The sequence below is a fragment of the Diceros bicornis genome, chromosome 13, assembly GCF_020826845.1.
Source record: "Diceros bicornis minor isolate mBicDic1 chromosome 13, mDicBic1.mat.cur, whole genome shotgun sequence".
Classification (NCBI taxonomy): Eukaryota; Metazoa; Chordata; class Mammalia; order Perissodactyla; family Rhinocerotidae; genus Diceros; species Diceros bicornis.
Window position 1 is genome coordinate 47,581,343 of NC_080752.1, and position 285,023 is coordinate 47,866,365.

At 49.0% G+C, this 285,023-nt stretch overlaps 6 protein-coding genes across 17 annotated transcripts in view; 2 read left to right on the top strand and 4 right to left on the bottom strand.

Annotated features, from left to right (window-relative positions):
- Nucleotides 1-596: 596 nt before the first annotated feature.
- AK2 (adenylate kinase 2) lies at nt 597-20,028 on the bottom strand. 2 transcript variants are annotated; one of them, XM_058553590.1, is made up of 7 exons: nt 19,890-20,025; nt 11,438-11,563; nt 9,586-9,696; nt 9,364-9,458; nt 4,927-4,999; nt 3,560-3,755; nt 597-1,478 (listed from the first exon to the last, which is right to left on the bottom strand). In XM_058553590.1, exons 1-7 carry the CDS (start codon nt 19,986-19,988, stop codon nt 1,474-1,476), a joined length of 705 nt encoding a protein of 234 aa, XP_058409573.1. In that variant the 5' UTR covers nt 19,989-20,025; the 3' UTR covers nt 597-1,473. The 2 variants fall into 2 exon arrangements, with proteins under 2 accessions (XP_058409573.1, XP_058409572.1); XM_058553589.1 differs by lacking the exon at nt 597-1,478 and having other exon boundaries at nt 2,953-3,755; nt 19,890-20,028.
- Nucleotides 20,029-46,019: 25,991 nt separating this feature from the next.
- Nucleotides 46,020-80,754, top strand: AZIN2 (antizyme inhibitor 2). Of its 4 annotated transcripts, XM_058553591.1 has the most exons (10): nt 46,020-46,328; nt 46,941-47,120; nt 48,906-49,079; nt 55,483-55,655; nt 56,674-56,808; nt 57,593-57,758; nt 59,005-59,167; nt 60,171-60,283; nt 77,317-77,531; nt 80,267-80,479. In XM_058553591.1, the coding sequence occupies exons 2-10, from the start codon at nt 47,016-47,018 to the stop codon at nt 80,403-80,405; spliced, it is 1,383 nt and encodes a 460-aa protein (XP_058409574.1). In that variant the 5' UTR covers nt 46,020-46,328; nt 46,941-47,015; the 3' UTR covers nt 80,406-80,479. The 4 variants fall into 4 exon arrangements, with proteins under 4 accessions (XP_058409574.1, XP_058409577.1, XP_058409576.1 ...); XM_058553594.1 differs by lacking the exon at nt 46,941-47,120 and having other exon boundaries at nt 46,126-46,328; XM_058553593.1 differs by lacking the exons at nt 46,020-46,328; nt 77,317-77,531; nt 80,267-80,479 and adding an exon at nt 73,952-74,164 and having other exon boundaries at nt 46,948-47,120.
- Nucleotides 80,755-101,637: 20,883 nt separating this feature from the next.
- On the bottom strand, nt 101,638-132,957 carry TRIM62 (tripartite motif containing 62). Its single transcript, XM_058553595.1, has 5 exons — nt 131,926-132,957; nt 118,300-118,395; nt 113,837-114,093; nt 112,892-113,007; nt 101,638-103,953 (listed from the first exon to the last, which is right to left on the bottom strand). Exons 1-5 carry the CDS (start codon nt 132,331-132,333, stop codon nt 103,403-103,405), a joined length of 1,428 nt encoding a protein of 475 aa, XP_058409578.1. The 5' UTR covers nt 132,334-132,957; the 3' UTR covers nt 101,638-103,402.
- A 58,831-nt stretch (nt 132,958-191,788) lies between these two features.
- Nucleotides 191,789-230,526, top strand: ZNF362 (zinc finger protein 362). 6 transcript variants are annotated; one of them, XM_058553597.1, is made up of 9 exons: nt 191,789-192,195; nt 206,348-206,473; nt 212,030-212,093; nt 212,263-212,509; nt 215,680-216,001; nt 216,773-216,997; nt 224,885-224,963; nt 225,080-225,238; nt 228,735-230,526. In XM_058553597.1, exons 2-9 carry the CDS (start codon nt 206,436-206,438, stop codon nt 228,849-228,851), a joined length of 1,251 nt encoding a protein of 416 aa, XP_058409580.1. In that variant the 5' UTR covers nt 191,789-192,195; nt 206,348-206,435; the 3' UTR covers nt 228,852-230,526. The 6 variants fall into 6 exon arrangements, with proteins under 6 accessions (XP_058409580.1, XP_058409582.1, XP_058409583.1 ...); XM_058553599.1 differs by lacking the exon at nt 206,348-206,473 and having other exon boundaries at nt 191,790-192,195; XM_058553600.1 differs by lacking the exons at nt 191,789-192,195; nt 206,348-206,473 and adding an exon at nt 201,026-201,115.
- Nucleotides 230,527-233,656: 3,130 nt separating this feature from the next.
- Nucleotides 233,657-249,030, bottom strand: A3GALT2 (alpha 1,3-galactosyltransferase 2). Of its 2 annotated transcripts, XM_058553603.1 has the most exons (5): nt 248,809-249,029; nt 238,881-238,964; nt 238,599-238,685; nt 238,151-238,288; nt 233,657-235,793 (listed from the first exon to the last, which is right to left on the bottom strand). In XM_058553603.1, exons 1-5 carry the CDS (start codon nt 248,829-248,831, stop codon nt 235,106-235,108), a joined length of 1,020 nt encoding a protein of 339 aa, XP_058409586.1. In that variant the 5' UTR covers nt 248,832-249,029; the 3' UTR covers nt 233,657-235,105. The 2 variants fall into 2 exon arrangements, with proteins under 2 accessions (XP_058409586.1, XP_058409587.1); XM_058553604.1 differs by lacking the exon at nt 238,881-238,964 and having other exon boundaries at nt 248,809-249,030.
- A 2,285-nt stretch (nt 249,031-251,315) lies between these two features.
- Nucleotides 251,316-285,023, bottom strand: part of PHC2 (polyhomeotic homolog 2) — a 49,896-nt gene continuing 16,188 nt past the window's right edge. The window contains exons 7-14 of one of the 2 annotated variants that reach the window (XM_058553606.1): nt 280,344-280,753; nt 279,910-280,075; nt 261,553-261,755; nt 259,710-259,839; nt 258,776-258,890; nt 257,462-257,603; nt 256,049-256,325; nt 251,316-252,745 (exon numbers count right to left, since the gene is read on the bottom strand). In XM_058553606.1, the coding sequence (XP_058409589.1) occupies nt 252,591-252,745; nt 256,049-256,325; nt 257,462-257,603; nt 258,776-258,890; nt 259,710-259,839; nt 261,553-261,755; nt 279,910-280,075; nt 280,344-280,753 (1,598 nt within the window). In that variant the 3' untranslated portion in view covers nt 251,316-252,590. Of the gene's footprint in view, nt 252,746-256,048; nt 256,326-257,461; nt 257,604-258,775; nt 258,891-259,709; nt 259,840-261,552; nt 261,756-275,383; nt 275,633-279,909; nt 280,076-280,343; nt 280,754-285,023 lie in introns of those variants that run through there. The other variant, XM_058553605.1, reaches the window with a different exon arrangement.

Sequence of the window (285,023 nt, forward strand, 5' to 3'; positions counted from 1 at the left end):
TAACCGCTAAGCCACAGGGCCGGCCCCGGAAGAAATGGATTTACAAAGAGGCACCCAAGGGTGTTAAAGAGGCAGCTGAAAAAGCAGTAAAAAATCTGGCTTAGAGATTAGAAGCACTGGCTTTCCAGGCTGCGGACAACTGTCTGCTCAACAATTATCCAGCCCAGAAGGAAGCAGATATTTTTGTGCATATCTGGATCCAAGTAACATTTATCCAGTCTGTTGTGTGCCAGGCACCAAGCAAAAAGCTTCTCCTTATAAACTTCATTTAATGTCAATGAGTCTGAGAAGGCGGCATCACCAGTCTTTTTTCAGACGAGGAAACAGGAGCAGAGGAAATGATTGGCTGGGATTTGTTGTACATTCCCTGAACTCAAGCCCAGCACTGTCTACACCAGACCAAGCTGCCTTGTCCTCGGGCTCAAGGAAAGCCTACATATGAGGTCAAGAAGGTGTAGGCTCATCTTATGAGCACACACTTGGACCTTCCTACCTCACAGCTTCTTTTGAGCACAAGAAAGGGCTTCCAAGCCAGATCCAGAATTCAACGTCATTTTACTAGCCCAGAGCCCCTCAAAAAATACCACAACAGGGGATACAAATTTTTAATATACTTTATTGATTTAGGGGCCAAACAAGGCAGCATTTGGTCAGTTAAGAAAGGCACCTCATTGAAAATAATATATCACAGTGCTGTTGAGTGATTCCAGTCACAGGATTTGAGGATGGAAAGAACAATCTTTGGATGATGTTCCTTAGGACACTTGCTCATTTATTAAAAAGCGTCCCTTCACGCACCATGGATGGAAGAAGGCAAGAGCGTAGGACTGTGGCATATGCTGGGTGGCTGCTGAGAGCCTACCCATGAGAGCAGGTGGACTGGTAAATCACTGGGAAGTCAGGAAAGGAGCGAGAGCAGGCTACCCCACCCTTGTCATGACTCCAGTAAACTTGATTTGCTGAGCCACTGCCCCAGTGAACACACTCCATCTCTTTCAAATGTGGAGATGATTTTTTGATCTCATGGTGTGGGGAACCTGGGTCAGTAGTCAAACCCTCCCTGTTCCCAGCTACAGGACAGATAGGACAAGAGTTTGATTTTCTGCATTGCCAGGCTGGCAACCCATGAGGTTCTGAGGTAAAAGCTGAGATCTCAGGGCACAGCTTTAAAAAATATTATCACCAGTCCAGAGTAAATGAAACTTGATTTCTTAGAAATAATACTGCATCTCCCTATTTCTACTTATACCCTCCAATCAGGTTTTTAAAAAATTAATTTTCCGCATTACTTTTAAAGATTCCTACTATATGTAAAAGAAATCGCCTCACCACAACACTGCCGTTCTTCCAATACCCCTCTTGAGCCCCTCACCACTCTCCCCCGACCACCCCTCCCCGCCGCCCAGCACCTAAGAGCAGGGGTCACGCCGCGGGGTGATGAGCAGTGGTGCGGTCTCGCCTGGCCTTCTGTTACTAGGCTGAAATAGAGAGGAAACAAGAGAGAACAAAATGGGTTTTTAAAAACCAAGTAAATATCAGAGAAGGCTGGCATGCACGCCCCAGCAACCAAATGCATTCAACACTGGACATTTCTCTGCCAGGTGAAAGCTCTCACGCCTGTTGAGGTTAAGGCTCTGGAATTAAATGAAGCAAAAATCTAAACCCTAACCGCCCCCAAAGGGCATATGTATCCCCCATGATCTTCTGGTTCTCACCGGCAGCACAAATAGCACACGCACGTGTGTATGCGTGTGCACATGTGAATGTGTATGAATGGATGACAAATATTTGAGTAAGGGTCATGCACATTCAATTAGCAAACATTCAAGGACCTCAACTTTGAGGCCAAGTGCCTGCAACTGTCCCCAGCCAGGGGGAACTGACTCCAAGATTCATGAGGCCACCCTCACCCAGGGGAGGATCCCGGATCCCTGCAGGCATAGCTGACAATTTTGGTTTCACTCCTTTTTCTTGCCTATTCCCAGAAGTCACATGCTTCCCAGAAATGCCCCATGCCAGAACTGGGTTTCCGTTAAGAATGGGTGGAGTTAGTTTACAGCCAGGGAAACAGGCAGAGCAGAGCCAGAACTCACTCGAACCAGACAAAGAGGGAATCAAGATGGCCACATACCAGTCCCCAGCTTCCAGGTGGACAGAGGACAAGCCCTCTGGTAGTCCCATAGACAGCAGGAGAGCTCAGGTCAGATGGGGACTGGGCACTTGAGAGACAACTGCACTGAGTCAGCAGATTATGCAGGGGCAGGCAGCACTATTCACGGGACCTGCCACTGATTTTCTAATGGTTTTCCCAGAGGCCGCTGTTCCTGTGGTCCCTCACAGCAGTCTATTAATTCATCTGTTTGCCACAAATCAAACCAGAGACCAAAAGGCACAGCACTGACCCACAGGAAATGCTTAGTAGTTGGGGAGCTGAGGTTAGGAATAAAAGCTGGTTACTGTCATAGGTTATCTCATTTTTGGGTGATCTTTTCTTGGGGAGACTGTGGCCACCACCATCACAAAGTAAAGGGTGAAGGATTGGATCTGGAAGGGAGAGGGTTTGAGTTTAAAATTTTGGGACACATCTGATTTGGGTTTCACATCCTAGAGAGAGACTGGGTTTGAATAAATTCCAATCAAAAGAATCCAAGAACAGATCACCTCCAAATCACTGTTTCATTCATACGTGGAAACAGAGACTAACATTAAAAATAAAAACTAACAAACCTACCCTGGTCTCTCTTTGGGGAAGTGGACTGGCTGCTCTCAGATGCCCAGCCTGGATGTTCAGGAGATAGTCCGAATTCAGAAGGACCTTTCACCTGGTTTAACTCGTTGGCAATTCAGTTTTCAAACACAGGTCCCAAATGATGCCTATGTTACAGCACCGTGATGCAGACCACAAAAATAGTTCACCTTGGCCTGCCTCTTTCTACAGTGATACCCTCTCCAAGTAATTTCTGGGACTTATAATGAAAGGGCCTTTTTCCTTCCATTGAGGGGAAAAAAATTAATAATCCCTGTCCACACACTGACTCATGGGGCTTTTCACTGTGGGCTGGAAAACAAGTGGAACTCCCTGCCAACAATCCGCCAGCAGGAGCTTTGGCCTTGCCTGACTTCACGTGACCCTGGCCTTCTACTTACCTGATGGAAATGGAATGTAAATATCACGAGGTTTTAGAATTGGGGTGCATGGAAGATACCCGAGTGAGTTTATTTTGGTCAAAAAATAAAATCAAGAGTATGGCTAAAGAAGTAAAGAGCTGGTAAAGCAACCTTCCCTGTAACTGAGAAAGTAGGAGAGTACACACACACTTACACCGATACATACACGCACGCACGCACACACACACAGATGAGATGAGAGTTGCACATATGCCAAAGATACATCAAGCAAGTGCTTTTTTAATCAATACATCAAATGATATTCTTGCTGGCCTGAGGAAGCTTCCCTCTGCCTGCTCTGCCATTCCCACCCACTCCTCCAACAAAGATAGGAAGAAGCAAGAAATTCCTTTTTGGACCCAACATTAGATAAACATAACCCAGTCTTTACATGTGGCTTTGGAGAAGGCTGCTAGGATGCTCGCAAACACGACATCAGGGGTCTGGGACGCATCGATGGCAGAGTGGATCCCTTGTTTACTGTAGTACTCCACCAGGGGGGCGGTCTGAGTGTGGTAGGTCTTCAGGCGGACTTTCAAGGCCTTCTCATTATCATCTGATCGGCGGATCAAGGGTTCCCCAGTGATCTGAGAACAGGAAGAGGGCAATGAAAGGCCAGGATGTTAGCAAGGTCTCATTATCTGATGCCAGATGCAGATTTGAGATGCTGTCTGATCACAAAGGCCATCAGAGGGAAAGACAGACAACCTAGACCCTCTCCAACAAAGAACTATAAAGAACTTCACTACTCTCAGCAAGTTGGTCCCAGGAGCAGACCAACTGGTCCAGAAAAACAGTAACTATGAGGAAAGGGGCTTGTGAGAGGAAGATGGGCAATGTCTTTCTCTCACACCTTTTGCTCAGGCTGTTCAGCTTCCAAGATGAACACTTCTAGGGTCAGAAGCAAGAAAGACAGAGGCCCCTGAGACCAGGAGACTACATCAAAATCAGGCAACTAAGGTTATAATTGCTAACGCAGCTCTGAGTATTTAGCGTTTTTACTAAGGTGTTGGCCATCAACATTCTGGAAGTGGCAAGTGAAGTGAGAAACAACTCTGAATGGTAGAATTCCAGCTTTGTGAAATGTGACTAAGTTGACATGATGGCTTTGGAATCTGTATGACCTGATGAACTTGTCTCATATGACAAAGGTTAAGCCAGCAAATTCTTACTATTGTCTGCATGCTCTAAAACAGACGAAATGGACTATTTACGGCAAATGTTACAGTAAACATGTATGAGATCCTCCCTTTTACATCTGCAAGCAATTGAAGACTAACTTGGCAGTGTTAGTCTAGCCAAAATATTCTGAATCTGTGGGACACAGAAGGGTCACTAGAGAGAAAGGACATTCTTCTGAAGCATGACTGGTCAACAAACTTCTCTTCAGTCCTGTCCTCTCCACCCTGCCTCTAATTCTGGGCTCCCAAGCCGTCTTCTCCTGATTAGGTGACTATTTAGGTCACCATGATGCCAGAAAGGAACAGCTCTGGACAAAAGACAGGTACAAACTGGGCACTGGGAAGCAGCTGGCACTGGTGGCCACCTCAAGTTCAAGCAATAAACCACCTGGAGAGACACTGTATAGATGAGCACAGCCCATGTGATTTATGTGATAGTGCTATTTCTCATGGTTAAGTTAATAATAGTGGTAGAAATAAAGGGAAAATGGAAAGAACAAAGGAAAAAACAAAACAAAAAGCAAAGGAAGAAAGGGGAAGGAAAGAAAAGAAAATGTCCTATTCTGAGTTCACATACGTCATCTTTCATGGGCTCCTTTGGGGGGTTGAACTCCTCATGGTATGTACGGCCACTCAGGGGGTGAATCAGCCTGAAAGACAGCAAACAACCACGAGTCAGGTTGCCTGAAAGTATCCCTGAACCCCAGGGGTCTCCAAGATGGCAAGCAGAGAAGCTGGATGCAAGGACTTTAACCCAGCAGAGAACCCGGTATAGGCATCTCTTGTTTAGGAAAATAACTGGGCTTCAGGAGAGCTGACACCAGAGTATGGTTTCTATTCTGACCCAACATTCAAATGAGTGTCTGGTTGAACTAACTAATATAACTACCTAACTCAGGACTTGAGCAAAGGCACTCCGGTGCTGGTCTCACACAGCCATTCATTCTATTCACTCATTCATTCAACAAACATTTACTAAGTGCCTAGTCTGATTCAGGCCTTAGGCTGAACTCAGGGGATACAGAGCAAGAAGTCAAGACCCCTGCTCACAAGCAGTGCTTAATTTAGTGCGGGAGACAAATGCAGAAATAACTAACTACAGTAAATGTGATAATCCTTTAACAGAGATTTGTACAAAATGCTATGGGGACAGAGGACAGAGAAACTAACCTTATTTTCTAATTTAGTTTGGTTATAAAACCAGAAAGGTACTATAGGAAAAATATGTCCCACGGATGCAAACACCACCAGACAATGGGGAACACCTTTCTGATCACATAGATAAAAGAGAGCCCAACCATCAAAGGGCAATAGTCAAGGTGTCAGGAAAAACGACTTATTAAACAAGTTGTGAGATAAAGAGCCTCAGAAGAAGCTTTTATTTGGCACTGACTATGTAGCTGGTAGCCACATCTGTGCTGTGTCCTCTTAGGCAACAAGCCCCGTGTTCCTGACTGGGAGTGGCCACACCACAGGAGCCCAGAAACCTAAGAAGGGAGGAGGCAGGCCAAACACTGCTCAGCAGGCAGGGCCCACTTGAGTTCGTATGGTTTCCCAATTCTATGCCAACCCAGGTCTGCTTATTTCACTGATGGCTGCTCTCCTCATGAAGGTCTTAGACCAGAGCTTCCCAACATTTTCCCCCTCTTGGCATGCACAGAAATACAGTACTCAGGATAATTGCTCCTCCGGGGAGGTATGGCCACCCCAGCCCTGCCCAGCTGCTCTGATGCGTGAGAGGATCCATATCTCAGCACATCAGTTGGGAAGTCTGGGTTAGATGATCAAAGCCACATCTTTGTAAAACGTGATATTGTGTTTTAACGACAGCACATTTTTGGGGGGGCAAGTGGTCCATTTATAGCATAAGGTGGTCCATTTACAGCACTGGGGAGGGGGAAGGTGACGGCATAGTAAATAAGCTATATTGAATGGGCTGGTGACTGCAATCATGTAATGTGAGTTGTAGGTGGGGTTCCTCTAGTGTATCCACTGGGAGATCCAGGGAGAGGGAGAGCATAGGCTGCTGGGCTCCGCTACAGCTCTGCCCTTGGGAAAGGCAGGGGTTATGAGGTATGCGCCATATTTCTTCACCTTCTGGAGAGCACACGGCACACAGCAGCCAGGATGTAACAAACACGACTCTCTCCTCCACATCTCTACCTCTCTTGCTCACTCCCAAATTCCCTCAGCCCTCCAGATACATATAACACACTGCCCCTTCCCCACTCACAAACATCATTTTAAGAAGAATGGAAGGCTCATTCCCTAGAAAGTAAACAAAAGAAAGTCCAGTCTCCAAGTTCTCAAAATGGGATTGGTCTCAAGTCCCAACCAAAACAGCTCTACGAACCACTGAGCCTGTCCTGGAGGAGGAGGTGAAGATGTGGGGGGATCAGGCCTGGGATTCTACAGCCACTGCTACCTTAAGTGTGACACTGCAGACACCTGTTTTCTCATCCACAAAATGGGGATGGTGTGAGACATTAGGCTAATGACACCAGAGAGCCAACTAATAGAATAATTAGGATATTGGAGAGTCAACATCGAATAGGTTAAAACCAAAAACCACCAACCATACTTATTTAAGAAATAAAATAATGATTCATAAAATTATTACAAGGAGGCTAGAGCTAATTCAGAAGATATTTATAGTGGGGTCCTTATCATATCAAATTTAAATAACACCCATATTAAACCAACTAGTTCTTGATTCTTTTTCTTCCAACAATCAGCATAGTGGACTAGGAGGCAGAAAGTAGGCTTCTGTGCCAGCTCTGCCACTGATCTGCAGAGTGAACTTGGAAAAACACTTTTACTTGTCTGGCCTGTTTCCTCTTCTGTGAGGGAGGGGGTCACACTAAACCACTCACTTCTGAACTGAGAGACTGAGTCTTCTCTCTTTCGCCCTCTACAGCAACTCTGTAGTTTGTTCTTCAAATCTCTCTGTTCCCCACCAGCCAACCCCAGTTAAAAGCCTCTATCACTTCACATAGGGACCACAATCAGGCTCCTAGGTGGGTCCTCGTCTGTTTCTCCTTTTTCCCCACTTTAGCCTGTACGAACCAACTGAATGTTCTTAGAATGCTGTTTTTGCCACAACACCTAGTGGCTTAAGAACATTCCAGGACTCCTGATTCTGTCACGTCTACCCTCTTCACCTTGGCAAGCCTTCCCCAGTCAAGCTCCCATCCTACCTTCCCAATAGCCCTCATTCTACCACCCAGCCCCCCAGACCATTCCTCCAACTCTGGACAGACGTTCTGCCACTGGCCCGAGATAGAGCCCCTCCCCTAACCCATACTCATTCCCGCCTCTACTCCCTTCTGGGAAAGTCTCACCGAAATCCTCTCTATCCAGGAAGGTCAAGTTTGAGGTTGCACCTCTCCTGGCAGCCTTCCCTCCTTGCCCGCAGACTCTCTTCTTGGACTTCCTACTGCACTAAGCAGCTCAGGTTTCATGTATGGCTTGTAGACTCTCTGAGGTCAGAGATGGGCACCACCATACTGTTCTTTTATAGCCTCTCCTGGTCCCCTGCCCCCAGAGTCTAGTACTGTGCTGCACACAAAGCAGGCACTCGGGAAGCTGGGTCAATCGAATCAAAGGCCTCCAGTGTCATCTAGTACTGTTAACATTTGCTTTGCATGTCAGGGAACCCACCACTGCTGATGTCCCTTCCTGTCAACCCTACAGCTTCTTGGCCTACATCAACTTTATATGTCTACTCTGTGCCAGTGGGGATGCAAAGAAACAAAAGTTCCTGAATTGAAGGAGCCTATGGAATAGCTAGAAACATGAATCCTGGACATTTGATTAGAAAATTAGAATCAGGTGGATCCCATCGTATCTAATATCCAGGAAAACACCTCTAACACTCACTCTGCTGTCCGTTTACATGTCTGCCTCTCTCCTGGAAGAGATGGACTGCAGACACATGGAAAAAATATTCAAGCTCATTAGGAAATCAAAGTAATAAAATTTATAGTAAGAAAACATTTTACTCCTAATTAAATCCAAAAATTTATATGTGCTATAATGGTCACAGTATCAATTTAACTGGAAGAAACACAAATGTACAACAAGAAGGGAACAAGTAAGTAAATGATGGGTCATCTACTCTGAAATATGCAGCAATTAAAAATAATGGTCATGGATGTCTGGTTGAAGATGATAGGCTGATCACCTTCCTGAGACTCCTTTAAAATGACTAAAGGATAAAAAGAGCTAGAGCCCAAGATAAAGACGAGAATAGGAGGGCCTATTAATGGTTGAGAGAGTCCAACATATTTCTGGAAGGTACAAAGCAGATGGTTGAGTGATCAGAAATACGGTAGAGGAAAGTGTAGCCTACAGCAGTGGTGATCTTTCACGGCAAACATGTTCAGAAGCAGAAACATTTTTGTGTTCAATGTTGACTACTATAGAGAAAGAAGCACTTTAAGACAAAACATGCAAAAAAATAGTGGTTTTGGCTAAGGTGGCTGTACCACGTGCAAATTTTTCCTCAATTTTCTAAATTTTCTGTAGATGGTCATATTCTTTTTATAATTAATAAAAAGCCTACAGCAAGGTATGGCAACTCCAACTGAAATCAGATTTTAAAAAGCACTAAAGTGAAGATACACAGGTAAGGAATTTAATATTTCTTAAGCACCTACCATAAGCAAGGCTCTGAACTATGCACGTTACGGTATCTAACAAGCACAACAGTTCCCTGAAGCAGGTATTACTAACCCCACTCTACATATGAGGAAACAGCCTTGGAGAGCTTAAGAAACTTGCCTAGGGTCAGAGTTAAAAGGTGACAGGACTGAGATGCTGTCTGACTTCAGATCCCTTGCTCTTCTTTCCACATCCCCATCCCATGTCACCAGTTCAGTGGATGTCACCAAATAAGATCAATCCACGTTGAAATGGCACTAAGCTTCCTGGCTGGGGTTAGGCAAGAGCAGTTCCCGTGGTCTGACAAAGCTCTGAGAAGCACGAAAAGAAGGGACCTTCAGGGGTCAAATACCTTCCTGTGATTCTCCGGATCAGCAGAGAGTCGGGGATGCTGAATTCAATCACAGAATCAAGCTTCTCTTTCCTCTTCTCCATGAGGTTGTCAAGCTGTAAAAGAGCATGTGGCCCACCTAAGCTCCCAGAGCTTGATCAGACCCATTTCCCTCACATGAATTAAGAGATAAAGGCCAGAGTTGGCTTTCATGCAGTGGTGATACAAAACCAAGCCACTCACCATTTCAGCCTGTCTCACAGTCCGAGGGAAGCCATCTAGAAGAAAACCATTTTTGCATGGAGGGGTCTCCAAATTCTTCTCAATGAGCTCCACTACCATTTCATCGCTCACCTGGAAGTCAAGAACAAAATAGCCTTGGGTTTAAATCTAACTGGATGACATTAATCCAACTCCAGGGTCACAGGTTTGTGTCTGTATAACCCGATTACTAAACAGCATGTTTTCTTGACCCAAAAGAAGCAAAAATCAGAGCAAATGTAGGGTAGCTCCATTTGGAAGATTCAGTTTCATGATATTTCTGTGATTGCCATATACACATTCTCTTCCCTTGAGATTCTCCTGTGTCCCAATCTGGGTGAGGGAAGAGAATTTCACCGCCTGTCACCCCACCAAGAGAGCTCCATGTCTTAGGTCCTGAAGGACTCCTTGGCCAGTAGAGTCCTAACCATCAGATAACAACTTATCAGCAATCAGCTGTCCTCAAGGCACAAAAAAGATGAAGGCATATCGCTGAGAGATCACTTGAGGAGGGCTCCAGGAGAGAATGGGGGTTGGTTGGCCAGAACACAGAAAGGCACCAACTTTCCCTGTTTCACAATTTTGATTAGGCTAACAGTAAAGTGACCCAGGCCATCCTGGACATGAGGCAACAGACAAGTTCACTGAATTGGCAAGATGGGGTCAGACCAAGGAACTGAGAAGCCAGCCCAACACAGCTCTAAGCCTCTCTAAAAACCCCAGTGAGGACCCTTCCCAGCTTTCCAAAACTGGTTTTCCTACTGGGCCTTCATAGAAAGAGAATTTCTTTGCCTGCATTACAGTGAATGCTGCCCATCTTATCTCCCGGGACCAGCTGTGAACCTGGGGACAAAGTAAGTGTGAGCTCTGTGACTAAGTGAAGGCTGGAGATAAGTAATCTCATTGCCACATCCTAATTTTTCTCAGTACAGGATCTTCTGCCAAGACTCAAAGTCCGAAATATCCAGCTTTCTGGCCTGACTCAAGGCCTCACTAACATGAAGGGAAAGCTAGGAGTAAAGGGGCAGGTGGGCGGGCAGCCAAGGGTACTATTCGATATAGCTACAGAATCCTAAAGCCTGGCAAGAGATAACTCGGGGATGCAGGCAAAGCCCAGCACTTTCCCCAAACAACATTTTAGGATGCGAAAAGACCAGATGGCCAAGCACAGAATGACTTCTGAAGGTGATTCCCAGAGGCCACGTCCCAGAATAACTCAGTTACAATTAAGCTCTGGCACTAATCAAAGAAGATTTAGTAGATAATAGATGGTATTTGTCCAATAGATCAACTGGACCAAAAACAAGAGACAATGCTATTATCTCCCCTAAATAGGAAGGATTACTTTTGTCAACTGCCAAGCAACTCCTCTGTTAGAGACATAGAACACAGAGTCACAAAAGTAGATTAAAACACTTAGTGGCCTCCCGAGTCCTCTCTTGAATACATCCTTGAGTTCTGGCCTAGGGATGGCAGTTTGATTTTTGGCCCTAAAAATTGGGTCTATTACAAAATGCATTAGCACAAAGGAACCTCAAGAATACTGTAAATAAAATAAATTCAGAACAAACCAAGTAACTCGCTACTCTAAAAGTTCATATAATGTGCCAGTTTGTTACAACACCCTGTAGCACAGGGCTGCCCAACAGAACTTTCTACCATGATGGGAATATTCTACATCTGTGTGGCTATCAAACACCTAAAATGCAGCAAGTGAGACTGAGGAACTAAATTTAAACTAATTTCAATAGCTACATGTGGATGGTGCACCATATTAGGCAGTGCAGATCTAGACTCTGAGGAATATCAACATTCACTGTGCCACCAAACCTACCAGTTTCCCGGCATCCATAGTTGCCTTCAGCTTTTTTCCCAGCTCTGAGCCAGAAGCCACCATGGCCCTCAGCATGTCCCCAGTAGCCAAATGGCAGACACAGAAGTTTTCAGCCAATTTGGGTGCCTGTGGAGGGGAAGACAAAAACCAAGATACAGTTAACACTGCAGGCCCTGGAGTCAGACTGCCTGGTGTGAACCTGGCCCTGCCACTTATTGGCTGTGTGAACTTTGGCAAATGCCTCTTTCCCTACCTGTAACGGTTAAGAGTACCTTATATTATAGTCTAATGTATAATGATTATAGGGTTGTAGTAAGAATTACATGAGATAATACACATAAAGCATTAAAACAGTGCACATAGCACACAGGAAGCCATCATAAACATGAGCAATTATCACTACTTCCACTAGATACACTAGGACACATAAGCCTCGCTTCCCCATTATAAGTGAGAAGAATAAAAATAGCAGTAACAACACTTCACGTGGCTGCTGTGAGTTTAAATGAGTTCTGGGGGGGAAACAGATTTCCCCCAGACAGACCCAGTTTTTCCCCTGTCTGTCACAAGGGAGCTGCATTATCTTGGCCAAATCACTTAACCGCTCAGAGGCTCGTTTCCTTGTCTGTTTAAAATGAAGGCAAAAAGGCTCCATCTCAGAAGGTAGCTGTGAGGCTCAGAGGAGATATATACGAAGAGCACTTGGCAAAGAGGAAGCACTTACATGTCAGTTGTAGGAGGCAGTATAGCCTTTTGGTAAAGGGTATGCGTTTGAGAGTCAAACGGCCTAGGTTTCAGACTCCAGGTCCCCCAATCACTAGATAGACACGTGACTTGAGAAAAATTATACTACCTCTCTAAGTTTCAAATTTCCTCTAAGTAAAATGGAGATAGTGACAGTACCTACATCAGCGGGTTGTTGAGATTACAGGGAATTTGGCATATGCAGGGCCAGGCACATGGTAAATGCTCAGTGAACATTAGCTGTTACTGTAACCCGCGCCCTACTTTCCACATTCATTCATATGGAAAGAAAACACCTGCGGATGCCTCTTCCAAGAACCCTGCTGGGATCCAGGGAGACAGATGAAGAGCAGACACAGACCCTGTCGTCTTGGAGCTCACGGTTTGGAGGACTACACATCAGAATAAAGACTAGAACAGGAAGAGAGCAGGACAGTTCAACACTGGTTTTATAGTGGCAAAAAAGGACGCAGAATTCATGAGGAATAGAATCAGTTCAAGGAGCTTAATTCTTAGCTTTCTGGTTCAATTGTTTTATAAAATAAGTAGGGTTGGATCCTTGTTCAAACCAGTCCATTGGGAGTTTTCTTAGGCTCACCCAATAAAAGCTAAATAGATGGGGCTCAATGCAGCAAATTCTGGTTTGTGATTCATGGACTGATTCAGTGCAAGCAAAGAAATGACTTTATAGCAAAATGGAACCCAGATGAGAAGGCACTGAAAATTGCACTGTGGAAAATCAATGAAGGTCAGGACCCTCTGGCAATGGAAAACCTTCAGGTCCTCCAGGCTGGCAGTGGCCATACCAGAGGACTCTACTTTTCTGCCAATCTCGCTTCTTGGTTGTTGAAATTAACTTGGGTGAAAAATTTGGAAGTCAGGCTTGTTCAAGCGGAAAGGCTGACCAAAACACCGGAGAAGAGCTGTTAGCACAGAACCTAACTGTTCTATTTTTATCACCCCCAAACTGCGGGACTCTTATGTGCCATTCCAGGTGACTGGATTCTACAGCTGTATGAAAGAACCTTCCAACTGGGAAGACAAGGCATGGTGGAAGACTAACGCCTTCATTCCCTGTTGGCTGCATGGAAGTCAGCGTGGTGCGCTGCAAAGAGCATGGACTTTGGAGTCAGATTTGTACATGGATCCTGGCTAAAGCACTCAATGGCTGTGTGACCTTGGGCTAGTTACTTAACCTCTCAGAACCTCAGTTTCCTCACCACTCAAACGGGGATAATGTCTACTTCATAGGTCTGTTGTGAGGATAAAATGAAATAAATTACCCAAAACATCAGACACACAGGAGGCACTCAATAAAAGGCCTCCTTCCACGGTCTTTCTTTTTTGCATCACTCTTTACTTCAAAGTGCAGAGGAAGCCTGACGAAATAACTTTATTATATTCCCCTCACACTTCAAGCTTACGCTTTAGAGCAATGCTTCCCTACTCCAAAGCACCCGGGGGTGCTGCTAAAATGGATTCTGATTCCATAGGGTGGGGCCTGAGCATCCGCATTTTTAACAAGCTTCCAGGCCCGGCTGTGCTGCTGGCCCCTGAGCCACTTGTGTCTCCCTAGCTCTGGACTGGTGCTGAGCCTAAGAAACAGGCTCATCACCTCTGAGAACCTTCTGGGAGAGGAGAGGGGTTTTGAGGCACGTGTGTAAGAAGGGCTAAAACCACTAGGGAAGCAGCATGGGGGGCTTGGTGTTCTCAGACATCAGTGTATTATCACAATCATCTGGGGCACTTGCTGAAAAACAAAGCCAGGCCCACCCTTAAAGTTTCCCACTGAGTGGTTCTCAGGTGGCGCCCTAGGATTCTGACGCACAGTATGTGAAGCCCTGGGGCAGTGGTGCAAGACAGAGTTTTATAGCGACACAGATCTGGGTTGGAAACTGGGAGCTACAGTTTACTCACTGTGTCACCTGGACCAAGTTATGCAGCCTTCCTAAGGCCTCAGTTTCTTCATCCCTAGAGTACAGATAACAGTGCCCACTTTCAGAGCTGCTGTGGGGGTTTAATAAGGTTGCAGATGCAAAAGCATCCAGCATAGTGCCTGGCATCTAGGGAAATAAAGGGAAACTATCAGCCGGTGAGATTTGATTTAATCTCAAACTCACTTGTTTCTCACTTGGAAATCATCTTTCTGCCTCCAGTCTTTCCTGCTCCGACCTCCAATGCTCCTGCATGTGCAGCTGGAATCATCTCCTAAAATACCGTTGGACATGCTACTCCTGCCCCCCAACCCCCGAACACACACACAATCAAAAGCCTTCAACATCTCCCCAGTGTGATAGGAAAGAAATCCAAATATCTTAGCCTAGCACTCTGTCCCCCACAATCAACTTCCTATACCTCCCAAGCTCTTCAAATGGATCTCCCCAAGTCCCCTATCTATATGCCCTGCACCACTGCAAATCGTTGCTCCATGTATGATTCCCAAACACACAACATAAGCCTCTCTCCAGACATTGGCTCATGCTCTTCTCTACGCAGGAATGCCCTCTCCCTTCCCCTACTGGTCAAAGCTCTACCCTTCTCTGTAGTCAAATTCTGAGCATCTCGCTCCCACCTCAAAACTTCCCCAACTATCCCTCCTGCCTCTAAGAAGGAATCATATCAACATCAGTAACTTTGAGCGTTTGCAACAAGCCAAGCAATTTTTCCATGCATTGTTTTACAGTATTTAGTACGCACAAGACATAACAAACCCATGAGGGAGGAACTATTTTTATCTGCATTTTACAAATGAAATTCAGAGGCTAAGTTGCCCAAGATCACATCGCTTGTAACAGCAGAGCTGGCAACCGGCCTCAAGACTATCAAGACCTCGCTCTTACCCATGACACTATATGGCCTTATTCAGAAACAACCACCACCACCCACAAAGCCTTAGTGGCTGTCCTTGTGGAAGGGTGCGTGTGTGTGAGACAGAGACTGGAAGGGAGCACAAGGAGGACTACACAACATTCTGTTTCTTGATATGGGTATAAGCTACACAAGTGTGTTCACACTGTGAAAATTCATCAAGTCGCTCACTTATGATATTTGCACCTTTCTCTCTCTTATATTATACTTCAATAAAAAAGTTTATAAAAAATCCACAGAAACCTGTGTTTGAATTTCAGCTCTGCTTCTTAACTTACTATGTAACTTTAGGTCAGTAATTCTTTGAGGCTATTTCTTCATCTATAAATTGGGGATATTACTACCAACATCACTGGGTGGGTAGGAGGAAGAAGGGATGACTCGCAACAAATATAGTTCTTGTTCTAACCTGGAACTATCCCAGCATCTGTCAGTCACTCATCTGACACTTCCCACATGGTACTTTGCACTAGTTATGTATTGTTTGCATGCATGCTAATTTCTGCCTCTACACCTAGATTAATAGCAACAATGTAAGATGGTGACTCTGCTCAAGAATCACACAGTCATGAGTTTAATCCTTCCTCTGCTACTTACTCTATGCAAGTTACTCCACGTATGTCCTGGGGCAAGATACAGCCTCTGAGCCTAGATTTATCAGTAAAAAGGTATGGATAGCGATAGGACCTACCTCCTAGGGTTGCAGGATTAAATCAGATGACACATGTAAAGTCTTTGGCTGGGGGTCTGTCACATAACAGAGCAAAGGGTGACTATTTGTAATATTAAACCCTCTTGAGGTCAAGGGCTGCTTTCTGCATTTTTAACACTGTACTTATCCAACAAAATATGCACAGGGTAGGAGAAAAATCTAACCCAGGGGAGCAGACAGCAACAGAATGAGCAGGAGCTTTGGAGTCATTCAGATGCAAGATCTGCCAATGACTTGCTATGTAACCTAGAGAACAAGCTCTCTGAACTTCAGTTTCTCTAACTGTAAAAGGGGGAATAAGAGTGTGGGTCTCACAGAGTTGTTGTCTTTGCATTGATGTAACTGACAGAGCCTGACCTGCAAGATGGTAGCTGATTGCCTAAGAGTGCCTGGCCTTGAAGAACTGGTATCATTGCACACGTGGAAGAAACTGTGAACAGGGGCTGACAGAGAAAACAGGAAACACACCTCGATTTAGGCCACACTGTAGGAACATCCAACCCCAAAAGAGAGACAGGGAAGTAAGGTTACATAAATAAAAGAACAAAACCAAGTATTATAGCCGTTTTAAACATTGTCATGTTGATGCAAAAGCAGTAGTTTAAAAATGTTTAATTATTTCAGTTAAAAATGAAAAGTTAAACAAATACATAAAATACTGAGTTATGCAGGTATAAAAGGAAGTACTAGTGGAAAGAAAACAAACATAACTAAGTAGGCACTAGGCACTAACCCAGGTTAGGGATTTTACATCAGAGATGGGAAACATTTACCAATGGGGGCCAGGCAGGCAATGCAAACGAAAGAAGTGGGTCAAATGTAAGCCGCAGGCGGCGAAGAGGGCTATGCAGGTGACCGGGGAGCACATGGACCATCCAAAGCGGCATCGCCACTCAACTGCACGCCATGTCGGAATGCAGGCCCGGAGCCACCACATCTGACTTCTCAAGAGAAACTGGAGCTCTGGAGTTTTAAGTGAAATTTCACAACTGCAAACGCTCTGTGGTCAACTTATTTTGAAAGCTGACAAATAAAAGGAACAAATCAAGCATTATCCTGTCTTTTCTATACAAACCATACCAAATAGTAGATGAGAAGTTTCTCTTTATAGAAACACTTCAGCTAATAAATGACAAGGTAATGATATAATTAGAACACCACCATTTTGCCACCCACAATGAATTCCTGGACCCAGGCACTGACCACCACAGAGACAAGCAGACATGATCTGCTGCCTAATCGACAGCACAGCTCCACCTGTGACAGTTGGGCCAAAACACTGAACCCAGACCTGGTTAAGTTTAGGATCAAATCACCAATTTACAGAAAACAGAAAGATGTTAAATACAATAAAAGGGGATACAATAAAAAAATCCCAGAAAGAGAGATACTCCCAGGACAAACAACTCAGTTCCTTCCACAAAAAAAAAAAAACCTGCAAGAAAAAAAAGGGGAGAACCTTTAAAAGAGACTTAAAATGATCACATTTGTGAGACAAATGGAAATGTAAACATTGACTGCTATTAAAAACTGCTAATTTTTAGGGGTTATTGTGTTTGTTCACAAAAAAGAATTTATCTTTTAGAGAGATACATGCTGAAATATTTACAAATGAAATGCTATGAGGTCTGGGAGCTGCTTTGTGAAGGGAGAGTGGATGGGGAAGGAATGGCCATGAGCTGAGGATTGCTGGGGCTGGACAATGGGTACATGGGGGCTCATTATACCATCCTGCCTTCTTTTCTGTATTCAAAACTCTTTACAATAAAAAGTTAGGGTGTGCCTGCAGGCTAAATGCTGCTATAGGCTGCCACTTTGCAACCTCGGATTTATGAACTCTACTGTTTGATTTTTAACTCCATAAAACTACAACCACCAGTATTCCTCTTGTGCCAATTATGGAAAGAAAGGCGTACAGAGGTCAGTCAAGTGACTTGTGTAAAGCTTACTCTTTCCTTAAGTCCCAGCTCTAATCACATCTCCTCTACTTCCATGAAGCCTTCTCTCACCAACTCCCACCCTAAATGCATCCTTATAAATCAGCTCATAAGTATAATTTTCTTCACAACTTCCTGAATGCATCACCCTTTATACTGAAATACATCCGAGTTGGTGGAGGGGGAGAGATGTGTTACTAAGATGAGGGAGTCAATAATTACTGAACACCTACTATGTGCCAGGTTGTCATCTGGGTACCTATGGGTGCTTTACAAACATATATAACATCATCTTCCAATATCCTGGTGAAATTTTGGTCTACATGGGCAAGGACCTCATCAGTTTTGTTCACTGCTCTATCTCCAATGTTTTGGTCCTCATGAAATGGTGAATGAGCAAGGCAGGTATTATCCCCATCTTTCAGGTGAGAACACTGAGGCTAGAAGTTACAAAGCTTGCTAGATTATAAAGCCCTTATCTTAGCACCTGGATAAGTTGTCCATTTCACAACTACTGCAATTATTAACTTCAATATGAACTAAGAAAAAATAATCAATGCATTTGAGCTACCCTGTTTATACCTGGTCACTCATAGCAAATATCTGCAGAGTCTGGGATTAAATATTCCTAGGCCGAAGGTTACCTAATAACAGGATGGTAGCAACAGGGAAGAGGAGACTTCAATGTTACTGAGGACAAGGGGATTAGGTAACAGGGAGTTCCAAGGACCAATCAGCTCTGGCTATCAAGAGAAAAGGGAAAGGAGTTCTTCTTGACCTAGTCCCCAGAGGCAAAAAGCAGTCACAGGAAGGAACTGAATCTCCCAGACTTCCCTTCTCCTCATTACACACATGAATCTGTGTCCTTCACCCATTTCCAGTAATCTTTTGTGTGTGTGGGAGGAAGACCAGCCCTGAGCTAACACCTGATGCCAATCCTCCTCTTTTTTGCTGAGGAAGACTGGCCCTGGGCTAACATCCATGCCCATCTTCCTCTACTTTATGTGGGACGCTGCCACAGCATGGCTTAACAGGTGGTGCGTCAGTGCGCGCCTGGGATCCGAACCGGTGAAGCCTGGGCCGCTGCAGCGGAGCGCGCGCACTTAACCGCTTGTGCCACCGGGCTGGCCCCTTTTCCAGTAATCTTATCAAGTGCCAAGTAATATGCTGGGTGCCGCGGGGGTCCCAAGAATCAATAAGACAAGACCGTCCCAAGACAATGCAATCCTTGCAAGTGCTAGGAAGAGAACAGTGGGCACAGAGCAGGCCCCCGAACCCCATTCATTTGGGAGCTCAGACTTTCAGGAATTCCCTCTTTAGAACCTAACAACAAGCAAGAGCCCCAGGCTTGGGGAGGCAATGCCAGACCCCAGGCAGGAAGGCGACATTGATAATCCAACCTATGGGCTGCCAAATCCTAAACGAGATCATAAATTCCAGCCTTGATCTACCGGCCCGTTACCTCCCAGACACCGTGAGGCCCCGCAGTGGGCTAGGGCAGAGGGTAACTTCAGACTCCAATCAGCTGGCGCCCCATGGCTCCTGAGGTACCAGGCTCCATAAAGTGAATTTCCCCAACTTGGGAAAGCCACCTGACCTCTCTGGGCCTGTTTCCCTACCTGTACATTGAGGTACCCTCTCCCATCCCCCAACTTCACTGGCTCACGCAGGCCATACTTCGATTCTTTGAGCAGACTCCTAATCAGCACATGCCAGCTCCCACTCTGCCCCACGTGCTGGATATGCTCCTCCACCTTCAGTCATTAATCGTTATAAGAAATGTCCCCTACCCTGAATGCCTGGAACTTAACCCTGGACAATTCACCCCCAAATTTCACACGGAGTCTGGGGTCCCTGCCTCCACTCAGGCTGTAATCTAGATGCCTCAGTCCAGGACTCACCCTACCCCCCAAACCCTCTCAGCTTCTAACTCCTTAAAGGATCTCATCAGTCCTTAGATCCCCTAACACGACAACTTAAGCCTGGATCCCTCAAGAACTCTAATCCTAACTCAGACTCCCTTGACCTCCAATTTGGACCCTCCCCCAAACGCCTTACCAGAACCCCAGACGCCAGCCAGGGTCCCCCGAAGCCTCAGTCCGCGGCCCCGCTCTGGGGCGATTCGGACCTCCGGTTGCCCTGACCTTGGAGATCTACGGGCTCCCATGTCAAGCCCAGCCCTGCAACTCACCTGGGTACCCTTGCCGGCCCCCGGCGGCCCCAGCAGCACAGCCCGGATGCCTTTAGGATGTTCTCTGGCCGGTTCGGCCACGGACGCGTTGGGAGCCATGGCCGCCGTAGCCTCTCACTGCTCAGCCACCCTGCACGCCTAGCAGGTCCAGCGCTTCCAAGCGAGCGCGCCACGCACGCCACGCACGCCCCGTTTGCCGCTTACACTGGCCCGTCGACACGTCCGTCATTCTTCTCCGCCCGCCCCTGAGCGAGACGGACACTGCAATTTACCAACCACATGGCGATATTGGGGAAGACTGTTTTTGATTGGACAGAATGAGTGCCGGAGCAAGGAAGGAACGGGCCGTCATGGACCGAGGTGGGTGGGGCTCGCGGCGAGTACGCGGAGTGGGCGGGAAAACGTGAAGCCAGGCGGGAGGCCCCGCTGGGAGTTCTAGTTAGACTTTGACAGTTAATGACACCGGCAACTCCCGTGAAGTCCTATGAAGTTGCCCGCGGGAGTGTAAATGGGTGAAATGTCTTAGAAGACAAATTGGCAATATGTATCAAATATCCTTGGGTCCCGCAATTCCACTTCCAGGATTCAAAGGACATAATCAAGCATACGCGTAAAGATTTGTGTAACCAAGATGTTAGTTGTAGCACTTGTAACAGCCAAAAAGCCCAAAACAAACAAACCAAAAAACTAAGGCAATATCCCAAATGTTTAACAATGAGAGATTGGTTAAAAAAATTGCAACAAATTTGTTTACTCGTATCCCCCCATCGTTTAAGATATTTAATCACATGGGAAAACGTTCACCAAACAGTTACCAAAAAATCGCAATTTTGTTTGATAGTTACAAGTGATGATCTCTGTATAGTGTGATTACAGGAGCTTCTCCTCTTCTTCGTGCATTTTTGTAATTTCAAAAAGTTCTATAATGAATTCTACAATAAACAGATATTACTTTTAAACTAAGAAAATGGCCTTTTGAAGTGGGGAAAAGGTAGTTTTTCTCAAAAGAGGCAACCTTCTCTTGGACAGGCAAATAATTTCTACAGCTCTTTGGTGTGTGAAAGTGTCATCCACACCCCCTATGAAGCAATCTCTGAGGCCTTGGCAAGACCTGCCCCAACGGCCCATTTGGAACTTTGCGGAGAGTGTGATTACGAAACAATTGTGTTTCCCCACAGATTCAGAGCAACTCATTTTCCACATCTTGGTAATGAATTTGCTATCCCTTCAGCTTGGTCTCTTCTATTTCACCTCACTGAAGATTTAACATTCATTCCTCATCTCCACACTGGACTTCTACAAGGTGCCTGATCTTGAAGGAGGGAGGGATTGTTACACCTATTTTTCAGGAAGATATGCAGTGACCAGCCTAAAGCCACACAGCAGCAGAGTCACAATTAAGACTGGAGATGATAAGTTGGTGCCCCAGAGCGCACAGGGTTCCTGGGGGTGGCGAGCAAGCATATTTCTCTGGTGGATGCCTCTATGTGGCCAAAATTCACTTCAATCCAAGAAGACCAGAGTTTATCAAGGTTTGCTGTTCCCAGGGCACCAGGCAAGGGACATAGGAGCAGCCTTCCCCTTCTACCACCGATCCCTACAGTGATTCTGACCAGGCGTGGACCCCCCAGGAAGGAAAGCAACTAGGACTACATGTAAATACACAAAATGTAAGGTTTATTCATTCAATTTTTTAAAATGTCCTAGTCTTTGGGGCATACTAAGGCCCATAAAGGGGATATTGACAGCCCAGGGGAAGGAGGGAGTACCTCATTCACTTATTCACTCAACTATTAATTTTTAATAATAACTGCTACCAGCTACCTGTTATTGGGTACTGGGTGCCAGCTGTGTGCTAAGCACTTTACATGCTTTTTCGCACTTAATTCTCACAACAAACTATAAACGAGGCAACTACTTTATTGTCTGATTTTTTTATTTTTTATTATTTTTTTAAATTTTATTTATTTATTTTTCCCCCAAAATCCCAGTAGATAGTTGTATGTCATAGTTGCACATCCTTCTAGTTGCTGTATGTGGGACGCGGCCTCAGCATGGCCGGAGAAGCGGCGCGTGGGTGCGCGCCCGGGATCCGAACCCCGGCCGCCAGCAGCAGAGCGCGCGCACTTAATCGCTAAGCCACGGGGCTGGCCCTATCCGATTTTTTTAAATAGAGGAAACTAAGACACAGAGAGGTTAGCCTGTGGCTGAGTAGATTTGAGCTCAAGTCTGTCTGACTGGCTCCTGCCGAGCACTGCCAGGTGACAAGACAGGCCGTTTCTGCAGATGTGGGACTCACAGTGTAGCTGGTTCCAGCTGGAAGGATCATGGAGGTTTCTGTGAAAGAGAAGGACCTTGAAGGATACAGAGGATTTGGCTTTGGGGTGGGGGACATTTCAGGCTGAGAGAATATTCGGAGCAAACCACCAGAGGTGAGAGAGACTAGAGTGTGTTGTGAGTTCTATTCAGGTGCTTTGGGGAATCGGGAAGTTTCTTAAGTAGCACAGTCGTGACCAGATTCACATTTTATAAAGATCACTTGCAGGACAGACTAGAGGGGAGAGAAAGAGATGAATGCAAGACACGCTAAGAAATATTTCTGCTAGTGTTTTGTTGTAGGCAGAATAATGCCCCCCTGCCAAAGATGTCCATGTCCTAATCCCTGGAACTTGTGACCACGTTACCTTACATGGCAAAAGGGACTTTGCAGATGTGATTAAGTTAAGGATTTTGAGATGGAGAGATTATCCTGGATTATCTGGATGGGTCCAATATAATCACAAATGTCCTCATAAGGATAAGAGGGAGGCAGGAGAGCAGGAGAGAGAGGCAAGAGAGAAGGAGATGTGATGACACAAGCAAAGGTCAGAGTGGTGTGATTGCTGGCTGGGGACCACAAGTTAAGAAATGATGGCAGCCTCTGAAACTGGAAAACCAAGGAAACAGATTCTCCCCTAGAGCTTCCAGAAAGAACATACTTTCTGCTAACACCTTGATTTTAGCCCCCTAAGACCCGTTTGAACTTCGGAGCTCTAGAATTGTAAGATAATAGATTTGTGTTGTTCTAAGCCACCAAATTTGTGATAATTTGTTACAGCAGCAGTAGGAAACTAGTACATGTTCTTTGGATGCAAGCGACAGAAATAGACTCTGGCTACATAAAGCAAGAAGGGAATTCATTGGGAGGACACAGTTGTACAACTGGCGGCCTCAGGAATGATAGGAGCCAGAGCTGCTTTGGGCAATCTAGATGTCAGGGGCAAGTGGACAATGCTGACGGGAATATTTATTCCCTCTTCTGGCTTTTTCTGTGTGGAGGAGCCTCTTTTAGAGTAGTACTCTTGCTTCTTGCCTCACCCCTTACCCCGTCTATCCTCCCCAGAGGAGGAGGAGTGACTTATCTGATTGGTGAATTTAAGGAGAAGGAATGGAGCTCAACTCAGCTCTTCCTCCCTCTTTCTCTTTCAGATTTGCCTGCCCACAAGAGCCATGTTTTTTTGCTGTCTTCCTCCAGGCTCTAAATTTCCTGGAGTCTGACCCTCACCGGAAAGACTATGATTTTCCAACACTGCCTGTGACAGGGTGGAGAAGATTAATTTTGGGGTTCAGGATTCGTAAGCCCACTTGTCTATCAGACCTAAAGGTACATCTCCAACAGCTTTGTCAGTAATAGGTGATATTTGATCTCCCTCTGCCCTACTTCTGTAGCTATCTCTCGTTTGGTTCTAAAATTGGGTGAGGCTACCCAAAACCCAACAATTTCTCGTGAATGCTATGATTGGAATGATTCAGCTCAACTGTTTTCTATATCTGTGTCATTCTACTCAAGACTCAGAGTCCTGGCTAGGCTCAGATCTCGTGTTCACCTCTTGGCAAAGGTGGAGAATACCTTGATTGACAGTTCCCTCAAGACTGCAAGGAATGAGAGAAGTAGTTCTCCCAAAGCAAATGATGACAGTTTCCAAAATAAGAGGGAAGAGCTATTGGACATGTAGAAATGACAGGTGTCCACTGCAGGGAGCTTTTGTAAAGGTCCAGGAGAAAGGTAATGAGGGACTGGACTATGGAGGTAGAATTAATGGGACCTGACACCAGACCAGATGGGGATAAGAATGTCCAAGTCTTGGGGCCAGGTGACTGGGGGGCTGGTAGCGCCATCAATATTCATCTCATTCATCCTTTAATTGATTCATTCAGTGTACATTTAGTGAACCCATATTATGTGCCCGGTATTGTGCTTGGTGCTAGAGATCCAGTGGTGAACAGAGAGGGCAGGGTATCCACTCTCATAGAACTTGCAGTCAAGTGAGGTAAAAGACAAGTAAGATGGCGATTTCAGTACAGTGATGGAGGTCGCGCTGGGGAAAATACAGGCTGCGTTGGGAATACAATGGAGGAGCACCTAGCCCAGATTTGATGGTAAGTGATATCTAAGAGAGATGAAACTTCAAGGATGAGGAGGATTTGCCTAGAGAAGAGGGAGGGGACAAAGGGACAAAGGGAACAGTGTGTGCAAAGGCCTAGAGGCAAGAGAGAGTAGGGCAAGTTGAGGGGAACCATGGTACTCAGCAGAGGAATGCCTCTCCTATGTCGTGGAAATTCTATACTGCCAAGGGCTTGGGGAAAACAGCCTTGTCTCACCCTATAGAAGCTGAAAGGGCGGACTCTTGCCTGCCTTCCTGGCAATTGGGAAGTGAGCACGTGACCAGGCCTGACCAGTGGGATGTTCCTGGCCAGGACTTTGACCTTTGAGGGGGAGAGGCGAAGCGGCAGGGCCTGTTCTTGGAGGGGAGATAAGAGTCCAGCAGCAGTGGGTGGCCGGTAGCCAGTGGCCAGCAGTGGCTGTCCAACCAGCCTTCTCCTGTGCCGTGGCTTTGCCTGTGTTCTTAGACGAATTGCTTTTGGTTCCTATCCATGTTTGGAATTCGTGTGCACCCTATATTATTCCATAAATTCCCTCACTGTTTAGGCTAGCCACTGAGACCCCTGATGGGTACAGAGCTGAGAGAGAGTCAGCCCGGCTGGAGTTATGACTCGAGAGAGGAAGGGAAGAAAGAAGAGGGTGGGGAGGCAAGGACCTATGGGGAATTTTCCTGGGGCCTTCTAGGGAAGTCTTTCCCCTCCAGTAAAAGGAGAGATGCCCAGGAGGAAAAGCTCCCTTCCTGCCTGAGTTCGGATGTGGAGAGAGGATGCAATGCTTAGTCTAGCAGCCATCTGGGGACCATGAGGGGAGAGCCAAGAGACTCAGAGAGAAGCTGACCCAGAGTCTGACATCACTGAGCTGGTGACTGAAACAACCAGGGTATCAACTTCCTCTAGACTTCTTGTGATGGGAAATAAACCCCTACTGTTCAAGCCACATTTATTTGGATATTCTGGTACCTGCTGCTGAGAGCACCTATGTGACACTGCAAGTCACCTAAGCCCTCTGGGCCTCAGTTTCTCTTTGCAAGTGAGGATGATGATACCTGCGTCACAAGATCATAGTGAATATCGGATTAGATAATGATGTAAAGAATTTCACACAGTGCCTTACATATAGTAAGCACTCAGTAAATGTGAACTATTACTACTTGCATCAAAACCATGGAGCAGGGCCACACCGTGGCTTGGCGGTTAAGTGTGCGCACTCCACTGCTGGCGGCCCAGGTTCAGATCCCGGGCGCACACCAACGCACCGCTTCTCCGGCCATGCTGAGGCCGTGTCCCACATACAGCAACCAGAAGAATGTGCAGCTATGACATACAACTATCTACTGGGGCTTTAGGGGAAAAAATAAATAAATAAAATTATTAAAAAAAAAACAAACAAACCATGGAGCAGATGAGTTTGTCCTAGGAGAGGGTAGAGAGAGGAGAAGGAAAATGAAGAGTAAATCTGGGGAACCAGCACTTGAGGGAAAGAGGTGGCCAGCAAAGGAGTCAGAGAGTGATTAGAGAGTTAAGAGGAAAAGCTGAAATTTCATTCTACCCTCCACACGTTTCTTCATCTGGAAAACTCTCTACTCATCCTTTAAAGTCTAGTTTAAATATCCCCTTCTCTATGAAGTTTTCCTGGGCATTCGACCCACAGGCTCACACTCTGAGTTAGTTGTGCTGATGCTGTGGCTCCCACAGCACATCCTTCTTTTCTTGCACTTGGTCATGATTTATTGTGATTTTCTGCTTTTATATCTGTCCCTGCCCCAGACCTGAGTGAACTCCCTGAGAGCAGGGGTGCCTTGACTGGATCATCTGCCCCTAGCCTGGGGGCAGCTAGCGGTAATGATAAAATCTAACATTTGATGATTGGTTACACTGTACCAGGCACTGTGCTTAGGGCATTACACATAGTAAATTGTTTAATCCTCATGATAACTTTACGAGGTAGGTGCTATTCTTAGTCCCATTTTACAGATGACGAAACGGAAGAACTGAGAGGTAGTAATTTGCCCAAGGTTATGATTAATAAATGGCAGAGCTGGGTACAGACTCACGTGGTCTGCCTCTCCAGCCTGTACTGTTAACCACTACGCTACATTGTCTCTCATATGTAGTGGGCATGGATACATGTTTGCTGATTGAAATGATAAGGAGGAGTGCTACCAAAGCCAAAGAAAGAGTTTCAGGGAGTACATTAGTCAGCTTCAGCTAAGTTGTGCTGCAAAACAAATAACCCTCAAATATCAACTTACAGAAAATGTTACATGTCAGCTGCAGGTCAGCTATGGTTCTGCTATACATCACGGATGCTGGCTGAAAGAGCAACCCCCATCTAGAACAATGCTGTTCTCAGGGGAGAGGGAAATGATACACAGGTGCGCTAGAGGTGGCTTGTGGTAATGAGAGCCAATAGTGTGCATCTCTTCCCAACTCCATGCTCATTGATGTCATGTTGGTAGCTTGAAATAAGTCATTGGGAGTATTTATACTATGGAAATTGGCAAATACTTTTTTCCCCTTAGAGAGCCAGTTGTTAAACATTTACTAGCATGGCTCTAGAAAAGGACAATGATGTTAGCCCTTAAAGCTTCTGCCCAGAAATGCCACAGGGCACATGCACCCACATTTTACTTGCCAAAGCAAGTCTTGTAGCCAAACTGCTGCCAACAGGACCAGGACTATCCTTCTCCCACCAGGATCGCCCTGGTAGGAAGGGCAATGAATACTTGTGAACGATTATCCAATTTGCCTTCGTGAAGGAGTCCGAGACGAGGACGAAGAAAAGCCCCTTGCATTGGCCTCAAGTATGTCCCTGAACTTTAACAAGAGAGCAATTTCAGCTGGAGGCTGGGGTGGAGGGTGGATTGAGGTGGTCACGGTGTGAGTCGAGATCCCTCATTCTTGAGGCTGTCTGGGGGAAGGCGGGAGACAGGTGAGCTGGCAACCTGAGGGGTGGCCAAGCGGAAGGCAAGGCATCTTCTTGAAAGAGGCAGCATGTTTATCGGTGGGCCTGGATGTCATTTTTGGTATTAACCAATCTTTTTCTGCAACTATGGTTTTTCCACCTTTGTGCTTCATGCCAGGGATGACACTAGGGAAGGGAAAGAATGAAAGAGAAAGAGTCTCATTTGAGGGTTCCAAAAGCTGAGGCCCTGGCCTAAGGAAAAGAAACGTAAAAGAAAGAGTCAGTTCCCCACTGGCAGAAACTAGACACCTTTCCCTAGAGGGGAGAAGAGAGTCCGAGGGAAGGCAAAGTGCTGAACTATTATGGGTCACCGATAAGGGGGCACGGGGGCTTGCCCCTCCCTGCTCTCAGGGTCAGTGGCATAGGGAGCGACAATGATAGGTTTCCCAGGCAGGTGTGGGAAATCCTAGAGCAGAAGAGGATCTATTACTTTTCTGGGGGCAGGGGAATGGTGGGGAGAGCCCAAGAAAGCACGAGAAAGCCCCACCCCCACCCCACTATGCAGGGCAAGGCCAAGGTCCTGAGACACCCCCACGGCTCCCCTCATGACCCACTGTGGTGCAGGGAACAGCAGAATGTGTCATTGTCCATTGTGGGTTAGGGGTGGTAGCCACAGGTGACCAGTGGACAAGAAGAAGTCTTGAGGGGGGACAAGGAGCTTGCAGCAGGGACCTCTGTAGACTGATGACTGGAAAGCAAATGGGAACAAGGACAGCCCTGCATGCCCTCTTGGGAGAAACCTAGTGTAGTGGTTAGCTGCTGCTGCTACTGTTGCTACAGGCCCATAGTCCCTTATCTGCAACTGGATGTGATTCAGAGTTTGGAATTCTTTTAGACTTTAGTCACAGGTGATATGGGGCACATACGTGTGTTATGTAACACTGCTAGTATGGGGGCAGCCACATGTAATGAAACATATTAATATTTCTGCAGTAAATATACATAGATACATAAAGATTATAGAGACTCATATCTTTCAAATCAGAAGGTCTTTCAGGTCAGATTTTGGTTCAAGTTACTTTAGGTGCCGAATTTTAAAATTCTTTCCTAGATCAGTCCTAGGAGTCAACCCCACTCTTTCCTTTCCCTCCTTCCTCTCTCCCAGATCCAAGTGGTCAACAAGTTCCACTCTTCCTATCTCCTTCACACCTCTCATGTCTATCTCCTTCCCTCCATCCCTCCTGCTAGGTACATACTGGCTCAGGCTACCTTTCCTCCCTCACCAGGATTATAGCAACCACCTCTTGGCTAGTTTCTCCTCCACGCTGCCCCTGGAGGAATTGCTCTAGAACACAAACTTTTGACATGGCTTGGGTGTCCCATCACAAGGGCAATGTGATTAACTGAAAAATATCAGCAGAATTAAAGCACATCAACTTTTTTTAATGGCCCTGGGTATGGAAATTTATCTCTTTGGAGTTCACCCAGCGGGAGACAATACGCACGCTCCCAGATGGAGGTACAGGTGGCTCAGGCCTTCTGAAGTTCCACACTGAGATGTAAGCTGCTACTGCCCTACAGAAGCAGGATTCTGCTGGGTGTGAGAAGCTCGCACCTCCCATTCTCAGGAGTCTGGTTCCTCCTTACTGCTCAGGCAGGAGCTGGTTGTGTGCCTGCCTGCTCTTCAGGTACAAGTAACAGGAGCAAAACACAGGTCCTAGAGTCAATTTCTCAGGTGTAGAAGGGCCAGGCTTCAGTCTGCCTGAAGTCTCTCCCTGCACCCCCAAATCCAGTGCTGACCGTCAGAGAGCCTGGCTGGCCACATTCATGGTGCTGTTTCAGGGGCTACATTGGCCTGGCTGTCAGGAAGCAAAGCGGCCTGAGAGGCCAGCTCTGCCTCCTCGTGCCCACAAAGGCCAAACAAAACCCCAGGCCTTCTCAGGCCAGGGCAGCAGCCCCTGAACCCAGCTGCTGCATATACGAGAGAGAAAGAGAGAGAAGCGGTGGCTCTGGGGTTCTTACTGTTCTAGTCTCAGTGAAGGAAGTGGCCACGGGGCTCCATTTTACTCTGCCTCTTAGCAACCAAGGTTATCCGTAATTTAATTTTAAAAAGTTACCATTTATTGAGCAAGTATTTATACCAGGCTCTGTGTTCATCTCTCTACGTACTATCTCATTGAGTCATCACAACACTCTTGCTATGTCAGAACTATTATTATCCCTGTATTTTCTGGATGGGAAAACTGAGTCCCAGCATGGTTAATTGGCTTACTTGAAATCATACGGTTAGTGAAAGCTCCCACCACACAGCATTTTCTTTTGTGGTAGATTACTGTTTTTTACAAATATCTGATGTTCCTCCATATTACCTATCCCTGCCCTGTTGAACTTAGGCAAGAGCATATGACTTATTTTGGCCAGTGGAATGTGAGCAGTGTGACATGAATGCCGCTTCAGGGCAGAAGCTTTTGAGAGCCAGGGCAGGATTCATATGTTCTCCCTTCCCTGCCTCTGCGGTCATGGAAGCCTGTGTTGAGACGGAACCTCCATTGGCCTAGGTCTCTGAGAGCCTACTTTGAGCAGAGACCCTTAGTTGATTCAAATGAGCATCTAGTATGAGCAAGGAATTTATTTTGGGGCGGCCCAGTGGTGTAGCAGTTAAGTTCGCGTGCTCTGCATTGGCAGCCCGGGGTTAGCCAGTTTGGATCCCGGGCGTGCACCGACGCACTGCTCATCAAGCCATGCTGAGGCGGCATTCCACACACAGCAACTAGAAGGATGTACGACTATGACATACAACTATCTACTGGGGCTTTGGGGAGAAAAAAGGAGGAAGATTGGCAACAGATGTTAGCTCAGGGCCACTCTTCCTTAAAAACAAGAACAAAAACAAAAAAACAGATGGCCCTAGAAGTGAAAAGTGCTAGATTCTAAGACTATATCATAAAAAAAAAAAAAAAGGAATTTATTTTGTTGTCTTAAGCTACTGAGATTTCCCCAGCTGTTTCTTACTGTAGCAAAACCTAGCCCATCCTAACTGACTGTCCCTCACTGGAGTCAGAACAAGGAGGTCGGACAGGAGTCTCTTGCCAAGCGGGCCAAGACTGGACTTTGAGTTCTAGTCACCCACACAGATCAACCCCCTCCCACCTGCCAGAGTGCACCCCTCCTTCTGTGCCCTTCTCGGGCTTCACAACCTCACCTGACCTGGCACCCACTTCCCAATCTCTGTTACACACTTCCTGTCCCTTTGCCACACAAACCACAACACTGAGATGTGGTTTTCTAAAGAACTGGCTGAGCCCAAGCCACCTGAATAAGCAGAGCCTTCCAGCTACTGTTTTGAGGTCACTGTGGCCAAATGCTGATGTCCATATAAGCCGCCAGCCTTCCAAGAAAAGGCTTATGATATTAATAGCAACAAATACACATTCAGTTGGGAAGTACTGCCCATTGGACACTGTCTGTGAGGAAACCCTTGTGGAATGAACCAGCAGTTCTAATGGAAAGTGATGATGCAGAGCAGAGGGCACTGGGTTGAAAATGCTCCTAGAATAACATTTATTGAGCACCTGTGATGCCTGGCAGTCAGAACTCTGTGGTCCCTGTGTCAGGGAACTCAGACGATGGTGGGGACAGACAAGGAAGTGAGCAGAGGGTGATAACACAGTGCGATAAATGAGGTCGGTTGGTTAATGTAGTCATTCATTCATCTGATGAGTATTTATTGAGCTCTCCTGATATATAAGAGGCTGGGCATTTAGTGTAACCCAGACAGGAACTATCCCTGCCCTCCTGAAGATTACAGTCTAACAGACTTGAGAGAAATAGACACAGAATGCTAAGGGAGCATTTAACAGGGACAGATAACCTAATCTGGGGCAGGGGGAGGAACGTGTTTTAGGATAACTTTATAAAGGACGTGACTCCAGAACTGAGTCCTGAAGGATGAGCAGGAGGGAGGCAGCAAAGAAGAAGGAAGGGCATTTCAGGCAGAGGGAATAGTTTCAGCAAAGGCTTGGAAGTATGAATCAGCTTAGGGCATTTGGTAAGTGCAAGTAATTTGGTACGACTAAAGCATAGCGTTTAAGCTGAAGAGAGACAAGAGATAAGGTGAGAGACTAGGCTGACCGGGCTGTATCTTGAAGGGTCCTAGGTGCTGGGTTTAGCTGCTTGGGCTTAACCTGAAGACAGTAGGAGCCACTGGAAGGGTTTTGAGTTGGGGTATTGATTAGTTGGGAAACAGACTCAGCTACTATAACAAAGACTCCAAAATAACAATGGCTTAAACAAGATAGAAGATAGACACTTCTTGCTTATGTAAAATCCTGGGTAGGCAAAGGCAGAGTGGGCATGGCAGCTCCACAGTCGTCACAATCAGAAGGACCCTGGCTCCTTCTGGCTTGTTCCTTGACATCTTCTACAGACAGCTTCCTTTTTTTTTTTTTTTAATTTAATTTTATTTATTTATTTATTTTCCCCCAAAGCCCCAGTAGATAGTTGTATGTCATAGCTGCACATCCTTCTAGTTGCTGTATGTGGGACGCGGCCTCAGCATGGCCGGAGAAGCGGTGCGTCGGGGCACACCCGGGATCCGAACCTGGGCCACCAGCAGCGGAGTGCGCGCACTTAACCGCTAAGCCACGGGGCCAGCCCCAGACAGCTTCCTTCTTGTGGTCCAGGAGGGCAGTTCCAGCTCCTACTATCACTTCTGCATTTCAGCCAGCAGGGAGGAGAAAAGGGGCCGTGGAGGACACACCCCTTCCCTTTAAAGGTGTAACCTGGAACTTGCACACGTCACTTGCGTACACACAACACTGTCCAGAATTTAGTCACATGGCCATCACTAGCAGCCAGGGTGCTAGGAAATAGAGTTTCTATTCTGGCCAGACATGTGCTTAGCTAAAAGGTAGAGGCTCTATTACTAAAGGAAGGATGGATGCTGGGGGACAACTAGCTGTCTTCAACAGGGAGTGACAATCCTTCCTGTTGAAAGATCTTGGATCCTTTGGAAAGATCTATCTTGCGAAGGTGGAGAATAGACCAGATGGTAAGAGATCAGAGGCAAGGAAATAATTCAAATGACAGCTACTGAGGCCTGAACCAGGGCAGAGACATCTGGGCTGGGGGAAGTGGATGAAGGCTTAGGAGACATTTGGAAGCTGAATGGACAGGGCATGGTGGCCAATTGACTGTACTTTTAATTTGCTGTACTTATCATAGTGCTGTGCGTAGCATGGTGCTGGCATACAGCGAGTGCCTATTAGTGAGTGAATATATGAGGTGAAAGAGGAGTGAATGAGTGAGCGAATGAATGAGGTGAAACAGGAGGAGCCAAGGACAATAATAATAATAATAATGGCTCCTGGGACTAGTTTGATTGAGGAATATCAATATTTAAAGGTAAATATCAAACAGTTTAAAAAAAATAACTTATACCAACTCTTATCTGTCATTCTCCATTACCTGATGGGCACTTGGCCCACTGGATGACATCTCCAACTGGTTCCAAAACTTTCAGTCATTTTTAGTTATTAACGCAATCTCTTGTTTAGGACATTAACTTGGTCTTTCCATTTTCAAAGGTCAATCTCGTACTGGACTCAGAGTCCCGGCAGGCAGGACTTGCGGCAGGAGAGGAGATAGACATGGTCTGCCCTCTCTTCCCTGCCCTCTGGTAGGGAGGAACAAGAAGTAAAAAAAGGACTTGTCTCTTTAGGTGTCCCCTGACCCTTGGTTGATCTCTTCTTTACTGCTCGTAATGTGGCTGTGTTCCTGTCCTCCTGGTCATCATAGCCGCTCAGCTCATTATCTGTAGACATGGTGTGTGTGTGTGGGAGGGGGGCCCCACAGGCCATGCTGATAAAAGGCTCGATGCCAAACAGCTCTCTGCTGGCAGTCACAGGTAGGCCTGCTGCCCATCACTTCTACCCTCTGCAGCCCCAAAGCCGGGGCCTGTGGACATGGGCAGAATTAGTCTTTCTTCCTCTTCTTGCCCACTTGCCACCTGGTCACATCCTTGGCCTTCTCTCTCCAGCGCCCTTTCTCCTTTTTCAGTAGCACCAGGGCAGGTCAGCAAGTACAGTGGCTCAGCTATCAACCAGGAATGAGTGGTTAGACGCCCTCTGGTGGCACCCCAAACTAGATGAATAATTCTCTTGGCTCTGTTCTGGTTATCCAAAGCTGTGTAACAGACCACCCAGAACTTTGCGGCACAAAACAACCACCATTTTGTCATGCTCATGGGTTTTGTGAGTCAGGAGTTCGACAGGGCACAGTGGGGATGGCTGGGCTCTGCTGGCGGTGGGCAGCCTCCAACATGGCTCCCAATGCCCCCTGCCTCCCGTATTCATGTCCTCGTGTTGCCCCCTCCCATTTTGTATCCGGGTTGGTCTGTGTGGCCAATAGAATATGGCAGAAGTGATAGTATGTTGCTTTGGAATCGAGGTTATAAAAGATATTGTGGCTGCCGCCTCTCTGTCCTTGGATCACTCACTCTGGGGGAAGCAGCTGCCGTGTTGAGAGGATACTCGTATATGGAGAGGCCAATCTGGAGAGGAACTGAGGCTTCCTGCCAACGGCCATGTGAATGAGACTGGAAGTGGATCTTCTAGTCCTAGAGAAGGTCTTAGATAACTGAAGCCCCAGCCGACAGCTTGACTGCAACTTCATGAGAGACCCTGAGTCAGAATCACCCACATATGCTGCTGCTGGATTCCTGACTGTGAGAAACTGTGAGACGATGCATGTTTGTTGTTTTAAGTCATGACATTTGGGGATAATTTGTTATGCAGCAATAGATGACTAATACACTGCTCCATGATGCTTAGGCCCTTAGCTGGGAAAACTCAAATGGCTGGAGGCTGGAATCACAGGGAAGCTACTTCACACATGTGGCTGGTGCCTGAGCTGGGATGACTTGAAGGCTCAGCTGGCACTGTCACCTGGAGGGCCTACACGTGGCCTGACCATGTGGCTTGGCTTCTCACAGTAAAGTAGCTGGGCTCTGAGAGGGAGTGTCTCAAGAGAGGGAGTGTGTATAGAGTGAGTTTTGCAATACACCAAGGAAGGAGTTGCAAGGTTCCTTTTGGCCTCTCCTGCGGAAGTCATGCCGGGTAACTTCTGCCGCATTCTATTGTTACAAGTGAGTCACCAGGCCAGCCCAGATTCAAGGGGAGGGGATTTGACAGGTCCTCTGGATGAAGGAGTGATAAAGTCACATTGCAGAAGGGCAGGTGGGATGTGAGATTATGGTGGCTATCTTTGCAAAATCCGATTGGACACACCTGCCCTGCTTCAGAAGGAAAACCAATCCATTGCTCCCTGCTCTGCCCCTCAGGGAGAAAGGGACAGGTGGCTTCTTTTCATGGGGGTGAATAGGGCTGGTTCTGCTGAAATGGCACTTCCTATGAAGCCCTGAGGGGAGTCAGCAGTCCTCTGAGCTTGGGAGGTGAAGTACTCTGTGGCTTTTGTTCTCAGCTCTGGATTCTGGTGCTAATTCTACCTTTCTGGATAAACAGGGAAGGTCACACCTGGCACCTCGAAAAACCAAGCCAGACCACCCTTTCTCTGCCTGTCACTCTGTCACTCAGCCACTGCGCTTAGTACTTTACCTCAGTCAGTCCTGCACTCACCGTCCTAGCTAGGAATTATGACCCCATTTTGCAGAGGAGAAGGTAATCTGACCAAGGTCACACAGCCAGAAGGTGGTAGAGCAGGGCCTCGGCGCCAGCTCTGACCCCTAGGTCCATGCTCTAGGGGCCCTGGGATTCCAGAAAGCCTACTGGGTGTTGGAACCTTAGCCCTGGTCTCCTCAGGGCTACTGCCAAGGGTGAGGCCAGTGTAAGGAGTTGGAAGGAGCTGGGAGGCAGCTGGAAGGAGGTACTCATATGAGGCCTGGGCTTCAAATCCTTGCCTGAGGGTTGGGGCTAGTTGTCAGGTGGACTGTTTGGGTGAAAGGGAAGGAGAACTCATTTTTATTTCCTTTTCAGGCCCGTCCCCAGTCAGTGAGCTTTTCAGTGGCCAGAGGGTGACCTCCAGGGTGATAGCCCTGGACTCACCACCCCTCTGTGTTTGTTGGACTGGAACTCCCTCTCTGTCCTGGAACCTCTGGTTGGAGATCTCTCTGGGCGCATAGGGCCTGCAGACCCTGGGTCTTGGAGTGATTTCTGGCCCCAGTGAACAGGTCTCCCATCAGTGTCTGGCCTGCTCCTGCCCCCCCTACTCCCTGCCTACCCCTACTTCCCACGATGCCGCACTTCCAAGTCCCAGGATGTGACAGCTCCCAGCACCTACTGCCTGCCAGGCACTGAGCTCATGTTGGGGACCTATAAATAAATGAGATACAGGCTCTGTCCTCAAGCAGGTCACAGTCTACTAGGAGAAACATGAGGAGTTAACTGCCAGATGTCAGGTTACAGGGCACCTGGAATATGGGTAAGAATTACACAAAGGTGGGAGTGCCTAACTCAATAATCAAGAGGAACGAACCACTGATATCTGCAACAACACGGTTGAAGCTCATAATCATCATGCAGAACAAAAGAAGCCAGACACAAAAGAGTACAGACTGTCTGATTCCATTTTTACGGCATTCTAGACCAGGTAAAACTGGTTATGAGTTATGTATAGGTAGAAATAAGATTAGCAGTTACTTGAGGTGAGGGAGGATTGACTGGGAAGACGCATGAGGTGATGGGTGTTCTAAGGAATGTTCTGAGGATGAGGAAGAGGATGAGGAATGTCCTGAGCGATAGAAATGTTCTAAACCTTGATAGAAGTGTGGGTTACCCAAGAATCTTCAATTGTGAAAACTGATCAAACTGTATACCTACGATCTGTGAATTTCATCATATGTCAATTATACCTGAGATGGACAGCATTCAAAGTAGCCTCCAGTGACCCCTGCCTCCTGGTGTGCACACCCTTTTGTAATCCCCACCCCTACATTGTATCAGGTTGGTCTGTGTGACCAATAGAATGTGACAGAAGTGATGGTGTGTCATTTCTGAGATTAGGTTATAAAGGAATCTGCAGTTCCACCTTGCTCTCTCTCTCTCAGATGGCTTGTTCTGGAGGAGGCCACGTGTGGAGCATCCCTGTGGAGAAATCCACATGGCAAGGATGAAGCCTCCTGCCGGCAGCTGTGTGAGTGAGCTTGCGGTAAGTGGGTCCTTCAGCCCCAGTTAAAGCCTTCAGATGTCTGCAGCCTTGGCCAACTGCTTGGCCACAAACTCATGCGAGACCCTGAGCCAGGCCACCCAGCTAAGCTGCCTCCTGATTCCTGACCCTCAGAAACCGTGTGAGATAATAAATGTTTGTTGTTTTAAGCCATTAATTTTTAGGAGTTGTTTGTTTTGCAGCTAAATGATGAATACAATAGTTCAATAAACTAAACATGTGGGAAAAACATCCTCTAAGTGCTCCTGGCCCAGATGGCTTTCCCGGGGACCTTCAAATGCTTTCTGTGACTCAGACTTCTGGCTCAGTCTCTGAGATGGGGGGATGAGGGGCCTGAAGCTCTGTCTAGACATCAGGAACTGGTGTCTGCAAAATAGCCACAGCCTCTGCCCATGGAACCAACCCTGCAACAGCTGCACACAGCACCCAGGTCCACATCTGCTGTGCAGAGAGGACTCCAGAAATTCTCCCTCCTTCGCTCCGCCCCCTGCCCATGTCTACCTGCAGGAATCCACTCAGGGCTCAGAAGCTCATAACAGCTACTATTTTTGGAACACTTTTGATGTGTCAGGTAATAGGCAAAGTGTTCTCTGTGCATCTTTTAATTTACTCTTCCCACAACCCTCTGAAGAAGATATTACTAAGCCAATTTTAGAGTGGAGAAAACCGAGACTCAGAAAACTGAAGCAAATTGCCAGCGTCCTGGAGCTACTAGGGCGTGGCAGCTTTAGATTTAAACCTAGATTTGTTTAGTTCCAAAACTGAGCAACCCTGGACCCGAAAATACTTTTCTCCTCTATTTCCCGTGGGAACAAGCCCTGCATTCTTCCATCAGAGAAAAGATCTCAACCCAGATACCGTAAGGTGATGATGTAAAGAGACTGGCAGGTGATATCGGAGCCACCAAGAGTCTCAGAGATCATGGGAGTCACAGAAGTGGGGACTGAGACCCAGAGAGGGAAGTGACTTTGTGCTCTTTGTACCACACTTCCTTGCCTCTGTCACATAAGAGGGGAATGGTTGCCACGTGGGAGAAGCACATTAGGATAAAGGGTGGCTTCGGGGTGGGGGAAGGAGAGAAAAGAAGTCAGAGGTAACAACGAAAAAATTGAGATCACGTAATTTTGTCTTGGGTCAACCCCACAATGGCTGGGGCATCATACATGGTCCCATTAAGAGCCTAGGTGGCCCCAGAGAACATCACAAAAAAGCTCTGAGAGCAGTGGTGGGCCCATGGCAGGGCCTGATGAAAAGTACCACACCACTCACTTGCTATGACCTTGGGTTGCCTCATTCATTCATTCATTCAATAAATATTTATTGACCATCTGCTATGTGCTAAGTACTGTTTTAGGAGCTTGGGATATTTCAGTGACCAAAAGATCAAAGATCCCTGTCCTTATGAAGCTTAAAATACGTAGACAATATATAAATTCTAAAGTATCCCGGCAAGTGAAAGATGATACAGAAGAAGAAAAAGTAAAGAGGGGTGAGGGGACCAAGAGTGACAACAGTGTGTATGGAGGGGGTGGGTTGAAATCTTTCAAAGGTTTTCATTTTCTTTTTGAAAGATTGGGTCTCATTTGAACATAGACTTGAAGGAGATGAGGGTGTGCCATATCCAGAATGAGCCATGTGGATCTCTGGAGGAAACACATTCCAGACAAAATACACACTAACCTATTAGAGGTAAAGGGGAATTATGGCTGCAACTTACTGTCAAACAATTCAGTACAAACAGATCTAGATCTAGATCAACAGATGTACAATATGTATGGATATGAACACATATATAGAGAGAAAAGAATGGTAAAGCAGATAGTGTTAAAATGTTAACATTTGGGGAATCTAGGTGAAGGGTATGTACTAGTTTTAGAAATTTACTATACGAAATTTCAAAATAAAAAATACACATATTTTCTTTTGGTGAGGAAGATTGGCCCTGAGCTAACATCTGTGCCAATCTTCCTCTATTTTGTATATGGGATGCGGCCACAGCATGGCTTGATGAGCGGTGCGTAGGTCCGTGCCCGGGATCCGAGCCTGCGAACCCCAGGCCGCTGAAGCAGAGCGTGCGAACTTGACCACTATGCCACCGGCCAGCCCCCAAAACAGACGGAGCAGCCTGCACAAAGATCCTAAGGCAAGAGAGTGCCTAGATGTGTGAAGGAAACATTCAGGGTGCTGGCAAAGAGTAAAGGGAATGTGTGGGTGTTTCTTACCTGCCTAGAGTGCATCCTCCTTCTATAGGTAACCACACCCCATTTTTCCTTTGAGGAACCACACCTGCCCCACTCTCCTTCCATTCTGAGCCCATCTCTGAGCTGGGGGAGGGTGTGGCTCAAGACCCAGGCCTGGCCAATCAGAAATGTGCATACAAGCATCAGAGACAAGGAGACACCATCCTGGGGTCCAGGTCTGGCGGGATGGGGTGAGAGCCTGAGGAGGAAGCTGACCCCGCAGGAGGCAGAGCTGAGACTTGAAGCAAAGTCTATGTCTGAACTGTTATCCCTCAAAGGCACGAGGTCTGACTCCTGTGTCCATTATTGAAGCCTCTATGTGGCCTTTGTGAAGAGGGCTTACCCAAAGGTCCCAGGGTGTCTCACGGACACCAGGCATGGTGGAAGCCTCAGAGACAGAGACAGTCTCTGGCTCCCTCTGGAGTGGATTCCACTGACCCCGGCTCTGAGCTGTTACCTGACCACAGACAGTCTCTGTGTCTCTGACCGGTCAGTTAACTGGAGGCTTATGGATGTGGGTGTGGTTCAATCAGCAGTGGAAGAGGGGAGCAGAGAGCCCTGGGGTACAGACGTGGCTGCCTGCCTCCACTCTCCCTTGGGGTGAGGGAGCAGTTTTCGAGAGGAGAACATGACTACTACAGCAATTTAGAAAGAAGCCCAGCTTGAGTCAGACTTATATGACTCAGTGCTCAGTACATCGGCCTCCGCTCCTATGAAATCCCATGGGGAATGGAATGGCCTTCCTCCACCCACTCCCTCACCCTGTGCTGACCCACTTCCTGAGCCTCTGACCCCTGCTGGGTGTTCCTCAGCTTAGGTCCCAAAACCTCCCTGTGAGGCCTCTTCTTCCATCCTGCCCCAGCAGTATCCCTCTGACATATTTCTGGATTTTCTCCTCTGGCCCATGCATTCCTGGCTCAGGGTAATAGTACTAATAGTTACTACATACTTAGAACGCAATTGCTAATGTATGTATCAGGCACTAGACAAGAGCTTTTATGTGCTCACGAGCTCCTTACACCGACCCCAGGAAGTAGGCACTCTTATGCCCATTTTACAAATGAATAAAGTGAGGCTTGCAGAAGCTAAGTAACTTTGCCAAGGTCACACAGCCAGTAAGTATTGCCCTAAGAGATGTACTGAAGCGTATATACCCCTGAAGTTATTCTCTTATCGTCTAGAAACAGTGCAGCCATTCAGCCCGGGTTGGTTTTTGCCCCATCTTATCTCCTTGCTGGGGAGCGGCTGGGGGCGAGAGCCTGATGCCTTCTTTCAAGGGTACACAGCTCTGCCCTCTTTTCCTGCTGTGCTTCAAGTCCACTTAGGCCAGGGTTCTGAAAGTGTGGTTCCTGGACCAGCAGCATCAGCAGCACCTGGGAACTTGTCAGAAATGCAGATTCTCAGGCCTGCCCCAGACCTTCTGAATCAGAAACTGTGGGGTGGAGCCCAGCCATCTGTGTTTTAACAAGCATTCCGGGTGATTCTGACGCACCCCATCTGAGAACCACTGGAGAACGCAGAAGAGAGCTGCAGTCAACAGCCTTTTCCATTCCACTCCCAGGCAGCTCCGGAGACAGCAGCTGGAGAGAGTGAGCATTTTCAACTGAGTATTTTTTTAATTTGGTTGTTACTGTTTTCTCATCACATTTGTTAGAAATGACTCAGGTCTGGCTTGAGAGAAGGTGTGTGAAATCCTGAAGTGTCGCATACTACTATTATTTTTTCACATTTGTGTTCCACCTAAAAGAGAGTGAAAATAAACAAAAGAAATCCAAATTACCAATTCAGCCTCTTAGCATCTTGCCTGTCGAGAGAAGTGGTGTGATTCTAATCCCACATTCAATCAACACATTTGAGCTTTGCCTGCTCTGTGCTGGGTCCTGGGCTGGGATCCGAAGCACAGACCTGCCCCTGTGCCAGGGGCCACAGACACCTCAGTAATAACTAGAACTCAGGGTTCCAAGGGTTGGGGCCTAGGCTCTGCTCCAACGTGACCCTGGCTGTACCATTTCAAGTTCCTCACCAGTGCACAGCCCCGACTTTGACTCTACGATCTGCCACTTACCAGCTGGGTGATCTTGGGCAAATCACTGGGCCTCTCTGGGCCTCAGATTCCTCCATTGTGAAATGAGAGTCATAATCCCCACCTTGCTGGCTTGTTGTGAGGGTAGAGAAAATGTGTGTAGCATAGTGGTGCCATTCACTAGCTGTGTGACATTGAGCAGGTTAGTAGCCGCTCTAGCTCGTTTCCTCTCCTGTGATACAAATAGCACAAACCTCATAGGGTTGTTGTGAGGTTAAAGGTTACACAAATCTTACAATAAGCCTGGATGATATTAAGTTCTCTGGCAATGTTAGCTATTATTATTATTAAGCACATAATACAGAGCTCGGAGCACAGGAAACACTCAAGAAATGGTGGCTCTTGTTATCAGTTTCCATCCTTAACTCAGAAGACGACTCTGACCTTGCAGTGCCTGAGGCTGCTTTCAGCTGCTGGTTTCTGGTGACTTCAGGGCCTCCATCTCACTGAGGCCTGCAAGGAATTGGCAGTGCTGACTTCCGGTTGGTGCCCTTTCTGCCAGTTCACCTGGTGTCTGACTCTGAGTCCCAGCCTCTTTCAGGTCTCCTGCTGTTTGCTCCTGGCCTGGTCTCAGCATTCTGTGTTCCGGCTTCATGCCCCATTCCCGGGGCCCATCTCACGGCATAAAGTCAGTCAGACCAGAGTTAAGTTGCAGCCCTGTTACTCACCAGCTGCGTGACCTTAGACAAATGACTTAACCCCAATTTTCTCATCTGTAAAATGGGGCAAATAATGCCTATCTTGTCTAAAGGTTAAATGCAATCATGTGACTATAAACATTTATTTTGATTTTATTTTATTTTTTTTGGTGAGGAATATCAGCCCTGAGCTAACATCCAATGCGAATCCTCCTCTTTTTTTTTGCTGAGGAAGATTGGCCCTGCACTAACATCCGTGCCCATCTTCCTCTACTTTATATGGGACGCCACCACAGCATGGCTTAACAAGCAGTGCATTGGGGCGTGCCCGGGATCTGAACCAGCAAACCCCAGGCCGCCAAAGCGGAGCACGTGCACTTAACCACTGAGCCACCAGGCCAGCCCCTACATTTAGCATGGTGCCTGTCACACAATAAGTGCTCAGTAAATGTTCACTTACTTCTCTGTCCACCAAGTCCCGTAATCATTCTGAACTGGTATACTGATCTGAAAAGGGGGAAATAACCTTTCCTACTTGCGGCAGAGACTGCCAGTCTTCATGCAATATACAGTCTCTCTTTCTTCTTTAGTATTTTGACTTTACTGGGGGTGGGACGAAGCAACAATGTATCCAGCTAAAGACTACATCTTCCCTGCTTCTCTTGCAGCTAGTTGGCACCATGTATCTATGTTTTGGCCAAGGATATGAAAGAAAGTGTTGGATGGTGGTATGGATGGAATTGTGTTCCCCAAAAAAGATATTTTAACATTCTAACCTCCAGGACCACAGCACGTGGCCTTATTTGGAAATAGGGTCTTTACAAGGCGATCAAGTTAAAATGAGGTCATTTGGGTGGCCCTAATCCAATATGACTTATTGGGAGTCCTTATTAGAAGGGGAAATTTGGACACAGAGACAGACTTGTATACAGGGAAGATGATGTGAAGACACACAGGGAGAAGACAGCCATGTGACTGGAGTGATGCACCTACAAGCCAAGGAACACCAAGGATTGCCAGCAAATACCGGAAGCCAGAAGGGGCAAGGAAGGAGTCTCCCCTAGAACCATCAGAGCGAGCACGGCACTGCCAACACCTTAATTTTGGACTTCTAGCCTCCAGACCCATCAGACAATAAATATCTGTTGTTTTAAGCCACCCAGTTTTCGGTACTTTGTTACAGCAGACCTTGGAAATTACACGGGTGGAATTTGGGGATGGCTGCTTAAAGGGAGCCTTCCTGCTGCCTGGAATGAGCAGGGTTGGTGTTTAAAATATTTAACGATCAGTATGGAGATGGGTACTGGTCAATCAGAAAGGACATTGACCGTGAACAGTTTGTCTGGTCACACTCGTGTATACTTATTAAATATTATCCTTGGGAATGCGGCTGGAGCTCCAGCAGCCATTTTGAACCATGAGGCTAGAAGCCAGGAGCTCAGGATGGCAGAGTTGGAAAAAAAGAGGCATCTTAGTTCCTGGTGGCTTTGTGGAGCTGACGGCTTTGTGGAGCTGCCACGCCAGACTCGGACCACCCACCTCCAGTGTTATACTACATACACAGTAGAAAAAAACCTATGTTTGTTTATGGCTCTGTTATTTTTCACTTTTCTATTTTCCTCAGCCAAACCTAAATTTAGCTGATATCCAGTCCCAGGAAGTATTAGGAAGCTTGAATGAAATGATGAACAGGAAAGTATTTTGCAAACTCCCCAGTTCTATACACATATAAGGCATTTTTATGATTGCAGTATTTGTGACTATGATTATGATTGGTTTAGGAAGAATAGGTTGAAGTTGACTGACATGATCTTGGCCAGAGATCAGAGGCTGTTTGTCCTGCTCCAGCAACACGTTCTTGAGGGCTCTGCATAGCATCCATGGATAACAGTGGCATGAGAGACTAACAGGAGAGGAGCCACCAGCCTTTGGGCTGGATGCCAGCAGGTTGACTGGGTGACTTTTGTTGAGCTGGGGCCAGAATGCTCAGCCACTGCTTGGCAGTTAAGCATAAAGGTTAAGAGTCAAGACACATGGGTTTAAATCCAGGCTCCATTCTTACTTGCTGTGTGACCCTGGGCAAGTTACTGAACTTCTCTGAGTCTTAGATTCTTTATCTGTAAAATGGGGACAATTATAGTCCCTGTGACATAGGTTGTCATGGAGATTCAGTGACATCACATACCCAGTAGAGAAAAAGATAACTCCACAGCTTATTTGTGTCTAGTCCAGTCTGCTCTGACTACTGGACTAGATACTTGAACAGATTACAAATGGAGAGACTGGATTCTGGTTCATTCCTTCTTACCTTTATTGATTCATTCAGTAAGCATACTGAATGTGTCTACCGTGTGCCTACTAGGTACCAGGTGATGGAAAGAGCTAGTTAGGCTGACTTAGACCATGGAGTCCAAATACAGCCAGCTCAAAGAATGATTAAAAAAAAAAAAGTAGAGCCAAAGTTTGTTTGGGCACCCCTTCCCTCCTCTTACTGTCATCTTTTCTTGAGGGCTCCCTTCAAGATTTCTGCCATGGCTGTCCTGGTTTACCCCCTTCCAGCCAGTAGATGATGCTTCTCAGGAGGAACTCAGTCCTAATTCATACTATGGTGCAAATGACTACAGATCTCTCAAAGCATGGACCTGCAAATGGCCCCTCCTGTAAAGCCGACTGCCTCCTGAAAGGCTGTTCCTACGCATAGAAAGCAAGAAGGTTCCAGGCAGAAGGGCCCAGAGAAATCATTCAGTCTGAACCCTCTCAGTTCACAGGAGGAAATCAATCCAGACAGAAGTGACCCTGGTTTAAGCAGGATGACCCAATCAAGGACACCCAGCAGTCATGTGGCCAGGCTGGGTGGGGAGCAGAAAATGGCTCTTCCAGACTCCACGGTCACTGCTCTACACCGTCTGTGCGCAGAGCAGGTTCTGATTAGGCTGTGCAGGGTGCCCTAGGGAGACACTGAGGCAAGACAAGATGTGCCTCTAGCTTTCAAGAAGCCTACAGTCTGACAGGGGACATGAACACCAATGTTAGACCAAAAGCCCTTTGGCCCCACTGATTTGACATGCCCCTTCATTGTGTACCAAGTTCTCCAATATGCATGCGACAGTTCTAGACTCTGTTCTGTTCTACTGCTGTCTCTTCCTGCACCAGCACCATGCTGTTTTAAAGACTATAGCTTTACAAAATATTTTGGGGGCCGGCCCCGTGGCTTAGCGGTTAAGTGCGCGCGCTCCGCTACTGGCGGCCTGGGTTCGGATCCTGGGTGCGCACCAACGCACTGCTTGTCAGCCCATGCTGTGGCAGCGTCCCACATACAGCAACTAGAAGGATGTGCAACTATGACATACAACTATCTACTGGGGCTTTGGGGAGAAAAAGGGGAAAAAAGGAGGCTTGGCAATAGATGTTAGCTCAGGGCCTGTCTTCCTCAGCAAAAAGAGGAGGATCAGCATGGTTGTTAGTTTAGGGCTGATCTTCCTCACAAAAAAACATAAAAATATTTTGATATCTGGTAGAGGAAGTCCTCCTTCTTCTTTTTCAATATTGTCTTGGCCCTTCTTGGACAATTACTGTTCCAGATAAACTTTTGAATTAGCTTTGAGTCACACAGATATCGAATCTTCTTCAGCACTCTTGTTTCTGCCAGGTGCTGGGCACTCTGAGGAGCCAGGCACTCAGTTACTGCCCGTGGGAGCTCACAAGCTAGCTGGGAAGTGTAACCAGATGAGAAGTGGAAAGCCACAACGAGAATTTCACGCTATGGGTAACAAGAGCCAAATGAGTGAGGCGTCCACACAGATGTAAGTGCTGTGAGTTCCATCGTTCCTCCAGGCTAGAAAAATCATGGGAGGCCCAACAGGGGAGGCGACATTATACTGGACTTTGATGGATGAGCAGGAGTTTGTCAGATATAGAAGAGAAGAAATGCTTTGAGTTGAGGAAGTCAGAGAATGCTTCTTGGAGAAGGATACACTTTTTGTTTGAGAGGTGAGTGGTTTGAGAGGTGAGTGGTTTGCCCGATTCAGAAGGTAGGATGAAGGGAGGCACGGCCCTGAGCTGGGAAAGACACAAGAAGGCTCTCTGAAGACATTTTAGCTGGGTTTCCAGTTGGAGGAATCAGAAGATGCTGGGAGAGGCAATTAAATAAAAAGGATTTTATTAGAAAAGTGATACAGGAGATGACCTTTGACCTGGCTTCGACGGATGAGTGAGTAGCTCACCAGAGGAGAGAGGCACCACCGAGTTGAGGTAGTCACAGAAAAGGCTTCCCTGAGCAAAGAGGAAAGCTCCCGGCTTCCTGCCCACTCTCTAAGATCCAAGATCCAGGATCTAAGCGTCCCTCCGCGTAGACGCTCGGGATCCTGAGATGACGGCCATGCAGTTCCGATGTCCCAGTCTGGCGTAGACGCAGAGCAGGCTCGGCCGAGAGGACTGAGGCAGCGGTTTGCGGAGCGGGCTGGCAGAGCCGAGTGCTTTATGCCGGAATCCACCAATGGGATGGCGGCCCTCGGTTGCCAGGGCTACGGAGGGGCGGCAGGGCGGAGGCGGAGCCTGGCGCCAGGGGCGGGGCCTGGGCGGGGCTTATATAAGCGAGTGGCGGGCGGAAGGCGGGGCGTGGGGCCGGTGGCTGCTAGGCGGGCGGGGCGCAGGCCGCGGTGCCCGAGCCGCGGGGAGCGAGCGAGCGGAGGCGCCGAGGATCCGATTCACTCGCTGGGGAGACCTATGGGCCGAAGCCGTGTAAATGCGTTTTAAGGCGAGCGCGGGGAGTGGCTGCGGGAGCCTCGAGGAGCCGGCGCCCCCGGCTCCAGTGCTGACCTGCCCCCCTGGCCCCTCTTGCCTTCTCTCAGCAGGGGCCTCGACTCCGCAACTGCCACTCCTCCTTGGGGTGTTGCACAAGTTTCGAGGTCACCGGCGACCCCCCCTAGCAGCGCGCCTGGCTCTGGCCCCCGCGAAGGAGGACGGGGCTTGGTAAGGGGGTTTGTAGGGGGGCGGGACCTCGGCCAGGCACTCGGGAGGGCTCACCGGGACAGAATCTCAGCCTTCGGTTCTCACCCAGGAGCCCGCGGCCCCCACCCACCATGTGGCGCCCCCATGCACGCTTAGAATCCCAGCACGTCAGGACCAGCCCGGCCCCCGTTTACAAATGGTGAAACTGAGGCTCCGAGAGGGGACGGGGCGTACCCGAGATCACGCAGCAGAGAGCGGACTCGAACCTAAGCTCCTGCTCTCGGGCAGAGACTCCTTGGCCGGGCCACCCGCAGCTTCTTTAAGTGGGCGTGGTCAGGGCTTGGAAATTTACCCACCTGAGCTTCTCGGCTTTCCTGCCTCCTCGCTCTCATTCTTTCCTTTTTTACTAAAACGCGAATTTCAGAACTGGAAAGGATCTCCAAGAAAATCCTTCCATTTTATAGATGGGGAAACTGAGGCTCAGGGAGGCAATGACATCTAGGCATATAATGCTTTGTCCCAGTCCAGGAATCCTGATCGTCCCCACCCTTCCCAATGAACCTAAGCTCCCCAGGCTAGTGCTGGGGGCGGAGTGTGACGGGACTGCGCACCTCCCTCCCCCTCCTTCCGCAGCGTGTTGCATACTTTCTAAGGCGGCAGCGGCAACAGCGGCTGCAGCTCCATCCAGCCCATCAGCTCCTCCTCAGCATGGCTGGCTACCTGAGTGAAAAGGACTTCGTGATGGTGGAGGAGGGATTCAGCACCGGAGACCTGCTGGAGGAGCTCACTCTGGGGGCCTCACAGGCCACCACGGTGAGGGGCTGGGAGTGGGGAGTGGGTCCCCTGTTCCCTGTGCAGGCCCAGCTGCCTGCTCTGAAAGGGCCCCTAGGGCCCTCATCTTATTCCTTCACTTGTTTGCTATTCAGTCCTTGCTATTTGCAAGAGACAAGATCATATTGTCCCCAATTCCTGGTCCTTGCCCCTAAACCTGCCCCTCTCGTGTTCCCTGCCTTGATGAACAGCACCCCCATCATCTCCCCAGCCCTCTAGATCAGAAACCTGGGAGTCCTCACTTCCCCCTCACATCGTGGCATCACCAGGCTCTGTGAATTCCGCCTCTTTAAATTGCCCTCCAGTGTGCTCTTCTGGAACCTCACTTTGTGGTTCAGGCCTCATCTCTCCAAAGACTCCCTAACCTCCTGCCTCATCCCACCCTCTCTGACTTTATCACAGCCCTGCTGAAAATCAGAATTCTTTTTTTTTTAAATTTTATTTATTTATTTTTTCCCCCCAAAGCCCCAGTAGATAGCTGTATGTCATAGCTGCACATCCTTCTAGTTGCTGTATGTGGGACGCGGCCTCAGCATGGCCGGAGAAGCGGTGCGTCGGTGTGCGCCCGGGATGCGAACCCGGGCCGCCAGCAGCGGAGTGCGCGCACTTAACCGCTAAGCCATGGGGCCGGCCCTGAAAATCAGAATTCTTTGGCAGTTCCCCACCACCTGCAGGATCAAGTCAGAACCGCTTTGCCTTCGTAGCCCCATTTCTGGCTTTTCCCACGGTCTATGTTAACACTCCATCAGAGCTGACCTACTCTACTCGCATTTCCCAGTGATGCCATGTGCTCTATTATCACGCCTTTGCCTAGGCTCTCCCTCTGCCTGAACACCCTTCTCCCACCCTCTCTCCCTCTTACCTGTTTCTACTCACTCCTTATTACTCATCAGTGTCACCTTTTCCTAACCGCCCCAGGCTGATTTTGTATTTTCTTTCTCCACCGCCTTGACTGCATTTTGTAGAAACTCCCATCTAGCATTTATTGAATGGGCTTGTCATTGCTTAAGGGGTTTATTCGCTTCCAGACCCAAGCCCCTTCAGGGCTAGAGCCCTGTCTGGTCATCTGTGTCCCTTAGCATAATATCAGACACCAAGTGGGCATCAGTAAACAAGTATTGCATAAAAGGGAAACTGAGTCCCGGGGAAGGTTTAAGTAATGGTCTCACCCATAGCCTCATACATGTTCAGCCCTCAGCAAGTCTGTGATGACCCATTATCCACAGGCCTGGGTTGCAGGCAGTGGGACTACCTCAAGGCTTCATTGAGCATCTGTATGTGAAAGGCAGTGGCTTTGGCGTTCAGGGAATTTATGTTTTTCTGAAGGAGGCAGATGTATACACTGTTCTGATACCTTGGAAGCATGTGCAAAATGCAGTGGGAGCGTGAAAGGCAGAGTTGCCTTGTTTGGGAGAGGTGGCATTTGAGCTGAAACTTGAGGGTAGATTAGGAATTTGCCAGACACAAGTGGGGGAAAGGTATTCTGCGTGGAGGGCATGGTGGGAACAAAGGCTTGGAGGTGGGAAGTGGTCTAGTCTGCAGCTGGGGTTTGAACTGCAGTGAGCGGAGGGACTGGAGCTGATGACAGAGCCGCGGGGTAAGCTGAGGAGTTTGCCTTCTGTCCTGTAGGCTTGGGAGCCCCAGAGGATTTTAGAGCAGGGTAGCCTCGTGGCCAGAGCCGAGCTTGGGCGGGTACTTGGGAGGACCGTGGATGACACGCACCAGGAGGGAGCTGGGCGGGGGCTGACATTCACCCCTCTTGTGCAGGACGAGGTCGCTGCCTTCTTCGTGGCGGACCTGGGCGCCGTAGTGAGGAAGCACCTCTGCTTTCTGAAGTGCCTGCCGCGGGTGCGGCCCTTTTACGCTGTCAAGTGCAACAGCAGCCTGGGCGTGCTGAAGGTCCTGGCCGAGCTGGGGCTGGGCTTCAGCTGTGCCAACAAGGTGAGCCCCTGCCCCCCGCCCCCCGGGTGCACTGACCCTCGCTGCCTACTGAACACACACATGGCCGGGCTGGTGCGGGTGGGCTCGGGGGAGGCAGGAGTGACCTCTGGGAAGGGCCATCTACTCGGGATGGGGTTCAAGGGATGAGGGAGGGAGAAACAAGTATGGAATTTGCCAGCCTTGAAGTTTCAAATTGGAACCTTGTGTGTCCCTGGATAGATGGTCACCTTTTGAAATGGAGATTTTCAAACTTCTTGGCATAGAACTATACATGCTATTCTTCTAATTAAAACAAAACAAAAGCTCCCTTTTATCATTGGTTTTCTTTTCTTTTTTTTATGATCTTAATCATGTGACTGTACATTTTCTAAACTAATCCTTTCCGAGTTTTATTGTTGCCAATTCTACTGCCTTTCTAATTTGATTAATGCTGTTGTCTTAATTCCCTGCTGCTCTCTTTAGATTTACTTTGCCTATTTACTATCTGAGCTCCTATGATGTGCTAGTCGCTGTGCTAGGTAGGGTTGGCAATACAGTGTTGAGTAAGACAGCCTCTGCTGTCCTTGAGTTGAATGCTCAGCTTATCTGTGTTCATTCTGTTCTTACTTGATAAAAGCCTTTAAGCTATAAAGTTTCTTCAGAGTACAGCTTTGGACATATTTATTCATTCAGCAAACATTTATTGAGCACCTGCTGTGGGACCACATACTATTCTAGGTGGGGAACAAAACAAGCAGAACAAAAAAAGTCCCTTCCTTCATGCAGCTTGCTTTCTAAGAAACAAACAATTCAAACAATGAAAATCGATGGTATGTTAGGTGGTAAATGCTGTGGAGAAAATTAAAATGGGAAAGGGAAGTGGGGAATGTTGGGAGAGGGGATTGCACTTTGGGATGATGTGGCCATGGAAGGCTTCACTGAAATTTGAATACAGACCTGAAGAAAGCAAGGGATTAAGCCAGGTGGAAAACTAAGGGAAGATTATTCCAGGCAGAGGGAACAGCAAGTGCAAAGGCCTTGAGGTGGGAGGGTACCTGGTGGGCATTGGTTTGTGATGTTGTTGTTACCATTATTTTTTTAATGGTTAGTAATGATTGTTGTGAGAGGAACTCCTTTTAAATTCTGGTCAGTAATATGGTGTTGGGAGGATAATTCTAGAAAGAGTTCCTAGAGGAGAAATGAGGAAGACTAGCCTGGGCAGGATGACAGGGCTAGTGGGATTCCAGGTGGGAGAGAGGTGTGCCCCAGGGTGGGATGGTCAGATGAGCAGGTTAACCTTTATCAGAGAGGAATGTTAATGCTCTGTGTGATAGTTGAGTACCCCCTCTTGTCACCCGTAAAGGCCCTTTGCATCAGCTCTTGCTTTGCATGCCGAGTTTTGTGCGTGTCTCACATAAAGCCCTGTGAGGTGCAGAGGGAGAGAGATTGCCGTTTTAAGTTGAGGAAACTGGGGGCCGACTGCACACAGCTCGCTGGTAGCAGAGCCAGGACTTTCAGCCTCCTGCAGCACGCTGGCCTTGTGCTCTGGGCAAGGAGGAAGGGGATCCTTTTCCAGCCCCCTTGGCATAGGTGTGAAGAGCAAGACCAAAGCCCACTGACTAGAGTCCCGTGCTTCTGGAAACCCAGAGGTGGGGCACTGCACCTGGCCCTCCAGCCTCAGGGGCTGGCCCCCAGAGGGCAGAGCTGTGGGGGTTAGGGCTTAGAAAGCCCTGGAAGTCGGTGGGGACATTAAAAGCATCGACTGTTGGCTGAGTGCTTCTGTTGTGCTCGGTGCTTTGCCAAGCGTTTTCTGTACATGATCTCATCTGATTCTCGCAACCACCCTGTGAGGTAATTATTATTACCCTGCTTCTGACAACAGCCCTGGGAGGAAGCATTTACCATAAAGTAAAGGTGGCACAGAGGTTGAGTGACTCACTGGGAAGTGGCCGCTTGAGTATGGATCGATGGGGTCTCTGACTCTATCACTGCGGTCTTTTCTAAGGTCTTGGGGAAGGGATGGCTGAGCTGGGGCTTGGCTGGTGACAGTTGCCCTTGGCTAACCACAAGGGCTGGGAGAGGCCAAGGCCCCCTCCCTGCAGGTGGGATTGTGTAGCCCTCTTGGGTGCAGTTACTGAGAGGTGGCTTGGGGCACATAGCTTTTCTTGGAAGGCTGAGACTGCCCTCTTCTGGTTGGATGTAGCTGGTGGCCACACTTAACAGCACCATGCCGTGGCCAACATTGACTAAAGGCCGGGCTTGAGCTGCGGCTGGGTGCACAGACACGCATGAGACAGGCTCCAGGGTCAAGGGCACCTGCCACACCTTGCACACGGCTCTGGTCCAGCCACCCACTTTCCCAAGGACCTTATATCATCTCTCCTGCCCCCATCCTGTCCTCTCTTGCTGTCTCCCTCAGCATCCTCCCATCTTAAAAAGCCTTCCCTGGACACCACATCCTCCGCAGCACAATCCCTTGCTCCCTCTTCATGGCCAAATCGAGTTGTCTACACTCGCCTGTCTGCACTCACTTGTTTCTTTCCCTTAGCACCCACTCCTTAAGCCATTGCTTCCCAACCTCCACTCTCACTATTCCAAGGAATCTCCTCTTACCAACGTCCCCAGTTGATCTCCAGGATCCACTGAGCACTTTATTTTAAACATTCGTTTTGAATTATTCAAATAATACATTGATTTACTTGGGGAAAAAAAAAGGTAGGAGAGATAATCACCATGATGAGTTTGAGTTTGGTAGGTATATAGTATTTAAAAAATACTTACAAATATGATCCATAGGAAATATACAAAGGATCTTGTGATTTTGTAGCAAAATATAAAATATAGTCGTGTGGTCGGTATTGTGCCACAATAGCTCTAAACTCAGCAGGTTTTGGAGACCTGTCCACGTTGATGCATTTAGACCTTGTTGGGGACACTCCTTGGTCCTCTTATTAATCTGGCCTCCTCAACAGCTTCAACACAGTGACTTTTTGTTGGTGTTGGGTTTTTTTTTCTTTGTGGTAAAAACACTTATGAGATCTACCCTCTTAACAAAATTTTAAGTGTACAATACAGTGTATATAAAATGAAAGTGAACGCCTGCCCCACCCTCACTGGTGCCTCTGACAGTTGAGACACCTCCTTCCAGACAGACACGAGTGGCAAGACAGGGTTTGCTTTAACAGGAATGGCATTTTAATCCATGTGCTGTTCCGCCCCTTCTGGAGACGTTCCCTCCTCACCTCTCCGCAGATCCTGGGTGCTGGCTCTTCCCGCTCTCTAAATGGGAGAGTTCCTTTGGATTCCATCTCTTGTAAACTCTTCCTCTTCTTAGGGAGTTTCTTCTCCTCTCATGGCTTTAAATGCCATCAATATGCTACCACCTCCCACATTTTGATCTCTAGCCCAGACCTATATATTCAGCTGCCGACTTGATACCATAGGACGCCTGGAACCCAGCGTGTTCCAACACACTCATGGTCTTCCCCTTTCCTTCGAGAAGGGCCCCTCAGTCTGCTGGGCGTGGAGTCCCCTCATACATCCTTGCCCCTCATCCCCACATGCAATCCATCACCATGCTTGCTAGCCGTGCCTCCAGAATGCATCTCCTGCTCCTTTCTAGCTCAGCCTGTCCTCTCTCCCAGGGCGATTGTGACCGGTCTCCCCAGAACCCTCTCAGGCCCTTCCTCAGTCCATTTTCTCATGGTAGCCAGAGTGATATGCATGTAGAACTGGCATTTAAAATGCAAACCTGGAGCCGGCCCTGTGGCTTAGTGGTTAAGTGCGCGCGCTCGGCTACTGGCAGCCCGGGTTCAGATCCCGGGCGTGCGCTGAGGCACGGCTTCTCTGGCCATGCTGAGGCCGCGTCCCACATACAGCAACTAGAAGGATGTGCAACTATGACATAAAACTATCTACTGGGGCTTTGGGGAAAAAAAAGGAAGAGGATTGGCAATAGATGTTAGCTCAGAGCCGGTCTTCGTCAGCAAAAAAAGAGGAGGATTAGCATGGATGTTAGCTCAGGGCTGATCTTCCTCACAAAAAAAATAAAATAAAAAAAAATAATAAAATGCAAACCTGACCATGTCATTGCCCTTCTTGAAACCCTTCAAACGGTTCCCCATCACTCGCAGGGTAACATATATCCACGTCAGCCATCTTGGTTTCCCCGTTGGCTCTGCCCGCCTCCCTCCAACCTCATCCTCCCCCACGGTGCTCGCCCTGCCCAGGACACTCCAGCATTCTCGGTGCCTTCATCAGGCTGACCACCTTCTCGCCTCAGAAACTCTGCACAGGCCGCTTCCTCTACTGGAAGCATTCCTCCCTTCCCTCTCAGCCTGGCCGAGGCCTCCTGCGGGGCTCGGCTTACATTTCTGACCCTCAGAAAGGCTACCCTTCACCCCTGCACCCAGGTCTCCCCGTACCACATTCTCTAGTACCGTGTACTTTGTCTTCGCAGCCCTTATCCATTTATAATTCTATCATTATTCAGTGTTCATTCGTCCCTACCTGTCCTCCCCACCAGCCTGCAAGTGCCACAGTGTCAGAGACCCTGTCTGCCTTCCTCACCACTTGTTTTCATTAGCACCTATCACAGGGCCTGGCAGCCCAACAGATGCTCAAGAAATACTTGTCAACTCTGCATTGAGGTTGACTTCTCCATTTTAGGACTGTGGTTAAGAGATGGTGTGCTAAAGTCTGATGGTCCTGAGTTAGGATTCTAGCTGTGCCACTTATAAACTGTGCGACTTTGGACAAGTCACTCAACCTCTCTGAGCCTCTGTTTCCCATCTTGTAAGATTATTACGAGGATGAAATGAGAATGTATATAAAATATTTAATGCAATGGCTGGCATATGGTAATGGTAATCCTTCAATGAATAGTAATGGTTATTATTTAAATATTTATAAGCAAAGCTGAACCACAGGGCCCCCAAGGGCTGCCATTGCTTCTTGCTCCCACCTCGGGCAGTGAAGCAGGGAGCAAAACACATGTTCACATCCACTTAGACTCCAGGTCTTTGGAAGCAAGTGGTGACAGCAGCAATTCCAGCTCTGGAGCTGGACCTTTGTGTCCCACTCTGCTACTTACTGGCTGTGTCACCACAGGCAGGTGGACCTCTCTGAACTCAATTTTGTCCTCCGTAAAATGTGGCCAATAAATGTTTCATAGGACAGTTATAGGCATCACATGAGATAACGCACATAAATACCTAGTGCTGAAAAGCTGCTAAATTAAGATGGGAGTCTTGGTACAAACTCAAGATGGCTACAAAGGGCCCTTTATCTCCTACCGTGTTTCAAAACCCACTCCCTCTTGAGTTCCTTTCCTTAATCATGGCGAGTCAGACCTGAGTTTGAAGTTGGTTCTGCCACCTACTTGCTACATGGCCTCTCTGAGCTTCAGTTTCCTTCTGTGTAGAATGAAGCTAATACCCTTCTGATGGGGTTATCGTAAGGAGTAATAAAACAGGTAATCTAAAGCAAGGGTCGGCAGACTATGGACGGTGGGCCACATCCAGCCCACTGCTGACTTCATCAAGTTCTACTGGATCACAGCCACGGTCATTTGCTTATGTATTGTCTGTGTCTGTTTTGGTGCTACGATGGCAGTTGAGTAGTTGTGACAAACTGTATGGCCTACGAAGCCTAAACTATTTACTCTCTGGCCCTTTCTAGAAAAAGTTTGCCAACACCTGATGTAAAGCGTCTCATTCGGTGCCTGCTTGTGGCAGGTGCTCAGGGCCCACGGTGGCTCCCATCATCATCACCATCCTCATTGTGTCATTAGTGCAGCAATCAGGGGGAGCAGTGCTCTGTAAAGGTGGGAAGAGGAGGCCGCGCAGGGAGCAGGGCTCACCGGAGTCCCCCAGCACAGTGCCATGCACACAGCAGGCCTTTTGATGTTGGATGACCTGTGTCAAAAGACTCTTGGTCTGGTGAATTTTCTACTACATCAAGTCATATTCTCTAAACATTTATATCTTCCAGGAAAATGTGCCAGAAGCCTGTTGTCGGGGCCACCATACTGCCTTTGTGTGAAGTAGAAAATGTACCCCTTCCTTAAGACACTTAACTGTTATAAATAAATATACTGATTTTGTTAGAATGAGATGCTTTACTGCCAGGAAGTTGCAATAAATATACAAATCTACCATGTGTTCTCTGTAAATAGGAACCCCCCTCCCCAATCAGGATTGTGCAGGGCACCACCTGCACGGCTGTACGTGGCAGCCCTGCCTGTCAAAGAACGATGAACCAGCATGAGTCCTGATTTTTGTGTATCTGTTGTCTAAAAGCAAGGCCCACTTCTTTTGGACCACCGCATGCATAGCTACGACTTTGCCCCTCATCTGTGCTTCCTTGGTTTCCGTGGCCCAGCAGGCCCTGAGGCCTCCTCACCACCACCTTTGGGACCCCACAGGCAGAGATGGAGTTGGTCCAGCGTATGGGCGTCCCTGCCAGTAAGATCGTCTACGCCAACCCCTGTAAGCAAATTGCACACATCCAGTACGCTGCCAGGCACGGGGTCCAGCTGCTGAGCTTTGACAACGAGCTGGAGCTGGCCAAGGTGGCAAAGAGCCACCCCGCTGCCCGGTAAGCTGAGAGCCACTCGTGTGGGGAGGCGGGGTGAGTGTGAGGGCGGAGGAGGTGGGAGGAGTGGAGGTGGGGCAGAGGATGCTGCGCTGGACCAGGCCACTGTCGCAGCAGGGTGGGGCGGGCACTCCAGGACTGAACCCAGGATACCAGGGCCTGACTAGGACACGGGCAGAAACAACTGGTTACAGCCGAGGCAGAGCAATGCCCGCGGTATCACGGAGGCCAAAGTCACGGCTGAGAGAGCGAGAGGGAGTGGCCAGGAAAGCTTCACGAAGGAGGTGGCATTTGAAGTGGGCCTTGAGTAGTGACTAGAATTTGGGGAGAGCATAAACAGTGCATCGGAGTCAACCGCACAAGCAGGTGCATGGAGATCGGAAACAGCACGGGGCACTGGAGGGATCAGCAGAAACTTGGTGTGGCAGGAACATACCATGTGTGAGGGTGGGGGAGACAGTGAATGACGTGGGTCACGGGGCAGGGACCTGATGCAAATGGGTCTTTGGAAGGGGTCAGCGCTGGACGTTTTGCTCAGGCTGTGGCTCTCACGTGGTCACTTGACACCCAGGGCATTCCAGGGAGGGGCCTTGGGGTGAAGGGGAGGCCGGGTGGTGGGCCACTCTGGTTCACCCGAAGCAGCTTCTGTTTTGTCTGTTTTACATGATATTGGGGTTCTCAATAATGCTGTGTTTAAAAAATGGTTCCCCTCATACAAGAAAAGTTGGAAAAGCCTGGCTGGTGTAGAGGCTGATTTGGAGGAAGCACAGCTGCCCGGGGGAGAACTGGTGAGGTCAGGACCAGGGCAGGGGCTGTGGGGATGGGCCCAGGGACGTTTAGGGAACAGACTGGACAGGACTTGGAGGTTGACTGGCTGTGCAGGGAGAGGAAGAGGTCAGGGAGCCTGTGGGGTTGGGCAGCTCTGAGCCACACGGGTTCACACCCCCTGACTCAGAGAAGACGTGGGGGAGTGGGGGGAGGCGGGGTCCACCTGGCGGAGGTGTGCTGCCTGTCTCTTCAGGATGGTTCTGTGCATTGCCACCGATGACGCCCACTCCATGAGCCGTCTGAGCTTCAAGTTTGGAGCATCTCTGAAATCCTGCAGACACCTGCTTGAAAATGCCAAGAAGAGCCACGTAGAAGTGGTGGGTGTGAGGTGAGGGCGTGGAAACCCCACCATCCCCACCCACCCCAGGCCCACTGCCTCTTTCCCAGGAATGAATCCATTCTGTATGAGACCTCCCTCGGGGCCTCCAAGGAGGGCCTGTCCCTGGGCCTGGAATTCTGCCATTTGAGAGTTTCCTCTCTTTGGAAAGAAGGTTTGGAGTGTCCAGCTGTCCCAACCCCACAATCCCCAGGAGGGCTTGTTCCAGGAGATTTTAGGAGGGACCTGGCTTTGCAGGAGTTCTGCCAGCCTGTAGGCCAAAGGTTGTGCAGCCGCACCTTTGCTCTGCCTCTTTTCTTGCAGGGATGTGGAAGAATAGCAATGGCAATGACCTAACAACATAGCTTTCACTTATTCTGTACTTCAGATATGCCAGGCACTCTGCTAAATGCTTCATGTACATTATCCCGCAGCCTTGTAGGATCTTATCCCCACTTTAGAGATGGGGACACTAGAGCACAGGCAGGCCCCACAGCTGACTAAGAGGTACATCCAGATCTGGCTAACTCTGGGGCCCTGGCCCTCATCCCAGAAGGCTCAGCCCCAGGGGCAGCATGGAGGGATGGGAGGGGCACCAAGTCCCAAGGGACCTTGGATCTCGTCTCCTGTCCGCTCCTCACTTGCCACATGGCTCTTGGCAACCCATTTAACATTTTAGGCCCTCAGTCACTACATCTGATCAATGGGCGCAGTGTCCAATGTTGCTCCTGGCTGGGGCTGAGGTGGTGGCACCTGGGGCCCTGCAAGTAAGCTGAGGCTGTCTCTCCCTTCCCAGTTTTCACGTTGGCAGTGGCTGTCCTGACCCGCAGGCCTGTGCTCAGTCCATCGCAGACGCCCGGCTTGTGTTTGAAATAGGCGCCGAGCTGGGCCACAGGATGCACATCCTGGACCTTGGTGGTGGCTTCCCTGGAGTGGAGGGGACCAAAGTGAGCTTCGAAGAGGTAACCTTGGGGTCGGAAGTGTCGCACTGGGCTCTGTGGGGGTGAGGTGGAGGGTGGGGGCAGGGAGGGTTCTAATGACCATAGGGAGCCGCTGTGAGTGGGTCCTATGTGCTGCATGCTGTGGGTGGTGCTCTACTTGGATTATCTTATTATTAACCCTGTGTTACAGCTGAGCAAACTGAGGCTGCTAGGGGTTATGTCACTTCCTGAGTCCACAGTAGAGCCGGCTGTACACCCAGCTCTGCCTGACTCAGCCCATGCACATATTTGAGGCTTAACCAGGCCATATTTGCATAAGTCAGAAGGCTCTTCGAGGGTCTGGGTATGCCCTATTCACTCTCAGGTGGGCTGATGAGAAATAAAATGGAAGGCAGGGAAAGGAAAAGCCAGCCTTCTGTCCACTCCCAGTCCATCTGTCTCCTTCCTATCTGTGAGATGAAATCAAGAAAAATGTGTCATCGCAATCCTCACTCCAACCACTAGGGGTCGTTTCTCCTTAGTAAGAGCCTCGTCCTGGAATAGTGTCCACTTCTAGGAACTGACCCTAAGAAAATAATCCACGATGGACACAAAAGAATTAGCCTCAAAGATGAGCATTGCAGCATTGTTCATAACAGAAGTCCAGTGGACTTCCAGGTCCATCTAACACTTGAGGATTGGTTAAATTATCGTACATTCTTATGATGAAAACGTTTACTCACATGGAGAGGTCATTCACAGTCCATTGAATAAAACAGGTTTTAAAAACATATATGTAACCCTATCATGTTTATAATAAAAAATAGTGCTTGTATAAAAAAAGAATTAAAGGAGCTACTCCAAAAAGTTAACAATGATTAGGTTAATTTGGATGATAGAATTAGGGGTGATTTTGACCTTCTTTTTCCTTCTCAATATTTTCTGTAAAAAATGTGTCATTTAACAGATTGGTTATTTATGAAAGATAGATCCACATCAGGGCTTCTGGAATCTGAGTACCGAGTGTGATGTTAACAGTGCCTCTTCCCATTGTGGGGGCATCGAGGAGAGTGATTTACACAAGCATGAAGGTTTTGACCCAGTTCTGTCTCCCGCCTACCTTTTTGGCCAACTGTCCGTAGTTACCAGCTGGGGCCTTAGCAGCTGCCAAGTCCCTCTTCCTGCAATCAAAGAAGCTTTCAAGAAATAGACTTGGAGCTGTAGCAAGTCTTCAGCATAAACCCCACATTTCAAACATGTAATTGTGCCCCCACCCCCCTACCGCCAGACTGCTTCTGTGATCAACTCAGCCTTGGACCTGTACTTCCCGGAGGGCTGTGGCGTGGACATCCTTGCCAAGCTGGGGCGCTACTATGTGACCTCGGCCTTCACCTTGGCAGTCAGCATCACCGCCAAGAAGGAGGTTCTCCTGGACCAGCCTAGCAGGGAGGGTAGGTGCCAGGTGGGCAGCAGAGCCCCGTTTTTTTCTGAAGCTAGGGATAGTAGCTGGCTGAGCAGGGTCTGGTTTTAGGGGGTGGGGTAATCTGGGTCCATGCTTTAGGGAAACTTGCAATCACGTCCCCTCACCCCCAAGACACTTATTTAGCATGTTTTTTCCCTATGCATGTTCATATTTTATGAAGTTTGAGATCAAAACAACCTTAGGGAGAATACTTTATTAACCCCATTGTACTGATGAGGAAATTGAGAGCGAAAGAGAATACAAGTGAATTGCTTAATCGCTAGTAAGAGGTAAAGCCTGCATTTGACCCCAGGTTTGTCTCCTCTTGAAAGTACAGGCTCTTGCCCTACTGCTTCTCATAACATAATGAAAGTAATTAGTGACAACTTGTATTTGTCTAAGCCTACTTTACAGGTGACAGACATAGGCATGGAGAGGTTGAGTCACTAGCCCAAGGTCACACAGCTGATAAGTGGCAGTGCTGGGATTCAGGTTCAGGCTGGGCTGACTCAAGGCTTCTCTGCCCACACTGCCAACATGAGCGCTCCTCCCTGCCCTTCCAGATAGCTCAGTCCTCCCAGCAGCCCCTTGAGTGAGAGGTGTCAGGGACTCTGATCTTGGGGCTTTGCCTTGTGTTCTGGGACCCCCAGGCAGGAGATCCTGAGCTCTGTGTGCTTGTCCCCAGGATCCATATGGAGGGGTGGTGGGCTCCAGGTGGGCTGCTCTTCTGCCTTTGCTGAGGTATCAAGGGGCTCAGACACAGGCAGAGAGTGTGTCCTGGGCAGGGTTGCTCAGCTGCAAGTGTGAGTGTGCACATTGTGGCAGTGAATCTCATGTCACAGGAGGGGGCAGGACCACCCCATATGGAGGAAGGGGCAGCCCTTTCACTTCAGTAACCTAGCATCCTTGCTGAGCCCACCATTGTGCCAGCTCCCCACTCCTACCCTGCTCACACTGCTGCTTGTGCTGCCCGACCCCTCCCCTCCCTGCAGAGGAAAACAGTTCTGCCCCCAAGACCATCGTGTACCACCTCGATGAGGGCGTGTATGGACTCTTCAACTCAGTCCTGTTTGACAACATGTGCCCTAACCCCATCCTGCAGAAGGTGAGCCTGCCCCATATGGCCCTGTTTTCAATTGGGTATGTGTGTGTTTAAATAACATTTTTTGTGTGTTTTTATTTAATCTTTAAAAAGTTAAACATATCCATTGTAGAAAATAGACAAAAAAGATGAAGAAGGTTATTACCCATAACCCCACTACAGAGATAGACTCTTTGAACGTTAGATTTCTTTTCAGTTTTTTAAAAAAAGTTTAAAAAGCTTTTTTTTTCATGAAGTTGGGAACGTATTGTTTTGTAACTTACTTTTTTTCACTTATTATGGGGTGTAGCTCTTTCCGTGCCATTAACTAATCTTTGACAACATGCTTTTTGATGACTACATAGTATTTTAACCAATCTAACTCTAGTGGTTGGCCATTTGGTTTCCTGTTTTTGAGCACAATGAGTATATCTTGACATCCATCTCTGATCACTGCTCTGGGGTAAATTCCTAGAAGTAAAAGAAACTTCATCTTTAATGGGTGTTTTCATATTAACAACAGAACAGAAATAGACAAAACATTCCTCCCAGCCTGCGGAATCTAGCCCACGGCCTCCAGCCACTTGAATGGGCATCCTTAAGAAGGAAAAGAAAATCAGACACACTGCTATATTTTCATGTCTCCAAGCCTTTGTTAGTGCAGTCCCTCTTCCGGAAGGAAACCTAAGCGCCTGACCAGCACCTAGACCATCATGAGCACTCAGGGTGTTTTTGTTTTTCCCTCCCTTTCCCTCCTGTCTAGTTTTTCAAGGTCCAATCAGATGTCAGCCCTTCTTTGTAGCTTTCCCGCCCCTTATCTACTGTAGACAGAGGGAACCCCTCCTCCAGGCAGCCAGGCCCACGGCTTGATGAGTCCTCATTTCATAGTTGCCTTGTTAATGTGGTTACCCCAGCTTGTCTGAGTAAGCCTCCCTTACGTGCTCAGGAATTCACGTCTCTGCTGTGATGCCGAGCATTGCCTGCATTCCTGTGGTATCCCACATCCTGCTGCATGGAGAGAGGACCAGGCCTCGGCCAGGTTACACGGCAGGCAGCAGCTGCTTCCCAGTTACCATCCGCTCCAGTCCCCCTCTCCTTTCCAGTCCCCCTCTTCTTGTTGTGAGCTATTCCTGACCCACTCCCCATTCCCTTCAGCTCCTCCGACGAGCAGGACTATGGCCCCAGCCCACTACCACGCCGCACTCCAGGGTCTCTGTTTTGATTAATCTCCAGTTGGTATTCCTGACGCGGGCACCAGGATGTTACTGACCCTCTTTGCGGTCCGTGCTGCTCCTCCGCTGGATGATGCTGAGGTTTCCTCCTTCAGGCTGTCAACCACTTACCGAGTCCTGCCACGTGACCAGATCCAGGGTGGGGCACACAGTCTGGTGGTGGGGACAGACACTGTGTAGATGACAGCACACATCGTAAGTTAGCTACAGTTGTGCTGGGAGTGCGTCAGAGGGACCCAGCCTGGCTGGGGGTGTCTGTACCTTCTTCCTCAAGGAATGTCTCCCTCACCAGGTGTTATGGCAGCTTTGCACCCCTGCTCTTCACTCCCAGGGACTTTGATTTGGACCTCAGGCATAGAAAATTGTATTTAATACAATCTTGGTTCAAGGCATACTCCTCATCACTGGAGCATCCTTGGCCCTTTTTTATTTGTTTCTTTTTTAAAAAAAAAATTTAGGGGGCTGGGCTGGTGGCGTAGTGGTTAAGTTCATGCACTCCACTTTGGTGGCCCAGGACTTGAGGGCTCGGATCTCAGGCACTGACCTACATCACTCATCAAGCCATGCTGTGGCAGCGTCCCACGTACAAAAATGGGGGAAGACTGGTACAGATGTTAGCTCAGAGCCATTCTTCCTCAAGCAAAAAGAGGAGGACTGGCAACAGGTGTTGGCTCAGGGCCTAACTTCCTCACACACACACACAAAAAGTCAACAAATATTTGAGTACCCTCAGCATGCAGAGCACTATGCTGAGGCCTACAGAGGACAGTAGGTAGGAAAGAATTGTCTGTGCCTTAGAAATACAGACCTGCTGGGTAGAAACCTGTGTTTGTGTGTGTGTGTGTGTGTGTGTGTGTGTGTGAGATGAACAGACCTGCTGGGTAGAAACCTGTGTGTGTGTGTGTGTGTGTGTGTGTGTGTGTGTGTGTGTGAGAGGGGTACAGAAGCTACAACAGTGTCATGAGAAACGCACAGAACAAGTGTTATCGGAATTTTTTTCAAAAATATTTTAGTATGTATCTCTAAAAGAAAATGACTTAAAAAAATCACAATACCACCATCAAATTAAAAAATGAACAATTCCATAGTATCCCCATCATCCAGGCAGTGTTCAGACACCCCCAACTGCCTCATAAATGGTTTTTATAGTTGGTTTGCTGAAATCAGGAGTCAAAGAAAGTCTGCATATTGCATTGGGTTGATTTGTCTCTCAACCTATCAGTTTCCCCAACCTCTTTTTTTGTTGTTGTTGATGAAACTGAGTTGTTGGTCCTGTAGTTTCCTGCATTCTAGATTTTCCTGATGGTGAATTCCCTGGATTTTCCTTTGGTGCTGTTGAATATGTTTCTCCGTGCCTGGTATTTCTTTGAAACTAGGTAGTTAGATTTAATGCTTTCAATCGATTCCCAATCAGTTTTTGGATAAAATTCCTTCATGGTAAGTCGTGTCTTTGCTTTCTTTTTAGTGTAATAAGCATCTTAATCATTTTACTACCTCATCCCTCTGTCTCTTCCCATGCAAAGTAACCACTATTTTGACTCATGTGTTATCACTTTTTCACATAGTTTTTTTTATTGTAGTAAGAACACAACATGAGATCTACACTCATAACAGATTTTAAGTGTATAATACAGTATTATTGTCTATAGGCACAGTGTTGTACAGCAGATCTCTAGAACTTACTCATCTTGCATAACTGAAATTTTATATAATGATTAGCAATTCCTCCCCTCAGCCCCTGGCAACCACAACTCTATTCTTTGCTTCCATGAATTTGGCTGTTTTAGATACCTCATGTAAGTGGAATCATGCAGTATTTGTCCTTCTATGACTGGCTTATTTCAGTTAGCATAACGTCCTCAACATTCATCCATGTTGTTGCATATTGCAGGATTTCCTTCTTTTACAAGGCTGAATAATATTCCACTGTATGTATAGACCACATCTTCTTTATCTGTTCATCCACTGATGGACATTTAGGTTGTTTCCATGTCTTGGCAATTGTGAATAGTGCTGCAATGAACACGGGAGCGCTAATATCTCTCAGAGATCCTGATTTCAATTCTTTTGGATAAATACTCAGAAGTGGGATTGCTGGATCATATGGTAGTTCTATTTTTAATTTTTTGAGGAACTTCCGTACTGTTTTCCATAGTGGCTGCACCATCTTGCATTCTCACCAGCAGTGTACCAGGGTCCAATCTTCCACAACCTTGCCAACACGTATCGTCTTTTGTTTTTTTGATAATGGCCATCCTAACAGGTGTGAAGTGATATCTCATTGTGGTTTTGATTTGCATTTCTCTTATAATGAGTGACGTTGAGCATCTTTTCGTGTACCTGTTCACCATTTGTATGTCTTGTTTCATATAGTTTTATCACAGCCAAATCTATTCCTAAAATGTATTTATAATTTATTTCACTTGTTTTTTACTTTACAAAAAGGGTGTTTTAATGTATGTAACCTTTTTGGACTTTTTAAAAAACTTAGTGTCACAGTCTAAGATTCATTGACCCTGCTGCATGTCTCTAAGGTTCATTCATTTGACTTCTGTATAACACTCTATTGGTGAATAGGCTACAGTTTGTTCGTCCACTCGCCTCGCAAAGCATTTGGACTGTTTCTAGGTTTTTGCTACTGCAAATACTGCAGCTATGAATATTCTTGTTCATGTATCTGTGACACGTGAGCAAGGAGTGGAATCGCTGGGCATAGGGTATGTGAATGTTCAGCTTCATGAGATAGTGCCAGACTGTTTTCCAAAGTGGTTGCACTAATGACAATCCCACCAGCAGGGTATAAGAGACTGGGTGGGCCTACAATTTCTCCAACACTTGTATTGTAACACTTAAAAATTTTCCCAATTGAATGGATGTAAAATGGTATCTCGTGTCTTGGTTTGCATTTCCCTGATTACTAATGAAGTTGGATATCTCTTTGTATATGTATTGGACATACATGTTTCCTGTTCTTTCAGACACTCTCTAACCTTCCCTTCAGCTGCCGCCCTTCATGTCTGAACTTCTTCACCAAGTGGCCTGCACTCACTGCCCCTGCTCCCTCGGCTCCCATACACCCTTCAGACCTCTCCAGTCTGATCTCTGTCCCACGGCTCCACTGAAGATGTTCTTGAAAGTCACTTCCATGTTGCCAGCCCAGTGGTGGCTCTTCTGTATTCAGCAGCTGATCTTCCTCCAGCTTCATGCTCTTGGCTTCCATAACATCTTTGTGGGCTTTGCCTCCTCCTCTGCCGTTCCCACCTTGTCTCTCTGGCACGTTTTCCACTGCTCACCCTCTACATGTTGACTGTCTCAGGCCTCAGTCCAGGATCCTCTTCTCTATCTACATGCATTTCCTAGGTGAGTTCTTCCAGAGTGAGGCTTTAAATGTCTTCTGTCCTCTCATCATTCCCAAATTTATATCTCTATCCTGCCTGGACTGTATCCCTGAGCTCCAGGCTCATGTATCCAACTACCCACTTGACATTTCTACTGGGTGTGTCACAGGCATCTCAAATTTAACTTGCTCAGAACTGAACTCTTGATTTCCAACCCAAAACTTCTTCCTTCCTCCAGTCTTCTCTCTGTAAAAAGCACTGCCAGCTAGCCAACTGTTCATAATAAAAAACTTTGGCATTATTCTTGATTCTTGCTTTTCCTCTCTTCCCACATGCAGTCCACTTGCAATTCTTAAGTCTAATTCCAAAATACATTTGGAATCCATCTAATTTCTTCTCTGCCACCACTCTAATGCAAGCTACCATCACCTCCTTCCGGGGCTACTGCAGTAATCACTAAGTGGTCTTCTGGCCCCCACTCCTGGCTTCCTACTGTTTATTCTCCATACTGCAGACAAAGTTATCTTTAAAAAACCCAGAGATCATGTCCTTCCTCTGCTTAAAACCCTATGTGGCTTCCCTTTACTCTCAGAATAGAATCCAGACTCCTCACCATGGCTGGTGAGGCACCCGCCCATCTCTTCAGTCGCATCTCTCCCCACTACACCCCTCGCTCACCTGCTCCAGCCCTACCGGCCTCCTTTCTCTTCCTGGAACACCTAAGCTCTTACAGACCGAGGGACCTTTGTATTTGCTCTGCCCAGAGTGCTTTTCCACTTGCTCCTGAGGTGGGTGCCTTATTCTCTTCTGCTATGTCTCAGCTCAAATGTCACCTCTTCAGGGAGATGTTTCCTGACCCCTCTCTAAAGTGGGCTCGCCTCTCACCGTCAGATCATTTTGGCACCCTGTTTATTTTCTTCATAAGGCGTCAGAATCTGTAATTATCCTGTTTGTTTTTGTTTACTTGCTTACAGCCTGTCTTCCCCACTAGCATGTAGACTCTATGAGGGTACCACGTTGTCCAGTTTGTTCCCTGAGTTCCCAGCACCAGGGACTCAGTGCTGGGTACATAGGAGGGGAACTGGGAACACCAGGGAACACACTGGGAACACCAGTGCCTGGTACATAGGAAGTGCTTGAGAAATATTTATGGAATGAATGATGAATGAATGGATTGCCCACTATACTGTGAGCCCCTTGAGGGGAGAAACTGTTCATCTCTATTTCCCCAGTACGGGAGTTGGCACACAGTAGGTGCTTGGAAAATGTTGGATTGAATTAATTTTTAAAAATTATATAAACAACCTAAAATTTAAAGGAAAAAAAAAACCCCTCTGCAATCCTCAATCCTAATATAACTCTATTCATTTTTCCATACCGTCACTCCTTCTTTCGCCATACACCTAGTGTTACATGACTGCAAACGTCACATATAGATTGGGGGCGGCTAAAGTCATCGTGGGCTTAGTGTAGCAGGTGCTGTACTACGCACTTTACATGGCATTACTCTCTTAATCTTTATAAGAATCCTATAACCTGGATACTATTATCAGTCTCATTTTACAGATGAGAAAACCGAGGTATAGGAAGGTGAAGCAGTTTGCTCCAAGTCACACAGTTAATAAAGGGTAGAATTTTTTAACTGTGGACTGTGAGCCCCTCTAGGGTAAGCTTCATGTCTTATTCATCTTTGATTATCTGTGTGTTGCCAGAGAACAAGCTCTTAACTACTTTCGTATAAAATTATTGCCTCTCTATAAAATCGCTCCATCATTAGGCATTTGGACATTGCTAGTTTTTGGTTATTCTTATTCATGTTTCCATGAGTATTCTCTCTGCTTAGAATGCTCTTTGTTATTCTCTTTGCATGGCTGGTTCAATGTACATGCTTAAAGTGTATTCCCTTTTTAAAAACTATTTTCCTATGATGAGTCCCTGGAGTAGGATTATCAGGTAAAAAGATATGAGCATTTTTAGGCCTCTTGATCCATACTGCCAGACTGTTTTCCTCAGAGCTTGGATCAATATGTACTGTTACTAGTTGTGCTCGTTTCACAATAAGTTCACTAGCATTGCATGCTGTGACCTTTTTCTTGTTGGCTAATTTATCTGAAATGGTACACCTCAGTATTTCTTTCAGTTTTGTTTCTTTGACAAGGATAAAGCATTTTTTTGTTTATTGTTTTATTTCCTTTGATGTCAATGTCTTTAATATATCCTCTGTTCACTTAATTTGGGAGGTCTCTAAGTTTTTTCTTACAAATGAAGATGAGCTTGCATATGCATATGTGTGTGTATTTCATATAATATTTGACACATTTTTTTTCAATCTGTTGGTTTATTATTCTAGTCTTCTGATTCTTTGTTATTCCACAGAAGTTTCAAAATACTGTCATGTCTCTTAACCAAATGTGTTGCAATTAATACTAAGGAAATTTGTCCCTTTCTGCCTTTTGTGCTCTGAGGGTTATAGATTACCTTTATTTTATACATAAGTTTTTCCTATAGAAATAGAATGTTTATTGGAGAAAATTTAGCACAAATGGTAAAATAAAATAATCCACCGATGCCACCATTCAGAGATGACTTTTGTTAAAATTTACTTTGATTCCTTTTTTTTAAGTGTCATAGTGCACATTGTTTTTAACTTAAAAAAAACTTAAATATTGTAAGATATAGCTTTCTTTAAATACTGATATGTTAGGTGGAATTCTTATCTATAAACATTTTAAATGTTCACTGAGTGGTCTAAAATGACATATATTTAGGGTATAAATATGCAGTTCATAAATGTGTATTAGTACTTCATAAATGCAAGGTATAGGTGGGTGTGAGGAGGAACCCCGAGGGGGCAAGTACCATGGGAGTTTTGCAAGAATCTTGGGAAGCAAAGTTCAGGGTACAAGCTTCCGTCACCCTAGTCCATACGGAGAGACCCTCCCTCTGTTGCCAAGATTGGGCTTTCTTCCTCCCCATTGTATTTTATTCTAGTTATTTATGGTTAAAAGTGTGACTCTGTCTGGAATGTACTGCAATAGCACTTGTCAAGTGTGGGTCTGGTTAGTTCTTGTCTTAAAAATTCTTAAGTAATACTGTCTGACCCTTTTTTGTTTTATTTCTGCTTTGCCATACTGTACGTTAGTTTTCTTTTTTTGCAACTCTCTCTAGTCTTTATCCTGTCCTTTTGATTATTTTTTTCTTTGCTCAGCCTATTCCACACTGTTTTGACAACAGCTTTGTGCTGTGTTTAGAAAATTGGTAGGGTGCCTTCTATTTCCAGCAATGTGGTAGTCTAGATACTCTGAACAGCCTCCCCACTGACAACAAAGAAAATTGTATCCTGACTTATAAGAATGCAGGGAATCTTCAGAGGTCAAAAATTAAGTGAAAGTGGGAATCTTCATTTCACTAGAGTAAATGCAAGTCAACCCACCAGCCAGAGGGATCCTTTTAAAATGTAAGTCAAGGGGCCAGCCCAGTGGCGTAGTGGTTAAGTTTGTGCACTCTGCTTCAGCGGCCCGGGGTTCGTCGGTTCGGATCCCGGGCACGGGCCTACACACTGCTCATTAAGCCATGCTGTGGTGGCATCCTATATACAAAATAGAGGAAGATGGGCACAGATGTTAGCTCAGGGCTAATCTTCCTCAGCAAAAAGAGGAAGACTGGCAATGGATGTTAGCTGAGGGCCAATCTTCCTCACCAAAAAAAAAAAAATTAAAAAAAATTAAATGTAGGTCAAATCGTGTCTCTCCTCACCTACAACCCTGCTCTGGCTCCTGTCTCACTCCAACTTAAAGCCAAAGTCCTTACGGTGGCTTCCAAGGCCCTTTGTGATCAGTCCCTGCTTCCTCTCTGACCTCATCCCTCACCACTCTCCCTCTTGCTCATTTCACTCCAATCACACCAGCCTCCTTGCAGTTCCTTCAACTCACCAGGCACCTTCCTGCCTTAGCACCTTTGCACTGGCTTTTCCCTCTGCCTGGATCACTTTTCTTCCAGGTACCACACTGCTTCACTCCTTCACCTCCTTTAGGTCTTTGCTCAGAGGTCACCTCCTCAATGAGGGCTACCCTGACAACTTGTACTTATTTAATACTGCAACCTATCCCTCCTCTTGCTCTATTTTTTCTTTTATTTGGTAGCACTTATTACCTTCTAACATACTATACAATTTACTTCTTTATTTTGTTGTTTGCCTCCCTCCTGCTAGACTATAAACCCCATGAGCACACTAGTGTGTCCCAAGCACCTACAACAGTGACTGTTCAAATATGTGTTAAATGAATCAACTAATCCAGAGAGAAAACCTAACTCTGAAACTGGATTTCTCTCTGGGGGTGTATACTGAATCCTTGTAGCACTGATCTTCAGTTTTGATATCTGTGTGTGTTCCTAGAGACTAGTCAAGATGGAGAATCTGATGGGATCCCTGACCTAAAGCTGGGAACCCCCCAGAAGTACATCACCATTAGTGTAAGAGTAAACTAGAAAAAAATCCTGTCCCACAGAGGCGGATAGCAAGAAAACTTGTCTGTTTTGCTCTTGTTAGTGGTTGGAAAAGGGCAAAAAATTGAGAATTTGCAACCATAAGCCAGGATTTTCTTGTTTTTTTTGCCCACATTCACATTAACTATGTGGTCTGAAAAACCTCAAGCCTAGAATTTATTTTATCTTGCAGAAGCAAACACAAATTCTCTCTGGAGGAGGAATCTTCAACCTAGCCTTTTAATAATTCTCACAGATAAAGTTCCAGGGTACATGAGCTCACAGTCAAAAATCACAAAACACAAAGAAACAAGTCACCATGAGGGGAACCAGCAGAAGCAATAGATAGCAGAATCAGACCTGCAATTACTTCATGTATTGGAATTATCAGATGCTAAAAAAAACAAAAAATATTTACAATGTTTAAAGAAATAAGAAATTGAAAATATGACCAAAGAATAAGGAAATAGAAAAATATGAACTAGCAGATTTTAAAAAGGACTAAATAGAACTTCTAGAAGTGAAAAATATGAAAATTGAAATTATTCACAGGATAAGCCAGATATTAGAGACAGCTGAAGAGAGAATTAGAGAAGAGGAAGATAGAGCTGAAGAAACTATGCAAATATAGCACAGAGAGACAGAGAAAATAAGAAAGACAAAGGAAGTGACTGATAGAGTGAGAGGGCATAATGTCTAATCATAGTTTCAGAAAGAGATTGTATCAGAATACAGAACTATACTAGTAATTTGAACAGGAAAATTTTAATATAAAGAATTGCTAACTTTAAAGATATTTAATTACTAAAAGGGGTAAAAGCAGTTATTACCCCTGGTAAGGAAGAGTGAATAAGGAAGCAACTTAGAGGAGGGCTCCTCCCTCCAAGGCTGAGATAGAAACCTTTGAGGATAGGCAGTGACTATCATAGGGACATGCAGCCTACCAGTGGCAAAGAAACTTTCAGAGGGTGCCCGCCACAACTGAATCACAGGAGCAGCCTGTTGCTGAGTGGAGGGGAAGCTTGCTGGAAGGTGCGGGCCAAGGCTGAACTGTGAGTGCCACTGAGATGAATGCTACCAGACCCTCATACACTGAGCCATAGGTGGCCACACAGGAAACAGCAAGCTAGAAGAGGGAAAAGTCCCTTTTTCCTGACCTGTCCTTGCAGTGTCTATCTAGCAACCTCTACTGACAAAGCCTAACACAGAACTAGCTGCCAAAGAAGAACTATCTAGCTCCAGTATCACAAAGGAGAGCAAAGAAGGGTAGATTTGGAGCTAAGAGGTAAAAAAATTAGTAACTGGCAGAGAGTTAACAGAGACAATGGGAGAGAGGAACACCTGTTTTCAGATTCAGGAAACCCAACAAATCCCAAGTACATTACCTGAAAAGAAATCCACACCTAGACAATGTATCAGTGAAGCTGAATACCAAAGACAAAGAGAAGCTCTAAAAACTAGTGAGAGAAATGAGACAGACAGAAGAATACCTGTAGAAGAATGATCGACTTACAGTTTATTTTTCTCACATAACAATGGAAGGCAGAAGATAGTGGAATAATGGCTTCAATATATCAACCTAGAGTTTTATATCCAGAAAAATTGTTTTTCAAGAATGAGTATGAAGTCTAGGCATTTTCCACCAAGCAAATACTGAGAGACATATTCACTAAAGAAAATTCTAAAGGATATGTTTCAGGCATAAGGAAAATGATTCCAGATAGATGGTTTGAGTTGCAAGAAGGAATGGTGAGCAAAGATAGGTAAATATGTTGGTAAATCCAAAGAATTATTGTCACCGCCACCACCACCAATAACAATAACATCTAATTTGTGGGGTTTAAAAACAGGTTTTAGTTATGATTAGGTTCAACTGTGAGTAGCAGATCCCAAATTCCATGACTTGAACAAGATATTGAGGTTGATTTCACTCTCATGCAAATGTCTGGATTCAGGCAATTCAGAGCTGGTGTAGTGGTTTCATAGTCACATGGAACCATATGGCTTCCAGTTGTACTATTTCTAGGTGTTGCCCCCATCTTAGTAGGTACAAATTGAAGCCCCAGCTATTATAGGAAAGAAGAGGTGAAGTCCATGTGCCAGTTGTCTTTTAAGGAAATTTCCCGAAAGTAGCCACATAATACTTATGCTTCTATCCCGTGGCCATAACTAAGATCTTAGTCCCATGGCCATAACTGCCTGCAAGGAAAATTGGGAAATGTAGTCTTTATCCTGGGTGGACATATGTCCAGCAAAAATTGAGGGTTTGAATTGTTGGGGTGGTCAACTAGCATCTTCTGCCATAAATAAGACAGAATAAAACACTGGAGAGCAATAGACTGTAAGTTGGGAAGTACAGAGACCAAGCTGGTGTTCTAAGGTCTTGAATTGTTTGAGAGGAAGGTAAAGATATTGATTAATTTTAGACTTCAAGTTAGGAATGCATGTTAAAATGTAAATGTCTGGAGTAACGACTAAAATAGTAGAAGTAGATTATATAACTTCTAACAGTGAGTTTATTTTAATTGATTTAATTTGGACAGCAGCATAAAAAATAGACCAGCAAAACATAGTTGAGAGCACAGAAAAGACCCACACATATCTGGAAAGTTGATTTTTGATGGGGCTTGCAAAGCAGATCATTAGGGATTGTTTGATATATGATACTAGGACACCTGATGGTCCATATGCACAAGTGAAATTGGATCCCTATCTCACGCCATACATGAATATAAATTCCAGAAACCAATACAGGAGAATATTTGTTTGACTTTGAGATAGGGAAGAAGAGTGAAGAATGTCTTAAAAACCAAGAAGGAAAAGACTGATGTTTGTTTACATTAAAATGAAGAGGTTCTGTTCATCTCTTAGTGAAAGTAAAGAGGCAATCACAAACTGGGAGAAAAATATTGAAACACATATATAATTGATAAGAGATTAGCCAACAGAATATATGAGGATTCTTAAAAAAGAAACAGAGATGGGCCGGCCCAGTGGCGTAGCAGTTAAGCACGCACACTCCGCTTCAGCCGCCTGGGGTTCGCAGGTTCAGATCCCTGGCGCACACTGACGCACCGCTTGTCAAGCCATGCTGTGGCAGCATCCTATATAAAGTAGAGGAAGATGGGCACAGATGTTAGCCCAGGACCAATCTTCCTCAGCAAAAAGAGGAGGATTGGCATCAGATATTAGCTCAGGGCTGATCTTCCTCACAAAAAAAAAGAAAAGAGAAAAGAAACAGAGACAAATAAGAATCTTAAGAAAATAAGAAAAAAAACAATGTGAAGTAGAAAGCAATCGAAATATGGGTAGAAGACTTTAACAGGCAGTCCACAGAAGAGGAAAACCAAACAAAATGAAAAGTTACTCAACCTCACTGGTAATCAAGGAAATTCAAATAAAGACAAGATACCACTTTCTACTGATTAGATTAGAAAAAAATTGAAAAGCATGATAACATCAAGTGTTTGTGAGGATGTACAGTAGTTGGATCTCTTAGACATTGCTGGTGGGTGTTGGTATTTCCACTTTGGGAAACAAGTTGGTATTATTCAGATAAAGTTAGACATGTGTAGATCCTCCCTCCAAGCAAGTTCCCAAGTATATATTGTAAAGAAACTCTTGGCGTGTGTTTGAGATGTATCAGAATGTTCACAGGGGAAATTTTTATAAAATAAAACATTGGAAACAACGTTAATGTTGTCTTAATGCAGGGTAATAGATAAATTACAGCGTATTCCATACAATGAATTCCGCAGATGCAGCATATTGTGAATTATGACTATATGCATCAGTTGGATGAGTCTTGGGAATGTAAGTTTCAACAAAACATAAGAGCAAGCTGCAGAGATTTCATACTCTATAATCCCATTTATATAAGTTTCAAAAGTGTGCAAAACTAAATACTATATTGTTTAGAGTTAGGTATATTTATGGAAAACAGTAAAACAAGAGAATAATGAAAACAAAATTTAGCATAATGGTTACCTCTGGAGAGGGAAGGGGAAGAGGCATGTCATTGGGGTGGGCCACACAGGGATTTTCAAAGACATTGGAAATTTTATATTTCTTTAGCTGGATGGTGGGTCCACAGATATTAATTTTATTGTTATTCTTTGTATCTTACACGATTCAAACATTCTTTTGCATGAATTAGTTAAAAATTGAGACTGTCATTATTGCTTATTAATATTCTTTGATAGGCTCAGGTTTATTCTTTTATTGCATTATTTCTAACATTTAGGAACATATCTTGGGGATTTTAATTAGTAATAGCTTATTTAATCTATTCATTAAATTGGGGAGAATTCTCTTTTTTGCTTTACTAAGTTTTTCCAGCTAGGAGAGGGTAAAACTGTTGCCTTTTCTTTTTCCCATTAAGGTTTTATTATTTTCTTTGAATATGTATTATTGTGGCCCAAGTACATGAAATGAAAGCATTCCTGTTGTGAGTGGAAACAGTCCCCTGTATTTTAGAGCTAAGAGACTGGCTTGTACATTGAAACTCACTCATTTCCTCTAATAACTCCCTCCCTCCCCTTTGGATTTTCCAGGTGGGCAAATGTTAACTGCAACATGATATTTTATTTCTGTATTTTCTATATATTACACCTTTTTGTTTCTTTTTTTCCTAATAGCTATTGCCAGCATTTCTCATGATATATAAAATAGGAGTGGTGACAGAAAGCTTCAGACTTGGAGTCAGAAGAATTGAGTTCGAGTACTGACTTTGCCATATAGTAGCTGAGTCACATTAGGCAAGTTACTTAATCTCTCTGAGCCTTGCTTCATTTCTTCATCTGGAAAATGAGGGGGTGAACGTTAATTACTAAGGTTGCTTCTGGTTCTGAGATGAGGCCATTCTAGGGTACCTCCATTAAGTTTGAGTTGGTGCCTTATTTTAAATAGTCTCTCTTCATTGTGGGGTTTGGTTTTGTCTGCAGTTTTAATCAAGAACAGATGCCACGGGCTACCGCATGCCATGTTGAAATGTATTGGGAAAATTACACTTGAACTGTAGATCTTTATTTTCCATATGATGACGAATCCGGTGATCGACTTGCTTATATCACCCCTGCCTTCCATTTAGAGATAAATTATCTGACCATTGGAGGTGATTCTTTGAATATGAGGTGGATTTGGTTAGCTAAGGTTTCATTCTGGATTTCTGACTGTATGTTCACAAGTAAGATTTTGACCATAGGTTTTTGTTCTTTTTTTCCTTTTTGTGTGCTGCCCTTGTTCATTCCATTTTTTTCTTTTTAAAATATGTTTGTACACATTATGTAGTATAGGAATTATTGATTTATTCTTTAAAAGTTGGGGAATTATTTAAGGACTTCATCAGAGCCATGTCCCATTTTAAATGTTTGCCCTGTTTCTTCTATGGATCCACTCATGTATTGGGCCTCTGTGAGAAAGGCAGCCAGTCGGTGCAGCTAGGAGGCCCCTGGTCTGGGACCACTCAGAGTTCTGCTACCAACTCCCTCCAGAACCTGGAGCAGGTCACTTCCTCCCTCTGTCTTCTCATCTGTAAAATGTGAATTGCAACTACCTCCCAGGTGAGGCGTGAAGTAGTGATGGGCATGCTTTGTAAACCAGGAAGCCCCTGTCCTCTCTCGTGGGGGAGCTGGTAGCAGACTGGGCGTCTTATATTGTTACAGGTGCTTGTCCATTTCCACTCAGTTTTTGGACTCGTAAACAGAGCTGAGACTCACAAGCTTGTCACCACATGCTTTTGGAATATTTATTTTGGATATTCCTTTTTTTAAAAAAAAATAATGGCTTTAAATAGTAAAAGGGTAGCTTTGCATTATTTTCTGTGAAGTTTTAAAATCTTTTTTTTCCACTGATTTTTTTATTTATACCACTAATAAGAAGTGAGAGAACCCTAACATAACTTAAGGGTGCCTTTTCTTTTTACTTTATTATGGAAGAACCTTTGAAACCTATTTTCTCAAGGATCCTCGTGGATACATTTTGTATAGCATCCCACCCCCCCACCTGATCTTTAAAAGTTACTTTAATGTTTTTAACAATGAAGATAATTCAGAGCAATTGAGATTAATTTTATTCATTAACAGAAAGCTTGTAAACAAGAATGTTCAGTCATGTGAACACAGATATACTTGCTGGTCTCCCCTTTCTAGAATGGGGCTTCATGAGCACAGGACTTTGTTTCTTTGTGTTCACTGCTGCATCCCTGGCTCCTGATCAGTGCCTGGCACATAATAGGTGCTCAGTAAGTGTTAGCTGAATGAATGAATGAATGAATGCAGGATAGTTCTCATTCTTGATTTTAATACTGTGTGCATGTTTTTCTTTATTAATGAGACTAATGGCTTATTAACTTTTTGTCAAACATTTGAATATTATTTCTGCTTATGAAATCTGTGACTTTTCTTTCTCAATTTTACTCATTCCTGGTGCTGGTAAGGTATTGAAACACCTTTCCATTTTCCTCTATTGGTCTTCTCCACTGCCTTGTTCTAGGCTCTTTGGATGGCTTCTATATTCCCTCCCTCCCCCTCTCCTTCCCTCCCTCCTTCCTCCTTTCCCTCCTTCCTTCCTTTCTTCTCCTTCTCGTCACTCATGTATTTCTCATTCATTTAAAAGATATTATTCAGAAAAGCACCTACTGTGTGCTAGACTGCTAGGCATGGAGGAGATGGGGGTGAACAAGATGGTCATGAACTCTGGGCTCATGGAATTTATAGTCTGACAGGGAAGACAGGCCTGAGCACATACATTTCACAAACACCTAATTATAAATTATGGTAAATGCTATGAAGGCAAAGCTTGGGGAGCATGGAGCTTTAGGAAAGGCTTCCATGAGGCTGTTTTAGCTGAGATCTAAAGGGACACTAGGAGTTGGCAGGTTTGGGGCCTCAGGGAACAGCACAGGGGGAGACTGGGGGTGGGGGAAGGGAAGCGGGTTCAGGGGAGCCCAGAGCACCTGGTGTGCCTGGAACACAGTAGGTGCAGCGGAGGGTAGAGTGAGGGGCCTCCGAGGGCACAGTCAGGATTCGCTCATGTCCATCTTTCGGTCATGACTCCTCCTCGAGCACCTGCCTGGCAGGATCCCTACACTGTGACAAATTGCACTGGTATCTTGGTTGTCTGCAAATGGTCTGTGTTACAGATTTCTTTTCAGGATTTGGAAGTCATTTAAGAAAAAATTTAAAATTTTATGTAATTGGTAGTTGTGTCTTTGGGCAAGTTACTTAACCTCTCAGAGCCTCAGTTTCCCCGAAATGGGAGGAATTATGTCTACCCTGTGGAGTCCTCTGTGACCTCTGCCAGGTCACTTTGTGATTGTCTGCTGGAGGCCCGTCTTCCTCACCAGACTGAGAGCCTGAGGGAGGGTGGTTCTAACTCCCCTGTGTACCTCTGGCTCCTGTGACCGGGCCTGGCACAGAATGAGAGGATCAGGGAGGCCTTCATAGAAGAGGGAGCCCCAGGGCCAGGCCCAGAGTACAAGCTGGATTTGAGGAAGGGGGAAGGGCTGTGGAGGTGTGGACATACCCAGGGTCTGGAAAGTGGCAGATATGCCAGTGAAGGCCGAAGCCGAGAGGTGATACCAACAACAATATTAATAATAATGAGAACGCTAACTTACTGAGCCCTAGCCATGTGCCAGACACTGTTCTAAATGCTCTACCTGTACTCATTTATCCTTTCAGTAATGCTAAGAGGAAGGTACTATAATTATTCCCATTTTACAAATGAGCAAACCAAGGCCCAGAGGGATTAAGTACCTTGCCCAAGGTCACACAGCTAGCAAGTGTTGGAGCCTGGATTCAAGACCAAGCATTGTGGCTTCAGACTGTAAGAGGCAATGAATGCAGACAAGTGGGAGGCCCTTAAATGCCAGCCTAGGAGACCCATCCAGTCTTTATCCTATTGGCTCTGGAGCCGTGGAAGGCTTTTGAGGGAGCACAGTGCTAAGGCTGTACACAGAATGCCCAGGAAAGCTGAATGTGGCCATCCCTCTCTCCTGCAGAAACCATCCACGGAGCAGCCCCTGTACAGCAGCAGCCTGTGGGGCCCAGCGGTCGATGGCTGTGATTGCATAGCTGAGGGCCTGTGGCTGCCGCCACTACACGTAGGGGACTGGCTAGTCTTTGAGAACATGGGCGCCTACACTGTGGGCATGGGTTCCCACCTCGGGGGGACCCAGACCTGCCGCGTCACCTATGCCATGTCTCGGTTGGCCTGGTAAGGGGGCCCTGCTGGGAAATGGAGGAGGGGAGGAGAAGGGAACAGGCTGGGCAGATGCAGTGAGGGAAACCTGCTTCTGTGTAATTCGATTTGACAAGTAGCTCTTGGCTGCTGATTCCAAGTCAGGCCTGTACTGGGCACCTGGCTGTGGCCATGAACGAGACTGAGCTTCCCTTGAGGAGCTCAGAGCCGTGTGAGACACAGAGGGGCAGATAGGCGCTCCTGATAATACTGGGTGGTGGGGGTGGGCTGTGGAAGCTTACAGCCCTCCCTGAGGCCCAGACCTGCCTCTCTGAGGAAGGAAGGAGGAAGTCGAGCCTGGTGGATGAGTGGGAGCGAGGCAGTAGGAGGTGGGAGGGGGTGGGAGGGGGTTCCAGGCAGAAGGAACAGGGAGCAAGCATGCTGCCTTCAAGAAAACTACATGAGGCTGGTCGTGGCTGGAGAGAGAGCAGGGCTGGATCTGGGAAGGGCTTTGGAGGCCGTGTGAAGGGCTTTGAGCTGCAGGAAGCACGGACTGGTTTGAAGCAGGGGAGTGACATGTCTGATCTGGATTTTAGAGGACCACTCTAGCTACTGTGTGGAATGAGGGAGGACAAGGGCAGATGTGGACAGAGCTGACCAGTCTGGTGGCTGCTCTGTGACCTGGGAAAGACTTGCCTGCTCGCTGAGCCTGTGTCTTCCCATCTAGAAAATGAGGATAACACTCGCCCTGCGAGCCTCACCGGGCTAGCGTTGAGACCCAGTGAGGCGAGAGGTGCACCGGACAGAAACAAAGTCACGTTTGTTGAACCCTCTGTCAGGCATCTCATGATTATTTCCCTCCACCCACACAAAACTCTGTGGGATCAATGTTATCACAGAGAGGTCACTTGCTTGAGGTCACACAGCTGGTCAGTGGTGAAGAGCCCCATTTGGGGGCTGGGGAGATGGCTGCGGAGCGCAGGAGCAGTTGGGAGGGGCTTCTGTGCTGGGCCCTCAGGAGTGAGTACAGCCTGTGTCCTGAGGCCCGCCCAGGAGCAATGCTACCAAACCCCAGGCCCGACGGGGCTCAGTGTCAGTCTCATTTCGTTCATCAGGTCAACACACCTTTGCTGTTTCTACTCCCTGCCGGGGTGCGGGACAGGCTGATGCGGCCATTTCGACATCAGGGGGGTTTTGACAAGGCCTAAAGAACAAACTTAAAAAAAACAATCACCGTGCAGGCGTCCTTATCCCTTCCTGGGTCCGGCATCAGCAGACACAGCAGAGGAGGGTGCAGGGAGTCGGTTACACCCATTACTAGGAACCACACGTTCTGATGAACTGAAATGGCCATGTCAAAAAATTCCGCATATCAAAGGAGCCGTGTCAGAACGTGCTGCATCAGAGCCTGGCTCTGTGCCGGGTCCTGGGGGTACAAGAGCATCTAAGACTGTGGGGTGAGCCGAGGCACAGACCTGCACACACAGACACTGGCATAGAGAGTGGAAAGGTCACTGGGGAGGGAGGGACAGCGCGTGGGGGAGGGGTGGCCAGGCTGCTTCTCAGGAGGCACCACCTGATGGGTAAGGAGGGATTAGCCAGGCACAGGAGGGCCAGGCAAGCCGACAGGTGGGTGGTCCGGGCTGAGAGGTGTGGGGGCTTGAAAGAGTCCAGTTCATTCAAAGAATTGCAGGTAGCTCTGGCTGGCTGGAGTGGCATGTGGGGAAGACTGGATCAAGAAGGACCTTGGAGGCCCAGATTGGACTTGATCTTGAAGGCAGTAAGGATCCATGGAGGGGTTCTAAGAAACTGGAGCAGCTCATTTTGAAAGATAAGGAGACAGACAGAGGGCGCTTGGCCTGGAGAGCCTTCCACCGGAAGGGAACAGCCTGACTGGGCTCTGTGCAAAGACACTGACTACTGACTTGCTGTCGAATTGTTCACATCAGCAAAGAGGGAGGCCTTCCTGCAGGTGGGGGACTGGAAAGGGCAGGGAGAGACTGAGAGCAGAGGGAAGCCGCTGGAGACTCAAGGGCAGAGATTTACCTTTTGGAAGAGATGAGCCTGGGCTAGAAATGTCTGCAGGAGGCAGGAGCAGATCAGGGAAACTGCAATCCTGGCTAGAGACAGTGGCAGCAGTGGGAGTGGAGAGAAGTGGGCACCTGTGAGGATGTTCAGGAGCTGCGCTTGGCAAGGATCTGCTGGGTATGGGAACAAGATTTCCAGCTTGTAGCTAGAGCAGCTGATCAGACAGTGGAGCCATTTATTAAGATGGGCAGGTAGGAGGAGAAACAGTTTGTAGGATTTTTTGAGGAGGGCAGGAAATGATTTTTTTTTTTTTAAGTCCTAAGCCTGGGGTATGGAGAATGTGGACTTTGGAGTAAGAGAGTTGGGTTGAATCCTAGTTCTACAACCTTTCAGGGATGTGACTTTGGGCAGCTCACTTCTCTCTGAGTCTCAATTTTCTCATCAGTAAAATGGGGGTGACAATGCTGCCCTTTCAGGATTCTGGGAGGATGCAATTAGATAATGTAAGTCAAGAGCCTGGCACAATGTCTGCCATGGAGTAAGTGCTCCATAAATGTGGGTTCCTTTCCCTTGTGGGGTGGACTATAGGGGAGAAGAGAGCGGGGTGGAAGAGGGGTCAGCAGGCCTTCCCCCGTTCCTGTCTTGGGCTGGGCTCTGGGGCTCAGGTGAGAACTTCCGGATTGGGAGCCCCCGGCCTGCAGGCCCCATGCTGGCTGCTTTCTGTGCCCCTCTCTCACCTGCAGGGAAGCGCTTCGAGGGCATCTGCTGCCTGCAGAACAGGATGAGGACACCGAGGGCGTGTGCAAGCCTCTGTCCTGTGGCTGGGAGATCACAGACACCTTGTGTGTGGGCCCTGTCTTCACCCCGGCGAGCATCATGTGAGCCGGCCCCGTTCTCCCCCCCAACCCTGAGAACCCCAGTGGGGCCGCAGCGATGCCTCTGGGAGAGGTGGGCAAGGCGGCAAGCAGGGGCACCCTCTGGCCAGGACTCTGGTGCTCACTCTGCCGCCCCCCATGCTCCACCTGTAGTGTTTCTGCCCTGTAAATAGGACCAGTCTTACCTCGCTGTAGTTCAAGTATGCAACATAAATCCTGTCCCTTCCAGCTGTGTCTGCGTCCTCTGCAGCGGAAAGGGCCTGGTCAGCCAGGTATGGGAGTGTTCTTGGGGTCTCCCTTGGTCTCCTTCTCACCTTTGTAAATATGAAGCAAATAAATATTTAGGCTTTTTAATACTCCAGTGGAATCTGGCAGTTCAATTCACAAGGCAGCCTCGGGTAGGCCAGGGGCAAGACTTTCCAGCCTACACTGATGACACTATGCCCTCTGCTTCAGTCCTGACCCAGCCACAGTGTGGGCATCTCCGAGCACTGGTACTCAGCTTCTCTGACTCACCTCTCTCCTCTCCACAGGCCTCCATGCCTGGCATCATGGGGAAGGGGGAGCTGCCAGGGGTTTAGGTGGGGGTCAGAGTTGCCTCTCTTCAGCCTTGGAGCTGCAGCTCATGACTGGTGAGGGGCCTCTCTGTGAACCCAACCCCCAGCCTAAGGCCTGGGCCAAGTGGGGGCAGTCGAGTATTTGACACAGCTTTGGAAATTTATACCAAAGATGAAGAGCAAAGAGATGGGTGTCGGGGAGGTTTTGAGGTTTTGAGGGCCTGACTCTCCTTGCAGGCCCAGGAGGCAGTGAGAGTAGTGCAAATACATGGTGGCAGGTGGTTGGCGACTGTCAGAACAGGGTTGGCCATAGAGTCTTGCCATGTCCAGTGCCAAGGGCCACAATGCTCATGTCTCTCGGACTGGCAGTTCTTTGTCAGGACAAAGGCTTCTGCACACTGCCAGGGTTCCAAGCTACACGCCTGGGTGTGTGAGCTGCCCAGCAAAGGAGTTCAGATTTTAGAGTTCCCCCAGCTGTTACAGGGGACCTGAAAGATTTTTCTTCTGCAGTTTAAAAACATTGATATATAATTCACATGCCTTAAAATTCACTCTTTCAAAGTATAGAATTCAGTGGTTTTTACTATATTCATAGAGTTTGTGAAGCCGTCACCACTCTCTAATTCTAGAACGTGTTCATCACCTCAAAAAGAAACCCCGCACCCATTAGCAGTTATTCCTTTTCCCTTTCCCTCAGCCCCTGGCAACCACTAATCTACTTTCCATCTCTGTGGATCTGCCTGTTTTGGACATTTCATTGTGATTGTTTTTATATCTTCACTTGAGCCTCTCTCTGGGTAAGCCTGGTACAATGTGCATTTTTTCCCCATACCACCAAGCAATTCTCTGAAACCAGCTGGGTGTCCTACAATTCAACTCAATTCTGACACTATCTATCCAGAGATAGCTTCAGATCCCACAGGTTAAGGGCTCAGTCCTACAAGACTGTCCCCCCTTCCCTCAACTTCAGATGCCAATCACCAAGTCCAGTTTGTCACCTGTGCTTCTGACCAACTGGCTAGAGATTGGAGGTTCCAACAGCCCCCTCCTTGGTTCAATTAATTTGCTAGAGTGGCTCACAGAACTCAGAGAAACATTTTACTTACTATATTACTGGTTTATTACAAAAGGACATAACTCAGGAACAGCCAGGAGGAAGTGATGCAGAAGGCAAGGTATGGAGAAGGGGCATGGCGCTTCCAAGCCCTCTCTGAGCGTGCCACTCTCCCCATACCTCCATGTGTTCACCAACCCAGAAGCTCTCTGAATCTTGTCCTTTTGGGTTTTTATAGAGGCTTCATTACACAGGCATGATTGATTAAATCATTGGCCATTGGTGATTGAACTCAATCTCCAGTTCCTCTCCCCTCCCGGGAGGTTGAGGAGTGGGACATAACAAATGACACCTTTATCACTCTCATCACTTAGGAAATTCCAAGGATTTTAGGAGGTCTGTGCCAGGAACGGAGATGAAGACGAAATATGTATTTCTTGTTATAAGTCACAACATCACATCTGGCCATCCTGTTTCAGTATCTCAGCCAAGCCTAGGTCCTGCACGTGGCTTTGTGGTCATCTAACGAGGCAACATATTCTGAGTGAACTAGGCGCTTGCCAAAAGCAGACATATCTCCCTTTTCCAGGCTGGGCCTAGTTTTTGATACTTTGACAATGAATAGGCTGAAAGCTCAGGACACCAAGGGACTCAGAGAGCAATCACAAAGGGTTACTCTACTGCCCTTTGTTATCCATCCAAAGCCACATTTTACATATTACCATGCTGGGCTCAGCCCTCCATCTATGAGACAATTTCTGGGACTTTTTCCGTTTCCATGCTGAAGCAGATCTAGACCCATTCATGCCTTTTTTTCGGCGGGGGGTGGGGTGGGGTGGGGGTGGGTGTGGGGGCAGGTAGTAAACACAAGTTTTTCTGCTGGAACCAGGCATCTGTTTCCAAAGGTGGCAGGCACCCTCTGAAGACAGCTGGCTGCAGTGAGATCCAGGCCTAACTCATTACCTTGTTTGAAGCAGGTTCACTAGGGAAAGTCCTCTGTGGCTCTTAGTGACAGCAGCTGGCATGGAGTTTGAACATATTTCTCACTGCAGCCTATATGCTTCTGCTTCTGGAGCAGACACATGACAGGATCTTTGAGAAGATAATTGAAAGTATATTCAAAAGGGGCAGAGGGAAGAGATCTGGTGTGCTGATGGTAGCATGCACTTCCTTCATCCCCCAGGCTGGTTAAGGCGAGCCAAGCCAGGGAGCCTGACGGGAGTCTGAGACACACAAGTTGTCATCTCCGTCCACCCCTGCTCAAGAGGGAGATGCTGGCTCTCTGGGTGTCATCCCTCCACTAGGAAACCCACCTGCCCAAGCCAGCTCATTCCAGCTATAAAGGGACCATAGGGGAAGCAACAGGATGGGAGTTCCCCCTCAACCCTTCACTCCATTTTAAACCCTCTTCCTGGCACCTCTGGGATGAGCAGCTAAACCCATGTAAATTCAACCAGAAAAATTATCCAATATAGCTTCCTAGCAGTGAGAGGGATCTTGCTGAAACATGAATCCATCCTTGTCAGTCCTCTGCTGAAAACCCTTCAGTTGATTCCCGTTGTGATGCCCATAAAAGCTAAATTGCCTGAGACCTCTGCCCACCTCTCCAATCTCATCTCACGCCACTCGCCACTCGTTTCTGACTGTGCTCCAGCCTATTGGCCTCTTTTCAGTTCCCCACATTTACTAAGCTCTTTCCTGCCTCCAGGCCTTTGCCCTTGCTGCTCCCTCTGCCTAAACAGCTCTTCTTCCAGCTTCTCCAAGGCTGACTCATTCTCACCTTAAAGGGCTCACCTTAAACGCTGCCTTCTCAGGAAGGCCTTTTCTTAATATGCTATTCAAAGTGGCCCCCCACCTAGTTATGTGAAGTCACCTTTTACAGGAATTAGATTCTAAAGACAATATGTAAGGCAAGAACCACATCATCAAAGTTATTGAAAAATCCCTTAGAAAGCTATCATATTGGAGGCAGTACATCATTCCCCTCTTTCTGTTCCTCTAACATGCCAGGCACATTTCCTTATGAACCCAAAAGCTCCGTGATCTCGCTCCCACACCCATACAGGTCTTTGCTCAAATGTCCCCTTCTCAGGGAGCCCTTCCTGATCACCTTCTTTCAAACTGTAACACTCCCACTCCCACCCCAGCATTCCATAATCCCCTTCATAGCCTTACTTCCCACTCCCCCCATAGCTCACCATCTAACATACGTTTTATTTAGAATTCTCGCTTAAGGGCAGAGATTAGTTTATTTTGTACCCTGCTGTGTCCTCAGTGCCTAGACCACTGCCCTACACATAGATGTTCACTAAATGTTGAATGAAGGAAACTTTCAGGTCTCAGCTTGGGTATCTCCTTTTTTTCCCTACTCTGTGCCTTGGTTGGGTATTGCTTCTCTGAGCTTTCATAGCATCCTGTATTTACCCATATTAAAGGACTGTTGATCACAATGTATTGTAATTTTTCTACTTGTCCTCCTGCAAATCTGTTAATTCCACAAAGACAGAGAGTGTTTCTTCTATTTGCCAATGTGATCTGAAGCCTGGGTTTGTGCTTGGCACAAAGTAAGTGCTTAGTGTCTTTTGAATAAACTAGTCTTGGAGGGTGGGGGGTACCCTTGAATCCCAAGGTGTGTGTGTGGGGGAGTATCTGGCCCCTTCTCCTTAGCTCCTGAACAGCAGCCTAGACCCTGCAGAGGGCAGACTACTGACGGGAATGGGCTGAGGGCCCTGCAGGCCACCACAAGGCCACACTCAGGAAGAGCGGAGGTCAACACAATAATGAACCGTAGGCGGGGAGGCACATGGGATGCCCCAATAGCTTTCTACTTTTCCACTCTGCTGGGTGACCTCAGGCTACGATTGCCAGATAAACGACAGGGCGCCCAGTTAGATCTGAATTCAGGTAAACAACGGATAAACTTTTAGTAAACGTACATCCCATGCAATATTTGGGATATCCTTACACTAAAACATTATGTTGTTTACCCAAAATTCAACTTTAACTGGGCGTCCTGTATTTTATTTGCTAAATCTGGCGACCCTACCCTGGCAAGTCCCTGTCTCTCTCTGGGTTTCGTTTTCCCCGTCTGTGGAAGGGGGATATTTCCGTGAGGCTAGCCTGAGGGACTCCACAGGCAGAGCAAAATCCCCCAAGACGCCAACTCTCCGCTCCGAGGAGTCCTGTGGGAAGCTCCCTGGTCTCGGGAGAGTTTCTCGCTGAGCGAATATGAGCAAGCCTTTTCCTCCAGGAGCCTCAGTTTTCTCATCTAAGTATCCCAGACTGTCAGGAGTGGAAACCATGCTCGTAACCACTGCCTCGCGTAACCTTTATCGCTCAACCTCCAGCCGCCAGGACTCTGCATCACGTCCCGCAATCCCCGCGGCCGCGGATTTCCGGTGGTGTAACGTTACTTCCGGGTCAGAGAGTCTCCTAGGCGTCGAGCCACGCGCTCTCGCGCCCTCTGTCGGCCCGGAGGAGGAGCTGACTTTACCAAACAGACAGTGAGAAGAGACAGCGGAGTCCATTGGTTGAAAGACGGAGACTCAGCTCCTGGCCTCCACCAATGGAAAACCGAGGCTTCGCCGGGGGCGGGGCTCCCACGGGAAAGGGGTCAGCCCGGGACGCCGGCAGCGTGGGAAGGGGACGGTCTGTCTCTGCCGGGCTAGAGAGGCCTGAAGTAACACCGGAAGTGAGCTCCTTGATCACCAGCTATTTCCGCTTCCACTTATACAGTAGGAGGATCCTAGCGTAAGAGGACCAGAGAGCCGTACGGAGCTAGCGTGTGGTGTCTGCGGTGTCCTCCTTATCCGTTTCGTACCCGAGAGGAGACACCCGATGAGTTCACGCAGAAAATCAGGGGCTTTGAACGAATTCTTGACTTCCAGGCCAAGATGTTTTACATTTTAAACTAATAAAGGGCACTTACTGGGTGCCATTCCCTGCCCCTGCCCTGCACTCGCATTATTTCATTTAATCCACACAAGTGTGTGGAGTGAATTATGACACAGACTTCGACCCCTCACTGCCTGTGTTGGAATTCTGGTTTTGCTAGTTATTACCTGTGTTTCCTGGCGCAAGTTACTCCCTCTGCCAGTTTCTGCATCTAAAAGAGAATAATAGTACCTACCTCATACCACTGTCCTAAGGATTAAATAAATTAACATATTTAAAGTGCTTAGAACAGCACCTGACATGTAACCATAGTAACCACTTATTTCCATTTACAAATTAGGAAACTGAAGCTAGATGTGAAGTAACTTGCCCAGAAGAAATAGTAACTAGTGGAGTCAGGTTGGGAAGCGTCTCTGCCTGCTCTGGAGGAAACTCTCAATCGCTATACCCTGTAGCCCTCTTCCTATGCTTAGAGGAAGCCTGTGGTGACCATAATTGCCTTTATAGCAGCATATGTATTTATTTAGTAGAGCCCTATTACCAAATGGCTGCTCTCTGGGCATTTTAATAACTCCAGTTAGGATGGTGAGGCTCTATTTGTTCTATACATCTCCAATTAACATGGTGCAGCTCCAAGATCCATCTCCTGCTAAATCCCATTGATATGAAAATCGGGAATGAACTTCTGAACATGTTAAATTTGAGATCCTGTGAGATATCCAAGTGGAAATAACTGTGATTTGGTGTGGTAAGTGCTATTTTAGTGGAAAGCACAAGGCGCCAAGGGAGTTCTGATTAGAGATAGACGTAACTGCCTGCTAGGGTTAGGACAGACTTGGCAGAAGCGACAGGCCTTGATGGATGAGTAGGAGTTGACCAGGTAGAGGTCACTCACCAGAGGAATGGTGAGTACAAGGGAATAGTGGTGTGATAATTCAGAGTCCTTTCTTGGGAACTGCAGTACAGGATGGAAGATGAGAATGAAATGGAGATTGGAGCATATTATGAAGAGTTATGTCCTGGAGGTATCAGCAAGTTGTCAGAAGTTTCTGAGCAAGGGAGAGAAGTCAGCTTTGTACTTTAGATGCCTCACTAGGAAGCAGTGAAGAGGGTGTGGTAGGCAGTCTCTAAGATGTTCCCAATGATCCTGCACCCCAGTATTTACACCCTGGTGTAATTCCCTCCTCTTGAGTATGGACTGGGCTTATTGATGCCATTCTAATGAAAAAAATATGTTAGAAGTCATGGGTTGTCATTTCTGAGATTAGATTACAAAAAGACTGTGGCTTCTGTCTTGGGTGCCCTCTCTTGCCGTCTCACTCACTTGCTCTTAGGGAAGACATCTGCCATGTTGTGAGCTGCCCTATGGAAAGGCCTATGTGTCAAAGAACTGATGTCTCTGTCCAAGAACCAGCAAGGACTTGAAGACTGTAACAGCCACATGAGTGAGTGTGGAGGTGCATCCTCCCCCAGACGAGCCTTGGGATGACAGTGGCCCCAGCCAACACCCGATGGCAGCCACGTAAGAGACCCTGAGCCAGAGGTACCCAGCCAAGCCATGGCCATATCCTGACCCACAGAAACTGTGAGATAAGTAATGTTTGTGGCTTTAAGTTTTAACAGATTTTTAAGGTAATTTGTTATACAGCAATAAATAACTGATATAGAGGGATTTGAATCAAAGAGAGAAAGCAGGGATATTGGGAGGAGAAAGTTCTTGTAGGCTAGGGAAGAGATGATGAGAATATGAATTGAGGCAGTGGCTGTGCCACTGTCTGGAAAAAGAATGGAAGACAGTGGCAATGGAGTTGGATGTGGGAATGAGGGAGAAGGCAGAGGAGAGAACAACGCCAGTGTTTGGTAACATGGGGGATGGTATCAGCTAGAGCTGCCAGCATGCAGGCCACTGGGGATGAGTTTAGAAAGTAGCTCCTTGAGATTTCTGGCAACAACAACATAGAAAAAACAAGCAGACTCTAGGTTGGACAAAGAGAAAAGAACCACTGTGATCTGGGAAAGAAATACTGCAGAAAAATAGACTTGAGGAAGTAAGAACTGGAGGGAATGCTCTTCCCTGAGTTAGATTTACTTGTCAAAGTGTATGATGTACCACTCTTCTCTTCATCCAGTCATTCATTCAGCACATATTTACTAAGTGCTTTCTCTGTGCTGGGCACTGTTCCAGGCACTGGGGACACAAAAGTGAGCATAAAAGCCCCAGCCTTCATATGTTGGTTGTGGGAAGAGAAACAAGATTTTTAGCTTCTAGTTGTCACTCTCTCACACATTGCTTCTGCCTTAATCTTCAATGATTTCAGCATATACAGAGATGATCCTTCCAACCGCTCCTCTCAGTTTCTTGACCTCCTTCAAAGATCTTGTCCCCTCCCCACCTCAGCCACTCACTCCCATGGTCATACTCTAGACCTTGCCATGAATCTAATTCTCTAAGCAGCCCCTCCTGTCTTTCCAGTTATGCTGCCTCATATTCTAACTCCATCAAACCTTCAACACCAGAAACTTAAATTTATTCATCCTACATTTTGCATTATCTCTCTCCCTGTTAATGTCCCCTCTTCTAGCTATATCAGTCGGGATAGACTAGGATAGACTGCAGTAACAAACAGCCCTAAAATTTCAATGGCTTTCATTTTAAGCCTTAACACAGTAAAGATTTATTTCGTGCTCACACTACTTGAACATTGTGGATCAACAGGGGGCGCTGTTTATCATAGTCAGAAACCCAGGCTGATGGAAAAGTCATCAACTCAAATAATGCTGGTCACTATGCCAGAGGGAAGAGAGAACTCTGGACAGTCTTGTTGGCAATTAAATGCTCCAGCTAGGATCTGTTATCATCTAGTTGGCCAGAACCAGTCATATGGCCACACCAACCTCAAGTGGACAGGAAAGTGCATTTTTACCCAAAGTCCAGAAGTGAGGTAGAGGGGGTAGGGTGGAGAACTGCAATATTTATGAACAGCACTTAAAAGATTCCTATCCCAGCTTAAATTCCATGGTCAGTCTTTACAATCACTCTCTTGTCTTCACCCTCAACTCCGCTGCCTCTTTCATTTGTTGTACTCTTAGCAAAACCATGACTCTGGTTAAATACAACTCTCCACCTTGACCCATGCAGCTGAAACTACTGCTCCTTTCAGAGTTGTCAACAACTTCCCAGGATAGGACCTCTAGCCTACCCTAGATTGGGGGGCACCAATATTCCTGGCTTTCATATTTCAGGATTGGGGGTTAGGTGTGGGCAGGAGCATTCAGAGGAGACTTTCTTGAAGGAGGAAAGAAACATTTGTTTATTGATAGCCTGTTGTGGACCACTTTGTGTGCATAACTATCATGGACTATGCCTTAAAGAGTGGGGGAGGATTTGCTTCTTTAGTTGCTAGAGAGACAAGGGGAAGGTTTTTGGGATGGGGTGGTGGGGAGGAGATACACACAGGTGTGCATGTGGGAAATAGCTTTAGTGTGTGGGGGCAACAATTATGATCAGGCGTGTTGCCTCTGCCTCCTAAGCATCTCCTGCATTCAACTGCATCTCAGTATCCCTGCTGCCACTGCCAAAGTCTGTCATCAACATCTCTCATCTCTCATCTGGATTACTTCAACTCCTCCTAACCGATCTCCCCAGCTCTAGTCTCAACTCCTGTCCAGTCTACTCTTTAAGTGGAAGTCAGAGTGATCTTCCTAAAATGAAATTTTTATCGTGTTACTTCCTGGTTTGAATCTCTTCAAGGGATGCCCACTGCTTTCAGAATGAAGCCAGGACTTCTTAGCTGGTCCCCCACAGCCCTGAGGGTCTAAATCTGTGCTGTCCGTTATGTTAGACACAAGCTCATGTGGCTATGGAGCACTTGAAATGTGGCTAGTCTGATTTGAGATGTGCTATAAGTGTAAAATATACCCCAGATTTCAAAGAGAATGTAAACTATCTCATTAAGCATTTTTAAATATTGACTATATACTGAAATGATATTGTATATATTGAGAGAAATAAAATATATTATTAAAATTAATTTTACTCATTTATTTTTATTTTTTTTTAAATGTGGCTACTAGAAAATGTAAAATTATATACATGGCTCACATTGTGCTCATATTGGACTATGCTGACTAAACCTGTGTAATCTGCCAGCTTCATCTCTCTCCATTCTCTTAATTTTAGTTAAAGTTTTTTTCATTAAAAGTAACAGAAACTGGGGCCGGCCTGGTGGCATAGTGCTTAAGTTTGTGCACTCCACTTTGGTGGCCCAGGGTTTGCAGGTTCGAATCCCGAGCACAGACCTACACACCGCTAATCAAGCCATGCTATGGTGGCAGCCCACATACAAGATGGAGGAAGATGGGCACAGATGTTAGCTCAAGGACAATCTTCCTCACCAAAAAAAAAAGTAACAGAAACTGACTTTGAAGGGAAATGAAAATTAAAAGTTTGGGGAATTGATTACAAGGGCCTTCTGAGTCAAAGGAATTGTTGACTAACCAGTCTGGGGGCCTCAACAGCAGCGGTTCACAGACATTAATGTGACTTGGAACGTAAGGCTCTGTTTCTGGGTCTTACGTTCCACATTTCACATTCCTAGGAAGAGAGAATCTGATTAGCTCAGTTTAAATCAGGTGTGTCTACTCCTGGATCATCCACTATGGTAAGGGAAGAAGGACTCATCGTGAGCCGCCTACGGCACATTTCCCACCCCCTACTCTCCCTATGTTCCTAAAAGGCAGTGTGAGCTCTCTATCCTCTAGAGGTCAGCAAACTTTTTCTGTCAAGGGCCAGATAGTAAATATTTTATTCTTTGCAAGCCATAGTGTCTCTGTCATAACTATGCCACTCTGCTGTGTAAAGCGAAAGCAGTCAGAGACAATACATGAGTGAATGGACATGACTATGTTTCAGTAAAACTTTATTCATAAAACCAGGAAGTGGGCCATAGTTTCACAATGCTTACAGTGTTCTCTCTGTTCTCTCTGCCCGGACTGTCCTTTCCCACCGTCCTTCCAGCAAGCTTCTAGTCATCCTTCAGGTCTTGGTTTAGATACCACTCCTCGGAAGCTTTCCTTAACCCTCCTCGCCTGGCTGGGTATTGGCCTCTTCTCTATGCCCCCACAGACTCCTGTACCCCATTCAACCACTTCTCATACTCTGTTGTCATTGTTCCGTGCCAACCACTAGATTACTAGTCTGGGTCTCATTTATTGTTATAAACCCAGCACCCAGCCTGCCTGGCACATGGTACACACCTGGTATCATTGGATGAGTGGAAGAAGCCATGAACCTGTGGCTGGCAGACAGTCTGAGCAGGTGTCCCGAGATCTTAGGGCAGCGGTGAGATTTCTGGGCTTTTGTATTATCTGCCTGAGACCCACTTCCTCACTTTGTTTCCTCTCTGAATTCCAGAGCCCAGGCAGTAGATAAGGGAGAGGAGAGGCTCCAGGCTGGGCAGGGGTCCAGGGCCGCAGCAGTTTCCGTGCTATCCAAGCCTTGCCAGTCAGCGGCTTTAGGGCGTTGTTTCCAACAAGTACCATGTAATAAGCTGAAACCCCATGACCTCAGGAAAGTGCAGGTGCTCTGAGTGTTTTAAGATATGAGAAGTAGAAAATTATGAGAAGTAGAAAATTCTAAGGAATACAAGCCATGTGATAAGCCACGCCCCAACTGGGGTGAAACCAAGAGTGCTCTCCTCCAATTCTGGAGGAGGACTTCCTTCTCCTTGGTGAGGTTCCCTGTGGAGGCCCCACCAGGCCAGGGGCATCCCAGGGAGGCAGGGGGGGAGCATGTGGCCAGGGACGCCTTGGTCTCATAGTCACCCAGGGCCACAGTTACAGGGGCTGCAGAATGGGCTTCCTTGACCTGAGGGGTTGGTGAGTAACGTCCAACAGAACCTGGACAAGGTCACAGGAGACTGTGAGGCCACACAACAAGGTTGTGGCCTCGATGAGGCTTTATCCAGCTTGGCACATCATCCCTTGTTGCCTTAAGAGAGTAAGGAGAGTTTCTCCTCTTGACTTAAGTATCACATGTCACACCTTTGGGCAGTACAGACACAATAGGGCTTTTTCTGAGCATTGTGCACAAAGACTAAGAATAAAACAGAAATGGAACCTTCTCGTCCTTGTGGCCCTTGAGTGGCTTATCTGGGCCCTTCATGGGGATGGTGGGCTGGGGCGGGTGGCCCGAGGCCACTGGCGGCATGTCTTCTATAAGTTGCAGCTGACGACCAGCAGGGCCGGGATGATGATCACCACAGCCTGCAGTCACCCACGTCTGGCCGAAGGGACGGAGGCATCAGGGCAGGGGTGGCGGACTGCTCCCCAGGGGCCAGCTGTGCCCCTGCCCTCAGTAGCTGTGGCCCACACAATGTTGGGGTCCCAGGTCTGGAGGAGGCGTGGTACAGGGCAAGAACAGGCTTGGAGGCAAAGACTGAGTGACCTTGGGCAAGTGGCCAATAATTCTTTGTCCCCAGTGTTTGGCACTTAGAAGGTGCTTGGAACATGTTCGTGGACTAAAAGAGAGAGAAGTGATGCTAATAATACCAGGTGCGTTATATGCCTTGTCTTATCCAACCTGACAAAGCTGCCTCTGCTATTCCCATTTACCAGATGGAGATGCTGAGATGCAGAGGCTGGCTTGTCTGAGGCTACAAAGTTAGTAAGGGGCAGAGACAGGATTTGAACCTAGGTCTGCATGATGCCAGGCCTTCATGCTATCCACGTGCTTCCCAACAAGCCTGCCTTGAACACTCACTGTGGGCCAGGCATGTGGCCCAGCCCAGTGAGACAATACCTGGCACATGACAGTCCCTCAATAAATTCTAGCTCTCGTTAGGTATTAATATTAGTTTGACTCATTTCGTCCTCACGGCAACTCTGCAAGGGTAGATATTTCCAGACGAGAAAACTGAGGCTAGCAAGGTGGAGTGTCTTGCCTAAGATCCCCCAGCTTGTAAGTGGCAAGGCCGAGATTCAAACTCAGGCTGACTCCCCTTTTCTCATGTCAGCTAAGGTGCTTAGGTAGCAGAGGAATCCAATATTACTGCCTCAGTTTCTTCAGCTGAAGAACAGGAAGGTGTCTTTGGAAAAGGAGTCAACAGAGAGACCTTTAAAGGGCCGTCCTATGGAAAGGAGGCCAGTCTTGTCTGGGGGGCCCAGAGGACGGAGCTAGGACCAGTGGGGACACAAGGGGACCCATGTAAGGAAGGGCCTGCTAATCATTGTTGTCCAGTAGTGGGATGGGCTGCTGCACAGCCAGTGAGCTCCCGGCTGTTGGACGCGTTTAGGCAGGGATGCTGTGGTGTGGGAGACCGCAAGAATCAAGTTCTGAGGGTTTCGCTGGTGCTAGGCACAATGCGGGGGCTCTGGGTCTTGTTCCACAGGACTGCCCGCTTGCTGAGCCTGTGTTCTCCGGGGGTCTTGAAATAGAGGAGCGAGGCTGAGTAACCAGCTCTGAAACAGCCCCCAGTGCCCCGAGGAGAATTCCCTGGCTCCTCACTTCTTTTACTCTACCCCGTGCTTCAGCCTTACCACCCTTTCAGACCTTCTTTCTGGACTCCCTGCCTCCAGCTTTGCCCTGCCTCATGCAAACAGGACCATACGCCTTCCCTGCTTAAAACCCTGTCATGGGGGCCGGCCCGGTGGCGCAAGCGGTTATGTCCGCGTGCTCCGCTGCGGTGGCCCGGGGTTCGCCGGTTCGGATCCCTGGTATCCCCGGCGCACACCGACGCACTGCTTGGCAAGCCATGCTGTGGCGGCGTCCCATATAAAGTGGAGGAAGATGGGCGTGGATGTTAGCCCAGGGCCAGTCTTTCTCAGCAAAAAAAAAAAAAAAAAAAAAAGGAGGACGATTGGCAGATGTTAGCACAGGGCTGATCTTCCTCACAAAAAAAAAAAAAGAAAGAAAGAAAGAAAGAAAGAAAAAACCCTGTCATGGCTCCCCATTGCCCTCAGATGGCTCGCAGCATGCGCGACCCGGTCCTGCTTTCCTCTCCAGCTTCTTCTCCCTGCCCCTCTGCCTCACATTCAACCCTCAGCCGTGTGACCTCATTTCTGGTCTCCTCTCCCTTGCACATGCTGTTCCTTCTTCCTGGAACGCTTTGCCCAACCCTTACTCATCCTGCAGGTCTCAGCTTCAGCGGCACCTCCTCCAGCAGGCCCCTCCTCTCTGAGTTCCTGCAAGTCCCCTCTTGTCCTAGCCCAGCCCTCAGCACATGTGCTGTGACTGCCTGGTCACTGTCAACTCTTTGATGGAGACCTGGGAGGCAGCAGTTGTTGTTAATCTCAGTGCTAGCACGTGGTAGGCACTGAGTAGGGATTTGTCAGGTGAGTGACTGAGTGAGGGAGGGAGCAGGGAGCACAGTGGGGCTGTCTTGGAGGAGAGTGGAGAAGAAGGGGGCTCTTCTGGCCCAGCCCTCCCCCACTCCACAGATAATGTCACCTTTTCTTCCTATGGGACTTGCCCCAAAAGTCAACACTTCTCTGGGCTGAGTTGGGGGAGGCTGGGTTGAACAAACATAGCCTTCCCCACCTGACCACCCCACCCCTGTTCAATTCTTGGCATTTGACTCCAGCTCAAGGTTAAAGAATTCCAGAGCTGAGAAGGTGCCTTAGGAACCACGTGGTATATTGGTGAGGAGACTAAGAGCACTCAGAGCAGAGAAGGGTCTTGCCCAAGATCACACTTAATTCCACACTATTTGGCTAGTAAATTCCTGGGGCAGAGAAAAGACTTGCACTGGGAAGTTGAGTATTTGCTTTGGGAACCAGAAAATGTTCAAGTGGCTCAGCCACCTCGCCCAGTCCCATGAGCGTGAGGGAAAGCTGGCTGAAGGACAAGGGCAAGTGGCACTTTGTCTGCCCCCCCCGGCCAGCTTGAGTCCAGCGGCCCTCCTCTGCCTCACAGTCGGGACCACCCAAGCCCCCCACTCTCCTCCCCTTCTGGGTCTTGGGTTGGCAGCAGGGTCAGAGGAGCCCAGGGTCCAGGAAAGTGGCAGAGACAAGGGGCAAGCATCTACTTACTGCACTGGTGGGCAGCAGTGGAGAAGTTGCAGGGCGGCTGCATGCCCATCAGTGGGGTGTCGGGGCCTCAGCTCAGGAGGGGTGGAGGTGACAGGTGCTCAAGGCCTTCCCAGGGCATTCTCTTCCTGAAAGGGAGGGGCCAGGCCGTAGTCACACCCTGGAGCAATGAGGTTGCAGCCAACTGTTGCAGCAGGGTCCCTCCGCAGAATGGGGGTCAGGAAAATCAGGCTTCCAGGAGGCCCCAAGTTCAAACATCCCTTATTGTATTAAACTTATGCTGTAGAAGACTCTTGAACAACATGGGAAAATGCTCTCAATCTGTTATTAAGAGGGAAAAAAACAGGCTATGGAACAATACAAGAGTATGTTCCAATTTTTGTAAATAAACATACTCATATGGAAAAAAAGACTAAACCTTATCATCAAAACACCAGCAGTGGTTATCTCTGAACAGTGGCTGATGGGTGATTTTTACTTTGCGTGTCTTGATTGTATTTTCCAAATATTTTACAATGAGTATGTTATAAGAAAAAAAATTTACTTTGGAAACCAGCATTATTTATTTATTTATTTATTTTTTGCTGAGGAAGATTCACCCTGAGCTAACATCTGTTGCCAATCTTCCTCTTTTTGCTTGAGGAAGATTCGCTCTGAGCTAACTACTGTGCCAATCTTCCTCTATTTCGTATGTGGGTCGCTGCCACAGCGTGGCCACCAGTGAGTGGTGTAGGTCTGCACCCGGGAACTGAACCCAGGCTGCTGAAGCGGAGTGCACCTAACTTAATCCCTAGGCCAGGGGGCCAGCCCCAAAAAGCAACATATTTTTAATGAGCAAACCTTTGACCAACAATTCCATTTGTAGGAATTTACTCCACAGAACACATAGAAAGATGAAGAATGATCACATTTTTGGTAAAAGAAAATTCTATTTTTGTTTATGCATAAGCAAAAATGCCTGGAAGCTACCTGCATCAAGCTGTTAACAGCTGTTGACTTCTGGGAGCGGCATGAGGGGACTTTCTGCTTTATAGTCTTACATTTATTTGAATTGTTTTTTTACAATGAGCATAAGTTATTTTAAAATTTAAACAAAAATGCAAACAATCACATAACATTCTTAGTCTTTGCTGGCTCTCCCTGGTTCTCTCTGCACAGAATCTGGCTGGGGGTGGTCAGTGGGCTCACTCTGGGGCTCAGTTTCCATCCGAGCAGCTTCAGGAAGGAGCTATCTCTGATCTCTAAAATCCCTCCCAACTTGGAGGTGGGGTGGTTTTGTGATTCCAGCTTTGACACTAGCTAGTTCCAGCCAGCAAACATTTTCTGAGGCCCTCTCAGCACCCAGCAGGCAGAACCAGCGGCCATGATCCTGCCTAAGAATGCTCCCAGTCTAGTAGTACTGGGAGACCCAAAGTGCTGAGGGGCCCAGAGCACTGAGTTCTGCTGGACCTGAACAACTGGGACAGCTTCGCCTTGAGTGGGACATGAAGGATGAGTAAGATTCCAATGGGAAGAAAAAGTAAGGCAAGGGCATTCCAGGAGGGGGATGAGTATTACAAAAGCAGAGGTGTTAAGGACAAAATAAGCTTAACACTCTCCATTTGGGATCCTAATATTCTGACTGCTCTCAATCTAACCTTACATGCACAGTCTTTTCCTCCTCCGAGGAAGCCCCTGGAAACAGAGAGGCTGTGTTGTCGCCATTAGCCTGTGTTGGGGTGTTCGTGAGGCGGAGCAAGGGCTGAAGGCTGGGCCAAGGGTAGGACTTAGGTCGGCTCAGTGCATGGGAGCCACCGCCATTTCTAGCCGGGTTTGTGCCTACACAGTAACAGCTGCTGTAATAGTGCTGCCTGTGTAGAGTCATAAGAAGCCCCCTCTCACTTCCTATGCCCCCTATAATCTTTCCCCCACATGCTTGGTGTGGTGCCTGAAATCCCATCACTAGCCACTCTTTTGGAGTCGTTCCTATTATAAACATGCAAAGGTCGAAGAGGGGGCAGTATCTCAAACCACAAGCCAGTTACCCTGAGGAACACAGGAGGGTAAGTTTTGATGGAGGAATGAAAGGAATGGAGGAGGGCATTTCAGGAGTGTGACAGAGGAAGAAGGAGGGCAAAGGGGGTGGGCACTGTTGGGCAAACTCCATGAGGATGCCTCAAGCTAGAACATTCAAACCAGGGGTTACCCCATAGCCCAGGGCCACCCATCCATCTTGCTGAACCAATGAGGAATGGACGCCTGTGAGGTGGAGACGAAGGGAGCTGTCCAGGGTCACTGGAGATTCAGGGACAGAGCTGGGTCCCACCCCAGGTTTAGCAGGTTCACCCAGGTTTTGACCCACAGCCCACCCTGTGAGATGCACACACCTCCAGCCAGTCCCTGCTTTTCCTGGGACCTCTTGGGGCCCTTATCTGCATCTCCCTTCTCCCAGTGGCAGGAGCAGAGCCGCCGGGCCCCAGGACCCCGTTCCTGGTTTGTAGATCTGGCAGTTTGAACAGGGAGGGGCTTCGGCCTGGGTTTGCCGTGGGCAGAGGAAGCAGCCCCAGGGGCTCAGCCTACAGGGAGTGAGGGGGCAAAACTCCTTCTCTGGAAAAAAGATTCCAAAACCCCCAAACCACTCGAGGTCCCAGGGCTGACTCCAGTGCCAGGGAAGCAGGGGACCTCCTGGGCCATCACTCCCGGTGCTCTCACTTACCTGGGACTCCCTGTGGCTCCGGCAGCTGCCGGGTGGCTTTGTCCTTGCTGTGGCTGGTGCCGGCTCTGGACTCTGTTGCCAGCAAGGGAGGTACCTGCTGTGGGCAGGCACCGACTGGCTCTGCCTCGGAGGAGGGTCAGTTAGGGTCCAGGCCACGTCTCCCTTTCCCTTGGGGAGGAGGATGGAGGAAGGCACCCAGCTTTTGGTGCCTGGGGATGTGGAGGCCCTGGCCACTCCCCTTCTCCTTCTGCTCAGGCTCCAGGTTCCCAGGGGGTGGGAGGAGGCACCAGAATCTACAGGGGGGAGATTAAAGGTTGTGTAAAAACAGCTGATGGCTGGGAGTTGGGAGACCCGGGTTGGGCCTGGCTATGGCCCACAGGCTAGTGTCTCCCCATTTGGGTCTCAGTTTTCTTATCTGTAAAATGATGGGGTTGAGATCGGTGGTTTCTCAGCAGCCATCCTGGAGCCTGTGATGCTGACTGGCACGCTCAGATGGGCCATCTCCACCCAGAGAAGACTTCTTGACTCTGTGTCCCCTTTGATCTTTCCTCCTCTCTGAGGAGCTGCAGTCCCAACTCTAAGGGCACCCCTACCCATGCCGATTTTCTTAGACATGGGGGTCCTTCTCCTTTGAGCACCTTCCTCCCCAGCCCTGCCCCTGCCCACTCCCAGCTGGCCCTCTCTGATCCTTTCCCTTGCCTGGGCAGGGGCCCTCTCAGCTGGCCATTCTCTCTCCCCTGTGTGCTGAGTGGCAGCCAGGACACCTGGGTTCTGGTCTCGGCTCTGCCATGAGCTGTACGACCTTGAGCTGGAAACCAACCCTCTCTGGGCCTCAGGATTGGGCTGGAGGATCCTCCAGGCTCCTCAAGCATTCAGACTTGATCATATCCAGACCACAGTTTTGGGGAGCTCACCAGGACCCAGGCTTTGTGCCTCTGGCTCCAGCCTCTTGAGAGGACCTCCCTTGTCATGACCTCAGAGCAGGAAGCCCCTGCGCCTCTAGCCCAAAGTGTCAACACTTCCCTCCTTCATCTAAGTCGTACAGCAAGTGGGGGGACATTTTGTAATAGTCAGAAATATGATAGAGCTGTCCAAATTTTGAAAGAAGATAGAAGACTGTTCTATTCTGTAACCAGGGTTAAAAAAAAAAAAAACACATAATTTCATCCAGATAGAAAGGAAAAACCAGGACTTACAACTATGATATACAACCATGCACTGCAGCTTTGGGGAGGGAAAAAAAAGAGGATTGACAACAGATGTTAGCTCAGGGCGAATCTTCCCCTGCAAAAAAAAAGGGGGGTGGGAATGAGCACATTTCAAAATAAAAGTCTTTCTCCCCCTTCTCCTGCTATTTTTTTGGAGGCTGTGCCTCCTGACTGCATATCTCTTTCTTTCTCTCTCTCTCTCTCTGTTTCTGCTCTGCTTCCCATCACCCCTTCTTCCCTTATGTGGTTCAGGATTCCCAGGGAGACTGGGTAGAATCATGGGTGTCCCAGAGTAGGGAGAAATGACCATGCCCTGGCGGGCAATGACAATTCAGCACCTTGGCCAGCACTCTATCCCTTCTCCCAACCCCACCAGTCTCCTAGCCCCCTGCCCTTAAGCCTGTGACATGGCGCCTTGCAACTGATCTCCTGGTGGAGTGTTTGGGGATGGTGAACAGACCTAGGACCAGGCAGGAGGGGAAGAAGCCAGGAATGCTGCCCAGGTGTGAGCAGTCAGCATCCCGGCATGGCCTCTCTGGCAGGAGAGAAGGCCTGCCCCCAGAGCCCCTGAGCTGAGCTCTGTGCTGCCAAGAGACCTTATCTCTGTTGTTTTCTGTTCTTGCTGCCACCCCAGAGAGAAAGGCCCAGAGCTAATGGCCTTATTAGGTGCTGAGCGTCTCTGGGACCAACATTAGACTTACAGAATCCTGGATCATCAGATCCAGGACCTTGGCAATCAGTTAACTAGATCCCTAGCCCCTCCCCAATAGAGATGGGGAAACTGAGGCCCAGGGAGAGAGATGGACCTGCTCAGGGTCATATAGTGCCTTCCTCCACCCCTGGCCCTTGAAGACACATGAGGCTTGACTCACAATTGCACAATTCCACAATTGCGTGGAGCCTGAATTAAGCTCTCACTTTGAATCCCAGGAGGATCAACGCTCTGGTGGCTGCTGCCTGTCACTGAAGTGGTCCTCAACGTTGAGAAGCATTTCCAGGCAGGTCCAGTAAAGAGTCTGCCTTTAGCTTTGGATGGGCCTGGGTCTGATTTCCAGCTCTCCTGAGTACTGGCTGTGGGTCTCCTGGGAAGTAATGTTTCTCCACTCAAACACTGAGATAATGATACCAGCCTCATGGGCTTGTGTCAATTTTAGATAAGGTGCAAAAAGTGCCAGCACTTTGCCCGCTGACCACAAACGAGGATCTGAATGGGGTTATTGTTGTTCTATCAATTCTTTCTTGCTCTGGGTAAGATCTTTGCTGACCCCTCCTTCCTTCCCAAGGCTGGGCTGCCTCTGCCTCCTCTCTTACCTTACCTGTGTTAAATGTGGGGTTCCTGTGCAGTATCAGCCTGACAACCCCAGATTCTTCCATTCAGGAATTCTCTGGACATTTCATCCCTCTTGGAGGTGCCCTGATTTCCCAGAGTCCTCTGTGGGATATGCAAATTAGGCCCCTATGGTTACTCCCAGACACTTGGAAACTGGGAGTGAAGACCAGGGAGTGGCCAGCATTTCTTGGACCTGGAGGCTGAGTGGGGGAAGGGGCAGGAAGGACCGTGGAGGGGGTGCTTCTCCCCCAGAGGACAGATCCACTGAGCAAAGATGGAGGGGCGTGGCTTTAGGGCAGCCACAGGGATCTGAGAGCACAGGGCAGGGTGGGGGGTTTGGGGATACTCTAGACTCAGAATCACCCCCCAACTTCTCTGTAAACTGGGTGCTCTCCATCAGCCAATTGGAGACATTTCTCTCTGCCCCTGCCAACAGCCCCTCCCAATCCTTGTTTCTGTGCCTCTTCCTAGAACCCCAACAAGTCAATGACTGGGATGGTCCCCTCCCTTCTCTCCCCACCTCCAGGTATAGGTGAAGATCCACCTGGTGCCTCAGAGAGCATCCAGTCTAACCTCCATCAGTCTGCAGGTGAGGAGACTGAGGAAAGGACCTTCAGGGCACAAAATGAGTCAACAGTTAGACTAGGCCCAGGACTCGTTTCCCAGGCTGCTGCACTGCTCACCTGAGGGGGTCCCAGTGGCTCTCCACTTACAGTGCGCACAGCCTGCGTGTCCACGTGCAGGGCCCTGCCTGACTCCTGGCCAGGCTGCTTCTCCATCAGTCAGAGGTGGGACGGACCTCCTTCTACACAGCAGACCTGGGGACCTTTCTGGCCTAGGTGGTCACACACCCCACACAAGGCGCAAGGAGGAAGATAGGCTTCTTAGGCTTAAAGCCAGCCCAGAGGTTCGGAAAACTCTTACAGTTCCCGGCACTGACTCCAGGAGGCAGCTGGAATTAGAGGCAGGGCCTCCCTAAGTGCACTTCTCTTTGCAGCTTCCCAATAAATCATGTGAGATTGGTGTTATTATCCCCATTTTCTGCGTGGGAAAACTGAGGCCCAGAAAGCTTAAGTCATTTCTCTAAAGCCACACAGTGATGGAGCCTGGATTCAAGCCCAGGTCTGTGGGATTCTAGAGACCAGGCTCTTGCCACTGTCTCATGAGCTCCCCTGAGCTCCCAAGGCTAGCATCACCCCCTTCTCCAGGCAGTCTTCCCTGGCTAGTAAGTTGTAATGTGACTGCTAGCTTTAGAACTCAGTTCTAATCCAAGCTCCATCACTTACCAGTGTGGGACATGGGACTGTGGGCAAGCCACGTCCTCCCTCTGAACCTCACTTTTCCACGTCTGTAAAATGGGCATAATACTATCTACCCAGTAGTGTTGCTTTGCTAATTAGCCATGCTAACGTAGGTACACTGCCTGGGACAGAAGAGGGGGGCCTTTCTGTTTGTGAAAATGAATGAAACTGACCACTGATGTCCTGTAACTTTAATTTAATACAAATTCATCATAACTCACAAAATGGGCAACATTTAAAATAAAAATACTGCTGGGGGTGGCCCAGATTCTGGTAGATGAAGAGGTGGGGTGAGACTGAGGACTCCTCTTGCCCAAAGGAGGCCCCACTGAGCAGCGGTCGTGAGGTAGGAGCCCCCCAAGTTCAGCCAGTCTGGCTCCTTTAGGATGGGTGTGGTCAGAGACCCCAAATTCAGAATCTAGGCCCCAGGTCTAGAAGGAAAAACCAGGCCAGAGGGACGTGTCAGCTCACCCCTCGGGCTCCTGTCCCTGGGCAGGGACAGAGCCAGAGAGCAGGATACCTGGAGGCTCTGCTGCTTCAGAGCCAAGGCCTGGAGGTGGACGCCTGCGGCAAAAACCGTGGATGGGCTTGTTCAACATCCATTCTTACTTCCTTCTAGTGGGTGAGGCTGGAAGGAAGAAAACTATGTTTCTCAGACTCCCTTGCAGCCAACGTTCTGGATCTGATTTAAGTTTTTCCAAACAGAATCCCTCCTAGAGATTTGGATTTGGGAACTGAATGGCGTGGGAGAGAGGCAGGCCTCAGGACAGCCACTTGCTGGCACGGACTAGTGGAGGGAGCACAGTTCTGTAGTCAACAGCTTCCTGATGCAGTGGCTTCCTGCAGACGGGAGCAGAGTTCCTGGTGGCTGGGAGCTGTTCCTGGAAGCTCAGCAAAGAGTCTGCTCCTCCTGCCCTTCCAATGAATTTGCAAAGCCATCAGGGACCTGGTAATAAATCCTGTCTAATTAAACTAGCTAAAGCCACTCTTGTTTTCTGCAATGGGATCCTGAGATAGATACCAAGACTGATGAGAGGTCCCAGCCAACAGCCCGTCCCAGTGCTCAGGTCCTCACTAAAACAATTACTTCCCGTACCCTCCCGCATCCTAGCCTGGTCACAGAGGCCTGGCTGGACCCTTATCCAAGCTGCTAGGGACCTCCATCATCTAGTGACGTTTGTCCTCCAGCGGCCTTTAGGCTACTGGGCTCTGCATCAGCCTCGGGGTGTGCCTTCATCCTGCCTTTAGACCTGTGCGCAGGAAGGTGGTGGCAGTGACTGTAACATATGGGCTCAGCTACTGGGTGCCTTCCGCAGCCAGAGCAACAACTTTACCTTCAGATAAGTGGGAAAGCAGGAACCATAAGGCTCTTGGTCTGGAGGTGGAAGGAGAGGGTGGTTCTCAGGTAACCCGAGGACTAGCTACAGCCTGTGTCCACTGTGGGCTGGGGTCAAGTGTAAAATAGCCCATCACTAGCTTGGTCAGGGGCAAGTCTTAGGCCTGGGAGCATAAGAGGGTACTGTGTATCTTTCAGGCTGCCAACTGCTGGTGACACTCTGACACATCCTGAGGTCAGGGCATGTGGGCAGGAGGGAGACATAGGAAGGCTGTCCCCTGCCCCTGAGAGGATGGGGATGAGGGTTGGGCAGGGGCTGCCCTGAGAAAAAGCCACGTCACATCCTCGGACCAAAGCTGCAACCCCATCAAAGTCAGAGCTGCAGAACATCAGTGCTGGAAGAGAGTTTAGGAATCGTGGAGCACTACCTCCATTTCACAGACGGGGAAATGGAGGCTGAAGAGTAAACATCTGGCCTGAGATCTCACGGTGGCCAAGCTGGGCCGGAGTCCAGGCCTCCCGTCTCCCGGGCGTCTCCAGGGCGTCTCCCGGGTGGGCTCTTGCTGGGGGCCATGGCCCAGGGCCTGCGGTCTGCCTCTGCCGCACTAGATGCGCACCGTGTTGATTCGCAACGGCTGCACATTCTTGCCGTTGGCGTGGCTCTGCCCGGGGCTGAAGTAGGAGCAGAGCTTGCCGGGGAACTTCTCTCGGAAGGTGTAGAGCCAGGACATGTCATCGGCGTTGTAGAAGATGAGCAGGCCTTGGTCGTAGTCCAGGAAGACGCCCACCTTGTCAAGCTTGTCGCGGACGTTGAGCCGCGTCCAGGGCTCGGTGCAGGCGCTGTACTGGTTGCCGTCGTGCATGACGATGCAGTAAAAGCCGCGGCTGGGCTGGATCTGGATGCTGCCCTTGCGGCTTGCGGCCTCGTGCGCCAGCCCGATCACCCACTGGGTCTTCTCGGCCACCACCACCTCCCAGTAGTGGACGCCGCCACTGAAGGCCTCGGAGCCCAGCACCGACACCTCCACGTCAAAGCGCTTCGGCGAGTCCTGCAGCGGCTGTGGGTGCAAGTTGCCATAGGCCACGATGGTGCAGTCATCAGACAGGATCAGGCGCTGGTGGGCGGTGCCCGGGTCCAGGGTCAGGGCGGCTGGCACTACGGAGGGAGGAGGAGGGAGAGAAGATGAGTGGAGAAAAGACTACGGACCCCCTGAGCGCTGGGTTCTGGTTGGTCCCCAGGAGGCTGCGTGATGCTGAATACAAGCCTGCCCTTTCTGGGCGTCAGCTTCCTTCTCCATAAAATGAAAGCGTGATGGCTAAGGTCCTTCCAGATTTAAACTTGGCTGCAGGGGACAACAGCTATGGCTGTTCACTGCTGATGCTCAGGGCAAGGCACACAGTGGGCACTCCACAAAAGCTTGTTGAATAAACCAGAATGAGGTCCAGGATTAGAGAATTTCCGAGCTGGGAAGGAGCTTAAAGATTATCCAGGTGCTGGATAATCGCCCTCGGGGGTGATGCGGAAATGTGTGGGGGTATTTAGTTGTCTCAATAGATGGGATGCTAAATGCCCTGAACGAAATGTACATGGTGGTCCCCTGCCCCCCCGCCCCCAAAGATTTTCAAATGTTGCACCAGACATTCATGTGGATGAAAAACTTTTTTTTTCCTGCTGAGGAAGATTCACCCTGAGCTAACATCTATTGCCATTCTTCCTCTCTTTGTACGTGAGCTGCCATCACAGCCTGGCCACTGACAGATGAGTGGCGTAGGTGTGCACCCAGGAACCAAACCTCGGGCCGCTGAAGCGGAGCACGCCAAACTTAACCACTAGGCTGCCGGGGCTGGCCCGAAAAATCTTTTTTATAATGACCTGAAACTACAACTTAACTCCATTTTATGTATAACCGTGAAATTATTTTTGTACAGTTTTAATGTATACTGAATATTCTGGAATGTAACCACCATGTAAACTGAGGGAAGACTGAATTCGTTTTGTTTGGAACTTCACTGAAAATTGTTCACTCTTTTGGAAACTACATCTCTAAGAACACTGCCACTGACTGATCTAACCTACCTGTTTTGGACTACATTTGAGGCAGAATGGTGTTCTACCTACGGCATGAGACCTGACTACTTCATTGTATTTTCCAGTGTGGTTGTGAGTGAGCACGTACATATGAACATACACAATATTTTATTATAAGAATTTCCTTCATATTATAGTCAGAGTATGTGTATATATGTACATATACATACATATACACTTGAAATTGTGAAAAGGTTGTATTTTCTTTGAGACATTACAAATTATCTGTTACGAAAAGTAGACGATGGGTCTGAAAAAGTTGAAAACTGCTGATTCCAGGCCAACTCTCCCATTTGACATAAGGGGAAACTAAGACCCAGAGAGGCAACAAGCCTCATCTCAGGTCACCAGCAAACACTGGTAGAGCCAGGATGAATCAAGGCCATGTGCAATCCAGCCACAGCCGGCCTACCTCTCACTCGCCAGCCCCCACCCCATTTAGGCCCAAAGCCTTTGCTCAGACTGTTCCCTCCACCACCTCCTCTCTCCCTGTTCAATCACCCCCACGAGGCTCAATTCCAGGGCTCATCCTCTGGGAAGCCTTCCTGGTTGCCCAGCCGGTGGGCTCACTCTTTCCTCTGAGATTCCTTAGCTTTGTTTGTGCCCTCTCGCCATATGGGGTATAGTCTTCTGTGCCCACATCCTACCAGGAGGGCAAAGACTGTGTACTATCCAACTAGGCTCTCCCTCATGTGCCCAGTGCCCAGCACAGGGCCTGCATGGGGAAGGTTTCCAGAAAGGCTCACCGAATTAAACTGACCCAGCTTGTGTTGCTCTCTGACCCAGCACAGGCTGGGTCACCTGGCTCTGGGCTGGCCACACTGGCTTAGCAGGTCTGGCTGTCAGTCTCAGGAACTCCTGTCAAGGCCTCTGTTTACTCTTCCTCCCTAAGGAAGCTGAAGCCCAGCCAGAAGAAGGGGGAACCTGGAACTGGCCCTCCTGAGCCTGGATGACCATTTCCAGGCCACAGCAAGACAGAGGGGAGGCAAGACGAGAAGAAGGAATCCCGTCACAGTTCCTTCAAACGAAGAAAGGACTTCATCGGGCTCTCTGGTACTTTCCTTATCTAGTGGAGCAGGCCCATGATTACACCTGGCTGGAGAATTACCCACTACTTCAATCCCCTCTGTTGGCTGCGCACATGCACAGAAATAATGTCTCAGTGATGGCGACTGTCCCCAACAGGGAGCAACAGCCAGTCCCTGAACCGTGCTTCTGTTCATACATCCACTAACAAAGCTGACCGTTGACATATCAGGCTCCTTCCACGAGCTCTGTTCAGGAGCAAATTGATTTTGCATTTTATACTCTTCTTTCCTGCTCTTGGAACTCAGAGGGTTGTATGGAAACAATTAGCCCTGTGAATGGAGGGGTCAGTGGAAACACAATTCTCTACCCAGGGACACTGCAGAGGGGGAGCCATGAGAAGGAAGACACTGAATCAGTGGATGAACGTTTCACCCTGTCGTCTGACTGGTCACAGTGCGGCCTGTCAGAACTGGAAAGCGCCTGCTGCGTGGAATGTGGGAATTCCCACAGTGGGGTCAGGAGGTAAGGGGTGGAGGGGGGTGTAGGAAGCGTGTGTGTGTTGGGGGGTGGGGAGCTAGGAAGAGAAGAATCTAATCAGACACAGATGGGGCCACTCCGACTGGCCGTCGAATGTGGGTCATGCTCAAGCGTCCACAGCAGAGGGGCAGAGTAGGCACAACGCCAAGGTGCGGGTAGCAGAAGTTCTGAGTGCTACGTGGGAGACTGTGTCTGCCATCTGAGGTGCCCAGGATGATTTGAGGAGACAAGCAACAGGCAGAAACTGCGGCTCGGGGCAGAAGGACCAGGAGAAGACCAGCACGGGGGCAGGAGGGCTCAGCCCCAGACTCTTAAGCCTATGTAGGGCAACGTGAGCCGCTTCCGGTGCCACTGATGAGTGGGGAGGGCGCACTAGGAGGCAGCGAAGTGGGCTCTCAGTGGTTCTGAGGCTGGGCCAACAGAGATGAGCCTGCAGGAAGCAATTCTGACCACACTGAGTCCCAGCTCCGGGTCGGGTCGTGGACCCTTAGTGCTTGAAGCCCTGGAGGCTGGACGAGGGCAGGGCCTGCCACTCACTGGGTGGGCCTAGAGGCGGGCCTGCCACTCATTGGGCAGGACTGACAGTGGAGGCGGGACTATGGGAGGGGCCTGATCCACAGGGGGCAGGGTCCAACCTTCCAGGGGGCGGGGCTTGTTTTCTTATTAGGCAGAGGGCGTGGCCTGAGTCTTAGGAGGGTTTACAACCCAAAGAGTGGGCTGAGGTCCACCTCCAGGGCCTCCCAGATCATCATAAACAGAGGTCCTGTCTTCCTGCCTCCCTCCTGCTGTCCCCGAGGCTAGGGCTGGCAGGAGTAACAGCCTTCAGACCCGAGAGAGACCCAGACCTGGTGGCAACACCTGTTCCCCCTCAGAAGTGTCCCTGTGAAGGGCCTGGAAATCCCTCCACCCATCCTTTATCCTCAGGAGAGGTGACTGGCCCAGCGAAACAGATCCAGTCCCCTGGGGTTCACTATTTTACAGGTCAGAGCTCTTTTCTAGGTCCCAAGACACTGTTTTATAAAAACAAAAAGCAGGCATGAGGCAGCCCGTCTGGTCTCCAGGTGTGTTCTCCATCCATTTAAGGCTCTCTGAGATCTTGAGGTCAAAAGGCATTCAGGAAGGAGCTGGGGAGGCTCCGGAAATGTCTCCTGGCCATCATCGATCACACACTGCAGCGGCCCAAGCAGCAGAGAAACCCTCCCTGGGCACGGCCCAGTGCCATCACTGGGCAGCAAGTGGCTGGTGCCTCTTTGTTCTCAAAGACAGTGGCCTTGAGGCCTGACAGGCCTGGAAATACCATTAGCTCTTCCCTCTGGCTAGGGCTTTAAAAAATCTGGCCCCTCAGGGCTCCCACCTACTCAGGCCCTCTGCTGCACAGGGCTGGCTTTGGAAAAACATTTTCTCACCTCCCAGCTCATGGGACACCATAGCAGCCCCAGGAGCACAAATTATTGTACCCAGTTTTCAGAAGAGGAAACTGAGGCTCCAAAGAAGTGGCTTGCTCAAGGTGCCACTTGGGGTGGAAGCAGAGCTGGAACTTGAATGAAGCTCTTTCTACACCGTGTTCCCTCCCTCACATGGCCCCAGAAAGCCCGTTCAGCAAGACTGAGGGCCCATCTGATGATTCATGACAGTAACAAACAGGTATTGGGTACTCACTAAGTTCCAGGATGATTATCACAAATAAATAATTTTATTTAATTCTCACACCTGCCCATCTGTTTTACAGATGCAGAAACAGGCTCAGAGAGGGCAGCGATTTGCCCTGGGTCACACAGCTGGGCAGTAAACATGCCGGAACCCAAAATGATTGGCTTCAGATAAGCAGGGGGAGGCGAGAGAGCAGCCCAGGAGAGGGAGGGGGTAGGAGCAAAGGGAGCAGTGTCTGGTATCCTCGAGACAATGGTCACCTGACCTGCCTGGGGAGGAAGTCTGTGCCTGGGAGCTGGGGCGTCAAGCCAGGCAGATGGTGGAGGGTTTCCAGTGTCAGCTGAGGGGTGGGGTAGGGGGATGGGAGCGGGGGAGAGTGGGGGTTCCAGAGCAGGGGAGCGACAGGTGCTAACTGGCGTCACAGGTGACCCACTGGGAAGCCTGAGCTGGAGGGGGGCAGGCAGGAAGCTGCTAGAATCCATGGGCTAGGTCCCGGGGGGCACCTGCCCCCCATCTGGACATAAGGGCCTTGGTGCCGGCAGAGGAGCCAGAGTGACTTCACAGGCCCTACGGACAAAGAAAGGGGCCCGGCTAACTAGGTCACTGTTAGCCGAACTCCCCACGGGCCTCTGTCCTTGGCAGGATGTTCGGGGCTCAAGTACTGCTCCCTCAGCCCCTCTCCCACAGGCAGCTTCTCTGGGGGGGACGGTTCTCAGCTGGGGCAATGTGCTTCCCAGCGGACACTTGGCAATGTCTGGAGACATTTGTGGTCATCACACCAGGGATGCTGCTAAACATCCTACAAGCACAGGACAGCCCCCTACAACAAGGAATTATCCAGCCCCAAATGTCATTAGTGCTGAGGTTGAGGAACCCCGTCCTGGGGCCATCAGCAAGTCCCCACATGCATTTGCTCTCTTGTGAGGGAGGCAAGAAGGGGACACTAGCATCCCTATTTTACAGAGTTGGAAACTGGGGCTCAGAGGAGGAAGTGACTTGTCCAAGGAGGTGTAGCAAGTTCCTTCATTCAGAAAATATTTATTGAGCACCTACTTTATGGCACTATTCTAGTAGCAGAACTGAGACTAGGACTCATTCATTTCTTTATTTATTCATCAACAAACTTACTGTGCTGGCTGCTGGATATATAGCGATAGATCAGACCCAGACCTTGACCCCTCAGAACTCATGGTCTAATGACAGAGATAGCCATACAGACATTGACAAAACAGTGAGACCAGGAAAGCCCTACCTGGAGAAATCCAGGAAGCCCTCCCAGAGGAGGTGTTTATAAACTAAGATGCAAAGGAGAGTAGGAGTTAGTCATCAAAGATTGAGGTTTTTGTACAGGGTTCTAGGCAAAGGGAACAGCATGTGTAAAAGTGTGCAGGAGGGAGATAGGGCTCATTTAAGACCTGAAGATGGTTCAGCGTGGCTGCGTGCGATGTGGAGGGGAGAAGGAGAGAACGGCAGGCCCAGATCTCGTAGGGCTTTGACTGTCAGGCTGAGGTGCCTGGATTGCCTCTTTGAGCTGTGACAGGGATGTAGCAGGTGGCAGCTGAGACAGATAGAGCTCCTGAGACCATCCGCCTGAGGGGCCTCCCTGGGTCAGCGGCAGGGGAAGGAACAGGACCCTTGGACGTGCTTCTTGCCTCCTTCATTTATGCTGCTTCACCCACGTGTGGCCCTCGCCCTACTGGGTCCCAGTGTGGAGGTCCCTCCAAGGCTGGGAGCACACGGAGACCCCCACCCCATGAGGATAGCCCAGAGCCCCACCCAATCTGCTGGAAAATGGGCCCTTCCCCAAAACTACTGACCCGTTTGTCAGTGAGGGCACAGAGCCAGATTGAAGATGCTAGGAGGTGTCCCTTCACTTCCGTGAAATTGGTAATGACGTATCAAATGAGACCTTCTGTCACCTACGGGGGAGGCCCTTTCCCCACCTCTGTCCAGAATTCACACTCAGAGCTTGTCCTCAGCCCCTCTCCATCCCTACCCGGAAGGCCCAGTCTTGAACATCCTGAGATCATTCATGCCTCTGCAGTCCCCACCATCTGTGCAGTTCCCAACACTGGGGACTGTCTGGAGGCGCCTCCAGGCCCCACTCTTCCCTGAGTGGCAAAGCCCGCAGCTTTCAGTTCAAACATCACCTGTTCAGTGCTTTCCCGGCCCCTCCCCTGCCCCTTCCAGAGCCTCCTGTCGCCCCTCTGGGCTCCCATGGCAGTAAGTCCCTCGTCATAGCCCTTCTCCTGCTGGACTGTCAGGGTCTATTTACCTGTCTGTCTCCCTTGACCCCTGAAAGAGCCTCGAGTGACTTTCACTGTTTGTCGATGGACAGAATGAATCCGGACAGGTGGAAAGAGCTCCGACTGCTGTGTGACCTTGGGGAATCAGTGAGCCTCTCTGATCCTCGGTCTCCCCAGCAGCCTTCCTGGGTTGTTTGGGTCACAGAATGGCTGGTTAGCTTAGCAGGAAAGGGCACAGGCTCTGGGGTCTGACACATCTGGGTTTAAATCCTGTCTGTACCTTTTACAGGTTGTGACCCTGGACAAGTTCCTAACAGCTCAGTGCCTCAGTTTCCTCATCTTAAAAAATGAGGATAACAGTAGTGCCTACCTCTTAGGCAGCATTCCCCTCCATATCTTTGTCCCGCCTCTAAAGGACATCACACCTGACTCAGGAACACACAAAGTTCCCTGTCGCCAATAAGCTCGAATCTGATGGCTTTGTGGGTTGTGTGATTCCAGGAAGGCACTGGTTTCCCATCCAGGGTCTACTAACTCTACTGGACACCCACTCAGACTCTCTCCTCTCTCGGCGAACCTCCCATTTCCTCCTCTCGCCCGTCCTCACCTCACTGACGACCTTGGTTCCTACCTCGCTGGGAAAGGTGCAGCCATCACAAGAGAATTCCCACGAGCTCCCACTACCCGCCTCTGCTTCAGTGCCATTATTCTACCTTCTCTGGGCTCCCAGCACAGGCAGCAGCAGATCCCACTCCTGGAGTCACTCCGGCAGCTCTCTCCCCTTCATCCCCATTCTGCCTTCTTCTATGGATCTTTCCCATCACCCCACCAATATGCTGCTATTTCTTCTATCTTAAACAAACAGCTGCTACCACATTCTCTCTCCTTCCCTTAAATAACATTCCTCGAAAGCATTGTCTCCACTTCCTCTCCTCCATGCTCTCTTGGACGGCCTCAATCAGACTTTTGCCCCCATCACTCCACCAAAGCAGATATTGTCAAGGGCACCAGAGACCTCCGTGTTGCTGGACCTGGAGACCAGTCAGTTCTGGGCTCTCCCACACTTGGCTCGGCAGCCTTTGCCACCATTAGCCACTCTGTCCCCTTGGAAAGGCCTCTATTGGCTTCCAGGATATACCCAGGTTTCCCTCCCACTTCTCTGGTGGCTCCTTCTCCATCTCCTTGGCTGGGTGCCCCTCCCGCCCTTGACTTCTAGCAGTGCCAGGGCTCCAACTGTTAGAGCGGCCCTCTCTCTCTTCTGTCGACCCTCACTCCCAGGTGATCTCATCCGGGCGCATTAAATACCGTCCACATGCAGATCACACCCGCCCTGACCTTCCTCCTGTACCGCAGCCCTGTAAGTCCAGCGGCCTTCTCCACATCAGCACTGAGACATCTGATCCGCATCGCAAACCTCACGTGCACACAGCTCCATCCTTCTAGTCACCTCGGCCAAAACTGTCATCTTCTTTGTCTTCTTTCTCTCACATCTGTGATCTACTTAATTAGCAAATCCTATTGGCTCTCCCTTCAAAGTATAGCCTAAATCCCATCACCTCTCACCACCTCCACTCTGCTCCAAGCCACCATCACCTCTCACCTGGATTACTGCAGTAGTCTCCAACCCAGTTTCCCAGCCTCCACCCTCTACCCCCTTCATTCTATTCTCGACACAGTAGCCAGAGGGATCCTTTAGAAAATTAAGCCAGCTCATGTCACTTCACTGCCCCAAACCCTCCAACGGCTCCCATCCCAGACAGTGTAAAATTTAAAGTTCTCAGCCTACAGTCCCTCACGGTCTGGCCACTGCTACCTCCCCGACTCCTCACCTCCACTCTCCCTCTCACTCATTCCACTCCAGCCCCACTAGCCTCCTTACTGTTCTTTGAACATGCTGGGCTTGCTCCTGCCTTAGGGCCTTTGCACTTGCTACTCCCACAGGCAGGAACACTCTTCCCTCACATATCTACATGGCTCACTCTCCTTCTTCCTTTAGGTCTTTACTGCCATGTCTACTTCTCAGTCAGGTCTTATCACTGGATCCCCTGTCTAAAATCTCTACCCTACTTCAACCTCCCCAGCCCTCTTCCTTATCCTTTAGCCCCATCTAATAAACTATGTATTTTGCTGATTTACTTTGTTTTCTTTCTCTCTCACACCCCAGGATGTAAGATCCACGAGGGCAGGGATTTTTGCTGTTTTGCTCACTGCCATATCTCCAGCACCTAGAACAGTGTCTGGTGTGAGAGAGGTGCTCAATATACACCATACGTATAGAATGAATGAGTGAGCGGCCCAGGGCCTCAGTCTCTTCATCTGGAGAGTGGGTGCACTGATGGATCCTCTCTCACGGGGTTGTATGAGGATTCTCTGAGCTGAGTGACTGTGCAGGTGCCCAGCAAGGCCCTCTCCTCATCCCTCAGCCCTGACCCCAAGCTGTGTGTAGAGCAGGGGCCTGGGCTGGGACGTGACCCACCTGGCTCCGAGCCGTGATAACCTTGCCTCTTCCGGGGCCCTCTCGGTGGTGGGCGGCGGGGCCTTACCTGGGTGGATGTCCTGGAACAGAGACTTCCAGATGGTGTACTGCAGGGGGCCTGTGTACTTGGAGGTCGGGAAGTCTTCGTACGTCAGGTTGGTCTCGTGGATTTTCCCTTTGAGCCTGGAGGGGGCGCAAGAGAGCAGGCTGCACTGCGGGCCGCATTCCTGTCCCGGTACTGGGGGCCCTACAGCCACCTTCAGGGGGGCTGACAAAGGGTGAGGTCACGCCTGTGAAGTCTGCCACACCAGATTCAGGCTCTCTAGCTTTCCCTTCAGTGTCCTCATCTTCAAAATGGGTCCCGTGATAGCACCTGCCTTCCTGCCTCATTGTGAGGACTGCACGGTATAACGTGCGTACAGTGCTTAGCACAGGGCTTGGCTCACGGTCAACACCAAATGCATGCTGTTAACTATCAGTATTGAGCATCAACCAACCAATGATAAAGCGCTATTATTATTAAAGGCGCTATGGGACCAGAGAGACCTGCGCTGGAATCCTGGCTCCCCCACATCCTAGATGAGGGGCCTTGGCCAAGTGGTCTAGCTTCTCTGGGCCTCAGTTTCTACATGTGTGAATGAGGATGACAGTCGTAACTACCTCCAAGGGGGCTAGTCGGGTTACAATAATATAAATATTATTATTTATCATATATCATACCAACGTTATTATAAATAATATATAATATAAATAATACATATTTGCAATACAATATATTATATCATAATTCAAGTAATATACTATGTGACTATAAATATTATATATATAATAATATAAACACATAAAGCCTTTAGCCCAGGCTCTGGCTCATAGCAGACGTCCTGTAAACGTCTGATGAAGATTTGCGCGAATGAAATCTCTGCTAACCACCCACCTGCCTCCATTCCCACCACCCCGCAGGGCCAGGGAGGGGAGATCCGCCAGGGAAGGCCCCTGGCAGGCGAGCACGTACCGCTCAGACAGGGAGGCCACCCCGGCCAGGAAGGTGTGCCGGTCGGTTTCCGCCAGGCGCTCCTGCAGGATCTGGGCCCCCTCCTGCACCTTGCGCAGCTGCTGGCTGTAGCGCTGGACTTTCTGCTCGATGTCGGTCAGCGTGCGGGCCGTGTCGGCCTCCAGCTCCTCCAGCATGGCCTTCTGCCGCTCGCGCAGCAGCCGGTGCAGCCGCTCGAAGGCCTCGCCGATGGTGGTCCGCAGGCTTTTGGTGGAAGACTGTGGGGACAGTCAGCAGGGGTTATGGCAGGGAGAGCAGATCTGGCGATCCCCGGGTGAGAGGAGGAAACCAAGAGCTGTGGCATGCCAAGAGGAAAGGGTGGAAAAGGACACGCTTGGTGGGGGAATGGCACACGCGTGCAAAAGCATGGTGTCATGAAAGGACTGGCGTGGCCAGGGACAGCAGATAGTCCCTTGTGCCCTGTTAGGAAACTAATGAAATGGTCCGGGTGAGACAATGGGGCTTGAGCGAGAGGAGCAGCAGAGGGACACGGCTTGAAAGACATTTAGAGGGTAGCCTCATTGCCCCTGGTGACTGACTGGCTGTAGGGGTGCAGGAGAGAAAAGTGTGAGGATGCTGCCCAGATTTCTGGAACAAGAGCTGGAGGTTAAAGCCACTATCAGAGGAGGCAAGCGTGGACTCGCGTGGTTCTCTCTGCCCCTGCGGGGACTGCCAGGCCCAGAAGGGGCTGAGTGGTGAAGGGCACAGGCTTCGGTGCCCAACAGTCTGGGTAAGAATCCTAGCTCTGGGTCTCCCGCTGTGGCAGCCTCGGCCGCCTAACACCTCTGAAGCTTAGTTTTCTCATCTGTGACAAGGTAACCCAACTACACTGCAGGGTCACGGTGAAGATTAAATGAGGGAATGTTCACAAAACGCAGGGCATCGTCTGAGGTGCAGAGAAAGAGCTTGGTTATTAAAAGCCATCAATTCTAACAGGCACGTCCTGGAAGTCTTCACGGAGAGATGGCTTCTGAGCCAGGGCCTGAAGGATGGGCAGGGTGTCAGCTGGGGGTGAGCGGAACAGGCAGAGGGAACAGCATGAGTCAGGATGGCCCAGGTTACAGAAGCGCGGCCAGGCGGCAGCAGCGTGTGGGGCCTGCCTCTGCAATTTTACTTTGTGGGCTTCTGGCTGGGAGTTCATGAAGTCAGGGACCCCGCTGTGTTCAGTGCCCAGGGCTCTGTGGGAGGCTTGACAAAGGCTCAATTAGGGCCTGCTCCCCGCCCCCCCATCCGTCGTCCCGGCTGCCGGCCTGCAGGAAGAGCTGTTGGCAGTGGGCCAGACTCCCTGCGCATGCCCACCCAGAGCGCCAGGCAGACAAAGGGGGTGGGGGAGAGACTGGGGATGAACAACCAGGCTGCCTGTGGCCTCCGCGAGCCCCTCACCCAGGGAGGGCTGAGGCTCCTGCAATGGGAGGTCACAGATGGGGAAGACGGGGCCTGCCCTTCCTGTATCATCTGCCACTGTCCCCCAAAGGCCCCCAGACCCCAGGGCCACCCCTCTGGCTCCTCCTCGACCACTCTGCAGCAGTGTTTGGCCCTCTGGCCCCTCTCTACTAATTGAAAATTCTGGTTTGCGTCCCACCTCTGTGGCTGTTCCCTCTCTGCCATTCATGTTCCAGGCTAGCTCCTCCCATCCTCACCCTGCCTGGCCTCCCTCATCGTCAACTCCCACTGCTTTGAGGATGGCTCCCTATCGGCAGCCTTGCATGTGTCCTGAGCACCACGCTCTTCTTTCCAACTGCCCCCTCCACACGTCCCCCTGGGGTCCCACAGGCCCTCCAGCTCACTCAGTCCACGAGACAACTCCATGTCTTGGCCAACAAACTCGCTGCCAGAGTGATCCTTCTAATGCGCAAACGGTCTCAGCCCATCCCGCGTTTAGGAACCTTTCTTCGTTCTTTAACAACTAATAAAATGCCTAATTCCTTAGCCTGGCACTCAAAGTCCTCAATCTGATCCCAACTACCTCCCTAGTGCCACTGTATTGTAATTCTACCTGTCTAGAATGACATCCCCCACCCCCACCCCAAACAAACCCTTTATTCAACTGGCAAACTCCTACTCATCCTGCAAGACCCAGATTGAAAGCTACCTCCTCTGTAACACCTTTCCTAACTTTTTCAGGCAGGTAAATAGTTAAACGTTCCCAGAGCATTTTGTAAATACTCTTGATACACTGTCACACATTTTATGTGGCTCCCTGGCTAATGGATGAAGCCCTCCTGGGTAGGAATGCCATCTTCCTCAGCCCTGCACCTGCCGTGCCCATCCCAAGGCCTGGCACAAGGCTGGCAGAAAGGAACTGCTTGAAAGGAGAAGGAGGGAAGGGTCTTGCCCAAGACTGCTCTGCAGAGATGGGTGCAGACTCCATCTTCTTTCCAGGGTGGGGGCCCACTGTCCGCAGGACCAAGTATGTCCCCGACATGTCCTCTGGACCTACCGGCTTGCTGACCACAAGGCCCTAGATCTTGCTGAGGATCCCAGCATGAGGCTGGAATATGCACTAGGTTATCACAGGACTGGACAGTACGTTCCTAATTAGCCACTTATTAGCTGCAGGGCCTCAGGCTGGTCCCTCAAACTCTCTGTACCTCAGTTTCCTTGCCAATAAAATGGAGATAACAACAGTCCCTACCCCAAAAGGTGTTTTTCCCCCTACTCATTTGTTCTTACAACTATTTATTGTGTAGGAGGCACCGTGCTAGGTTCTGGGGAGTCCCGCCCTCACGGAGGTGACATTCCGTGGGGTTCAGCAAGACCATGCATGGGAAACACATTCTTAGCACAGAGAAAGGTTCAGCTCAGGTGGTGTGGCCCATTTACTATAGTTCTTTCTAGGGCAGAGTCACCCCCATCCCACCCCCAATCCCTTTGGTACCGAGGCTGGGAAAGCAGCCCCCACCCCAGCCCGCCACATCCCTGGGAACACACTGGAGCTTGGAGGAGCTGGGCCATTTCAGAAAATCACCCTGCCAAGAATGCGTCACTCCGTCAGGGCCGACCAAGGAAAACACTGGGCCGGGGAGGGAGATCAGACAGGCCCTCAGGCCGGGCCATTGGAGGGGCAGGCGCTGCAGGAAAGCCGAGTCAGGCACCAGGTGAAATACGACCTCCAAAGCATTCGTAGGCATTTCTTGTATAAACACCCCAGTCCAGACAGGAAGCAGGGCTCAGGAACTGGAGGGGGAGGCGGCCCCACAGGACCCCCCAGAGGCAGACAGATGGACAGGAAAGCAGGGGAGGAAGAGGTCAGTGGAGAAAAACAATGGGGGGTGGAGAAAAGGGAATGCTAGGGAGAAGAAACAGACCATAATATTCCCCTCTCATCCAGATAGAGGCTTCCATTTGCTTCTCTTCACCTCAGAGGGTGCCGAGTCACCAGGAAGATGGGGAAACTGAGGCTGTGAGAAGCAAATAGCCAGAAACCTGTGACTGTTTCTCATCTGGCGCCCGCTGAGGGTCCTACCCAGAGGCACTCCAGAATGTTCTCTGAAGAAATGTTTGTCATGACCTCCCTGAGACCCCACACGGGTTGGTGGCTGAGCTGGGGCACAAATCTGGATCTCCACTGGCCTCTCTGGGCCCCAGGGTGACCTCCAGAGACCCAGAGCATTCCTAAGGCTCTGCTCCAGCTGCTGCTGGCCAAGCACCCTGCTAACACGTGGAGCCAGTCTGAAATCTCCGCAGAGCTGAGCAGCCGGGCCTGGGTCCCCAGTTCTTGGTCCCAGTAAGACAGGGCAGAAATCAGAGCAAGGCTTCTCCAGTTAGTAAGATGTCTGTGGCGGGGACTTACAGGGAGCCCCTTGAAAGTGCGCTAGGAACCACCACTTCACGGCTGGAAGGAGCCTGGCAGGGCCCCCACGGTCGAGATGGGAAGACTGAGGGCCCAGAAAAGTATGCAGTTTACCCAAAGTCACACAGCGGGGTAGTGGCTAGATCAGAACCTGTGCTTTCCTCGCGGGTCAAGAAAAAAGGCTTTTCTTTTCAAACCATGGTAGCCAGAGAGCGCAGGGTTTGGCCCTACTTTTCAGAGTCCATATCCCATGGCCTGAGCTTAAGACGAGAGATGATACCAGGGCTGGGCCACAAACCATCAGGAGGGTGGGCTCCTCGAGCAAGGAGTGTGTTTAATAAGGAGAGACGAAAGAGAGACTTGGTACATCCTCCCAGCCCTGCAGGATGCCAGGGTTCCGGAGGGTCTCTGTTCCTACCTCAGTTTCCACCCAGAGCTGGAAGGGAGAAAGGGCCCCACCCGTGTTTTGGCACTAGCCCAAATCCTTGCCCTCTGTCCCCTTGGCGTGGGACCCGCCCCACTCACCTTCACGAAGCCCCAGCCTCGGCTCCACCCCCAGCAGCCCCACCCCCAGCAGGCCCCGCCCCCTTCTTCCTAGCGGGCCCCGCCCCCGCGCCCAGGGCAGGCTCACCTTGGTCTCCGCCAGCTGTCGCTTGAGCAGCTGCAGCGCCTCTGTGTGCTCCCGCTCGCTGTCCTGAAGGGCCTGAAGCTGCTCCTTCAGCTCCCTCTGGAACAACACAAGGCCGGGATGGGGCACTCCGTGGCGATGCGGTGCCCAGGCCTGGCGGCTGCCGGTGCACCCCACAACCTGGCCCAGCACCTCCTCCCGTCACAGCTCAACCACCACCAAGTCCTGAAGGTCTGGCTCCTAAGTACCTCTCATCTTTTCATCCTTCATCTGGAGTTTTGTGTCCTAGGAGCTCTGGTCTCCCTGTCTCCAATCCATCTCCGCATGCGCTCTGCCCCACCCTGATCTGCTGCCCGGGACTCCTTGCTGAGAATCCTCCGATGGGAACCAAGGCTGTACCACTGTCCATCGCAATGACAAACTGCCAGCATTCCCTGAGCCCTTCCAGTGGGCTAGGCACTGTTCTCAGCCCTTTGCTGGTATCGGTTCATTTGATCCTCTCAATAACCCCAAGGTAAGCACTATTATTATCCTCATTTTCAGATGGAGAAACCAGTCTAGACAGGTCAAGAAACTGGCCCCAAAGGATACAGCTAAGCATGTCAGGCTAAGGCCAGAATTGGAACTCAGGCAGTCTGGTTCTGGAGACCATGACTTGACACCAGATGACACGTTTTCTGCCATGATGACACCAATGAACAACGACAACAAAAATCCATGACAGACAACATATAGTTCTGAATGAGGACAGGGTCAGTATGACTGAGTTTTCCTTTGCTTCAGGTTCCAACACACCTCAACATGGCACTGCTAATGATCGTGTCTTTATTTAAAAATTTGATACTTCATTCATCCTGAGATTTTTTTGCATTAGTTTTGACTTTTAACAATTGCTTTAAATATTCATCTCGATGACTGAGTTTTGGGGTGCCTGCTTCAATCTTGCACCTGAAGCAAGCACCTCACTCCCTCACCCTAGTCCCATCCCTGTCCCCACCATCCTTGTCCCCTCACTCCCATCCAGCCAAAGTGCCCTTCTCTTCCTCCGTCACTCTGGGCTTGTGTCAGCCTCGTGACTTGGCACTTGCTGTTCCTCTGGCTGGTGCGCTCCACTCTCCGATTTTCTCTCGGTGATAGCTTTGTATTATTAATGTATCAACTCAGATGCTGCCTCTCAGAGAGGTCTTGCCTGACCACCCCAGGTACAGTAGCATCCCTTGCACCCTGTGTCACATGACCTGTTTCATGATCTTCACAGCACCTTCCGCCATTTCTGAGATGATCTTGCTCATTTATTTGGTGGTGTGTTTATTGCTCGTCTCCTCCACTAAAAGGTGAATGTCATGAGGGCAGGTATCTTGTCTGGCTTGTTCATTGTTCTATCCCCAGTGCCTACAATAGTGCTTAGCACACAGTAGGGCCTCCATAATTATTTGTCAAATGAAGGAATGGGTGTGGAGGCGGGTGTCCCCTAGTACAGGGTCCAGCGGTCTGCACTTATGGGGCATTTGGCCCATAGTATCATAGCTAGTTGTTCCGTCTGTCCTTCCTCCATCCCCATACTAGCCCATGAGTCCTCCAGGGTGGGCCCCTACTGTTCCCTCTCCACATCCCCTGCTCCCATCAACGGCCCAGCACTGAGATGGGGCTCAAGGAAGTTTGTGAATGAATTTCCATGGAAACGGCCTCTGAGCAGGGCCTGGGTTCCCCAGTCAGCCTGGGCTGTGAGTGATGCCAGGGAGCTGACTTACCTGTTCACTCACCTCCCACCCACTTATTCATCCGTCGGAGCAGGGAGGGCCCTCAGAAGACATCTAGTCCGACTAATTTTATAGACTAGGTAGCAACCTGGGAAAATGGTCATGATGACATGCGAAGGGAAGAACGCAGAAAACAAAATTATCTTTGCTTACTATCCCTTATTCATGCCACGAATATTTATTGAAGAACTATTATGTACCAGGCACTGTTGAGGCACCGGGGGTATGGTAGAGAACCAGACAGACACAGTCCTTGCCTATAGGAATCTTCCAGTCTAGTGGGGAAGACAGATAGTAAACAAGGACAATAAGAAAAGAACCAGATAATTACTGATTATAGTCTGTGCTCTAGAGAAAATAATGCAGTGTGGGATGGACAGGGAATTTAGGTAGGGTGGTCAGGGAAGGCTTCTCTGAGGAGGTAACACCTGAGATGACAGCTGAAGGATGAGGAGGAGCCAGCCGTGAAAATAAGAGTTAGATAGAAACAGAAGAATAGCTTGTTTTGTGCGAGTAGAGAGCCTGCATAGACAGAATGATTGGAGCTCTGGTTGCCATCTCAGGCCATATGGCAACCATAAGGACGGAAGTCACAATCTAAAACCAGGGAAGTAGAAGCAAGGAGCCCGGGTCCCTGATTAACTGGGGTAGCCACACCATCAGTGGACTCAGTTATGTGCTAGGAGGCTTAGCCTTCTGGGGGAAATAAAAGCCCTAATTTATAGTGTTTGCCAATTTCCGTGGTATAAGTGCTCCCACCAAAGATGATTTCAAGCTATCAACGTGAGGTCACTAGACACAGAGCTGGGAAGAGATTTGCACAATCAGCTCAGTGACCAGGGCAAGCTGGCCAGCACAGCACGCCCTGGAGTCCTTTCCTATAGACTTGTTTTACATGAGAGAGAAATACACCCCCATTGAATTTCAGCTACTTGAGTCAGGTCTCTATTACTAACAGCTGAAAGTCATTCCTAATGGATTCACGTGCATCTGGGTCATTGGAGCAGACGAACCTTGTTCACCGAGGAATGCAGAATGACTGCTCCTCAGCCGTCCCTGATGGCCTGGGGTCTGTCCAGCTTGGGACACAGTGTGGCTAAGACGCAGATGTTTGAGGCGATGGGCCAAGTGCTACAATCCTCCCCCTTGGTGGTCCTCATGGGTCCATGAAAGACCCAGCCACCAGGCAGCTCTTCTGATTCTCTGAGAAAACTGCCCTGGAGGCCGCGTTCCTCACATTGCACAGAGCACCCAAGGGACTTGGACCAATTCCTCCTTGCTTTCAAGGCCAGGGAACAAGGAGAGCAGGCCTGCCTGTTCCTCCTGGGCTCTGGAAGCAATGGAACACGCATTTGCCCGTTCCACAAACGTGCTGAGGCCTCCTTGGGCCCCACCTGGTGCTGTGTCAGCGACAGGGATGAGGGACAACACGTCCCAACCTGTGATGCCTCAGGAGGGGTGCAGACAAGTTGGGAGGAAGACAGAGACACAGACATTAACATCAGTGAATGCTGGAAGAGTGTTAGGGGGTCCCAAACCTGCTCCTCCTCCCATGTTCCCCATCTCTGTGAAGGGCACCCCCAGCCCCCACCGCCATCCAAGCCAGAAATCTGGGAGTCATCCTTGTCACTGTCCCCCCACCAATCCAATCGGTCATCAAGTTCACCCTGGAATTTGTTCTCTCCTCTCTACACCCACTGCCCCTGGCTTGGGTTTCATCACTTCTTTTCTGGACTGTGGCCCCAGGTTCCTCTTTGCCTCTCACACTCCAAGTGCCCCACAGAGCAGGTGGAATAATTGTTCTAAGGGAGAGATCTGTCCATGCATCTGTCGGCCCCCCTCGCCCCCTGTAGGATTTCACATTATCTAGGAAGAAAAGGAAGCGCCAGGCCCTTCACCACTGGCCCCAAACTTCTCCAGCCTTATCTCTTGGTCCAGACCTACACTGTCCAATATGGTAGCCACCAGCCACTGCTTTTAAATTAAAATGAATTAAAACTAAATAAAATTGAAAATTCCATTCCTCAGTTGTACCAACTGGACTCAGCTGCACATTTCAGGTGCTCAATAGCCACATGCGACGAGTGGCTACTGCACCAGACACACAGATGCAGAACACTTCCATTATCCCAGAAGGTTCTATTGGACAGTGCTACTCCAGACACACTAAGCATCTTGCAGTGCTCTCCTCCAGGCCTTTGCACATGCTATTCCCTTTGTCTGGAATGCTCACCCACATGTTTTTCTCCACTTGTTAGACTCAAACTCATCTCTTAAGACCTCGATCAAATGTCACCTCCATATCCCAAACTCTCCATGCTGCCCTCAGACACTGCATATGGCACACTGCATTTTAATTGCAAGGTTACTTGTCAGTCTCCCCCACGAGATTGTGGGCTCTGATGGCAGGGACTGAGTCTGATAGATTTTCACACTCTCAGTACCTAGGAAGGGCCAGGCAAACAGTGACCTCCGTAAGAGTCTGCAGAATAAATCAGCCCAGGGAAGAGGCTGGGCTGGGTCAGAGCTCACCTCTGAAAGGGAGGGAGGGCAGAGAGGGCCCCAAGCAGCTCCCTGCAGGAGGGCTACCCAGCCTGAGGGAACAGCTAACTTGGGAAAACCAAACCCTATAACCCACAGAGCAGGACTGGGAGGCAGCCTGAGCTCTGTCTCCTCCTTCCCCCATCCCCCAGGGTCTCCTTCCAGGCCTGGGATCAGACAGACCTGGGTGAGGAGGCTGGCTCTGCTACCCACTAGCTGTGTAACCTTGCACCCTAACCTCTCTGTGCCCCAGTCCCTCATCTGTGAAATGAGGATAACAATACCTCCTAAGGTTGGGAGGGTGAAATGAGATAACAGTAAAAAATGTTTAGCCTCATAGGGCAGACCTTGGCATATGCTGGGTGCTCAGGAGACGGAGTGGCCACCATGTCCCACATGAGGCTTCTTGGTCACTTCTCCATGTTATCACCCCTCGCTGTGTCCAGGCCCCTCCCTGCCTCCTCAGATGGCCAGAGCAGGATGGGGCCCCAAGGACCATCTGGTCCAACCCCCTGGATTTCTAGAACAGAAAACTGAGGTCCAAGAAAAGGGACTGACTGGCCCATGGCCACAGAGCTTGACAGAGGAGAACCAACCAGAAAATTTACTCCCAGCAGAGGTCAGACAGGAAACAGGAGCTGTTGATAAACTCCTAATGATAGAGCTAACCAGGAGGAAGGACATTGGCAACGCCAGAGGCTCAGAACCAGAAGGGCTGGAGGTGGCATGGTGTGGGTGTGAATTTCACAGGTGTCAGGTCACCTAATTCTCACAACAACATCAGGAGGTTAGTGCCTTTATCATCTCCATCTCACAGAGGGGGAAATGGAGGCTCAGAGAGGTCAGGCAGCTTGCCTAAGGTCACACAGCTCATACAAGGCAGAGATAGGGCTCTGAGTGACTCCAAAAGCCATGCTGGAAACCGCTCGGCCACTCTGCCTCCTGCTCAATTCAATACAGTAATCATGTCTGGGCACCATGGTCACACTTTGTGCCAGCCACTCAGGGGGCTGTCGACACAGTTCTTGCCCTCAAGGAGCATGCTGTTAGATGGAGAGACAGAAACATGAATAGGTAGACTATAAGGAGAACAGGATAAACCTGGAGGGACTGCCAAGGATCCGACCCACCCCTGGCTATGTTTGTGACACCCTCCCTCCACCTCAGTTTCCAAATCTGTAAAATGCAGCTAATGGCAACATGAGCTCTGTGACTGTCATGAGGATTAGACGACTTAATTGACGGCCTGACATGATGCACAGGACGCGCTCAGTCACGCCTAGTTGTTGTCATTATCATCATAATAATCACAATATGTGAAATAGGGACTCAGAACTGAGCTTCCAGGAGAGGGTTGACTTCTGATGGAAGGACCAGGGAAGATGGGTGGGCAGGGTTCCTTCAAGTCTCTGGGGTGGGGCCAGAGCATTCCAGGTGCAGAGAACTAGTTCAGCAGGGGCACACGTGGTGTGTACAGGAAGTGGGGGGCAGCTGGGGTTGGCCGGAGCCAGGTATGTGAAGGTGGGTGGAGTCACAAGCTGGAAAGGCCAGTGGAGCTGGCTGGGGTGAGGGTGGGGGGTGGAGGAGACCTTGAAGGTCAGCCTGGGGGAGCTGGACGCTGCAGGGCCCCATTAGAGCTGGGGCAGGGCAGGAAGAGGGGACGGGAGGGACGCACCTCAGAGGGCAGAGCCACGGCTCCCTCTTCCTCTGGAGGGGGTGAGGCAGAGTCAGGGCTGGTGCAGACCTGAGCAGCAATTATGCAGCTATGTCAGCTGAGAGGCTCTGGGCCTCCCATAGGTCTAAAGATGCCAGGACTGGGGCTGCAGCTGTGGGAGGACAGAGAGCCAGGGCTCACACGTCCCCAAGGTCAGACCTCCCCTCCTGTGAGGCCACCCCTCTCCCGGCCCTGAGGACAAAGCTGCTGCAGGAAGCCAGCTCGCGCTGGCTTCAGGGACCTTTCTCACCCCCCTCACCAGGCAGTGCTGCCCAGTGGAGACAGCATGAACTCTGGTGTCAGAAAAACCTGGGCTCTAATCCCAGCTGCATGACCTAGGGCAGATCACTTCTTCCTGCCTCTCAGAGCCTGATCTGTAAAATGGGGATAAGAGGCACTCATGAGGTTGTGATGAGGTTAAACGAGATGACCCCTACGAAAAGGCCCAGCATGACGCCGGCACACACTAGGCCCTCAAGGCCCTCTCCCCTTCTCCATGCCCTGGTACTGCTCTCTCTTCCCCTCTCTGACCCAAGGATGCCAGAAATCTTAACACAGCAAACTGAACTTCCTCTCCTTTCCTCCAAATCCCTCTTCAACCCCTGATGCTCCTGCTCCCCCCAACAGACTTGAACTCTTGTATGCCTTCTCCATCTTTGAGCCCCACCCCTCCCTGTCCACTCTGAGCCTCACAGACTGGCAAGGCTCGCTGGCTGGCTCCTGCCTCCAGGCTCTCTCAACAGTCCAACCTGCACACTGCCCCGTGACGCAGACCCGGCCAGACCACGCTCGCCTGCTCAAACCTGTTCCTGGCTCCCCAGCGTCTTCAGGATCAAGTCCAGGGTCCTTGGGGTGGGCGGTGGTGCATTTCAAGCCCTTCCTGAGCTGGTCGATCCTCCCTTTCCCATTCTCGCCTCCCCTCACACACCCTCTCCTCTGGCCACAACAAACCACCTGCTCACCTCCACGCCTGTTCCTGGTCAGACTCTGATAACCTGAGTGAGTTTCAGCTTCAGGGACACTTAGTGGTTGTGTAACCTTAGGCAGTTTCTGAACCTGTTTCCTCATTTGTAAAATGGGGCAATGAGACCCAACTCGTAGGGTTGCTGTGAGGATTAATTGAGAGAGAGGGAAAGAAAAGAGAGCAGGGGAGAGAACCACAGCATGGCCAGGGCTTGTTCCGTTCTCTCCTGGGCCCCGCACAGGGCCTGGCCTCAGTAGCCACAGCAGGAATGCCAACTGAAGAAATTACTGAGTGAATCCCTGAATCCAAAATGGAACCCACCTGCAAACTCTTCACACCCACCCCACGTGTCCAAGCAGAGCTCCCAGTCCCGAAGGTAAATGATGCTGTGAAAACACCACTGGACTGAGAGTTTGGGAGCTGAGCTCTGGACCAACTTTGGGAAAGTCAGTATCCCCAGCAGGAAAGTGGGGAGGGGGGGAACTGGATGATTTCTGAGGTTCCTCCCCATTCAGATGCTGCCTGAGGTAGTTAGGGTACTGGTGAGGAGGGTGAGTTCTGAGCCAGAGAGACTCGAGTCTGAATCCCAACTCTGCCTCCTCCTTGCAGTGTGATCTTGGGCAAGTAACTGAACCTCTCAGCCTCAGTGTCCTCATCTGTGAGATGGTGCTGGTCCTAGTCCCACTCAGGGAGGAGGGAAAGGAAAAAGGGCTGTTGTGAGAATTCATGCCATAACAGCACCTGGCACAGAGCAAGTGCCCAATAAACTTTGGCTATTGTTTTTTATAATGGTTATTATTTCCCCTGTTGTCATTCCCTGCCAGATCCTTTGCTCTCTATAAAATAAATGTTCTGGGGCCCCCACATCAACTCTAAGTTTCTCCTCTGCTCAGCTAAGGTGTCTTGGATGAACAGGACATTCCTGGCTGCCCACAGACACCTGTGAAGAGGGAAGTGGAGATGCCAAAAGCCAGCCCTTGGTTTGACTCAGCCAGTTTCGCCCCCATGGAGGCTGCTGTTTGCACATAAATCCTGCCCTCTCCGGGGAAAAGTAACAGCAGAGGCTGCTTCCCCAGGACATGGACAACCTGGCTGCCTCCCTGTCCACGGTACAAAATAAAGTGCCTTTACACATAAAGTTAACAGTCTTGTTCTTACGTCCGCTTCCCAGATTGGGAAAGGGTGCAGAGAAGGCAGGACCTCCCACTCAGTTGGAAGAACCGGAGGCAGGATTTGAACCCCGTCCCTGAACCCAGCTCTTTCCCCGTGTGGCTGCCTCAGTGTCTCTGGATCGCACCATGCCCGGCTTGTCAGGGCTCCCATCCAAGGCTGATCCACCACTGTCTCCCTTGGCGTGAAGAAGACCTTGGGAAAGGCTCCAATGGTCACATGAGGCCTGGAGGGGGTGGCTGGGACTGAATCCAACCCCTTCGCTAGAGATTAGGAAGCTGAGATGGCCGGAGAGCCGGTGCCAGGCCTGACCAAGATGACATCCAGCCACCTGCCCTCGGCGCATCAGCTGGCACAGACAGTGCCCTTAGTCTGACCCTGTGCTGAGTACTCAAAATACAAAGACAGGCAGGGTGGAGGAGACACTACCGGCCCTCAGAGGCAGCTTGGAGGCTATGAGTGGCCTCATCAGACTGGCTTCAAATCCAGCCCCTGCCATTTACCAGCCCGGTGACCAAACCAGTCACTGAATGCCTCTGATTCTTCATGTGTAAAAGGAGCAAATTAAATTACAGTACCCAGTCGGCAGGGTGTTAGGAAGATGAAATGAGGTAATCCGAGAAACGTGCTTAGCACAGTCCTAGGCGTTGGGCTAGGGCTCAGTAAGCACTGCTGAGAAGCCCCAACCCCTTCTGAGATGGGACTCCCTCCCTCCCCTTTGCTGTGTCGTCCGGTGCTCAGCGGTGAAAAAAGGAAAAAGGAAGGGACACCAACACACACACACACACAATCACATGCTATTTACACAAGAAAAGTTCTGTAGAACTGTAAAGCAATTCTAACCATGTTTTCCTATGGGATGGGATTACGGGGGGATTTTAATTTTTACATTATATAGCTCTGTTTATTATATTAATTTTATAGTAAAAAATAAAGATGTTTTAAAATTGTTGCATGCTCCAGGCACAGTATCAGGCACATCTGATACAGCATCCCTACCCCTTACAACATCCTCCCAGAAAGCTCCCCTTGTTATAGATAAGCAGGCGGAGGCTTAGAGAAGTGAAGCGACCTGACCAAGGACACACGGCTTATCAATGATGCCAGGATCTGACCCCAGTATTGGAATCTGGAGTACAGAGCAATTCTGCTTGGCAAGTCAGGGAAAGCTTCACGGCAGAGGTGATATTTGAGCTGAGCCTGGAAAGCTGAGTACGACTTCTCTTGGTCAGGGTTCTCCAGGGGTGATTTGGACCCCAGGGGACATCTGATGAAGTCTGGAGCCATTTTTAGTTGTTACAACTTGGAGGGTGAGTGCTATTGGTATCTAGTGGGTAGAGGCCAGGGATGCTGCTAAACAATGCACAGCACTGCCTCGCACAACAAAGACTTATCTGGCCCCAAATGTCAACAGTGCAGAGTACGATGTAACACACTAGAGCTGTCATTTATTGAGTGCTTACTAGGTGCCAAGTGCAGTACTAAGCTCTTGCAAGTGTCATCTTATTTAATCCTAACCCCATTGCTCCCATGCTGTCAGTGAGGGACCTGAGGCTCAGAGATGGTAAGTAACTTTCCTGGGGTCACACAGGCAGAAAACAGTAGGGGCCAGGATGGGAGCTGCCCAAGTACAAAGTCAGAGCTCTTAACCTTTCTGCTCTGCTGCCTCCAGGATTTACAATACATGTAAAAGTTCCAGGTCAACTGCTAAGCGGGGTGTGAGGAGACTGGCTGAGCCCAGGCCCAGCATCATCTGGCCTCGAGGCCTTGGGCAAGTTCCCCTCCCTCCTCCTCTCATTTCCCCATCTGTCAAGTGAAGGTTGCACCAGATGATCTCCAAGGCCCTGCCAGCTCTGCGTCTGTTATTCTCCAGGAGAGGGGCCCGAGTCCAGGCTCCCAGAGCCCTGGGGATGAACCGCCAGCTGCCAGGAGAGGAGGGGGTGTGACGGGCAGGCTCAGCCTCATTCCCAGTGCATAAGGAGCTAATGAGTCCTGCTTCCTCACCAGGAGGGAGAGGCAGGTGGGGGTGGGGAGTGGCTCGAACCTCACCCAGGTGCTCACTTCTCCAATGGGGAGGGATGTTTCTCTGTCACCTTCTTGCCAAGCCCAAAGGAGGCAGCAAAGCAAGGCCTCCTTCTCAGGCAAGAGAGGCGAGTCTGGGCATTCACCCAGCTGGGCACATGAGTTCTCACAGGTAGAAGAAGCAAGGATGGGAGTGCATGCTGACCCAGCCCCATCCATGTGCCGGGCATCTCAAATAGCAGGTTCATCTCAGGTCAGCCTCAGGAAAATCCTGGTAGGAAAGAACCATCCTGACCCCAGTTTACAGATGAGAGCATCATGGCTTACCTGAAGTGACTTGCTGAGTTACACAGGCAGTGCTGAAGGAAGGTTTGGAACTCAAGTGGGTCTGACCCCAGGACAGTACACTAGAGGGTAAGTGAGTAGCAGTCCTGTTTTTCTTTTCACCCAAGAAGGAAAGTTTTTTTTTGGTGAGGAAGATTGGCCTAACATCTGTGCCAATCCTCCTTTATTTTGTATGTGGGACGCCGCCACAGCATGGCCTAATGAGCAGTGTGTAGGTCCAGACCCGGGATCCAAACCCACGAACCCTGGGCCACCAAAGGGGAGCATGTGAACTTAACCACTATACCACTGGGCTGGCCCCATGAAAGTGTTTTTAATAACGTTTGGAGAAAATGTACGTTCAATTTCTCCTGCATTCCCCAGGACACAGAATAGACTGCAAAAACCTGAAACAATAATTCTGATTTCTTGGTTTGCAGTCAGAGGAAGCAAGGCTCGGTCGGCAGAGGCCTCTCCAGCTAGAAAGTCAGACAGAGAGAGGAGCGGGTGAGCGGCAGGGGAGGGGTCTGGCCAGGTCAGGCTGTGCTCTCTAGCCTGGCCCTCTCGTTGTCTGGCAGTGTGGCTTTGGGTAAGTCCCATCACCTCTCCAGATCTCAGTCTCCACATCTATAGAATGAAGACGCTGGACGGATGGTTTCAGACAGAGTCCCTTCAAACTCTCACAACCTGCACCCAGTCCTCAAAGATTCTTTTCTCCTCCCTGTTTATGAGACTTCACAGATGGGGAGATGGGGACACCAGTGCCTGACACAGAAGGGGCTCTGGGGGTGGAGGGCCAACGCCAGCCTTGTGCAAGCTCGCAGAGCCCCCAGCCCTTGCTCACCCTCTGAGGGGGCCTCCATCCTCAGACAGCCAGAACAGGAAGGGAGTCAGTCATGATTTGGGGATGAAAGGGACAGGGAGGGGTGCTGGGGAACATGGGGCCATTTCTCCTGGGGCCAGTTCTCATCTCCATGGGCATCTGCTAGGTGCAGGCCGACTCACAGAGATTCACATATGGGGGGACCCCCTACAACACGGGAGAAAGGAGTTACTTAGCTCCTGCTTAAGCGTCTTGAGGGTCAGGATGCTCATTAGCTCCCGAGTTAGCCCACTGCATTTTCATAAAACGTTTGAGTCAAAAACCTTCTGCTTCCAACAACCTAAGTGTCCATCAACAGATGAATGAATAAAGGTGTGGTAGATATCAATGGAATACTACTCAGCCATAAAAAAGGATGAAATCTTGCCATTTGAGACCACATGGATGGACCTTGAGGATATTATGCTAAGTGAAATAAGTCAGACGGAGAAAGACAAATACCATATGCTTTCATTCATATGTGGAAGATAAATAAACACATAGATACGGAGAACAGATTGGTGGTTACCAGAGGGTAAGGGGGAGGGAGAAATGGGTCAAGAGTGTCAATTGTATGGTGATGGATGGTAACCAGATTTTGGTGTTGAGCATGCTGTAGCATACACAGAAGTTGAATTAAAATGTTCTCCACATGAAACATATAATGTTATAGATCGATTTTAGCTCAATTAAAAAAAAAAACTTCGCTTCCAAAGGTTCCACAGTCTGGGGCCAGCTCAGGCCAGGGTCGGTCACTCATTTATTCATTCATTCTGCCTTCACTGGTGTATACTGTGGGCCAGCCCTTGTGCCAGGTTTGGGTCATAGATATGACGAATAAGAGGCTGTCCCTGTTCTGGGGAACTGTGTGCGAGACTGGGATTCCAAGGCCAGAGACGTGGGGCTGCTGGATTTAAATGGTTTAGCTTGAGAAAAAGATTCCAGGCTCAAGTAAGCTTGGGAACCATTTCATTAAATACAGTAAAATGGGTTTCTTTGCGATAAGATTTCTCCAAGCCTTTACTATGCAAATGCACACTTTGAATCCTCAGGGGATGGGGGGATAGAGAATATAGTATATTTCCCAATACAGTTGATCTTGGAACACTTCTTTTTAAAACGTTACACTTATTAACAGTGAGCATTTGTGAAAATGCGGCTCTCATGCTATTTTTTTGGCCAGTGGAGCTTGGGGAAGGCTTACACAGAGAGGACGTTTGCACAGGGCCTTGAGGGTTGAGTAGGAGTTGGTCAGTGAAGATGGGAAGGTTTAAGGGAGACCAATTATAGTCCTAGGCTGACTATGCTCATGTTATCCTGCATATACTGTTCCACTTAGTCCTCAAAGTTCCTGATGTGGGTGCCAAGGAGGTCATCAAAAGCCCCTGGAGACTCCTAGAGGTCCACCTGCTCCCTTTTCTCCAATCACCTCATTTCAGGGCTTTATTCTCCAAATCTCGAATCTTCAAGTCCTGGCCCCATTCTCAACATAGCCTGTACTCTGGTTTAAACCCAAAATGGATCTTACAGTCTCTGGACTTGATCCCAGCCTTCACCCTTCACACACCCTAGCCTAGCCATTGGCTCCCAAATCCACCCTCTCGGTAGTTTGCTGACCCTAACTTAGACCCTCTATTAGATTTAATCCTACCCGCCCAGTACAATCTGGCCCTGGTACTGCCCCCAGGATCCTGATGCACCTGATGGAGCCCCGCCGCATGGTTGCCACCAAGCCTGCGAGAGCTGAGCTATTCCATATAGTTCTGACCCATCCTTGGATGGAGGCCCCCCCCGCGCTGCCTAGCCTTGGCTGTGTTCCCATCCCCATCTCTGTCTTTGTCCCTAATTCTGCCCTGAACCATTCTCATGCGGGCCCTGTCTACAGGTCCAGCCCTCAAGACCCCCTGACAGTGGCCCGGCCCTTGCCCAACTCTGATTCAGCCCCGTCCCCAACCCTGCCCCAGCCTGGTAACTGGTCCAGCTCTGATCTTTGTTGTCCACCCCACCGGTGACCTATCCCAATCGCGGACCCACCCCCACTTCAGGTCTACCTCGGACCCCGCCCAGTACAGACCGCCTAAGGCCCCGCCCCAACACTCCGCCCCCTCGCCGCGATCCCGCCCTGTCCCCGCCCCGTACTAATCTGATAGGGCCCTGACCCTGCCGGCGGCCCCGCCCCGAGACACTTCTGACTGGGCCCTGCCCACGGTCCAGCCCTGACCCCGCCCCTGGCCCGGCTCCGCCCCCTCCCCAGGCCAGCCGGGCCGCGCACCTGCAACTCCTCGAAGGCATCGTCGATGCCGGTGACCTGGTGCTGCTCGTGCAGCGCGGGCTCGTCGCAGAAGAAGCAGAGCAGCGCGCGGTCCGTGAGGCAGAAGAGCTTGACCTTGTCGTGCGCCTGGCAGGGTCGCGCGGCGCGGCGCGCGTTGAGGATGGCGTCCAGCGGGAAGGCGCTGTAGCGCTCCACGATGTTGGCCAGCTTGAGGCTGGGCGCGAGCGCGGGCTCGGGGAACGTGCGCCGGCACTCGGGGCAGTCGCGGGCGCCCTGCGCCTCCTGCCGCACCCAGTGCTCGGTGATGCAGCGGCGGCAGAAGTAGTGCTCGCAGCCCAGGCTCACCGGGTCCTGGTAGATGCTCAGACAGATGGAGCAGAGCAGCTCGTCCTTGAGGCTACACGCCATGGCGCCGGGGGCGGCGGGGAGGGGGGCCGGAGATGCAGGGGGGCGGCTGAGGGAGCGCGGCGCTGTCGGGGGCAGCACCGAGGGACGGGTGCGGGGAGCAGGCCTGGAGAGGCAGGAGTAGGAGCTACAGGAGAAGGAAGGGGGGCTGTCCGGGAAGGGGGGCTGTTGAGCTGCCCTCGAAAAACTCGAAGAAGGGGTTCAGGGTAGAGACTACCCGGGATGCGAGCCCGGGAGGGTGGTCTCAAGGTAGTGGGTGATCCGGAGCGATGGGTGCTGGAGGGAGGGGGCCGTGGGTGTCTGAGGGAAGGGTCTCCCGGCAAGGAGGTTCTAGAGGAAGGGACAGCCCGAAGGAATGGGTGCCTGGAGAAAGGGATCCAGGAGGGGGGCGGAGGCCTTGGGGGGGGTTGAACTCCCGGGATGGGTGCGGTGGGGGGAGGGGGAGAAGATAGGGATGGGGAAATCTAGGGGAGAGGGAAGCCTGGCGGAGCCGCACCGCGGCTGTGCCTGGCAGAGGAGCGGAGGGGTGCGAGCACGCTCAGCTGCCCGCTCCCGGCCCCAAGACCCTTCCCGGCGCGGCCCCTTACCCTCGCCAGCTCAGCGGCCACTGCTCCGGTCCGAGCGCAGCCTCTCAACCCGGAACCAGCCGAGCGCGAGCGGCCGGCGGCCGTGGTTCCCTCCCAGCCCCGTGGGCGGGGCCCAAGCGACTCCGCCCCCGCGGCGGGCGGGGGAGAGGAGGGGCGGGGCCTGGCCTCCAGCCTGAGGACCCCTTCCCCGCCCCCACTATTCTCCTTCTCCCAGGGGAGCGAAACCCAGCTGTTCCTTCAGGGTCTGCGCACGGAACAACATCTAGGTCTTGCTTACGGTCCCTGCGGCGGGTGGGGGGCGGGGACAGCTAATTTAAGAGGATAACAGTAAACGTGGGGCATCTTTCTGGATCATCAACTTGAATACAGGGGAAAAATATTTTGTGTTAAAACAAACAAGGATATGTCGTGTAATCTGCATAGAATAAAACTTTTGCATAAAATATAAAGATAAAACTCGAAAAGTGCCCTGCTGGCTTAGAGCAAGTTCAAGACCCTCACACTCCTAATTCCTCTTCACTTTCTTAAGGACAGCTTGGGGGAGAAGTTTGGACAGTCCTGGCCCTGGCTAACGTCTGACTCAAGGAGTTCTCTCCATTCAGCAAACATTTCTGAGTGCTATATTTGGGGGGCGGGGGGGGGCTGGAGCAGGAGAGAGGAAGAAAGAGTAATAGGAGACCTTGTCTTGTGTGCCAGATGGAGAGGGCGTAAGGGATTTCTAGGTGGAGGGGACAGCATGTGCAGAAGCATGGAGGCGTGAAAGGGGAGGGCACATTTGGGGGAAGCGCAAGCAGTTCTGTACTATTGGAGGTGGGGTAGGGAAGGGGCTTGAGTGTTGAAGGTCATGGTAAAGGATTTTCTGAAGGCATTAGAATTTCAAGCAGGGGCATCATCTGGTCTGATGTGGGTTTCAGGAAGTCAGGGAGATGCTGGTTATACCATCCGTAAGGTGAAGGCAGGGACCCTTTCTGATGTGTCTGCATATGCACAGGGCTTGGCACACAGAAAAAGTATGTAGCTGAATGACAGCAGCAAAGATGTGGATTGCAGGAAGAAATACTGGGCACCAGTTAGGTCACTGTTGTCATAGTGCCTGCGGGAGGTGAGACCTGAACTGGGGCCATGACTGGATCAGGAGAGAAGGCCAGGGTATTGAAAGTATAGACACTATGAAATTTTGTAATGAATTGGACATGGGGATGAGAGAGATGGAGGCGTTGAGGGTGGCTCCCCAGTTTCTGGTTCCTCCAGAAATGTCTTCACTGGAGTTAAACTTTACTGAGGTACAATTGAAGAGACATTTCAAAGTTTACTCCTCTCCTGTTTACGTGTCCTCCATCACGTCATCACCTGGTCCTGTGTCCCCATCATTGCCAGAAACAAGTTGGTTGCTTGTGCGACAGCCATTCCTAGAGTGTTCGTTGCAGTCAGAGCTCTGATTTGTTCAGGTGGCTCCTTCCCCATGTAACCAAGGGAAGGCTGACCCCAGCCCACTCCAGGAGTAAGTCCCATTTGGTTCGAGTCCATTATTGTGGTTCTATTCCTCTTGCCAGTTGTGGTTTGGGCTTGGACGTGTGACACAGCTCTGATCTGAGAAACCAGAGGGGAAGGCTATGGTAGAAAGGGGCTTCTGGAAAGGTTCTCTTCACTTTCGGAAACAATCTGCCCCTTTTGCTGGGTGTGGATGTGTTTGGTGGCGGTGCTTGGAATTGCAGCCACCTTGCTCCCAGTCTAAGGATGCAGCCAACAGGTGACTGAGGCCAGGAGTGACCTAGAGAAGAGGAGCTGGTGCTCTGATGCAGAGCTTACACTTTTGGATATGTGAGATGGTCCATCTTATTGCTTAAGCAAGTTTAATAGCGGTGTGCTGTCACTTGGCAACCAAAAGAATCCCAAGTGATACACTGATATGTACTCCCCATATTTTTTTTTTTTTGTAAAGAGGGCAGGGTCTAAATTATTGAAGTATTTGAAGTGAAATGAAAAAAGTCTCAGTGATGGATGAAACAGTGGGCTTCATTTATCCAGCATGTAATCCATCCTCTTCTGTAGCCACATAGTAGCTGGAGAAATGGCTGGTCAGCTAGAGACACACTTTCCAGCTGCTCTTGAACGGAGTGTGGCTTTATGATTGAGTCCTTTCCAATAGAATATAAATAGAAACACTCATTAAGGCATTTACTGATATTGACTCTGGGCAGGCCTTGTGCAAGGGGTAGAATAAACTATGGCCCCTTAATCTCAAGGAGCTTGCGGTCTAGGGGGAAAACAATGAGAAATTTTTATCCAGCCCAGCAGGGTTTACTGAGCACTCTCACAGAAGTGATTGGATCTGAGTCTCATAGCAATCTTAACCAGTACATATTATTTTCCCCATTTTATAGAGGAAAATACTGAGGCTCAGAGAAAGGAGATGTGGGGGAAATTGCTAAGTGTCCGCCAAAATCCCTTCTCCTCTTCGTCTATAGAAGCACAGTACCTGGAGAAATGGCTGGTCCGCTAGAGACTGCGCTTTCCAGCTGCTCTTGCAGCCGAGTGTGGCTTTGCGACTAAGTCCTTTCCGATAGAATGTAAATAGAAATAGTCCTTAAGGGAATGGGCTTTCGTTCTTCCGTGCTCCATTTCCTCTTCCCTCGCGTTGGAACACAGATGTGCCAGGGACCCGGCTTCAGTAATGCTTCAAGGGGGCTGACGGAGCAAAGATAAGGAAGGAACCCGGGTCCTGAATGACTACATGGAGTGGAGCCACCAATGTGGACCAGAGAGTGAGAAATAAACTTCCGCTTCTATGAGCCGTTGTATTGCAGCAGCTTGGCCTTCTTCACGCTGTTCTATAGCTGTTTTAGCACAGGCTCTGGTACTATTTTATGCTGTTGTCTAAATCCTTTCGGTAGCTAAGTTCCTCTTCATGTCCAGCTCCAGTCTCTTCCAAAGTGGATAGAACATGGTTTTCTTCGGCTGAAAGTCACAGTCTCTTTGACTTTTCACCATACTTTCCAGCTTTTAGTCTTTTCACCCTTGGAGCTGTTCTTCTCTTGACCTTTCTCCATCTCAGTTAACATGCAGAACACTACACTCACTCAAACTGTTGGTTATAATTAAGTTTGGCAAGTCGTTGCTCTTTCTGGATCTCTGCTTCCCCAGCCTGATATGGTTGAGGGGTCTGACCTAAGACTTGCAGATTCTGACTGCAGTGTATGCCACCTGCTTCCATTCATACTCTGAAACATAACATCAGGAGTTTTTTTTTTTGAAAGCTGCCCAAGAGATATTGTTGAGTGGAAAAACAAAACAAAGGAAGACCCAAACAGACACACAGACATGGACACGCACAGTCATACAATGTGCTCAGGCGTTATTTATACAGCAAAAATCTGTAGAACTCTATAGCAATTCTAACCATGTTTCTCTATGGGCTAGGATGGGGGGCGGGTTTTAACTTTTATATTTTATAGCTCTATTTGTTTATTATTTTATAATCAGAAAAAATAAAAATTTAGTTGATCTTCATTATTCATGGATTCCATATTTGCAAATTCACCTAATCCTAAAATTTGTAACTCCCAAATCACAATTTGAGGCACTTTCGTGTCATTTGTGGACACACACATGCACATAGTGGTGAAAATTTAGAGTCGCATGTTCCCAGCTGAGGTCGAACAAGGGGTCACTCTGCCTTCTTGTGTCAGCTCTCATACTGTAAACAAGTATCCTCTTCATGGGCTATTCAGTGCCATGATTTTCTTATTTTTGTTGGTGATTCTGCTGTTTTAAAATGGCTCCCAAGCGTAGCACTGAAGTGCTGGCTAGTGTTTCTAAGCGCAGGAAGGCTGTGATGTGCCTTAGGGAGAAAATATGGGTGTTTGATGAGCTTCGTTAAGGCATGAGTTATAGTGCTATTGGCTGTGAGTTCAATGTTAATGAATCAACAGTAAATGTTAAATAAAGTGTCTTTAAACAGAAACACACATAAGACAAGGTTATGTATTGCTCCGTTGATGAAAATGTGGCCAGAGGCTCGCAGGAACCGAACGCTGTATTTGCTCAAGGAGCAATGGTTCTGTATTCACCATTTCAGTCTTTGCAGGAACTTTATAGAACATAACCACTGTGAATAATGGAGTCAACTGTATTTAAAATTGTTATATGTAACAGCATCCACCAATACAAGGTACCAACGCCATGTCCCTTTCCATCCAGGTAACATTGGCTCAGGCCTGCTCATAGAGGGATGGGCAAGAGAATGAACAAGGAGCCATTCCCATGTGCCAGGCACTGGGCTAGGTGCTTCATGTCCGTTGTTTTATTTAATCCTCACAAGAGCCTTCCAGACTTGATGTTTTTCTCCCCATTTGCAGATGAGGAAACTGTGGCTCAGAGGGGTGAAATGACTTGACTACAGCCAGAGCAACTTAGTGGCACAGGCTCCTCCACCCCAAGCTGCTGGAGAAGATTCCACCGTTGTGCAGCCTGGAGCTGGGCCAAATCTGGGCCCTCAGCTCCATCTAATGGTCTTTATAATCAGTCTAGCTAGGCCCCTTCTGTCAGTCCCTTCCCCACCATTCCAAACCTTTGCCTGTCTGCTCAAGCCTGGTAGACACACCCCTGCTCCTTTCTCAGTGGGGGATCTTGCCTCCCACTCCGTGAAGAAAGCAGAGCCCTTGAAGGGGGGTGGGCTTCTCAATTTCCAGTTTCCTGCAACCTGTCAACTTATCTATAGAAACACCTCAAGTCCTTTGTGAAATGAGGCTGAATGTAAAATAAACAAATGGATGAAGTCAATGCATTTATAACTTTATTCATCCTCACCGCCTCTCCTCTAGTCTGAGAATGAAGTGTGCCTTCTGTTCAAAACCAGTTCCTCCACCTGGGCCCTGGTCTGATCCCTGCAGACCTCCTCTGGGACAGACTCCTTCAATCATCTCCCTCTGCACTCTGTGTTTTTGTCTCCTTCCGTGGCATTGGCTACCTCCTTCAGCCTATAAATGTGCTCAAGTTTCTCTTAAAACAGCACTTTCTGCAGTTCTCCCACCTTTAGCTACCACCTCATTTCTTGTGTTTCTTTAGCCTGGCTTCTTGAAAGAATCATTTGCACACCCTCCCCTGCCATTCATCAACCGCGGCAGCCTGGCTCTGCTCCCCACCGCCCCAGTGAATTCACTAATAATCTCCTAATTGTCAGTTAAAGATAGCTGCTAAGAGGGGCCAGCCTGGTGGCGCAAGCGGTTAAGTGTGCGCGCTCCGCTGCTGCGGCCCGGGGTCCGCGGATTCGGATCCTGGGTGCGCACCGATGCACTCCTTGGCAAGCCATGCTGTGGCGGCATCCCATATAAAGTGGAGGAAGATGGGCATGGATGTTAGCCCAGGGCCAGTCTTCCTCAGCAAAAAGAGGAGGATTGGCGACAGATATTAGCTCAGGGCTGATCTTCCTCACACACACACACAAAAAAAAGATAGCTGCTAAGACACAGTTGCTGCTACAGAAAAACAAGATACAGGGAAAAACTAAAAGGAAATTTGAAGTATTCATGATTCCACCACCCAGAAAGAACTGTTGCTAATACTTGGTTTATATCCGTATAGAACTTTTTCACATATTATATATGTTCACGTGCATGTGCACGCACACACAAAACGGGTGGAGACGAAGAGACAGAGGGAGAGGAAGAGGGAGAGGGAGAGGGAGAGAGATTTTTTAAAAACAGAAATGAGTTCACTCTCTAAATCATTGCTTCTCAAAGCATGGTCCTTGAACCACATGTGTATTAGCAGAAGTTCTTCCAAGAGCTGACCTTGAGATAAGGACTGGAGTGAAAATAGTTTACTTGGGAAGCGTTCTGCTAGGGAGGTGGGGAAGGGATGCAGGGAAGGGAGGCAGCCCATAAGGCTGCACTATTAAGTCCGCTAGCTCAGAGGGCAACTGAAGATCTCTCCTGCAGGGAAACCCTAGGACATGGTACAAAACACAGGCCACAGAGGGATCCTACCCACGGGGCAAGGGGGTTGGGTATTTAGGCACCATCTTTGAGTGTTGAGGCTCAAGTCTGGCACTTGTGACCTGTGACATGTGCAGTCGGCTTTCTGCAGTTCTGGGAAAAGATCCCTCAGCCATGAGCAGATACTGGCAGCTGGAAGTCTTGGGAGCACACTGACAGGGTTGAGGGATAAGACAGGGCAATGACAGTGTCTGTTACAGTCCACCCCTTGCACCAGATCAACTTGCACACCACCTTAAGTTTTGAGTCCTGCCACTGCTTCTTCAAGGTGGTGGCCAGTCACAATTTATTGAAAAGAAAAGAAGACGACAATAGGAGCAGTAGTGGAAAAAGCCACAGACACCACTGCGGTAGTTGGTCCTGAGACTAACTGATGCTCATCATCTTCCTTCTCTACCAGCCATTCTAGATGCCCCTCACCTGGGCCAGCAGGAGTCACTTACCCTTGCTAGTCAAGTCACTCCTTTCTTTGTCTGGTCTACTGGCATGAGGAGCTCAAAACTGCTAGGGGGCAGATATAATTTTAGTTTTAGTAAAATCATTACTGTGTCCTCTGTTAGACATGTTCTCCCCTACTGTTTGAGAACTAAGATCTCTAGACCAACAGAGCCTAACGGTTTGGGGATAGGGAGCATAAATTTACCAAGCAAGTTATTGGGAATAAAGATGAGTGGGGCTACTTCCTTGGTTCTCAGACCTGTGTATTCTACTGATCAGGGGTATAGCACATATATAATGGCTATTGGCTCAAGGTATATAACTACATCTTAAGGACAACACCTCAACCCTATCTTCAAGCTGATACCTTAGCTATACCTTCAAGTGATTACTCCAACATTTTCTCAGGATAGCAGCTTCTGGTTTATATAGTATATAGTAGGACCAGTGGTTAATATGGCCATGTGCCCACTTCCTCCATGATCATGTCATGGGGGAATCCCATGATGATAATAGACATTCTGGGAGCCCTCAGATATTAATGCTAGCCAAGACATTGTGGACTGAGAAGGCAGACTTACATCTATCCTACGAAGTCATAGAAGAATCGTGGCCCTTCTGAGATCATTGGGTTCATTGTAATCAACCTGTCACCATGAGGTGAGGGATGGTACTGTATCAAGATCTCAGCATCAGTCTTTGCTCTGACAGACTGGATACTTAGTAGTAGTAATACCTAGATCAGCTTTGGTGACAGGGAGCCCATGCTGTTGTGCCATGCATGGCTTCCATCTTGCCACCATGGCTACTCAGTTCATGGGCCCATTGTGCATGCTCTGAGGCAGCTGAGGTGAGAGGATGGCTCATTGCAATTGGATGAATCATCCTATCTACCTGGTTGTTCAGTGCCTCCTCTGCAATGGGCTCTCTCTGGTAGGCATTGAAATGAGACAGAGATCCACACATTTTATATCTTCTCTCAGCAGTCAATCCACAAGCTTCTTCTCCAGACTTCCTTAACTCCAATATTTTAATCTTGCCCTTTGCAGGTTCCTGATCAATCAGCCAAACCATTCACCACTGCCCAGGAGTCCTTTTCTCAGGCCACTTCTCCTTTTATGCCAAGTTGAGGACTCAATGCACTGCTTGAAGTTCTGCCTCCTGGGAGAGCTTCCCCTGTCCACTGTCCTGCAGGGCATACCTTAGTGGGGTTGTAGTGCAGCGAAAGTGTATTTTTGTGTGCTACCAACCTATTGTGCTAGCCTGTCCATAAGCCAGGCCCAAGCTCTCTTCTCGTCTGTCAGTCGGTCAGGAATCCCCGTGAGTTCATAGGTGTGAGCTGAGGGAGAGGCTCCAGTGCAAACAAGGGTGACAACATGGGGTCTGGCCTGCTCATGGAATTTATCTGTGACCTCTGGTCCTGCTCAGGCCTGATCTTGAATGTCCATTTCCATCCTACAATGGCTGATCGTTGTACCTGTCTGACTTTATGACATGGTGGATCTGACAGTACACAACTTACGATGGGCAGCTCCGGCCACATGGTCAGCTGATCTCTCACAGTCAATTGCTCAGTCTCTATTAGAACCCAGTAGCATGCCAGGCGTTGGTTTTCAGATATTGAATGCTTCCCTGCTGTCAGAAAGCATGCCCTTGCTCCAGAATCCTAGAGATCTGCACTGAAACCTTCCTACTGGGACTTGCCAAAGGCTTTATATGTGTCCTTACCTACTATGAATACTTCTGTCACATGGCATCTGATAAACGGATTGGGGCAGTATTCCCACAGGAGATATATGCTGTCTCCAAAATCCGGGGGTCTACTGAGTGCCTCTTTCTTGCTGGTAGGAGACACAAGGTACAATTACTTGTCCATTACTTTGAAGGGGATGTCTTTGCATGTCCTAGATCACAGAACCCCCAAAACTGTTACTGTTGTGTCAGATCCCTGAATCTTTTTATCTCCCACCCTCTTGTGCATGTATCTTAGAGTACTTGTCACTTCCCCTGCCCCGGGTCTGATTAACATGATCTCATCAACATAGAAAACTGGTAAGAGGTTCTGAGGAATAGCAGGTACTATACTGTGACAAAGTAGGAAAGTTAACATAGCCCTGGGGCAAGACCATGAATGCATATTGCTGTCTGTTCCAAGTGAACACAAACTGCTTCTGATCTTCCTTCCTGAAAATGACTGTGGAAAAAAAAAGGAAAATGCGTTTGCCGGAACAATTGCTGCATACCAAGTGCCAGAGGTTATCTTGGTCTATTTTAGTAAAGATACCACACCTGGCACAGAAACTGCAATTGAGGCTATTACTTTTAAGTTTGTGGTAGTACACCATCACCCACCATGATCTGTTTTTTTTTTTCCAAAAAATTTTATTTTTGCAGTGGCCAGCCTGGTGAGTTAAATGGGAATACCCTGGGGACCACCACTCCTGCATTCTTTAAATCTCTGGAAGCAGTGCTCATCTCTGCCATTCACCGCTGACTGCAGCATTACTTCTAATTTACTATCTTGTCTGGGGTGTGTGTGTGTGCAGTTTCAGATGCTCCCACTTGGCCTTCCTCCCATTATGGATCTTCCTGTATAGATTAAGAAACCAATGTGAGGTTTCTACCAGCTGCTAAGTTTATTCATCCTAATTAAGTATTCAGGGATGGGGAAATGATCACAGGAGGGTCTGCAGACCAAATGCACCCACTGTGAGATGGGCTTTGGCCAAGACTCCATTTACCACCTTGCCTCCATGTGTTCCTACTTTAATAGGAGGGCCATGGTGGCATTTTGGATCCCCTGGTATTAGTGTCAGCCCAGACCCTGTATCCAAAAACCATAGAAATATCTGGATATTCTTCACTTCCCAGTGTACATTTGGTTAAATGGCCAACGTCCCTTTGGGGAGATCGGGGGAATCGACTCTGTATATACTTATTGTGGCATTGCACAGTTCTTTCTCAAAGGAATCTGGTCTTTACTTCAAACAATGGGCTCTGAGTCGGTAATACCCTTGTCGGTTGCACATTGATCTCGCCCTTAGGAACGCTAAGGTCTATTAGCTATCCTTCAGATCTCTGTGGGTAAGGACCCCTTGTAGACTTTCCGGCTACCTTGCTTCTGATGGTTAAGTGCTGCCACCTGGCCTCTGTGTTCTGGAATCCTATTGTCACCATTAGCAAACACTGGGGAGTCCTATCTCATAGCAGCCTCCCTACTGTCCATCTAGTTTAGAAAGGAAAACTACCACTGAGCTGCTCGACGATAGCAGAGCCCTCTTCACAAGCTCATTTCTTATTGCTCCACTGGAGGGAACGTACTGGGAACATCCTCAGCTGGAGAGTCCTCTGGTTTTAGGTAATACGTTTCTTCCAGCAGGCCCACCTCTCTGACCCTTTTGACTGCTTCCTCCAGTTCTGGCGGTTCATGCATTTCCACATCGTTTATTGTAGCTGTTCTGTCAGTTGTTAAGCTATGGCCTCTTAGTGCCAAAACCCACCCTTCTATACCATGTTGTTTAATGCTGGAGCTGGGACTCAACAAACCACATTTCTGCATCACCAGTCGCTGCCTGTTATCTCCTGCCAATAAAGAGTGCAGGAGGGCGTTGACAAGGCTGAAGCAGGAAGGAGGGACTTGCTTCTTCCTATTAGCTTCCTGTCAGCTTCCTGTTCCTGAGAGCATCACTCGAGCCAAGCTTCTTCACCCTTAGCGGCAGCTGAATCCAGTGTGCAGTTTTCCCATCACTTTGTAGCACCAGTTTCCAGCACTTGGATGCCCCTCCTCAGAGGTCTGAGTTTCAGTTTCTTGGAATCCCTCCTCTAAGCTTTTCAATATTGGTAATTCCATCCTTTTACCTTATTTCACCAGCCCTGGGCATGGCATCCACTCCTATAATTGCTACTTTTGTGATAACTTAGTGCTCTCTTTTTACCTTCTCAGTTACCGAGTAAATAACATTATACCTACTTAATACTTTAGATTCTATTTAAATTAGTGCTGTGGTTTTTGTCTCCTGATTGGACCCTGATCATTTTTTTTTTTCAAGTTTCCAGGATCCATCCCAGCTCCAAGTGCCCTTGCCGGGATAAATCTGGAGGCCCAGGAGAGTGCCTCCATATCTACACAGTCTTCCTTAATCCAGCCCTAGGTTCCATTTCCCCTCCCCACTCAACACCCTCATTGTCCATTCCCAGGGATGTTCTCCAGATTTCTGTTGGTATTTATTCTCCAGATCCTGCAGTTCTTTTTGTAAAAATCCCATTTCTCTAAGCAGAGATAGTACTTCCTCAGTGGTGTCACGCTGAAACTTGACCCTAGTGATTGGCCTTGAAGTCACAAGAGGAAGTAGGAGCAGGTCTTGAAGAGTCGTTCTTGCAAGGTACCTGCCTTAGGTGAGGCCTCTGCATGGTCTCTAGATAAGAGGCAGGGGGAGACTACTATCCTCTAGCAAAGGGGAGTGGGACACTTCTGCCACTCTCATCACTAGGTCCTGGACCTGGTTTTCAGCTGTATCTTCCCTCCAGCTGCAGGAGATTAGGAGATTTTAAAATGCTGTCATAGAGGTTTTCTGACTTTCATGCCATGCCCTACATTCATAGTTGGCTAGTTTGAACCTATCATTTTCTTATTGCATCACATAATGGTACTTAACAACAGACAACAAACTCCACCAGTTCTTTTTTTTTTTTTCAAAGATTTTATTTATTTTCCCCCCAAAGCCCCAGTAGATAGTTGCATGTCATAGCTGCACATCCTTCTAGTTGCTGTATGTGGTACGCGGCCTCAGCATGGCCAGAGAAGCAGTGTGTCGGTGCACGCCCAGGATCCGAACCCGGGCTGCCAGCAGCGGAGCGTGCGCACTTAACCGCTAAGCCACAGGGCTGGCCCCTCCACCAGTTCTTTTAACTACCATTGCCTCCATATCTCTCAAATGCTGTAGGGGTACTATAAACCATTATATCTCTTACACTTGTATCCCAGCCCCAAATTCACCATGAGTGAGAGTTCTTATAGTGGGGCTTCTACAACATGTCAAAGACTACCAACAATGGGATCTTGTTGCCATTGACTGGCAAGTGATCCAATTCTAGAATTCCATCCTAAGGATCTGCTCCCTGACACCACTTCTAGTACAAGCTGTCTTAGCTTAGGAGACCCCATGACAAGGACTTGAGTTAAATTAGCTTATTTGGGAGATGTCAATTACAGTGGTAGAGAAGTGGGATGCGGTAAAAGAAAGGAAGGCAGCCAAGAAGAGTGAGCCATTAATCCAGCTACCACAGTTGGTTATCAAAGCTTAATCCAGCAGGGAAACTCTAGGAAATGGTACAAAACATGTGCTTCAGAAGTAGCCCATGTCAGGGGTGAGGGAGCTGGGGTGTTTATGCATCAACTTTGAGAGTCATTGGTTAGAGGTGGATGCTAGCAGTTGGCAGTTGGCAGGAAAGGTCCAACGGATATGGGAGAGGAACTGACAGCATCTGCAACAACCTGCATCTACATTTGAGTCACCTGGTTACTTGCCTAAGATACAGACTCCTGGCTGGGAGAAAGTATGAAGGGTACATGAGGCTTCTCTGCAACTTCCAGAGACTCTATAATTATTTCAAAATAAAAAGTTAAAAAAATAGATAGGATGACCAGAGAAACCAATCATACGGAAATGCAGTTAACAGAATATATGTACTTAATGTGGGTCTTGGGTTTTCTTTCAATAAGTATGGTGTACTACAGTGAGGAGAGAAGCCTCTTTCATCTCCTACTCTAAATAGAAACGGTGGATAAAATATAACAAATGCATTTTTAAATACATAGCTGAGTTCAAAAGCTGTAGGTAGAAAAGGCTCCCCTGGGAGTAATTGCAATCACAGCCTGCATTAGTGTGGGTGTGAGGATTAAGTTTGCATTAGCAATACAGTGATGGTGGTGGTGGTGGTTGGGGGAAAACTTAGCCAAGAAATTGAAATAAAATTTATCTTGAAACTGGTTAAACTAATGGAGCTTCTTGTGAAACTACCCGTGGCACTCCCCTACTGTCTCAGGCACATGGGACTCCTACAGAAAATAACTCCCACTAGTAAAAACACTACAAAGTATGAGAAGAGAAAGACTTCTAGGAGATACAGTCAGAAGATGAAACAACTTGGATAATTCACTTGCCATGTTAGCTGGGTCCTCCGGAAAGTAAATGTAGGGATGGAGTTAGGAGTGTGAGGGGTTTATTGAGGGTGATGGCTGTGAAAGATAAAAGAGGAGGAAGCAAGATTGGTCAGAAACAGCCTCAGATGTAATGCAGATCTGACAAAGTCTTGGCTAACCCGAAGGCCAATTACAGAGCAAATATTGCCCGTTAGAGGAGTCCCATGTTGAGAACAAATGGCAAGACTCTAGTACCCTGTTCATAACCAGTCATTGCTTAGGGACTGCCAAGGAAGAGTACGGCCTCCACTCAAAAACTAAGGCAGTTCCCGAAGGCACCAACAACTTGAAGTGTCAGCCAACTGCACTCCTTGTGACTGAACAGCACGTTTTTTGTTGAAGGGAGATCTGAGTGTTTCACATGCCTAAAATTAGGATAACAAAACAAACTGAAAAACTTTAATATGAGTAGGTTTAAAAGGGAAAAAATTAAGAATAGAAGGCATAAGGCAAGAAGAGGAGCTTATGAAAAAAGAACTAAATAGAAATAGTAGAAACGAGCTATCGAAAACTCAACAGATGTTTTGAAAAGTAGCCTAGACACAAGCTGGAAAGGAGAACCAGTAAACTCAAATTGATCTGAAGAAACTACTCAGAATACAGCACATAAAGGAGCACAAAAAGATGAAATTATGATAGACAGTATAGATTATTAATGGATTGCATGGGCTCTGAAGCCACACACTTGGGACTAAATTTCAGCTCTGCTCCTTACCAGTTATAAGGCCTCAGGCATGTTTTTAAACCTCTTTGTGTCTCAGTTTTCTCATCTATAAAATGAAGATATACTAGTATCTACCTCATGGTGTTGCTATTAGGATTAAATGAGTTTATAGTTCTTATCAATGAGTTATAGTTCTTATAGCACTTGGTAAGTGCTCAGTCAATATTAGCAAATATTCTAGAGGAATGGAAAATATGAAAGATAAATTAAAAGTCATGGCAGAGAAAATGAGAAGTTCCAATATTTATCTAATAGTAGTTCTAGAAGGAGAAAATATGGAAGAAGCAGCACCTCAAGAAATAGTGGTGGAGAATTTTCTATGCATGAAGAAAAATGAGGCCCTAAAATGAAAAACACTGAGTTCTGAGTAGGATAAAAAAGTCCATTCCTAGACATGTTGTAGAAAAATTGAAAACCAATAAGGATAAAGAAAAAAGTCTGGAAAGCTTCCAGAGAGGAAACCGATTACCCACAAATGAATGACATTCTGCCTGAAGCCAATTTCTCACCAGCAACAATAGATACCAAAGGATAAATAGCTTCAGAGTGATCAGAAAAATAATTAGAATCCTACATTCAACTAACCAGCATTTATAGGTGAATGTAAAATAAAGAAATTTTCAGATATACACAGACTAAGAGATAAGCCAATCTTATCTCAACTTTTGCTCAAAGAATTTATGAAGGATGAACTTCAGCAAGAAAAAAATTAAACTCAGAAGGAAAGGACATCTCTTCCAGCCAAGATGGAATGACAAGAACCACATTTACCCTCTTACCTGGAACAACTAAAACGCTGGACAAAATACATGAAACAGTGGTTCCCAAGGCATTGGACATCAGGCAACAAAGGACAGTGATCACTGAGAGATGAGAAAGAAATAAGGTGAACCCTACAATTGTCCCAGCTTACTGCATAGAGAGAGTTTCCAGGTCACAGTGCAGGGAAGGGGAACCCAGGCAACCCTGGAGGTCTTCTTGAAATAAGGAGACAGAGCTGGGAGTTCATGGAGGCCAAAGAAGCTAGAGTTTGCAGAACAAAGTACCAGAGAGAGAAGAGCTGCACAGTACTGAGTACTGATCAACACATGCACATAAGGAAATGATCCAAAGAACCTTCCAGAAGGATTATCAGGAAAAATTCTCAGAGTTTACATATAGCCAGGAATAGTGCCATTCCTACCAGCTAGAGTGGAAAATATCAATTCTTGGGCCATTGAGTAGAGTACTCAAAAAGGTTTTGTCTCAGTAATGGGGAAAGTTATCTCTAAACTTTTCCTGCCAAAAAAGTTTAAAAGCAAGACCTGAGAGGATCAAATTATTGCCAAGCAACTTAACCATACCCAGAACAAAGCTAAAGAATATTTATAGGAATACAAAAATTATCAAGCACCCAACAAGGTAAAATTCACAATGTCTGGCATCCAATAAAAATCACCAGGCATGTGGGGCCAGCCCCATGACCTAGTGGTTAAGTTCGGAGCGCTACACTTTGGCAGCCCAGGCTTGGTTCCCAGGTGCAGACCTACACCACTCAATGGTGGCCATGCTGTGGCGGTGACCCACATACAAAATAGAGGAAGATTGGCACAGATGTTAGCTCAGGGCAAATCTTCCTTAGGAAAAAAAAATACTAGGCATGTAAAGAACCAGGAAAATACTACTTACAGGGAAGAGGAAATCAATCAAAACTGACCCAGAAATAACACATGATAGAATTAGGAGACAAAGACATTGAAACACCTATTATAACTGAATTCCATATGTTCAAGAAGCTAGCAGAAAGATTAAACATGTTAAGCAGAGTCATGGAAGATGTAAAAAAAGGCCCAAATCAAACTTCTAGAGATGAAAATTGCAATGTTTGAGATGAAAAATATACTGAAGGGAATTAATGGCAGTTTTGGTGCTGCAGAAGAAAAGATTTGTGAACTTGAAGACATAGCAATAGAAACTATCCAAAATAAAACACAGAAAGAAAAAAGACTAACAAATGAAAAGAGCATAAGTGAACTGTGGGATAACTTAAAGCAGCCTAGTTTATGTGTATGTGGAGTCCCTGAGGGAGAAGAGAGAGGGAGGAACAGAAAAAAATTTGAAGAAGTATCTGAAAAATGTCCAAATCTGATGATAACAATAGTCACAGATCCAAGAAACTTAATAAACCACAAACACGAGAAACATAAAGAAACTACACCAAGGCACACCATAATCAAAATGCTTATAACAAGTTATAAAGAGAAAAATCTTAAAAGCAGCCAGAAGAAGACACACTACGTACAGAGGAACAAAAGTGATGACAGCAGATTTTGTATTAGAAACAATGCAAGCTAGAAGACCGTGGATCTTCAAAGATCTTTAAAGTACTGAAAGAAAAATCTGCCTGGGCCAGCCCCGTGGCTTAGCAGTTAAGTTGCGTGCGCTCCACTACTGGCGGCCTGGGTTCAGATCTCGGGCGCGCACCGATGCACCGCTTCTCTGGCCATGTTGAGGCTGCATCCCACGTACAGCAACTAGAAGGATCTGCAACTATAACATACAACTATCTACTGGGGCTTTCGGGAAAAAAAAAGAAAAAAAGGAGGAGGATTGGCAATAGATGTTAGCTCGGAGCCGGTCTTCCTTAGCAAAAAGAGGAGGATTAGCATGGATGTTAGCTCAGGGCTGATCTTCCTCCCAAAAAAAAAAAGAAAAATCTGCCAACCTAAGATTGATAACTTAGATAAAGGGACAAATTCCTTGAAAGATACAAACTACCAAAGTTGACTCAAGAAGAAATAGATAACCTGAAAAACACTACTAAGATTAAATAAACTGAATTTGTAGTTAAAAACCTTTGCACAAAGAAAACTCCAGGTCCAGGTGGCTTCACTGAGAAATTCTTCCAAATATATAATGAAGAAATAATACCAATTCTATCTAAAATCTTCCATAAAATCGAAGAGGTGGGACTACTTCCCAATTCATTCTATGAGGCCAGCTGATTGAATTCAACAATACATAAGAAAAATACTACATCATGGTCAAAAGATTAATACACCCCAGGAATGTAGTTAATATAATTCACTATATTAACAGACTGAGAAAGAAAAGCCATATGATCATCCTAATATATGCAGAAAAAACATTTCACAAAGCCAACATCCATTCTTGATTAAAACTCTTAATGCATTAAGAATAGTAGGGAAGTTCTTCAACTCAATAAAGAACATTTATGACAAACATACGATTTACATCATACTTCATGGAGAAAGACTGAATGCTTTCTCCTAAGATCAGAATCTAAGCAAAGATGTCAGCACTCATTATTTTTATTCAACATTGTACTGGAGATTCTTGCCAGTACTACTGGAACTAATGAGTGAGTTTAGTAAGGTTTGATAGGAGATTAATATGCAAGAATCAATCATATTTCTATATACTGGGAACAAATAATCACAAATTAAAATTAAAAACTTCATTTACAATAGCATAAATATATGAAATATTTAGGGATGAATCTGATAAAAGATGTGCAAGAGCTATACACTGAACACTACAAAGCATTGCTAAGAGAAATTAAAGAAGACCTAAATCAATAGAAAGATATACCATGTTCTTAAGATTAGAGGACTCAATATTGTTAACATGTCAATTCTCCCAAAATTCTTCTATAGATTCAACAGAATCCTAATGAAAACCCTAGCAGGCTTTGTATGGATGGAGAAATTGACAAGCTAATTCTGAAATTTATATAAAAATGCAGAGGACCTAAAATAGCAAAAACAAGTTTGAAAAAGAAGAGGAAAGTTGAAGGACTTACACTACTTGACTTCCAGACTTATTATAAAGCTGCGGTAATCAAGACAGTGTTGTACTGGTTTCAAGACAGACAAATAGATCAATGGGACAGAATAGAGATTCCAGAAATAGACCCACACTTAGTCAATTGTTTTTTAAAAGATGTGAAGGCAATTCAGCTGAGAAAAAATAATCTTTTCAAGACATAGTACTTGAGGGGCTGGCCCCGTAGCATAGTGATTAAGTTTGGCGAGCTCTGCTTCGGCAGCCCGGGTTCGCAGATTCGGATCCTGGGTGCAGATCTACACCACTCGTCAGCCATGCTGTGGCAGTGAACCACATACAAAATAGAGGAATATTGGCATAGATGTTAGCTCAGGGCTAATTTTCCTCAGCAAAAAAAATAAATAAATGTTCAATAAGCAAAACTTTTTTAAAAAAAGGAAAAGAAATAGTACTTGAACAATTAGATGTCCATAGGCAAAAAAACAAAAACAAAAAAGACTCAATATGAATCATAAATTTAAATATGAAAAGTAAAACAATAAAACTTCTAGAAGAAATTCTTTGTGGACCTCGGGTTAGGCAAAGATTTCTTGGCTACAACACTGAAATAAAAAAAAAATTGGATACAACACACAAGAAAAAATTGATAAATTGGATTTCATCAAAATTAAGAAAAATCTATTCTTTGAAAGACACTTATAAAAATGAAAAGACAAGCCACAGACTGGGAGAAAATATTTGTAAATCACATATCTAAAAACAACTTGTATCCAGAATATAAAGAACTCTGAAAACTCGATAATAAGAAAACACACAGCTCCCCTCAAAATGGGCAAAAGATTTGCACGTATGCTTCACCAAAAAATATATGTGAATGGAAGATAAGCATGTAAAAAGATGTTCAACATCATTAGTCATCATTAAAATGCAAATTAAAACTACAATAAGAAACTAATATGCATCTATTGTAATGTCTAAGACCATACCAAATGGTGTTGAGGATGCGGAGCAAGTAAGCATTTCTTACATTGCTGGTGGAAATGTCAAATGTACAACCATTTTGGAAAACAGTTTAGCAGTTTCTTAAAAAGTTAAACATATACCTACCTATATAACCCAGCCATTCCACTCCTGGGTCCTCAAGAGAAATGAACACATTTGTCGTGCAGTCATGCATCGCTTAACAACAGAGGTATGGGGATACGTTCTGAGTAATGCATTGTTGGGCGACTTCGTCATTGTGCGAACATCAGAGAGTGTGCTTACACAAACCCAGATGGTATAGCCTACTACACACCTAGGCTCTATGGTCCTAATCTTAAGGAACCACTGTTATATATGCAGTCTGTTGTTGACTGAAACATTTCGTGGCGCATGACTGTATAAAAATTTGTACATAAATGTTCATTGCTGCTTTATTTATAATAGCCCAAACTGGAAATAACTCAAATGTCCCAAATCAACAGGTAAATGGATAAACAAAATGTGGTACACTCATACAATGGAATGCTACTCAGCAATAAAAAGAATAAACTATATATGCAATGACATGGCTGAATCTCAAAATAATTGTGCTTACTGAAAGGAGATAGATGAAAAAGAGTACGTATGGTATGATTCCATTCATAAGAATTCTAGAAAATGAAACTAATCTATAGTGACAGAAAGCAGATCAGTGACTGCCTGAGGATGGGGTGGAGCAGGGAGGGGAGGGAGGGAGGGAGAAATTACAGAGTCACAAGGAAAATTTTGGGGGTGATGTTCATTATCTTGCTGGTGGTGATGATTTCACGGGTGTACACATATGTCAAAACTAATCAAAATTGTTCACTTTAAATATGTGCAGTTTATTATATGTTATTTATACTTCAATAAAGCTGTGAGAAAAAATCCCAGAAGGAAAGTGTGGGAAGCAAGAGGTAACCGCGAACAAAGAAATTGGCAACTGTGTTGGTGAATCTAAATAAGTAGTGGTTACTCACAGCAATAGTGATGATAATTATAAGATGGATTGAAAACATCTGATTTTATATTGGTTGGTAGAAAGAAGGCGAGGGATTTTCACTTAACTCGATTTTAAGTGTGCATTATGTATACTTAACTTCCATGCTAGCTGGAGGAACAAAGAAAAGGGATTTTTAAAAAATCAATTCAAAAGAAGATGTGAAATAAGAAAAATGAAGCAAAGAAAAAGTATGAAGTAATCGAAGTCACGGGAAAGCAGGTATGAATAGCTTAATGCAGCCCCTTAAAAACTCCTGTGGGAGGCAAGGAAGACTTCCTAGAGGAGGGGACATTTCTTTAAGATGGTTTTAAAGAATGAGCAGAAGGTGCCCACGTAGAGAAGGCAGGAATATTATACTAAATAGAGGAGGTTGCATGATCAAATGCACAGGAAGGCAGAAAGACTTTTTAAAGTCCACACATAGGACGTGACCCCAGTGGAGGAAGCTGAAGGAGGTGGGAGGGAGGCTGCAGGTGGAGGTTGGGGCCATAACACTGAAGGCCTTGAATGAGGGCAATGGGGAGCCACAGAAAGCTTTTCCAAGCAGAGCGGACATGGTCACAGTGGTGTTTTTGAAGCATCCCCCAAGGGCAGTGCAGAGAATGAATTATTGAGGCAGCACTGGAGGCGGGGAGAGTTTGAGGCGGGTGGAGGGGAGGCCATGGGGTCAAGGGAAGAGGCCACCACTCCTTCCCCTGCAACTCAGCTTCCCGGTCAGCATCAGTGACAGGCCCTCTGGCACAAAGATGTCCCCGGGGGAGCTGTGGCTCCCTGCATCAGAGACGAGGAGAATGAGATGGAGAGAACATTTCTTGTAGCAAATCGGTGGCAGCACCACATCTTTGGAAACATGCTGTTTAGAAGTGACCTAATGAGCCAGCCCTGATGGGCTAGTGGTTAAAGTTTGGCGCTCACGGCTTCAGCGGACTGGGGTTCACTTCCCTGCGGCAGAACTGCACCACCCGCCTGTCAGTTGCCATGCTGTGGTGGCGGCTCACATAAGAAGAACTAGAACAACTTACACCTGGGATATACAACCACGCACGGGGGCTTTGGGGAGGAAGGAAAAAAAAGACCTAACTCCTAACCTTCAGATCCACCTTATGAAGTGAGAGCAGTGAGCAAAGAGCCCTGGCCTTGGGTCTGAAGGCCTGGGGTCTGATGCCTGATTCAGCATTGGCTCACTGTGTAACCTTGGCCAAGGCCCTTGCCCTCTCTCAGCCACCATCTAATCTATCACCCCTGCCTCAGAGTGAGGGTGTTAGATGAGCAGGCCCTCCCATCTCTGACCACCAGAACTTACACCAGACAACTTCACAATAGGACAGCAGATCCAGCCCGAGCTCTCAGTGCCCCCCTTAATGTCCCAACCTGCTAGCATGCCCTCCTAGGAGGGTCACTGGGCTCCATCACTGGGCTTGGGGAAGCAAGACCCTCTGATTGCTTTCTTTCCTCAAAATGAAAATAGCTTTATTTTTCTCATTATAAAAATAATATGGGCTCATTGTTAAAAATTTAAGCCATAAAGGAAGTGTAAAGGAGAAAGTAAAAGTCAAGTGCAATCCTATTATATAAAGGTAGCCAGATTTGTTCGGATTTTGGCAACAGTCTTCCAGACAACTCCCTATGTGCACACACGCACTTGAAACACCCTTATACTTTGTATAAACGGGATTGTAGTATTTTAGCTGTGTTGCAATCTTTTTTCACTCAATGATATGTCATGGATCTCTATGTAAAAAAATATTTACTTCATTATTTTTAAAAATGTATTTTGATTACATACCCATATACAAATACACCGTTTCCACAAATGTATAAATGTGATCAGCATGAACACGACCAAACTCTAGCTACCTCTTTGCTTGTAGTGGCTCCCTATTTTCCTCTGCAAATGAGTGAAACATAAATACTGCTGCAATGAACATCTTTAAACATGTATCCTTTTGCATTTTAGGTTAAATTTCCAGATGTGGAATTGTTGGATCAAAAATGTGAACATTAAAATATTTTATATACATCGCCTAACTATCCTCCAAAAAGTTAGTACTAATTCTCACTTCTAGCAATACTATGAGTGCCCATTTCTCAACACCCTTTCTAACAGAGAGTATTATCAATTTCTAATCTAAAAAGTAGACACGTCTTCTGTTTTTATTTTCATTGCTTTGGTTTTTAGTGAAGTTGATCATCTGCTTATTGGCTATTTGGATGTTTTCTTTTGTGAAATGGCCAGTTTATATCATTTGTCTATTTTTCTATTGGGTATGTTTGTTTGTTTCTTATTGTTTTTTAAGAGCTCTTTGCATATTAGGGATTTAACCTCAGACCACCTGGTTTCTCAGGGTCCTGGAGCTGAGCAACATGGTCCCCTGTGAAGTTGGATTCCCAAGAGACTGAAGCAGTTCTGCCTCTGGTCGGCGGAGGGCAGTGGTGGGCAAGATTCACTTTCTGGCAGGACACACTTAGGCCTGCCAGGAGCTGGACACACACACACACCACAAAGACCCTTCAAGAGAGTGTTTCAGGAAACCACTTGGCCCACTGACTCATGGGGGCCCCCCAACACAGAATTATCTAGTCTCAAGAGACAACTGAACAGTGAAGAGAGTCAGACTCTGAAGTCAGACTGGAGTTCAAAATCCAACTCTCTCACCTCCTGGCTGTAGGTTGGGTGCAGCCTTCGTGACCTCGCCACCTCAGTTTCCTCATCTGTAAAATGGGTCCAGCGATATCTATCTTCACAGGGAGTGGTGAAGGGAAAGTGAGCTGAGGAATGACGTAGCCTGGCATGTGTAGGTGCTCGTGCTGGGGCCTGCCCGGCCCACTCCCCACCCCTCCCCCCATTCACTCATTGGCTAAACAGAGAGGAGCATTGGCTCCTGCTGTCATTGGCTGGCTTTGCTCCTTCCCAAGCCTGCCGCCAGATCCCTTTTGGGCTGACTGTATGGAGGGAGATGGCAGGAGACACGTGAGGAGGGGGAGAGCTGATGAGGACCCACACCAGGGCATGAGATCAGTGCGAGACCCGCAGAAAAGGCCAGCACCTGGCGATTGACAAGATGTGCTGGCGGGGGGGTGGGTGCTCCCAGCTTTTCTACCTGAGGGACAGGTGGATGGCCAGGGCAGGTGCCAGAGAAAAGTTCTGCGTGCATTGGTCTGAGTTTGAGGTGTTGGAGGGACTTCCAGGACCCTCCCGGCAGTGGGACATCCTGGCTCTAGCCTGACCTTTCCCCTCCTCCCTGCCCTACCCCCCTCTCCACCCTGCAAAACCCGTCCGTGTCCGTCTCTGCCCAGGGATCAGAGCTGCTCTAGACCTAATTCAGGCTGAGAGAGGAGATTGTCTCCTTCCTCATTTCCTCTCTGATCTCCCCCCCCCTGCTCCCTCCAGTCACCCTAGGTCCCAGATCTGGGGAGGGGGACAAGGGAGAGACCGTTTTTCCACTCAGGGCCCCCTACCCCTCCTTTATGCTAGGAGCAAGGCAGAGCCCAAGGGGCCCCTGGCTCAGGAGGGGAAACCGGAAAAATGGGTTTCTGATGGGCACAACTATGGCCTGGAGGCAGGATGAATCATCAGTTAGCAGGGCAGAGGGCAGGGATAGGGGAGGAGAGGGTTGGGCCCAGGCCCCCAGCTTGCGGCTTTGGAGGAAGGAGCGGCACAGGTAAGAGGTGGCAAGGTCCTGGTACTCCACAGTGGACGGGGTCTCTGAGGTCCCCTCACTCTCCAACCTGGTCCCAGGGCTAAGGCAGGATGATAGACTTTTCTTCCTTAGTGTATATTTATGACGACAGCAATAACAGCTCCGTTTACAGATTGCTTAGTTATGCCAGGCCTCCTGCTAAAATCTTGAAGAGCATTATTTTATTTAATCCTCACTTACCCGATTGTCAATCTCCATTTTACAGGTGAGGTCACAGAAGCTCAGAGAGGTTAAGCCACTTGGCCAGGTCACACTGAGGCGTCAGAGAGTCAGGGATTCTGTTTGCTCCCAGAGACTGAGAACTCCCCACCTCGTTCCCCCACCCCCACCCCACAGTCATGGCTGGACTGTGTCCTGTACCCATCGAGATCAGTGGTTTCCCACCTGGGGTCCCAGGCATCCAGAGTCCTTGGAGCTATAGTCAAGGTGAAGACACCCAGGGGGTGACGGGGACATTCACCCACCATTAGGTCACTCCAGCCATGGTTTCCCTAACGCTGAAGGATTCTGAGCACGTTTTTTTAATTTGTGGGCTTCATAGGGGAGGAAAGGAATGAAGCTGGTTGCTGGTCGGTGGGGAATGTGCTGGGGCCCCCACCAGATTAGCAGGGCCAGGATCGGCTGAAGGAGGGTGCTGGGGGCTCTTTGGGATTCCTTAAAGCTGTGCTGTTCTGTGAAGATGGGACAGGGGCATGTGTATTTGGGGGTGCTAGCAGTCAGCCCCTGCTGCGTGGAGGGGGAAGGCTGGCGCTCCCTCCTATCCAGCCGGAGATAGGCAGGGGGTGGTGGACGTGGCTTCCGGAATCTTATCAATCCCTCAGGAATGCATGTGGCTTCAGCAAAGCACAGTCGCAGGCAGAGGAGCGGGGCATAGGCCAGGGCCTGTCCTAGACGTGGGTCGGGAACCTGGGGAGGGCCCCCACTAGCAGGCTTGGGCTGAGGCCAGGTTTGGGGTGGGGCTCTCCTCCCTGCTGCCAGCTCCACTCCAGCTTCACACCCCCCACCCATTTCTCCAAGATCAAACCAGGGGCTTGCTACAGCCTTTGTTCTGTCTTCATCGATCAAAGCATAGAACCTGAACTGGACCAGGCGTTTCTCTTCAAGATCTTATTTAATCCTCATACCTACCCAATTATATATTTCTAATGACTAATTTATAGAGGAGGAAAAATAAGTCTCAGAGAGGTTCAGTAACTTGTCCAAGGCCACACAGCTACTAAATGTCAGAGCCTGGTGGAATCCAGGTGTCTGATTCCCAAGCCGATTCACTCTTCATTTCACTAAGCTAGGGGTTCACAGGGAATAAGATCTGGTCTTTACCCTGAGGGGGTGTCCAATCTGTTCCTAGAGGGATAAACAGATAGATAATCTCACACAGCATGAGTGATGGGGCAGTAGAATGCAGTGAGAGGAGCACTGGCTGTGGGAGGGCTGCCTTTCTCCTTCTAGACAGTTTCCTTGACGAGAGGGGCATGGCTGCGGTCACTCCAGGCTTAAATCATCCCAGCAAAGGAGGAGGAGGAGAAGGAGACAGAAAGAGAGAGAGTGTGTGTATTCTGATGACAGAGTGTCTGGATCCAGCTGTCCTTGAGGCTGTATTTCCCAAAAGAGTCAGCCAACAATTTCCCATTTTTGCTTAAGCCAGCTTGATACTCAAGACCAAAAGACACCAAATTAATGCCACTCATGTAGCATGTAAATGGCTTCAAATGGAACTCTTGACTTCTATCCCCCAAACCTATGCCTTCCCTATACTTCCCCATTTTGGTGTATGGCTCCACCATCCACCCAACTACTCAAGCCCCGCTCCCCCCATATCTAACCCAGCAACAAGCCTGTCAATACTATCTCCAAAATATATCTCAAGTCCATCTATTTCTCTTTATATGCACTGCCACTCTAGTCCAGGCCACCATCATCTCTCACCTGGAATACTGCAAAGAGTCTTATCAAAGGTCTCTCTGCTTCAATTCTTGTTCCGCATAAGCATTTCTCCACGTAGCAGCCAGAGTAATCTTTCAAAAACATGAACCAGATCATGTCACTCCGTTGCATAAAATTCTTCAATAATTTCCCTCTATTCTTGGAATGAGATCCGCACCCTTTGCCAAGGCTTCTAATATCTGACTCTTATCTACCTTGTAATATCATCCCGCCTTATTCTATTCCACAAAGCTGCCAAGATCATTTCTACCTCAGGGCACTTGCATTTGCTGCTTACTCTGTCTGGAAGAATCTACATCTTTGCACGGCTGTTTGCTTCTCATCATTCAGCTGAGGCCTCAAGTGTCACCTCTCACAGAGGTCTTCCTTGAGCACCCTGGGTAAAGCAGCATCCACTTCTCATTCTCACCCCAAATTACTCTCTATTCTATCACTCTGTTTACCTCCTTTGTAGCACTTTTCACAGTTTGTAGTTTTGAATGAATCAGAAATAGACTAGCCGTCATGAACACTGAAGACTAGCTTCGGATGAGTTCAATCCCTGACTGCATTAAAGTGATCTGCCTCTACTACCTGTCAAAAGTAAAAGTATATCCTTTCTTGAAGAAGTGAACATGAGCCAGAGCTTCAAATTATCTCTATATTTTTCATACACAAGGCTGAAATTTAATCAAAAGTTACCAAACATGCAGGGGCCAGCCCAGTGGTGTAGCGGTTAAGTTCGTGTGCTCTGCTTTGGCAGCCCGGGGTTCGCAGATTCAGATCCTGGGTGTGGACCTACACATGGCTTATCAAGCCATGCTGTGGCAGTGTCCCATATAAAGTAGAGGAAGATGGGCACAGATGTTAGCCCAGGGCCAATCTTCCTCAGCAAAAAAGAGGATGATGGGCAACAGATGTTAGCTCAGGGCTGATCTTCCTCAAAAAAAAAAAAAAAAGTTACCAAACATGCAAAGAGACATGAACTGACCAAAAAAATCAAGAGAAAACATATACAGTGGAAAGAGACACACAGGAGACCCAGCTAGTGGCATTATCAGACTTTTCAATAACAATGACTAATATGACCAACATTTTAAATGAAAAGATGGAATATTTCAGCTGAGAACTAGAAACTATGAAAATTATGAAAACAAAATTCTGTAACTTAAAAATATAAAAATTGAAATTAAGAACTCAATAGGTGGGTCTACAGCAGATTAGATGCAATGAAGAGAGAATTAGTGGACTAGAAACAGGCCAAAAGAAAACATCCAGACCAAAGTAAGAAGAGACTAAAGGATGAAAAAAATACAGAAAAGAATGTAAGAGATGTATGAAACACAGAGAAAATGCCTGAATTATGTGTCATTAGAGTCTCAGAGTGAAAGGAAAGAGAAAATAGGGCAGATGCAATATTCAGAGATGACGGTAGAGAATTTCCAAAACCAAAGAAAGACATCAAGTCATAGGATGCATGAAGCACTATGAACTCTAGACAGAATAAATAAAAAGAAAACCAAATTCAGACACATAATAGCAAAACTCCTGAAAACCAAAGACAAGGAGAAAATCTTTAAAGCAGCTAGAGGAAGAAAGATATATTATTTTCAAAGAATATACAATAGGGCTGGCAGCGGACTTCTACACAGAAACCACGGAAACCAGAAGACAATGGAATGAATGACAAACTGTTGAAAGAAAAATCTAGAATTCTAGATTTTTCTGATTCTGCCAATCTAGAATTCTATATCCATTACTACTATGACCTTATCTCCTACTCTGCTCTTCCCTTATTTGGTTCCAGTCACACTGCCTTCTTATTCCTTATACATTGTTCACACAGACATGTTCATACCACAGGCTCTTTGCACTGGCTATTTCCTTTACTGATTCATTCTTCTCTTAGATACTCATATGGCTATTGCCCTCTTCACTTTCAAATCTTTTCTCAAATGTTACCATTTCAATGAGACCTACCTTAAACATCCTATTTAAAACCATAATCTACTTACTCATGGTCCCTCTTCCCTGAATTATTTTTCTTTGTACATAATTACCTTCTGACATATTACATATTTATTTATGGTTGGAATTTTTGGGTCTCCCTTGACTTAAATAAATGTAAACTGATAATTATAATGGATTCATTTAAAAATATATATATTTAGGGCTGGCCCCATGGCTTAGCAGTTAAGTGCGCGCACTCCACTACTGGCAGCCTGGGTTCGGATCCCGGCCACGCACTGATGCACCGCTTCTCCGGCCATGCTGAGGCCGCGTCCCACATACAGCAACTAGAAGGATGTGCAACTACGACATACAACTATCTACCGGGGCTTTGGGGGGGGAAAAAAGGAGGAGGATTGGCAATAGATGTTAGCTCAGAGACGGTCTTCCTCAGCTAAAAGCGGAGGATTAGCATGGATGTTAGCTCAGGGCTGATCTTCCTCACAAAAAAATAAAATAAATAAATAAAACTGTTAAAATATATATATACATATTTAAAATAACTCCAGCTGTTTTTATCAGGAGGGTCATTAAGGGTATTTAGTATGCCATGATGTTGGAAATAAAAGTCTCCCTTTGGGACTGGCCCCGTGGCTTAGTGGTTAAGTGCACACGCTCCGCTACTGGTGGTCTGGGTTCAGATCCCAGGCACGCACCAAAGCACCACTTGTCCAGCCATGCTGAGGCCGCATCCCACATACAGCAACTAGAAGGATGTGCAACTATGACATACAACTATCTACTGGGGGGCTTTGGGGACAAAAAAGGAAAAAAAAGAGGAGGATCGGCAATAGATGTTAGCTCAGGGCCAGTCTTCCTCAGCAAGAAGAGGAGGATTGGCATGGATGTTAGCTCAGGGCTGATCTTCCTCACACACACACAAAAAAAAGTCTCCTTCATTTATAAATTCCCTTGTTTACTCTTGTTCTGATTTTTCCCTGTGTCTTTTATTTTTATTGTAAGATAAGCCTAATCCTCTCTGGAAGTAGATGGGAGAGAGAGATAGACTGATAGATAGAAACTGATACGTGTTTAAGCATGGATGTTTTCAGTTGCTAATTACAGGAAACCCAACTACAAGTGACTTAAGAATAAGGATATTTATTATCTCACATAACAAGTCATCCAGAAGCAAGGCTTCTCCAGTGTTAGCTCAATGCTGACATCAATTTGCTTTCCATTTTCACATTTTATCACACTCAGCAGGCTGATTGTCATGCAGTTGCACAAGAAGACATGAAATATCTTGCTAAAGAGGGATCACTTCTCCTTCTGCACCTCTTTTTAAGCTTGTTTTTAAGGGCTAAGAAACTCATTTTCTGCTGTATTCCCAGGAGACCTCCTTCTTGTGTCATCGACCAGGATTGCACCACTAGGGTATTCCAAAACCATTTATAGGAAAGGACAATGGATTACTGTGATTGGCTTAGACTGATCATGATTTATCTGCTGTGGTGAGAAGGGTCCGAACCCGTGAAGCAGATGGCTACTTGATACCTAACCACAATCAAGGTTCTGCTACCAAGAAAGGGAGTGCTGTCAGGTGGGCAACACATAGCATGTATTACGTAGCATCTCTCAGTTTTTCATTTTAAAAGTCACTTCACAGGGCCGGCCCAGTGGCATAGTGGTTAAGTTCGTGCACTCCGCTTTGGTGGCCCACGGTTCTCAGGTTCGGATCTTGGGCACGGACCTCCACACCGCTCATCAGGCCATGCTGAGGCAGCGTCCTACCTATAAAAAGGGAGGAAGACTGGCACAGATGTTAGCTCAGGGACAATATTCCTCAAGCAAAAAGAGGAAGATTGGCAACAGATATTAGCTCAGGGCCAAGAGAAAAAACAAGGTCTCTTCACATCCTTGAGCTAACTAATCCTCACCTGTCCCAGGGTATTTTATCATCCTATGTTGCAGAAGAAGTTCAGAGATGTTGGGTGACTTGCTGAAGGTTACAGAGCTAAGACATGTTAAGATCCTGTTTGGGATCCACCATCCCTGTATGTCCTGCCTATGGATCAGCGGTGGTTTAAAAATTGCCACAAAACTTGTACATGAGTGTTGATAGAAGTATTATGCAAAAGGTAGAAACAACCCAAATGTTCACCAACTTATGAGTGGATGAACAAAATATGGTATATCCATACAATGGAATATTATTTGGTCATAAAAAGGAATGAAGGTCTGATAACTGGATGGACCTGGAAAACGTTATGCTAAGTAAAAAAAGCCAGTCACAAAAGACCACATGCATGATTGCATTTGTATAAAATGTCCAGAAAAATCAAATCCATAGAGACAGAAAGTAAATTAGTGGTAGCCAGGGGCTGGGTAGAGGGACGGGAATATTGGGGACTGTGATAACTGAAGGGTATAGGATTTATTTGGGGGGGGATGATAAAAATGTTCTAAAATTGATTGTGGTGATGGGTTGCACAACTCTAAATGTACTAAAAACCATTGAATCATACACTTTAAATGAGTGAATTTTATGATATGTGAATTATATTTCAATAAAACCATTACTAAAAAAAATTGGCTGCAAATTATTCGAAAAGCCCTGCAATGGAAAGGTGGGGGTCTATGTCCCCTCCCCTTGAATGTGAGTGGGCTTGTGACTTCTTTGACTAATAGAGTATGACAGAAGAGACAACACGTGACGTCTGAGGCTAGGCCTTTTAGCAGCTTCCACCTGGCTCTCTCTAGACACTGGTCCTTGGGACATTCTCTCTCAGAACCCAACTGCCGTGCTGTGAGAAGCCCGGCTCACATTGGGAGGCCACACAGAGGCCCTCCAGGTGACATCCCCAGTTAAGCCCAGCCTTCAGCCATCCAAGGCCAAGAGCCAGACATGTGAGTGAAGGAGCCTCCAGATGATGCCAGGCCCCAGCCATTGGAGTCTTCCCAGTTGAGGCCTCAGACATTATGGAGCAGAGACAAACCATTCCCACTGTGTCCTGTCCAAATTCCTGACCCCCAGAATGCATTAGCATGATAAAAAGGTTGGGGAGGTGTGTTAGCAGCAATCGATAACCCAGAGAGTCACCTTCCTACTCCCAGCTCTCCCACCCCTATCTCTGTCCCATCTGACTCCTTCCAGGTCTCTCAGGAGCCCTGATTCAGGTGCCCTGGAGAAGCAGGTGGTGCTCAGACCGGAGAGGGCAGGGCCCTGCTGTTTCCCCTCACCCCGTTCTTCTCTGAGGGCATTTCTCTCACGTTATATATGGTTCAAGGTTTCACCTGTGGGTTCAAATTCCTATTTTTATCCCCGGAACACCTGCACTGACACCTGTTTGCCCTGACTCTGGGAATTGGGAAAAGGGCTCAGGTTTGCATAGATTTGCACTTGTTTTACATGAATTTGCTGGGATCTCAGTTACCCTCTGTTTCTATCTCTTGCCCAGACCTCTCTCTTGAGCTCATGACCTCTAGACTGCCAGGCCGCTCCTTGCCCCTCTGTGATGTCCTACAGCACTCAAACTCGGGGTGTCCACAAGCGAACACATCATCTTCCCTTCAAAACCCACTCCTCTTCCCGTGTCCTCCGTCTCTGAAGAAGGAAAACTATCTTTCCGGTAACCCAAGCCTGAGACCCAGGAATCAGCCTTCTCTTTCTATACTCACTCCTGGACCTTCTCATCCAGTACTTGGTCTTTAAATATCATCTGTACGTTGACGACTCCTAAATTTTTGTCTCCAGCCCTGACCTCTCCTCTGAACTTCTTTCCAGGATGTTCACCTGTCTACTTGACATCTCCACATGGGCGTCTGAAAGGTATGTCAACCTTAACATATCCAAAACTAACTCCTGGTTTGCCTTTCACAACTCTGGTTCTCGGGCAGTCTTCCCCTTCTCAGCAAATGTTGACTCCTTTCCCCCAGTTGCATGGGCCACAAATTTTGGACTCACCCTTGACTCTCTTGCTGTTGGCTCTATTCAAAGTACATTCAGAATCCAGTGTTGCTCTGGGCCGGCCAGGTGGCTTAGCGGTTAAGTGCGCGCGCTCTGCTACTAGCAGCCCGGGGTTTGGATCCTGGGCGCGCACCGACGCATCGCTTCTCCAGCCATGCTGAGGCCGCGTCCCACATACAGCAACTAGAAGGATGTGCAGCCATGACATACAACTATCTACTGGGGCTTTGGGGAGAAAAAAGGAGGAGGATTGGTAATAGATGTTAGCTCAGAGCCCGTCTTCCTCAGCAAAAACAAAAACAGAATCCAGCGTTGCTCAGCATGGCTCTGCCACCCTGGAACCACCGTCGTCTCTCTCCTGGGTTATCGCAAAAGGCCTCCCAACTTGTCCTCTGCCTCCAACTTTGCCTACGTCTATTTCCCACACAGTGGCCTCAGCAATCCTTTTAAAAGGAAGGTCAAGACTGTCACTTCTCTGCTTGAAACCTCTGCTGGCTTCCCATCTCACTCAGAATAAGAGTCCAAGTCCTGATAATGGTTGACTTCGTTTACCAACCTCCCCCCCCCCCCGCCCCGCCAGCCTCTCTGATCCTGCTTCCTAATGATATTCTCCGCCCCCACCTCCAGCTGCCCTGTCCTCCTTGCTCTTCCGTGACACCCAAGGCGCTATGGTCGCAAAGCCTTTGTGACTGCTACTCCCTGTGCAAGGCATGGTCTTCCTCCAGATATGCACAGGGCTCCTTCTCGCATTTCCTTCTGTCTCTGCTCAAATGTTTCTAAAGGAGAGGCCTTCCCTGGCTGCTCTCCTCCCCACCTTGGCACCCTCTATCCCCCTCACTGGCTTTGCTTTCCTCCATAACACTCAACACCTGACTCATCGTGCACCGACCTCTTTATTATCTGTCTTCTCTCAGTTGAATGGAAGCTCCATGAGCTTAGGGTTTTATCTGTTTTGTGCAACCCTGGTTCCTGGAACAGCTCCTAGAACACTAGTGGGCACCTTAACGGTCATCTCTGGAATGAAGGTACAGATCCCTTACCCATGTCCCATCAGTCACAAAGTCACTTCTATCCTCACCTGTGTCCCTCACACCACCTCAAAGTCAACACCCTCTTTCAGACCTCACCTTCTCACCCCTCGACTATTGCAATCGTCTCTTAACCAGTGTCCCTCCTTCTGCTCCCCATCTAGCTAGGTTCTCACCACAGCCATTTAAAATGTTAATTTTGATTATTTTCCCCCAATATAAAAGTAATACATGTTGCTAATGGAAAACCTAGAAGACACAGACCAATGGGAAAAAACCCCACCCATATTCCTACCATTTAGAAATAAGCACGATTTACATTTTGAAGTGTTTTCCTGCTGGTCTTTTTTGCTGTGCACAAGCTATCATCTTTTTTACATAGAGCTGTGCTTCTACAGACTCTTCAGATTAATGCTCTACTCTGAGAAAACCTATAATCATAGCAGCTAATGTTTAAACTTACTCTTTAACTTAAAGCATGTTACTTAACATTTCTATGCCTCAGTTTCTCCACCTGTAAAATGGGAATGGTATTAATACCTACTCATTGGTAGGTTATGAGGATTAAATCTGGAAAGTGAATCCGGTAAATGTTCAATGAGTGTTAGCTATTATTGTTGCTGCTGCTGCTGCTGTTGTTTCTGAGTGCTTATGCCGTAGCAGGCACCATTCTGAATACCACGTACGTAATCCTCATAACCACTGTATGAAGCAGGTGTGGCTATAATTTAACACGATAACCCAAAAAGACTTCAGTGGTTTTACAAAGGGAGGGGAAAGCAAAGCTGGGGATGGCTCTCTCCAGTTTGCAGCCGTCCGATGCTCCCACCATCCGGAGGATACATAATATTAAAAACAATAGCTAGCTGTCCCCATACACTGAATGTCCGTTGGGCCGGGTGCTAAGTGTTTGCATATGTAGGCATTCCTCCCACAGCGCCTGTTTTCATAACCTGAACTGAGCATAGCTTGATGGATCAATTAGGGAACACGATTTGCATTCTGCGGCTTGCGATTGGTTATACACCACTGCAAGCTGGAAGCAGCTGGAAGCTGCAGCTGCCCTGCGGCTGCTGGCTGGTCCTGCTTTGTTTATCCGAACAATGGTTGCTTCTCAAGGTGTGGTAGGATGGTGCTGGTGGTGATAGAAATAGGAAGGCCTGTACCCCCAAGGAAAATCTAGATGTAATCAAAGCCCAGGGATGTTTAACATTCATAGCTGTACACATATTGCTACAACAAACACCTACATTATCAAAATATCAGTGAGAAAAACGACTTTGCAATTGCTAGACTGAAACTGTCTAATCCAACCATGTTTTCACATTTGTTTTTATGATTAATTTCAAAACAACACAATAATAATAATAATAATAACCTTCATTAACATTTATTGAGCTTACTATGTGTCAGGCCCTGTGCTAAGAGCTTTATATACATGATGTATTTAATCTTACAACAACTCGGTTCTTGGCTCCATTTTACAGAAGGAGAAACTGAGGCACAGAGAGATGAGGCAATTGCTCAGTGTCACTCGAGCCAGAAGCCCCAATCACTGTGCTAGACAACTGGATTGTTGCTACCGTTAGGTTTATTAGTTATTGCATAATGGTTGAATAGGCCACATTATCTCATTTAGTTTCCTACCAACCCCAGGGGACAGTTACCATTATTTTTGCTGTTTCCCAATGAAGATCAAGGCACAGAGACGTCAAGCAGATTGCCTTGGCAAAGTCACACAGCCCGTAAGTGGCCTGAGCCTGCCGAATCCAAAGTCCTCGACCTCCCTGCCTGGATCACGTCCCCCTGCTATTCCTCTCATACCATCGGCCCACGACTGATCACGGTTGTCATCTTACACACACCTGTGTGGTTATTTGACTCTCTGCCCAGCAAGGGGGCAAGCTCTGTGAGGACAGGGTCCATGTGGAGTCTAGCTCACTGTTTGTCCCCGTCACAAAGTAGGTGCCCAGTTAATGTTTGTGGATTGAATGAGTGAATGATGGATTCTGCCAGAGGCCCTGAGCTGGACCCAAGCGGCAAAGGGACACACTCCAGCTCCCTCAGCCCCGCTGAGGCAGTTTCTAAGCCTTGGGGTATTGGACTCAACCTGTCCTGACCTCAGGCGTCATAGAAGGATCTCAGCACCCGAGCCCACCACCAGGTGTGGCCTGGAATTACCTTTATTACCCAGAGCTTGGACCCAGGTCCTTGGAGTCACAGATAATACTAATGGTTCACCAAATCCATCCTCCCTTCCTCTTTGCTGGGAAGGCCTGTTTTGTTTGGGTGCTGCCCCCTTGAGGCCAAGCACTCAGGGGACAGTCCCCTCCTCAGCCCTGGGGCATCAATCAGGACGGGCCTCAGCCAATCGTGGTGATTATATTCCCTTTGCCAGGGTTGGCTTAGGGAAAGGTATGTGATCCAATCCTGGCCAATGGGACCTGAGGGAAATTCTGATGGGAGGCTTCCAAAAAGGTTTTCTTCCTTTAAAGATGCATAGAAGGAAATGCCTTCTTCACTGAACATTGTCACGTCTGCAGATGATGGCAAGCACTGCTGCATCTATCTTGTGACCATGAAGCAAGATATTGCCAACATGGAAGGAGGCTGACGCCTCTTTAAAGACATCATTGAGCCATTGAATTTCCGAACTCTAGGACTTCTCTCCCGTATTGTGTAAGAAAATGAAACCATATTTATTTGGAGTTTCTGTCCTCGGTGCTCAAAGCCTCCTGATGGGCACACAGGGAGCCTCTGGCTCCTGTGACCTTGTCTAGTTCAGCTGCATTTCTGCATTTTGGCTCCTCATTGGGCCGGGGGGGGGTGGGGAGTGGACTCTGGAAACTAACAATTGTGAGGTTCCTACTACAAATGCGTTGTCTTGTTTCTTCCACCCAGTAACTACAGGCTTGCAAAGCAGGTTCTTTTACTCTCAATTTACTGGTAAGGAAACCAAAGTGCAGTCAGGTAAAGTGATTTGTCCAGGGCCACACAGCTAGGTTCCCCATTGCCCACAGGATAAAATCTAAACTTCTTACCACGGCATTCAGTGCCCTTCAAGATCTTTGGTCCCTTCTACCCTCTTCAGCTTCAAGTCTCACCATTCCACACTCCCCACCTCACTCCAAGCTCTAAGCAGATGGAACTTCCTTTAGTTCCCCTGGTGTGCCCTTTGCACATGTTGCTTCCTCTGCTGGGGATAGCCTATTTCCTTTCTCCCTGACCAAGTGCTATGAACTCTTTAGGCATTGGGTTTGCTGTCACATCCTCTGAGATGCCTTTCCTGACCACCCAAGCTGGCTTTGGCCTGCCCTTTCTCTGCACACCCACAATGCCCTGTACTTCCTTCACCCATCACCTTTCACACTTTATTAAAATTGCCTGGAGTCGTGTCTGTCTTCCCATGAGACTGTGAGTTCCTGGGGGTTTAACAAGGCAGTGTGGTGCAGTAGTCAAGAGCATGGATCCTGGCACCAGAGTTTGACTGCCAGCTCCATTACTTCCTAGCTATGAGACTATGGCACATCTTTTCATCTCTCTGTGCCTCAATTTCACTCCCCACAAGATGGGGATATTTAATAGATTCTAACTTGCAGGATTGCTGTGAGCATTAAATAAGTTCATTCATGTAAAATACTTAGAACAATGCCTGGCATGTAGCAAGCAACTCAATAAATCTTGTCTATTTTTATTATCTCCGCGCTCAAAGCACTTGGCACCTATCAGACACTCAGCAAGTATCTTTTGAATGAATGGAGCAGTTGTGATGGTTAATTTTGTGTTGACTTGACCGGGTCACGGATGCCCAGATATCTAGTTAAACATTATTTCTGGGTGTGTCTGTGAGGGGTGTTTCCAGAAGAGATGAGCATTTGAATCAATGGACTGAGTAAAGTAGATTGCCCTGCCCCCAATATGGGTGGGCGTCATCCAATCCATGGAGGACCTGAATAGAATGAAAAGGTGAAGGAAGGGTGAATTTGCTCTCTGCCTGAATGTGTAAACTGGAACTTGCGTCTTCTCTTGCACTCGGACTGGAACTGACATCATCAGCTCTCCTGGCTCTCAGATCTGTGGGCTTGGACCGAAACTACACCACCACCTTTCCTGGGTCTCCAGCACAATTGTGGGACTTCTCAGCCTCCGTAATCCCAAAATGAGCCAACTCCTTATAATAATATCTACCCATCTACCTATCCATCCATCCATCTATCTATCTATCTATCTATCTATCTATCTATCTATCTATCTATCTATCTATCACTTGGTTCTGTTTCTCTGGAGAACCCTAATTCAGCAGTGAAACTCAAATTACCCAAACGCAACCCCTTGGATTTTGAAGTTAAACCCTGTTAAGCCTCTTGAATTGGACACAGTTGGGCTCACATCCCAGCTGTGTGACCTCAAGCAAGTTACTTCACCTCCCTGTGCCTTCATTTTTCCTGTAAACTGAGGAAACCAATCCCTACCAAGAAAGATTGTTATGACTGAGAAAGGTTCGTCTGGCACAGAGCCCAGCATATAGTAGGGGCTCAAATACCTTAAATTTCTTTGCCCCCGCCCCATGTTATAATTTTTGCCAAGGGCCACATCAGAAGAAAGGATGTTAGGAAATTGGCTTCTGTCCACTTAAAATCTCAAAGGATAAAGTAGTCTTTGTGATTTAAAGACACACTCCCTCTCTGTGCTGTCAAGGCCCCCCTAACACCATTCCAGGGGCCTTTGAACTTACTCGGCTTTGACAGGAAATGGACCCCCACAGCAGAGAGATCGGAAAGAGCAGGCCCTCCCTGTTGCTTCCCGCTGAGCGAGAGGAAGCAGGAGGAGCATTGAGGAGTAGAGGCGGCCCTGGGCGAGCACTGCCACCCGGATGCTGGTCCTGTCTTGCCCACTGGCTCTCTGTGTGATCTTGACCAGGGCCTGCACCTCTCAGGGCTCCACTGGCCCCTTCTGTCCAATGGGATTGGGCTCCATGACCTCTGAGGTCCCTTCCGGAGCAGGCATTCTGGGACGCAGGAAGTGGGACCCCGTGGCTGCCAGGGAGATCAAAGGGTGGCTTCCCAGAGGAGGCCTCACAGCTGCCTGCCCTCTGGAGCAGCTCCGGGCTTCCTGCTCTGCACGGAGCCTGCTGTGCAGCCCTGGGAATGGCGGAGGCCTCAGCCAAGGTCTGACACTGGGCTTCCTCACTGGCCCCCAGTCTTGAGTCATAGGTTTGAGATACTTGACTCCACTTTCCTCTGTTAGCCACCTGTGATGGAGGCACCATGCTGCGTATTCTTCAAGTTTAATTCACAGGAAATGCCTGTCTGTGCCTTAGGACACTGGGAAACTTCCCACTTCACCCTTCCAGAACCTCCCAGGATGCTGCATGGTTAATGGACCTCGTCCACGCTCCTCATCTGGCCTTTGAGGCTGGTGACACCTGCTTTGCCTGGCCTCCCATCTTCTGGTTCCAGCTGGTTGATCTCTCCTTGCTCTGCTCAATGCTACCTCTATACCTTTACAGGTGCTGTCCCTGCCCTGACCCACCCCCTACCCCCTCAGCCCAGGGGCTCACAGCCAGACATACCATTGATGCTTTCCTAGGTCATCTCACTTCTTCCTGGAAAAAGCCTTTGAAGGAGACATTATTGCCATCTTCATTTTACAGGAGGAGGAAACAGAGACTTGGAAAGATGAGGTGCCCTGTTGAAGGTCTCTGGGCAGCTCCAGGCTCAGCCCAGTCTAGGACCCGGCCTCCTTTTCTCCACATCCAGCACCCTGCCCACATTCCTCCCACACTCTCTCTTCCCTGCTTCCATTGGCTAGGACTCTTGGGTTTGCACAGCACAGAAATTCAACTTGAAGAAGCTTTAGCCAAGAGGGAAATTACTGATATATTGGAAGGATATTAGGGTAGATTTTAGAGTGGGACTCAGGAGCCCAACTGTGGGGGTGCAAATGTTGACGGTGCCACTTCCTAACTGTGCGGCCTACAGCAAGTGAGCTCCCCTCTCAACGCTTCAGTTTCCCCATCTATAGGATGGAGCTTATAATAATACCTCCTTTACTGGGTTGTTGGGAAGGGTCAGTGAATTAGGGCAGTGACTGCAACCCACAGTAAGAGCATATTTCATATCATGACCTAGTACACACATAATATAAAACAAAAGTCCATAAAACCGCACATGCCCTTACTATACGTGATATACTCTGATATTTTCTGTTGTAGTTTAGTCTAGTTCTAGTTCTAGTTTAGTCTAGTCTATTTTGTTTATTAAAAAATATTGGTACCAACTATCTAAAATGATTTCATGATCTCTCCCCCTGCCATGGGTTATAGTTTGGGGTTGAAAATTGTTAACGTCTATTAAGAGCTTAGCAAATCATCCAGCATGTAATAAAGCAGTAAACATTAGCTACTATGATTGTTGTTGTTATTAATTGCAGACTGACCAAGACTAGAGGACAGGTTTGATTGCAGTGGGGAATTTAGTTCAATCAGAATTTTCTCTCTGGCCTCTGTCTCTCACCTTGGCTCCCCTTTCTGTGTGTCAGCATCTCTTTCTTACTCTGGGCTTCCCCATTCAGAGCCAGAGCTGGAGGCTGCTCTAAGATGACATCAACATGGCTCGACTACCAAAAGGGAAAAGAGCGCTTTCATTTTTCCCCTCCAGCTTGTAATAACCATAGCTAACATTTATTGAGTGCTTATGAGGGCCAGATATTGTTCTGTCTTCATAATATTCTCTAACTCAGTTCTCCTGATAACCTGGAGCCCATGGCAGAGATTGGCTGGATGCTCATCAGATCCATTTCCTCTTCCTAGATCCACAAGTGAACTATATTTCCCAGTCCTCTTGCATCTAGGTGGGGAGGAGGGGGACATATGACTAATTCTTGCAAATGCAATGTGAGTAGAAGTGACCTATGGTGCAAGGCAGTTAGAGTGAATGCTCCTTCTCTGTGCTCTCTCTTTCTTTAATCTCCCAGCTGGCTGAGGATAGGGCAACCTTGAAGCCATGGGTCACAGATGGTGGAACCACATGGTAGAATGAGTGTAGGTCTCTGAGGGACTTGACAGAGGAGAGCTGATACTGTGCCACCTGCCCCTGACCAGCAGCAGTGGAGTATGATAAGGGTAAGAAATAACTTTTTGACACCAAAATCACAAGAAACAAAAGCAAAAATCAACAAGTGGGACTACATCAAACTAAAAAGCTTCTGCACGGCAAAAGACAATCAACAAAATGAAAAAGCAACCTATGGAATGGGAGAAAATAATTGCAAAACATATCAAATAAGGGGTTAATATCCAAAATACATAAAGAACTCATACAACTCAATAACAAAAAACAAACAATCTAATTAAAAAATGGGCAGAGGAACTAAATAGGCATTTTTCCAAAGAAGATATATGGATGGCCAACAGGTGTGTGAAAAGATATTCAACATCACTAGTCATAAGGGAAATGCAAATCAAAACCAAGAGATATCACTTCACATCTGTTAGAATGGGTATCATCAAGAAGATAAGATATACGTGTTGACGAGGATCTGGAGAAAAAGGAACACTTGTGCACTGTTGCCACTATGGAAAATGGTATGGAGGTTCCTCAAAAAATTAAAAATACAACTACCATTGATACAGCAATCCCTCTTCTGTGTATATACCCAAAGGAAATGAAAACAGGATATCGAAAAGATATCTGCACCCCCCATGTTCATTGCAGTATTATTCACAATAGTCAAGACGTAGAAACAACCTAAGTGTCAGTCAATAGATGAATGGATAAAGCAGATGTGCACGCACACACTGGAACACTATTCAGCAATGAGAAAGAAGGAAATCCTACTATTTGCGATAACACGGATAGACATTCTTGAGGACATTATGCTAAATGAGATAAGTCAGAGAAAGACAAATACTGTATGATCTCACTTATATGTGGAATCTAAAAAAGCTGAACTCGTAAAAACAGAGAGTAGAATGGTGGTGACCAGGGGCTGGGGGTGGGAGAATTGGGGAGATCTTAGTCAAAGGGTACAAACTTGCAACTAGAGATGAATAAGTCCTGGAGAGCTAATGCACACCATAGTGATTATAGTCACCAATGCTGTATTATATACTTGAAAGTCGCTAAGAGATTAGATCTTAAATGTTCTCACCACATACAGAAAAATGATAACTATATGACATGATGGAGGTACTAGCTAGCTACTAGGTAAGCATACTGCAGTATATAAATATATCAAATCAACATGTTCCACACCTTAAACTTACATAATGTTGTATGTAAATTGTATCTCAATAAAAAAACACATTAAAAAAAGAAAGAACTTTTGGTTATGCTAAGTGAATGCGGTATTGGGGTTGTTTATTATAGTAGCTAACATCGCCCACCTTGATTAATACAAAATTACCTTTTTACAGATAAGGAAACTGAGGCACCAAGATGTTAAATAGTATGCATTTTGTTGCAAAGCTAGCAGGTGATGAAGTCAGGATTTGAATGGAGAAAGCAGTATTATAAGCCCACATTTTATTCATTGTTCTACCCTGTAGGTCAGGGGTCAGCAAACTCTAGCCTGCCGCGGGCCAAATCCAGCCGTGATGATTCTTTTATGTATCGTCTTTGGCTGCTTTCACCTGCAAAGGCAGTTTAACACAGAATTGCTAGTTGCAAAAGAGACCATATCCTCCTTCCCCCTCAAAGCTGAATATATTTACTAGCTAGCTTTTTAATTAAACAAACAAACAAAAAAAGTTTGAGATCCCTGATCTAAATTGAAAAATAAATTCTCTTGGAAAGCCAATTTGAGTCACATGCCCTTGGCTGGACCAATCATCGCAGCTGAGGAGAGTGAAGTGCTGTGATTGGCCAAGCTTGAGTCACATGCTTGCCTCTCAGCCAATCAATGCAGCCAGGAAGGCAGGGTCATATAAAAAGATACATAGCCAGAGCAAAGAAAGGTGTTACAGACTGAATTGTGTGACCCCCTAAAATTCATATGTTGAAAGCTTAACCCCCAATGTGACTGTAATTGGATATAAAGCCTTTAAGGAGGTAATTAAGGTTAAGTATGGTCGTAAGGGTAGGGCTCTAATCTCAGAGCACTGGTATCCTTACAAGAAGAGGAAGAGACAATAGAATCTCTCTCTCTCTCTCCCCCCTCTCTTCTGGTACTTTCATTTTGGACTTCTAGCTTCCAGAACTGTGAGAAGAAAAATTTCTGCTGTTTAAGCCATCTGGTCTGTGGTATTTTGTTACGGCAGTCTGAGTAGACAAATATAGGAGGAATGGTTTTCCAAATGGTGTGTGTTGGTTGGGGGCATGAGGAACACGGACACAGTAAGTTAGCACTGAGAGAAGCACTGTAAGCCAGGTAACACCCACCCCATCCCCCAATCTGTATCTGCTTCATTATTACCAAATACTATTGACAACAGAGTATTATGAATGGGGTAATTATACCATCGGATAGAACAATGGTGCAAACTCACTCTGGTGGGAAGTTGCAGACAAAATTGAAAGGAGACCTCAGATTTGCTGTCTCCTGCTCCAGTATTCTTGGCAAGACCTCACACATAGGTGCCAATGGGGGCCCCCAACATTCCCTCTGGGGTCCCCTAGGTCATTTTCCTGGTACTCCTATACGTGTTGGTACATAGACGCATGCTGGTATACATACACATATTGGTATGCATTATACATATTGTTACACAGAAAGTAAGGAAGTGCTCAAAAGAATGATGGGGATGTGTCAAAAGGACACAGGAGCGAACTTGAAAAGGCTCCCACTGGCCAAATCAGGGACAATCTGAAGATCAAAATAATCGATGATAGTAATGGATTATAACCCATCAAATAAAATAACTATCTACGAGTCCCTACTGATGTATACGTACATACATACCTACATAAGAGAGGAATGCTTTTTCTTTATGGTAGAATGTCAACTGCTAAATATAGAAACGGAGTTAGAAAGTCATAAAAGGGTGGTAGAACTAGTGGGGGAAAGCCTGATGAGGAACAGGATATTCATGTGGTCTTGGAGTATTTCCCCCAGTTACTTACTAGTTACAAAAGGAAACATGGTGGGGCTGGCCCCGTGGCTTAGCGGTTAAGTGCGCGCGCTCTGCTACTGGCAGCCGGGTTCGGATCCTGGGCGCGCACCGACACACCGCTTCTCCGGCCATGCTGAGGCCGCGTCCCACATACAGCAACTAGAAGGACGTGCGACTATAACATACAACCATCTACTGGGGCTTTGGGGCGGGGGGAAGGAGGAGGATTGGCAATAGATGTTAGCTCAGAGCTGGTCTTCCTCAGCAAAAAAGAGGAGGATTAGCAAGGATGTTAGCTCAGCGCTGATCTTCCTCACAAAAAGGAAACATGGGAACTTGACAGCGGCCTCTCCCTTCTCCCTTCACCTAGTGACGGAGGTAAACATCACCAATATTGGGATAAGCTGGCATGGTGTGCTCCTGATACGATGCACTGGATCAGCAGTGTACCAAGGGTGGGGCTGTGTGGTGGGGAGTCCACTGACCTGCGTGCAGGCAGCAAAGGGGCGAATTATATTTCTAAAGAATTTAAAAATAGAAAAACTGACTAAAATTGATTTGGTCTTTGTTATCACCATGTGCCAGCAATTTGGTGAGGCAACAGTCCTCCCTGACAACATTTGAGCAATTGTTGCCATCATTTTTGAGTTTTAATGATATATTTAGTATATATATGTATATGTACACATATTTATGTATATATATGTATATGTATATTTATACATACACACACATATGCTTCATTTGAGCAAATTTTGTTACCTATCTTTTAATAAACATTGAGTTCAAAGTAGAAGTGTATTTGGAGAATTCCTGGTTATACAGTTGGCCTTGGCATATGTGGACTCTGAAAAACGTTTTTTTCTTCTCTTTTCTTCTGAGTAAGTTAATTTCAGTTCTTAACCATTCAAGCTAACTTTGGTGCACTTTGGGCTTCCAACTACTGTGGTACTATATATCCCTGTGTTTAAATAGTTTAATAGTTTAAATAAGCAATAATAGCAGAGTGATGGCAGAGAAACCGAACCCGAGTTAGTTTAATTCTGACATTCTATGTGAGTACCTGGAGTTATTCCCCCATGTGTGACATTTTTTGGAACTTTAGAAAAAATGTAGTCATTCTTTTCAAGCTCACTTCATTGACGGAAAATGCTGCCGAACGAAGAAAGTGAAAAGACTTTCCCAGACAAAATGATTGCTCCCCGTGAAGCTGTGCCCGCGGTAGAGATAATGTTTGAAAAGTTAACCTCAACCTTTGAAGAACTGTGTGATCCAAAGGCAGTTCAGTTCAGATTTTGCTCTCTGCTGTATGTGACAATTTTTTCCTGAGTTGTCTTTTATCAAGTGTGAAGTTTTAGGTCGGGTCAATCAGACACAAAAATATTTGAATCAGCTGGAATCAGCCTTGATCACTGTATAGTAAAACATCAAGCTTTAAAATTGTTTCTTGAAGGTTGGTGAACAGAAACTGTGGAGAAGTTCATTAACAATGTGACAACAAATGTAAGGAAGTGAACATTTACATAGAAAAAATCATCAAATTTCAAAGAATAGAACCAGGAGAATCAACAGAAGATGCTGGTCTTACTCTGCCAGAAGAAATAAAAGGGACATGTCTGAATGCCTTACAATTGTTTTCACTGAGAATTGGATACTCTTGAAAGACAATGGATCAAATAATGTCAATTTTCAGTCATTTTGTCTACTTTTGCAAAAGAAGAAAAACTTTGGAAGTTGGTTTTTTAAACCAAGGATAATAGAAATATTTGATGAATTTTCTGGTGAATACATTTTAGCAGAAATTTTTTGATGATGGAGATGTTTGAATCAGTATCAATCTGAAAGAAGCAAAGCGATGCAAAGCATTGCAATTTCTTGTATTCATTGTGAAGAGGGATTTTTATGAACCTCTTCCAAACTTATCCCTACATTGAAACTTTTTCTAACTGTTTGTATATCTGTTGATTCATATGAAAGAAATTTTTAAAATTAAAATTAATAAAACGTATTCTTTGATCAACTATGAGTGAAGACAGAATTACAAATCTGGCTACACTTTCTATTGAACATGAACATATGAATAAGATCAATTCTGATGAAGGCACGAGAAATTTGCAGCAAAGGCACAAAAATGGAAGCTGTAAAGTTGTTGTGCGTTTCTGCGACAGACCAATACATAGGCATATGTGTTTCCTCCTTTATTCTAAAACTACACTAATGTAATGAAAAAATTATTAATCCATTAATTTTTTTCCTTTTGTGTCCTATGATATTTTTTAATATTTTATTTTCTCATATTTTTACTGGCATTTCTGTGTTTTTTCCTGGGCCATTACTATCATTCATATAATTTCATGAGTATTTCTGAAAATAATTGTGTCATATGGAAGAGGGGCATGTTAATAAAAAACGATCTGTTCCGGGTGTCGAATGCCCTAGGTAAGACACTGAGAAGGATGCAACCTTCAATGGTATTCCTACCAAAAATATATACTCTGATTCTGATCATGAGGAAACACCAGACAAACCGAAATTAAAAGACATTTTAGGGGGCCGGCCCTGTGGCTTACCGGTTGGGTGCGCGCGCTCCACTACTGGCGGCCCGGGTTCGGATCCCAGGCGTGCACCGACGCACTGCCTCTCTGGCCATGCTGAGGCCACGTCCCACATACAGCAACTAGCAGGTCATGCAACTATGACATACAACTATCTACTGGGGCTTTGGGGACAAAAAAAAAAAGGAGGAGGATTGGCAATAGATGTTAGCTCAGAGCTGGTCTTCCTCAGCAAAAAGAGGAGGATTAGCATGGATGTTAGCTCAGGGCTGATCTTCCTCACCAAAAAAAAAAAAGACATTTTACAAAATAACTTGTCCATGGAATCTTCAAAAATGTCAAGGTCAAGAAAGACAAAGAAAGGCTCAGAAATTGTTTCAGATTAAAGGAGACTAAAGAGATATGACAATTAAATGCAATGTGCCCTCTTGGATTGGATCCTGGATTGGGAAAAAATAGTTATAAATGACATTATTGGAACAACTGACAAAATTTCAACATGGACTGTGGATTAGACAACAGAATTATATCAACGCTAAATTTCCTGTTTTTGATGATTGTATTGTTGTTCTTTAAGAGACAACTTTTGCTCTTAGGAAATATACTCTGAAGTACTTAGTAGAAAAGGGGTAGGATGTCTCCATAGGAATGTGTGTGTGTCTGTGTATGGATGTGCATGAAGATATATATGTAGATATAGATAGAATAACAGAGTGAATGAGGCAAAATGTAAACAATTGGTGAATCTGGGTAAAGGATATTTGGGAGTTTCTTATGCTATCATTGCAACTTTTCTGTAAACTTGAAATTATTTCAAAGTGAAAATTTACCCCCCAAAAGAAAAAATCCAGACAGGTTAAGCTGGACCCAGTGGTACGTGGGGTAAAGGAGAGAGAAGAGCTGAGGATGACACTGAGCTACCTATTGTGGATGAACAGAAGAGAGAGAGAGAAGGGGGGCAGGGGAGGGAGAGAGACAGGGAGGGAGAGAGAGAAAGAGAATATATCAATCCAGCAAGATGAGAAGGCTGTGGGTGGGCCAACTCTCAGATTCCTGAGGGATAAGCAGGGGTAAGGTATACAGTAAGCTACCGGGTATGTGGTCCTGGGGCTGGAGGGATGGATCAGGGTGGGAGAATAAGCTTGTGCAAGTCGTGGGAGGGATGGAAGAAATTACACAGAGAGAACCAAGGATGAACTCTAGGGAGACCAAGATGATTTAAGAGCTGGCCAAGAAAGAGAAGTCAGCAAAATAAACAGAAAAAGAGTGATCAGAGAGAGGCACAGGGAGAGCTAAATGACAGTGATGTCACAGAAGTCAAGTGAGGTGAGCACTTCAAGCAGGAGGAAATGGTCACTGGGGAAAAATGCCATGAAAGATCAAATAAGATAAGGACAACCCTTAAAGTGGATTCCAGCAAGCAGTGAGTGATACACCCACAAACATACATATGAAGACTCAGAAAAAGACAAAAATTCATTAAGACATGGAAAACCAGGGTTGAAAATCAACCCATGGTCAGAATCAAGACTCCCTACTGATTAGAAAGTGATAAAGGTGGATTGAGAAGTGGAATTGGCAAACCACCTGTGATACTCACTAAGCAAGTGCAAGGTGTAAATATCTCGACCTTCCTACCCTTTGCCCCTGGGTCAGAAACATTAGGTATGTTGCAACTAGAAAAATGGGCAACTGTGTTTCTAAGGCATGGGGGCTGTTCTGGGAGGACCCAGAGTGTTGTCTTCCCTCCTCCACATCAATCCTTTAAAAAAAATTCATATAAAAACTGCAAGTCCTAGAAAATGGGCAGGGGATGGAGGGAGGGATCCGTTGGTGCACTGCATCCTGAATTGGGGGATTCTGGTTAATATTTCTTTTTTCTTTCTCTTGTTCTTTATGTACTAATTTTATTCTATGACCATGTATCATAATAAGAAAAGAGATATATTAAAAATAATTATATATAAGTTTGTGATCACCTTTGGCAAAAATGCCTGGCAAAACAAGATTAGAAGGGAATACATCAAAATATTACTTACCACTCGGTGATGGGCACAAATGAGGTTTTTCCTTTATTCCTTAGACTTTTACTTATTTTCAAGTGTTTCTACCATGACTATGCATTGCTTTTATAATGGAAAAAATAAATATAATTTTTTTTTAAAAAGGAAATGAAAGATGAAAGATTATCCACGGATTTGAAGATTGGTGAAAGAATGGTCAGTCTGTGGACGGGATGGGGGAAGCAGGAATGCAGCTCCTATGAATAATCGCTGAAATTTCTAGAGCACTTGCTGTTTTGCAAGGTGCTTTTACAAACATTATCTCATTTTGCAGACTTTGCAGGCTGGATGGGACCTGGGGTCATGAACTCCAACACTGTAGCATATGGGAGACCTCTCTTGGGGGTTTCCCAGCTTCTGATGAGCCTTCTTGCTTTGCTGGGAGGAGGATAATCAAGGCAGCCCCTTCCAGAAAAAAACCCTCCCCTCAAAGTTCTGCAGCAGGTGCTGGCCCAGCTCTTGTGATGGTAACAATAACCACTTAAGTAGCAAAATTGGCTGCCACTCAGCTCACCCTCACACTAGCCCTGCCAAGTGTGAAATGTTACTAAGTCATCTTCATGATATGGACGAGGAAACCATGGCACAGAGGGGTTAGGCACAGAGGGGTTAGAGGACTCGCCCAAGGTCACACAGAACCAGGATTTGGGCTCAGGCAGTGTGGTTCCACAGTTACTCTGCAGCCGCCATATGCTCTAAGCCTCAGTAAGATCTGCCTCCCAGCCCTTCCCAGCCCCCCAGTTCTGCTTGCACCCGCACCCCCTAGCTGTGCCCTGCTCCCTGGGGTGTACTCCCTGGCTGTGCGCTTGTAGCCCTGAGGCTGTCTCAGGTGTGTCTGCGTGCAGGTATTTCCTCTCAACCCGCACCGTGCAGAGCACCAGGAATACCGAGTTGCACAGGTACCTCAGTTCTCAGATCCCAAGACGCTCCGGGGCTCCTTCTCCGGGCCCCTTGGCATTCTAAGCTTTGTGTTTGCTTCTGCTCTGATCCTCCTCCTCCATCCCCTCATTCCCCCTGGGGCGATGGGTGGGGAGGGGTGTCCTTTCTAGTCTCAGGGATTATCACATGTTCTCTCAAATCTTTGGTCTAATGTCTGGGTCTCGGGTCTGACGCTCAAAAGTCCAGAATGTGAGCCCTTTGCTGTCTGTGTTATCCTGTCCTTCCTTGTCTAAGGCTCTAGCTGCAGGAATGCCCTAGCGAACTGAATTATTTCATTCAACAAATATTTATTGAGTGCCAGCTGTGTGTCAGGCACTCTTTTAGCCACCAGGCATACAACATGAGTCAGACAGAGTCTGATGGAGGAAGCACTGAGGGCGCAAGGGCATTTCGTGGGGAAAACCCCTCAGTTAATACTGCGGGATGCTATCTCTCCATGCTTCTAGGCGCTCCGGCGCCTCTGTGTGTGGGGAGGAGACACTCAAGGGCAGTTAGCACTGCTGAGGCACTGTGGTCCAGGAGACAGGCACGACGTATGGCATCCGACCAGGGCCCACAATTCACTTGCCGGGTGGCCTTGAACTGACTTTATCTCTCTGAACCCCAGCAACTTTGTTTGTAAAACGAGGATCACCGAGCTGCCTGACAGGACTAAAGGGGGGTCGAGGGCCCGAGTGTGGGGTTTGCGGTGAGTGTGGAGGAGGCACTCAGTGGGGCATAGCTATCAATATTGTGTTTTCTTTATCTCTGGGACTCTCCTAGGTGACTGCGAACCTCATTTTATCAGCCTTCAGATTCCTGTCCTTCCACAAGCCTGACGAATTTGGCAAGAGGCTCCAGCCCTCAGCTCTGCAGGAGCAGAAATTTGATTTTGTCAGGTTTACGGGGTCATACCCTTGGGAACCTGATGAAGAAGCCAGCTGTCACGTAGCTCATTTACAAACACGCCTACTGCTTTGCAGTGGCCTGAGTACTCCGTCCACCATCAGGGCTGAGGAGACAAGCTCATGTGGAGTGTAAACTGTGAGACTGGGTCTTATATGACCACTTCATTTAATCCACTCAATCCCTGTGGATCGATGGTCTTAGCCCCATGTTTATGGGTAGAAAACAAAAACTGAGGCTCAGAGAGCTATTGCATTCCTGGAAAGGAGGTGGAATTAGTTTTTTTAAATGTTGTTCAGGGTCCAGGACCAGAACATAAGGAAGAGGACTGATCCATGTCTAACCCCGAGGCATGTGTGAATGACAGTTCTTTTGGTTACAAGGACATAAGCAGGCTGTAGTGGGTTAAATGGTAGCCCCCCCCAAAAAGATATGACCATGTCCTAACCCCAGAACTTGTGAATGTGACCTTATTTGGAAGAAGGGTCTTTGCAGATGGAATTAAGTTAAGAATCTTGGGGTAAGATTATTCTGGAGTACCTGGGAGGGCCCTAAATCCAATGACAAGCGTCTCTATAAGAGACAGAAAGAGGGCCGGCTTGGTGGCGTAGTGATTAAGTTCACACGCTCCGCTTCGGCAGCCCAGGGTTCCTGGCTTCAGATCTTGGGCGCAGACCTACACACCGCTCATCAGGCCATGCTGTGGCGGTGTCTCATATAGAAAAAAATAGAGGCAGATGGGCACAGATATTAGCTCACAGACAATCTTCCTCAAGCAAAAAGAGGAAGATTGGCAACAGATATTAGCTCAGGGCCAGTCTTCCTAACCAAAAAAAAAAAAAAAAAAAGAGAGCGACAGAAAGAGAAGAAGGCCATGTGAAGACAAAGATTGGAGTGATGCAGCCACAAGCCATGGGATGCCTGGGACCACCAGAAGCTGGAAGAGGCAAGGAAGGATTCTCCCCTAGAACCTTAGAAGGGAGCGTGGCCCTGCTCGCCTCTTGATTTGAGACTTCTGGCCTTCAGAACTGAGATAATCAATTCCTGTTGTTTTAAGCCACCAAGTTTGCGGTCATTTGTTACAACAGCCCTAGGATACTAATACACCTGTCCAAGGGGAATTTGCCTGGCTCACTGTAGCCATCAAGGGAGAGGCTTGCAGTTAGGCTGAACTCTGGGGTGGCTGGGTTGAGGCATGGGGCACTGCCCAGGCCTTCTTGTCTGGACTCTGCCCCTGTCGACAGGGGATTTCTATCTCTCCGATGGCTTCTTCTGGGGCCATGGCCTTAGGTGCCCAAGGGAAGGCTGGGACAAGGATTCTGATTGGCTTGGCTTGGTCATGTGATCCTCTAGTCCCCACTAGAACCACCTGGTTGGAATAAGAGACCCAGAGATTTCCCCAAAGAAGGAGGCTGCTGCTGCCGATAGAAGAGAGGGGCCTGGCAGGCAGCACCAATCCATGTCCACTCACAGGGCAGTTCACCCAGGCCATTGAGAAGCTTGGACACTGCTTCTCCCCACGTTGGTGAAGGAGTCTGAAGTCACGCCTGTGCACTCTCCCCTTCCCCTCCCAGGCGAGCCTCTAGTATTTCTGCATTCCTGGTGATTTATACCATTGCTTTGGTTTTATGAACTTACCTTTCACTCTTCTACAGACCACGTGCAGGGATTTTGTTTGAATGAACGACGATTATTTTGCCAGCCTGGTGCCCCCTACCTCTCCCGGGCCATGCCCCCTCTCTTACTGCATCCCTAACCTTCCCCTGGGATGTTATAGACCCCACCTTAGGGGCTGCAGTTGACTGGTCCAAGAGTGGCCACCCGACTCAAGCACCCATGAGAGCAGACTCCCTTAGGCCGCTCAGCTGTGAATCGCAGTGCGGGGTGGCTGTTGGTGCCCATGTTTCTTGCACTCTGGAGAAAGAATAATGCTGACATTCAAGGGAGGCAGAGAGGAGGGAAGCCGGAAGTGTCCTAGTCCCTGGTTCGATTGTTCTAGAAACCTCTGCTTCTTGCATAGCTTGGCTGCCAACCCTTTCTTGGATTCTGTGAGCTCGTAACCTCCTTTTTCTGCTTATTTGCTAGCCTGAGACGGAGTTCTGTCTCTTGCAACACAAAGTGTGCAAAAAGAATTGCTCAGTATTATGTATAAATGGAACAAAGCCTAGAACGATAGACTCACGTCAGGTCAAGTGTTGGCTCCCTCTCCTTTTACACATGGGAAAGATGAAGCCTAGAGAGGGAAGTGAATCACCCACAGCCACACAGCCTGTGAGCAGCGGAGCCAGGACCCAAAGCACAGGTGCCTAGTTGTCTGCCACTCTGAGTCCCCCTTATTTTTTTTTTTTGGCGGGGAAGATTAGCCCTGAGCTAACATCTGTGCCAGTCTTCCTCTACTTTTTATATGTTGGTCAGTGCCACAGTGTGGCTAGCGAGTGGTGTAGGTCGGCACCTGGGATCCGAACCCACAAACCCAGGCCGCTGAAGCAGAACGTGGTTAAGCAAGACTTAACCACTACGCCACGGGGCTAGCCCCTCTGAGTCACTTCTTTAAGGATCTTTCCATGACTCTGGTACCCTGATTTGTGTGTGACCCAGGGTGGCTGGCCTTATTCCTTTCTTTGCCTCAATTTCCCCATCCTGTCCCTGTGGGCACGCAATTCCTGGCAGAAGAGAAAGGAACCAGATGTTCTCCATGTGGGCTGCTTTGAGTTCTCAGGGCATACAAAAGGCTATTATTATTTAATTACTGCAAATGGTAATTATAAGGGAAGGTAATTGTCTGCCCTTTCATTATGGCACTTCTGCCCTTTTCCTCTGGCAGCCCCGGGGCCAGTCATAAAAGAGAGCTGGGTCCAGACGGCTGTGACAGACCATCAACAGAGGATTGTCCTGGAGACCAGCTAGGGGGAAGGGCTGTAGATAGTTACTGCCATCACTTTCTGAAGGTGATTTGTGGATGATAAAGCCCTTTCACACCCATGAACTCCTTTGATCCTATAGGAAAAGGGGAATTAACACTCCTGGAGCACGGCCATGTCCTGGGCACTGTGCCGGGCACACTACCTTCTCCAGGGGAGATCATGCCCATAAAAAGCCCAGCAAGATGCCTCACTTATAATAAATGCTTGGTAAGTGGTGGTGTATACACTTTCTAATCCTGACACACTGCCTTGTGGAATAAGGATTATTATCCTCATTTTATAAATGAGAAGACCGAGATGCCCTCAGGTCCTAAAGCTAGTGGGAGCCAGTGTTTGAACCCTGCGTGTCTGATCTCAGAGCACTCACGCTTTTCACTTGCAACCTGCCACAGGTACTATTGGCCCATTCCACAGTTGAAGAAATTGAGGCCCAGAGATGCAATGTGTCCTGCTCCGGCTCACTGAAGGATTTAACAGAGGCAGGACGTGGATCCACATGTCCTGCCCTGACTGGTTGGGGCTCTGACTTGCTGCTGACTCTGCTCCGCCCCCTGCCCTTCCCTCTGCCGCCTCCCCCCATCCCACAACCCCCAGCTCACTACTAATGGTAGGAACACAAAAGATGACTAAGACACAGTCTTGACCCTCTGGCTAAGCAAACACTAAACTTAATTGCAGACCTGGGAGCCCCTGAATAAGGCTGGTCTACGTAACCAGCTGTTGCTGCCCATGGAGAACATTGCTGATCCATTACAACGTTCTTCCTATTTAAATCCCAGTTTCCTAGTCCTTTGAGATTTAAATAAAAATGGACTGGAATTTCCTACCTCACATCTTGTGGAAATCAATGATGCCCCAAGATTCCTTCAAATTCTAGTGACTTAGAAAGGCCTGGTCACTTCCAGCTCTGACTTTCTGCTCCCAATGCACCTTTGCTCTCTCCTCTGCCCATCTTTCTTCTCTGCTCAGTGCCAATCCAGGCAACCCAGGGCCAACCCAACATTCAGTGTGTAGCTCATTTTACTAAAAGGTTTAAGGAAACAGACTGGGGGTTGTATCATAGCAATGCAAAGGGCAGAAAGTTGAATAATAGATAGCCCTGTTTTTATAACTCCTGCAGCCACCTGTCCCCTGGCCACCTCTCTCTCCTCAAGCTCTCCCATCTTACTGATCATCCTCCAATTTCAAGACAATGTTCACATATTTCAGCTTCTTCATTTTCTGAGCCCCTTCACCTTCAAAAATTCAATCCCCATCATTGTTTATTAGATGAATGAATGAACAAATACGTATTGAGGACTCAGTTTACAGTCTGATGTCAAATCATGGGATTAGAAATCTGAATGCAGAATTACAGCTGAGATAAGTGTGGAAAAAAGAAGTCCATGGAGCTCTGAGAACACCCTGAAGATAACAGAAGGCCACCCTCAGGATGTGGCTATGAGTCATACATGCTGAGTGAAGAGGGGTTCATTAGGTGAAGGGGGGAGATGGTGGGTGTGGTCAGGTGGGAGAGCACATGCCAACAGGAGGGTCCTACAGACGCTGTGCGGCAAAAGGAATCAGCATGCCTTCCATGAACTCACAGGAGGCCTGTGTGGACAGAGCACAGTGGCCAAGGGGAAATTGCTCCTGGTTGAGGATGGAGGGTTTTGGCAGGGGCCAGACCACGTAGAGACTTGGGGGCCACAATCCCCATCATGTTATCCTGTAAAGCAGTTTAGGCTTCCATCTCCTTTTCAGCTCATGGACAACCTTGGTATATCCCAGACTCAATTAATATGTCTGTTCAGAGGGCCAAATACTTGAATCTACCAAGAGGAAATGGTGGAAGTTTTTCCTTCCCAGGCCCACCCCCTAATAAAGTGGAGAGGACGGAGAGATTCAGTTTCACACTGATATGAATTATGCCACCACCCTAGAAGGCAGAGTGGCCAGTTTGGGATTTAAATGAGACTTTTCCTCTGTGTTATAACTTGGACGTACAGATGAGAAGGGCTTGAGACGTTCCTATTGGGGGTGGGGAAGTGTGGGCTGGTGTTCTCAGGGAAGATTTTCCAGGGGAGGTGAGGTGGGAGTGGGTCCCTGAAGCACAGGTAGCCAACACTGCTATGGCCTAACCCATCCATGATCTCATTCAATACTTGCCCTGTGAAGTAGGCACTATCATGCTCAATTTGCATATGAGAAAACTAAAGGACAGAGAGAGGGAAAATCTTACCTAAAATCACCAGCCTGCGGCTGGCCCCGTGGCTTAGCGGTTAAGTGCGCGCGCTCCGCTACTGGCAGCCCGGCTTCGGATCCCTGGCGCGCACCGACGCACCGCTTCTCCGGCCACGCTGAGGCCGCGTCCCACATACAGCAACTAGAAGGATGAGCAACTGTGACATACAACTATCTACTGGGGCTTTGGGGAAAAAAAGGAGGAGGATAGGCAATGGATGTTAGCTCAGGGCTGATCTTCCTCACACACACACAAAAAAATCACCAGCCTGTAAGTGACAAAGCCAGGGTTCAAACCCTGCTCTATTGGACTCTCGAACCTAATCTTAAACTCTACGGCCTTCTTGAGAGAAACAAAATGAGCAAAGATGAAGAGCATGAATGGGCAGAGAGCTCACATGCTCATTCATTCATTCACGTGGTGAACGTCACATAGCACCCACCATGTACCAGGCGCTGCAGTGAAAGGAGCTCTGGACCAGGAGTTGGAAGACCTCTGCTGGAGTCCTCGCCCCAAGAGTTAGCCAACCATTTTCCTTCTTTGAGCCTCAGTGTTCCCACCTGTGAAATGGGGGGTCACATCCCTGTCAGCCTCCCTCCCAGAGCTCCTGTGGGGTCCAAGTAGAAAGTGCGTGTGTTGATGCTTAAGGCTGTTTTACTTCTGACGGGAGGTACATCCCAGTGTGAGGGATGAGGCTAGCTTGAGCAGAGGGCAAGGAGAGGAGATGGAAATCTCTTGGCATCAAGGGCCCACTGTGAACAGGCTGGGGATGCGATGCTGTGAAGACAGCCTTGCGCTTGGCACGATGGGGGCTGCAGAAAGTGGGAGTCACCTGACACTTCCCACTTTCTCACTCCCCACATCTGTCAGTCACCAAGTCCTGGTGACACTGAGTCCTTAATATGTCTCGCACTGGTCCACTTCCGCTAATGCCACCTGGTCTAATTCATCCCATTGTTCACCTGGAAAGCTTTGGAAGTCTCCCTGCTGGCCTCCCTGCTTTCCGTCTTTGCCTCATTCTAGTCCATTCTTCCCCCAGAAGCCACACGGCCTTTTGAAGAGAAGTCTGACCACATTACTTCTCTGTTTAATGCCTGCCTCCCCGTGACTTCCTATTGCTTTTAAGCTAAAATCCTAAATCCTTGCCAGGGCCCGCCTGGGACGTCGAGCTCTCAGTGTCATTTACGGTCCCTCCTCATTCTTCTCGAGCTCCATTGTCCTTTCTGGCGCTTCAATATGACAATTCCTCCTTGCCTCAGAATCTTCACACACTGCCAGAAACAGCCTTCTTCTTCTTCTTTTTTTCTTTGCAGGGAAAGAGTTGCCCTGAGCTAACATCTGTTGCCAATCTTCCTCTTTTTCTTTTTGTCCTCCCCAAAGTCCCAGTACATGGTTGTATACCCTAGTTGTAAGTCCTTCTAGTTCTTCTATGGGAGCCACCGCCACAGCATGGCAACTGACAGGTGGTGTGGTTCCGTAACTGGGACGTGAACCTGGGTCGCCAAAGTAGTGAGAGCACCGAACTTTAACCACTAGGCCATCAGGGCTGGCTCCAGAACACTCTTTTCTCATCTCTTCCTTGGTCTCAGCTTAAATGTCCCCTCCTCTGGGAAACTGTCCCTGATCTTCTCTTACCCACTCCCTAGACACCTCAGATCTCTCCTTTGTAGCTCTTTGGAGACAAATCAAACAGTTATTTGATTAATTATTTGTTACATTCTGTCTCCTGGAACAGACTATGGGAGAGTGTACTGATGTCCACTTCTCTTATCCTTCCAGAGGAACACTGTACTTCCCAGCCTCCCTTGCAGTTGGGCAGGGGCATGTGACTAGTCTTGGCCAGTGGATGGCGAGGAGAAGTGGTGTGTGTCCCTTCTTGGCTGAAGCAGTGTAAACCCCGTGCACGACTCTCCAGTCTCTCTTCTCCTGCCATGGTAGCAAAGAAGGCCACGTGTTCCAGAGAATGAGCTTCAAGATGGTAGAGACTCCTCAGCCTAGGTCTCTGAGTGGCTAGAGCAAGAACCAAGGACAGGCATGTGGCACAAGCGAGAAATAAAATACTCTTGTGTTGTGTCACTGGGGTTTTGGAGTTCTTTGTTACTGCAGCATGGTCTGGTTTATCCTGACTGTTTATCTTAACTAATGCTCTATCAGCAGGGCCTGGGTCTTATTCACTGCCTCTCCAGAGCCTGGGACCCTAACTGCGACATAGAAGTAGGTGCTTTGTAAATACTTGTTGAGTGAGTGAAAAAACGGACCATGTAAGACATGGTTCCTTCCTAAAAGAATTTACTCTAATTCAAGGAACAGATACTTATACACACAATAGTTAGAATATAATTAGGGGCTCAAATGTAAAAGTTAAAGAAGAAGGAGGGAGGTCAGTGGGTTGGAGCAGTCATGGAGGACTTCCTGGAGGAGAATAAGGAGGATTTGAAGAATTGGAGAGAACGAGAGTGGGCTTGCTGTCCACCCCATCTTTTGTCCATCCATTCAGCAAACATTTATTCTAATGCACCATGTTAAGCGCCTTGCCAGCAGTGTGGATAGAGGACCATGGTGCTCTTGGGAACCAGAAGAAAGTGCCTCTTCCCACGGAGAGAACCTAGAACGGCTTCACAGAGGAGGTGATGTTTGAGCTGAGCCTTGATAAGTAGGTGTTCACCAGAAAGAGAAAAGATGGGGACAAAAGGATTAAGGATCCCAGGTAGAGGGAACAGCATGAACAGAGGCTTGGAGGCATGAAGGTGCGCAGTGTGCTCAGGGAAGGCCCAGCATCAAAGGTGGCTGGATTTTGGGAAGATGAGTCTGGGTACCAGTGGCAAAGAGGTGAGTTCAGTCTCTCCGCCTCTGGCTTCCTGCATCTCAGCCCAGACCAACTCCCTTCAGACCCTATGAATAGCATAGACATAGAGAATGTCTAAGCTAAGACCTGAAGGATGAGTTCAAGGTGACCAGGAAAGGTGAGATGAAAGGACGAGGGAGGGTGTTCCAGGCAGAGAGAACAGCACGTGCAAAGACCTTAGAAAAGAGATGGTGAGGCCTGAGAGGGCAGCTCACTTTGTCTGGCTGGAGCATAGCTTTCCAGGCGGTTAGACGGGAGGCGGGTGAGGTAGAGATGGGCCAGACCGTGTTACCTTCCCTCCATAAATCCGTTATAAAGACCCCAGCTCAGCAGTCAAAGCCTTCAAGAGTCTGTCTCCCATCTCCTTCTCCACCCTAAACTCCAGTGCCTTTGCATGTGCTGCTGTTCGAAGTGCCTAGAACTACAATAATGATGATGATAATAACATCATAACATTTGTTGGGCACTTAGAATGCCTTGGGTGCTGTGTCAAGCGTTATTTCATGGAACAACAATGACATCAACAATGACATGGGTTAGTATCTTTTTTTAGGATTTTTTTTCTTATTAGTAGACTTTATTTTTAGAACAGTTTTAGATTTACAGAAAAATTGAGAAGATATTACAGAGAGTTCTCATATATCCCCACCCAATTCTCCCCATTAGTAACATCTTATGTTAGTATATTTGTTATAATTTTTTACAATTACTGATGGATACTTTTACTGATACATTTTTATTAACTAAAGTCCATCATTTATTAAGATTTCCTTAGTTTTTACCTAATGTCTTTTTTCTGTTCTGGGACCCCACTGAGCCCACCACATTACATTTAGTTGTTATGTCTCTTTAAGCTCCTCTGGGCTGTGACAGCATCTCGGACTTTCCTTGTTTTTGATGACCTTGACAGTTTTGAGGAGTACTAGTTAATGTGTTTTTCAGGATGTCCCACTATTCGAGTTGGTCTGGTGTTTTTCTCAGGACAAGACTGAGGTTATAGGTTATTGGGAGGAAGACCACAGAGGTAAAGTGTCATTCTGGGCACATAATATCAAGAGTACATACTGTCAACATGATTTGTAACAGTTGCTATTGACCTTGATCCCCTGGCTGAGGTCGTGTTTGTCATGTTTCTCCACTGCGAAGTTACTCTTTTTCCCTCCTTTTCCATCTTGTCCACTTTGGGAGGAAGTCACCACGCACAGCCCACACCTAAGGAGTAGAGTGATGCTCCATAAATTATTTCAAACTCTTCTGTATGAGAGATTTGTCTTTTCTCTCCCATTTATTAATTTAACAATGGGTTGATACTTATCGCTCCTATTTTTCTGGAAACCAGAAGGCTCACCTTTTCCCATCCGGCTCACCCTAGATCTAATGTCTGAAGACTCTGTCCTCCTCCTTGGGAAAAATAATGGCCTCCTCTGTCCAACGACACCCCCCTGGACGCCCCCCCCCCCCACTGCTGGGGTGCTTTGTAATTCCAACTAATTCCTGTCACACATATGTTTTGTGCTCTGCTCTGTGCCAGGCATTGTGCTTGGGGCTTGGAGCTTGAAAACAAATGGCCTAGTGGGCCCAGTTGCTTCCAGTTGCTCACAGCCTTGAGATCCTGTGCTAGACTGGAAGCTCCATGAGGGCAGCGGCTTTGCCCAATTTGTTCATAGCTGTGTTTCCAGCCAGTAGTAGCTGGTAGGTCCTCAACCACTATTTACCCAATTGGGAAATGCTTCCTGGAGGACCGCAAACACTGGCAGGTCATTGTGTGTGTGTGTGTCCTTCTCAGGGGACTGGGTACTCCCTGAGGGCAGCGCCAGCCTCGATTCATCGTGGCCTAGAGGCTGGGTAGCAGCAAGTGTCACAGAAGTCTGAGCCGGTGACAGGACCCAAGGACTGGCCGCCTCCTCAGGTAGAAGTGAAGTTTGGAAGCTGACACAGCCGGGGAGGCCGAATCCGCAGGACTTGGTGACTGATTGGCTGGGGAGGGTGAGGTGGGAGGAGGAGTCACACACAGATGGCTCTGAGGTCTGGAGCTGGGGGACAGCCGGTGCCACCTCTGATAGACTCTGCGTGAAGAGCCGCTGACAGCCTCGGGCGGCCCCACCCTTTGGGGGCTCGGGCCTAGGGCCAGGGAGGGCCGGAGCCTACAGAGGGAGGGGTGGCCTGGCCTGTACAAACTTCTGTCCCCCATCCCCATGTCCTCGTCTTAAAAAAAAAAAACTCTCATCCTGGATTTTGAGCACGATCGTTGGTTATCAGGTGTGGGGGCCCATCCTGGGGGGCCCCTCCAGCCTGCTGTCTGCGAGAGGGACCCCCAGGGGCAGCCTGGTACCGCGCGGGCTCGGCCTGGTGGGGGCCGGGGTCCGCCAGGCCCAGGTCCCCAGCCCGCCATCACCGGGGAGGGGACGGCGAAGCGGCGGCCCGGTCTGGGCGGGACAATGGCCGCGGCCGCCGGGGCCCCGGGAGCCCCCGCGCTGGGGAAGGGGCTGGCCTAGGGCTGGGCGCCGGTACCCTCCCCGCGCGGCTCGGGCGGGCGGAGGGGGGCGCGGAGTTCCTTTGTGGCTCTGCCTCCGGCGCGGCGCGGGCGGGGGGCGCGGCGCAACTTTGCGAGGCGGCGGCGGCGGCGGCAGCGAGCGCGAGACGAGGCCCCGGGGCCCGAGCGGGGCCCCCAGCGCGCGGCCCGCCCCCAGCCCCGCCGGCCCCCTCCCCTCGCGCGCCGTCGCCCGCCCCCGGCGCTGCCCACTCGCGGGAGCCCCCGGGGCCGGACGGGCTGCGCAGCCGGAGAGGCGGGGGCCCGACGCGGCCCCCCCGGAGCCGGGCGCCTGGCGCGGGGGCTCGCCGAGCGCACGGGGGGCCGCGCGGCGCTGCAGACCCAGCCTCCCGCCGCCGCCGCCGCCGCCTCGGCGCTTGCAGAACCCAGAAGTGAACAGCAGGCGACCCGGAAGGTTTGCGCGCGGCTCCGCACCGAGCCGGAGCCGGAGCCCGGAGCCGGAGCCCCAGCCCGGCCCTGCTCGGGCCGCCGGGCGCGGGGCTGCGGCCGCGTCCCGGAGCCGCCGCCAGCACAGCCAGGTCCGTGCGGGCCCGGGGCGCGCGGGGAGCGGGCCCGGCGGCGGCGGCGGCGCCCGCCCGCGGGAAAGTTGCGCCGAGTTGCGGGCGGGGGCGCGGGCCGGGGCGCGGGCGCTGTCAGCGCGGGCCGGGGCGCCCCGAGGGCCGGGGGCCGCCTGCGCCTGGGGCCGGGCCCGGAGCGGCGGCGGCGGCGGCGGCGGCCGCGCGCGGGGTAGGAAGTGTCTCCGGCGGCGTGTCTGGGTCTGCTCTCCGAGTGTGTGCGTGTGTGTGTGTGTGTGCGTGTGCGTGTGTGTGTGTGTTTTCTTAAGCCGGGCTATTCAAACCTGCTGCAATTCTCCGGTAAACAATGATTCATGGGGCTTAATGCAAATAAACGGATTGCAAACGGCGCGGTTCGCGCACTTTGCAGCCGGCCCGGTGGAGCGGCCAGTGCCGGATTTCTCTCTTTTTTTGCAGATCTGCAGAATATGGCGTCCCTGTCCTGTTTTAAAAATAAGCCAGGCTGCCATTTTTGTTTTTCTTTTGTCTGAAAATTTTAATAAAACTGTCTGAGAATGTGGGAGAGGCGGCTGGAAGCAGAGGGGGCACCCGAAGGGTTGGCTTTTTTTCCTTTTCTTTGGCGAGAGTCGTGAGCCTTTCGGGGAGGTGAGACACAATGCAATTGCACTTTAAAGAAAAAAAAAAAGGAAGCCGCTGGGCGATTTAGGGGGGAGGGTTGGGAATTTAAAGTTAACTCCGAAAGTTTTCTTTTCTTTTTTTTTTTTTTAAGCTCTTTCCTTTTTTTTTGGAAGGCGGTGAAATGCCGCGAAAGGATCTCGGGGCGCATTTCTCCCCCCAGCCAGCAGCCTTTGCGGGATTTTTGGGAAAAAGTTAACTGCCGGTGTTCTCGGATCTGCGGGGGGGATGTGGAGGGTTCGGGGTGGGGGTTATGGGGGACCAGGAAGCGTCTTTTGGAAGAGGCCCTATAAAAATGGCATTGTAAGGAACTGTATCCTCAGATTTTGGGGGAGAGGGCTAGCAAAAGGGGCTCTGAGTGGGCCCAGGGTTTCCACCTAAGATCCCTGGCATGGGGGAGTCGTCCTGCTGTCCCCCACCCTGCCCTCCAGCAGTGTGGAGCCCTCCGACCTGCGAGCTGTGTGTGTCGGGGTGGGCCTGTCTCCTTCATGGGTGGCCGGGGACCCCCTTGTAGGCGGGAATCCTGCCTTGGGCGCTGGAGTGGCTCCCAAGCCCTCGGGCAAGTGTGCTTGGCAGTTGTCAGTTAGAGATCCCCTTCCCCGACCTGGTGGGCCTCCCGGCACCGGGACATGGCATCTGGTGGTGAATGCCCCCAGATGGGGGGCTCTTGGCTGGGTGCAGGTCAGCGGCTCCAGTGGGTCCTGTCTGAGGGGAGGGGCAGGAGAGGTTGTCTGATGGTGGGAGGCGGCTGGTTTGCTAATCAGGGTCTTCTGAGTGTCTACCCTGTGGTGCGCTCTTACCCAGTTCTGTCACCCTTGCCTGACACCTGGAGGCTCCTCTGTCGGAGACAGTGTGGACTTCGGTGAAGTTTCTCAAGTGTCTCCCTGGATAGGTCAGGGCCTGCTGGCTTTGCAGGCTGCAGAGGGAGTCTGAAGGCTGGCCCCACGAGATCTGGGGTGGCTGGCGCTGTCCAAGGCTCCAGGGCAGGTTGGGCCTGGGTCTTTCCCTTTTGGGAAAGTCTGTCTGTCCTGGGAGGACCCTGAGTCTGTCTAGCTTCTGCCTCAACATCTCCTGAACAGGAGACCCCTCTAGTCTCACGCCTGGTCTGTGTCCTGGCTCCATGGGGCAGCAAGCCAGGCATTTTTCAGATGGAGAAACTGAAGTCCAGTGAGGGGAAGTGACTTGCCCAAAGTCACACTACCAGTTAGAAGGAGAGCTGAGACAGGGACCCAGGTGTTCAGGCTCCCACTTCTGGGCTCTCTCCACTGTTCTCCATTGGGGCTCTGATCCCTGGAAGAGTCATTTTGGACAGAACTGGACTGGAGTGGGACAGTGTGTCCCCCATCCCTCTCCCCAGCCTCTGCCATCATAATCCTTCCTGTGAATGGAACTTTACAGTTTGCACAGTGTTGTGCATGGTTGTTATCATATCAGCCTCTTCCAGACGCTCGGTTGGGGTGAAATTGTCAAGGTTGGGATACTTAACTCCATTCTGAAATTAGGAAACTGAGGCTTGGAGAGGTTGAGCAGTGGCAGAGGAGGGCTTAAACTCAAGCCTCTAGACTCCTTGTCTGGGCCTTTTCCTAGGCGGGCTTTGGTGCTTGTGGACCAGACTCTTTCCCACCTGCTAGTTTTTGATTTCTCAAATTCTTCTGCAGATGCAGTGACTGTAAAAATCTAGATGCCTACCCCCTAAAGAATGTCAGAGCTGGAAAAGTCCTGAGAGGTCATCTGGGCTCAGAGAGGAGAAGCCACTGGCTTGAAGTCACCCAGTGATTTGGGTCCCATTTAGGACCAGAGCGCAGATCTCCTGTCACCCTTCCTCTGTGAGACCCTCGGGGAGACTGAACCGTTCTACCCATCGCCAGGCTCCTCTGGGCCCTGGAGAGCAGTGATTGCTGGTGGTGGTGGTGGTGGTGATGGGGCTGTAGGCACTAGAATGGCCAACACTTGGCAGAGACCTCGGTTTGTCCCAGGGGCTGAGAAATAGGTTATCTGCGGTCTTGGGGAGTGGAGGCAAGATGGCCCCAGGTAGAGGGGAAGCTGGTGTGTGGGTGAGGTGTGGACTGTGTCTGAAGCTAGCCTGGCCCCCACCCTTCCCTTGGCAGACACTTCCCTGCCCTGCCTCTCTGTAAAGTGAGTCATTTCTTCCTTCCTTCGTTCATTCATTTATCTGCCATTGGTTAGTTTATTCATTCATTGGTTTGATAGATCATTCCTTTATTCTTTCATTGTACATTCATTAGTTTATTGGTTAGGCATTTCAGTAGTCCCTCTATCTGTCCGTCCATCCATCCGTCCATCCATCCATCTGTCCATCCATCCGCCCATCCATCCCTCCATCCATCCATCCATCCATCCATCCATCCATCCAATCCCCAGCTCACCTTGCCCAGGTTGGACAACCATGTGAGATACACGTACAGTTCTCTGGGGCTCCAAAGCCAACAGAGAAGGTGTGAGACTGCAGGTGCGTAAAGCATTTGCCAGGGTGGTGTTTGTGGGTGCCTACATGAGTCCCCAGGGAAGGTCTCTTGGAGAAGAGGAGACATGAAAATACCAAAGGAGTTCTACAGACTGTCACAATGGTTTATCTGGGTCCTGGGACCAAGTCTCGTTTGTGAATCAGACTTGACAGTTTGCATAGTATGGTGCATGGCTTGTGTGACTTTGGGCACATTCTTCCGCTTTCTGAGCCTCGGTTTCTTGATCTTTAAAATGGGGTGCTCTCTGTGACTCTCTCATGGGTTTTGGGGAGTGATAATAGGCATGTCTGCCATGTCTCCTAGCCCTGGCCAGGAATGTGGTAGGAGCTCAGTACAGACCAACTGAATTATAAGGATTGTTGATTACTGTCTTAGGCCCTACCTGATTTTGAAAACAGTCGTGGTGTTTTCAGAATGAGCCAAATGATCTGGGGACCCTGAAAGCCCTGCTCTGCCTTGTCATTCCCCTGCTGAAACTCTTCTAATGTTTCCTAGGCTTTTTTTTTTTTGCAGGGAAAGATTCGCCCTGAGCTAACATCTGTCGCCAATCTTCCTCTTTTTTTTTTCTCCCTGAGGCCCCAGTGCATGGTTGTATATCCTAGTTGTAAGTGCCCCTAGTTCTTCTATGTGAGCTGCCACTACAGCATGGCAACTGACAGATGGGTGGTGTGGTTCCGCGACCGGGAAGCGATCCCGGGCCGCTGAAGCTGGAGCGCAGAACTTTAACCACTAGGGACCATCAGGGCTGGCTCTCCTAGGCATTTTGATGAATAAAACTCCAAAGTCCTTTGCAGCCTCCAAGGCCCTTCATGGTCCAGGCCTGCCCAATCCTCAACCTCAGCTGCCCACGCCTCCCCCCGCCCCGCCCCCGAGTCTCACCACGTCCAGTCACATTGGCTTCTTTCTGCGCCTGGAATTTACAAAGCCTGTTGGCAAGGCCTTTGCACATCTTCCTGCCTGGAATATTTTTCCCTAAATGTTTGAAGGCTGGCGCCTTCTTGTTTCACAGATTTCGAGTAAGCTGTCACCTCAGAGTGGGTTCCCTGACCACCTTGCTCTGTAATAGCTTCCCACTGTCACTCTGGGTCACGTCAGCCCCTTTTTATTTTCTTTTTTTTCATAACTTTTTTTTTTGTGAGGAAGATCAGCCCTGAGCTAACATCTGCCAATCCTCCTCTTTTTGCTGAGGAAGACTGGCCCTGGGCTAACATCCGTGCCCATCTTCCTCCACTTTATATGGGACGCCGCCACAGCATGGCTTGACAAGCGGTGTGTCGGTGCACGCCCGGGATCCAAACCGGTGAACCTGGGGCTGCCGCAGGGGAGCGCACGCACTTAACCGCTTGCGCCATCCGGCTGGCCCCCGCCTTTTAATTTTCTTTTGTGGCTCTTAGCTGTGTCTGAAACTTTGTCATTTATTTGTTTATGTGCACTTCTGGCCTGTCTACACTGCTGGAACGTGCTTCAACCCATGCAGGCGAGTGGGCAGGTGGTTCCAGCATGGTGTGGCTGGGGCTTTAGTGGAGGTGAGGACATGCTGGGGAGCCCGGTGTGGCGGTGGCCCAGGAGCAGCGCCTGGGAGATCAAATGACACGGAACTCTGTCCTCTCTTCCCCAGGGAGGCTCCAGGCTGTTGTTGGGAAATAATGAGATGATTAAATCACAAGATCTAAGAATCCTGGTCTCTTCCAATCTTAGCATCTGAGAAGCTTTCCACCTCAGAACCTTTGACACTTGGAGTCTCCACGTGATCCAATCTGTGATTGAGAATCTTACAAAGGGACTCTCATTGCCTTACTTATTTAGCGTCCAGAGTGCTTACTTTGTGCTAGGCTGTGATTAAAAGGCTGTATAAATGTTAATATATTTAATCCTCATTGTTATTAACCCATTTTACAGATGAGGAAACCGAGGCACAGAGAGATTAGGGAACTCGCCCACGTCCATGGAGCTCATCAGGGGCATTGTGGGATTTGAACCCAGCACTCTGGGGCCCCTCCTTAGAATCCCACACCTGTTGAGGGGAAGCCCAACGTCGCCCGACACCTGCACAGAGGGGGAATCCCCTTCCGACATCCTTCATCTCTGCAATGGCAGAGAGAATGGCAGGGAGCTCCCTCCTTACCAGAACCCCCAGCCTCCCCTTGTCAGGCAGTTGTCGTTGCTGGAAAGATTTTCTTTACAAAGAGTAAAGTGCTGCACCTCCCGTGTGAATAACGCCTGGGAAGCGATGTTAGTGTTAGGGTTTCCTAGTGCTTTGGAGCTTGTGGTTTGATGACTTCAGTGGCTTCTTTCTCCCCACTGGGTTGTGAGCTCCTTGAGAGCAGGCAGCTTCAGTGCTCAGTGTTGAATGTATGGATGGATGGATGGATGAATGAGTACCTCTGTACTCTGTAGCTCCATGCTAGGCCGGTGTCCAGGGTGTTGGACAGGCTTGGTGGACTCGGGGCAAGAGGACAGTTATCTCTCCATGTAGCCCCAGGAAAGTCCGTATCCGATGATGTTCATATACCCAATCGTTGGAGAACCGTTTGAGATCTAAAGTTGTGCACTGATTGCAGAGAGGTGGACCACACAGGTGATCCAGTCAGACCTTTCTGTCCATCAGGGAAACGAAAGTGGGCGGGGACAGCAGTGGCCTCCTGACACTGTGCCTCCCGGGCTTTCTGCTCCCCAGGTGCCAGCAGGCTGCTGCCAGCCGTGTGTGCCTTGGGGTTCGAAGGCAGGAACAGCCCTCATTGGGGAAGCTGCTCCCTCTGTCACACAGGTCTCCTCACTACCACAATGGAGGTGACGTCCCTGGATGCACAGGGCTCCTGAGGGCCCAGTGCCATGCCTGGCAGTTGGGTGGGATTGAGGAAGTGGGCGGGTGGAAGTGTTGGGGGCTTTGGTGGTGGGGACGACTTCCTGGAACCCCGGACTGGGGCCGGGCAGGATTTAGGGAGGGGCTGAGTGGTATCTATGGACAAGGTGTGGGGAAGGCCAAGGGATTTGGCTCTGGGGCCCAAAGCCTCCTCCCTGTCCCTGCCTCATCCATGTGGCCACGGATATCCTTGGGGAGGTCCTCATCACCTGGGTCCTTCTCTGAGCTTTGGGCAAAGGCTTCGTGATCCTTGAGGGGACAGTCTAGCCATCTCAGGTTCTGGGGTTCAATGAGAGGATGCCTGGCTGGGTGGGTACCCCCCAAAGGAACTCGTACATATTCACACTGTCAGCTGTTCCACTCTCACCCTTGACCCTGCTGCCCCTGCCCCACTGATACCAATTTGGGGTGCTCCCCTGCTGTTTCAGAAACACCACCAGAGGTGCCCTGAACTGGGCCTGTAGGAGGCAGGAGTTCAGGAGGCATGTCTGCTGGACTGCACGTCCACACACATGATGCACACACACCACACTGGAACTCCTGCCACCCGCAGGGTGATACACCTGCGTGTACCCGTGCGCGCCCTCCCGAGAAACGACACACAGCTGCGTGTACCCCTCCTTGCGTCCTTTCACGTCATGGCACACGCCATGTCTGTTATGTGCACGCAGGCATGCTCATGCACGTGTGTGTTTTACACGTGGGTGCATCTTGCATGCACACACTCATTTAGACCCGTGAGGATTCATTTATACCACATTTTGGGCCTTGCACCCAATCCCTCCTGCACGCCCCTGTACTCCTGTGTGTCCCACACCTGCCTGGATCTGCCTGCGGTGGTGGACCAGGCAGCTCATTTCCATCTGCCGCCTTCATTCAGCCATATTTCTTGAACATTTATTATGTATCAGACCCTGTGCTAGATGCTGGGGGTAGAAAGGAGGAAAACTGAGTTAGTCCCTGCCCTGGTGGGGGAGACAGACATGATACAAAAACTCACACAAATGGTGACAGGAGGACAGATTTAGGTGAAGGCTGGGAAGGAGCTGCTTTTCTATGATGGGGGCTTCCCTATGGCTTTGTGCTTTTAGATTTACTATCATGAGTGATGATAACTGTGTGCGCAGGGGAGAGGAAGTGATATCTGAACTGTGGCCTGAAGTTTTCCGGGTGAGGGCATTCCAGGCAGAGGAAACAGCCTGGGCAAAGGCGCTTAGGTGGGAAATCAAGGATCCTGGAGAAGGTGGTAGCCCCGAGACCTGGGGGAGGGTATAAGAGACCGGGAGGTGGACAGGCGCTGGTCTGGCAGGGCCTGTAGTAGGTCTTCTCTGGCCTGCTTACCCCTCCCAACGTGTCCACCCCAACTCTCCCCAATCCTCTTGCTGACCAGCCCAGCCCTCTCTTTGCTGCCTTGCCCGGCTCAGAGCCCGTCTGTCTGCTGGCCTCTGCCCCCGGCCTGAGCCCTGTCTCACCTGCCCCACAGGCTCCCTGCCCCGGGCCCTGACATACAGCGTGAGAACTATGACCACCTGCCCGGGCTTCCCGGCCCAGGTCCCCTAGGACCTGTCTAGAAAGCTCCTCAGGGCCAGGCCACAGCTGGGGTTCAGCAGTCGGCTCCCCTACTCTGAGTTAATCCCACCCATCAGCAGAGCAGCCCCCCCGGGGGGGGGTGCTGGCCTCCACCCACAGCCCCGGTAACCTCACTGGTGGGTCAGATTTCCATGTGGGTCTTCAGGATGTTGAGAAGGGCTCCCTTACACCTTAGAGACCCTAATCACAAAGCTACAGCAGTAGGTAACACAGAGTCCTTACTGTGTACCAGGCACCATTCTAAAGGCTTTATACGTAGTGTTAACTCATTTAATCCTCACAACACCGCTGTGGAGATACCATTATCATCCCCAGTGTGGTAACAATCTCTGGGGCTTCGAGCCACGCTATCTTGTTCCAGAATCCGTACTTCTAGCCCCTCAGTTGCCACGTTGCCCCTCAGAGGGTCCAGGCACGCAGGCTGTGATTTAGTTGAGTCTCTTAGTTTTACAGAGGGAGGAACAAAGGCCCAGAGAGGAAATGGACTTGCTAAAGGTCACACAGCGAGCCGATGGCACAGGGTTCCCGCTCCTCTGCCCTCACCAGCTGCATGACCTTGGGCAGGTTACCTGCCTCTCTGAGCCTCATTCCTGATCTCAGACAAGGAAGGGATTCCCATAGAAGCCGGGAGGGTGGGACCTTTGGGGGATCCGAGGGGGCAGCAATTGAGAAGGGACACAGGTAGAGGCTTCTTGGGTACCCAGGGTGTGTGTGCTTTGTAATAAATCACTAAACTGTTCATTTATGTTCTAAGCATCTTTCTGAATGTGTGTTATGTTTTGAAATGTTCACAGCATCCACCTCGCAGGGTCGTTAGGAGCCTGAGTGAGACACGCGTGTAAAGCATCTCACAGTGCCTGGCGTGGAAGAGGTTCTCAGTAACCATTATTATAATTATCATCATTGTCATTTCATGCTGGCAGAGGAATTCCCTGTGGGGATGGGAGCTGGGGCTCCCCAAGGGAAATGAAGCAGAGAAGGGCATGTGTTCAGAGCCTGCAGAGCATTCTCTCAGCCCTGAGAAGGGTGTCATGGCCCATTCCCTAGATGAGGGCAGTGAGGCTCCCGAGAGGGTCCCTGCCTGGGTGTATCTGGGTGGCTGGCGGTGGGAAGGGAGGGGGAGGGGGCAGGGGAGGGGGCAGCATCCCAGCTCCCACTGCCCAGGGCGCAGACAGCAGCTCCTCCCTCTCTGATCGGCCCCAGCATCACTATGAAAACAGCCCTTCCCAACCCCGCGGGGCTGCGGAAACCCAGCCTAATTGGATCCAGGACCCTCGGGAGCCTCGTTCCTCACAGGAAGTTCCCAGGAGTGAGTTTCCAAGGCTGGCCTGGGTCTCGAGGGCGGGTTGGGGCGCAGCAGCTGGGGCTCAGAGCTCTGGGCTGCATGGAGTGGGGGCACATGGAGGGCAGAGGGGTCGTGGGAGGCAGACTTGGAGTACATGGGGCTCTCGAGGAGCTGGGAAGATGGGAAGCCTCAGCTTCTCTCTCCTACACCATGGCTTGCTTGTCGCTTCCTGGCCATCCTTCTGGCCCCATAATGACCTGTCCATTGAAAACCTTGACCATGGCCTTCCCCTGCTCATGGACCTCCCATGGCCCCCCATGGTCTTTCATCCAAGCACCTTAGTCTGGAACTCTGACCCTTCATGAACTGTCTGGCCACTTTCCCTCCTTCCCTTACAGATTCCTGCACTCTATCCACACCAGACCAAACACGATGCTGAGTGCTTTCCTGCCGCTGGGCCTTTGCACTTGCAGTTTTATCAACCCGGCCTGCCCTTCCCTAGCATCTCTCTCTTGACATCTCCCCTTCCCCCCATCAGTAAGTTCCACCTTCTTGAAATCTTCATTCCGCCCTTGGTGGAATGAGCTCATCTTCCCGGGAACTCTCCCACCCCCTGCCCGGCTGTACCCCAGCAGTAGCTTGTTGCCTCTCTCTGGGCAGGGAGCGTGTTTGAGAGCCCTTTGCTGTCCCAGGAAGCTAGCAGTTGTCCATGTCTTTGCACATGCCGCCCCTCTGCTTGGAATGATTTCCCTCTACTCTCTCACTCTCCTGGCAAAATACTGGGTCTTTGTGACCCTCACAGACAGACCCCTTCCTCTCATTGATTCTCTTAGTGAGCACTTATTGAGCACCTGGTGTGAACTGGGTGCTTGAGCACCTACTGTGTGCCAGCACCTGGTTCTGGGGCTGCAATGGTGGCCCTGTCCTCGTGGGTCACAGCTAGAGGGAGTATTTAGAGCCGTGATACGAAGGTGGGGTAGGGAGAATGCAGGGAGCCATGGGCGTGGCATTTTTGTTGGAGAGAGGGTCAGAAAGTGACCTTGAGCTGAGACCTGAAAGCAGAACACAGTGAGCTATGGGGCGGAGCTGAGATATGGGGCTGTAACCAAGGACCAGACCCAAGTCCTGATCTCAGGGAGCTCACAGCTCTGTGGGGACCGGGCAGACAAGTCACCAGGCAGTTCTGGGCGGTAGGGTCGAGCTTGGTGGGGGAAGCCCAGGAAGCTGTAGGCGCTCAGGGGAAGGGCTGCCAGTATAGCCGGGGAGGGAGCTGGCCATCAGGAAGGTGTCCCCAAGGGCTGTGACTCTGACCTGACTTTGATGGTTGATGGGAACCTGGCAGGGTTCCAGCTGGGTGATGGCCCCCAGGTGGAAGGGCACAGCCTGTGCAAAGGCAGGGGGCTGTGAGAGAGCAGCTTGTTTTGGGGGACCTGCAGGTGGTGTAGTGAGGCTGGAGGGAGGGAGGTTGTGGGGATGTACCTGTGGGGATGCATGTGGCCAGCAGAGCCTCCTTGGCAGAGCCCCCTGGGTGCTGCACTGGGGAGTTTGAACTCCAAAAGTGATGGGAACCCAAGAGAGATTTTAGGCAGGAGAGTGAGCGGCCTGGGCAGACTTTGGCCTGGTCCTCCCCGCTGAAGTCCCCGATAAGAGGGAGAGTCCCTTCCTGACTCGTCTTCTGACTGGGGTCTGGGGTGGGATTTGAGGCTTGCTGTGGGACTTGAGTGAGCCCCTGGCCCTCCCTGAGCCCCTCCCATCTCCTTTGTAAACCTATAGGCCTGAGGCCAGAATCCTCAGGGGGACGTGGGAGCAGGGGGTGGTTGGGGTGTCTTGCTTGCCCAAGCTTGCTGAACCTTTATTTTTATTAAAAATATTTCTTTAAAAAGTCACATGACTATCTTGCTGAAAAGTCAGAGAACAGGAAAATGAAATGAACCAAAACTTACCATTTCTGCCCTCACCCCAGGCCCAAACACCACCACTGTGAGCATTTTGGTGTTTCCCTCCCCTCTTTTCTCTCAGCACCTAGTTTTTATAGAGATGGCGTTGCTCTGTCTAACATATAATTATTTAATCTTCCCTCTTCTCCTCTGACTAATGTCGTATCACGAGCGTTTTCTAAGTGACTGCGGGGTGGTTTCAATCTTTCTTTCTAACAGATCCAGCATCGGGGTGGAAAGCATGGGCTCCGGAGCCCGACTTTCTGGGTTCAGATCATACACGCACTGCTTGACTGGGCAAGTTTCTTAATCTCTCTGTGCCTCAGTTCCTTGTAGGGTTGATGTGAGTGTTAAATGAGTCATCCCAATGCCAGTGAACACTGGCTATTATTAACGACTATAGACTGTGTCACTGGGTAACATGATTTACAGAGCCATCCCCCTATTGTTTAACATTTTGGCTGTTTCAGGCTTTTGCTATTGCCAAAAAACCACTGAGGCAAACAAACAGCTTTGCGCCTACAACTTCGTCTCTATTTGGGGTATTTTCTAGGGATGGATCACCAAGAATGGGATCACTAGGCTAGGAAGTCTGAAAATTTTTGGAGTTCTTGACACATTGTTGCCAGAATGTTTTCAGAAATGATTATTCCAATGTATACCAATAATGCCAGGGAGGACCAATTTCACCGTAGCCGCACCAGCTTTGGGTATTATAATTTTCTTCTTTTTGCTCTTTTAACAGGTGAAGCTCATTTCATTTTCACTGCTAGGGAAGTGGAACCATTTTCTGTGTTTATTAGCTGTTAACATCCTTTTTGGTCTGCTGGTCTTTACCAAGCACACATGGCCCCTTCTCAGATCAATTAGGAAGATAGGGCTTAGATACAGGAAATAGAGAACAGTGTTAACTCAGGGGACAGTACAGTGCCAGGGTGGGTGGAGGGCACTTAGAGGAGGGGGAGGGGACTTTTCTCTATCCAGGCCGTGACACTTTCAGTTCCCTCCGCCCAGGCTGTTCATTCATTCAAGCATTTATCAGGTACTATGTGGGGCTTAAAGGTAAATGCCTCAGCGACGGTTCTGCCCTGACAGAGCGCATGTCCAACAGCAGAGATGGACGAGAAAACAGTGATAAATGCTCTGATGATGGAAATGCAGGGCACGACGGGAGCAGAGAGGAGAGGCACCCAACACAGCCAAGGGGGTGGAGGCGGAGCAGTCCCGGAAGGCTGTCAGGAGGAAGTGGCCTGTAAGCTGGGGCCTGAGGGATAAGTTGGAGTTAACCAATGAAATGGGGAGGGCAGAGGGTTCCTGGGAGAGGAGGCAGCCTGACTGAAGGTGAGGAAGTGAGAAGGGAAGTGGACCACTGGAGGGACTCTCAGACCGGCTGGGCAGAGTGTAAGGCAGGAACAACCAGAGAGGCCAGAGGTCAGTGGGGGCTGGACGTGTAAGGCCAAAGGAATCCAGACCTTGTCTGGAGGGAAGTAGGGAGCCATGGAATGTTCTAAGTAGTAGAGGAGTATAGAAACATCAGAGGAGAGTGGAATGGGGGACGGGGAGAGGTGGGGAAACCTGTCAGGAGACACTTGCAATAGCTGAAGGGGCCCTGGACCCCTGGGGCAGGGGCAGTGGGGGAGACCCTTTCCTTTCCCCACCCCGTGGAATCCTAGCCAGCTTCACACTGAAGATTGAATGTCACTCTGCCAGGTAGCCTTGCTGACATCCGCCACCCCTGCCTGGGTCATCTGTGCCTGGAGGTTGGGGGCTGTGCAGGGCCAGCGTACAACAGTCAATAGAGTGCCCGCCATGGGCTGACTTGACCTCCCCCTGCTCCTCCAGGCCTCCAGACCCTCCCTCTGTACTCCCCCTCTACGGGGGCTACCAACCACTCTCCTTCTTTGATTTTCTTTTTGTGCAGGGAAAGATTTGCCCTGAGCTAACATCTCTTGCCCATCTTCCTCTTCTTTTTTTTTTTCCCCTCCCCAAAGCCCCAGTGCATGGTTGTATATCCTAGTTATAAGTCCTTCTAGTTCTGTGTGAGCCGCTGCCACAGCATGGCAACTGACAGACAGGTGGTGTGGTTCCGCAGCCGGGAACCAAACCCAGGCCGCCGAAGCGGTGAGAGTGCCGAACTTTAACCAGCAGACCACCAGGGTTCTCGTTCTTTCATTTTTTTAAGAATAAATTTATTGTTTTCATTATAAAAGCAATATCTGTAATATCTGAACGATATTACATAGAATCTGGAAATCAGAGAAACAAAGACAAAAAACCAGATTGGCTCTGGCCGCCTCCCCCAGCACTGCCGCCTCCCTCTGGGCGTGGCCGCCTGCAGCTTGCTTTTTTGGACGCAGGTTTTTATTTTTGCCTCCTTGTGATCACAGCATCCAGACAGTTTGGGGTCTTGCTTTCTCCCATTTGCTTTGTTGGGAGCTAGTTCCCCTGTGGCTGCAGAGTTGGGGCAAATCTCATTTTTTAATGTCTGTGGGATGGGCTGGGGATGGGGGGTGGGATGTAAGTTGCTTCATTGCACACCCCTGCCCCACAATAGGTAAGAATAGTCATATTCCACCCTGGGCTGTGGTCCTCTTTGTATCTGTATGTCTAGGCCTGAACCTCCCCGCATGGCAGGGCCTGGCACCTGGTATACCCCTCTCCCTTAGTGACCCTTTTGGGAGCTTGCTAGACTCGCTTCAGGGGCCACTCTCCTGGGAAAGGGTGATGGGCAGACTTGGGTGCAAATCCAGACTGGGCTCTGTGACCTCAGGCAAGTTACTTAACCTCTCTGGACCTCAGTTTCCTCATCTGTATGATGGGCCTATTGCAACAGTAAAATAATGGCTATAAAATGCCCTCACACAGTTCCTGGCCCATTGTAAGTGCTCAAGAAAAGGTAGTCAGTGTTATTGTTCTTTTTGATTCTGCAAAGAGTTTCTGAGACCACCTTAGGCTGGATGCTGGAATGGCAGAGGGGAATGGCACCCACCGTACCTGTGAAGAGCTCACAGTCTGATGGGGAAGTCCCCCCAGGGAAGCAGGTAACCGCACCAGGCTATGACTGGCCCTGTCTTGCTGGGTGGAGTCCTGACTCTGTCACCTGCCAGCTGTGTGACTTTGGGCAAGTTGGTTGACCTCTGTGAGCTGCCGTTTCCTCTTCTGTTCAATGCATATCTCGCAGGGTCACTGGGGAGATGCGGTGACATGATGCACATGCCAAACTCAGCACAGTGCCTGGCACGTCATAGGTGTTGAAATCAATGGTAGCTGCCATTTTATTATTATTATTATTATTGTTATTGTTATTCCCATATACAAGGTGCTGTTGGGAACACAGAGGAAGTGACTGGCTGGGGGTTCAGGGGAAGCTCCGTAGAAGAGGGAACACTTGAGCTGGGTCTTGAAGGATGAGTAGAAGTTCACCAAGTGGGAAAGGACACTCTAGGTAAGGAGCCTGTGATTCCAGGCTGAAATCTGTCAACGAGGGGTTTGTTCTTTGGGGGACTAAGCCATTGTGTTCATCCCAACTTCCCTGAGCACCCCTCACCGCCTCCCTCGGGGTCTGCCCTGAGGGCCATGTGTGCTCGCCCTCCTGGAACAGTGTCCGCCCGCGACTCCGCGTCCTGGCGGCTGTGAGTTCCTGCTCACGAGCATTGCTGTGTGCCCATCTGTCCATGTGTGGGGTTGCAGGCCTGTGTCTGTCACGTGTGTCTGAGTTTGGTGCTGTCTGTCTGCATGTTCCTCTGGCCACGTTTGTCTGCCTCAGTATCCAGAGGCCCTCCCGGGCCGCACCATCTGGGCCACCCTGCACGTGTCCTTGGCCTCCGGCACTGACTGAATAGCCAGGCGTCCTTGGTCACTCTTCTCCTGGGCCCAGGTGAGCCCCTGCCTCTCACCTCCATCCCCGGGGGCCTCCTGGTGGGTATCCTCCCACGGCCTCCTCTTCTGGCCTCTCCAGTCCCGTCTACACTCAGCAGTCAGAGGGGCCTTGCTAAACCACTAATTCTGTCCCATCGCCCACTGCTCCAAGTCTTGAGTCCAGGCCTAGGATTCAGGGTCTTCTAGGTCTGGCCCTGGCTGATGGCTCCAGCCTTATCTGCCATGTCCTGGTCCACATAGAACACTTCAGCTCCCTTTACACGCTGTGTTGCTTCTCACCTCTGGGCCTTTGCTCAGGCTGCTGCTTCTGCCAGTAATTCTGCCCAGTTCTTTGCCTTCAACTCCCACTCATCCTTTAAGACCCAAAGCAGGCATCACCTGCCCTGGGAAGTCCTCCCTGATTCTTTCTTTCCATCCTGGGTCAGGTACCTGGCTCTGGGCTGCTCATCCCTTACTTGGGGTGCAGGAGCAAGTGACTTGCCCAGGATCACACAGCTGGTGAGTTGGAGCCACGATCTGAACCCGGGTATGTTGGGCTCCAAGCAAAGCAGGCTGTTCCATAGTCCAGGTGTGATGGTAGCTAGGACTTGTGGAGTGGAGTGGGAGTCCTGAGGACGTGGCTGGTGGTGGGTCTCAGCTTGGAGGGGAGGGAGGGGACGTGTTGTGGATCAATGTGTGTCTGTGGCCTGAGCATCTGGGCAGATGGGGATGGCTAGAGGAGCTGCACGTCTTAGGGGAAAACCAAGCCCAGCTCAGGCCTGCTGAGTGTGAGCAGCCCACGAGACAGCCAAAGGGATGTGTTAGGGAGGCATCTGGAAAGCTGGGCCTGGAGCTCCAGGGAGAGGCCGGGCTGGAGGTGGAGACCTGGGGCTTGGCTGGTTTTTAAAGTCTTAGAGTAGATGGGCCACCCAGGGCCTGAGGCCAGCGGGAGAGAGGAGGCTCCTGCCCTACCCTGAGGAGCCTGCGTGGGGGTGGGGAGCCATGAAAGAGACTGAGAAGATGATGAACTCAGGGGCGTGGCACACAGGTCTTCTCAAAGGGTGCAGGTGGCAGGGAGGCTTTGATGAATAGGACTGGAAGGCAGCCCGTCGGCTCTGACCACATAGAGGTCCTTGGTGGCACGCAGTAGGTCTCATAGGCAAAAGTTCTTTTTTGCAGAAACTTGTGGGTCACGTGTCTGCTTCCTCCACTTAGTGTGGGGCTCCCGGAGGGCAGGGCCTTTTTGTGGGCCTCAGGTTCTCCAGCACTGGTGCCCGTTTGGCCCATAGGGTATATCCAGAACGTGGATGGACGGATGGGCAGATGGGTGGATGGGCCAGCTGCCATCAGGAGGCTGTTTTCAGAGGCAGCTCTAGGAGGTGTTTCATTCCTCCACCCATCCAACTTGTTTCATCTTCAGAGCAAGAAAAACAAAATGACAGCTTGCTTACCCCACCGCAAGGATCAGGGCTGTGTGTCTGGGGGCTCACAGCACAGAGTCGTGGCTTCTCTCTGGGCCTTGAAGCCCAGTCTGCATGTCCCACCCGACCACCAGCATGTCTCCTCGGCCCGTCCTGGCATGCACACTCAGCCGCAGCCCTCTGGGCTCCTTGGCCCCCAGCCCCTCTGCCCCAGGCAGTGTCCTCAGGCTTCTCCCTCTGACCTCGGTCCCCTTAGCTTCCTTGCTCCCCTGGCCCCGGACACTCGCTGATGCCTCTCACCTCCAGCATCCCATCCCAACACCTTAGCATGGCATTCAAGGCCCTGCCGACTGGCCTCTGTCTCTCATCCCCTCACCACTCTCCAGCTCTCTCTTAGGGCCAGTGGGTGGCTGCTCCCTGTCCTAGACCTGCTTTGTACTGTTACACTGTGTGCCTCTGCTAAGCAGTTGCCTCTGCCAGAAAGCCCTTCTGCCTTGTCCTAAACACACATCTGACCAGTCTCTCTCCTGCTTAAAGCCCCTCCCTCAAGACAAGGTCTGAGCAGCCTAGCCAGCCCTGGCCACCTTCACATGCGCCTCTTGCCGTGGCCGTGTGTCTGCAGGCCCCAGGGGTGCACGGGTGGACACCCACCTCACGGGCTTACAGGCTTGGGGGGGCTCCCCTGAGATGCTCTTGATACGCACCTAGCAATGACACTGACACGCAGTAGGAGCTCAGCAAGTGTTCACCCCCTCACCGGCCTTCCTTGCATCTGACACACAGTAGGTGTACGCCAGGGCCAAGGTCACCAACTGAGTCATTAACTTACTGAAGACCAGACAGAGAAGGATGCAGAAATTGGGCAGAGGCTGTGCAGATCAGATTATATGACCCAGGGCAGACCCTGCCCCTCTGTGGGCCTGCTTCTCCGAACAGGGTGTGGGGTGGTCCCTGCCTGACCAGGGGCCTGGTAAGTGACAGAGAGGATGCTCTATCCCAGACCCTGGGCAAGCACCCTTTTCTCCAGAGCTCCCTGACCAGGGTGGGGCTTTGGGAAGCCTGAACTTGGCATTGAACTTAAGAGGAGGAGGAGAAGACAGCTCCCCTAGAACTGTCTGAGGAACAGCCAGGTGCAGTGGGCAGAGTCCTGGGCCAGGACAGGAACGAGACAGAGCAGCCTGTTTCACCCCATTTTACAGATGAGAAAAACCGAGGCTCAGAGAGCCGATACCTATACTGCAGCCCAGTGCTCCCTCCTCTTTCCCCATCCGTGTGACCTGGGGCAAAGTACTTCCCTCCTGATGCTCTAGCTTCCTCCTCTGGGAAATGGGGGTGACAATTCTTCCCTGCTTCCTCGGACTCTGATGAGAATGCCGGTGGGTACAGAAGAGCCTTGTAAACTGTCCGCTGTGCTTGGTAATTAAGTGGGATTTTCTTGAAAATAATTCTGATTATTGTTCCTTCAGTTATTCATTCTGTCATGGAACTCATGTTGTTGGTAACCTCTAGGCCTGGGTGCCAGGGATCCTGAGATGAACCAGACAGGTGTATCCAATTCCCAGGCTTCTCTGAGCCAGCTCCCAGCTCCTCTTCCCCCCAGCCCTGGAGTGTCCTCACCTTGGCTTTACAGCTAGTCCCCTCCATGTTTTCCCTGGTGGACAACAGCAGGGGAGGGACAGGTCCTGCTGGATGGGTGGGTGCCTGCCTGTGGGGCTGTAGCGATGCCATCCTAAGACGGGGCATATTCACAAGCCTGCAGTCAGGGTGCCTTGTCCTTCCCTTGAACAGCTAAGGGACTGATGAACTGGACTTTGGAGTCAGGCAGATTAGAATGGGAATCTCAGTTCTCTGTGTACTTGCTGTGTGACCTTGACCAAGTCACTCCACCTCTCTGAACTTCAGTTTCCTCTCTTGTAAAGTGGGGTTGATGAGAGTACTTGCCTTTCAGTGTCAGTGTGCCTGGCAGAAGATAGGCACTTGGTAAATGGCAGCCTCCTCAGTGTGGCTGTTGGCGTTGAGGTCTTGCTGAGAAAGGAGAAGTCTCAGGGATCTGGAGCAGTCAGGGAGAACTCCAGGCAGGAAGTGCTTCTTGTGTTGGGCTGGGAGAGATGGGCAGGGTTGGATGGGTCGAGGGAAGGGCAGCTTGGTGTCTGAGGTAGTGGCAGCAGGCGTGCTCTTAGAGGGCAGAGGCTGACCTGGACACCCCAGAGGCGGATATTCTCGTCCCCAGCCTGGCCAGGCTCAGACCCAAACCGGCCCCCAGGCTGGGAGTGAGAGGCAGAGATTTTTGCACGTAGCTATTGAGTCATTTGATGTGGATATTTGCTCAACCGAGGACTGGGGTTTGCAAAGCAAATTCCCCAGGGGAACCGGCTTGAGCAAATCCGATTTCTAATCTTGACTCTGGCACCCTAGCTCTGTGGTCTTGGACAGGTCTCTTCCCTTCTTCCCAAGCCTCACTTTCTTTATCTATAAAATGGGGGTAATAACACGTCCTGTGCCTACTGCTCAAGTAAAGATCACAAGAGATAATGAATATAAAAGATCTTTCTTAAAGTGTTGAGAATAGATTATGTCTTTATTGAGGGTTTTCTCCTGAAACCCTCTGCCTGCAACTCCAGCAGGGGCTTCTCAGGCTTGTAGGACCAAGAAAAGAGGTTGAAGCCATTTCGTTTTGACCTTGCCTGTCAAAATAAACAATTCCATTTAATAGCAACAATACCAGTAGGTATTTAGTTAGTAATTTCTATGAGAGAGAGAGAAATAAGAAATCTGATGGGGAGCAAGACTTAATGGAATACCTCTGTCCAGCATGGTCCCTGTAAGTCACTTCTTGACTTACTCTAGGAGTAAAACTTGCAGGAAAACTCGAACCCTCTGGAAGACTCAGATAGCTCTGAAGCTCCATCCTCATACTGCCCTGGTGGAAAGGCCTTCTAATCACACAGGCCTGCCATGGAACTTGCCAGAGGTGAGGGCCACGGGACATATTGTCACATACTTCTACTGAAGAGCCCCAATCTTCCCTAGCCTCAGGCCTCCTCCACCCCCTCCTTAAGCACAGGGTTTGACACATCCTTGTACGCAAAATGTTGCACACGTCCATGCTTGTTTCTGGAGGGTAACTTTCCAGAGGGAGAGTTTCTTGGGTCAAAGGATGATATTGTTTGGGTCTCTGAAAAGCATCCTGCCAAATTGCCCTTCAGAAAGGCTGTATCTGATGACCTAAGTTGCCCCTGTGTTCTGATGAGGATGTCTGCACTGTAAGGGGCATTGGTCAGAAAGGCAGGGATCAGAGATGGACAGTTGCCTCTGCTCTGTGGCCATTTAGAGTTGACCCAGGATTCCTCAGTTTGTCTCTGGATGAGGGGTCTTCTGTGTGGAATCCATGGGTCCATGGGGTTGGCCCTGCAGCCTAGGGCCCTGCTGGGGGATGCGGATTGACCTGCCAGCATCAGGGTGATGGGGGTGCTGGGACCACTCTGGTCTGGACGTGACCTTTGTCCTCTGTGCCCACTGAGGGAGACGCTGATTTCCAGACTTTCAGCCTGGGGACATGGTTCTCCGGACTGGTAGGAGCTCTCTCTGCTGCGGGGTGAGGGTTCCCCGGGGACGGGGATCCCAGACACTTGCCCAGACTTGAGTGGCCGTAGCCGACGGGAGCTCGCCCCAGGCCGGTGGGGAGGGCCCTCTTCCCTGTGACCGTCGCTCTCTCTCCGCAGGATGGCCGAGCCTCGATTTAACAACCCCTATTTCTGGCCCCCTCCTCCCACCATGCCCAGCCAGGTAAGACCGAGCGTCGCCCCTCCTCTTCGTGGAGCTGCTCTGCTTTGCCCGGGGCTTTGGCTGCGGCCGGCGGGGTGAGGGGCGAGGGGCTCGCGGGGGGACCAGCGGCCCGGGGAAGGGGCCGGGCGCGGCCTAAGCCCCCTCAGTCCCTCTCCTCTCCCGCCCGCAGCTGGACAACCTGGTCCTGATTAACAAGATCAAGGAGCAGCTGATGGCGGAGAAGATCCGGCCGCCTCACCTGCCGCCCACGTCGGCCTCGTCGCAGCAGCCGCTGCTGGTGCCGCCGGCGCCGGCCGAGAGCAGCCAGGCCGTCATGTCGCTGCCCAAGCTGCAGCAGGTGCCCGGGCTGCACCCGCAGGCCGTGCCGCAGCCCGACGTGGCGCTGCACGCGCGGCCGGCCACCAGCACCGTCACAGGTAAGGCGGGGGCGGGGCCTGAGTGGGCGGGGCCGGCGGGCGGGGCCGGGGGCTGGGCGGAGACCTGCCTGGGTGGGGGCGTGGCGAGGATGGCCTGGGGCTAGGTGAAGGCACCGCTTAGGGGGAGCTCCAGGTGGCGGGACAGGTCCTACTAGCCACAGCCACCAGACTTTCTCCGACCCTGTACTCGGAGGACCCACCCCCCTAAATCTACGGGCCGGTCACTGCCCGCCGGAGGGTCAGCAGGGAGGCCAAGACAATGTCGAGAACTTTAGGAATCCAAAGAAGAACCCTGATCAGAGTTGGGTGAGGGGTGAGGGAAGGAGCCGATATGCAAGGAAAGGTTGGCGGTTAACTAGGGAAATGGAGCAAGAAGAGGGAACAGCATGCAAAGCGAGTATGCACGCACAAGTAAGAGCAGGGGAGTCTGTCTGGGTGGGGAGGGCAAAAAGGTGATGATGATAATGATCATCATATGGCAGCTAACTCCAGCTGAGCACCTGTGTGTTTGCTAGTATTCGTTCTATTACTCCCAGCAGTCCTGTGAGGTGGGTACTGTTAGTATTAGGTTGGACAGTTGACCGTTTTTGACTTAGAAAACCAGCAGTTTCACAGTTCACCTAATATGTCCATTCAAAGATGAGGAAACTGAGGCAGAGCTTCCCAGCCGGTCAGAGGCAGAGGCAGAGGCAGGCAGTGTGGTTCCAGAGCCCATGTCTTAACCTTCTTGCTTTACCTGGTTCTGCTGAGGCTAGTGAGGCAGCAGGACCAGACTGTGAAGGGTCCTGGGGGCCAACCTATGCAGTTGGGACTCTACCCCCAGGCTTTGGGGAGCCATGGAGGGTTTTCAGGTCAGGGAGGGTAATGCTCAGGTTTGGGTTAGAAAGCTGTCTGCGAGGTGGAGGCTGGCATGGTGGGAGACAAGCACGAAGGCAGGGAGGTCTGCAGGAGAGGAGGGGGGCCTGGGTGAGGCAGGCAGTGGTAGTGCGGATGGAGAGAAGTGGACAGATCTGAGATGTGTTGAGGAGGCAGAGTGGCCAGGGCTTGGTGCTGGCCTGGATGTAGGGGTGAGGAGTGGGAGGAGGTGAGGGAGACACCGGGCACTGCCAGTGCGATGGAATCATAGGAGCAGGAGTGGGGTCAGGGAAGGCGTGAGCTCAGTCTTGGATTGGTAGAGGCTGGGGTGCTGGGGGGACATCCTGAGGTGGTATCCCAGGGCTGGGGCTGCCTGATGCCCATCTCAGAGCCTGGTGGACAGGCTTTCTCTGGAGGCCACTGCAGCTGGGCCTCTGTTCCTCCCCTGGCTCAGCCCTGCCACCAGCCAGCATCTCCGCATCTCTCCCCCTCCCTCCTCCTCTCAGAGATGCCCAGGAATTAAGGGGCCTGGTGAGCCTCCCAGCCACACTCTGCGCATTCCCCTGTTATTACGATTTTATTAAATTTATTTTTTTCATTTTAAAAGTAATATTAAAAAAGTAATATAAGCATATTAAGGGAAATTTGGAAAAAAGAGAAACTAGGAAAAAAAAATCATTCATGATCCCCAGCTCCTAACCCAGCAGCTTAGAGAGTCTTTTGGTCCATTTCCTTCCTTTTTCATGTTTTTTGTTTGTTTTTTAATATGCGTGTGTGCTTTGCTGAGCTTGTGATAGTGCTGTACCCATGACTTCAACTTGCTTTTCCTACTCACCAATCTATCCTAAACATATTTAGTGCATTTTTTATTATAAAGGTAATGCATAGTCATTATAGAAGAGTTAGAAATTGCAGACAAGCTGAAAGGAGAAAAAATTAGCCTAGTCCTACTATTGTTAGCATTTTCATATGTTTTCTCTATAATTTATTTTATTTTATTCTTTAATCACAGATGTAAAAAATGGATGAATTCACCAGGTAAAAAATTCAAATAATATAAAAGCAGATAGACAAAGTATGAAAATATCCTTTTATCAAAACATTCTTCTCTCTCCCTAGAGAGAACCACAGTGTACCACACAGTTTAGTTCGGTGTGTCTCTTCTGAGACCCATTCCTGTGCACTTACACACACATATATTGTCTATAGATACATATGCAGGTTGAGTGTGTTTTTAAAAATAGGCGGGTTCATACTGTCTGTGATTTGCTTTTCACCTGACAGCACATGTGGGCATTCTCTCCATGTCACTGCACATCTGTCTTGTTTTTGTGGCTGCCCAGTCCTCTGTAGTGAGTGTGGACCCCATCTCTTTACACAGCCCCTACTGAGGACAAACAGGTTGTGTCCAGTTTTGTCGGCTCACAATTTTATAGGAAAGGTCCACGGACACAGATCTTTGTGCTCATGTGCAAATTATTTCTTTATGGGCAACTTCTGGAAGTAGAATTGCTTGGTCCAAAGTTATGTGCATTTAACATTTTAATGATTATTGGCAAACAGCCCTCCATTAAAGTTGATAAATGTACCAGCAGCATATGACACAAAAGAGACTTGTGCCAACTCTGGATGTTATCTTTTTCATGTACAGATTTTTGGTTTCATTTTTAAAAAGCATGTGGTAGATACCATTTTCATCTTTTTGTCTGCTTAGCCTGACATTGTAAATGTTTCTAGTCCTCTCAGTTTTAAAAGAGTAACTTTTATTACAGAAAAAAGTTCATTGTCAAAGAATCAGCAAGTACAGTTAAGCCAAAAACATTTTGTTAAATTACTCCTAATTCTATCATCCACATCACATTTTGGTACATCTTCTCTTATTTTTTCTGTGCGTACATATGCATTTTTTTTTTTTACAAACATAATCTCCTTTTTAATGGGCAGTTAATGTTCAGTAGAGGAGATGGATTACAATTCATTGACTCCTTCTCTAATGTTGCATATTTCAGTTGCCTGTAATTTTTTGCTATTATAAATAACACAGTAGTGAACATCTTTGTGCCTCAGTTTTTTTCCTGTGGTTTGGATTATTTCCAAAGTGCCCCTGTGACCTAACTCAGTTTGGTCCTTAGGTATCTAAGGCCTGTTACACATACACAAGCTCTCATTAAGTTACCCGTGGGTAATAATTTAGAAAGGGAGGGGGAGGCTCAGAAAGGCGGGGTAACCTGCCGAAGTCACACAGCTGGGTGGTCTGGGCTGAGCCGGCCTGGCAGCTGTCTCTCACCCCTTCCCCCACTCCGGTGTCTTTGCAGGTCTGGGGCTCTCCTCCCGGACCCCTGCTGTGAGCACGTCCGAGTCGAGCGCGGGCACGGGTACCAGTACCCCGTCCACACCCACCACCACCAGCCAGAGCCGCCTCATCGCCTCGTCCCCCACCCTCATCTCAGGGATCACCAGCCCCCCCCTCCTGGACTCCATCAAGACAATCCAGGGCCACGGCCTGCTTGGCCCCCCCAAGTCTGAGCGCGGCCGCAAAAAGATCAAGGCGGAGAACCCAGGGGGGCCGCCTGTCCTCGTAGTCCCCTACCCCATCCTGGCCTCGGGCGAGACTGCCAAGGAGGGCAAGACATACAGGTGGGGGTCTCTGCGGGAGGCGGTCCAGTTGGGTTTGGGGCAGAGGCTCGCGCCAAGGGCTGCCCCAGAAGCCCAGCAGCAGGGACTGGAAAGAGCAGCCCGGGGGGCCGAGGGTGCCGGCTAAGATCGGGAGGGCGGGGTCTCCTGGCGAGCCCCGCCCACATCCCCTGCAGAGGCGGGCTGGGGCTGGGAGGGGCGCCGCCCACAGCCAGGGGTGGAGCGAGTCCCTTTCCTGCTCCTGCAGGCAGTGTTTTCAAACCTCAGCGTTAGAATCACCTGGGAGCTTTCGAAAAATGCCAATGCCAGGGCGGCACCTCCAGAAATTCTGCTTTAATTTAGGGGGCTGGTGCGGAGGCCCAGGTATCAGCCTTTCTTGAAAGCTCCCTAGGTGATTCTGATGTGCAGGCAGCGTGAAGAACTACTTACCGGGAATGTCAGAGCCCCGTGTCCCAGAACCATGGGGTGTCGCCCTGGGCAAACTTCCACCAGGATCTCGAGGCCACTCTCCGTTCCCTGTGTGGTGTAAACCTGCTCCCCGGGCTGCCGTCAACGTGCCTTCAGGTGGAAGGGCTTTCGCCTCCAGCTTGGAGGGTGTCCACGTTGGGAGCCGGCCCCCTATCCTTCCCAGGGGGCCTGTGCCCCCTGGACCCTCACAGGAAAGCTCTGTCCCAGGTGCAGGGTCTCCCCGACATAGAAGGTCTCCCCTGAGCTGTCCCGGGGGGGGGGGGGGGAGGCATCTTCTGGGGTGTGAACCTGCCTCTTGCCCCACAGGTGTAAGGTATGCCCGCTGACCTTTTTCACCAAGTCCGAGATGCAGATCCACTCCAAGTCGCACACAGAGGCCAAGCCCCACAAGTGCCCGCACTGCTCCAAGTCCTTTGCCAACGCCTCCTACCTGGCCCAGCACCTGCGCATCCACCTGGGCGTCAAGCCCTACCACTGCTCCTACTGTGATAAGTCCTTCCGACAGCTCTCCCACCTCCAGCAGCACACCAGGTGAGTGGCCTGCCTGGTGCTGCCCCACCACATCCTGTTGCAGCCCAGCACCTGTGCCTGGTGCACGGACCCGGTGCAGGGAGGGGCAAGGACCTTCTCCAGGTGCCCATTGCCCACGGAGTCAAGACCAGATGTTGGTCTTTGCTTGGCATTCAAGGCCATTTATGATCTGGCCTTTGTGGACCTCACTGGCCTCAGCTCTCGCTACTGCCTCACCCTTCCCACTGTTTCTCATCTGCAGGCCTTTGCACATGCTGTGTCCTTTACCTGAAACACCCTCCCCCTCCTTTACCCTGTTTCTCTGGCCCTCTCCTGTCCATCTCTCAGTCCAGCTTCCTCCAAGAATTCCTCCCTGGCCTCCCAAGCTGGTTCCACAGGCCCGTGTGTGCCCATCACAGGAGTGGTGGGCTGTCCTCTGCTCACCTGGTTATTTGCCCACTACCCCCAGTGTACTGGGAGCCCCTGAAGGCCAGTGCTGGGTCTCCTGCATTTCCACATCCCCAGCAAGTGGCACAAAATGAACATTCAGGCATCTGTTTAATATTTGGGGAATAAATAGAACCAGCTTTTACAGGGCATACGGTTCATCCATTTAACAAATTATTTACAGAGCCTCCACTATATGCCAGACACAAGTCTAGGTGCTGGGAATACAGCAGTGAACAAAACAGACAAAATCCGTGTCCTCATGGGGCTTATGGTCTAGTCGAGTGTGTGAAAGGGAGATTCGGAGATATAAATGCTTTAAGGAGAGAAAAGTTTTTGCATCAGAAAGACTGGCTCACCTAATAAAAATACCATAGATATTTAAAGCAACAAGCCAAAGGTTACCAAGATTACAGTTCGTCTCTTCACAGGGGAAGAAACCCAGCAGTTTTCTCACATGATGACTGTCATATCTGTGGGCGTGGCTCTGTGTTTGTCGATCTCAGCATTGTAAAGTCAGGGATAAAGTTGTTTTTGCTGTGGAGTTTGTAACAGAGAGGGCTCAACTTTTCTCTATTTTGGAGACTAATGCTAGACAGAGGAACCTTGTTTTTTATTTTTTATTGTTGTTGTTACTGATACATTTATCTTCATTGTCTTTGTAGGCTTTATCCCAGGGTGCAAAATGTGTTGTCTGTCTATTTCTCGGACTTTGGGGCATGAGGAGTAGGTTTGACAGTAAGAAGCAAGTGGCCGAGTGGCAGCAGGACAAGTTCCCATGTCTCCTAAGCCTGGATTTGACCACATAAGTTTGTTTCAGCAGTTTTCTGATTTTTGTCATTACTTTGATTTTTTTAAGTTTGGCTGGTTTTATGCACGTAGGTGTATGTAACGAAGTATTGACTAATAAACAAAGTCCTCCTGGTTGTATGGTTGTTAAAATTAGAGCACGTGGTACTAGGGTTTGAGAGTTAACTTCTGTCAGGAGACTTTGTAAAGCCCCTAGGTCATAAGTAATCTCTGTGTGTGTGTGTGTGTGTGTGTGTCTGTCTGTCTGTCTGTCTGTCTGTGTGTGCATGTATGTGTCAGAAAGAAGTTTTCTTATATTATCTAAGCTCAGAAACCTAGAACCATCCAATTTACCTCTGTCAGGTTGTGCCTATACAACCTGTAACAGCAGGGGTACCTTCTTTTTGGAGAATCTCCAAATTTGTCAGTTTCTGGGCTGGCAGGAGTGATTTTTTCTATAACCATAAAGGCTGGGATTCCAGAAGCTGTGGATTAGATGCAGTCCAGTCTCCTGGAGGCCTAGGGAGGCCGCATTCCCACATGTGAAGTACAGTCCTTGTTTCTTACAATGAGTCTTGTCATGCCTCATTAAATGAAATTTGTCTTTAAATGTGACATTTCTGGCATGGTCATGGTTACAAATTTGATTTACCCAATTATATCCTGTTAGGAAGGAGGACAGATTCTTATTGAACCTATTTGCAGAACTAATGGTCATGAAAAGGAAAAGCTTTCAGTAAAGGCACTTTGAATTTTTTTTAGCAATTGTTCTGAGTAGTTTTGTAGACAAGGCCAATTATGTATGTTGTTTTCAATAGAACTATTATTTTTGAATTTCCTTGATAATTCATTAGTTTATATCTGTGTTCAATTTTTATAGTTTTTTTCCCCCCAGAATTCTGAAGGGTTAGTTGGAATAAGGCACCATTTAAGGAATATTTTACTCCAGTTTATACAAATACAGCCTCCTAAATTGAGGATTAGAGATAGATCACAGGGAAAAAAGGTTTTCTTGCCCTTTAGAAAATAGGACATTAACCACAATTAAATCATCCAGTCCTAGGTCGTGATTCCTGTTCTGCTGATCTTGGGTAGTTAGTCTGCTTTGTAAAGTTCTCTGCCTCTGGACTAAAGACTCTTGGGAGCCAGCCCTGATGGCCTAGTGGTTAAAGTTCGGCACTCTCGCGGCTTTGGCGGCCCGGGTTCACTTCTCTTCTTCGATCGAGCTTCTCTTCTTTTGATTTGCCAGCTTTCTTATACTGGAAACTTCCTGTGGCAGCTCTTGCTCTTGTATTCAGCTAATTAAAAATGCAGAGACTACAAAATACGCCCAGTCATTGGGAGCACCCCATTTTTTAATAAAGCGAAGGAGCAAATCTTTGGTGTTGCCTAGTGGCCATCTGGAAACTCCAAGAGCACTTAGGTGCAACAGATACCTTGCTCATTTTATTATTCTGAATTTGGGGCCTGGATTTGAGCACAAAGTTTGCAGAGTAGGAAAGAGATGAGCGTCAGTCTATTAGAAAATAAACCCAGTAACAAGTAGTGATAATTGTTAAGAATCTTAGGTTTTTCAGAAGCAGACTTTTGTTTAAAAATATTATTTAAGACCACGATAAAAAAAGCAACAAAAAATTAACAGAATGTTCCTTGACCCGGGGATTGCTCTCCATTCCTGAGGGCACAAATTTTTTGTCTTCTGAGTGATTTGAGTTCATGATGGTGAGAAACCAAACAAGCAACATGAGGGTCCTATCAACATTTAGAGACATATTATTAGTCATTAGGTGGTGGCACATGTAGTTAAACCAATGTGTCCTAACCCAGTGACAAAGAAGTGGGTGTCCCAAATGCCCACAAGTCCCAGAATCCTTTAGACAAAGAAAAGAAGCCAAACGTAAAGAAGCAACCAGATTCCAGGTTCCTTGTTTTCTAACTTTCCCTAGAGACTCCTTCCTGTTTTTTGCTCCTCTAGAGAGAACCAATCAGGGCGTATAATCGAATCCATCTTCCCAATGTGACTGCCAGTAATGAAAGGGATAAAAGAAGGTCATATCCAAAGCCGAACCAGCCTGGTCAAGTCATAGAAGGGCAGTTAGAAACCTGGTTGTTGAGAAGGGTGAGCCCGGGAGCATTTGGGGGTAGCGTCGTTTAGTGGCGCTGGTGTGTCTGGAGCATCTTGGTGGGACCTCCGTCTATGGAAGGAATACCCGACAAGTCAGAAAAGCGGGTAACTGGCAAAGTGTTGCAGAAGCCCAGGCTTCAGAAGGATTGGCCCAGTAAATAATAAATACCACGTGTGCTGAGGAAATAAACAGGAACTTGGAGTGAGTCTGTTCATGATAGAAAAACAGCGGTTGTCTCATGCAAATGGCATATGTACATGCTCACAGGTCTGTAGATATCACAATGCAAAGTCAGGGAGAATGTTGTTTTGGGAGGGAGGGAGTAAGTTATGGAAAGGGCTCAAGGTTTTATCTATTTGGGGAACTCGTGCTAGACAGAGTGACTCTGGATTTGTTTGTGTATTCATCCTGCAAAGTGTTTTGTGCTTGGCTTTTCTTTTCCTCGCTGTGTGATGTTGTGTACGTGCATAATGATGATTGTGGCAGGGGTAGGTGTCATTTTGTTTCCTCAAGTGTGGTGATAGTCGTGGTAATAAAATCTTAACAACTGTTCCTTATCAAAGAGCACCTAAGTGCCTGGCCCTGCGGAAGGCCCTGCATACCAGGGGTCCACAACGTCCTTATACAGTGTGAATTGTGCTTCTAAATAAGAGATAGCAAGTCTGAAAAATGCCACGGAGAGGGAATCATCTCAAGGAAGGTTAACTTTCACTGTTCGTATCTACCATTGTTTCAGTTACAAAGTGCAACGTGGCTGAAGTCATTCAATATAATGTGCTGTTTATTACCTGGGAAATAAAAGATAAATGATAACTAATGGATCCTCAATAATTTTACTTAAACATTGAATAAATTCCTTCTCTGTTGTTTTTCATAAATTGTTTATCTTAATAGAAATGAGTATATTAAAAACTAACCTTGTGAAAATATCTTATGAACACCTTTTATATGTCATTTAATTCTACGGTCCTTATAATCCTTATTATTTATTATCCCTGTTTTAGAGACGAGTAAACTGGGGCTCAGGGAGGCAAAGTCACTTGCCCGAGGTCACCCTGCTAAGAGGAGGCAGAAGTGAGATTGTGAGATTCGAGCCCAGAGCACCAAGGAGCAGCCCATGCCTCGGAGGAGGGACTGGCTGGGGATGTCAGGCTGAGAAGCTCACGTGGGGGTGGAGGTGCCAGGCAGGAGGGCAGGGCACCTTCGGGGCCTCCGGGGTGGGGATGGGGCAGGGGGTGGAGGGGCAGTGCTGGGGACACTGAGTTCAGCTTGGCTTCCCTGCGCTGCCTACACCCGCAGTCGGTGAGGTCTCTGTCACTGCAGATGTGGAAGCCAGGGCTGGGTGCTCCCCAGTGGGAGATGCCCTACAAAGAGAGGATTCTGACATCGGCATTGAGGGCTTGGCCCTGACTTGAAATTCAGGACTGAAGAGCTTTGGGGCCAGGGTCAGTGGGAACAGGTGGCCTTCTCCTTCATTCGTCCAGCATTCACTCCCTGAAGCCCCTTCTGAGCTGGCCCAAGGCTGGGTGGCGCGCACAGGGCAGATCAGTGGTCAGAGGCAGGCTCTGGCCCAAAGGAACTCCCACCACAACCTGGGAGGTTAGTGGATGTGGAAGCTTCCACGAGAGAGGGAAGTACGTGGTGGAGGTGGAGAGGATCATCTGGGTCGGGTGTTGAAGGGTCCACGGCCCTCCCTAGGGAGAGGCCCTCGTGAGGGCTGTGATGAGGTCCAATCCCTGCGCTGCTGCTGTGGTGGAGGCCAGAGGGGAGAGGCTGAGGCTGGAGTTCAGGGAGGAGGCTGGGCAGTGGTGGCACTTGGGGAGGAGGCCAGAGGGGGAATCTCTTGGTCAAGAGGGCTTGGCTGGGTCCCGGAGGAAGGACCTGATGTCCCTGGAGGACTGTCAGTCAGTCAGTCAACAAACACTTGTGAAATATACCTGAGGAGTGGACATTGTTGATTATGTTGAGCATCTTACTATTGTCAATGACTGACTTCAGAGAGAAATAACTCGCTTCCCTTTATTCAGCCTATGACTCTGTATCGAGCCCTCTCTGCTGAGCCTGTGCCAGGCCCTGGGGTGATGGTGGTGAGCGAGACACAGGGAGCTCTTGCTCTCAGGAGGCAGCCAAGAAGACAGTAACTAGACAGTGACAAGATGTGTACCCACGCACAGGCTTCTGCTGGGGGGGGGGTGGGCTCAGGGGGCCAGGGCTAGTCTGGAGGATGGTCAGGAAAGGCTCCTCCGATCAAGGGGCTTATATACTTAGAACAGGAGTGTGGGTTTTCACCAGGTGTTAGCTGAAGGAAAAGTGTGCCTGGAAGAGGGAGCGGAGCGGCGGGGAGGCCAGTGGGGCTGGAGTCTGGGGAGGGGCCGGGGGGGGGGACTTGAGCAGCAGTGGGAGGCGAGGACCCTGGGGTGGTTACTGTGGGGTTTAAAACAAAATCACTGCATGTCCTGGGGTCCCTCAGTACCCTCTGCCACCTGACCCCTAGTTGAAAGAATTCCCCAGGCCTGGAGGGGAATGAGGGGGCATGAAGTGGAGGGGATTCTGGCATGAGGCAGTCGGTCCAGATGACCCGTAAAGTCCTTCCGTGGTAGAGACAGGGTGCAGTAGCTGGGATGATGTCCCCAAACATGTGACACCCAGAAACGTGCAGGTGGAATAGGGGTTCTCAGAGCCGGGCCAGCCCAGCTCCACTCAGCCAGTCTCGGTGCAGCCTGTGGTTTGGGCCCTAGGCCTTGCACCTGAGACCGGGCTGTCCCTGCCATTGGGATTCCCTGTCTGGTGGAGGAGACAGACAGAGGAGGGCGGCCTCCCCTGCCGAGCACACACATGGGTGTGTTGGGCAGAACCATCCATCAGACCTGGTTGCCAGAAGAGAAATGGATCTCTGGCCAGGACGCGGAGTGCATAGGAGCAGGCAGGTGAGGCCGGCCCTCATGGCGAAGGGCCTGGAATGACACACTAAGGAATTTGGACTCCATCAGTGTTTAGTGTGGGCAACCAATGTCGTGGGCTTATTGACGACAGAGAGTGGTCTTTATTCAAGCCTGTCCAGCACGGGGCCTGGCCAGAGGGGCCTTGGTTTGTTTGATAAGTTTGTTGATGGGCCAACCAAACCTAGTCTGTGGGGTGGGGGCTGGGGCATTGGAGGGAAGGAGCCGACGCGGTTTGGCCAGAGCTGGATTCTCCCTCCACCTAAGGCTCATTGCAAATTAGGCAAACAAGGTTCAAACCTGGCCGCCTTCCACTGTCGACCTGCTTGGCGCACAGGATTTGCCAGAACAGTTGGTTAAAGACAAGCCCGGGCTGATAGCGAAAGGCTGTGTGGAGGGAGCGAGGGCCGCCTGGCCGTGCGTGCCGGGCTCCAAGCCCCGTCTCCGCATCTCGTCTCCGTCCACCTCCGTCCTCACCGCGGCTGTTGGACAAGCACGAGCTGCAGCAGACTTCATCTGAAAATTCAGCATCAGCCTTCAAGTCATTGCTCCCAAGTCACCTTGTCAGTGAGGCCCTGCCCTGGTCACCCTATTTAAAATTGCACTCCCCTTCCCACACTCACGATCCCCCCTTGCCTTGATCTGTTTCTTCTCACGGCACTGATGGCCTTCCACATGTGATTCACTCATTGATTTCATGCTTATTGTCTGTTTCCACGAGCCAGTGGTTCTTGTCTGTTTTGTTCACTGATATATTCCAAGTACCTAGCATCGTGCCTGGCACATGGGTACCTGACGTAATAAATGTTGAATGAATGAAGAATACTAATAATTTTGGCCAGAGTTTATTGAAGCTGACTGTGTGTCAACACCTGGCTAAGCCCCGTACATGTATCATCTAATAAAATCTTCACGAAGCCCAATGAGGTAGGGACTGTATTTTTATACCCATTTTGCAGACAAGGAAACTGAGGCTCAGTGACTTGCCCAAGATCACCCAGCTAGTAAATGGTGGAGCCAGAATGAGAACCCAGGAATGGGGGGACAGGAGCGGCTCACAGGAAGGACACAGAGGGGCTGAACTTCAGGGCCACCCTGACCTGCATTCTCTCCGCAGCTGGGGTGACCATGTAGCCGTCATGGATATGCGCCTAATGCGGAAAGGGGGCAGGAAATAGAAATTGGGAGCCGCTCAGAGGGAGAAGTCTTCTGAGGGAAGGAGGCAGGTGGGCAGGCAGGCCCTGACAGCTGTGCCTCTGTGCTCTTTTCAGTGGGTGTTCTTCAGGTGGGTATTTTAGACGAGAAGGGCAGAATGCAGTCTAAGCAGCCCCCCACGACTAGCTGGAGGCCTGGGCTAGGTTTCTGAGGGGCCGCTGATGGAGGGTGGGGTTCAGCAGGGAGCTGAGTGGGAGGTGGCCAGAGAAAGGAGGAGAAGCTGTGGCCTTTGAAGTCCCAGCTCTTGCTTGGTGCTCACGCTGGGGAGAGGGTGTGGAGTGGAGCCTGGGGGCCTGGGGGCCAGAGGTGCGGGGCAGGCCCAGGGCTCAGGGGCTGGAGCTGGCCCGTGGGGATCTGTCAGGCACTCCACCTCACTGGGCTGCCCATTGCAGAATCCACACAGGTGACAGACCCTACAAGTGCCCACATCCTGGCTGCGAAAAGGCTTTCACTCAGCTCTCCAACCTCCAGGTGAGTGCCCGCCTGCCTCCTGCCCGCCAGGCGCACAGCTGCCTCCCGCCCTGCCCCAAAGGGGTGGGACCTGGGGAGCCCTGCTGGCTCCTGACCTGCTGCTGTGCCCCCTACAGTCTCACCAGCGCCAGCACAACAAGGACAAGCCCTACAAGTGTCCCAACTGCTACCGGGCCTACTCGGACTCCGCCTCGCTGCAGATCCACCTCTCGGCCCACGCCATCAAGCACGCCAAGGCCTACTGCTGCAGCATGTGTGGGCGTGCCTACACCTCGGTGAGTGCCTGGGGCCCCCGGGAGCCTCCTCTCCCTGGGCCTCAGCCTCCTCCTCCCCCTCAGATCTGTACTGACTCTCCCTATTTTCTAGACAAGGAAACTGAGGTCCAGAGAGGGGAAGTGACTCCCCAAGATCACTGCGTGGCAGAGCCAGGGCTTCTGCTTGCCAATTCTGTTTTCGGCTGCTCCAGGCCCTGGAACACTCATAGCAGTAGTGGGAGGCCTGGTACCACCCCTGCACCCCGGAATATCTCCCGCCCAGGGAGGGTGAAGGGCCTTCCCCCACCGGGGAAGCTGCAACCCCCATCATGGCCACAAGGTGGCACAGTGACTTGGCCCAGAGCCACCCTCACCTCTAGGGAAAGGCCGGAACAGTGCCAGAAAGGTCATCGCATCCAGCCCCATCCCTGGGTGGGGATTTCCCTCAACAAGGGCCTTTGAGCACCTAGAGGAGGGAGTCTGGGTGAGTCACTTGTGTGTGTGCTTCTGGCTAATCAAATATTCTGGTTACAGACCCCCACAAATCCCCAGAGAGAGATCACTGAGCCTCAGTTTCCCCGTCTATGAAATGGAGGAGGTGATAGTTGACTCAGAGGGCTGTTGGCTGGCAGAGTCAGTGCCTAATAAACCTTAGCCGACACAATTATTTATTCACTCCGTGTTTACCGAACACTTGTGCCACGCACTTCAGAATCAGGATGAATCAAACAGACATGTTCTTTGCCCCCAGGGAGGTTAGAGTTTACTGTTGGAGACACACATTAAACAAGTAGCCACACAAATAAATATGTAATGACAAACTGTGGCAATTGCTCCGCGCAGGTTTCTCAGCTGCGGGCCACTCTGATATTGGGCAGGACTCCTTTGTGCTGGGGGGCTCTTCTATGCATTGTAGGGTGTTTAGCAACATCCTTGGCCTCTACCCAAGGGCAACCCCCTCCCCAAGTTGTGACAACCAAAAACGCCTCCAAACTTTGCCAAATTGCCCCCTCGGAGGTGAAACGGCCTCTGATTGAGAACCACTGCTATAAAGGAAAAATAGGTTTTGAAAGATGGCAGTGGGGAGGACAAAATGGAGTTGGGAAAGGGAGATAGGTCCAGGTCCACCGTCTGAGGAAGTAACCTTTAGATGAAGCTTGAAGGATAATTAGCCATGTGAGGAGGGGGAGGGGGAGGGGGAGAACCTTCCATGCTGGGGACAGCGAATGCAAATACCTGAGGTGGAACAAACATGGGGTGTTCCAGGAACTGAAGGAAAACTAGGTCACACGGGGCTGTGGGGCCCTGTTAGAGTGTTTGGGTATTTTTCCAGGTGGAATGGGAAGCCACTGGGAGGGGCCTGTTCCGGAGGGTGGTTTTGAAAGGTCACTGGCTGGAGGGGGACTGCAGGTGGGGGTCAGCAGCATATGTCCAGTGCCAGCCAGGGCTACACTTGCTGAGTGCTGAATATGTGACTTTTATCCATCCCTGGTGTTCAAAGGGCAGAGAGTTTAGAGACTGAGAGGACAGAATCTGCAGGGTGAGGGCCCCAAACGGGTATGTGGGGAGCCCCGGGGACCTGGGAGGCCCACTCAGGCGGCTGACCTACAGTCCGTCCTGGCCTCGAGTTCTCTGAGAGGAGGGGCCGCCAGCATTCATGGCTGTGGTTCTTAGAGGCAGTCTGTCTGGACTCTGGGGAAGGGGGTGTCAGATCTCACCTGGCCCGAGGCCCCACCTGAATGGGCCCTGACTAGAGTCTACAGAACAAGAATAATTGCCACTTTTTTTTTTTTTAACATTTTAATGGATTGATTTTTAAACTACTTCAATACATAAAAAGAAACATTTTAGATTAGTGAACCCTCACGTTCCCATCAGCTTCCAGAACCATCAACCAGGCCTGCCTCGTCTATGTCCCTATTTTTGAAGTAAAACCGACATTATATTGTTTCATCTGAAAATTTTCACTTCGTGTCTTGAAACATAAGGACTCCTTTTTTTGAACATATCCCCAATACCTTTAAATACCTTAGAGTAATTCACCCTTAAGTCCTTAATAGCATCAAATGCCCAGTCAGCATTCACATTTTCCTGTCTTATAAATGCCATAACTTTATTTACTTACAATTTTACTTTTTAATCAAGATCCAAATAAAATTCCTACCTTGCACTGTGTTGATATATCTTTTAATCTACAGGTCCCCCTCCACCACCACCTTATTTTTCTTGGCAATTTCCTTGTTGAAGAATAGTTTCCTGTGGGGCCGGCCCAGTGACGTAGTGGTTAAGTTCGTGCGTTCCATTTCAGCGGCCCAGGGTTCACCAGTTCGCATCCTGGGCACAGACCTAGTCACCATTCATTAAGCCATGCTGAGGCCGTGTCCCACATACAGCAACTAGAAGGCTGTGCAACTGTGACATACAACTATCTACTGGGGCTTTGGGGAGAAAAAAGGGAAAAAGGAGGAAGACTGGCAACAGATGTTAGCTCAGGGCCAATCCTCAAAAAAAAAAATACTTTCCTAGTTTTGGATTTTGTGGATTGCTTCCCTCTGGTGCTGGTTGGTAGCATGCTGCCACCACATTTGAGGGCTTCCTCTGCCAGATTCTGAGGAAATTGAGATATGATGCCAAGGAGTGGCAGGTCGGAACCAGAGCACCACCCTGCAGCTTAGTGAGGGGGCCTGTGGGCCTGTAGGTGAGCCTTGGGTCACCTCCCCCACCCAGTCATGGGTGCCTCAGGTCAGACTTAGGAGAGCCTGTGGGGGCACTCAAGGGGCGAGCTGAGTGTGCCCAGTCTATGCTTCCCAAAGTCACCAGTCAGATCAGGCTGGCTTCTCCCCAAGGGAGGATCAAGTATGGGGGTGCAGAGGCTGGGGGCTCCCACCACCGCCTGGAATGAGCTGTAGAGACTGGGGAAGGAGTGGTACCCTCAACCCTTACTGCATGCTAAGAGCTTTATCCCCATCACCATAGCAACCCTTTGAGGTTGTTCTTCGCCATACCTGCTTGCAGAGGAGGAAACTAAGGCTTGGAGGGGTGAGATGACTTGTCCTAGGTCCCACCACTAAGAAATGGCAGAACTAGGCTTAAACCAACTGCCCTTAAACCACCTACTGCTTCACCCTCACTGGGAGCACCAGCCAGATCGCAGCAGGCAGGCTGAGGTTCAGCCAGCATTCTCTACTAGAACTGGTTGGTAAATGGCAGCTGGCCTGGCCCTAGGGAGTTCCAGGTGGGCACTGCTGAGGGGTGAGCCTGGTGCCTGCCAGCTCTCCAGCCAGCATGCCATGGGCTCAGACTCTGGTAAATGAGCCAGTCCCCACCCCTGCTGGCGATGGAGCATCCCTAGAACCAATGCCAGATGCCGGTGGGACCCCCCAAAGCGATGGCTGCTCACCTCTAGCTGGCTCACCTACCAGGGAGCCCTCCAGTGGCCACTTGTGGGAACTGCAGCCTCCCCTGCATCCTCTGCCGGTGGTTGGCTTTATGTTCCGAATCTCACCCTTGCCCACAGGAGACCTACCTGATGAAGCACATGTCCAAACACACGGTGGTGGAGCACCTGGTGAGCCATCACTCGCCCCAGAGGACGGAGTCCCCTGGCATCCCGGTGCGAATTTCCCTCATCTGAGCCGATCCAAGGCGCCGCCCCGCCCTGCCCACTGGCAGACACAGCCCCAGGCAGCACCAGGCCCCGAGTCCCTCTAGGGGCCCTCCAGGAACAGCCGAGCTCTCTCATGACCTTCCTGACCTTCCAGAAAGCCTGGGCCGCAGAAGCCCTGCCCGGTCCGGCTCTGGGGGCGGCCAGGCCAACTGCAAGATTCTGGACTGTTTTGGTGGCATCCAAAGACGATCTCAGAGCACTTTGAACCTCTCGGATGGGTTTTCTTTTGTTCCCCACCCTTCACGTGCTTCACTGTTTCTTTTTTTTTTTTTAACGTTTGTTTTGGAAATAACAAAAAAGATATTTATTGGCCAAGAAGTTGGTGCTGCTAAGACCGAGAAATTAAAAGAATCGGACAGATGGACACAGAGAACCAGAGGGCAGCGTGGGACCTTCTCTTGCCGTGGCCTCAGGTCCTGAAGGAAGGCTCAGGCCTGGGTTTCTGGACTGCAGAGTGGGCCCCCAGGTGGGAGGGGGCAGGAGGCAGCTGGAGTGAGCCTCTCACCTCTGGGTGCCCAGCTCGGATCCCTTGAGCTGTGCCCTGGGCATCACTGAGCAGAGGGAAGCAGCAGCTACCAGGCTGCCCAGGCTTCAGGAGGCGAGACGAGAGGGGCCAGGAGATCCGCAGGACCAAAGGGTGCAGTGTTGGGCTGGGCTGGGCACAGGCCCAGGGAAATGGGGTAGGGGTGGGCTGGGTAAGACCTGGCCCCACTGCTGCCCTGAAGACCATCCCAGTCTACCTCGGTGCTGGCCAGGAAACCTATTGGCTACCTCTCCCGCCATCCCAGACTGTGGGCAGGGGGCTGGGGAGGGAGTGGACCTGGGGCTAGGACTCCCCTCCAGAATTTCCTCCAGATGGGGCAGTGCCCAGGGAGTGGTTATTTGTCTTCCCTGCCATGGAGGGGGATCCCCAGCCCAGGCCCTAGGCCCCTCTGCAGGGAAGGGATCCTTGGGGAGGAGGGTCCAGGAGCAGACTCTGCCCTCAGCCCCACAGACACACCCCAATCTGAAAGCCATGCGTGTCCGTGTATATAGGAACTATGTACAGAGCCCGGAGAAGACCCCCTACATCCCCCGGGAAAAAAAAAAACTAGACAGAAACTCATCTATATATTCTGTATCTGGAGTTCCGTTTTGAATATTAACTGTGTTATTTTTATACACTTTTTAAGCCTTAACTCGCCATTGATTTACCAGTTTAACGTTTCCTGGGGTTTCTTTTCCCACTGGGTTCTCTGCCCCACCCCCACCCCTTTGTTTGACTTGCGTCTGATACTCAGTATTGTAGCTTTTCGTCCGCATGTTACTACCCTGTAAATATGCTGTTATACATACTGTTAACACCCCTTTGCTTTTTTCTATGGGACCTCCAGGCCACCGTATTTAGAACTAGTTACCTTATTAAAAAAGAGAAAACAGTCTGTTGGCTTCTCAGTCTGCATCTTGGTGGCAGGGAGGTGAGGGCAGGTGCCCCTCAACACTTCAGGAAAAAAGGTTGCATTATATTTAAGAAAAGGGGTGGGGAGCAAAATAAAAATCAAACGTGGGGGACAACACTAAAGGGGGCAAGAAACAAAGGAATTCCAAACCCTCTGCTCTTTGTATTTCTCTGTTGTGAAGAATAAACTGTACCTGCACCCGGGTGGTGGTGGTGTGTGGTGTGCTCTGTGCGAGGGCAGGGCTGGGGGGCACCTTTCCACTGCTCCTCTCCCCTCTCCCGCCCCCCAGGCTTGGGGAAGAAGGGACATGGCCCCCTACTTTGGCCCGGCTTTGCTCCCCGCTGCTGAGCTGACAGCTTGGTGTTGATTACTTCCAAACCCCTACGAAGGGGCAGCAAACCAGGGGAGGTTTTTTGCTGAGGATCATGCTGCGGTTAAGTGGTGAGGACAAATTTAACCCAGGTTTGTCTAGTCCTGAATGAAGCCTTTTTAGATGTACAGGGTCCACCAATGATATTCACTGCCCCTGCTCCTAAAGGGACAGCCACATCCAGTTCCTCCTCCCCTTCTTGGGGTCCATCCTGAGTGCTCTGATTTGTGGAAGTTATTCCAGTAATTGACGGGACCAAAAAGTCCCCTTCACGTACATTTTCCCCATGGGAGTCAATGTTTTCATTGCCTAGGAGGGAAATGGGGGAATTAATTCCCCCAGAGTTTATCTAGGCTGGCCCTATGGGAGGTGTCGTGGGAGAGGCAGAAGTGACTCAGCCATGAGTCACCATGGAGCTCACCATCTGGAACTCACTCCTCCGAGCCCTCACGGTCCTAATGTGTTGGGACTTGGCTGCAAGTGATATAGAAAGCCCAATCCAAATGAGGATTCTCGGCTTACCTAACAGGACAGTGCAGGGTGGGTCAGGCCAGCTCCAGGGCTCAGTGATGTATCTCTAGCTCTCCACTTGGCTTTGTTCTCAGAGTCACCTCCATCCTCAGGCTCCTGTGGGATCAGCAGCTCCAGCCTCACAGCCCTCAGGTTTTCAGCAGTCAAGCCTCTCGATCTCTCTCCCAGAAGCCCCAGCAAAAGTCTAACTGGGTCTTCCTGGTTTAGACTGGGTAGAGAAAAATGTCTACTTGATTGCTTAGGCCTAGAGCCCGTGCTCTAAGCCTAGAGTAGAGGGTGGAACCCCATCTGAAGTACATCTCCCCAAGAGGAAACCAGCATGTGTTACCATCAGAAGGGGGAATGGATGTGGGGGCCAAGAACATGTTTTGAGTAATCTAGGCTTCATCTCTTTCTCTGAAATTGACCTTCCATGGCCTGCTGTGCCATGAAGGGATGGGTTCTGGCAGCCATGTTTGTGTCACGTGACCCTATCCCAGCCACAGCTCACTGGCAGGGGTGCATGCCTGACTCAGTGACTCCATCCTTAGACCAGTGGTACCAGTGGTGCCAGTGGTGTGTAATGGCTGTCCTGGCTCATGAGAGTCGATTGTGCCTACTTCTTCCCAACTCCACATTCAGTGAGTGTTGTGGTTTGAAATCAGCCACGGTGGGATTTACATCATGGAAACTGGCAAATGCTACAGATGGGGGCTTTCTTTTTCCTCAAAGAGCCAGTTGCTATACATTTACCAGCACACCACTGGCTGGCTCCAGATTCTCCATTCCATGAATTAGGGACAAGTTAGGAGACGGTGGGTACCTGAACTGGAAAACCTTGTGGACTGGGGCTGGGGTGGCTGTGTTGGGCCAGGAACAAGCAGAAGGACAAAGGAGGCAGAGAGAAGCAGAGATGAACAGAGGAGACCAAGAGCCAGTGGCAACCTCGGTCCCTGACTTCGTCTCCATCTCCTGGCCAGGTTTAATTTCCTGCTTGTTCTCACATCAATGAATTTAAGTTGCTAGTGGTGTGACAGTGGCTAAGTTACTTAACCTCTCTGTGCCTGATTTTCTCATATGTAAAATGAGGGAAATAACAGTAACCAGTTTATAGGGTGGATGTGAGGATTAAATGAATCAATATATGTCTAATGCTTAGAACTGTGCCCGGCACATAGTAAGTACCCAATAAATGTAGTTGTTGTGATTGTTATTATTTGATGTAGCCCTGGTGGATCTATGTCCCTTATGATCAATGAACCCTGACTAGACAGCTGAAGATGTTTGGGAATTTCGGGGTGGGGGGGCGTGCTGGGACAGGTGAAGGTTTTGCATGCAGCAGTGACATTCAGGGGATGGGAGTCTGATTTTCACCTGCTCACCTGGATGCCCTCAGGAGCGTCCACTGTCCCTGAGAGCCCCAGCATAGGTGCGAGGCCAAGGTTGATGGCCAGGAGGGAAGCAGCTGCAGAAGGTGCTTTATCCCCCTTGTTATTCCTGCTTCAGCCCTAAGCCCCACCGCAGGCCCCACCCCTACTTGGGCCTCTGGGTAAGACAAAGGAAGGAGCCTCCCAAGAGGCCATCCACTCTGCTGCACCCAGCAGATTCCTTGACCCCTCCCCCACTCAGGAAGGGCTCCATCCATACCACCTGGAAACCCCTGACCGTGCCATCACTTCCTCTTTCAAACAAGAAATGGCTGTTCTTTGGCAAATCCTTTGTACTCCGTGAACTTGCTGGAGGTGGGGCAGGCAAGGAGAGGGCGAAGGCAAGTCACATTTTCTGGAGCACCACAACAACCCCTGCAAGGAGGTGACTGACACCCACACTGTACATACAAGAAAACTGAGACTCACCCAACATGAGGAAGTTGTCTATAGTCAGGCACAGCGTTAGAAGAGAAGCAGGTTCCCATCCAGATCTTACTGGCTCACTCTCAGGTCTCTAGTGGCCCAGGGGTCGTGAGGGTCAGCGTGTGTGGCCCTGGGTGAATGTTGCAGGGTAAGGTGGAAGACATTTTCCCACCAGAGGAAGGGACGTGCCAGCTCATAGTCACCAAGAGATAACCTGTTCCTAGGCGCACACGGCCTGTTCTTATCTCTAATCCCAAGTCCAAAAGGCCTTTTGGGTTTTGCTAATCCAGTTTAGGTATGAGGAACTGGAGAACTTTGAACTGCTTTTGATTGGGGATATATCTCTTATCTCAACATTGATACTGAACCAAATGGGCTTGCCTCCTGGTGAGTTATAATTGTATTCATTTATTTATTTATTTATTTTCCCCCAAAGCCCCAGTAGATAGTTGTATGTCATAGCTGCACATCCTTCTAGTTGCTGTATGTGGGACGTGGCCTCAGCATGGCCGGAGAAGCTGTGCGTCAGTGCGCGCCTGGGATCTGAACCCAGGCCGCCAGCAGCGGAGTGCACGCACTTAACTGCTAAGCCACGGGGCCGGCCCTCCTGGTGAGTTAAATAAGATTCTACACCAGTGGAAGTTGTCTCACAAAGTAAAGTGTATTTGCAGCAAATAGGAGGCCATGAGGAATCATTTCCAAAGTCATGGTGTTCCCGAACAAAGGGAAGCAGGAACTTTTATTTCGGATGGGGAATGAATATTCAAAAGAGAGAGGCGGGGACACTGCAGATTATGGTAATGAGGCTTAATCTCCTCTTGCAGAGATCTTCCTATTAAAAATAAGGCAAGGTCATGGTCGTGGCTCTTGTAGGGAGGCTTGGTTAGTTTCAGGGTCATTGTTGGTTGTCTCTCCCTAACATAAAAAAACAACTTGGAAAACCAGTTAAATGCTTCCAAACCCACCCTTGAGTTCCTCGGGGCACTAGTCTGTGACAACATCATTAATAACTGGAAACTGCTTGTAAAAATTACGAGATCCTTAAAACCATCAGGGTTGGTTTATAGCTGGAATTGCTGTCCTACCTGGGAACAGTGGAGGCTGTTAAAAATGCAAGGTCTATGAGAACACGACATAAAGGATTCAGGAGACCTGGAGTGACATTCTACCCTCTCAGGGCCTGTTTTCCCACCTGTCAGACAGCATCTCAGGGGCTTCCAGCGGTTACCTTCCCTGTCTCTTTGGCTCTGTGACCACCTTTCCTGGAGGACCTGATGACTTTACGCTATTCGGAGCCTGTGTTTCTCCCACTGAGGATGAAGAGCCTAGACAGCAGCTGCGGATAAAGAAATTTAGCTCCCAGATACAGTGGCCAAACAGCCACATGGGCCCCACAACAAAGAAATGTGTTCTTTGTGGACTTGGACTCTCCAGGAGAAAGGATCATAGGACACTTTTGGAATAATTTATTATAATATTACTTAATTAGGTACAAATTATGTTTGGGGGCGGAGGTGAAAGGGCAAAGCCAAGGAACCGGATTCCACTTGGGTTCCTCCCTGTGACTCATGCCCAGAGGTAGCTCTCTTTGGCCTGGGGGCCAGTTCTGGCTCTCCAGCTGCGCACCTCCAAGACTGCCTGTAGATCCTGTGTCCTTAGGCAGTTTTGTTCCCTTTTTGTGCTTTAGTCTCACCAAAAAAGTGGGGGGGAGGGAATATGGGGGGCTAAAACACCTCTTCAGGAGGCACTTGCTGAATTCAGTAAGGTCAGAGGTGAAAGGTCTATAGGCAGCGGTGCCTCAGTCGCTGTTGTGAGCAAGAGAAAGGGGATCTTTCTCTTCCAGTGAGAAGTTGCCCAAGCCCGGACCTCCTCCGACTGCCACGGCTGGGCCCATGCAGGAGGGAGGTGAGGGCTGTTTTCATCCAATCGCTCCCTGCTCTCCGAAGTGCCACGGCGCTTCCACGAAGGACCCACTCTTTCCTCTCCCGCGCACTCCGTACCCTCGCGGGGTGGTGCCCTGGCAGGCGGGCAGGCGAGGCCGGGCCCTGGCTAGGCGCGCACCAGCGCGTACTCCTTGGGCGCCCAGAGCAGGCGCGGGCGGCGGATCTCGGCCCGCCGGCCGATGTCGGGACTCCAGCAGAACTCGGGCGACAGCACCTTGGCGGGCTTGTGCAGCCAGAAGAACTTGTTGAGGTGGCTCTCGTCGTGCCAGCGCGCCTCCAGGCCGCGCGCGCGGTCCTGCCGCAGGCCCTGCGCGCAGTGCGCCGTCAGCGCGCGCAGCGCCGCCACGCTGCCCCCGAACAGCGCCGCGTGGTAGTAGAAGTCGCCCTCGCCGGGGGCCAGCGCGGCGGCCGAGCGCGCGTCGCGCTCGAAGGGCAGCAGCCACCGCGGCCAGTGGTAGTGCCAGGCGTGCAGCTGCGCCACCGACTCGGCCAGCGCCTCGGGCCCGAAGGCGCCGCTGAAGTGCTGGTCCACGTCCATGCAGAAGACGAAGCGCGCCTCGCGGCCCAGCCGCCCGCCCAGCGCCTCGTGCAGCGTGCGCATGCGCCCCATCGACACGTCCTGCCAGCGCGGCTCGCGCGCCACGCGCTCCACGCGCAGCCGCCGCCCCGGGCCCAGCGGCACGCGGGGCACGGCGGCCGGGCGCTCGGTGAACACGTAGTACACCACGCGCTGGCCCACCATGAAGTGCCGCTCGGCCGTCTCCAGGAAGCGCTCCAGGTACTTCTCCAGGTACCTGCCGGGCGGGGCGCGGCCCGAGTCAGCCTGGGCCGCCCTCCCGCGTCCCGCTCCGCTTCCCTCCCCGACTGCGCTCCCTGGGCCTCCCCACACCGGTCCTTCTGGTCCTCCAACCTCAGTCCCTGGAACTCCAAAGCTCTCCAACGCCAGAATCCTTCCAGGCAGATTAAAGATGATTGCAAGTCGTTTGCCGCTCCTGCCCTGCGGGGCCCTGCGTTCCCTCCCTTGAATATGGACGCTCCCTGACTGCTTTGATCTAGAGCCCCAAGGAAGTGAGGCTGTGCTGGCGCTTTGGAGGAGAGGCAGCGTTAGCCTTTGTCTCGAGGGCTCTGAGCCTTCGCTTATGAATTCCCAGAGCTTTGATGCTGCGACGATGTGAGGAAGCCCAGGCTAGCCATGCAGAGTGGCCGTGTGGAGAAGGTGCCCCACCAGTCTTCACCAGTCGGCTGTCCCACTGGAGACCCAGACATCTGGGAGCAGTGAGGAGCCTTCCTGCAGAGCCCTGTCTGAATTCCTGACCCACAAAGTCATGAGCTGTAATAAATTGTTGTTTTAAGTCACTGAGTTTGTGGTAGTTCCTTACATAGATAACCAGAACGTTTGTAATATTAGAAACTTTGTATTAACAGACTTTGGGATCCTAGCTGAAATAATAATAATGCCTCATATCTTTGAACATTCATCATGTGGCAGTGTTCTAAGGCAATGTGCATTATCTCACTGCTCACCATTTCTTATCATCCGTTTTTCAGATGAGGAAACCGGGCCACAAAGAGCCTTGTAACTCGTGCAAGCATACACCATTGGTAATGGTAGAGCTGGGATTTGAACCCAGCTTGGCATCGGAGCCTCCTACCTTTACCTGCACTTGCTCTATTCCTGGTTGAATTGAGAAACTGGAACCAGAGACCTTGGTTCACCTCAGAAGCCTCAGCATCCTAGAGTGTTGGCCTCACAGAACCTGGGAATTTAGGACCTCAGGACCCTGGAATTTCTGAACCCGGAGACCCTAACCCCAAGGGCTGGTACAGGAACAGCCTGCTTGGCATCTGGAATGGAAATGGGGGCACCAAGGCCCTGGGAGAGGCCAATGCCCCAAGTGACCCAGCAGTTCTGCCCACCTGGCCCGTGGCTCAGCCCTTGGTCTTGTTTGCTCACTTGCCTCCCAGGGCCCTCCTGGCTTTTTCTCCCTTTTAGAGTGTGGGGGACAGAGTTGGAGGAGCAGTTGTCTGGGGTATCTGATGACAGAATTCCTTCCCCAGACTTTTGAATATCTCTTCTGGATGCAAAGCTCTCACTACCTTCCCAAAGCAGCCTGTTCTATTAACTTTTCCTTTAATTGCCCTGAACTCTACCTCTCTGTACCTTAGGGTTGTGGGATCTGAGTGCCACTCTCAGCCAGGAGACCCCTTTGCATCTGGAAAGTGGATACCCGGCTTGGACACCCCTGCCATCCTTAATGGGGGAGTCAGTGCCCCTGGGGTTTCTTCTCCACCTATCACTCCAGGTTCCTTCTCCATACCTGGGGGCCTGTCCATTGCCCAGGCCCCTCACTTCCTCGATTGGAAGTGATTCCAATTGGAAGTGATTCTTCGTGTAGTGAGTCTGTCCTCCACCATCCTCAGTCACCTGCCTCCGTGGCCGTTCCCTTGACTTGGTCATAATCAGTCTGTCCCACCTCCAGAATCGCAACCTCCCTGTCCTCTCTTTGTCCCCCATCCGTACAGCCCACTTTCTGTGTTGCCACCCTCAATAGTCCGACCTCACAGAGTCATCTAATCTGCTGACCCTACCACTTTCTCAGCATCCCCCTCCTGTCTTCACTTGTCTCTTGACCCAGCTCGGATTCACGCCCTTCCAGAAACCCTCAGCTCCCCAGCCCCTCTCCCTCCATTAGACTTGCTTGGCAGACCTCTTCCATTCCCCTTACTGTGTGCTTGCACCTGAGCCACTGACCTCCAGTGGGTACTACTGCAGCTAGGCTATTCCCTGTTTAACCAATTGCTCTCCCCTCCTCTCACCACTCTTACCTGAAACACTCCGTCGTTTTCTCACCACAAACCCAATGCCTCCAGATGGACTGGCCCCAGCCCCTGGACAGGTTCCTCCCAGGATGTGGTTCTGGGCCCCTGGCTGCCTGTGTTGAGTGGGCTTCACGGTGTTGGTGTCCAGGGAGGAGGGGAAGGGAAAGGATGGTCCTGCTCTCACCCTGGGAGTCTGGGACAAGGGGTGCTGTCTTTGCCTCCTGCTTCACCTTGAGATCCTATGGCATGGGGGAACAGGGTGCCCCCCCATCACATGCACACCCCTCCCACTCCCCACCTGGACAGCACTGCTCCCCTCCCCGGGCCTTACCTGCCTACAGCAAAGACAGTCAGCCCAATGGTGAGGTTCTGCTGTGCAGCCTTTTGCTGGGCGACATCTGGGTCGAAGGTGCCATCCCAAATGATGGGGGCCCCCCAGGAGGTACAGGTCAGGACTTCAGGCCGGGCCCTGGCCAGGGCAGGGATAGGGAGACAAGTCCATTCATCCATCTACTTGGTGCATGCTCACTGCCACCTCCCCAGTGCTGGGCCCTGGGGACCAACAGATGGGTCAGACGCAGTCCCTGCCCCTAGAAGTCCCTAGCCCAGATCCAGCACAGACAGGAGTGGGACATGTGTGACCCTATGGGGCCGCTGGGGTTGGTGGGCAAAGCACCTGCTCTGCCAGGGTGTGGGATGTGGGGGCGGCAGGGCCCCTGGGGCAGAGCTCGGTAGGGTATATGGGCATTCCCGGAGTGGGAGGGACAGTAGTTCCTTACCAGGGATGCAGGAGACCCGTGAAGTTGTCTCTCAGGGGCCTTCTGGCCAAAGGGCAGACACCCATGGGGATGAGGACTTCCAGATGCCTGTGGGGTGGGGGCAGCAGTGAGGGGCATACCAGCTGGCTCAGGAGCCTTCTGGCTTTGCTCCTTACAAGGAGGGAGAGTCCACAAGGCCAGGAGAGCCACCACCCTCCATCTCTCAAGGAGGCACTTAGAAAGATCCTCTTTAACCCTGACCCTGCCAGTCCCACCTCGAGTGCTGGGGGAAGGAGGTCGTACCTGACTAGAGGGAGCCCGTACAGGAGCAGCCCTAAGAGGCCAACTGCAAGTAGGATCAGCCGCAAGAAGATTCTCTTCCAGACCCTGGGAGGTGGGGGGGGGGGGGGTGTCAGCAACTCATTTATGTATATCTATACACGCATATATGAAAGATTATTTATGTATATTTTTTGAATATGAATGTATTCTAGTCACATGGTACAGACATTCAAAGGTACAAGAGTACATCAAGAATATATACAGCGGGGCCAGCCCCGTGACTTGGTGGTTAAGTGCGCGCACTCTGCTACTGGCAGCCCGGGTTCGGATCGCGGCCGCGCACTGACGCACCGCTTCTCCGGCCATGCTGAGGCCGCGTCCCACACACAGCAACTAGAAGGATGTGTAACTATGACATACAACTATCTACTGGGGCTTTGGGGAAAAAAAAAAAAAAACAGGAGGAGGATTGGCAATAGATGTTAGCTCAGAGCCGGTCTTCCTCAAGCAAAAAGAGGAGGATTAGCATGGATGTTAGCTCAGGGCTGATCTTCCTCACACACACACAAAAAGAATATATACAGCGAAGCATCTTTACTGTTCCAGCCCCCCAGTTTCTCTATGTCGAAGCAGCCAGTGTTACCAGTTTCTTGTGCGTCCTTCCAGAAATAGTCTAGCATGTACAGGCAAATATAAATACGGTAGCAAATTCTCTCTCTTTTCTTTCCTCTTTCTCCCCCTCCCCGAGATGGTAGTACAGTAGATATGCTGTTCTGCACCTTGCATTTCCCACTGACCATAATGTCTTCGAGGTTATTCCACTTCAGTACTTTAAGGGCTTCCTCAGTCTTTTTTCCAGCTGCCTGATAGGCCATTAATAGGAGATAGCATAATTTCCCTAACCAGGCCCCTTCTGATGAGCATTTAGATATATCATCCTTTCCTTTTCCCAGCAGTGCTTTGGGGCACAACCTTGGGCAGGTTTGGGGAATGGTAACATTAGGGGTTGGAGTGCTAAGCCTGGGTAGGGGGTGGGTCCGACCTTGAACAGGAGGAGAGACTGGGAGGGGATACAGGGAAGTTTATGGCTTGCTGATTGGGAGTTGAGAGCTGTCTGGCACTTAGAGATGAGTGCTGGGCTGCATGGAGGGCCAGCTGTGGTCAGGGACCACGTGTCTGTGGTGGCACCAGTCACTGGGATGGGTTCCTCCAGCAGAGCTCAGAGGCCCCATCCCTGGCTCAGAGGAGGCGGACTTTGGGATTTGTCCATGGTTGGTTGTTTTCCAGGAAGGGCTCCAAAAGTTGAATCTTTTTTTTTTTTTTTTTTTTGGTGAGGAAGATCAGCCCTGAGCTAACATCTGCCAATCCTCCTCTTTTTGCTGAGGAAGACTGGCCCTGGGCTAACATCCATGCCCATCTTCCTCCACTCTATATGGGACGCCGCCACAGCATGGCCTGACAAGCGGTGCTTTGGTGCGCGCCCGGGATCTGAACCTGCGAACCCCGGGCCGCCGCAGCGGAGCACGCGCACCCAACCGCTTGCGCCACTGGGCCGGCCCCCGCAAAAGTTGAATCTTAATAAGCTCCTCCTGAGGATCTCATCCAGCAACGCACCCCCCCCCCCCCGCCCCGGCTGTGTGCCCATGTCTCTAGAGAGGCTGGAACGATATGGTGAGGAGCATGCACACTGGGGCCAGACCCCTGCGCTTGAATCCCAGCTCCACCACTTACTAGCTTTCTGAGTTTGGGCAAGGTTCTGGACCTCTGCACTTCAGTCTCCTCATCTATAAGACGCGGATAATAGGAATACTCATGTCAGAGGGCGGTCGTGGATATTGAGTTAATATGCTAAGCGATTAGAACAAGGCCTCGAATTGACTAACAGCTCAGTTAACTTCAGCTATTGTTTATTATTATTAATATTCCTGAAGTGACCCTCATTGTGCCCTGGACAACCTCCCAGCTCCACTCCCTGCCCTACAAATCCTTCCAAAATCTGGCTCCCCCGGTCTCTGACTCCTTCAAGAAGCCTGCCTTATCAGCCCCTCCCGCCCCTGCCTTTTCTGCTGCCCCACGTCACCATTCCTCAGCAGGTGTATTTAGTAAGTAGCCCAGAGAGGCATTGTGCAGTTGGGTGTATGTATGTATCCTGTGCACCATCTCAGCGCATAGCACCTCCTCCTGTTCAGTTGGCCAAGCCAGAAACCTGGGTGCGCCCAACCCCTCCCTCTGCCTCACCCACCATCTCCTGTCAGTCCCCAGGTTGGTTGACTTAGCCTCCTTGATCTGCCCCTTCTCTGCCCCTCCCGTTCCCCGGGCCCCCACAGTGACCCTGCCTGCTAATTCCTCACCAGGACAATTGCAGCAGCCACCTCCCTGCTTCCAGCCACTCCCTACCCAGTCCCCAAAGTCATCTCATAAAACGCCAACCTGCCTTCCCAGTGTCTACGTCACACGAACAGGTAAATACTTGAAGAGGTGCATTTAATAGGCAAACATATGGAAAAATGTTCACCCTCACTAGTAATCAAAGACATACAAATTAGAACAAGGTGGTATGTTTTGCCTATAAAATGAGCACTTTTTAAAAGGAAAGAAACCAAAATAGCCACACTGCAAGAATACAGAGTTAGGCACTCTTACAGTATCTGGAGGGAGCGTAGACTGCTACCGCTGTTTTGGAAAGCTACTTAGCTGTGGGATTTGAAGCTTTCAGTATTCATCCCCTTTAATCCAATCACCCCAACTTCTGGGAATCCGTTCGAAGGAGATCATCTTTAGTATGGGAAAAGTTTATGCATCAAGATGTTCACTAGTTTCTGCTCATTCACGCATTCAACCTATATCTATTGGGCACAAGCTCAGAATCAATCACTGTGCTAGGTCAAGGATTCAGAGGTGAGCGAGATACAGATGTTCTCTTCAGGAAGTGGAGTCAGGAAGACGTGGGTGGGTGGGAGGAGAGGGAATGGATCAGATGACAGATCACAAACGGGTGAATGGAACACAGCACAGTGAAGACTGTGATTAATATAAATACAAGAGCTATGAGGGCAAATTGGAGAGTGGGGCCTGAGCCTTGACAGATGGGGGAAGTCAGGGAAGCTTCCTAGATGAGGTGACTTGAAGCTTGGACCTGCAAGTTTAGAAGTTATCCAGGCAAAAAAAGCAGTGGAGGAAGAAGAGAGGTCCGTGAAAAGGCAACAGTGTGCAAAAGTGAGGAGGTGAGAGGAAGCATGGAGCGTGCACAGCACTGCCAGTCATTCAGCAGGGGTGGGGTACAGATGGAGAATGGTGAGAGTTGAGGTTGGAGGTAAGCCAGGACTGTGTCTCCCAGGGCCCCCATTCCAGGTTAAGGGGTTTGGACTTCATCTTGAGGGCCATAAGTCTCCCTAAAGGGTATTTCCTCCAAGGAGTGATGCAGTCAGACTTTTATTTGAAAAACAGTATTCCCACTGAACTGTTGAGCCTGGACATGGGCGAGCGAGCACGGCTGGAAGCAGGAAAACAGATTTGAGTCCAGTGCCAGCCTGTGGGAGCTAACTGGGACGTGAACCAGGGTGTTGGCAGTGGTGTGGGGAGGAGCAGGTGCTGAGCAGGAGGTGGGATGGGCAGGACTTGGTCACTGATTAGAGGGACAGGGCTAGGGGACCCGGAAAGGAGATAATGCCTGATTGTCTGGTTGGGGGCAGGGAGCTGGAGCGCAGCAGGCAGCCAGGCTCAGGAGAGAGTTCCGGGGTTCCCCAGGAGGGCAGGGATGTCATGGGAGAGAGGGAGCAAGCAGAGGGAGAAGAGCCAGGCCCAGGCACCAAGGGCACAGGTGGGAACAGCAGGGGACTGAGTGGGTGGAGTCAGTGGAGGTGCACTGGTGGAGGCGCCTCTTTCCAGAAGTTTGGCTATAAGGAGGAAAGAGATGGGATGGCAACTGGAGGGGGCTGGGGGGTTGGGATTGATGGAGGTGGGTGTTTCTTTTCTGAAGATTGTCCCTGAGCTAACGTCTGTGCCAGTCTTCCTCTATTTTGTATGTGGGACGCCACCACAGCATGGCTTGACAAGCACTGTGTAGGTCCACGCCAGGGATCCAAACCCGAGAACCCAGGGCCACCAAAGTGGAGCATGCAAACTTAACCACTACACTGCTGGGCCAGCCACAGCGGGTGTTTCCTTTACACAAGGGAAACTTGAGCTTGCTTACATCCTGACTGGAAAGCATCCATGAAGAAGACAGTATGTAGACCACTCAGATATAAGTAAAAAAGGCCCTAGTGTCCAGCCAAAGGGACTGACTAAATCAACTTTTTATGAAAACCCTGCAATCATATGAAAAAATGCTGACACAGGAACCTTAAATGAAAAAAGCAGGATCTAAAATTGATGAGCACTATAATTACTATTTAGCGAGAATAAAAACAGGCATCAGAAAATAAGGTTAAAAGGAAGAACTTAAGCGTCTGTGCAATAGTTATAGGAGGGTTTTTTTCCCTTTATCACCGCCCCCCATTGTCTGTAATGTGCTTATATTGGTTTGTTAATGAAGGAAAAATACAGAGTTAGCAATTTAGAAAAAACAAGTTGTTTTAAGCCTTCCTAGTGACAGCAAGATAAAGTTCACATCTCCCTTTTTTTTTTCTTTTTGTGAAGAAGATCAACCCTGAGCTAACATCTCATGCCAGTCCTCCTCTTTTTGCTGAGGAATATTGGCCCTGGGCTAAAATCTGTGCCCATCTTCCTCCACTTTATATGGGACGCCGCCACAGCATAGCCTGACAAGCAGTGCATCGGTGTGCGCCCTGGATCCAAACCCAGGCCGCCAGCAGCAGGCTGCACGCATTTAACCGCTGCGCCACAGGGCCGGCCTCTAAAGCCTACCTCTCTTAGCCCTGCCTAAGAAGCCTGCAAAATCTGGCTCCTTGACTGTCACATTTAAGTGCTCACATCTCACCCGGCTTTCCCACCTCTAAAAATGAAGACTCCCCAGTGGGCAGGCCAAGGATGTTCATTGTTTGAAAAGCAAATGGGTATAAACAACCCCAGTGTTCACCAGTGGGGAGTTGAATGAATGAATTATGCGTACCTATGGAAAGCAACATGGCCCTTAAAAAGGATGGGGTAGATTTATATGTAGTCTCTGGAAAAGAGGTCCTAATGAATTGAGTGGAAAAGGAAAGAGCAGAACTATGTGTAGAGGCTGATCTCCCTTCTGTGAGGGGAGCGCCCCTGCACCTGTGTACCACGCATTTACAGTGTATATCTTTGTTCTTTTATAAACAGGTAGGAAAAGATCTAGAACAGCATTGTCCAACAGAAATATAATGTGAGCCACATATGTAAGTTAAAATTTTCTAGTGGCCCACATTAAAAAAGTGAAAAGATACAGCTGAAATTAATTTTCATAATATTTAATTTAACCCAATATATCCAAAATATCATTTCAACATGTAATCATTATTAAGATATTTTACATTCTTGTTTTATACTGTCTAAATACTAAGTCCAATGTTTACTTTCCACTTACAGCACATTACATTTGGAATTAGCCACATTTCAAGAGCTTGGTAGCCACATGGGGCTTGTGGCTGCCATATTAGACACTGTGGATACAGCAGGAGACACACCAGTTAGTGGTGGGCTGAGACTGGAGGGAGGAGAGGACTCCAACTTTTTTTTTTTTTTTTGTGAGGAAGATCAGCCCTGAGCTAACATCTGCCAATCCTCCTCTTTTTTTGCTGAGGAAGACTGGCCCTGGGCTAACATCCATGCCCATCTTCCTCCACTTTATATGGGACGCCGCCACAGCATGGCTTGAGAAGTGGTCTTGTGCCACCAGGCTGGCCCCTAGGACTCCAGCTTTTTACTTGATATACTTCTATAATGTTTGACCAAACAATGAGCATTACCTTTGTTATCTAACAGAAGAAAATGATGTCTGTTTCTTCATGCTCATCTTTTGCCCACCTTCCCCTTATGTTCTAGTCACCCTCTGGGGTGTTTTCCAACACCAACAGCCAATTCAATTCTCCAACATCAAGTGGGTGTTCAATAATTCAATTCAATTCTGACACTGTCTACCTGGAGTTAAGATCCGATCCCACAAGTTAAAGGGTTCAGTCCCGTAAACAAGCACACTTTAGATGCTAGTTGCAAATCTCGGGCCACCCATACTTCTGACTGATTGGCTATAAATCAGAAGTTCCCACAACCCCCTCCTCTGGTTCAATAATTTGCTAGAAAGGCTCACAGAGCTCAGCAAGTCACTTTACTTACATTTACTGGTTTATTATAAAGGATCCAAGTGAACATACAGATGAAGAGGTACACGGAGTGAGGTCTAGAAGGGTCCTGAGCTCAGGAACTTCTATCCCGATGAAGCTGGGGTGTGCCACCCTCCCAGCATATGGATGTATTCACCAGCCTGGAAACTCTCTGAACATTGTTGTTCAAGAATTTTTATAACCCAATATTCAGCCCCGCCTTGCCTCTCTGGAGGTCAGATGTTGGGAGTGGGGCCGAAGGTTCCCAGCCTCTAATCACTTTCCGGTGATTAATCCCATCCTGAGGCTACCTAGGGACCTCACCCTAAGTCACCTCATTAGCATAAACTCAGCTGTGATAGGGGCTTATTAGGAATACCAAAAGACACTCCTACGGGGAAATTCCTAGGGTTTTAGGAGCTCTGCACTAGGGACTTGGGGAAAGACCAAATGTTTTTCTTACACCCCATTCTCTGTCAGACTTTCCTCCTGGAAGTGGGGTGGGGGCCGAGCCATTGCCTGGAGCTTCTGGTGGGACTGATCTGGGCATCATGGCTACAGTGACAGAGGAACCCTGGGGGCATTGTGCCACCTGTTCTCTCCACTTGGATGTCTCATGAACATCTCAAACTTATATGGCCAAAAAGGAACTCTTGATTTTCCTCAGAAACCTGCTCCCCACTCGGGTCTCCTCCATCTTGGTAAATGACATCGCAATGGTCTAGCCCATTTCTCAAACTGAAGACCTCGGAGTCCTCCCTGGTTCTCCCTTTTCTCATTCCCCACATGCAGTCCCCCAGCAAACCCTGTGGACTCTCCCACAAACACGCACCAGTCCAGCCACCTGCCTTCACGTCTTATTCCGCTCTGGGCCATTCTCTCCCTCTCCTGGATAACTTTCACAGTCCCCTATCCAACCTCCCTGCTTCTACTCCTGCCCCCAACATCCGTTCTCCAGAATGATCTTTCAAAAACATCGATTGGAACATGTCTCTCCCCTCTTCTAGACCTTCCAATGACATCTTACTGCTCTTAGGATAGAATCCACACCCTGGACTCTGGTCTGCAAAGCTCTGTGCCTTCCGACTGTCTCTTCCCTTTCTCTCTTGCACTCGCCTACTGGGCCCCATTCCCCCAGGCTTGTTGGTCACCTTTGCATGGCTTGTCCTTCTTGTCATTTGGATCTCAGTTACAATTCTCTGTGCATCCTCTTTCACCCCTGGCTTCCCTCTACCAGTGACTCCAAAGTCTTTGTCTCCAGCCCAGCCCCTCACTGAGCACTGGACTCAGGTGTCATGTGTCTCTGGACAGCTGTGTCCACCTGGGTGTCCCACAGACACCTCAAACTCGGTACTTCTCAAGCTGCATTTTATAATTCCCCTGATCTCTTCTTCCTTCTGTGTTCTCCGTGGTGGGTCCCCATTACCCACGTGGGACCCCTTCTCCCTCCCCATGTGGCATGGCCGTTCAGTCACCAAGTCCTATTGCCTCTGCCTCCCCCATTAAGCCCGAAGCTGCCTCCTCTCCGTCGGCACTGAGCTCTTCACACCTCATTGTTTCTCATCTGGATTCCCATAACTGTCTCCTAACTTGCCGCCCAGTCTTATCCCACGATGTTTCCTAAACTTGCTCACGACTTGGTGTCCTCCCCACCTCTGCTATGTCTTTGCCCACATTGCTCTTTTCCTATCAACCACTACCAAGCTCCGAATCATTCTCTCTCTCTCTTTTTTTTTTTTTTGTGAGGGAGATCAGCCCTGAGCTAATGTCCATGCTAATCCTCCTCTTTTTGGTGAGGAAGACTGGCTCTGAGCTAACATCTATTGCCGATCCTCCTCTTTTTTCCCCCAAAGCCCCAGTAGATAGTTGTATGTCATAGTTGCACCTCCTTCTAGTTGCTGTATGTGGGACGCCGCCTCAGCATGGCCGGACAAGCGGTGCGTCAGTGCGCGCCTGGGATCCAAACCCGGGCCGCCAGTAGTGGAGCGCGTGCACTTAACCGCCACGGGGCTGGTCCACCCGAATCATTCTCAATACCCAGCTTCCTCCTTTGTGAAGCATTCCTTGACCTCCCTCTCTGACACGGCACCCCTATCTGCTCCTCCGGACCTGTGCAAACCTCCACTCTAGCACTTGCCAAACTATGCTCTGCAGCTGTAGGTGTGAGCTTCGTGTTTTATTAGACTTTGTATTCTCAGTGCCAAATGTGAGAGCCCTGCCTCATAGTTGGTGGTATTAATAATTATTTGTTCAATAAACAAATGAAGTATTGAATGGGTTGCTTGTCTTTGTTCTCTTTCCCAAACTGTTACTCCTTTGCTTAAAACTCCACTTTCTTTAGAGTTAAGGCTGCTCTCTTTATGAATAATCCCAGACATTTCCTGAGGCAGACACTCTGTTGAGTGTTTTATGTCCCTGTCTCATTTGAAGTCTGACCACAATCCCCTGAAGGAGATGCTATGATTATCTCCACCTTATAAATGAAGAAACTGAGGTTCAGAAAGGTTAAGTCACTTGCTCAGGGTCACACAGCTGGTAAGTGGTGGAGCTGAGGCTTGAACTTAGGTCTGTCTGTCTCCGAAGCCAGAGCCTGGCATTTGGGGTTGGTTATGAGCTGGCCCAGGGCAACCCTGAGGCTCGTCTCCCAAGGGTCCCTGGCCCTGTTGCTATTCCCCATGGGCGTGGCTCCTCCCACGGCACCTCACGGTCCCCGCCAGTCAGTGCCTCCTGCAAGAAGATTTTCTCTCTCCTCACTCTCCAGGTCCACGCGGTGCTCCGGGATGGCTAGCTGCAGCTTGGCCTCTCGGCTCCCGGAAGCAAGACTGCCCCGGGAGGTACACTACGGGAGGTACCATCTGTGCTGCAGGCGCAGGAAAAGCTGGACGGGACCTCTGCCTGCCCTGGGCTGCTGTCCCGACCCTCTTAGTCAGCCCCCTACCAACTAGGGTAGGGCAAGCCGGTGCTTATCTTGGGCACCGGGCCTCAGCTGGGCCAGCCAGGCAGAGCTGGCCCCAAGTGGCCCTGATGAGCTCAAACTGTCAGGTCTGGGAGGGTGCTGAGACCCAGGCCTGTGGTAGTCACCCGCCAGCTCCTGCTACCCTGTCCCCTGCCCCAGCCTGGGAACCTTTAGTCCACAGAGGCCCCTGCCTGACCTATTCGTCCACATTCCTTGCTCATATTTTCCAAAAGACCCCTTCTACCCCACCTCCATCTGCGGAAGGTGGTCCATCAAGCCCACCCCATGCCTCGCTCCCTCTACCCTTCTTGCTTTTAGGAAGGAGTTAAAGATCAGTCATTAGTTCTTAAGTGGGAACAAGTTTGCAACCCTTGACAGTCACTCTGGGAAGAGAGCTCTGTTACAGTGGGGGATGTGCCCCCTGGGTCTTAGTTCTCTGGTGCACCAGCGGGGCTCGGAGTTAAGGGAAGCAAGAGGAGGTACCCAGTTTGTCACTGGCTACAAGATCTCCCAGAATGCAGTCTTCTCTCACCCCACCGTCCGTCCGTCCCCATAGACCTTCTACTCCTTGGGCGATGTCCCCTCATGGAGTCACCTTCTCCCAGACCCTATATGGCTCAGCTGGTACTCAGCAGGCTAGTCTTGGTGCCTCCTCCTCGACTGTTCTGGCCACCAGGCTGGACTCCTCTCAAGTCAGCTGTCCCATCCCATTTCCCCCCACACCCAGGCAGTGCCCACTCACCTGAGTCCCTCCTTGAGAACCATGTCGAGAAGCTGGTGGGACAGCCTGCCAAGAACCTTCTCAGCTCAGAGCCAGGGAAGAAATGACTGGTTCCTGGTGACTGGGACAAAGCAGCTCCAGGCCATCTGTCAGAAACCACACCCACAGGAGCAAGCAGGGATGAACTGCCCGGAGAGGGCCTTGCTTGGGGGCGGCGCCTGCTGGAGAGAGCTGGCCCCAGGATGGGGTGGTGGCTGGGAACCCCTGGGGGCCAATCACCTAGAAGAGAGTGGCTCTGAGGAAGGCCAGCTCTGGTTGGCCAGAGGCTCTGAGCTCTTTTGTACTGACTCCTCTTACCTCCCCAGGGCTCCTTGTACCCCTCCTCAGTGTCTTCTGGTCCTGGGAAAGGTCTGAGGGTCAGGCCATGGTGTTGCTTCACCCAGATCTCAAGGGCTTTGGTCGCCTGATTGTGACCTTGGACAATTCCCTTCAAGAAGCCATTTTCCTCAGTAAAATGAGGTACATACACCGGTCACCCAGGCCGGTGCAAGAGCCACACACGATAGTGGATATGGAACAGCTCTGAAAAGTTTACGCTTTTATACTGGGCAGAGTTTTTAAAAGTGCAGGTTGTGGTTCATCAGAGGGCTGTGAAATCAGTTTCGCGGATCGTGACCAAGATTTAAAAAGTATGAACAGGAAGAGAATTGAAAAGAAAATATCAGAATATATTGGACATAAGGGTAGGTATTGTTTCGTGAAATTTTTGTTTCAGGTATATATATATTTAGGTATATATATGAGGGTGAGAAACATTATTTTAAAACGGTGGGTTATGATCAAAAAAGGTTTGTAAAATTCTGTGTAAAGCGTAAACAGGTGCAAATACATATTTAAGGAAGCACCGTCCAAACTTACAGTAGGTTGGGATCTTTCACCCAAAGAAGTAGCGCCAATATTTGCCCCAGTCAGTCCCCTCAAATCCACCATATCTTCTTTTAGAAGTACTGTCCTGCGTCACTTCACGAGGGGGATACATTCTGAGAAATGCATTGTTGGGTGATTGCGTCCTCGCGTGAACATGAGTGTACTTACACAAACCTAGATGGTACAGCCTACTTACTACACACCTAGGCTCCATGGTACCAGTCTCCTGGGACCCCTGTCGCATATGCTGTCATTGACTCAAACGTTGTTTATGCAGCGGGTGACTGTAGTTTGGGTTCCCTCCTTCTCCATGACACACACAAAAAAACAAACTCAGGTAGGGCCTGGTTTTTATTGTCTTCCAGAAAAGGAAAATCAAGGTTTGGAGTCAAGAGATGTGCCCAGAGCTGCACAGGCCACAGGGAGCCTGCCCACATGGCCTGGGGTGGGGAGGGACAGTGCACAGACGGGGGTCTCCACTGGGCACCCTACCCCAGGTTCTTTATGCCGGACTCCCCCCCCCCCCCCAGCGGGTCAGCTCAGCTCAGGGTCCCACGATGGCCCCCCGCCCTGATAGCCATTCCCTATCTCCTAACAAAAGATTCCAGACCGGCTCCACCCTCTGGGTAATCAACTAATGGGTTTGTTTCTCCTCCTCCTCCAGGTAGTAGTTACATTTTAACAGGCTCTCCAGAGAGGAGTTATCATGATATGGGTATTGGCTCTTAAAAGTTACTGTGCTTAATCTTCCGGGGCCCCACCTTGGAGACCCTGATTCAATAGGTGGGGGCCTGGGCCTCAAACCCACATTCTAAAGGGTTGGAACACTGCCTTAAGTAAAATCTGAGAAGGGAAGGAGCGGGAGGCCTAGCAGCACCCCCTTCCCTTCCCCGCGGACAGACCCAGGATTTTGAGCTCCACGCAAGCAAGACGTGGGTTGTCGGGTCCACGATGAAGGCCTCGTTTCTACACAAGGCCTGGTTCACACGGTCGGCACAGCCGCTGCTGGCCACATGCGCCTCGTCAGCCCCACCAGCTCACGTCCCACTGATCCGCACGTCACCTTCCTGCTAATGCCTGTGCGTGAGCTGCCTGGGTCTGGAACGCCCTTTCTCCTTTATTTGAGAATAAATAAATGCCTGTCACCTCCCTGAGGACAGTGACTCTAATATAATTTGCTGTTCCAGCGTCCAAAAAATGCTCAGAAAAGTGCTGTATGAACCACAGCCATCCCAAGGGCTATTCTGGACACCGAGCAGCAACAGCTGACAGTGCCTGCCGGCCAGTGGAGGATCTGTGCTCCGCCCCAGGGGTCCAGCTATCCCTGGCCCAGCAGTGTCATGTCACTCCAGCAGGAACGGCGGGTGGGGAGCTCAGGGCTTAAGGGCTCTGCCTGGGAGACAGCATCCGCTTTTCTCGTGTGAACTGGGACTAAGGATGCCCTCACATGACCCGGCCCTGGCGAAGCACGGATGGTATGCTGTCCAGTTAAGGTGGCTGTCCCTCCCCCAATCCAAGGACCCACCCCTCCCCTTGTGGGTGAAAAGTAGCCATTCAGGACGGGAGACAGGCACCCCCAGGGAAGAAACGCACAGGAGAAACCGATTTTACAGGTTTATTTTTAAAAAACAAAAACAAAAGGTTATAAAAGTCCTTCATTTCCAACCCTGCCTGGGGGTGTGAGTGGGGAATAGAACAAGCGAGAAAGGTGCCCACCCTCTTCCTGGGGAAAGTGCCACTTATCCCCCAGGAGCCTGCAAAGGACAGAGCAAGTCGGGGCAGGCCCTCGCCCTTCCTGCCCTGCCTCCTCCGCAGGTAGCTCAAATGGCTGCTAGCAAGTTTGAGAGGCAAAGAAGTGTAGGAACAGGAGGCCAAAGGCTGCCTTCTTCACATCAACGGTCACTCCAGCTCTCCTCTGCCCTGAGCGGTTCTCTGGGCCTCCACCACTAGGGCTCCCGGCGCGGGCGGGCAGGCAGGCAGGCCAGGCGGCTTGGCCTGGCCCAGCCCACTGGCAGCTTCCTTAATGCTGTCTGTGACACAGCAGGGCAGTCAGGGGGACTTCACAGTGTGGGAAGGGGCTTCGGAGACATCTTGACAAGTCTGGGAAGGAAACTCTCCTCTTCATCGCTTTCTGATCCTGCCTCTCTGCACAGAGGCGTCCTTCTTTCTATTCCCATGCCGAGGCTGAGTGGAGTCCAGGACAAAGCACTAAGTGGCTGTTCGCTACAAAACACCTGGAGAAGCCAGAGGGGCCGCTGGCCTTTCTGTCATCCAGGCTCCCACACAGTCACACAGTCACACACACAGCGTTAAGGCGTCTGTGCCAGCAGGCGTGGCCCAACTGGGCCCAGCTTCTCTCTCCCCACCTGCAGAGAGGGAAGGGGGAGAACCCCTGGCCGCTTCAGAACAGGCTGAAGGGGGAGAAGCTGGCAACGGAAGCGTCAGCCAGGCCTGGAGGGAGAAGTGGGAGGAAGGCAGGCAAGGGCTTTCAAGGCCTCTGTCCAGGCCTGACGGCTGCCCTTGGAAGTAACCCAACTCAGGTTGGGGAGCCCTGACCATATGCCCCCTGGAAAATGGGGGACAGAAGGAGGGGAAGAGAGCGGGCTAGAGTATTGGGACTTTGGAGGAAGCCAGTGCTATCAATATTTACAAGCATAAAGCCCCATCTTCTGCGCCACCTACCTCTCTGCCCCTCCCACAGAAAGAAAGGCCCCTGAGAGCCATGGAGGAGGTGCCGAGACCTCCTCACCAGCCACGCCCCATAGGGAGAGCCCTTCCCTCCGACTGGCCCCATTTCTGGGCCCTCAGGAATGTCTGTCTGGCTCTGCTCAGCGGGAGGAGGAGCCCTGGGCCGGAATCCCGGCTGCCCGGCGGCCCTAGGAGTCCTTGAGCATGCTGATGCGGGCATAGATCTTCAGGGCCGGCCCCAGCTTGATGTTCATGGCGCTCATCAGGTGGTCCTCCTTGAGCAGCAGCAGAGCTTGCCCGTCGATTTCCTGGGCACGGAATTCCTCTGCTATCTCCTGGCAGCCTGAGGGGGACACCACCAAAGACGATATCAATCAGAGCGACCAGTGTTCCCTCCCAGCAGCCACTGCACTTCAGACCCATCCTCTCACTCCAGCCTCAGAACCACACCTTGAGGAAGGTGCTGCTGTTCTTTGTAGCTTGAAAGAGGCTAAGTGCCTCACCCAAAACAGCCCCAGTGAGGCACTCCTCCACATTCATGCGTGTCCTCGTCCTGACCCCTCCCCTCCATGAACTGCACTGACCTGGGGGATCAATAAGGTGTGGTGGAAATGGGAGCATGGGGTTCCTGAGGCTAGACCAGAAAGGGCACAGCAGCTTCACTCTGCTCTTGTGGATAATCTATTTTGCAGGAAGCCATCTGCCTCTGGAGAGGCCCCCGTGGACAGGCACTGAGGCCTCGCCCCCAGCACCCCTCACTGTCACGTCAGGGAGGCACCTTCCAAGTGGACCCTCCAGCTCCAAACTCCAGACAACTGTGGCTCTGGATGCCACCCTGACTGAGACCTTGTAAGAGACCCCAAGCAAGAACCGCCCAGCTAGGCCACTCCACATTCCTGACCCACAGGAACTCGGGACATAAAACCCTTGACATCATAAGTGATTACTGTTTTGAGCCACTAAGCTTCAGGGTAATTTGTTTCACAGCAATGGATAATGAATGCAGATTTTTGTACATGCCATAACAAAATTCTGAAAATGTGGGTGTGGCCTTGGAAGCAGCAGTTGGGGAGCTGGAGGAATCTGAGGAGAGCGTTGGTGAATGTCTAAGGCACTCTGAGAGGCTGTAAGTAGAAGTCTGATGGGCTTTGAGGAAACTGCTTGGGAGGCTTAAAGGAAAATGAGGAAACCATTACTGGCAATTGGAAGAAATGGGGTCCTTGTTATGAAACAGTAGGAAATTTAGCAATACTGGTGCTGGTGGTAATATGGTGAGTTTAATACACCTAATGAACTGAGTGATATAGCTAAGCAGATTTTCAGGCACAATATTGAAGGTGTGGCCTGGCTGCCTATTGCTGCTCACAGTTAGATAAGAGGAGAGATAAAATAAAGGAAAAACTGTTAAACATAAAGGAACCAGGATTTGCTGGTTTTGAAAATCCCTAGCCTCTCCAGGCAAATGATGCTAAAGTTAAATGGTCTCTAGGCAAAGATCAAATCCAAGACACAGTCAAGAAAACATGGTCTAAAGATGAGACTGAGGATGTGACTTAAATCTTTTGTTAAGACCTCAGAAAAGACCTAAGGTACTGCTTCAGAGAACTGTTCGATCAAAAGGATCTCTAAGGATTTTATGGGCGTGCTTCACAGATCCTCTCCATTCAATAGCAGTGTTTCAAAGACTATTAAGGGCACTGTCCCTCAGCTTCAGGAGCAGCCCAATGTAGAGACAGGCTTACTTGAAGACATTTTTGGGTATGGTATTTGTCTAATGGAGTGAACCCCAAAAAGATTCATAGGAAGCCCACAAAGATTTTAAGAGAATCGTACTGGCAGAACCACTGCTTGCTTGGACTGAGGGTAGTACAAAATTCTGTATTACAGAGGTAATACAAAATAAAAAGCAACAGGAAGCAGGCTGAGAAAACTACTCCACTGAAAACTCAAGATAACCTCTCATGGGAAAGGAAAGATGACTCAAAGGGTGGAAAGACTCACAAGCGAAAGAGAATCACTCCCCGGCTTTGAGTCCTAATCAAGGAAATGCCAACATGTGCCCTGCTAGATTTCAGAACTAGTCTGGATCAGCGACTCCTATATCCTGTTTTTTTCCTTTTTGAATGGGCATGTCTACAGCAGTTATCCTAGGCCCATCCCACCATATCTTGGGTTTGTGGAGGGAATGGATAACCTATCTCTTAGTTCTCAGGTCTTCAGACTGAGAGGAGTCATACTTGAGAAACTGGACCCAAGGAGCCTCATCCATGCCTGGACCTGAGTTAGACGATGAGATCCTGGACTTCAAACTACTGCTGTAATACATGAGACTTGTGGGGACTTTGGTAGGGGGTGAGGGTATTTTGTACGAGGGAGGAACATGAGTCACTGGGCATCAGTGGTGAACTACGGTAACCAGCTTCCAAACAGCCCCCAATAATCCTTGCTTCCCTTTCATGCCCCTGTTAAGTCCCCTCACACAATGAATAGGGTGGACCTGTGTGACTAACAGGATATCGTGGAGTTGACAGTACAGTATGTGATTTCTGAGGCTAGATCATAAAGGGCACAGTGGCTCCCACCTTGCTCTCCTGGATCGCCAACTGTGGGGAAAACTGGCTGCTAGGTCTGGAGAACACTCAAGCCTGAGTGTTCTGATGGGGCCCATGTGGAGAGGAACTGAGCCATACCCTAGTTGAGAATCATGTGGTGAGGCACCTTGGAAGAGGATCCTGCAGCCCCAGTCAAGCCTTTAGATCCCCTCGGCCTTGACATCTTAATCTCAACCTCATAAGAGACCCTGCAGCAGAACTGCCCAGCTAAGCCACTCTTGAATTCCTTACCCACAGTAACTGTGTGATAAATTTTGGGGATGTAGCAAAAGATAACTAATACACTGGGTTAAGTGGCAGAGCTAGGATTTGAGCCCAGTTGTTTGACTCAGAAGTCTGTGCTCTTAACCACTATATGCTGGTTCAGCCTCTGAGTAACAGGCTTGTGGTGGCCGAATACCGGATCTGGTCAGTGGCTGGCAGAGACTGGCAGAAAAAACAGTAGAGAAGCTTTAGGGTCCCACTGAAAGCGTTCGTGAATGACGTGGTTTGTCTTTCAAGGTCCATTTCTAGATTTTGGCTCTCAACAGCACCTGCACTCCACCACACAGGGCACGTGCAGTTCCCAGCCATATCACGTTCTTTCACGTCTTCATGCCTCTGCTCAAGCTGCTCCCTGATGCACTCTCTCCATCTGGCAAAGGCCTGCTTGTCCACTGTAGCTCAGTTTAAGTTTTCTTAATTTTGATGTTTTCCTTGACAGATTTCCTACACTCCTACTTGCCTCCCCTCCTAACCTGCCCCAGGTGAGACACAGGGTGAACTACATTCTCACTTCTGCATTTCACACAGACCACTCACCATGCCAGGAAATACATCGAATTATACCTACAGAATATTATTTACAGTTTGTGTTCTGTGCTAGAACGTAAGGTCTTACAGGCAGGAACCTCACTGTATTCATCTCTGCACCCGTTCCTGAACCTGAGTCATTAACTGAACTGCCTAGTCTTCGCTGGTGGGGGAGGTGAGGTCTCTCACACCCTCTCCTTCCTTGCTATTCCAGGCAGGCACGGAACTGGCAAGGGCCTTACCTGGCAGAGAGCGGATGAATTCGTAGACATCTTCTACGTTCCATTTGGTGGGCTCACTTGGCAGGAAGTGGTGTCCCATGCCCACCAGGTCCCGCATGTGCATGTCAGGGAGCTCCAGGTCCCGCTGGCCTTGTCGCCGGCGGGAGGTGGATGAGCTGGCTGAGATGGGTGACAAGGGTTCCTCATAGCTTGAGTTATCTGAGCAACGGCTAGAGTCTTCCTGGCTGTGTGTTAGCTGCAATGCGGCAGTAACTGAAAGGGGTACAGTGCCTGTTGGCTGGGAGCAGAAAGAAACAGTTTCTTCAGGATGGGAGAAAACACCATCTCGAGCAGAGTGACAGGCAAACGCAGGTATATTCTCTCTTTCCTACTTGGTCTTCTACATATCTCTGAATTCCTAGATCAAAAAGCATCTTCTGGGGGGTTGGCCCCGTGGCCTACTGGTTAAGTTCAGTGCACTCCACTTCGGTTCCCAGGTGCAGACCCACACCACTCATCGGTGGCCATGACCCACATACAAAATAGAGGAAGACTAGAACAGATGTTAGCTCAGGGCGAATCTTTCACAGCAAAAAAATAGCATCTTCTATGCTGGCCCCTCTCTGACTCTAAGCAATTAGTCCTTCCCAGTACTGGAGCGTATACCATACTGCACTGCACTTATCTGATTATAAGTCTATCGTTTCTTCTAGATGTGGGGTTTTAAACCAGGGCTCTGTAGGTTTCAGGCAGTGGTTTATGAACCCCCTGAAACAGCATGTAAAATTTCTCGTGTATGTGCATTTTGAACCACAGCTTTCATTCGACTCTTAAAGAGGTTTATGACCAAAACAATAACAACAAACAGCAAAATACACATGAGGTTCTGAAGCATCACACTAGGCTGCGTCCCTTTAGTGCAACTTAGAGCCTTAGTGTCTCACGGAGTTCCTGGCACACAGCTGGTGCTAAAAACATTTAATGAACCAACACTTGTGTTCCTGGTGAGACCTTCAAGAACTCAGTGCTCTAATGTTCAAGGAGGCAACAAGGTGGGGAGGTAAAGGGAGTAGGCCGCCTTCTCACCTAGCCCTCCATGTAAGACAGGAGGTAACTGGAACAGGCTGTCCCTTCACAGGGCTAGACAGGGGAGACCCCATTCCCATGGCCCCAGACGTCACGGATGGAGGCAAACTGGAAGGAGAGGGCTAACGCTGGGCCAGGTCACTGAAATAAGCATCCATGGATCTCAATGAAGGGGCCTATTAAGGGACGTGGGGAAGGCCTGAGCTGACAGATTGTGAGAAAAGAGAACACGAGGGAGCACACTGAAGTCAGCAGTAGAAAAGGAATGTGGGTGTCCCAGTCACGTTAAGAAGGGAAGTTGGTGGGGACTTATGAGAATGGGGTTTCAGGCCCCGGCAGCCCTCTCACCTGTTTCTTGGTATCCTTGGTAAGTGGTGGCAGACTGGCTTTGCTGGCCCGACGGCGGTTGTGGGTCGTGGCTCCCGCCTTCTGCAGCTTGCTCCGGTCGGAGTGGAAAAGCCCCACTCGTTTCGTGCATCCCACATTGTACCTGGCCGAGTCAGGAACAAGGGGAGTCAGGGCAGCTTTAGGGTGGAGGAGCTCAGGCAGAATGAGAGCAGCCAAGCTATCTGGCAAAATCTTTCCCTCTATTCATTCCACTCCGAAATCCATCACTTACTACTAGCTGTGTGACTCTGGGCAAGTCACTTATGCCTCGGTTTCCTCATTTGGAGCTGGGGACGAGACCATCACTTTCTAAAACTGGTCTGAGAATTACATGAACTAACGTGTGTAGAGAGCTTGACATCACAAGGTGGATCATGGTAAGAACTCACGGCTGACATATTCAAACAATAGATATTAGCTGTGCCAGGAAACCCCTGTCCATTGTCCTGCTGGAAAGCAGCTTGGCAAAGCTTTACAAGGGCGCTGATTCCCCCCAGCAAGCCTGAGGGGGGTGCAGGCTGAGGAGGGCCTTACTCTAGCTGGCATGCAGAGCCCCTCTGCTGGGGGCCTAGCGATTTCTTGTCGTTTAGGGGCTCAGGGCTTCACAGTCAGCCGCCTCTTCCACCTTGGTACACAGACCATGTAGGGCTTTAGAGTCAGACGAGTCTAAATCCCCAGCTCTAGGACATTAGGCACAATTACTTACCCTTTGTGCCGACTCAGTTGCCTAACGTGTATGAAGGGGACAAGGGCAATACCCGCCTCAATCTGAAGATTAGGTGACATATTGCACACTGCCTGCCTAGCACACAGCAGGCTCCCAGTCAATGATGCTGGTCTTAACTACGATTGGTCGTCTTCTAAGCTGAGTGAAAGCTTTCAAAGGGAACATGTGTGACTAGTGCAGCAGCTCTGGGCAAGCTTCTGGTGAAGGGCTTCCCCTAAGGAGGTGGCAGCTGCCAAGGGCAGCAGAAGAGGGTGCGTGCCAGAGGACCCAGGAGGGCCAGCCACGCTAAAGCGCTGCTTCCCTTCCTTGGACCCTGTGCTGCTCCCTCTCTCAGCTGCTCACAGGAGTTCTGGCTTCCAGTGCTTGGTGCATTAGTGACACGCTGCTGCTTCCAGGTAGCTCAAAGAAGCAGGGAGCTGGAGAGGCCGCGCTGAGGGCCTCTTGGGTGGACCATTACTGAAGGGGTAGGACACAGGAGCAGGAGACCAGGGCACGATTCTGAGGAAAGGGAAGGGGCTGAGCACAGCAGCGGGGCTCAGGCCACTCACCTCTTTGCACAAGCCATGGAACAGAAGCGCTTGGAACGCTTGAACTTATAGGCAAAGTCCACCCGGCCACAGAGCTCACACTTGAGTTTGAGGGGAGTACCCTCCTCTTTGGATTCTGAAAAGTATAGAAATTGGTAGGTGTGGAGAATGAACAATTCCCACAGGACTGTCGGCAGGTGTGTGTTCCTGCAGCTGTGACACACAGCCGCAGTCTAGCTTGGAAAATGACAAACTGGTTTCATCACTGTTTTTGGAAGGGCTATGTTTTCCCCCCTGGAAAGGACCCAAAGGTGTCTAGATATGCCCCTTGGACACTTGACAGTTTTTTCTTTTAAGTGCTATGAGCCTGAGGCAAAACAAGTGTGGAAGCATCAGCACCACTCTTTATGACCCTGGACAGAGCAGGAGGCTCAGAGAGGATGCTCTGGATGCTGTCAGAGCTGATCTGGAATTATCCTACCCTACCCTGATCCATCTAGTTGGCTGCTGACTGGGAGAACAGAACCCAGGAGCTCTGCAGCCTACGCAGCAGCTCCCGTTTAGTCAGTGGCTCAGTGGCAAGTGCAGTCCTCAGAGCTGGCCCTGGTCCTGAGTGCAGGCTCCTGAGGCAGTGAAGGAGGGCACAACTGCCCAGTGCCACTCCTGCAACCTGCCAATGGCTCACATGGGACAAGAAACTTTCGGAATCCTGTGTTGGCTGGAGCGGGGCTCGAGGAGAGGCAGGCGACACACAGCCCCAAAGGGCAGGGACTCCTGTCCCAGTTTGCTGGGGATAGGGGCTGAGAAGGAACTGGGGGAAGTGTTTAGTAGACTGAAGCGTTTACACACCGCCTGGCTTGGGCTTCCTCCACGTGTACCAAGGAAGGAAGGAAGGCCTGAACTTCCTGTTCAGCCAAATCAGAAGGCTGTAGCACTCAGGGTCTGAGATGCCTACCTTGCAGATAGGGCTCCTCCATCTCGGAGTCTGTGGTGGTGGTATGATCCTGCTGTGGAAGTTTCTCAGGCAAGAACCCCTGTGCATACTTCTTCTTGAGATTTCCCACCAGCAGGGACGAGCGCCCCACCTAGAGGACAAGGTGACATGGAGGCCATGAGGGTTAGGTGGGAGATGCTTCCTTGCCATCCAGCCTCATCAAAATTACATGTATAAAGCCTCCAGGTGCAGATGCCAGCTCCTACATCATCATCCGAGTGTGCCCTGCTCAAGGCCCTATTTTGCTGTTTAGCTCATGAGACAAGAAGCCAAACGGCACCAAAGTACAGAGATGGCCTCAATCCAGGGCCCCTGGATGGCTTAGGGGGTTAGGAAAACATCCACTCTTGCAAGTGTCTAAGGGGCAGAGATGGAGGCCGAGATCAGGTTTCCCACAGCACCAGAACAAGTGCCGGGACCCAGTGCTCACCCACCACCAGGCAGGATGGTGGGTGCTGCAGCTGAGGCTGTGTGGGTGAGTGTGTGGATAAGACAGAGAGACTCAGCAACCCGTTTTTGATTTCTTACTGCTCTCCGCCTCACCACTGCCCTACCCAAGCCAGAGGCGGCCACGGAGGCGAGCAGGAACAAAAGGACTCTGGGCCACAGAGCAAATGCCCTGTCTGGCTGCCAGGACCCCAGACTGGCTTAGTCCCTCAGGGGGTCCTCCCTTCACTGCTCTGATTGAGGTGGCCTGGTGGCTGGATCTCCAGGGCAGTGCTGGGGGTGCCGTTTGATGCACCTCTACCCTGTGAAATCAGCTGGTTTCTGCTGTTTCTCCAGAGGCCAAGGGGAGGGCCCGGTCTAATGAGGGAAGGGACGTGACAGGGTCAGAGCTACTTATGGCTAAGGTTTGTCAGGTGGATTTCTGTGCCACAGGCCTTGAACAACCCCAGAGATAAAGAGTACGAGAACCTATTTGCCTTCTGGCCTTTTGGAAGGGCAGTTCACCCACTGCAGTTCATCAAGTTTAGAGCTGTCTGCTTACTATTCAAACCATTCATGGATCCAAAGAATGAGCAAAAGGCAGGTGGCATCCCATGAAGATGGCATGCCTCTGACAGCCAGGTAAGTTGATCATGAGAGGCTGGTGTGCCCTGGCTCTGGGCTTCTCCCACCGCAGAGCAGTGCCACCACTGTCCTCACCGACTCACACCGCACAGCATGAGCTCTGGTTGCTTTGTCTAAGAAGCCATTTTCTTGATTCTTTTCTATTTCCCTTTGGTCTCATGCTTTCACTGGACACATTTGATTGTGCCCTTTCTGAGGTGCCTGCCCTCAGTCTCATTCACTCCCCTTTCAAGGCTCTGTCCCCAGAAAAACAGCTTTAGGGTGCAACCCTGTTTTCTTATCTTCATTTCGGATATATCTTGAGAATTCTGTTCTACAAAAGTTTCTTTTATTCTCCAACTGGCCAGAGTTTTGCCATTCAGAGGTCTTGGCCTTCAAATGGAATGAGGTCTCATTTCCCAAAGCCCATCATCTCACACCAAACACCCCAGTGTGAACTCCCTTCTAACCAAGGGGTCACACATCACCAGGCAAGGACACAGCTGAGTGTCTGTGGAAACTTCTAACCAAGGGGTAGTGCCAATTATTCCTCATCACTGACTCCTTCTGGACTCTAGAAAGATACTCAATCCTAGAAAGAAAATGGCTCTGACATTCTTTTGGGGGAAAATTAGCAAGGAAAGAGTAAATTGTTCACATTTTTGGAAATTTTACATGGAAATGTAAAAGTATTCTAATACACATCCAAAATATACTTAAAAAAAAAAAAAAGGGGAAAAGAAGTAGTCCGTACCGGGAAAGGCTCCGCCCCCTCCTGGATCACAAACCCTTCGATAACATGCGTCAGGATTTGGGGTTTCACAATGGCCTGTGGTGGTTTATTCTCACCATTCTGGGGGGCAGTGCCGGTGATGCTGGAGGCAGAGTTTCCGTTCCCTGAGGTCATGCCGGGGCTGCTGAGGTCGGTCAGTGCATGAACAATGCCCTGCCCTGTCTCTGTACAAGGAAGGTAGGAAAACACAAGCAGGGGGGTCAGAACCAGGTCCAGGCCAGCAGAAGGACAGCAGGGACTCCACACGGGCCTCGCTGTTTCCGTGGAGCCAAACAACAATGCACACCAGGCAGTCCCCTCTCTCAATGACCTATTTAAAAGTGGTACAGGTGCAACGGACACACCACCAAGTGTGACTATAACCAGTTCTGCAACAAGGCAGCTAATCAGCTAGCAGTGTTTCTTCATTTCCCGACTGTGCTAAGAACAGTTCAACCAGGTTAAACAGATAAGAGTTCTGTCTTTGAGGAGTTAAGATCTTGGTCAATATTGATCTGGATAAACAAGGTAACACTCAGTTCAAGGGAGAAAATGTATTCAAGGTGGTATCTAAAACCAGGACAAAAAGCTGACCTAGGTGTAGGGCTTGCAGTATGATGGGGTTTGGGGGAGAAAGGTTAAACGAACCTTCTATGAGGTTCCTTGGAGAAGGGTTAGATTTTAAGCATCCTGTGAAATGTGCAAGTACTGAACCCCAGAAATTAATACAAAGGGAATTTGAAGGCTGAGCCTCAAGTAAGCACTATTCTAGTGTGCTATTCACATTCTGTAGATCTGACTACCAGAAACTGGTTTTTTTGGGGTCACTGCACCAAGACACACACATATTCTTGTATACACATGCTAGGCAGACCTGAGGTTTTCTAGGCTGTTTCTGCTGGTCTGCTGCTCTCAAGCAAGCCTCTTGCCCAGTTCTCAGCTCCATAGCCAATCTGATCCTCAGCCAACCATAGACTCCTTCCCTCCATGGACAACCTTTCCTGAGTTCTCTCCATGGGCCTGCTAGCCTTCCTCTGAAAGACCCAACAGAGGGCTCCCGAGACTGTGACGAGGTGTCTATACAGAGCCACACCACAAGGGACCGCCTCTTCTCCACTTCAAACCGCACCTCTCACGAGCTGCTTCACTGTTCTAGAGGTGCGAGACTTCATCACCTCACTCTGTAACTCTCTCCCTGCCCCCTTCCCAGGGCCCTTCTCTACCACCACCAACTGTGTGAGCTGAGGCCTTTAACCTGGAACTTCCTAAAAAAGAAAGAAAAAGAAAGAAAAAGGCCGTTTTCTTTATTGCACCAAGTCTATTAATATTAAGCATAATCCAGTGTATGTGTGTTTGTATGTGTGTGTTACATATTTTAAAAACGATTTCATTAAATTTATCAGTTAAGTAATTTTTACACAAAACTTTATGTGAAGATGCTCTTATTTCATGTTCAAGATTGAAAATCTCACCATGGAACAGGAATTCATAGGGTCTAATTACGTAGCGTGGAGAAATAAAAATAAACTCATTTTAGACAAGGTTTAGCTGGTTCATTTTCTTACTAGTAGTCCTAATGCTCAATAAACCAGGATAAATCTTTTTTGATAAAAAAGAGTTGGCTATGACACATGCCTTCAGTACTCAGACCTCCATAATTCAACCATAATGAACTTCAGAGCTAAGCAGGAGTCATCCAAGAGATGTGACTGATGCGATTTTTTTAAAATTAATTTTTGTTTGAGACACAGTCACACCACCAAGTTAGAAAAACTCCCTAAGATGTTTATAGTCAACTGAGAAAAAATTTTTGACACCTTTGACTTTTCTGTAGAGACAGAAAATTTCCCCTTTGGAATTAGTCTTTCTAAATTGTATTTTTTTTGGTGAGGAAGATCAGCCCTGAGCTAACATCTGTCGCCAATTCTCTTCTTTTTGCTGAGGAAGACAGCCCTGGGCTAACATTCGTGCCCATCTTCCTCTCCTTTATATGGGACGACGCCACAGCATGGCTTCACAAGTGATGCATCGGTGCACGCCTGGAATCCGAACCCCAGGCTGCCGCAGCGGTGGAGCACGTGCACTTAACTGCTATACCACCGGGCCAGCCCTCTAAATTGTAGAGGTGTTTGGGAAGTGATTAAAAAAAAATCTTTCCTTAGCAATCCATGAATAACTAGGAGGACTGAGTTAATTACACATCAATCAAATTAAGTTTCTCTGCTTTTAAATTTTAAATATTTAAGTCTGCATTTATATAATTACATTTTCTCTTGTATTTTTAATATTTTAAATATGCAAAGAAATATACATTTTATTTAAAATGATGAATAAATGCTGTTAAAATGTAAAGCTTACTATGTGTTAAAATTTTATTTTTAGATTATTCCCTTCTAATTAGAGCCTAGTAAAATATTCCCTGATTTCTTTTAAGGAACTACAGATTAAAGAATCACAAGATCAGAAAGTCTGGTTCAACCCCTTACCAATGCTTGAACCTTCTCTATAACACTCCATCCAACGATTTTCTGGCACTTGTCTGAATATCTCTAGTGACAAAGGAACTCACTACCTCTGAAGTAGTTTGTTCCCATCTTGGGCAGTTCAATTAAAAAGTTCTTCTTCATAATGAGCCAAAAATCTATCTTCTGTTAAAATCTGCCCACTTAACCTGGTTTTGCTCCTTAAGATCACATAGAACAAGGCTAATCATATTTGTATAATGGGCAAAAACATGGGCTTAGATCTGGCTTAAAGACTGGTCTCTATCACTAAAGTGAACCAGGGGCAAGTCCTCATCTCTCGCTGAGCCTCAGTTTCCCTGGCTGTAAAATAAGGATAATACCACCTCCCCTATAGTGTCACTATGAGCACTAAACGAGATAATGAATAGTAGTGCAGGGCGAGCACACTAGGAAATGCTCAAGAAATGTTCTTGGTGTCATGAAGGACGTCACTAAGGAGTCCAGTCTATCTTCTCTCCTCCAGGCCAAACTCCCTCTGCTCTTTCAACTATTTCTTACACAAAAGGCTGCAAGTTCAGCATCATCCTAGGTCTTCTTTGCCTACATCTCTGCAAGTCAGGCGCCCGGTCAATATAAACATAATACATCTGGGCCGGCCCCATGGCTTAGCGGTTAAGTGCACGTGCTCCGCTACTGGCGGCCCGGGGTTCAGATCCCGGGCGAGCACCGACGCACCGCTTCTCCGGCCATGCTGAGGCCGCGTCCCACATACAGCAACTAGAAGGATGTGCAGCTATGACATACAACTATCTACTGGGGCTTTGGGGGAAAAAATAAATAAATAAATAAAATTACAAACATAATACATCAAGTGTATTGATTGAAGAGATCTGGTTGGTAAGATTTTTGCTTTGTTTCTTTTAAACACAGTCACATTCCTGATTGAGAGCGCAGGTGGAGGGGAATGAGTGACTCCCTGGTTTTAGTGTCTAATACCTCTATGGAATTAATCCATTCTCCTCTCAATTCTGGGCTCACTCTCACCTCCCGCTTTTCACTGATATTCATCACCAAATACCTTCTGATACCTTGTCTCCGTTTACAGAATCTCTCCATCCTTGCTCTCCTTCTCCTCCCCACCCCCTTCCCTCCTGTCTCTCAGATCTGTGCCTATTAAAGTATTCTGCAAGATGCTGGGGGAGATCTTGAGGGGTAAGGAACACCTCTTGAGGTCAGATTCTCTCCTCATGCCAAGTACAGCAGTGAACAGACACATTCACCAGCTCAGAGGCTACAGAGCCAATGCTTAACTCTGGGAAGCAAAGACTTTTTAGAATCTACGTTTTAAAAAAGGAACTTATTAAGCAAGTGAACAAATGAAAAAACCCTTTCACCATAACATTAGAAACTATCCCTCTTCATTATAACTCTGGGGCAGGTTACAGGAAAGACAGAATCTGAGGGGCGGAGGGAGAATGTTCTATGAATATACAAAGGTCTGCAGCTATTTCGTCTTGCAGTCATGCTGTAGGCCAACACCTATTATCTGCTTTAGTAACACAGGAGTTTGGGCTATTTCTGGAATGACCAAACACAACCTCACCCTCTGCCAAGCTCAGCACACTGAGATTAATTTAATCTACTTCCCGCTCTCCCAGACTGCTTCGCGGCCTGCTGGGGGAAAGCAGCTTAAGAGTGAAACTTGCAAAAACCTGCCCTGCTGGCCCTGTGGCCGGATAAAAGAGACAAAGAAATACTCTATCTTAGTATTCTTCCTTCCTCAATTCTCTCAACCAGTCCCTGGCTGTAAGTGCAGCTGGAGAGTCCCACAGGTCTCAAATGCCTTTACACAGAGTTAGGCACCAGAATCTAAAAGGTGGAAGTCAGGACACCATGAGTACGAGAGGCTGCAGGAGGGAAGTAAAGCCGAGCTTCAGTCGTGGTGGTAGTAGGGAAGGTAGAATCTAGCCTTTAATTGAAGCTGACCACAAAGGGCCAAGTATTTAGATCAGAAGGAACAGAACAGTATGTGCTGGGGAAGTCATTACACAATACATGTCTCAACCTCTAGGTTGCTCCTCAATTCTGGTCTCATTCATAGGCTGAGGCAGATTTCTGCCTTATAGGGCAGGATAAAATAGGAAGGACCACCTAGTGGTCCTGTTTGTGAAATTATCTACTTCGAGGTTGGTCCCCTCCACTAGGCAGAACAGGTTTCTTTAGGCGCGGGCTATGTCTCAGTGACCTCTCTACCTTCAGGGGCTAACCCAATGGCCAATATATGATAGATATTTAAGGTTGGTTAAACCGGAATGTATGGAACCCATGGTCTCAGTCTTCAAGGTCCACGTAAAGAGTACAGGTCTCTCCAGTCTCAAAACAAGCAACCTGGCACAAGCTGAGATTTATATATTACTTGCTAAGGCTGTAATAACTTGAGAGCAGCTAGGCTGGTGCCTGCCCACAGGAGCGGCATTTCCAGGTACCTGGCTATAAAGAAGAATAAGAGCTATTCCTTGGCCCACTTTTTCCTGTTAGAGCAGGATTTTTTCAGCAGAAGGGAGACACGGCATTAAGTTGGCCCCAAAGGCTGGAGCTGCAGATTCCCTGACCCTTTTGAAACATTTATATTGGCTCCCGGCATTTGGAAGAACATGATGACCTCTAGAGGCAGAGGCCGGGAGGCTTCTATAACAACGGTCTTGCCCTCAGGATCACTTAGTAGGTGTCCAGAGAGACTGAGCTCTCCTGTCCACCGAAGACAAGAGGTCAGGCCGGCCCCAGCTGTGCAAAATCTGGGCCACTTTGAAACAGTTCTGATGTTCTTTACATGCACAAATAAGACAAAAATCACCAGTTATGCTGGAATACGGTTTAATACTGACATTCATTGTGGGTCTTTCTGACGGCCTCGCCATTCATTCCATTGCCCCTGCAACAAGTAGCCCTGAAGACCTGACCTCAGAGGAAATGAAGGGCAGGCCGAGCTTCTCCTTCTACCCTCTTCGCTTTGTCAACGGCTTATTTCCACTTTCTCTAGACACAAGGAGAAAGGAGGATTTTAATTTACAAGACTTCTAACTACCCTTGGCTGTAGCAGGAGTAAAACAGAGCTAATGAAGTTAATCAGGAATTTAAGGAAGCAGAGTAGGTGATAACATGCCTGCAGCTAATTCTGCTGACAAATGGCAAAACAAGGTCGCTTATACAACACAGCCTTCTCCCCAGGCCCCTGGTTCTGAAGTCATGCCCACTGTGCCTCAGCTTAGCAGGCCCAGTCATTCCTAAAGCAGGATTCCTAAAGAACTGCATGCTCCAAAGAGACCCTGAGTGGAGCGCCTGCAAAGTGACGCCCAGGGAAGCCATATCCAGGAGGCAGAGAGCAGCTGACGCAGACGCACCTGGTCTGAGCGGCAGGCGGGACCACAGCATGGTGAGCTGGGGCAGAGCACACGAGCCTGGTGGAAGAGTCTGCTGGCCACCCTTTACCATATCTCTAGTTATGTTCGGGCCCCTAAAGAAATTAGTGCCACTAGGAAAGCGAGGAAGGTACGATATTTCACAAGCACCAATTTGTTGGCATTCCTACCCCTGTCTCCCAGGGGGGAGGGTAGAAAAGTGAAGTGGGGAGGGGAGGAGAGCTGGCTGCTCCTGTGTGTGGGGGAGGGAAGGGGGAGAAAGGGCGAGAGGGAGGGAGGGAGAGAGAGAGAGAGGGAGTGGGAGGGAGAGAGAGAGGGAGGGGGAGAGCGAGATCGAGAGAGAGAGCGCGCGAGAGCAAGAGCGAGCGAGCGAGCGAGAGGGAGAGAGAGAGAGAGATGGGGGGGGAGAGAGAGAGAGAGGAGGAGGGAGGGAGCGAAGGAGGAATGGCGGCTCTATCCTGGGACCCTGACAGAATCCATCAGTTAAAGAGATTCATTTGGTTAACAACTTTCTTTAAAATGCAAATATACACCTGCAGTCATTCGCACCTTTCTGTGAATCACTTGACTCAGATAAGCAAACGGCGTTCCTCCCAATTTAGGGACAGACGGTTTGGTGGAGGGGTGGGGGTGGAGAGGGATCATTCTGGATCATGGGCACCAGACCACAGCAGATTACAGTTAGAAGGGCCCTGAGTCTAACACCTCAATTCTCCAGATGAGCAAGTGTGCACAGTTAAAAGCGTGCCTTTTAGAATCAAGGCAAGAATGGATGCCATTTATTTGGAAGACAGTATCTTCTAAAGCACGCAAAGAGGAGCTCTTAGCGATGGGAAAATTGTAGGCCCCTTCCTACCCTGGGGTCCCCTGAGTACCATAACGCAAGGGGTACTAATGACAAGGGTTTGTAACTTTTTCAATTCTGCTAAAGACACACTGTCAGACACACAAGAAGTCCTTGCCTTGAGGACACCCCACACTGTCAGACACACAAGAAGTCCTTGCCTCGAGGACACCCAGCAGGCTGTGGCTTGCTCACGCGGACGCCATCACCATCCTGCTCCTCAGAGCACTTTCCTGGGCTCTGCAAACAAGAGCAGCCGCCTCTGAAAGACCTCTCCCTAGCGGGGAAGAAACGGCTGCGACAGGAGGCTCCCTTTGGGGCACTTCGCTGAGCAAAGTGGTGAGCCTTTCAGTCACAGCAGGGCGAGGCCCTGGGTCCACACCTGGGCTCCTGCAGAGGAGCTGGCCAGCAGAAGGACAGGGAGGCTGAGCCAGGTGGCCCCAGACCGGCCCTCAGTGTCACTGCAAAATGACCTTGCTGAGTCTGGGTTAAGAGGATTGGAGAGCAGACATGCTTCTCGGATCTTGAGCATCTGGGCTGAGCAACTCGGTGCCAGCATCTGCGAGGGAGGGCTCCTCCTCCCTGGCAGCCATTACCATACAGCTGACTTTCATGCAGTGTCTTAGGACACAGGCAGAGAGCAGACCTTCTGACTCACCCAGAATCCCCAGCTAAAGTGTACATAAGCTGAATTGTAAACAGCTGAATGTTTTCCAAGCTGCCACCCCTGGCTATGAAGGAAGGAATCAATGGAGCGAACAGCCACCCTCCCCCATGCAGTTCAGGACAACGGGAGCAATGGGGGATTTCCAAACAGCTGCAGGAACTGCTTCCCAGCACACAGGCAGAGCCTGTGACGGGGGCCTCCGTCAGCCAGATCAAACTCAGCAGCAGCACCTGCAGGACCACAGGGTGACTCCCAACAGGACAGGTCAATGCACCAGGAATGACAGCCAACTCTAACTGCAGGGAGTCAGGGAGAGTTTTCCGAAAAGAATTCTGATATGGAGCCAGTCTACGGTGTCCTACGCCGAGGCCGAGGGCTCCCGGACAGTTTCACATCACAGGTCTCTGGCAGACGCTATGATTTCAAAAGGCAAATGTCTGGAACCGATGGGAGAGGCTCTACACTAGAGGCCTCAAGATCACGGGAGATGAAAGGGAGAACGGCAGCGTGGAAAGAGCTCTGGGTCGCAGTCACACCTGGGTCCATATTCTGGTTCCATCTTTGATTACCTGTGTAGCTTCAAACACCTGCTCTGAGCCTGAGTTTCTCCATCTATAAAAATGAGGATCATACTGCCTATCTTGCAAGGTTACAGTGAATACTAGAGTTTACATATGGAAAATGCCGGGCACTGATTACATTTAGAAGCTGTGCTACACGGCAGCTAAGACTTTGGGATCAGAAAGACCCTAGGCTTAAATCCTAGTTTGCAATCCCAGGCACGTTACTCTAGGCCTCAGTTTCCTCAATCTGTAAAATAGGGTATTTATACCTGTCTCGTACGGCTGTGGTAAGGATTAAATAAAATAATGCAGGCAAGACACAGTGGAACAGGCCTGACTTAGTCACAAGAGGGCTAACATCACTGAGACCTGCGAGATTCACAACCGTCCTACTCTTACTCTCGCTGAGCCTGGCCTCCTGGAGCCCCAGAGCAGAGCTATTCTCTCATTGGCCCAAACTCAGGTGTCATTCAAGTTTCTCAGACGCCTTGGTCTACTCAAGATGTCCCATCCTTCCACTCTTGAGGTGAGGCTTCAGGAAGAAGTGTTACTTCCACTTTGACGATGACTGCCACATAACAGACCTGTGCCTGCCCTTCAGGGCGAGTCCACCTCTCCACTCACCTTCAACGGGGATTCACCCAAAGGACAAGACAACCACCAGATTCCCTTTCTACATAGTTCCCTCATAAAGAGTTCCAAGAGATCACATAGACAGTGCAAAAGAACCCCAGACACCAGAAAAGGGGTAACTTTGGAACAAATAAAGAGCCACTTCACCTAGAGAATAGTAAATTTATGGAACTTGTAACGGCAGAAGGTGGTTTAGCTTGTGAAAAAAATTATTTTAAAAGGCTGAAGATAAAATCACGGAAGATGGATTTATATATAACAGCTAAAAAAAAAAACCAGAAATGTTTAATAAATTCCTTATTTTCAGGTTGATAACAAGGAAAGGCCACCACGATGCCTTATTTATTTACCAATTGAAGAATGGCAGAGAGAGAGAAAGCTAAGCCTCAGTTGTCTCGTCTGTATAATGGGACAGATGATACTTATCTTGCAAATCAATCCTGATAATTTCTGCTTGTGGAAAACACTACCCTCTTCCTTCCTGCAATCATTGTCTAAGTTTTCAATCATGCTACTTTGCTACCAATCAGCTGATAGGACAGATTAATACTGATTACTGAAGCCCTGGAAATGTGGACTTAATTGATTTTTTTTAAAAAACAGTATGTGATTCACATTAATTTTGTTTTAATTTGAAGTCATTTGCTTTGAATGTTTAAAAATGTCTTAATATAGCTGTGTGGATTTAGGCCACATATGGATGGTTTCAAATATGCTAAAGATATCAGTAACTAGGGATAATTATACAGTATTTGAGACATAATAGCCATGCAACTAGAGTTTTAAAAATAACTTCCAGCAGTCATGAACTCTCATTTTCTTGCCAACAGTCTCAATAGTCAATATCAGGCCTGGTCCTCCTAAACTACTGGGGAAGAGCTGGGTATGACACGGCACCTCATAGTCATCTCTTCTTAAGAGAAGCTATAATAAATTTCCCCGCTAAGAAAGAAATCATCCAAGAGACAGATATTTGCTTTAAAGAAAGTCATAACAGCACACTGGGACTCTTCAACATTTGGATTCATCTTAGAACAGTGGCAATCCCTGCTTAATAGCAATCATTTCTTTGGCAGATGTAGAAAGAATGTTCTTTTCTTTTGGACTTACCTAAATTAAAAAAATCATTTGGAAATTGAAAGAACAGGAAAGCACATCCTTTTTCACTAACTACACATAATTTGAAAGAGGAAGGAAAAAAAACCTATTCAGTTTACTGTGCTGGCCTAGATGGTCTTACAATGATTCACACAGCAACTATTTATTATTTATGCTATGTTTCTTACTATACTTTTTATTTTCAAAAACTAATCATTCTTAATTGTATAACTCTTGATTAATTACGAAACAGCCCATTTCTTGACCACGTCAATTACATTCTACTTTTGTTATTGGCCAGGAAAAAAGTCCAGAATCTGTTATGATTGTTGTCTTGTATGAACAAATGGCTGATTATTTTCCTAACGATTTCCAAACTGTCATAAAGTTGAATTAAAGATGGTTTGCCTCTGAATTTCTTTACAAGTATCAAATCAGTGTTCTGATGCAGTGAGTAATTAAAACAGAAATTTTTAAATTAGTCAATGCCTAAAACGAAACTTGCATCTATTTGAATTGAGAATAAGTAAAGTTATCTCAAACAGGCACAGGTTTTTATTTTTTAACAGAAAACAGATCCAAACAGAGTCTTTCTAACTGGTGACTCACACTGTAGTTTAAACCACGCCATAAAAGCATTTAAAACATAAATCTGCATATGTTCATGCCTCTACCTTGAGGGGTAGCCCAGCTCTGATTTCCATCACACATGGTGCTCACTCACTGCGGAGTCATGTCTGTTCCCGGCACAAAGGCCTCAGAAGAGTAGATTGCATAAGGCAGCCAGCCCTCACCCTGCTTTTCCACGGGGGTGGAAAACACAAAAGCATCCCTCTACGACCGCTTTTGTGAGATTCCTCCTGACCACAAAAAATCATCATCTTCATCTTCCAGTTGCAAAATGGCACAAAAGGGAATAAAAGAGAAACTATCATTTAAGAAGACTCCTTATTCTCATTTCCCTATGCTCCTCTCTAGTAGACGTATCTTTTCAGAAGAGAATCTTTTTGAGGACGGGACCAACTCTGGAGATTAAAGGGCACTGAACAGCTGGGAGAACTTATATTTGGGCTGACTCAAGAAGAGGGAAAAAACCGTTGGTAAACATCATAGTAACATGGACCAGCATTACCAGAACTGGAACCACCGTCCTGTTCCCTAGATTTTTAAATTTTATTTTCCCTTACTGATCCACGCTAGCCGAAAGTGAAGGACTTATAGGCAGTGGGTAAAATTTATTCAGCAAATGGTTACTGAATGCCTAGAATGAGGCCCACAGCCCAAAGGACAGAGACTTAGAGGAGGAGTCTCAAGCAGTCAAGTTACCCTCTTCATACATTCACAACAGGAAAAAACAGAGATAAAAGACACTGATGAACTCACAGGTAGAGGTTCTTAATGCTGAGACAGTAATCATTTTTTTTTCTCTTCAACAAGAAAACCTAGGGAGAGGATAGCCTATGTAAGAACATGCAAGACCAAAGGCAAGAACAGTTCAGTTTTACAAGATCATCTATCCATTTATTCCTCTCCTCTGAGTTTATTCTCTCTTCCTCTGAAAGATCAGAATCAAGGGATCCAAAGTATCCGAGACAGGAAATGAGTAAGGCAGGAAAAGGGATGTGGTCTGAAAAAGACTGGATTCTGGGGCTGAGCCAGAGCAAGTAACAGGCACAGGGTCACAGATGGGGGAAGGCATCTTGGTGGCAGGAAGAGAAGTCTCAGGGTCAATCGGTTTAGACTAGAAAGTGGGTGACAGAGGAGATATGTCTGGGGAAGCATAACAACAACTTCCTAAATGCAACACCTTCCTCCACTGAAATGCGAAGCAACAATGGCCGAAGAGACCTACAGCCAGGAGAACCGTTACTGGGACAGAAGGAAGAAGAGCTGGAGTTCCCTCTTTAATTTAAAAGAAGTGAAATAATATATATTGAATGCACTTGACAAAGGTAAATTAGAAATTTAGCCCACACCTGGAAGAGACGTGGAAAGGGCTGAGATGGTACAGGATGAAACGCCAACATTCATTAAGCATCTATGTGCCATACATCAGTAAAACATCAGCTAAAAAAAAAAAAAAAAGGGAAGAAGGAGGTGAAAACAGGAGAGACAGCTCCGAAAATACAGTTGGTCAAATGAGAAGCCAACTCAAGAACAACAGAAAAGTGCACTAAGAAACTATCTTTCTCAAAATTAAGGCTGGAGTAAAAAGGCATCTGTTCTTCCCAGTGTGTATGGACAAGCCTGGAAATAGATCTTGGGTGGGCTGGGAGACAGAGCTCACGTGATGAAGCGTGCCTGGAAAGGGCAGGTGCCAAAAGAGCACCACTGCCCATCTGCTGGACCTTCTGTGAAGCCGGCCAGCCCTTGCGAATGAGCCAAACCAGAAGCTCTGGTTCCCGCCTTGCAGCGACTGGAACTCAGACGCAGAAACAGCAGAAAACAGAGTTTATAAGCTGATTCAAAAGTGTGGCTCTTTCTAAATGCAGACCCAGATGTTGAGGGCTATGTGGGAAAACCACTTTTATATTCTCCACAGTGCCTAGGACAGTGCTTTACAGGAGGCAGGAGCCTAATAAAGGTGTTTTAAATCTAACGGAGTGAAACCAAAACTACTTAGCTGTGCAGGTATCTTAAGATTCAAGACAGAATCTCTTGCCCTATAATCAACACAGTCAGTCACTTTCTTTCTATCCTAGAGTCAAAATCATATGAAGCCCTACATCCCTTGTGACCTAAACCTATGCCCCAATCAATAGACACTGCCACAGGTCTGCTGCCCTGTACTGGAATAAAAGATGGGGGAGGGGGCAGAAATGCAGGAGGGAGAAGGGATTTCCTTGCCTCATTAGTCTGTAATTTTCAGATTCACCTAGAAATCCTGGCAGTTCCAACATTGGGGTTGACTCAGGAGGGGAAGAAAAATCCCAGGTGAATGGTAATTGGATTACCCAGTTATGCCCCAGAGCCAAATGGCTGGAAAAGGCCAGGACAGCAGGGTCTGATACAGTTACAGTGACGTTATCTTCTAAACCAGAAATCGAGGCACTCGGGCTGATAGACAATGGGATGGAATATTTTAAATTGGGGCTGTCCTAGAAAAATCAGGGACATATGGTGGATTTAGGTCGGTAGCTTATTTCACAACAAGGGATCCTCTGGGCCCAACATGTTAATGGCAGGGATTAAAGATCGAGGATGGGAGCTATCTAAGGGGAGAGCTGTCACTGAAGCAGGAAAAGGAATAAAAGAGCGTGTCTGTAGCCAGCACAGGAAGCAAGTACACATTGTAGGTATGGAGTAGGAAGGAAAGTTGATCAGAACTCAAAGTATGTCAGTGAAATCTGTTCACGTATGGAAGGGAGGGTGGGGGAGGGCTGGGAAGGGTTGGGATGGTGGGGTATCACTGGCACAGGTTGGTATCCAACAATACAGGAGTCAGGGGCTAGGAGTTCAGACTGTGGCTTCACCATTAGTTTGCAACCTGACCTTGGGCAAACTACTTCCCTCTCTGTGGACCTCAATTTAAATAGAAAATCTCACAGATCCCGATTTTAAAGTCAAGAACCAACAATATAGTATACCTCCATTTGGCATGGGAAGGAGAGAAAATGCTCTTCTAAAAATGGAAGAGGACAGACAGAACAGCTTGTCCCTTCCCATCCAATTAAAAACCTCCTGAGACTGAACTAGATTAAAAACAAAACTCTCCAGCGCAGCTGCAGGCCCTCCAAGATAGGCAGTCTCCCACCAAAAGAGTACAGCCGATGCCAGGAGCCTTGCCCCTCAACGGACAGTCCATCCCCCGGTCAACCGCCGTCCCGGGAGGACGGGGGCGGGCGGGGAGTCGGGGCGGGGACGGGGACACACGGAAGCCTCTGGCACGCCGAGGTTGACACAGCGGCTTCCGGGGGAGTGGGGGCAGGCAGGGTCCGGACAGGACGGGGAGGTGCAGGACACCTCCCAGGCGCCGAGAGGGCGAGAGCCGCGGCCTGGCACGGCCTGGCAGCCGAGCAGGCCCGGGCCGGGAGTGGCACCGAGGGCGGTGCCCGTCTCCAGCGCGCTGAGCGCGGGCCGCCGACCCCTCCCGGCTGGCCCCCTCCCCCGCCACGGGCACTGACCTGTCCAGGGCCCGGCTGGGCCTGGCCGGGCGGGGCCTACGCAGCCCCTTGGCCGGGCGCCGCCTCGCGCAGGGTCCCGGGCCCGGGCGGGCCGCCTCCTCTCCGCCGGGAGCCTCCGAGCCGGGGCCCGGGGCTGCCGCGGCGCATCCGACGGCACCGGCCCGGCCGGCGTCAACAAAAGGCGGCGGGGACGCGAGGCCGGGGCGGGGGCGCGGGCGGCGGCCGGATTGCGCGCGCGCGGCGGGCGCTCGAGGGCTGCAGCCGCCGCGGAGACAATGCGGCGCGTCCCGGCAGGGCTCCCGCGGCCGCCTCCGCCGGGGGCGGGGCCGGGGCCGCGCGGGGCGGGGACTCCGGGGGGCGGGGCGCCGGCGCGGAAGCCGGGCCGCGCGCTTCCTTTGTGCGGCCCGCGGGCCCCGCCCCGCGCCCTCCGGAAGGCGCCGCGAGCCGGCGGCCGCGTAGGGACGTCCGGTTTCGGTTTAGGGAGGCGAGCACCGCGCCACGAGGACGGCGGTCCCCGCCCGTCAAAAGTCCCCGGCGGCGTGGTGGCCTGGGACTCCCGTCTCGGCCAATTCGGAAGCAATACTAATAACGACTCCCAGCAATTGAGTGCTTAATCTGTGTCAGGCCCCGCACGCGCGCCCTCTCACTTAGCGTTCGCGATGACCCTCCAAGTAGTCATTATCCTCCTCACTCGGAACTGAGGATCAGAGGCTAAGTAATGACCAGAGTGACCCAGTTACACCTCCATAAACGGGGATAATGCCTCCTCTTTAGGCTTACTGTGAAGGTTAACTGAGGACATTTACACAAATTGCCTGCAGTGCCTGGCACACAGTTGGAGCCCAATAAATGTTACTTCTCTTCCTAATCCACGCTGGTTTAAGCTGAATTGTCATGGCGAAGCGCATTCATTCAGTAGATATGCTAGGAGTTGTGGGGGATACAATAGGGGTGCAGCGGGACTCAAGCCTCACCCCCGCTCCCAGCTTTATACCCGAGTCTCTCGCCATGCTTGACTTCGCTCTAGTCCCAATATTTCCTGCCTTTCTTGGCATTCATATTCCCCGTCCCCCCTTTTCCCCTCAGGCCTCATCCCTTTTTCTTTGTTGCCATGTTTTACATTTATTTTATATTCCGATTGTTTACTTTGCTCCCTTTCTTTTCCCCCTTCCCTTTCTTTCCTCTCTACTATTTTTCAAATTTTCAAAGCCTTCTTTCATTAATATTCACATTTCTCCCCCCTTTCTCCCTTGGCATTTCTTACACTTAAACATTTGGTTTTATAAACGAATGTAACATGGGATTGAACACTCAACTTCTCTCTATTCCCCAAACATGCCTGCCTCCTTACCTTTCCTTCCACTGGTCCCTCCTGGACTGCCCTGTCCCCAGCTCTGCATGTCCAGGTCCTATCTATCCTCCCAGGTCTAGACTCAAGAACAATGTTTGGCAAACTTTTTCTGTAAGGGACCAGATAGTAAATATTTCAGACTGCAGACCCTACGGTCTCTGCTGCGACTACTCAACTCCGCTGTTGTAGCAGGAAAGCAGCCAGAGACAATATGCACACGAATAAGTGTGGCTGCGCTCCAATAAAACTTTATTTACGGACACTGAAATTTGGATTTCTTATAATTTTCACATATCATAGAATATTATTCTTTGTCTGATTCTTAAAAAAAATTTTTTTAAATGTGAAAACCATTATTAGCTTGTGGGCTGTACAAAAACTGATGATGCAATAGATTTGGCCTTGGGACGTAGTTTGCCAACCGCTGCTCTGGAACAGTGCCACTTCCTTCCTGCAATCTATCCTGATAATCTCCATTTGGTGGTAACTTTTCCCTCTTAACTTTTAAAGCACTTACCTATAATCCTTCTATGGCATTGATCACATTTTAGTTTTTATAGTATGCTTTTTTCCTGTATATTTCTCATCTTTCCCAGCAGACCTTAAACTCCTTGAAGGCGGGGTACAGATCTTATTTCTCTATGTATTACCTCTTATCCCACAGTGCTTTGCACGGAGCAGGCATTCAAATGTATACAGAATGGGTAAATATGTAAGTCTTGGGTGGTTGACAGTTGTTTCCACTGTGCAAAGCTTACTTCTCTCATGAGATAGTACCTCAGGAGCAGGATGCTTGTTATGCGTATATCATCTTGATTAGATCTCAGAAGAGATTTTTGAGAGCTTTATAGACAAGATGGAGAAAGGCAGGCACATGTCAGTTCACTTAGGGGTTGTTGGATAACAAGTACTAGAACAAGGAATGTTGATGAGCACCAACCTGCAGGCACAGCATGTGTCCTCAGGCGGGTCCTGACTATCAGCAAATCGGTTCAAGATAAAGAAAACATACTATATAATACACAGATGGCAAAGTGAAGCAGAGGTGTTAGTAGAATGAATAACAAAATTCAGATGTAAAACATTCCTGCCCTACCACTTATTCTCTCTGTGCCTCAGTTTTCTTATCTTTAAAAAGGGGATGATAAAAGTTCTTACCCCAGAGGGTTACTGTCAGGATTAAATAAGGAAATACATGTGAGGTCTGGCAGAGAGCGCCCAGTAAATATCAGCTATTAACTATTACCATTTTCTTGCTAGGCTGGAACTATGGGCTAAATTCACAAGCTAACACTTAACAGATATAATTAATTATATTTTGACTTAAAATATAAATTGTACAAGTCTGAGACTGAGGAGACCTGGAATGGTAATAGTCCATGTAAAAAGAAACCTCAGAAACAAAAACCCAACCCAACCCTCTGGAGTTCAGGTGACAGTGCACTATGAACCAACGGAATCATTCCCCTGGGCTGCAGGAGTTGTTGTGGGGCCACGGGTGCCTTGTCCTGATGAAGGAAAGTGAGTGAGTTACACCTGGAGCCAGAGTCATGGCACTGCCCTTTCATAGCTGTGTGACCTGGAGCCTCTTCAAGCTTTTGTTCCCTCCTCTGAATGATGGGGGCAGTAATATTTCTCTCTCAGGGTTATCATGAGTAAAGGAAAACTTAGAACAGTACTTGGCATATAGTAGGAATTAAAAAAATTGTACTTTGTCCCTACCATACCACGCAGATCTAGGAAACAGTCCTCTCCTTGAAGGGCTTATAAAGCTAGGTCCAGCCAACCTAAGGTGACTATCAGCTTTTTATATTGGGAATTAATGTGCTTAATTTGGGGGATCACACTTTAAAATAATTAATGAAAAGGTGGAATGTGGCAAGACAAGAATGACCAGGCTAGTGGGAAGGGGAGGTCTTGACATGTGATAGGTAAAAAATGAAAAAAGTCTCAGATATTTAGCCTGGAGATTACCTCTTTTTTTAATGGGAGGGAGAGGAAAGAGACATGATCACTGTCTACAAACACTGTAGGAGATGGACTTGGTGACAATTCACAAGACAGAATCACAACCAGTGGTGGGAGTTCCAGGAGAGCAGATTTTGGCTTAATTTCAGGAGCAACTTTCTGATAACTAGAGTGATTCTGCAGTGGAATGGGCTGCTTTTCAAAATGCTGAACCCCTTATCATTGCAAGGGTGCTAAGAGGATGGATGACCTCCTTCCTGTCTTTTAATTTTTCTAATGTTCTTTCTCCATCTTCTTTGCTTTCCTTTCCCTTGACCCCACCCTCCATTCCTTAGAGGACATTTATAACCTCTCCCCCTGCTTTGTCCCAGAGCACTTTCTTTTCGTTTCTCCTTCTTCAGTTTCCAAGCCCATTTGCTCTCAGCTCTCCCCACCCCCACTCCCAGCACAGACTTAGTCAATGATGGGAACTGCCTCCCTGAGTTGTAGGTGGCCTTGGGCTCAGAATGTCACTGAGATCTGGCCAAGACTGCTGTGTTCACAGGCAGAGAGGAGAAGGAAAGCTAATGGAGTGCTGCAGAGGAAGAGGTACTCTGTGACTTTCCCATCAGGGCAGAGGGACCCAGCAGTCTCCTGAAACCCAGGTCATGGAGAAGTCCACTTGTCACTGGGCATTCACAGACAGACAGACAGGGATCCCAGAGCTGAGCACAGTCCCTTCAAAGATGCTTTCCATGAGCTGAGCTCATTCTGGATCCCCGTCTCCCTCCGCCCCTCCCCAGGCATTTCCCTTATCTTTGAGCTGCGCAGCCACCTGGTCATATTTCCAATGTCAAGAACTCCATCTCATATCACATGAAGCAGAGAGTTGAGACAACTGGATACCTGCCTGAACTCACAGCTTGGCATATGGATAGGCAGATACATCTGACAGCAATGACATGTAGGCCTCAGGCTGGGTCAAGAACTTTCAACTCTCCTTTTCTTTCTCTAACCTTTTACTCTTACACCTTCTGGGCCCCCTTTCTTTATCCTTGGTTCATCTTCGTATTTCTCCCTCTGTTTCCACCTACCCAGCTTCCTTGCTGCCTCTTTGGGCTTGCAGTAGTTTCCCCTCCCATTCTAGATGCCCAAGTGAAATGTGCTAGGGGAGGGCAAGGAGGGCCGACTCTCTCCCCTCCCCCAAGGGCCCCCCTACACTTCATACCGTGAGCTGGGGACTGCTGGATGTTAGGGCTCTTGGGTACAGGCAGGCCACCAGGCATGGCAGTGACGATGGCTTGCTGATGAGGTGATGGGCCAGACCGAGTCTCAGGGACACTCTTCTCCCCAGGTACCACTTCCTTCCAGTCATCTGGGGTGCACTGCTGGGGCTGTTAAGGGACAGGACAGAGATGATCTTCTCGTGAATTGCTTCTGCATTCTTGGACACTTCCCCTGTTTCCATGGAGCTTGGGTAGAAGGCAAGGACATTAAGATTCAGCCAGCCCCAAATTAGGGAGAGGCCCCTTTTCTTTCTTGGAATACCCAGGGAGGACTTCAACACTCAACCCCCCGGAAACACATCCAAATGGGGGCCATGGGATTGCCTGAGCTGTACCCTCCAGTTTGTTCCCTGGACCTTGGCACTGGCTTACTCACCACTGGTGAAGCAGGCTGCAGCTGTAAGATGACAGCGGAGGCATGCTGGAACCTGCGTGGAGGAGTGTGGGACAGGCCCTCGGGATATCCATTGTGAGGCCCAGCATCTGGTGTGGGCGGGTGACACTGCTGAGTGCTGCCAGGCCTGTGCAGATTGGCAGTGGGACATTGGAGAGGCAGGGTGGATGTAACTGGGCCTAGCGGCATGGCATGGGCTTCAGGGCTGGGCTGCAGGGCCAAGCTCGGAGGGACGGAGGCCAGCTGGGGGTGGGACTGGGCTTGGAGCGCAGGCCGTGACTGCTGGGGCTGTTGCTGCTGCTGCTGTTGCTGCTGTTGGATCACAAACTGGGGCTGCAGGTGCTTTGAGGACGGCTGTGAGAGGAGCTGGTGCGGCTGGAGCTGAGCATAGGCTGCAGGGGGAAAGACCAGGTTAGGTGACATGGGTGGACCTCATCTGCTATGTCCCCCAACTGTGCCCCCTCCCACATCCACAGAAAGCAGGCTTCCCCAACTCAATGTTCCTTGTTTTCATTTCTTTCATCTTTCACTTAGAGCCTGGCCGATCGTTGCCATGGCCCAACTTTCTCTCCATTTTCTTGCTTTCTTCCTATGCTAAAACACTGGGCCCTTGGCTGTCCTTCAAAGCCCAGTGCAAAACTCACCTCCTCTGTGAAGCCTTCTTTGATCACTCCAGCTGTGAGAAACACTGGATTCTATAGTGTGCCATGTTCTCTCTCTCCTCCATGCCCTCCACTCACTTTTCTCTGTGCCTATAAGAAGTGCAGCCTTCCATTGCCCAGCCCAGCTCTGTATGGCTAGTTCCTAGTCCCTCTCTGGCTCTGCTCAGGCGAGGCCTCCTCCAGGAAGCGCCAGTGGCACACAGTGGTCCTCAGACTCTGGCAGGAGGCAGATGAGGGCTGGACTACCAGTTCCTTCTGTTACGTACTGTGGGACCTTGGGCTAGCTGCTTAACCACTCCAGGCCTCAGCTCCCTTGTCTAAAAATGGGAAATAAAAATAGTTCCTGCCCAGAAAGTTGTTGAAAGGATGAAATAAGAAAAAACTGTGCAAATAAAATGAGAACAAATGACATAATGTGTGTAGCACAGTGCCTGGAACACAGTCATGTTCAGTCATTTCTAGCCATAATTAAAATTATTATTTCAGTCTTGGTTTATGTTCTCAAAGTATCCTGGGCTTACCTGTATCATCACAATGTGTATCGCAGTGGGGTATAACTGTTCCTTAGCCATCTTTCCTTCCAGATCATGGACCTCTTGTGGTCAGAAACTACCATGTATCTCTTTATCCAGAACCTCACATAGTGCCTGGCATTAGATGCATACTAAGTAAATAAACTTATTGTCCTGAACTGGAATTCATTTGTTGCCATTTGCTGCTAGCCTTTTCTTCTTCCATTCTAACAGGCTGACTCTTTGAAGTGAGGATTCTTGTACTTTTTGGTAATCCTTTCAGTGTCTGGCTCATGCATTGTATACAGTAGGGACTCAGGAAACTCAGCTCAGAGACTGATTGTCCTCACACTAGTCACTCTCTGTCTAGTGGCATCCAGGCCAGCTTAGCATGAGGGCAGCTCAGCTGAGTCTGTCCTGCCTGACAGTGGCCCTCCAAAGAGACTCCACAGCTGGAGAGCCGGCCCAGAGAGGCTGTGCCATGCAAATGCACATAGGCCAAGGCTGGAAGCTCATAAATGGATTTTTACAACCAAAGGCTCCCAGCCAATGAGGATAAAGGCAAATTCTGGGTCCCCAGCTAAAATTTTAAAAGGATCATGTGACACTTACAGGTGCAAAGTAAGCAGATTTCAAACTGAGTTAGGGGAGGTACCTTCTTTCTTGAATTTTGTCTGTTTATATGCAAGTTTCCAACTACCTCAGCCCAACATGGAGTTCCAAGCAGACTGCCAACAGGAATGGAATGGAAAGGACAGAAACAAGAGGTGTTAAGGAAAAACAAAGTGGTCCTTGGTTGATGACTGCTGTAGGCAGAGAAGGAGGGAATATGGATGGTCCGCAAGGCTAGAGTCTGGATGACAGTGCATGATGGAAGAGGGAAACTCCACAAGGTTTTGAGAGAAATGTGTTGGGTTTGAGGTGAAACGTCCAAATGGAAGTGGCCAGCAGGCATTTGGTGGTTATAAGTTGCCCCTGACCCCAACCCAAGCCTTGTCTCCTAATTCCACGTTGCAAAGCTCAAAACTTAGCAATCAGACAAAGATCGTTCATCAGGGAAACTTAACCATCAGGACTTTTTAAGACGACTGTCGATAAGGCACCTGAGAGATACTGCAGATGCCATGCAGCCCTGTCAGGATCCAGCAGCCAAAAAGATCTGCAGAATGATGGGCAGATCTTTTTTAATCATCATTTTGTATTCTCCCTTAATACAAAATCATTCCTGCCCAGGAGCAGAGTCACTCTGGGGGCTGCCCCTCTGCGGTGAGAGCTGGAGATGGCGCAGCTCAGAGAGGCTAAGAGGATCAGCAGCGTGTCCACTACTCGCTGGCTGTGTGCCTGAGACAGGTCCTCTCCCTTCTCAGGGCTTCAGAGTTTTTTCTGTGAAACAAGAGGTTTGGGCTAGCTGAGCACACAAGTCTCCTCCAGCTCTACAATTTGATAGGGATGACCAACATAGGAAAATAGCTTAAAATTCAGGATTTATCAGGTGGATAAAAGAAGGTTAGAGAGGAAAAAGGTTCTAGATCTATGGAGCATAAAGAGTATAGCGAGGACCTTACACATTTGTTTACCAGGATCATGAAAGGCAACTGCCGGCCTCTTGGCCCTCTCTCCCTGTGCCTCCCCCTCTATCCCACTCTCTCCCTCACCCCGTGCTGCTTGTGGAAAACCGAAGGCAATTGTTTTAGAACAAATGATGCCAGTATATGCCAAGGCCGGGAACAAAGCTCATAGAAACTTAGATAAGTTCATAGATCAAAGACCCCAAGGTATTTTGGGGGGAGTGAACATCCTTAACTATTTGACGCTAATAAAAAGCAAAGACCATGATTTAAGTCCAGCATTACCCTGGGTCAAAAGTCCTTTCATTTAAAGTATTGCAATAACTTTCTAATCGGTTTTTCTGATTCCAGTTTCTTCTCTCTGTAATCTACCTTATAGAAAGATTGCAAATTAATCTTCCTAGCGCACAGATCTGATCTCTGATTAAAAGCCATCAGGGACTCTCCCTCGTCTGTGGTTGTCTAAAGCCCCTGGCATTCAAGATCTTTTTTACAACATAAACTAACCTTTTAATTTTTATTATTTCTTTGATCCAAGCAATCTATACTGTTCACTGTTCCCTGTATGGAATTTATGCCTTGTCTCGTACTGTCTAGAGTGCCACAAATCGAAGCCTTGTCATCCTTTCCCTGCCCTTACAGCCCGCAGGACTCTTCCTTCGCTGAGCTGCTCCAAGGTCTCTGCTCTGCACTGCCCTCAGAGATGCAACGTTTCCAGCAGTCGTGTGTGGGCTGTAGTGTCAGAATGCTTGGATCTGAATCCTGGCTCTGCCCCTTGCCAGCACTGGGATGCTGGACATGTTGCTTGACCCTCTCCACCTCTGTGTTATCATCTTTAGAATGGTGGTAATGGTGACACTTCTGTCATAGTTATTTCAGTAAATGACTTATCTCCTTTAAGAGGCAGAATTTATGTGATTCATTTGTTTCCTCCAAAGTACTGTTCAATCAGTATTGCTGAATGAATGAATGACAGTATAGTGGGACTCCAGCTTGTTTGTCTCGCAAAACTTTTCTTCTTCAGAGCCAGAGCGTGGACGAGATGGGTGCAACCCCGCAGCCCATTTTCGTTTTATCTGCATTCTGGTTTATTGAAGACCTTTCTCCTGTTCAACCTCTGCTCTAACCTTCAACCTGCAGTAACCTTCAACCACTCTGATGGCTCTGCTCCTTGTCCATCAAACATCACATCCCCTGGTGCCTTTCTGGCTTCGACTTCAGTGCTTCCATTTTCTGGAATGCCCTCCTTCTGCTTCACTGACCTAAGGCAGAAGCTTCTTTGGCCCAGGCTCAGCTCTTGCTTTCTCCTTCTTTGCCTTAACCCTCAATTATGAGTTTTCCCTCAGAATTCCTGAACGCTTTTACTGTTTGTTTGATTTATTTGTGATTTAACATGTGCTATCTTGTATATGTATTTCATTGATTCTTAAAAATTGATTCTTATCCCCCTCCCCCCACCCCATTTTAACATCTTTTGACTTGGGTTGTATATTACAGTTGATGATGTTGGCTTAATTGTAGTGCTTTTCTTCCTTAGAGTTAAAAGAATAATGGTTTATCTTACAATCAGTGGTGTCTTACAGGAAACGAAAAGGAATATTTTTATTCATTTGTGTGATTATTTCCTATCTATCCAACCAAACTATGTGCTTTATGAGTCAAAGACACGTCTTATGTTTCTTTTTTTAAAAAATTTCAAAGATGCGCTTTAATTTATCTGGAAGGTTTTTATGTCTCTTGTACCTTCCACATTGTCCAACATAATACTCAACATGCTTGTAGATGCTTAGCGAGTGTCTGCTGCTGATCATGGTAAGATCAATGACTTCTTCTCCCTCGCCCATGCCCTCCCAGCTCAGTTTGGGGTGGTGAAGGAGGGCATTTCCCACTGAAGCCATGAGACCAGAGGAGGCCATGTCC

Bases quoted from the DNA above. Each gene is read 5' to 3' on its own strand.
- AK2 (XM_058553589.1), bottom strand. From the start codon at position 19,988: ATGGCTCCCAACGCGTCCGTGGCCGAACCGGCCAGAGAACATCCTAAA. The intron at 9,697-11,437 runs GTAGGTTTGGTG...CTTGACTTCCAG, and splicing joins CTATGGATGCCGGGAAACTG to GTGAGCGATGAAATGGTAGT. The intron at 9,459-9,585 runs GTGAGTGGCTTG...GCTCTTTTACAG, and splicing joins CTGTGAGACAGGCTGAAATG to CTTGACAACCTCATGGAGAA.
- AZIN2 (XM_058553591.1), top strand. From the start codon at position 47,016: ATGGCTGGCTACCTGAGTGAAAAGGACTTCGTGATGGTGGAGGAGGGA. The intron at 47,121-48,905 runs GTGAGGGGCTGG...CCTCTTGTGCAG, and splicing joins GGGCCTCACAGGCCACCACG to GACGAGGTCGCTGCCTTCTT. The intron at 77,532-80,266 runs GTAAGGGGGCCC...TCTCACCTGCAG, and splicing joins GCCATGTCTCGGTTGGCCTG to GGAAGCGCTTCGAGGGCATC.
- TRIM62 (XM_058553595.1), bottom strand. From the start codon at position 132,333: ATGGCGTGTAGCCTCAAGGACGAGCTGCTCTGCTCCATCTGTCTGAGC. The intron at 114,094-118,299 runs GTGAGCCTGCCC...CTGTCCCCACAG, and splicing joins GACAGCTGGCGGAGACCAAG to TCTTCCACCAAAAGCCTGCG. The intron at 113,008-113,836 runs GTACGTGCTCGC...CGCCCCCTCCAG, and splicing joins GTGGCCTCCCTGTCTGAGCG to GCTCAAAGGGAAAATCCACG.
- ZNF362 (XM_058553596.1), top strand. From the start codon at position 211,770: ATGGGGGTGCTGGGACCACTCTGGTCTGGACGTGACCTTTGTCCTCTG. The intron at 212,094-212,262 runs GTAAGACCGAGC...TCCCGCCCGCAG, and splicing joins CTCCCACCATGCCCAGCCAG to CTGGACAACCTGGTCCTGAT. The intron at 225,239-228,734 runs GTGAGTGCCTGG...CCTTGCCCACAG, and splicing joins GTGGGCGTGCCTACACCTCG to GAGACCTACCTGATGAAGCA.
- A3GALT2 (XM_058553603.1), bottom strand. From the start codon at position 248,831: ATGGTTCTCAAGGAGGGACTCAG. The intron at 238,965-248,808 runs GTGAGTGGGCAC...CCCACCTCCCAG, and splicing joins GTTCTCAAGGAGGGACTCAG to GGTCTGGAAGAGAATCTTCT. The intron at 235,794-238,150 runs GTAAGGCCCGGG...CCCGCCCGGCAG, and splicing joins ACTGTCTTTGCTGTAGGCAG to GTACCTGGAGAAGTACCTGG.